This window comes from Brachyistius frenatus, unplaced genomic scaffold, assembly GCF_029030835.1.
Source record: "Brachyistius frenatus isolate BFR_SWC_R1_liver_20210118 unplaced genomic scaffold, ASM2903083v1 Contig_84, whole genome shotgun sequence".
Taxonomy (NCBI): domain Eukaryota; kingdom Metazoa; phylum Chordata; class Actinopteri; family Embiotocidae; genus Brachyistius; species Brachyistius frenatus.
In genome coordinates, this window is record NW_027210683.1 from 733,338 (window position 1) to 1,021,695 (window position 288,358).

Consider the following 288,358-nt stretch of genomic DNA (forward strand, 5'->3'; position numbering starts at 1 on the left):
AAAACTTGAATCCCATGAATAAGACCATCGTTCTACTTCATTCACAGCCTCTTGTACTTTCCCTTTAATATAGTTTATGTTCTTCCCCCTCTTCCACAATGCTCCATCATCAGCAAACAGGGATCGTCCAATATCCCGGTGACCTTGAAGGAACACATCATTTATCATGATGGAGAACAGTATCGGACTGATTACACCACCCTGAGGTGTCCCGTTCTCTACCGGGTATCTTCTCCATAGTGCTGTCCCAATTCTGACTTGAATAAATCTGTCAAGTAAAAAGTCTTTCATCCAATGATATACTCTGCCACCTATTCCCATCATATTTAATCTAATCAACAACCCTCCTTCCAAACCATATCATACGCCTTCTCCACATCAGAAAACACCGCCATCACTGCCTCCTTATTTACCTGGGCTTTTTTGACTTCTGTTTCTAAACAAATAATTGGGTCCATAGTTCCTCTACCTTTCTGAAACCCACTTTGATGAGGTGTTATCATTCCCCTGGTCTCCATATAAAATGTTAATCTGTGCTATCATCCTCTCCATAACCTGACCTACATGAGATGTTAGTGCTATGGGTCTTTAATTTGTTGGGTTTGATGAGTCTTTACCTGGTTTCCTGATTGGGATCATCACAGCTTCTTTCCATGAACTCTTCAGTCTCCCCACTTCCCAAACCTTATTATAAAACAATGACAATGTCGTCATCGCTAACCTACCTCGATGCTTCAGCATTATATTACATATTTCATCCTTCCCTGGCGATGTCAATCCAGCTCTTTCTATTGCTCTTTTCAATTCTTCTGAATTAAATGGTGCATCAAGTGGACTGTTAGTATTGTCTCTTCTTTCAAGAATACAGTTAATTTGTCAGAGTACATTTTACTGAAATTGAAAAGAAAATGTACTCTAGAAAATACAGTATAACATTTGGTCCCAGTCTAAATATCGTCAAATTTACTCTTGCCTCAGAGTTAATAATTCAGAGTATTTTTTACTCTATTCAGTGTTTATATTTAACTCTACATGATCATTTATTCCATGTAGCATAAATTGAAAACAACTCTACTGCCATTTCACTCAATTTAGAGTTATATTTTACTCCATTTAGAGTTTCACTTTGTACATTTCACTCCATATAGAATTAAATTTCACTCTATGGAATTGGATTCAACTCTATATAGAATTGAATTCCATTCAATATATACTTAAATTGTGATTAAAACCTGTGATAACTTACTCTGGAAGGTTATCTTTAAACTCAACAAGTTAAATAAATCAGATATCAGTATTTAACAAAGCACACTTTATTTTGAAAAAAAAAATATAGTAAATGTACAATACATCAAAACTGATATTTTACAGAATACATTAAGAAAATATAATTGGACCTCTGTAAAATGAAAAATAAAATGTTGGCCTTTTCACTCCTGAATACGACATCATAGGAAACAGTATGGCACAATAAACAAACTTGCGTCATCACACCTGTATGACATTTGTATGTCAAAACTCCCTCCAGAGTACAATTCAGGTGTCGACAATCCACCTGGCGTTAATATGTCCATAAAGCGTGGGCGTGGCCACACTGTTTTACTCCAATAGATTTTATTCTGAATATTTGCTCGACTGGCTCCCGGTAGTAATTACGCTCCAAAATGATGAAATATTACTCCTTTGGAGGAAAATAATAGTAACTCTGGAAAAATTACTCCCCTATTTTTCCTGTGTACCAGGATGAGCTGTTCCCTTCCTCTCTTGTTGATTTCCCAGTTCTGCTGCAGTAATTCCGCCAGCTTTCCCTTTCTGCTTTCCGAATGATTCTCTGAACTCTTGCTTGTTTGTATTGTATTAAATTCTGGAAATTGTGATATTTTTTTAATAACTTAAGAGCTTTGTTTCTTTCTTCCACCGCCCTCCCACACTCATCTGTCCACCAGGGGGCAGCCTTTCTTTTCATCCTTCCTTTACTTTTAGCAATTGTTTGATTTGCTGCTTCCAGTATTGTAAATAAATGTTGTATCAATCTCCTCAATATCTTCATTTAAGTCTATTTTTATTTTTCTATTCCTCAAAATCCAGCACAACATAATCGCTGTCTCTCCTCAGCCCATCTCGTTACCTGCAGCCTTCGGGCTCCTTTTAAAGTTCCTCCTTTAAGGTTTGCTTTAATTTCCTCCATCGTGACTCTAACCCCCCAAATCACTCCTTACTCCACCTACTTTCTCTTTGAATGCTGTTTGTGCTCACTACTTTAAACCGCCCTATTTCTTTAATCCTGTCCTTCTCTTTGCTCTTCATTTCAACATAATCAACAAATTTCCGTGCTTCAAAACTTTCGCCATGAGAATATCTCCAATCTGATTTTTTAATACCGGGCTGATGGAGGAAACCTCTCTCTCCTCCAAAGCTCAGGATCATTTTAAACTCCGACCCGTCTGGACCCTCCGGTCCTCCACCACTTTCTCCACTACTCCTGAGTGATTCACTACATTTATTAAACTGGTACTTTACAATAACAAGAAACAATAATGTTTAGTATAAAATAACAAATTATAATTTTTCTTTTCAGTTTATCGAGAAATCAATAATGAGCAGCTGATACAAGTCATGACGTGGTCAAGAAATTGCTAACTGTCACTTTAAGGCTGTTTTATATCGCCACCAACCACCGGTGAGGGAAGATGCTGCGTTGCTTAGCAACGGACTAACAACAGCTGTGCTGGCTGAGGACAGCGTGCTCCCTCTTGGAGGCTTTTTCACGTTCACGTTCATTCTCTCTTGATATTTAGTTTTCTGTCCGACTGAATCTTCGTCGTCGTTGTTCTCGCGATGGCTGAAATCGTGTCGTTGGAGCCGATGGAGCTCTTCAACCTGCTGAACCAGCGGCGCAGCGTGCCGAGGCTGGCGGAGATCAACTACCTGTGTTTGATCGGTGAGAGACGGGAGTCAGGCCGTGACCGAGAAGTCCAGAACCGAGTGGAGTCTCTCGGAGTCCAATTCAAGACGAACTGAGTCTGACTTGTGTCGTACTCTCTTTTTCTAGATGCTCGTGAAGCCCAAGATTACTACGCAAGTCACATCGTGGTAGCCAAAAATGCAAAAAAGGTACTTTTTCACATGTCTGTCTCACTGATGGCTACAAATGGACAGAAGTTTGGCTTTTTGGAGAAATTTAATGCTAAATTTAAAGTTAAATAAATGTATTTAAATCAATTCAAAAAGTAGGTTGTGTGGTTCCCCACTAAAACATGTAATATTCCACATTGTAGATCCTTTTCACACTCTGCTGTCATCCCTGATCAGATACCTGATAAGATGGAAATAAAAATAATTAATGCAAAATTCAAGCAATCTCTGCAATATTTGTGGAAAAATTCCCCCGATTGTTCCGCAAATGTTGAATCAACAGAAGCTGAAGAAAATGTTTACGGCATAAAGTCACCTCTCCAAACAAAACTGGATTTATGAACAAAAATAACTGGTCGTTTAAAATCAACGAAGCTTTTCGACCTCTCATCACTTCAAACTCCGCAAATTACATTGAATTTTTGGAGAAAAGACGCCACAAAACAAAACATTTTGATCGTAACAATTACAAAATACTCGTATTTTTATTTTTTTTAATTTCAAAACCAACCAAAATTCCTCCAGGCGTGTCGGACGTTTCGTGTCCAACCTGTCCAGGTGATTCTTTCTAGGATCCAAATGGACTGTTCATGCTGCCGGAGGCGGTGGAGGTCGACAGCATGCAGCATGTGGTGGTCTACGACGGCAGCACCAGCAGTCCACAGGAACCAGGTACCAAACACGTGTCTTCTTATCTGAAGAATTTGAAGGGGAAAAAAAGTATTTTCCACAATTTCCCTGCACTGGTGTGGCAGATGAAAACTCGGAGTTCCCTGCAGACGATGGATTATATTTCAACCACAAATGTGTCGCCGTGTTTGCAGGCAGAGCCTTGGACTGCGCCCGGACGCTCGCTGAGGTCAGCCGCTTCCCGGTCGGCATCCTGAGAGGAGGCTTTCAGCTGTTCTCAGCTCTGTACCATTTTTTAAGAACCGAGAAGATCCTTTACACCATCGCGGTAAAACAAAACAAACGCACACGCCTGACCTGACGACTCGTTTTTAATCAGCAGGCGGTGCAAAGTCTGGAGAAAGCTGATTGCAATTCAATGAAGCAACGAAATGTGTTCGCAGTCAGTGATTTCTTTTGTGGAGGTGTTTCTGAGCCCACGCAGTGATTTCCAATGCAGGATTAAGGCTGATTTTAACAACAGAGTCTGGAGAAAGTTGAATCCAATTTACCAAACAGGTCAAAAATCAACATTCATCCAGTCATTTTGATTTGAGTGAAGTTTGTTTCCATATTTGTAGTTGAAAACTCTGATTGGTGCAGACGCCCAAACTATGAGTCTACCTGCTCCAAAGTTACAGTGAGTTTGGGTTATTTAAAAATCTTGATGAATCTTTTCCAAATATTTGATATTCTTTAGATAATTAATATTTAAAGAAAGGTCATCTCATTTAATGGATTGCACATTGTGCAGATGGATAATATTGCAGCCACTTCCTGTAAATAAAGTAAAGTTACACAACTCGATTTCAACACAGAATAGCAATAAATCAGGATTTCTCTGGAAATATTATTCTAATATAATTTCCGTCCTGAGGTTTTAGGGACCACAGTTCAGGTTTTCACACATCTTCATCCTCATTTTTTCCTCCAACAGGATTTGATTGCGATTGATGCTTAAACATGTGTTTTAAAGTGTGTGATTCCCTCAGGAGCTGGAGAACCTGAACATGTATCCGGTGGAGGTCATCGCCGGCCTGCTGTACATGGGCGACCAGAACCAAGCCATGGACTCCGATATCCTGCGAGACCTGAAGATCAGAGCCATCGTCAGCCTCTCGCTGAGCGACCCTCTGGAGTACGGACGGACTGGAGGTTTAAAATATCGGAGAAAATTCTGAACGTTGTTTTTAATACATGTTGAATTTCTTTTAACTCTCGATCCATAAGAGGGAACCACAGCGTCCTGAACATCCCCGTGGCCGACTCAGTGGACTCTGATTTATATTCCAGTTTTGAAAAGATTTGTACTTTTATTGGTAAGTTGTAACAAAACTTTAATTAATAAGCGGGTTTAAATTCCTGTTTTTGGAGTTTCATTTATAGAAGTTTTGAGTTTTCAAAAAATCTGTGCATGTTTTTAATTTTGGTTCAGACTGAAGTTAAAGATTTAAACATACAGTAAAATTCACTGTGCTGCTAAAAGGTCAAAGGTCATGATATGGATTTTATCTACAATTGAAATGACTGCACTATCCATCTTCCAGGTTGTTTTTTTTTTGTTTTAAATGATCATAACAGACAAAGAATGTAATTTTTTTTTTAATTTGAGATAAACGTAGTCGATCGGTTCATTCTCCTGTTTTCAGGTTCTCGCATCGAGTTGAACTCTCGTGTCCTGATAGTTTCCAAACAAGGAAGAAGCCGCTGCAGCACCGTGACCATCGCCTTCCTGATGCACCACCTCAAGAACACACTGGAGGCAAGTGGGACTCACATGTGCACAGATTAAAGGTCCAACGTGTGCACAGATTAAAGGTCCAACGTGTGCACAGATTAAAGGTCCTCATTCTGCCAGAAGAGTCTTGAAACGCAGTTTGTTGCATTACTCTGTTGGTCTGACTCCTCCAGGAGGCCTGGAGATCCACCCTCAGATGTAAACCCTCCATGAGGCCCAACACGGGGTTCCTGGAGCAGCTGTCTGACTGGGAGCTTCACACCAAGAGAACCAAACTGACGGACATTTCACAACCTCATTTTTAACAATAAAAAAAGAAACTGTTTCTATGACGATGTGGAGAAAATCTAATGCTTGTGTATATAAGACTTTGTTGGGCTCCTAAATTTAAAACAGTTTTACTTCATAGTTTTGACTTAAAACCATGAAAACTCATCTTTCATTTGAAAAGAACCCCATTTTTTTAATTAGGTGCAAATTAAAGGTTCCACACCAGGCAATAGGATAATTGATTAATTAAAAGAAATTAAAGGATTTGAATGGATAATTAATTAATTTAATGGACTTTTTTTCATGGTTTAAAGGGCTTAAAATGAAGCGAGATACCTTAAATTCACCCTAAACAATGAAAACCACGCATGAATTTACCGGGATTAGAAAATTAAGACAATTTAAGGTGTTAATTAAAGGATCGTTTTCTTTTTTTTTTTTTAATTAAGTGTATTTTTTTCCCTTGAAAAAAATTAACTGCACAATATCCATTAAAAAGACATTACTGATTTAAAAATTCATTAATTTATGCATTAATTATCCCTAAAATGCCATTAAAATAGATTTGTTTTATTAATATTAATGGTAAAAAGATCAATAATCTGTAGGACTGAAAATAAATGAAGGTATCAGGTTTCATTCCAAATGTAAGGGCACCTAAAGAAAGGCCCTCCTGTTATTCTGAACTGTCTATAGGAGCTCTTCTGTTTTCTTAAATCAATAAATAAATCATGTATTCATGATTCAGGCCCCTGTTGGTCATCAGCTGTGTCTCAGTCCTGACATGGCTGTTGAGGAGGTGCCAACATTATTGGAGAGGCCAATAAAGAGAGTCTAACTAAAACAGATATAGCAGGACTGTTACATATAATATGTTGGAAAAATCTATGTACAATAAAATAATACAATAATTGATGCAGTAAACGGGAAAAAACATTATTTTGTGTTTGTTTTTATGGTTTTAAATGACAGATAGGGTTCAATGGAGTTTAATGACAATATTGGCAAAAACGGCAACAACACAAACTTATACATACAAAACATAAACACAACATAACATTACACAATTTATTTGTATAAGATATCATGAAGTTATACGACTTCTCTCGTATTAATTTGCATCAGGCTGCTTTGATTTAGTTGTTTTTTTTTGGTATATTGGAAACAAAACAAAAAATGAATTGATAGATTTTAAAATGTATTGTTAATAGTTTTTTATGCTCCCAAACAGTAAACGCTGATGTTTTGGGGATTTTATTGTGAAGGCGAAGACAGGAAGTCACTCTTCTTTGTTGGTGTCGCTTTGACGCTACCAGTTGAATAACTGTTGCACAGCAGATCTGGACTTTTACTCAAGTCCTGGTGGTTTTATGAACTCGGGGTAGAAACATGTTGTTCAGTCCGACGGGTTTTTCGGAGTGTTTGCGGGAATGGGAGGATTTAGAGGAGGACTACCAACGGATGCAGGTGAGGTCAACCGTTTTAGGAGAGCACCTCCTGAAGTGTGGCCCGAGAGAGGAAACGAGCCGTCTGGGTGGGAGGGCACCGCGAGGTCCGCCCTCAGCAGCCGGGGATGACCGCCTTCAACAGCCGGGGATGACCGCCTTCAACAGCCGACAGTAAAAGTCAAACTAAAAGTAAAAGTAAAAGTAGATCACAGCGTGGACAGCTGTCTTCTGTCCTCACCGGAACCTTTGTTCCACTTGTCCCAACACGACGCTGTTTTGAGGAAGCACCGGAAGGGCTTTGGAGACAGCTGAAAGTCAGTTGACGAGTTTGAGAAGTCTTCAAACCCAAAAACTATAAACTGGAATTAATGTCATGTGGAAGGAAAACATGTTTTTATCAGCTCAACTTGAAAGAAAGTGAAACTCTTCCGTTTGGAAATACTTTTTCTTTTTGAGTATTTATATTTTAAACTTTACATTCCTACATTTATCCACATTTAACTGACAACTGTAGTTACAAGATACTTTTCATGTGTTAATTTAAATTGCAAAATGTTGGCCAAGTTCATAAACTAGTGTTTTAAAGCAGTGGTGACATTTCTCATTTAAATAACTGTTTAAAAAAACGGATGTTTATCAATAAACAATCTTTCATATTATAGTTATTATTATCAATTATAAGTGTAGCTCCCTCCACCTCCAGTAGCTGCAGTAATAAAATAACATTCAATAACAGTGTTGATATGATGATGTAATACATAAGAAATATTTTTATTTTTTACTTACTTTAACGAGTGCGTTAGATTTATTTACATAACATATCAAACTCAGCAGCAGTCAACAAAGGTTCTGCGTGTAATTAACCAGGATTAAAACAGTCAGATTAATTTGTACATGAGAGGAAATAATTAGTAAAGGATGATAAATGTCTAAAATATAGAACGAAAACAGCCAAACCTCACAAATATAAACACAATATTAAAATTCAATCTGTGGAGAGCAAGAGACACATTATCATCTAAAATATGATTAAAATTACAGTTTAATCACAAAAGCCCAAAAAAATAAATCCCATATTATTATTATTATTATTATTATTATTGACTTTTATTTTACAACCTGTAAAGATAAATGTTCACCTGCTCGAGCGGAGATTCACTGGCAGCTTTTTCGTGTCCTCCCAGAGTTGCAGGTTCGATCATAATTAAAAATGAAAACCATAATGAAAGTATTTCTCCTCCACAAGGACACTCATCGTCTCTACAAGCAGAAGCTGGAGGAAGTGAGCCGGCTGCAGGAGAGCTGCTCCACGGCCATCGCACGCCAGAGGAGGAAACTGAAGGAGCTCACGGGGTCGCTGGAAGGGCGAGTTTTTATTATTATATTATTATTATTGTTATTATTATTATTATTATTATCATCAGAGCGTTTCTCTTTGTGTTGGTGGGGGTCACATGTTTCTTTATCATCGAAATTCAGAAAAATCTTGTTGGTTATTATGTCGACAAAAAGTTCTGAATATCCGTCTATTTATTTGAGCTTTTAATCTATTTTTTTTTTCTTGCATTGGTCTGAAATAGTTTTTTCTTTTTTTTACTTTGTTTTTAAATTTTCTTTTTGAATTGCTCTTAAAATTTTTGTTTTGGTCTACAACTGTCTGTCCTATTATTCTTATTGTTATTATTACTACTATCTGGCCTGTCAATCATCTGTTAATCCCTTTGAACTGCACCTGACTGTATAAAACGTGCTGTATAAATAAAGTTTGATTCATTTGTTTTGAAAGCTCAGACGTCCGGAGAACCAGATGAGATCTGTAATCGACCCTCTCGGTGTTTTGGAAAACAACATTTAATAAATACCTCTTAATGTTTTTGTTTTGTTTCTTTGATCAGATGCAAAGAAAACCATCCGACACCCAAACTGAGTCTGGAGGACGCGGACGCCATCGCTGACATGGAGGACGCCATCAAAGACAAAACGGATGCTTTCTCAGAGATGGAGGCTTTTCTCCCAAAGAAGAACGGGTAAGGAGGAGTCTGTCGCCGTGGCGATGAATCTCGAGAGAGCTTGATATTAAAAGAGAAAACACGTTGTTGTTGTTGTTGTTGTTGTTGTTTTTAATCTGAGTCTACTTCTTGTCCAGGTTGTACCTCACTCTGGTTTTAGGGAACGTCAACGTGACGCTCCTCGACAAACAGTCAAAGTGAGTCGCAAAAAAACTATTTATGTTTTTAGTTTTTTTACGTGTCGTCGTCACGTTTGAATCGTCTCTCGTTTTTTGTTTTTTCAACGAACAGATTTGCCTACAAAGACGAATACGAGAAGTTCAAACTGATCCTCACCGTCATCCTCTTCGTCTTCTCCTTCACGTGTCGCTTCTTGTTCAGCTACAGGTATAGACACAATATACACAATATACACAATATACACAATATACACAATATACACAATATACACAATATACACAATATACACAATATACACAATATACACAATACAAACAATATACACAATACACACAATAGACACAATACAAACAATATACACAATAGACACAATACAAACAATATAAACAATATACACAATATACACAATACACACAATAGACACAATACAAACAATATACACAATATACACAATATACACAATATACACAATACAAACAATATACACAATATACACAATAGACACAATACAAACAATATACACAATATACACAATATACACAATACAAACAATATACACAATATACACAATACAAACAATAGACACAATATACACAATATACACAATATAAACAATATACACAATATAAACAATATACACAATATACACAATATACACAATACAAACAATATACACAATAGACACAATACAAACAATATAAACAATATACACAATATACACAATACACACAATAGACACAATACAAACAATATACACAATATACACAATATACACAATATACACAATACAAACAATATACACAATATACACAATAGACACAATACAAACAATATACACAATATACACAATATACACAATACAAACAATATACACAATATACACAATACAAACAATAGACACAATATACACAATATACACAATATAAACAATATACACAATATAAACAATATACACAATATACACAATATACACAATACAAACAATATACACAATATACACAATATACACAATATACACAATATACACAATATAAACAATATACACAATACACACAATATACACAATATACACAATATAAACAATATACACAATACACACAATGTACACAATATACACAATACAAACAATAGACACAATATACACAATACAAACAATATACACAATATACACAATATACACAATACACACAATGTACACAATATACACAATACAAACAATAGACACAATATACACAATATAAACAATATACACAATATAAACAATGTACACAATATAAACAATATACACAATATAAACAATGTACACAATATAAACAATGTACACAATATACACAATATAAACAATATAAACAATGTACACAATATACACAATATAAACAATATACACAATATAAACAATATACACAATATAAACAATGTACACAATATACACAATATACACAATATAAACAATGTACACAATATACACAATATAAACAATATACACAATATAAACAATATACACAATCTAAACAATGTACACAATATAAACAATGTACACAATATACACAATATAAACAATGTACACAATATACACAATATAAACAATATACACAATATAAACAATATACACAATCTAAACAATGTACACAATATAAACAATGTACACAATATACACAATATAAACAATATAAACAATGTACACAATATACACAATATACACAATGTACACAATATACACAATATAAACAATATAAACAATATACACAATATAAACAATGTACACAATATACACAATATACACAATATACACAATATACACGTTTAAATATTAGTACGTGTTTACAGCAGCGTGTAAGTCAACATTTCTGTGATTTTTTGTTTCAGAGCTCTCGACGCGCTCTTCAACTTCCTGTTGGTGTGGTACTACTGCACGCTCACCATCCGGGAGAGCATCCTCATCAGCAACGGCTCCAGGTCTCCAGCTTCACTTCCTGCCTTGTTTATTTTATTGTTGCGTGATGTTAATAAATAATTTAGTTGTATTGGAGTCTTCGTTGGGTCGTTGTGATCCAGCGGGATCTTGTTGAACGCAGCGCAGCGATGCACACGGAGCAGGAGGCGGCGACGACCTTCACAAGGACGTATTCAGAGGGACAAAAACTCAAGTTAACCAACAGCTGACAAAGCTAACAACCCTCCGACGCCTCAGAAGGTCCCGGGAGAACTCGGTGTTGACAGTCTGACTGGGGGACGAATTCACGGTTGCACAACGTCAAAGAAATCTGCTGTTTCTCTGCTCCAGTTTCAGGTTTCCGTGGTGACATCACTAATGTTCACGTACCAGCGGTCACGTTAACGTTGATCAAGAGACGACTCTGAATTCTTCCTGATGAAGGTAGTTGATCCTCCGGTTGCATCGCCGCGCTGCGTTCAACAGGAACGTACGACCACGTCGCCGTCCTGTCCGTCCAGCAGGACTCCGTCCTGTCTCGTATCGTTGAATGTCCTCCGTGTCGTTTCAGGATCAGAGGTTGGTGGGTGTTCCATCACTACGTGTCCACCTTCTTGTCGGGAGTCATGCTCACCTGGTGAGGGACGTCTTTCATGGACGTTTTCATCACAGCTGCATGAAATATAATAACAATAAACTTCCTTCAACATGATTTTGCTCTTCATGACGGTTTGTATTGTGTTTGTTCTCAGGCCTGAAGGAGCTCTCTACCAGATGTTCAGGAGCCAGTTTCTGACCTACTGTCTGTATCAAAGTAAGAGATTCAACATCAACCGACATCCTCACGTCATGACAGAAACACTATGAACCGCTCAGGCGGCGACTTTTGACCTTTAACCCTTCGAACGAAGCCTCCTCACGACCTCTCGTCTCAGGACGTGTTGGTATTTTTCCAGACTGAAGACTTTGTGTGTCTGAGTTTTACAGCTTTAACTAGAATTGTGAGTTTCGTGAAGCCTGAAAAAGTCAAGTATCCAGTAAAATGAAATGAAGTGAAAATGAAGCATTAGTTTGTGTAACAGGAATATTTCTAATTTCTTATCCATTTTATCATCTTGTGCTAATTTCCAGGTTGGAAACCACCAAAAATAAAATCATTAAAAGTGTATTTATCTGTATAATCTGAAACCTCAGATGAAGTAAAAGATACTATATGAAGGAAAACACTGGTTTAGTCTGTTATTAAATATAAAAATGAACATACTTTACATATATTATTTCCTGATTGTATAAAATCCTGTCGTAAAAGACGGCAATATTTTAAATTTGGTGTCATATTTCTGGTGTAAACCTGCTTGTTTTTCAGTGTTTTCTGAGGTAAATAACATCCAACATGATCACAGTATATCTGATATCAACTTCTGTCCGGTTTTATCTTCTTTTTTTTGTGTTTGTGTTTCGTTTGCAAAGTAGGCTTCGTGCAGTTCCTGCAGTATTATTACCAGAGCGGCTGTCTGTACCGGCTCCGAGCGCTCGGAGAGAGACACAACATGGACCTCACCGTCGGTGAGTGGAGCCGAGACCGACGTCCGGATGAGTCGCTTCGAGGAGGGAATCAAACTGCACGTTCAGAGCAGGCGATAAATTGATGTTTATTTTGGTCCACGTCAGCGTGAGGACTTCCTCTTGCAGCTCAGCTGAGGTTTGAAATGAAGCGATCTGTTGTAGAAGTTCTCGACAGACTCTCACGTCCTCCTCGGGGGGAATTCGATCGCTCATCAGTTTGGTACGATCACAAGACCTGTCAGATTTATTGCGTCATCGTCTGATTGTGGTTGTTCGAGCTGAGCAGATTCATTTTGAGTCGTTTCTATGGAAACAGCTGCATGAAACAAACCTTCAATATTTATATGATAGTATTTTTAAGTACCTGTGTTCCATACGGGCCTCGTTCACCGGTCGTGTGTCTCTCTTCGTCCTCTCTCCATCCTCTTCTCGTCCCCCTCCTGTCTTCATCCTCTCTTCGTCCTCTCCTCATCCTCTCTTCGTCCTCCCTTCGTCCTCGTCCTCGTCTTCGTCCTCTCCTGCTGTTCAGAGGGTTTCCAGTCCTGGATGTGGAGAGGTCTGACCTTCCTGCTTCCTTTCTTGTTCTTCGGTCATGTGAGTAGCTTGATCTTGATCTTGACACGGACATCTAAGGGTTTTTATTAAATAAAATACATATGAAAACTTATTGTTGTCTATAATAAAGAAACAAATCTGGTTAAAAATCTCAGTTTAACAACACAGAACTAGAGAACAGGAACTTTTCCACAGTCTTCCGTACGTTGTTGACGGTGTAACTCTTCCCTCTCTTCCAGTTCTGGCAGCTCTACAACAGCATCACACTGTTCCAGATGTTCCAGCTGCCGGAGTGTAAAGAGTGGCAGGTTGGTTCATACGCTTAAGTTAAGACATTTTAAACAAATTAAGTCATTGAATTCAACATTTAAATGAATTAATAATAACTCTGCAGATATTTTGGTAAACAGATGTGGTGTATTCAAACTCTGGTGAAAGCCTCTTCTGTGTATGTTCATCTCTTATGTGGTCCAGGTGCTGATGTGCGGCTGCTCGTACCTGGTGCTCTTCATGGGGAACTTCTTCACCACGCTGGGAGTGGTTTACCAGAAATACATGAACAACCAGGACAAGTCCAAAACTGTGTGAGACCGGAACCAAAAAACTGAACAGAAACACACAAAAAAAAACAACCCAAAAAACGGTTTACGGGACAGAAAACGTGCAAAAATACTGCACCTCTGATTTCCTCTATGGAGCAGGATTGTTGCCCAACTGCTGCTTTACGATTTTTAAATCCTTTTTATTTCTTATCTGTGATCGAAGTTGTCGCCTTGATCAATCAACCAGGAGCTCCTTCAGGATGTTTCAGAGCTCTGCTGATGACGTGTTACTGATTCAAATCTTATTTATTTAGTCGGACATGAATCTGTTACTCAGGAGCTCTGCTGAATAAAACACAACATTTCCTCCAGAAATCTGCTTCACAACCAACATTTTAATTACTCCAAAATCACATATACTTATAAAATGTTTCATCCTAACTTGCAGCTGTGGTACATTTTTTTTAAGTCTCATGTTTAAATGTTACAGTTTTTCTGCATTCAAAAGTTGGTGTGAAAAGTTTTGTGCTTTACTACAATACATAGCATGACCACAAGGTGGCGGCATCGAGCTGACAGTGAACACGTGGATCCAGCTGTTTGTGTTTGAGGAGCTTTCATCCATTAAAACTTCAATTTTGGACACTTTTCTTTCATCTTTGTTTTTTCTGTCAGATTTTGGGTTTAATCGCGACTTCAGTTTCCATCTGTTGCTGCGTGATTATTGTTCAGATACCATCGAGGTCACTAACCAGCTTCAGCTTCACAATCAGCGCTGTTGTTTCTGCAAGACTATTATTCAAGCTAAAGTGGAAATGGGGGACCGGAAGAGCCTCTTTGTTTTGTCTCTCTTGTAGCAGATGACGTGAACAGAAAGGCAAATTTTTTGCATTATTTTGTGCAAAAGATGAATTTAAATCCAGAGTATGGAGGACATAATGTTCCTGGTACTGATGCACCCTGAAATATAAATTAAATGGGATGTTTCTGAGCTGATTCATTTAATGAACCTGTGAAACGTTCCTCATCTTTGAGTGTGAAAGTCGTAACTTCCTGGTTTTTGTGAGGAAAGATGAATGAAGACGTTCCAGTGAGCTTTTATGATTTAAACATTTCTCCTGCAGAGCCACAAACACAAGATCAGAGGGAATAATACCTGAAAAATTTAAGATAGAAAGCAGCTTCACTCCCAATTTATTACAGCAGAACCTCCCCCGCCCTTCCCCCTCCCCTCCACCCTCCACCCTCTCCACCGCCCCCACACACGGGTAGAAAAGTGTTGGATGAGTTAGTGCTGGAGGGCCAGAGAGAGCGAGGCTGGGCTGAACTGGGTGGTAGAAGAAGAGGAGGAGGAGGAGGAGAAGGAGGAGGAGGGGGAGGAGGAGGAGGAGGGTGTTCTCCCAGCCTGCACCTCTTTCATCTTTCTCATTAAAGCAGCAGCAGTGGGGGCCGTCAGGAAGGAGCCCTGGGACATGGGGATAGGGGACTGAGCCTGAGCCTTGTATGTGGGGGTGGGGGGGTGGGGGGGTTGGGGGGGAGGAGGAAGAGGAGGGAACAGCCAGAGACCAGCAGACGGGCCGTCATGTCAAACCTTCATGTTAAACTTAACCTGCCAGATGAAGACCTCTTATCTCCGCTCACCTTCCCGGCCGGCCTGGAGCAGCTGCAGGGGGCCGGAGGGGGGTGGAGGTGGTGGTGGTGGTGGTGGTGGTGGTGTGGGGGGGGGTGTCTCTGGTTCAGTAGCTCTGAAACACACAAGCTTTCTCAGTGTGTATGAAGGAGGAGCGCTGATGGGCCTCCATCTGGGACGGGCTGATTACGGAGGAGGTGAATCTGAGCAGCTTCAGTGAAACTGAAACAGTTCCAGTTGTTGTTGTTGATCTTGAACTGCTTTTGTAAATATTATGTCACTTTTAGCTTCTTTTTGTTTTATTTTTGCTTCCTGGCTGCTTCGCATGCTGCAAGTCGCTGTTTCTGGTCAAGAAAATATGTCTGAATTGTTGTTTAAAGTTTCTGCTGCCGCCGAGCGGTCGTAAACAATCGGTCACTGCAGCTGTGACGTAAACAAAATAGAAACCACATTTCAGAAATCTCCAGTTTCCTGCGATGAATCAACACAACTTACAGCACGACCGACAAACTTCAGCACAACTTGTCCTTCCGGGGTCAAAGGTGACCTTCCTACCTGAATACCTGAACTCCAGCAAGTCAGTTCTGCTCCATATTTCCCATCATGCATCTCATTTAAGTGAATGATTGAAGAAGTTGCTCTTGCAGCCTGTAAGACTTCCAAATCTTTCCCGTCCTCATTAGTAAATGAAGTCCCACGACAGCAGCTCCTTCAGCCCCTTGAAATATGAACTGAGACAAATTAAACGTGCATATTTAATGAGACGGGAACACGATTACATCCACGAGTTAAACGAGAGCGATGAGGAAGTGAGGAGAAGTAGGAGCTTCATGGCCTGCAGAGTCAGAGAGAAAAAAGAGAATTCATCTTTACATCAGCGAGCCTCTCTGGGATAAACCGTAGCAGGACCCCCCCCACCACCACCACCACCACCCATCCGCCCGCCCCCCTTTCCCTACTCTGTGCTCCGTTTCCATAGCAACCGCTGGAAGCAGACAGCTAAAGAGGAGGCCAGCTTCGGCGCGCCTTCAACCACCTCTTGAACCATCAAACAGCATTTCAGAGGAGGCGGCGTGCTGCGAGTGTCTCTTTATCAGATCGAAGTCGCAGAGAGAAGTTTATGATTTATTTTTTATATCTTTTTTTTTTATTTATTCTTTGTTTCAATGATTCCGTTTTGTGCACAGAAGTTCATCAGCTATAGAGAGTGGTATAAGAAGTATTCAGATCCTTTACTGGAGGAAAAGTCCTGCATTTAAAACATTACTTAAAAATCTGAAAGAATCTGAGAGGGTTTTAAAATTGTTTATTCAGCTTAAAAATAGGAACATTTTCTCAGCACATAAAGGAACTTTTTATCATTTAGTTTGTCAGAAAGATTGAAATTTAAAATCCTCAGATTTGAAGATACATAATCTGTATTTGATCGATCCGTAGCGCGACATTTGAAGTAACAAGAAAAAGGATGTGATTTGGAACGAGTACGCTTCCTTTTAGTGCTTCTTCTTCTTCTTCTTCTTCATTTTGTGGGCGGAGCATCAGTGCCACCAACTGTCTGAAAAATGGTTCTGATCCAGAAGTGTCTTCAGCTGCAATACCACCGAGTGCCACTAGAGGTCGGCTCCAAAAAGCCTCCAGCTCCATAGACTCCCATTCAACTTCTCTCATCAAATCCAAAGTGAATAAAATGTGTCCATCAGTTCTCTCGGTGTTGTTAGCTAAAGTCACTCCTTCTTCTTAGTTTTCTGGAGGTCCATCTGAAAATAATCCCTCATTCATTAGAAAAGAAGATTCAAGAAGACCTGTTTTTGGGGGCGTGTCTGTTTGATTGACAGGCCTGTGGTGCAGTCAGGTTACAGCTATCGGTGGGTGGGACGTAGTATCGTCAGGTTTCCGATCAGATCGGTCAGATCCACCGCTGGCTCCTCCCCCAGCTCGTCCAAATATGGTCACTTCCTGCTCCAAACCGCTCAGAAAAATAGCAAATATGTTTATTTTCATAAATAAACATGAACAACAACAAAAAATAGAATAAATCTCTGCATTTAACTTGTGACAGTCTGTTTTGAGTTCTGTGCACTAAACGTGTTGTAAAATTAGAACAATGTTTTTCCCATGATTGCGATCACATTTAGGTCTTTACGCACTTTTTACTTCCTCTTTGGTGACATCATCGCAGTTGTCAAAATCAGGTGACATTTCCCAAGTAATAAAAGTAGACAAATGTATTTAAGTCAAACCAATATCCTCCAGTAAATCCATCCAGATTTATGGAGTTCACATTTACGCCCACCATCAGACAGGACTGCCTCCCACCGAGTCCTTGACCCACATATCGGGAATATTTGGCCCTGTGGGGCCGAAGAGGGAACAATGAAGTGGGTCAGTGGGTCCCCTCCTACACACTCTGAGAGCTCTTGTAGGCCAGATGGCCAATTTGATTTGAGCCAGGAGAAAATGAATCAGCCACTCATTTATCGGAGCGTCTGATTGAGGAGAATCACAGAGTAAAACACCCGGCAGGACTCCTGCAGGGAACAGCAGTCAGGATGAACAATTACACACACAGCGGTCCACCGTGAACACCGTGGAGCTCTTTACCTCCAACAAGGCTCTTATAACTTCACCTCACACTCTCAGGAGGAACTGCTTGTTCGGTTGTTGTTCTTCATTCTCAGAATAGAAACAGAATTTAACAAAAGAAATCGAGTTCTTTTCATTTAAAATTAATGTTTACTTGCAGCAAAGCGGCAACCATCAGTGATGTCATTAACCATCAGTGATGTCATCAACCATCAGTGATGTCATCATCCATCAGTGATGTCATCGTTGGTTTGTGAACGTTATGAATCCTCCAGTTCAGATTCTATCCGTCACCATCTTTGCTAGTTCGGAGCGGTTTGGAGCAGGAAGTGACCATATTTGGACGAGCTGGGGGAGGAGCCAGCGGTGGATCTGACCGATCTGATCGGAAACCTGACGATACTACGTCCCGCCCACCGATAGCTGTAACCTGACTGCACCACAGGCCTGTCAATCAAACAGACACGCCCCCAAAAACAGGTCTTCTTGAATCTTCTTTTCTAATGAATGAGGGATTATTTTCAGATGGACCTCCAGAAAACTAAGAAGAAGGAGTGACTTTAGCTAACAACACCGAGATAACTGATGGACACATTTTATTCACTTTGGATTTGATGAGAGGTCACGACATGTTTCAAAGCCTGTGATGTTGATCGATGTGTTGCTTTCCAAGAAGCTTCCCAAAATAAACTGTGAGCAGGTAGTGTGGCTGAAATACACACACACACACACACACACACACACACACGCACACACACACACACACACACACACACACACACACACACACACACACACACACGCACACACACACACACACACACACACACACACACACACACACACACACACACACACACACACACACACACACACACACACACACACACACACGCACACACACACACACACACGCACACACACACACACACACACACACACACACACACACACACACACACACACACACACACACCCTCCTCCCTTTGACAGGTTTAAAATATCCCATCACTGCCTCGATGAAAAGCTTTCCCTCCCCATCGTCCCGTTTCATTGCCTTTGTCTCCATCTTTTTGTTACTTTCTCTGTTTCCATTGTGTCCGATCTCCGGCCGCTGCTGTTTCCTGGTTGCCACGGTAACCGTTTCCCTTTTAAATCCTCGCGTGGCCCCCACGCTGTGCCGGGCTGTAAACAAGCAAACGAAACAAAGCTGCAGCGAGTTTACACACATTAGTAACAAAGGCTGTGAATAAAAGATGCTTCACGTTCTCATACCTGCGTTCTCTGTAAACAGGAGACGTTCCTGCGGTGAACCATCAGCATGAAAGAAAACTACAATTAATTCAAGTTTAAGTTAAATAAACTCTCAGCAGCCTAAACGGTGGCCAAACACACATTAAACACTTCTAAATATTACATCCCAAAATTTATGAAAGCACATTTTTTAATGTAAAATGAATGCTGACAAAACAGAAAGGGTTCATCCTCTGGGGATACAAATGTGGCCCTTAAACTTGTGACCATTTGCCCATTAACACTTAAAATGTCCTGCACAACTGTGTTTCATGCCCTGAGGATGGGTCAAAGGTCACCAGAAACATCAGGTTTTATTCTTTGGGGAAATTTGTTTACAGCAGAAAATGTAACGTCAGTGAAGCCGATATTCGCTGAGTCAGCTGGACCGACAGAAACTAACTCAGCAAGGCAGCGACAGCGTTGTTGAGAATTACGGTTAAATTCAAGCAGCTGAAACTCTGTCAAAGTCAGTGAATGATGCCAGAAGTTAAACTAACTGCAGGAAAGTCTTCAGTTTCCACTTCACATAAATGGAACAAAATCAGGACGTTCCACGTTGCAGATAAATCCTCATTCACTCCCCACAACACTGAAAGGCTGCTGCAGGACGCGTCTCTATAAAACCCACCGTGGACAACATGGCTGACTGTGGTGCGTCGGCAGGGCAACAACACCGAGACGCAACTATAAACCAACAGCACACCAGTTTAACAATGAAGCAGCACTAAATGATGGGATGTAAAAACTGTCAGGAACAAAAACCGAGGGCCTCTTTCAGCTGATCCGATGATATGAACGAGGTTTTCTCTCAGATTAACGTCAAACTCTGACTTTTACTGATATAAAGTTGAATTTAATGACTTGTAATGAAAAACAGTCTCCTTTGTGCTGATCAGACAAAATCCAACCACATTATTTTTGTTTATGAGATAAGTTTGACTCTAGTGTTGTTTTTAATTAGTTTATTTTAGATTATTTTTACTTAAATTTCACTTTGTTTATTTATAATTTTTTACTTTTAAATGTATTTTTTATTTTAAAATTTTGATTGATTAATACATTTTTAGTTTAGTTAAATTTTAATTTATCTATTTCAGATGATTCTAGATTCTGTTTTTCAAATTCTGTATTTTAGTTTTTTACATTTGATTAACTTTTGATTTATTTGGCTTAGTTTATTGAAATGTTCTTTGATTTAATTTGATGTAAATACACGTGGCTGTGAAGGGCTCCGTCGCCCACAATTTAATACATTAATAGTAGTTTTACGAACTTTACATCTGGTTTTCTTTCAAGTCGTTTTTGAGCTGAAGCTCTTGAAATGTTGATTTTCCTGCATTTTTGTCTTTTGTCAAAACAACATGTTGATTATGATTATTGACGAACTGAAGGAGATAAAAAACGAAAAATACTGCATGTAATCGGTTAAAGGGAATGTGTGTTTGTTTGCACTAATAAGAAGAAAACCACAAACACACCTGATCTTAAAACGGCTGTGAATCGTTAACACCTTTGGGAAAACCACCCTTGACTTTTTTATGAGACTGGATAATTTAATGGTTGGAGGTTAATGGTGTTAGCGACTGCACTTGGGGCCGTCAGTCAAGTTGCAGGCGGGGGTTGGAGGTTGTGGGGGGGTGGGGAGGGTGGGGTTCAAGGGGCCCATGTCGAGCCTGCAGCGAGCCTTTCAGTAAACAAGAAACAGAATCTCACATTAAAGGTCTGCTAAAAACAGTTACGGTCTTCACACAGAAGATTCTGGGTTTCAACCCTTTTAATGCGGTTTGGAGGATCTCGCGGCAAAAACTGAAAATCTAACCCAGTAAAATCATCAGATATCTGGATTTATAAACGGATCATTTTTTTTCAGGTCGATTATTTCAGCATCTTTGTCGTCATTTGAGTCATTTTTTTAACCAGATATTTGGAACATGTCTGTAAAAACATCCACTTCAAGGCTGCAGACGACTTTTCTTTTTCTTTTTTAATCAGTGGGCTCAGGATGTTGTTAGCCTAGCTTAGCATAAAGACTGAAAGTAAAGGGAAACAGCTAGCCTGGTTCTGTTCAGTAGGATTTTAAACATCAGCCCGGTGCGGTTTTGTCATCACAGCGAGGTTTCCAGCAGGAAGCTGCAGGGGTTTACTGAGGTTGGATAAACAGTTAAATCACCTCTAACCCTCCCAAACCTCCGACTGTGGTCGAGGGAAGTACAGCTGCACCGGAGACAACGGCGACGTAACGGATTAGAGTCACATGCTGAGCAGGAGAGCTCACGAGCTTCTCCGCTGACTGTGATTACCGTCTTATGGTATAAGTATTGTTATCCTGCTTAGCTGCAGATGCCTCGTCTCCGTGCGTGCACCATCTCTGCATCCGTAATGTTCACATTCAGCAATCACAGACAACAGGAGAGCTCGTTCGTAAACGCCTCTGAAAGATGTCGGAGATAACACAACGGGTGGAAGTGTGACGCAACAAAACTCCACCGAAACACAACAAAATAAAAAACAGAGTTTGAGGAGATAATGGCTGAATATCAGTGAATTTATCTGTCTGAGCAGCGACTTCATTTTACTTTGGTTCCTCTCCGGAAATAATTAAACAGAAAAGTGTTTGAAAAAACGAGAGAATTCTTTTTTTTGGATCAAATTTCTTGAGATCAGATGCAGTGAAAAACATGAAGGCCAAGAAATGAGAGAATAAATCACTGATTTAATTTGAAATCCTTTCATAGAGGTGGAGCAGCAGTGACCTGAATAAAGTTGGCTCATCTTGAAACAGGACGGCCAAAAACCCAGATTTAATTTAATACCAGTTTCTCCCACCGACCTCTAGTGGCACTCGGTGGTATTGCAGCTGAAGGCACTTCAGCATCGGAACCATTTTACAGACCTGAAGATACGAACACTTCTTCCATCCATCCATCCATCATCCATCCATCCATCCATCCATCATCCATCCATCCATCATCCATCATCCATCCATCCATCCATCAATCCATCCATCCATCCATCCATCCATCCATCCATCCATCCATCCATCCATCCATCCATCCATCCATCCATCCATCCATCCATTTAGTTAGTCCACATTTGTCTCCTCATCTTCTTCTCAGAAATAAAACAAATAATCTCACTTCCCAAAATGTTGAACTTTTCCTTTGTTGTAAAACGTGATTGTTAATGCAGGGCTTGATTTCTCTGTATTTTATTTATCTCCCAGTGAGTCTGCAGTCAGACGTGGTTCCAGTGTCTCCGTTATGAGAGTAGAAGAGATGGACTTCTTATTAATGTAATCAGAGAGGTGTTTCTGTCTGCGGGTGATCAAGAGCCGCCCTGACCAATTTATGATTCCCTACATTTGGGAACAATCGGCCACCTGGGTCCCCGAGGCGGCTTCACCCCAACCAACCCTGCATTGTGTCTGCGTGGAGCCCCGCCTCCTCCCATCCCCTGCCCCGCCCCCTCCCCTTTCCCTCTGCGCCCTCAGCGAGACACCGATGTGTCTGAGCCGAGGTGTGCTGCAGTGATTCATTAGTTCATTAAGGCGTCTTGTGGCCATGGCAACAATCTTTGCGAGGGGTCAGCGGTAACATGACGGCCTCCTGCAGGGTGAACGCTGTCACAGGATCTGAGCGATGGCAGGAGGTTCAATCAACCCCCCTCTAACCCCCCTCCAACCCCCCCACCTCCCCCACCTCCCCCACCGCCCCCTGTCCCTGTCCCCCCCAAAAATAACATCCTTTAACTCATTTATACATTCTGCATTACAAAAACAACCACACACACACACACACACACACACACACACACACACACACACACACACACACACACACACACACACACACACACACACACACACACACACACACACACACACACACACACACCTCCCTCTGTAATGTAATCACACACTCTGGGCTGTATGTGGTACAGTTCCAGTAACTCCTCCTCTGACGGAGATGAAGGCTGCAGGCTTTCTTTTAAACTCGGTTTGTTCGATGTCTGCGGAGGATAAACGTCGTACAACGGTTCAGTCGAGTCCAGACGTCTTAAATTCATCACTAAGACGGGCCCAAAATAAATGATAATGTTAGGTGACATGAAATGAAATTCAAAAGTAGAACATTTTACAGAAAATTATCTTTCTGAATGTAAAATAAAATATCCGACTAATTGATGGCAGCAGAGAGAAAACACCGTCATTCTTCGTAGATAATTCGGAGTCCGATGGAGTTACAAATAAGGAAACAAGGAAAACTCATTATGAACTTTATAGCTGCACAAAATTAATGTTTCGTATCATTACAGTTTGGATTTTATAACACTTAATAAGGGAAATAAAGACAAGCTTGTCAGACAAAGAAGGTGCGGCCCAAACTTGGACCACAGGCCACAGATTGGGCCGCTCCAGTCTGGTAGGTTGTGTTAAATGAAGTGAGAAACTGAATGCCTGAATACCTTTTTACTTTTATAAGACTGCACATTTTTCTATTCAGGAAATAAAACCCTTTATATGTAGAAAAGTCAAGATCAAAAAACATGATTTTGGTGATATAAATAGTGACGTCGTCGGCGTAGAGAAGCTTCAATCTTAAAACCAAACAGGAAGACAAAGTGAAAAGGAATCAAATAAATACAAAGACTGACAGTTTTCTTTCTTCTCTAAAACGATAAACATAAACGACGATGCGATCTACCGTCTGATTAAACTCCAGCCAGGCAGCTTTCATCACTCTTCATCTCCACCGTCTCTGAACAAACACTTTATATCTTTATAGAGATAAAACAGATGTCTTTAAAATACACTTCCTGAACACCTTTTTAAAACCTCTAACATGGGAGCGTAACCTTGAAGCCTCCTTGGTATTTGTTCTGTGAATGGCATCCTTTCTGGTCCTCCCCCTTTCCCTCCTTCCCCCCTTCCCCCTCCCTCTCCTCCCGGACAGAGTCTGTTCGAACCAGCGGCCCTTGACTTCGTCTGGCACTCCCGCGGTGAAACACTCGGCCCCCAATCTGTGTGAGAGGAGCAGCCAGTGTGTGGGCTCACCGCAGGTTGCCATGACGATGAACTGCAGATTTTATTTTTACTCTCTTGGACGATTAACCGTCCGTCGGCCTCGTATGTGCCATTATTTTCGGGTTGCCCGTCCCGTTCTTGTGAACGCGATATCTCAAGAACGCCTCGAGGGAATTTCTTCAAATGTGACACAATCGTTAACTCGGCCTCAAGGATTAGAGTTTGGTGGTCAAAGGTCAAAGTTCAAGGTCAGTGTGACCTCATGTCCCTCTCATCCGTCTGCCCCATTCATAACATATTAAAGAACACTTTGAGGGAATTTGTTCAAATTTGGCAAAAACATTCACTTGCTGCCAATGATGAAATGATAAGATTTTGGTACCCAGAGGTCAAAGGTCACTGTCCCATTACATAGGTCCATGGTTGTGAATGCAATATTTCAGGAATATCTATAGGGAATTTCTTCAAATTTATCATGAATTTAGGCTTAACTCAAGGATTAAGTGCTTAGACTTGGGGGTCAAAGGTCACTAGGAGTTCATATTAATTTCCTACTATGAATACTAGGAACATGAGCTGTCAGTGTGTTCCACGTTACTGACCATGAGCTGCCAGTCAAGGCAGCGACACACTGACAAGACGACATTTAAAAAAATGTTTGCCCATAATTTCTGCAAAATAATAAAAAGCGCAGATTAAAGAATCATTCTGACATTTTATTTTAGATTAAGAATGTTAATTTTCTGTGACATATATCACATTTCAATGAAATGTAATTTAACGTAACCTAGACATTTATTTTTGCCCCTCCGCCCTCCATCCAGATTCATTTTTGGCACTTCATTTGAAGACTTTGGGCTCCTCTGCTGTACAGAGTCACAGGAAGACTGGAGCCAAAACCAGCTGACATTGACTGAAGGACATGATGCACAGAAAGACTGACGACCTTCCACACTCACATTCACACACCTTATATGTTCCATGATGCATGAAAGGAAAAGAAAAGAGTCATGAAGGTAAAACATTCATTTTGTTCTTTAATCTTTACCGAAAAAAAACTATATAAATCAAGTTTTTTTTCACACTGCCAGAAATATACAAATCCCCTTTAAAGCAGACCTCCTTAATCAAAGCATAATCAATAAACCCCTCCCACTCCAACCTCCCTCCACTTGACTTCCTATATGGGCGGAGCCTCGTAATCTCTATAGGAAGTCAGTTCACCTGTGGGAAACCCCCCACATCAAAGAAGATGGCCGACGTCATGTGGCTGCTTCTTCCTCCTGAAGTTTGGACCCAAAACAACTTGTAAGTTTACTTTGTTTTGGTATTTCAAGAATGTATTTAACTTGTTGAATCATCATATCGAGATGAGGACTAATTTATTTTCATTCATTCAAATCTGTTTAATACCAGGATGACGCTCAGTGCAGCCAAATGACAGTGATATCTATCGCTTCCTTTAACTCGGCTTCATCAAAAAAACACGATTGTTTATCTGTTGTATTTAAGCTAAAAACCAAACAAGCAGTTGTTGTCTTGCAATTGATAAATATGATGCCGTTTAAGTTAGCGAGTTCATCATAAAAAGTAGAAGTTCATCTTTTATGTTTGTAATGTAAATATAAATATACAGTTTCACACAAACATTACAATAAACAAACATGATAAATTGTTGGAAGAGTTTCAATAAACAATTAACACAATTATAATGCTGATTTCAGGGACTTTTTGGAGGAGAGATTCACTAGTTGGCCAAAATGTATGTTGGTCCTGCAGACTGTCGCTTCAGTAGTGACTGAACAACTGTAACATGTGAATGTCAAACAATCCAGTTCAGTATAAAATGTCTCTTTTGGTTTGATTTAAACAATCTGTGTTTACAACACCCGAAGCCAACTTTCTATTAGATCTGTAAAAAAAAGAAAGAACTGGCGGAGAGGAATCGTCTTCCTCTCCTCGGCTGCATCACCGGGGAAACTCTGGGCTTCAGACGAGGTTTGGGATTTCTCTCCACTTCAAAGACATTTTTTCACACCACTTTCTGACTTTTCTTATATAAAACAGGCTTCATTTCCACAGGCCGGTTATGTTTGTGTGCCCCTCCCATTCAGGAATTAAAGACGCTTATAGAGCCTCACCGTGACTCTGTAAGACGGTTTCTGACTTTACTGTGTCGGGAATATTCTCTTCCATTACCGAGTGTTGAGTCTCAGAAGGAGGTCAGACTCGGGCTTTAAAATACACTCTTTAATTTCTCTGTCAAATTATTTTGACCTGTAGAAAATCCTGTTTGGACACGAGTTTCGTGTCATTTTGGATTTTCCACTGCATGTTTGATTTCAGAAAAAAAAAAAAAAAAAAAAAAAAAGATCACTTGTGCATCATTTAATTTTCTATTAAAGATGCATTTTGCTCCAGAAAAAGAAAAGTTCAAAGAAATGATTGAAATCCCAAAATTGCAGTGACGTTCATGCCCATGATGAGTGGATGTAAACCTCCAACCACAGCTGTATCTTGGGTTTGTTTTGCTCCAGTTTATACCTGCAATTCATATAAGAATGAATACTTATGTTAATAAGGGTGCAACTATTTCTACAAGCATTTTAGCTGCATAAAATGTTAAAACGGTGTAAAAGTAGGTGGAGAAGGAGAAGGAGATGAAACTGATTGAAAAACGGATCAGATGAACTCAGTTGTTTCAAAAGGTAAACGCACTCCAGATCTGAGAGGCTTTTAAGAAGAGACTTGTTTGCTCAAACACATCTAAGATCTCGCTCGACTGAAAACATCTCGTCAAAAGTTGAGTTATGGGAGCACATGGTTTGTGGAGGAGGAGGGGTGGCGGTGGCGGTGGCGGTGGGGGGTTATGTTATCCTGTGCTGGTGAACCTCCTCTTCTCTGGCAGGTGAAGAGAAGCCGTGACTGGTCACACCATCTGTCACGGATGTAGCACATGTCTGTCCACACCCTCCTCCTCCTCCTCCTCCTCCTCTCTGACATGAAGAAAGGAAAACATGAGTGGAGTGATGAGGAACAGAAAATCCTCAATCTAAAGTCTGCAGATTTATCTCTACATGGTAATCTAATATGTTGATATAATAAAGGTGATGGGGTAGAGAAGAGGTGGGTGGGACAACAAAATGTCAAATCAGGTTCACTTGCTGTTTCCTTCTTAATGTCAATACTGTTTTTTTTTTTTTTATGAAAATACACAACTGATTCCTGAACTGTAAACAAACTGGTTCCTCTTTCCAATACAACAGAAGGATTTCCTGAATTTAATGATGTAGTTATTTATGACCAAAACCCAGAATGCCTCCTGAAACCTAACTGTTGTTTCGTGATGACAGCTGCAGCAGTTTGAGTGGGAATTCAACAACACACTATAAACTTTAAAAAGGATATATGCCCGTAAAATAATTATTTTGTTTATTTCATGCTGTTATCAGTGCATGAAGACATTGTTTATTACCACTATTTTTTGGTGCATTAAAAAGCTAAAAAATAATAAAAAAAAAAAAAAGTGGATGAAGAGTAAAGAAAAATGAGGATCCTGAGGTTGAACCAGATGAAAACCACTGAATTAAACCAGATATTTCTGAGACAATAAGTGCATGAGCTGGAAACAGCTGGAATTGTAAGAAAAATGGTTGTTAAAATGGTTTCCAAGGGGGTGCTGGATGATAAAAGTGGTTGCTATGGTCTTTTTCAGTGGCTTGCATATTTACAGTATAACTTGAATGAATCCTAAAATCCCTTTGACTGGATTTAAAGTTTGTTTATGATGCACAGAGACGAGCGAGGGGTGAATCTGGGAAGCAGGAGGACACTAAGCCCCGCCCACCTACAGCAGAAACCTCATTCAAAATAAGTGATAAAAGACTGTTAGAGTGGCACACAGAGACGAAGGTTTAAGGGAAGGACGTGAAAGAGCCGGCGCCACCGTTGAGATATAAAAGAGACACATACTCAGTCCTTTTTCTTTTTTAAAGCTGCCATGGCAATATGATAAATTATTTAAAAAAGAAAATCAAGTATATATTAAAAGGTGAAAAGTTTGATCCCTCAAAGGAGGTCTAAGCTGATCCTCCTCTGGGGTAACTGGGACAGGCGTCAGGCCGAGGTGGAAACTAAGCTTCTGGTATTAACACTAAGAGAAAATGTGTGGGTCGACAGTTGGAAAAAAAAAAAAAAAAAGTCTTTCAGGAGCCGCCTGGTTAAAATCATCTCCTGAGTGAGAGCTAGAAAGGTTTCATGAGAGAGAGGTTGGCTCAGATCCAAACCAAATGTTCCTTGATATGAAGAGCGAGATGGACTTTTACAGATGTGTGCAGCTGCTGCTGTCTCCTTCTTCAGCGTGAAGCTCGTTCTGGGTTTATTTTGAGACCACAAAGGCTGATTGAGAGATATGTGGGCGTTACCCTTTTTATACAATAAAGTGCAGAGAGTTCAGACTTCCTATCGATGAAATAAATCTGGTCTGAAAAGGAAAACCTCATTGCAGCATTAAAAACATCATATTCACCTGTGATGAAAAGCAGAGTGCTTCATTTCAAAGGTTTCACAAGACACAGGTTAGAAACACAGTCTGGATATAAAAGAGTTTGTATCTTCAGGTCTGAAAAATGGTTCCGATGCAGAAGTGTCTTCAGCTGCAATACCAGCGAGTGCCACTAGAGGTCGGCTCCAAAAAGCCTCCGGCTCCATAGACTCCCATTCAACTTCTCTCATCAAATCCAAAGTGAATAAAATGTGTCCATCAGTTATCTCGGTGTTGTTAGCTAAAGTCACTCCTTCTTATTAGTTTTCTGGAGGTCCATCTGAAAATAATCCCTCATTCATTAGAAAAGAAGATTCAAGAAGACCTGTTTTTGGGGGTGTGCCGCAGATGATTTATTTCTGGAAGAGTCACACCTTTCTTTACTTGCTGCTGTCCGTCAGTTCGTGGTGTCACAGTTTGACAACACGAGTACCGTCTGGTAAACCTATATCACGCTAGAGGAGGTGCTCTGTAACCACCAGCTTACCGTGTCCGTGTCTAATGGCCGTGTTGTGTGTCCATAGCTGTACGCTCATGTATGACGGGGGCTGGACAGGTGGACGACTGACTCCAGGAAGTGCCTCCGCTGCAGCTGTCAGACAAGGTGACCCGACAGTAAATGATAACAACAGCAGAGAACCTGCTCACATTACTAGAGGAGGTCCGGTGTGACTTAACCTCTGGTCAATCCTTGCTCTGAACACCATCTTGTGTTATTATTATCTTTGCTGCTTTTCAATAAGAACATTAATTTAGACAGTGGTTTTCAACTGGTGGGTTGCACCCTAGAAGTGGGTCGCAGGGTTATTTTCAGTGGGTTGTGGATGAATAAAAAATGGTTGACTCGCTGGTTTGTAAACGTCCATTTTTGAAGCTGTGACTTCGGAATTTCGGCTGTCGCCATCTTGTTATTTTGGAGTCAGAAGTGACCATATTTGACGAGCTGGGGGAGGAGCGAGGGGAGGACACTATGCCCCGCCCACCTATACAGGAAACCTGACTGTACCACAGACCTGTCAATCAAAAAGACACCCCCCCCCCAAAGAAATATTGCTTTTTTTTTTAACTGGCCCCTAATGGTCCTCGGTGGTATTGCACTTTAAGGCACTTCTGCTATTCGGCCTTATTTTTCAGACCTGGAAGCTACGTCCACTTTTATATACAGTCTGTGGCAAGAAGTTGAACTTTTATTTCTAATGCTGCACTTTTACTTTGAAAAAAAAAAGCTAACGCCTGCACATCAGTAAATGAGATTAGGATTAGATAAATCTGCCTTTTGTATTTCATATTTACTGCAGTTGAATCTTGATTTTCTCTATTTTAAACTTCTTTGAAAAGGATGTATGTCTGTTATTCAAGCATTTGTTGCAGTTGGTGTTTATTTCATGTTTTTTTATCAATCTGTGAAGACCTTGTTTGTTCAAGCACTATATTTTTATGTGATAAATGGCTCAAACATTTCAGAAGGAGAAAAATGGGCATCCTGAAGTTGGACCAGATGAGGACCATTGAATTATACCGTATATTTCTGGTAGAAAATGAGTGGGCGAGCTGGAAACAGCTGGAAGAGTAAGAAAAACAATTATTTAAATGGTTGCTAAGGTGTGCTGAATAATATGAAGTGGTTGCTATGGTGTTTTTACAGTGGCTTGCATATTAACAGTGTAACATAAATGATTGCAAAGAGGAGCTGGAAGATTATTTTTTTTTGGTGAATTTATAGTTTATTTATGATGCAACATTGAAAGCAATCAGGAAAAGTCAATAATTAGCTTGTTGTAGATTGTTGAAGCAGCTCGGTAACCTTCCTGTAATCAGCAAGAAACTAATCAAACAGACGTCTGATGGAATTAAGGAGGAAATGTAAAGTAGTATGTCTCTTTTCAGTAGTTGTAGTTGCTGCAGGTGTGGTAGCTTCTCTTGTTCCAGCAACTCAAAGATAAAAGAGCAGCAGATCTCTTTAACTAGTTTCTGCCTCGGCAGTCGAACAAACAAACAAACAAACAAACACTGAGCTGCTGTTTCTGCAATCACAGTTGAGTGTCGACGCTTTTATCCACAAAGGTGGCGACAACACGAGGACGGGAGCTGCCAGCTCGTCACCAATGTTTGTTTTCAGTCCGACTGTGGAACTGAAAGGTTTGAAGAGCCTGTGTGTCGGTGTTGACGTCTCCTTTCTAACCGTTCACCATTTATTTTCACTAAAAGATGCATCTTAAGTTGTTCCCTAATGGTCCAAAGGAAAACCAACAATTCGTGCTGGGAAGTGAAGTCGATGAGCTCTGCTGTGGTTTGCTGAGGTAGATCTCTGGAGTTACTTATCTTAATGAGTTCACAGCTGAGCTCGGTTAGTTCGATTCCTCTTGTGGAGGTCTAAAGAGATCCTGACCCTCTCGTTTACCATCACCGGCCTGTCAGTCGATAAACCAGTCGTTGGCGTAGACGTATGTCTTCGTTTTCCAGCCTCTTATAGGTCTTATTATTAAAAAATAGAAAACAGCATGTTATAGCTTGTTTAACTTAATTAGTCCAGAGCAGAGACTTTCTACAGTCTCCACTGGTTGGATGGTTGGATGGATGGATGGTTGGTTGGTTGGATGGATGGTTAGTTGGATGGTTGGTTGGTTAGTTGGATGGATGGATGGTTGGATGGATGGATGGTTGGTTGGTTGGATGGATGGTTGGTTGGTTGGATGGTTGGTTGGTTAGTTGGTTGGATGGTTGGATGGATGGTTGGTTGGATGGATGGTTGGATGGTTGGTTGGATGGTTGGTTGGTTAGTTGGATGGATGGTTGGTTGGTTGGATGGATGGATGGATGGATGGTTGGTTGATTGGTTGGTTGGATGGATCGATGGAGGTACATTTAATTATTTCCACGAAAGAAAAAGATCATTTTAAAGCAGGTTAAAATACAATAAGCATAAAAATGCAAAAGCAAAACTGACATATTACAAGAAAATATAAAATAATACCTTCATGGTAGCGTTTATACAAACTAAAATAGAATAGAACAGTCAGCAGGTATAGTGCAAATAAGATGGTGAAATAAGCCAATAAAAATAGGTTAGTCCGCAGCATATAACGTTTTCCAATTATACTCTATTTTATTTATGGATTAAAAACAAAAACATGCTGTAGTTTATCAGTGACCTCTAGTGGTGCTGGTCGGTGTATTCTGTTACCTTTGGACAGAGACATGCACCTAGTTTTCAGACTTTATGCTAAGCTAAGCTAACGGTTGGCATAGATGTGTTTTCTCAGTCTCTTCTGTATTTCTCAAAATATTTCCCAACCCTGTGGTTATTTCCTGAAACCCTGTTTTTGCTAATGGTTTTGTTTTCCTGCAAATCACATGGTTGAAACGATGCAGCAGGAAATTGCTACAGGCCAAAGCGTGTAATAGACACACATGTCCACTACAGCAAAATGTGAGTTACACGTTTAGTTGTATTGGGTGGGCGTGTCTTTTTCACGCTTTGCCTGGTTGTTAAATAAGAGTAGATTGACTCCGTTACTGAAGGACACAAATGGATCTAATTTTTTTTTTAAATATTTTCAAAATAAAACACACCACAGGCTACTGGTTTCATCTTTAAAGTGTTGGATTGTGTCAAATCTTCACCTGAGAAGTAAATAAAGCTGTTAAATAGATGTAATAGAATAGAATAAAGTAGAATATTTCCCTCTGAAATGTGGTGGAGTGAAAGTAAAGTAGCATCAAATGGAAATACTCCAGTAAATTGTACCTACAGTAAATACATGTGCTGAGTTAGCTTTTCTCCCGCTAAATGAACACTTCAGACAGCATGAGTCGCTGTTAGTGTCCCGGCTGATCTGAGTGGAGCCAGCAGGGCCTGGTAGTCCGGGTTCAAACGTGCCGAGCCGTGATAAGACGCCGCCTCGCGACCTTGAGGACTTTCTACAGGAAGAGAAATAGAAACGCGGTGTGAATTCTGCAGCAGAAGAAAACACCGATAAGCTGTTTCTGCCACACACGTACAATAGGAGAGGGACCCCCCCACCCTCCTCCCACCTCCGCCTCTCGCACTTTAATTGAGCGCCCTCCTCCTCCTCCTCTTCTCCTTCCTCCTCCTCCTCAGCCTCCTCCAGGCTTCGCGGAGAACTTCTCGTCGACGCGCCGCCTCGGTTCACTTTATTCCGGACTGGATAGGAGCAGCAGCAGCAGAGACATGGCTCTCCTCCACCGGACTCTGGTACCGCTTCTCCCGGTGTGTCTGCTGATCTGCGGCGGTGAGTCCGTTAAACACGTGTTGGTTGTTTTTGTTTTTTTATATTTAACTGGGAAAGTTTGGTGGAAGGTTTCTCTGTAGTTCACGGCGTGTTTTTGGTCCCGTGTGTTAAATATAATCAACATATTAGTTGTATTTCGCTTCTGCAGTGACTTTGAAAGCAGATTTATGAACTTCGTGTTGCCTTACGGGAATTTCAGTCTCTATTTCCAGCAGTTTAAAACATTTAAAGGTGCAGTTAATTACTGTGTAATTGCTGCTGCTAATTAACCGCCCAGCAGTGTGCCCTGCAAGCTGTCGTGTGATGGAGCTTTTTTAAAACATTTTTTTTTAAAGCTGGTTCTCCTGAAACTCTTCTGTCTGCATAAGTTATTAAAGGTTTAATGCGACTGCTGAGGACATCTGAAGGACCGCAGCGCTTTATGTGGACCGCAGGGCCAAATTTAGAGGAGCCCCATGTTCCCAGGGCACAAAGCGTGCTCATGGTTTTCATCAGTGGAACCAGACAATGATATCAGCGTGATGGAGGAAGGCAGTGTGTGTGTGTGTGTGTGTGTGTGTGTGTGTGTGTGTGTGTGTGTGTGTGTGTGCGTGCGCGTGTGTGTGTGTGTGCGTGCGTGCGTGCGTGTGTGTGTGTGTGTGTGTGCGTGCGTGTGTGTGTGTGTGTGTGTGTGCGTGCGTGCGTGCGTGCGTGTGTGTTTATCTCCTGGTGTCACTGTAACAACCAGTTTACCTTCAGGCTGTGGTGGATATTTTTGCAGAGGTTCATCTCCAGAGCTGTGAGGGTTAGAAGTTGTTTAAAGGTTTGAATCTCCCTGAATAATCCATTTATTGCTTAAACTAGTGAACAATGTGCATCAGAGTTCAGGGTCATGTTTGTTTTGTCAGATTTTTTAGGCCAAAAGTCTTCAATTTACAATAATTTGAAAAGGAGAAAAGCTGCCAATCTTAATATTTACGCTTATTAACCAACTGATTAATCATTTAATCGTCTGTCGTGACCAGATAATGTGAGTAACGGGAACATTAGGTTAACGCTTGAGGCTGCAGATGTGATTGTGGTTAATGAAAGTTGAAATCATCAGTCGAATAAGTGTTTTAGTCTTTTGACAGAAAGTTAATCAACCAGTTTGTCAATCGATTAATCATTGGAGAATTTTTTTAAAGAAAGATTTGTGGATATTTGCTGATTTTTGTTTTGTTTTCATGATAATTGTAAACAGATTTTCTCCCGGTTTTGTTGTGACCGTGGACTCAGGTTGGTGAAATCTTTTATTCCTTTAATTTACGCGACTTGAAAACTTAACGAAAGTTGAAACCAAAAAGCTGGTTGGCAGAAAAATGAATTGTTTGTTATTTTTCCACTTCCAGCTTCTTAAATGTGCCAGTTTGCTACTTTTTTCTTGTGTATCATGTTTAACAATGGTGCCACTTTTCCAAAAAGTCTAGTTTTAATGAATTTGTAGTGACGTGTAACTCATTTGAATTGGACGTCCAAACGAGGCCAAACTGTGCTGAACTTTCAGTAGCTCATTTCAGTGGGAACATTAGATTTATTTAGAAATCAACCCGCATCTCGTTGAGTTTTGGACGGTTGGTCGGACAAACAATGCTTTTTAAAGATATCAGCTTCAGCTGGGGAACTTGTGATGGTCATTTTGTCTGTTTTATGGCATTTTATGGAGAAATAAATGTATTAATTGGGTAAAGAGTCAGCAGATGGTTGTTTGAGAGGTGAGAAATGGACGTGGCCAATGAAGTCCTGACAAGTAGGCTAGTATTTATGCAAGTGCTACCTTTTGTTTTTGACTTATTTCTTCGTTAAACAAAAGTTGATGATATTTCAACGCTACGTGCGCTGAACGCTCTGTTGCGATGCTAAACGCCGTACCGATGACTTCCATCGTCTTTTGAAATGTTTGCTGTGTGGCTGCAGCACAATAAGTCATATGAATGAAAGCCTTCCTCCCACGAGAGGACAACACTCACTCTGCCCCTCTTTTTCCCCTTAAATCCCAGTTATTGTTTTTTACTTCGTCAGCCTGGTCTTAATTGGGTTACCTCTATTTAATCCTCATCGAACCTCCACCTCCTCTGGAGACGCAGCAAAGCTGTCTGTTTTTGGATTATCTCGTTGGCCGCTGATGGAGACCCCCGGCCCACTAAAGAGCTTCCAAACGCGGGCTCTGTCCAAACTGACCCTCCTCCCTAATGGGCCTTGAAGGGCACTTACTTGAATGCAATCTACGGCTAAAAGCATCTTCTGCTTGGATGGAAATGAAACCATCCCACGTATGAGAGAGAAACCCAAACATGCGGCTCGGCTGATGCACGAAACCTCTTATTGATCTGGAAGTCCGGCGCTCATCAGTATGATGGTCATGTTGTGTTACAAGAATGGACGTGCGGTCCGGGCAGAGTGGTGAAGCAGTAAATCTGGTGGTGCAGAGCTTTTACGGTGACATTTACAGAACAGAAAGTAGACGCGGCGGACAGGCTTTTTTTTTTTTTTTTTTTTTTTGGTCCATGCCCTAATGAAATCCTTTAACCCAAACAAAGCTTTTTATCCTTCAGTGCATTAAAAGGATGTGACGGATCCTTTTAGTCAGTTTGTGTGTAAAAAGGACACAGAAAATCACTCGTTATTAAGTCGATGTGAACTTGAATTAACTGCATCTGTTGTGGGAATTAGTGGTGAGCATCCACGGGTGCTTTCACAGCTACCTTAAACGGATGGGTCATGATTTTTCAAATAGTCGTTAAAATATAAGAAATCGATTTGTAAATGTGACTTTTGTTCTTCTTTGTTTCCCTGTTTTTACCGTTGCCTCATTGCAATGTGTTCCTCCCGTCAGAAGGTGGCGATAATGCAGCTAAAAGCTGTTTGAAAGTTGTTATTGAACAAGACCAAAATCCAGTCAGACCAACAGAGGTGGATTTGGTTTGGATAAAACAGAACCGTTGGTTTGTCCGTTCGCGATCTCAAACTTTCCCGACGGTTTGGACTTTTGGAGCGATTAGTAAGTTGTGGCGGCGATCGTGAACAATGAAAAAGACAAATATATCAATCCCAGACTTACTGTCACATGATGGGATTTCATTATGAGCGTCAATCAATAGGTTTACGAGACATCTCTTGTTTACCTTGTAAAGACATCAGGCGTTACAAATCAGCAGTTCCTCACGTTAACGTGACCGATGGTACGAGAACATTTGTGATTTCACTGCGGACCTGAAACTAGAGCAGAGAAGCATCCGATTTTTAGTCCAATTTTTTGGGAACAGAAAGTCTTTAACATTCCCGCTTTACCGCCAAGTGTTCCTGAGCCCATGCAGTGATTTCTACTACAGAATCATGACTGTTTTTCAGATTATTCGGGGTGACATTCATGTTTCAAACGGGGCAGAACGTCACCGTCCAAGACCCAAATGTCGTTTTAGTTTCACACAAGATGCTACGACTGTTTCCAACAAATGTTTTAAGGAAACAATTCAGTTTATTATTATTGTAGATTTATTGATGTTCCAAAATGAGATTGAAAAGGATAAATTATTTCTCATGACTACCAATCTTATAATTGAGATATTCAAATTCTTGACCATAAGGTCACATTGAAATACACGTTGCAGGCTATAAATGGTGCCGTGTACGATATCGCAATACTTTGAGTTGCAGTTGAAGTTGTCTGCAGAGAAATTGTGAACAACTGGTCAAAGTTTTCATCACATTTCCACATTTTTGAGTGAGATTGTTTACATCATAATATTAATGGTTATTGTCTTATCTCGATAAGAGAATGTGGGTTTTGCAGCCTGTAAAGTGGCTGTGAAGTCTCCAGAAATGAGTCATAAAGTATCCCGGTGAGTCAGTCGTCTTTAGTAAATAATGGCTGGTCTCCCTGCCCTCCTCTTCATCGCTCCCTGCCCTCCTCTTCATCGCTCTCCGTGGCTGGATGCCTGGGAATGCCGGCGCTCCGCTGCTCGTCTGCATGCAGCAGGAAGTGTGCAGCTGTTGGCTGCAGTTGTTCGTGTGGGATTAGTGCGTTCGGCTGAGTGATAGCCGAGCTCGACAGCCACATCATCTAATGTATTGGCTCATTGTTCTCATTAAAGAGAGTGTGCTGTTTGATCCCTGTAGTATTATAATAAGGGCTTCGCCGGTGCGGTAAGCATATGTAAGATAATTTGGCTAAGGTGGAGGTCAGTGTGCTGAACAATCAAACGTCATCCACCTTATTGCATCGACTCTTTTCTTTACTTTAGCTCAATATTCAAACCTGTGAGCTTCTTTTCTGCAAACAGAGGACGGCAGCGGACGTACGGACCATTCAACTTTTAAAATACTTCATGAAGTTTAAAGAAAAAGGCGGTTTATTGAAAATGTTAATGCTTCAAGTCTGAAGTTTTGACTTTGTCCACAGTTAAAAAGGCTGTTGGCTTCATCTAAGCTCAACCAAGGGATTCATTTGGCCTGAACATAATGAAAGAGTTCCTCTGACTGTAGTTAACAGCAGAAGATAATGTAGGAAAACCAATGGGGCGGTGTTCAGATCTGTGCAGCGGGAACGAAAACATAATGCATTTTTAATATATGCAGGGTTGATTACTTTTTGTTCCAGTGAGAACATTCAGTGTTCAAGACCTCCAGGATTTCACTGAGTTTTGTTTTGGAAAGACGACTTGAGCAGAGTTTCGGTTGACGATGTTTTATTGCAGGAATTTTGCTAAATTACAAACAATCGCAAACATTGTGGAGATTGCTTGAATTTGCGTTTATTGTCACGCCCATCTACTCTAACTCTACATGTCTAAAATTACAAAATATTAGCTTCACATCCACCCAAACAGGAACCTCCACGACCTCTGACCTTTCTGTTAACGTCAGCAAACACGTCACAAACTCGTGAACTCGAGGCTGATGGAACATTACGAGTTCTGACTTCATGAATCCCACAAGAGGGCGCCGTTCATATGGACTCTTCTCAAGTACACGATCAATATGACAAACATAATTTATTTGCTTCTGTTGACGATGTTTTCTTTGGAGAAAAATTGCAAATATTTTGCAAAATTGCGTGATGTTATTGTGATCTTTCCTACATTTTTGCTTTTAATACCTTTTTACTGAATGTTGAGTATTTTCTAATTATTGAGGTCTTTAGTTCGTCTCCCAGCAGCACGTGACGCTTATAAAATATGCAAAGCTTTCGCATAAATTTACTAAACATACTGACAGCGCAGGTCCAAGTTTAAGGGATGTTTTACAATCTGCAAAATGCCTCTTCAAGTATCAACATGTTTCAGTCTTGAGGTCCACTATCATGCAGATAACTGCTGCCATGATGCATCACAACGGGGCTAAAACACAACACAGCACTGCATCCTTTAGAGAAGTCTTACTGTACTGCATGAAAATAATCAATCCTGTGCGAGCAGCGCAGCCAAATCCAATATTTGTGATTCAGAGGAGCTTTAAAAAAACAAGCCTTTAAGCACTCTCTCCCTGCACGACCAGGAAAAAAAAAACTTGAACCCTGCAGCACTTTTTACCAGAATACATGTAAAAATAAAGAAGTTGGTGTGTTGCTGGAGACGCTGTTTACGTTGCTGACCCGGCGGGCGACCAGAGTTTAGCCCTCTGGCTCGACTCCACGACGGATTCTTGACCTCCTGGATGCAGGCGGATGCTCGTCGCTCTCATTAATGGTTTCCACCGGTCCTCCTCCTGATTGAGTTTCCTTAAACGGCTCCTCCGACAGGTCGTCCCGTCTCGGGGGGGAGGATCGTTTGCCGTATGGATTTTTCACCGCGCTGAATGATGTGCTCTGAATAACACGGCAGTCGGGGATGTTTCAGGGAAGCTCTGCAGCTCCGGAGAGGGAGTCGATACGGGAGAAACTCCCTCCCAGCAGGCCAGGGATCAAACTACAGAGGCAGCTGTTGGATGTAAAATCCCACTCAGACATCAAGCATCCACTACACATGAAGACAAGGCCCCTGAAAACCCTTCAATTCAGGCTTAAAGCTCTGATGTCAGCTCTGCTCCCGCCAGCCAAACAGCCACGGCTTTGATTCCCTAAAACACGTCTCCGATCTTCGGAGCATGCCGAGAAGCTTTTAAAAGCACAAACTGGAATAACAAACACCAAAAAGTGGTCAAACAAAATGCTGGTTTTTTACAGTTTGGGTCAGTTTGAAGCAGCATGCAGAAAGATTTAGCAGATTTATGGAGGTAAGACGCCACAAAATCCAACAATCCCAAAAAACTCTAATGTGTTCTGTTATTTATTGAAGCATTAGATTATTAGTACATTAGTGAGTTTACAGGTGTCCAAATGATTGTTCACAGGCTGAGTGTATTTATATTCAGGCCTGAAAATTATGTCGAATAAATACACCACAGTTAGATGCATGCATGATGGTGTACATGCATGCAGAATAAAACATCCCTGTTCTTTGTTTTAAAAGAAGACATTGGTGTGAAGTCTGGGGCAGATTTGGCCATTTGTCTCCAAACTGTGCCCATGCGAATTCGGCCATCTGTACATGACGTCCCCTCATATTTAGAAAGCCCATCTGTGGGACACATGGCACTCTCTCGGGCCTCCATCCAAGTGCTGGCAGCGGTCCCATTGGTGCCACAGGGACAGATAAAAAAACCTCCAGTATCGCCTTCGTCGAGGAGCTTTTCCTTCCTTCCTTTTTTTTTTTTTTTTTTCTTTCCCCACTTTGGTCTGCAAACAGAGATTAAACCAGCAGCTGCACACACCTGACGCCCAGTCCAGGCTCATTCTGCCGGGGGGGCTCACGTTACCGGGAAACCAGACACCACAATGGTCTTTGACTCCTTCCCGCCTTTTTCCTGAGCCGTGTCCTCCCCCCCACACCCACACCGTCTCCTCATGCACCTCTCTCATGCCCCCGACTTTGCAGGTTTTTTTTTAAAGTCTTTTGGAGAGCAGTGGACGGAGCCTGGGAATATTTACTTTGAGCTTGTTGTTTTCAACAGGAGGATTAACTTTCCTGTTGGAGCGTCTGGTGCGTCGTCCTTTCATCCGAGAGTTAGAGTACAAATAACATTTAAAAATGTAGTAACGTATAGTACAACCCCCATGGGATGCCTCAACCACAAACAGTTTCCTCGTGATGAGAATATGAACTTCCAAAGTGTCCAAACTGCAACAACTCCCAACTATTGATTTCAGACTAGTTCATTATTTGGCTCGAAGAGTGTTTTTTCTTTTCTCTACTTGGCATCAGTCAAGAGTGTAGTGTACATTCAATGAAGAGAAATATTGGAAAATAGAAGCGAATACAAATAGAAAATTTGATGAAGATTTCCATTACACTGTTATCGTCAAAATAACCCAAAGTTTGCAAATATTAACTCTTTCTGAACATGAGAAAACTTAACGTTACTAAAATGGCATCAACCGTATGTTGTAATGCTGCCGGACGGCACCGGAACGACACTGTGCTGTTGTTGTTGTTGTTGTTGTTGTCGTCTTTGTTTTGTTTGTTTTAAGTTTTCTTGATCGGGTTGAAAATCATTCCCATTTTTAAGTGCTTGAAGATCAAATTATCTCTAAATTTCTGAAAGAGACATTTAAAGTATATCAATTGATTGACAATGTCAACTCCAAGACTAGTTTTGATCCGCTTCCCTTTAGCAGTGTGTTTACCTGTACATGTAATTACAGGTACACTGTTTCTAAATGACTTGTCTTGTATTTTTACTGCAATTTCTTATTAATTATTGGCCAATATGTATATTCAGTTATTTTTATAAGATGATAGCAACCAGCCGGTTTAGCTCTAATGTTTAAAAGCACCATGGCAGGTCCAAATGGAGCTGGATTATGCAGGAATTTAACCAGTTTTTAGACTTTTTAAAAGTGTAATTATATTCAACCGAGCATCTTCATGTTACTCGTGTAGTTCTAGCTGAAGTAGCTGAATACAATAAGATCGAATAACTCTGGAAACTCAGCATCTTCAGGGTGAAGTCAGCCATTAATCAGGAAGGTTGTTGATTGTAATTTTCTACAAAAGAGCCCATAATACATCTTTATTCCTGCCGGAGGGTGGAGGCCACAGATTCCCTTCTTCCCTCCGGAGGCGGGTTTGAAACGTGACCACGCGACTACATCACCGGTTGGAGGTTTCTCTCGTATCTTCAAGTCTGTCGTCCTGTAACGGAGACGAGATCTGTTTCCTCCTGGAACAATGCAGATGCCACCGATCGTCTTCAGTATTTGCTCAGAGCTCCCCCCCCCCTCACACCCCGTCATTGTCCCGAGGAATGCCGAGTCCTCTGATTTCCTTTTGTTGTTTGGGTCCGTGTCAAACTGCCGAACCATCCGATGTGTCACCGTCACCTGGTGAACGCCTGGAGAGGCTGCAGGAATATATTTAGTGCGGCGTTCGGCTCGTCTCCAGGATCGAGTTGTAAAGAGATAACACGAGCGCATATGACGGAAGTAACAGAATCGTAAGCACCACATTTAGCACCGCGGCTACGCTAACGGGGGAAAGTGATTCATTGACAGCCAACAGAAACAGAAGACACTTTTTTTTTTTTTAGGGCTTTGAAGATGTTTTCGTAAATGGACTCTTTTGTTTATTTTTCCACAAATATGGATGCACAAATTACATTGACTTGCAATTTTACCACAAAACACTCCACAAATTACACAATTTAAATTACATATTACTTTTTATCAGGTAGTTGGTAAAAACAAAACAATTTAAATATTTGCTAATTACTAAAATGTTTCCCCAAAAACTCAAATTACTTCAGTTTTTGAGAAAAGTTGCCACAAAATCAAACATGTTTGATTGCAACTATCACACAAAAGTGAGCAAAATCCTGGAGGATTATTATCACAGGAAGTCAGCACACAGAGTTCTTACAAAATTTGCAATTTTTGTTATTTCCAGCAAATTTCCAGCAAAAAAAAAAAATCACTACATTTTTGAGAGGAGATGCCGTAAAATCAAATATTTTTGATTGCAGCAATCACAAACAAAATGCGTGAAATCCTGGTACGACTGTTTAAAGGGGCGGTACGGTATTTTTCCTGTCAAATACATTTCCTGTCACATTATTAGCTAAAATCTTGTGTCTCGCTTTGTTATGTCCCTCCGGATTGAAGCGATGAAGCCGGTGACGTCTGGCGTCGTGCCAGTCAGCTGCCTGTCACTCAAACCTGCATTCACATCTGCTGGATTATAATGAAATCGGTTTCGAATCCAGACCGACTTTGATGGTGGAAGGACGTGTCTGTGTTGGGCGTGTGCATGTGTCGTTGAATATTCATGACGACCTCGGGGCTAACCAGGCAGCCTTTCATGGTGCTTGCCTCTTGCTAATGGGCTGTGCCAGGCCGGGGATATGGCATGCATCTGGCACTGTTTTTCTTCCTCTTGTGCCATAAACCATTGAAAAGATGTTATTTTCAGGGTTTTCTTGGTGAATTTTTAGCGTGAAATCTGCACGGTAGTCTCGGGTTCCTTTAGAAACACCCTGAACTCATGTAAATTGTTGAATGAAGACGAGGAGGGATGTCTGTGTTGGTAGTCCCTGAGCAGGAGCAGCATTGTGCCGGTTGTGTCTGAATGTCCTCGCGGCCCCCGAGGCTCCGTGATCAGTGCAGCGGTGGAGGGCCACATTTCATGCTTCGAGTGGGACTCTCCCCTTCAGCTGATTCATAGCGCAGCCTAATTATTTTTGTGTGTCTTTTCGGCGGTGCAGTTAGTGGTTGCAGGGCGTTTGTTTGGCAGATTCCCCGGAGGGCCGATTTGTCTTTGTTTAAAACGTCCCTCGGGAGCAGCAAGAGAGGCGGAAAACGAGCCGGTTGAAGAAAACCAACAGCAACTGTTGATCGGACAGCGGAATTTATCCGGCTGGTTAGTTTCTCTGTATCACCACCAATAATTCAGGATTTTCAGTGCCAATTCATCTTGATGTTGTAGTCTGCCATGTGAAACGTCTAAATGGTGAAAAATATCATCTGAAACCCAAAGATATTCAGTTAATTACCAAAGAAGTCTAAGAAAAGAGGCCGGAAGCTGATAATACTGTCAGTTTCTTATTAAAAAGATTAATCTTAGGTTTTTGCTAATTAAGTTTGAACTAATTGCTCAAACATTTAAGGTGGCTTAAAAGGGTTTAAATATGTGGGACATGCTCTTATTCCAGCTGGGTATCATTAAAGGTTGATTCTACATTCCACTTTTTTCTACTTGTAGTCTTAAGTGGACTATTTTTTTTACAAGCTATGAACAAAGGTGTATTGATTGATTCACCAAAACTCAAAGTCTTGTTTTGATCCGCTCCCGTTTGCCCTGTTAAAGTTACTCCAGAACTTCAAGACGACGCTCTTTTTCTCCTCGTAAAGAAAGAAAATGTCTTTGTTCTCGTGAGCCGCCCCAATTTGTCCAAATAAAAAGTTGCGTTACACTTTTAATACAAACTGAACACTTCCTGTATCTGTTTCAGGCTTTTATTGTGAAACATTTGGAGGAAAGACTGAAATCTGACAATCCCACTTTAGATGAGTAATCCAGAACAAATGTTGAAAATAACTTTACTCACCAACAAACAACTACCTGCTGCTAGTTAGTGTTGGCGATCTTTGTTGTTGGCGTGCTACCTCGTAGCTAGCATTTTTTAACGCTTTTAACTCGACTACGAAGGACGACGAGGACGGAAAGATTCTGCACATTTTGGACTCGGTTAACACGATGCAGAACAAAACAAAGAAAATATGTAAATACTCTGAAGGGAAACACATAATCACGTCCCAGATAAAGGTGACAGCTGAAAGAGTCCCCGTCTTGAGGACGTTTCAGATGCTGCAGTGTTTGATAATTCTTCTCCATCTGCTAAAAAACGACTTAATTTAAACACTGCTGCAAGGCAATGCAAATTAAACTAATTAATGATTTCCTGAAGTAATAAGATGTAAAACAATCCTGTAGTTTAATTTATTTGAGCAAAATGCTTCACGAGGAGCTCATGAGATGTTCTCTGACAGGTGGATGTATTTCAGACAGTAAAGACTTGTGAAAACTGTCAAATCAAACTACTGAAATTATGATTTTCTGTTTAATCTGCAGCTGCCGTGGAAATAATTAAAAATAATTCTGCATTAAGGACAAAGTTTGTGCTCAAATGTATTTAAAAAAAAGGATTGTCAGTACTATTGACCAACCTAAATTAATGCCATTGACACATGTTGTGTACTGAAATTCAGTTTAGCTGTTTGTTTGTTTTTTATAGCAAAATTAGCTGTTTGATAGCATTGTTAACAGGTTTTTAACTTGAGTTTAGCTATGTTTGAGTGAAATTAGCTGTTTGTTAATGTCAATTCGTCTGAACATCCAGCCCTGGCGACTACTGTGCTTATTATCATCACCGTTCTCATTCACATGAATACAGACCTGATATTTTTTGAATCTGTGTGCGTTTCGTCACACCGCGTTCAGCTGCCAGGAGTCGGAGGGTTTAGATATGTGGGAGGAATTTCTTTACACGGATGGCTGTGAAGTGAGACGAGCTGAATGTGAATTGTAAAAGATCAAACAAACGTTGTCCCGTTCTGACTCTGAAGTCCCGTACAGGGTACAGACAGAATAACGTAATCATGGTGAAGGGTCACGGACGTGGAGCGAGATAACGGGCTTTGTTCACCAGATCAAGATCAGACACTGAAGTGAGGTGACGTCCAGACAGGGTTTTATTGAGGAGTTGACTTTTAGGGCAATTTTGGTGTCTGCCAGCGTCTTCGTGATGAAAGCTGTCATGTGATCTACCTCCGCAGCTCCAGTTCAGGGAGAGGAATCTTCCCCGGAGGGCTTCTGCTACATTTTTTCAGAATAAAAGAAAAAAATAGAGTCGTCGAGGCTCCGAGCGAACGCCGTCTGGTCCTCTGTGAAGGCTGAATTACCGACTGTGATTGATGCCGGATCATAAAGATAAAGTTGTTGGCAAGCACCTTCCTGGTTGATAACGACATGCAGACTTGTATTTCCACTATTTTCATCATAAATACGAAGCCCACGGTGACGAAGCGACCCGGACCGACAGTTTAACAACAAAATATGAAGCTGCAACGAGACGATGCTTCTGTGGAAATATTTAGTGTCTGGAAAACGCTCAACTTCATTAAAAAACTTGAATCCCGACCAAATGAAGACATCGTGTGTTACCCTGAGGGATTATCTCGTCCCGCGGCAGCCAGCGTTTCCCTCCAAACAAATTAAAATGGATGTTGATGCGAACAAAATAACCAACAGTTTTTGTGCAAAAGGTTTTTATTGCAGCTCCGGATTTAGATGTTTTTCTCTCTTTTGATCCACGAAAAGTAAAAAAAAAAACATCATTTTGGACATTTTACTTTTGTGTCACTTTTTTGGGGGGGAGGGGGGGTGTTGTGCAGTAAATGCATACGAGAACGACAGAGTGCATTTGGTCTGCAGGTCGGCTCGCGTGACCTTTGACCCTAACAGTTTCCGTGTAAGTGTTGTTTATCCGTCTGAATGCACTTCTCGGCTGCAACGGGAGACCGAACCTCTCGTCCTCCCTCGAGGTGGGAGACGAGAACACAAATCTGATCTTAGCCGCCGTCTCCCTGCAGGTCCACAGACAGCCGAGTCATTGGAGGTGGTTCGGGCATCTGCTGGCGGGCTGAGGGAGGCTGCGTGAGGTTGCCGGGGCAACAGACGGCCGGGCCTCGTTGTGAAAGTGACCCTGACCTTGATAGGTGGCTGAGAGTGGATGTAATGCCACAACGCTGGTGCAGAACATTTCTAACTGTTTTAAAACTATAATTTGAATGCATGCAGCTTAAAGTACATTTTAAAGTTTGGTTGTTCATATTTTTAAATTAGCGGTCCGCTTTAAATGTCTTTGTTCATTCTTTAAGACGGCAGGGTTTTATTTATGTCAGACTTCTCTAACATGCAGTCATATTGATGCAACATCCAGACTCCCTTTAATAAATGATGTCTCCTTCAGTGTTGCACGCTCATCTGCTGCGTGAAGATCGTTACGGACGTCAGCTGGCCTCAAACATTAAAAAAACACGTACATGTGACTAGATTTGTGGAAACGACGTCCAAAAATCCTCCTCGTCAGTTTAACGTGCAGCAAACGGGCTGGAGAAAAACCTCTGACTCTGCAAAGCCCCCTGCAGGGCCGGAGGACTCATGACGCCGTGGGCTTCCTCCACCTCCAGCTAGCTTGGCATCTGCTGCCCAGCAGAGACCGGCAACACGGATATATATCGACAGGCCTGGAAGAAAAAACCAAAGCACACGGGGGCTCGTTAAAGGGTACACAACAACCGGCCAATCACAGCAGAGGAGGAGGCTGCAGACGGTTACAAATACACAGATCATGTAGAGTTGTGGTCTTCATCTTACTGCCTTAAACTACCAGTCTGCACATGCTCAGATGGTGCAAGTGAATTTTACAGACTTTGAGGCGACATTGAACTGGTTTCCATCTCAAAGTCCAATTTGGAGCTGAAGAAGAAGGTTTTAAATTACAAGATGTGGCCTCCTTCATAAATCCTACAGATTAGTTGTAAAGCAGAAGGCCTGAACTTCTCAGGAATTGTGAACTCAAAGGTTCAAGCTGGTTTTATATTTATATTTCTTGGTAACTACTATGAAAAGACTTCCTTCGCTTCTGTGTCTCCAAACCTGTTAGTTCTGCTGAAAAGTCCGTTTCTTTTCATTTAAAGGCTCAGTAGCGTCTTAAAACTGATTTTCAGTAAATATTAATCAAACAGGAGTACTTGGATTTGCAGATTAATAAATATTTGATGCTTTAATGAGGATTTCTGCAGTGTTTGCAGGACAGACTCAAAATAAACCCGTGCATGTTGATGAACTGCACTGATTCGGTTTATTGATGTGTTTTTAATAGTTTTTTTGACAGTAGTGGAGGAAATAATATTTGTTGATACGGTCCGTTTATTGTTTTTTTTTTTTCTCTTTTAATAGGATTAACTAATAGTACGAAAAATAAATATTCCTTTTTTGTGTCTTTTTCTGTTTTAGATTTAGTTTTTAACTGCTGTAGTTCAGTTTTGTAATTGCATAAAGTTAGAGGACTTGTGAGAGAAAATCAAAGCAGCTTCAGAAGAACTTTCGATGTGACTTTTAGTTGCTTGTGTAGGTCAAAGCTCTGCATCACGAAGCCTCCCTGAAACTCCACAGCCTCAGTTCACATTGTAGAGTTTTTATAGAAATGTAAAAGTCTAAGTTTAGAGGACATCATTGAGTTTTTCAGCCACAGAAGACAGCGTCCGGAACCGTTTCCACAGGTTCACTTCTGCTCTCCACGGTGAGTCTGCAGAGCCTCATGTGTAAAATCAGCGGAGTGCTCCTTTAATAAGAGCCGGTCACGCTGCCCGTCGTGATGCATGCACCCTCACCTGTAAAAAAACAAGCTTAAATCAACTTTAACCTACTTTATAACTTTTTCAACTTCACGGAATAAAGTTAATTTTTCAACTTTATTCAGCGCTGATTCAGCATTTTCACACTTTTTACTGCCTCCATGTTCTCTTGTGTTTTCACATGTTGGCGTTTATCATGGCGCTGTGAACTCGATCTGCCACAAGCGTTCGCTGCAGGCGTTTGATCGACGCTTCGGGGCTGAATCCGTCCGAACAACCTGAAATATCGCGGTGAAAACATGCTGAGCACAAAGCAAGTCTGTCTTTGGTGTGAAAGAATATTTATAATTTGGTCAAAATGTTTTGCACATGAACTCAGAAACTGTCAGCGAACGTCACGTCAGAACAGGAAGTTTGTCAACTTGAGTTTAGCTGTTTTTTTAGTGAACTGATCTGTTTGTTATCGTTGTCAGCTGGTTGTCAGACTGTCAACACGGAGTTCCTCCTGCTCATCACGGCTGCGTTCAACAGGAACACTATCAACGTTTAAAGGCCTACAAACTGAACAAATTGGTGTCCTACCGTTGAAGCATCACGACGGGGGTCTGATGTTCTCCATCTTTGCTCTCACGGTGTTATTTTTAGTGCATTTGCCGGCTCAGCTCCCGTTCAGCAGACCATCGCTCTGTTTGGCTCTAAATGAACCGGCAGGACTTCCTTCGTTGAGCGGCAGCGTTTCCACCTCTTCATCACAGACGGGAAAAACATTCACGTTTGTCTTTTAGAAATCCCCTCAAACTGAGAGGACTCGTCCCGCTGTGGGATCCGAGTGTCACATCAGAGAGACGGTTTGGGAAAGTGTCCTCATTGAATCACTTCAATTCAATTAGAAAAGGCTCCAACACACAATGAGCATTTTGATGCAGAGAAAACAGCTCTTTGATTGGATTGAGCCGATCCGACACGAGGAGCAAACATCAAAAGCTTGTTTACCAATATATATATATATTTTTTATATTTTTTATTTTTTTTTATGTCATCAGACTTAATAACTCTCCATGTGTAGCGACTCGCCGTGAAGCGGTCGTGTGACGGCGGCCGGGAGCTGCCGGGTAATCGTCCAGGTCGTCTCGGCTCGCAGATCAAGGCCGCGGGTCTGGATCTTTTGAACTTGACATTTCAAAAGGGAGAGGATAAAGAGATGCTTAAATATCAAATCCTCCCTCAGCCCTGTTATTGGATGCTGTTAAAAGATCAACCGCCTAATCAAAGAGGAGTGTTCAGAGCGAGGGATTGTCCCGGTGTGCATCCGTCTGTGGAAGTTGATTTATTCATGTTTCAGCATAAAACTGGGTTATCTCACTTCTTCTTTTTTGTGTGTGACTTTTTTACAGCTAGTTTACTTTAAAATCTGTGGGAAGAGTCACATTTCCTCCAAAAGGGGGCGTGGCCATGTTGCAGGCTGAAGTTATGTGTGTGTGTATATAATATGGCTATAGATAGAGCAGGTTGATTGACAGTCTGTTTGCATTTTTTTGGAGGTCAGTTAAGAGTGAATGATAATTTTGTTGACCAGTTAACTGATAAACTGATAAAATACCAAAATGTCCCACTTTTGTGACAGCACTTGAACGTGGCATGAGCTGAAAGCGGGTGAGAGGAAGTTTTTTTTTTCTTTTCTTTTTTATAGCTGCACAGGTGTGTGAGAAGGAGATCAACAGGCATTTCATTGTGTGTGGTCCTGTGATAATACTCTACTAAGTTAAACCCCCCCCCATCCATCCATCCTTACACACACACACACACACACACACACACACACACACACACACACACACACACACACACACACACCCTATTTGCCCTTCTTCCCATCTTCCACACTCCTTCCCACAAATCACTTGACAAATGGGCTGCCCACAGGTGTTGTTGGTTCCCCTCCTCCTCCTCCGGCATGGGAATGGGGTGGGAAGGAGGGGGGTGGGGGAGGTGGTGGAGGGGGGTGCGACTCCTATTATCCACAGCTGCTCGTGTCGTGACGTGAACCCCACCTCCTCCTCCTCCTCCTCCGCGGCCCAGTGGGACACAGTACCACCCGACTGTGAATCCAGTCATAACCTCGTCCTCAAGGTTTTTCACCCCCGTGAATAAAACAAGTGGCTGATATTGTCTGCTGAAGTCCTGAGAAACTGGAGTCTGCCTGTCTGGAGATCAAGATAAAGTCGGCGCTCTCGTATCAAACAATGCAGCTGGTTATGAGTTCTGAACACACGTGTCATTGTGTTTGACATTGTCTCTGACCGACTGCTTTCTGAGTCCGGAGAAAGGAGAACGTGTTTTTTTATTATTGTTTTTTTCCGTGAGGTGTTTTGACGTGAAATACAGGCCGAGTTTGTTGTGAAAACAGCCGAGTTTCAGATCTGTGGAGGTGAAGATGCTCTGAAACCTTTTGACTTCCACCGACTGTTTGCATGAACACAAAAAAAATGAATCGGCAGCTCTGAGCAGGCGGGAGATAAACTTTAAATCTGTGGAGGTGTCTGAATGCCTCTGCCCTAAAGCCCTCATGCTTTGTTTACCCCCCGCCCCCCACACCCTTCACCCCCACACCTCCCCCCAACTCTGCTTGCACTCTCCGTAACCTGCAGTATAATTGTCCTTCAGCCGGCCGTAGAACATCTACAAAGCTCCCTAAACAAATGATTTACTGATTAACTTGACAAAACACAGGGACATCTAATCTGAGCCCCAAATCTCTTCTTGTCTTCTTTGTTTCTTGCGATCCTGGTTTAGCAGCTAAAGAGCTGGTAGATGTTCTCGATAAGATTCCAGTGGAGGAATATATTCAAGCCCTCATATCGCTGCTTTTTCATCTTTCCCGCATGTCTGTTCGACAACTAGAGATGAATAAAGCATTCGAGACGGATCTCTGAAGTAACGCATGGTTGAATTACCAAAATCTTTGCATTCGTACCTGTAAATTGCTTTAAAAAGTTGACACTGGAAAATGACGTCATTAACTTTAGCAGTTTTAAGCTATTAACCTGCTGCTGATGTTTATTTAAGCAACCAAACTGTTTTTTGGCTTTTCTGGTTTTTTAAATCTAAAGCTCGTCAATGAAGCAGTCGTTCCAGGAAATCACAATTATTATTGCAAATTTAGGCAATTTCTGCAAAAAAATATGTTTTCTTCAAAAAAAAAAGGTCGTCAACAGAAGCTCTGTTGAAAGTTATCAAAACAAAACTGACTTTATTACCAAAAATAAGTGTTCATCTCCAACCAGCAAGGCTCCGCCCCCTTCTCCTCTCACCATCAAAACAAACTGCTGCTGGCTTAATGTAATAACAGGAAGTAATGGGGTTTGTGGGAAATGTGGTCTTATGATGGATTGAGGAACATGTTCAATGAGTTTTCTCCACTTCCAGCTGGAAGAGACTGAACTTTGTTTTAGTGTTGAATGAATGTGATTTAAAAGCATCTGAAGCTCTTATTTTGAAGGCAGATGTTTTCTTTGTTTCTATATTCCAGTCACAGACGGTTTGTTCTGGAAAGATTCGCAGCTTTTAGACACATTTGATCACTTTGGGCCTCGTGATGGTTCTCTGAGTTCAACACAGAAAGAAAAACACATAATAAGTAGAATATTTCTGGGATGTGCAGCAGGATTATTATCACAGGAAATCAGCACAGATTACTCTTTAGCAGTCAATTGCAATTTTTTGCAATTTTACCACAAAAATTTCAGAACTCCAAAAAAGTTTTTGGTGAAAATCTGCTGCAAAATTTTAATCACAACAATTACAAATAAACTCATTGTTTTAAAGGTTTTTATTGGAAGCCCAGTTAAGCCCAGTTAACTGGGCTTCCAGTGGGTGCAATGTAATAATTGGGTGCAATGTAATAAATACTAGAACACAATGTGCCCATGATCAAAAATTTGCTTTCATTTAAGAGGACCAACAAAAGCCTGCAGCTGCCGGTGAAGGGTTAACTCTGATTTCTGGGATGGCCATGTGTGAAAACGCTTTTTGGAAAAGAAACCCAGCTTCCTGTTAAACTCATCACAGCCAGATCTTATGATAAGTTAAAGTAAAAAAACAAATGAGGTTTCAGATTTAGTGTCCTTTATCCAAAAGTGTCTGAACTCTGCTGAATCTTTCTCACTCGTCTGTATCTGATCCAGGTTTCTGTTGCTCTTCTTTCGGGGTCGGGACCTTTGTAGTCGACCCAGCATCACGGCAAAGCGTGAAATAGACACGCCGGTCCACCGCAGCAAAAAATGTGAAATCGCCACACCTTGGTCCGTTAAGGCGTGGCAGTTACACATTTTGAAAGCGTGAAACTTACATGTACGTAAAATTCATGTGACCAAGGTCCCGCAACAAATACAAAAATTTTTTGGCTTGTTGGCATTAGTCACAGACTGCCAATGATGGGGTTTGAATCCAGGACTTGGTTTTTTTTCCCCAAACCCCAACAATGTGATCAAAATGTTCCTGTAAATCACACGGCTCTATGAATGCAGTCGGTTTCATTTTCGTCCACTACAGGAAAATGTGTAACTGTCACGCCTAGACAGGCCAAAGCGTGGCTATTTCACATTTTTTGCTGTCGTGGACCGGGCGTGTCTATTTGACGTTTTGCCGGGTTGTCCGGGTTACCAGACCTCCTGTTTTCACACCTGTCTTGTTCTCTGTGGTTATTAGATGTGCCTTTTTAAGGGCGTCTGTAATTCATCTGAACTGAAACTACTGTAGCGCTGCTTTTTAATCATGTGGTGTGTGTTGGTTGGAGGACCGGCCGGGAGTAGCCTTTCCTCCTCATTAACACAGCAGTGCACCTGTGATCACTCTCATATTCTCTTTGAGAGCATTACGGTTCTCAGCGGGGGATTTGTGTGCGGTGGTGGTGGAGGGTGGAGGGGGGGTGGAGGGGTTCAGCATTTTGATCCCGGTGAATTGGGTGTGGCACGCTCGGCCCGACAGCTCGCCTCATGTCTGCTCGACGGGATAAAAGGAGAGCGAACGCACAAACGGGCCTTTGTTGTCGGACGCGCTGCGAAACACAAAAACCGACACAGATGTTAGAAAACAATGCAGAAACAAAAGTTCAAAGAAATATGAACGGTTCAGGAGCGTGGAAATGTGAGCGCGTGTCGCTCGTAATCAGCGTTACGGCTAATTGTGTCAAACTTTTTATGTAAAAACCTCGCCGACTCATCAAGTACGAAGCATCCGAAAAAAACCATCCCAGTAAGTAGATTCAGCCTGTTTGCATAAGTGATTTTGTGGTCGGGTTTCAAAGACCGAAGGAATTAAATCACTTCCCTGATGCGTCCCACTGCTGCAGTCAGAATTTAAATGCAGCTGTTTGGATTTGTTTTAAACCAACGGCCCTTTTTTTTTTTTTTTTTTTTTAAACCGAGTTGAGCAAAAGAGAGAAACTTGGGCGATTAGAGTCGTTTGAAGTGAAGCAGCTTCTTAAAGCGAAGAAGTATGAAGCTAAGAGATGAGACGGGTTCCCTCAGCAGATAGACGTCGGTTCAGTGACCCAGAACATCCCGGTCGGCAGTCGTAGGTTTCAATCTCAATGACATTTGAAATGTCGGCATCGAGCTACGAATACAGGAAGTTGCAGGAATATAAAATCTCGACTCCTTGAACATGCTTCAGTTTTCAGAAGCGGATCGTGCCGGTGAAACTGTGTCGTCCTCGGAGGGATTTCAGGACCTCGAATGTCTATAAATCAACTTTCCTTTCCCCGCGTCGCAGCTTCACCTCTTTGTTTTGGTAGTTTAAACTTTGCTGTGAGGAAACGCTGACTGACCGCGTTTTAAGGTGACACCGTTTCTGTTTTTCTGACAAATGGAAGTGGACCTTATTTCCCCAACACGTTCTGCGGTTCTGATGAAAATTGCTTCCTGATGTGGGGAGTTCCCACAGTGGAGAAAAATATTCTATCAAATGGGTTTAACCCTTTTAGCACTAGAACTGGCCAGCAGGGTTTGAAAGCACCTTTATTTACATTTTTTTTTAAATCGCCAAAATGACACGATTAATCTTCAGATCTTAAAATGTCTGAAGGTCCTTGAACTAATTGTGCACCGAAAAAAATAACAAATGAGTTTAAAACTGAAATTTCATTGACACTCTTTTTTTTGTATTATCTCCATATCATTTAAAATGTGTCCAAAAATAAAGTTTTAATGTTTAAAAAATTAAAAAAAAAAAAAGCCAAAACTTCTCAACGACACCGAAGAACTGAGACCACAAACTGGATATAAAAGTGGACACAGTCTGACAAGTAAAGCCAGGAAGTGTGATGCCATGGAGGGCCACTAGGGGCTTCCACCAACAAAAGCTCCGGCTCCATAGACTCCCATTTAAAAAATCTAAATAAAATTATGTCCTAAAATAAAAAGCCAATAAATTATTTCCACGAGTTATCTCGGTGTTGTTAGCTAAAGTAACTTTGTTTTGTTCGTTTTCTGGAGGTCCATCTGAAAATGGATGTAACATGGATGAACATGTCATAACACTGATTCTCTGCCTACTTCCTGTCTGTTCATTCGCCACCAACGAGTTTGGAGGAGCTCTCGGCTCCTGGAGGCTCGAAGTAACTCGATCCCCGTTTCTGCTGGCCGGCTGACGGAGAGCTGATTTAGTTGGCACCTAGTTTATAGCGTTCAAGGCTGCTCAGCGCTGTGATGATGACCACAGAGGGCCGGGATAAGGAGGCCTTTTGTTGGAGAGAGTCGGCGTGCTGTCGTCACAGGTCTGATTGGAGAAAGAGGGGGAGGAGGGGAAAGGGAGGAGGGGGGGAGATGAAAAGGTCTCCTATTTATAGTGTTAAAATGACAGAAGCCTCGTACCCTAATGTCTCGTCTTTCACTCGCTTTAATACGAGACGAAGAAATCGTTTCCAGCTTCTGTCTGCTTCCAAATGTCACCGAATGTTTCATCAATCAGTAAAAAAAAAAGGCCTCCGAAGTCGGTGTGATGAATGTTCGCTCCATTTCACTCGATCGAGCGTCCTCCGTTGATATTTATGTTGGAAATGGAAAGCAAACAGAGTTACAGGCGGTGTTTCTGGACCGTTGACCTGCGTTTGCTGTCCGTCCCGGCCCACTTTAACCCCCCGGTGCTCACATGGATCCGTAGATGATGATGAATCCAGCTGTTACGGTTCCAGCAGTTTCTGGAAAGAGGAACGAAGATGTAATAAATGAATGTTATATTTCCATGTTTTTGAGATGGAGTTTTTAAGAAACTGTTACCTGGGGGCTCATTTTCCTAATTTGTTTTTGTTCTGCTGATAGCTGAAGGAACCTCCCCTCCCCCCTCCATCCCCTCACCACCCCCACCCCCCGTGATGTAGATACAGTATTTAGTCTATTGACCTTTAATTATCCATCCTGTGGCTGCGGAGCGACCTGCGTGCCGGCAGCCCGGCAGCCTGGCGGGGTGGTGGTGGTGGTGGTGGTGGTGGGGGGGGGGGGGGGGTCTATCGATGGGTAGTGGATGCGGGGGAACAAGCCGCACTCGCTGCCGAACATCAGATACGAGCATAAATAAAACATCCGTGTTGCTCCTTTAATGAAGTCTCGCCCACCGGGGGGGTGAGGATGAAAAATTCATGCAGCTGCTGAAGAAAGTTGCTCACCAGCGGGAATGATTAAAGATTCTTTCAAAATGAGAGAAAGAGGCAAAACTCGACTCTCACGGAAGACGTTTGTGTGTTTTTGGAGATCTTTGTGTTTGAACAATCAGACAGGATTTCCATTTTCTTTCATTTATTACATTAATTCAGTGTCTTTCACGTGTTGCTCGACCCGGTCGGTCCTGCAGGACGTTTCTGTGACGTCATCTTCAGTCCACTCGGACGCAATTAACGTCCTTCAGTAGCACCTGTGATCAGATCATGTGATCAGATCATGTGATCACGTAAGACTTATAAATTTAACCCAGAATCATTTTCACCCGTCCGGCTCCATCCAAGTCGAAGCGTCCTGTTCCCAGAAGCAGAACGTATCTCTGTTTTCAGGATACAGGAACAGGCTCGTGCTGAATTGGTGTAAAAAACATGAAATAAATTCAACGCTGATTGAACTGCAGAGCGAGTGCACGATGCCCAGTCCTGTCAATCAAAGAGTGTCATCTTCCTGCTCGTCCATCCGTCCTGAGCTGAGAGACCACGGAGGCCCGTCGGAGGTCTCGACCCGCTCGGCTGCATGAAAAGACGGATCACGGACGCACAAAGACGAGCCTTTGAGGAGATTTGCAGCACTCCCTTATCTCTCCCGTGTGAAAGAATAAAAAAAACTTGGACCTTTCACGGTCGCCGGGGGAAACGGGCCGCTGGGAGATTTGTGCCAGGTGCTGCTTCTGAAAGCCACCCGAGGAGGAGGACGAGGAGGACGAGGAGCTCTCGTCTTGGTCTTTGATGTGGGGCAGAGCGCCGTGTCCCCAGGTGTTCAACACCACACCAGTATTGAGAAGTCCTCCTCGCTGTCATCCACACTTACACGCCGGCTTTTTACACCCTCGGCTCTCGGAGGACGCTCGCTGTCCGCCCAACTTCCATTCAGAGTGTCTCCTCTCACACGCTTCCCCCCGAAGACGCTTTAAATCGCTCTGAAAATACATACGTGGAGTTCGACTGCGCGACATAACAGATGCAGAAAATTCACTTTCTTATCTTCAAACCCAGACTGCCGTTTTTTTTTTGTATCACATCAAATTAAAAATGTTTCCCAATCTTGAACTAGAACATTTTTATTGTCCCCAGAAACCTTGGGTCTCATTTCATGGCTCAGCGGGCATGTGAGGGATTAGAGAGGGTAAACGAGGCCGGTGCGTTGTGTCAGAGGTGATTTGGACTCTTATCGCTGGCAGAACTGCAGATCGAGCGGCGGCCTAAGCTGACAGCCTTAATGGGACGGAGGCCGGCGGCGGTGACGACGTTAGTTAGCATCTGAGGGTATTGTCTGCGTGTTAAGACGCATAATGAGTGACTGTAAACGGAGGCTGGGCTGGAAGTGGCCCCCTCATTGTGTCTGTTATTGTCCGATTTGTATTTTTACAAGTCTGGAAGGACGGAAAACATAATTGTCATCTCTTTATTCTTTTTTTATTCGGTCTTTATCCTTTCTGTAAATGTTTTGGAGGCTTTTAAACCACATCATAACTGTGCAAATGATCCTGATTTCATGGCTTTTTTTATCCAGTTGGAACAATAAACGTTTGTGCACAATTTGGTGCCGATTGAACTTGGAGACGTTGAGATGTGTCACGAGATAAATAAAAACTTTTATCCTCTAAATATGCAGAAGGAAAACTCAGAAAAAGCAGGCTTCATTTTCTTGGATGTCTGCAAACCTTCGCTGGGAAACCTTCCAATGGTGGACAAAGTTAGTGGACTGACCATCAGTCGAGCCGCGGTCGCTTTCCAAAAATTTATATCAGGGCAATTTAAATGATAAATTAGCCAGCGGAGTATTTTTTTAGGCAACGTTTTGTACAATGTGTCCAGAAAACGGCCTTAAACACTGAGAGGTTTGGAATTAACTGAACAAAGGGGTAAAAAATAACTATTAATCAATGTAAAGTATCAAAAACATTTTAGTATTGGAACCAAAGTGGATTATATTGGCGCCGTTAGTGAGGGAAAATGTCAAAACCCTGTTTCTGGATCACAAGGGAGAGATGGAAAAAAAAGGGCATTCAAACACCAGATTTAAGGGAGCAACACTCGCTGTTGTCAGCTGAAGCAATAAATTGGTCCGTTCCGGCAGCATTAACAGAAAAACCAACGTTTTTTTCTAAAGTTTGCTTGCTGTTGGGTGTCTACATGGACCAGCATGCATTGCACACGAGCTTCGGACACCGAACCTGCGAAGCCTTCGGATCCCTTTGCCGAGTCCTTTCCTCTTGTTGCACCCAGAAAATAAAACCCAAGAAGGTGCAGCTTCCTAAAAAGTAACGAATGGTGGTTTTTTTTTTTACTTCATTATCTGTGAATAACTCACATCTGCTGGTGTTTTGTAAACGGACCCGCCCGCAGCAGAGCAGGACGTCTGCTATTTAAAGTGTAACTTGTTGTAACTGGTCTCCGTCTGTCCGTCCCTGTGGACAGACCATCATCTGGGCTCCGATCCTGTCAACACATCCAAATATTCCAGAGTGTGGGTGTTTTTTTTTAGTTTTTTCCCTGAATGAATTAGCTCTGTATCATCCAGACAGCAGACAGACAGTTGCAGTCACACCCGCAGGCGGCGGCAGCAGTTTTTTGGGTTGTCAGGGTCTACAGATCACGGGTCATTGTGCTGCGTAAAGTCACAACAGGAGCAGATAAGACCAGTCCCAGGTTGGCTTTAGGAGCCAAATCCCCGCCAACCCCCCCAGCGCTAATCGGATTAGCTGAAAAGTTAGCAGCGCAGCCCCCAAAGAGACACAGCATTTTTCTGTGCTGACTTCTGTGACATATTTTGCCCTCCGATAATCTGCTTCTTGTCTCAGAGACGTCTCGCGTCGTCTTCGTCACAGTAAACAAGAAGTTCAGGACGCAATGAACTGTTCTTAACCTCTGCTTCGGATGGAACGTCCTGTGGTTGTCCTCCATGTGTGTGTGTGTGTGTGTGTGTGTGTGTGTGTGTGTGTGTGTGTGTGTGGTGGAGGGGTGTGTGTGTGTGGGGGGGGTCTGTTCCACCCAGGTGGGGGAACAATGGCGTGCCCGTTGTCTTGAAGGAATGGTTGGCTGAGCAGAGGCAGAGGAGGGAGGGACGGGGAGAAAAAAAATGAGTTGTGAAAATGATTGGATGAGGAGGAGGAGGAAGAGGGGGAGGAGGAGGGGGGAGACAGGGTGGTGATGGGGGCAGGAGGGGGTAGCCGGTTGAATGGGGGCATCAGGGTGGCTACTGGACTCTTAAAGCTCTTTTCATGCTTCGTCTGCTTCAACCAACGCTGAAAACACGTCCGAGGACACCGAGGTCTCGTCCTGGATGATTGTTTTTATTTTATTTTGGAAAAACCACCAGGCTAAAACTAAAACTGGGAATTCCCTCCCCCCCCCCCCCCGCCCCCGCCCCCTGTGAATGCAATACAATCAGGGGAAACATTATATGAATAGTTCTGCATCAACACAATAAATAAAACTGAATTTAGTTTTCTGTCGTGTTCAGGGGTGGAAAATAATTATAAACCTGAAATATTGTACTTTTTACCTCCATAACTGTTACCAAAATTATTTTTAGATGACCTTTTAGTGATTGAAACGATCCTTTTTTTGGCATTAACTTGTAGCTTGTAAAGAAATCCTATAAATAATAAGAAGTATATTATTTTAGTCTTAAACAAGCGAGCTGTCGAAGGTCCTGCATCAAAGGACTTTGACCTTTTTTTGAGGAAGGACTCATTTATACGGATGGACGGCATCAATGCCGGGTATCGGACAAAAATGTTCGGTCCCGATGCCTTGACTTTGAAACTTCGATACCAATTTCAGAAAATCCATGTTAAGAAAAATTAAAACACATTTTGGGACAAATCTTTTGTTTCCATGCAGTTTAGAGGGGGAGAGTGTAACCCGGCTTGATGTCGCCTAAACGTCTCACACGGGAAGATTATCGCTCGGTGCTGCAATTTACCGATGTCCAGTAAACGCCTCATGCTATCGGTGGATGGCCGACCACACACAGAGAAGCCTCCCGTTAATGCAAACAGATATGAGGCCAAAAGATTGAAATAAGGCATTTTATTGTCAGATTTAAGTTACGTGATTTTGTCGATGGATGAAATTTACTCCGGCACAAACCGAGCAAAAGTTAAGAGTTTTAAAATATAAAAAGTGTTGGTGCTATAAAGGTATTGAGGTTCGGTACCCGGCCCAAACTGTGACAGATGACTTTTATACTGTCGTTTCAAAAGTCCTGCCAGGAAAAGAAGCTGTAAATCCAGTGGTCACCTGACAGTGTAAAATGAAGAGGGGGTGGTTTCCTTTACCGTCTCTCATAATGACTCCAAACCAGATTAAACAGAGAAAATAGACTTTTTTTTGGTGCCATCCGTGTTTTCCTTTGTCACTGTGGGAGCGGGCGCCTCTGGAACAGCAGCCAACTCCAACATGGCTGGAAAAGCTCTTGGCTCCCCGAATCAGACGCCCAGTGTCAAACTGGCGGGCCTTCCCTGGTCTGCGTTCCCCCGGTGATGCCTAGGGAACCGCTCCGCCGGCCAAGATGTGGTTTTGTGGTTACAGTCGGCCAAGACAGACGGGAGATGAAAATTATGCCATGTGGACAAGAAACCTTTTCTTCTTTGTTCTTGCTAACATGGCAGTCTGGCAGCCGGTCGGCCCCGGGGAGACGGTCGTTCGTCCAACAAACACAACGCATTTAGAAGTGGCTCGAGGTTGAAGGTCAAAATTAGAATAAGGTGTACGTAATAAGCTGTAGTGAAATGGTGAATACTCTTTTATGGCTCCTGAATAATGTGGGACCACCGCTGCACGAAGCTGGCAGCTGATTTATGTGCATGTGTTTGTGTTTTCTCAGCGTGGGCCAAGGTGCAGCTGACGATGCATGATAGTGTGGAGGTGTACCGGGGCGACTCGGCCGAGATCCCCTGCCAGTACAGCTTCACCGATGCCGACAACGAGCCCAGCTTTGTCATGATCCAGTGGTTTGTGGTGAGTAGCGCCGGGCGAACAACGAAAGCTGACACCGTCTGTCTGGAGCTGTCCGACTCAAACGGCCCTTTGGAGGCGTTTGAGTCGGACAGCTCCGGACGCCGTCAGGGAACCCCGAGCTCAGTTTGTAGTTGCAGCATCAGTTTTTTTTATGTTTTCTGTATCATCGTCTACAGAAGAAAAGAATGAAGAACTAAGTTGAGCTGCAATATTCTGGATAAAAACGAATCTGACGGTGCCTGATACAGAACCGGTTCAGCCTACATCCACCTCAGGAGATGTTCAAATTTAACACATTTATTAATGACCTCAACTGAAATAACAGGAGCTGCATTACCGTGTAAAATGCATCCAGCCCTTATCAGCCGGTAATGACTCTTCAAATCAGAGTTTGACAGCTATCAGGAATTTCCTCGTAGCGGTGCGCGCTGCTGCAAGCTGCATGCAGTTCTCAACGGGCGGGCAGCAGATATCGGCACCGCGGTGATGTTATTGGTTGACGGAGTAGGAGCGCTTGTTCTGATGAAGCTGACGTCCCGAGTGAAAGAATCATTATTTTTATGTACCTGTGAAATAGGTTGAAGTGTGTCCCGACTGTGTGTCCTCCTGCAGAAAGCCGTCGGTGACAACGCGCGGACGCGGATCTTCTACGGCGACGGCACTCAGCAGATGGTTGACAACAACACAGAATACAGCGGCCGCATCGACGTGACTTCGGACCAGCAGGGAACTCGACTCGTGATCGAGGACGTCCAGCTGTCTGACGAGAGGGAGTTCTTCTGCCAGGTCAACGGGCTGGCCGCCGGAAACGCCGACGGCAAGACGCACCTCCGAGTGTTCGGTAAGAAAACCCGCAAATCAGACATAAAGAAAGATTTAAAGGCTCATGAAAACCACGTTTCAGTTTTTTTTATGAAAGACTAAAGTTATATTTTGCTGATTCAGCTCCTCCAGAGGCTCCGGTGATCGAAGGTGTGCTCACCGGCATATCTGTGACCAACGAGGCGCCGTCTAAGGTGGGTCCAATGAGATGGACGGATACGGTAATCTCAAGGGTTACCGTGTCCAGCAGACATATCGACGCTGCAACGGTGACCTTTAAAGCCAATCACGTTTGTGTGTCTGTGACTCTCCGTGCCAGGTTGCATCTTGCGAGGCTCGAAACGGCTTCCCGAAACCCAACATCACCTGGTACAGGAACGGCACGCCGCTGCTGTCTGCAGCCGGACGTAAGTGTCTTGAAAGGTCTGCCGGGGGTCTCCCCGGTGCTTCTTCAAAACAATTTTGCCCCGTTCGATTTTCAAATTACAGCCGTTTGCTCGGCTGAAGGGACGTCGGCGCTGCATCACAATGAATTTGCTAAATATTTCAAAAACCACCCGCACGAGCCGAACTTGTTTTTTAGTGCTAGCTAGCAGACGGTAGCACGCTAACATTATGTCCCCCGTCCAGATGTGAACGTGTTGATGCTGGTCACCCGGCCGTCCAGCGGCTTCTACTCCGTCCAGAGCACGCTGGAGCACAAGGTGGCGAAGGAGGACAAGGACGCCCACTTCTCCTGCGAGGTCAGCTTCTTCGTCCCGGGAGCCATCAGGACCATCGAGTCGCACAGCGTCAACGTCACGCTTCACTGTGAGTCCACGCCGACGCTCGCGTCCTTCGTTCCTGGCGTCCCTGTTCAGGACGTTCTGTCGTCTGATCCCGCAAAAAACCTGCTCATACACACTGAAGTTTGAGAATTAAGCCTGAAATGAGCTGATTTGCAGACTTTTGTTCCTGAACTTGTCCGCTCAGCAAATCCCTCTTCTTCCTGCACAAGAAATGCAAATTAAATGTGAAAAATAATTACAAATATTTCTAAGCCGTCTGCTTTAATCCTTATGAGCAGCATTACAGTTTCTCTCTCCACCGTGGCAGATTATACTTTATCATTAAGTGTTTTATTTTTTATTTTTTTACCATAAACAACATATTAATGCATCTAATTCGCAGCATTATTGTAATATTTATTAACAAACCTGCAGCTTGTTTGTCTCAGTATTCGATTTGAGTGTTTTTTTTATTTGATCTCATTTTCCGTCTCCTTCCATCTGTTGTTTTATATGTTCTGCTGTTAATGAGATTCTATTTTTCTGTGTATGTATCATAACACAAGTGTAGGCTGTGGATTTTCTTTCAGCTGTGTTTTTCAGCCGGCTGTAACAGATGTTAGTGTTTGAACCTGCTCACAGTCAGCTGAATATTGATAAGACGCCCACGTCGGGGACAGCCACCGCCTCCGTGGCAGCGCCGGAGATATCTGGTTAACGTCGATGTAAAACACGGCGTTGGTTTGAGGGTCAGAGGTCACATTTGGAGGCCAGAACGAGCAGTGCCTGTTTCCTCATGTCTAGTCATTTAAGATGCATCTACACGGCTCTAACCTACTTAAAAACATCTGTAATTTCAACATTTATATGTAATTTAAATGTTTCGTTTTCCACTGCAGATAGTTCCCCCTCAAGGCGACCGCGTTGCCATAGCGACAATGCATTTTAAAAAAAAGTCAACTTTCACTTCTACAATAGAACGTTTCACAGACAGAATTTGTTAATAAAGTCTGTTTGGGCTTCCTGTCAGGAACTCCTCAACGCTTCCTCGTCTTCAAGTGGGCGGGGCTTGCAGGAATTACATTTCGGTGTGAGTTCGACATCAAAATCGGCTTCATTAAACACCCACTGGGTGCAAAAAACTTCAGAAAGTTTGAAGAAACATTGATCGACCTGCAGCAAACTTCTGTGGAAGCTCGAGATCCGCAGAGTTTTAGTTTCAGTTCAGCTCGCTGGGAACCGCGACGGAGGTGATACTTAAACTTTACGACCGGGAACCATCTGTGGACGTTGGAGAACCAAAACAAAGCGAGTCCTGTCAGTGGAGGAGCTTTAAAGGGCCACTCCACCAGTTTTACACATGAAGTTCAGTTCCTCTTGAAGAGGAGCACTTAGCATAAAAAAAAGGAGTATTAAACTGATTTTAAACTCTCAGATAAAAATCTCCCTGATGATGCTTTTTCAGCTTTAACTAAAATATAAATATCAACACAAATATAAATTCAGTTCCCACAGTCATCATAATTTGAGCAGCCACATCATCTGGTCTTTTCTTTGTTGTTTGGGACACTGTAGCCAAACACAGTCTGTGCTGTCAGCGTAATGGAAACGCTGTTGTAAAGTGACTTCTAACAGCTCGCTGAATAAGCCTGCTTAATTTGATTTTCTGTGTGTGTGTGTGTGTGTGTGTGTGTGTGCGTGTGTCTGCAGACCCCACCACCATGGTGGAGCTGTGGAAGGAGTCGCCTCAGGGCCTGGTCAAAGAGGGGGATGCTGTGGAGCTGCGTTGCCAGGGCGATGGCAACCCCCCGTCACCCTTCATTTTCAACAGAGAACAAGTAAGAATGGACGAACTATTCTCACCCTTGAAAGTCTCCCGACGGAGAGAAAAGGGGTGACACGCGGGAGACACGCCGGGAATGTTTTTGATATGCAGAGCTGGCCGGGCCCCCGTGCAGCCGCCGGGACGCTGTCAGTCGTGACCCCGCAGGTCCAGAGACCGGAGGCCTCCAGCACCGCTCATTCCCACGTCAGGACACACACTCATTGTGTGTGTGTGTGTGTGTGTGTGTGTGTGTGTGTGTGTGTGTGTGTGTGTGTGTGTGTGTGTGTGTGTGTGTGTGTGTGTGTGTGTGTGGGCACAATGAAAAGAAAAGTCAGCTGACTAAGCGGGAAGGCAGGGGACATTTTGTCAGTGACTCTATCGAGACATTCTCAGAGCAGTTTTTGCTGTGAAAACGAGTCGAGAGATTTAATTCATTAAATTTTAATCCAAGATGAGGTTGGATCAATAAGATGAGAGACGGAGAGCAGCTGTAACGAGCAGCTAACAAACAGATAATTACCTAAAAGGCACTCAAGTTAACGAGCAGCTATCGTACCGGACAACTGGAGACACAAAACAACCTTCAAAACAGACTCAACATGTCACACGATTCGACTCTGAGGCTCATTAAACGTCACAAAACACAGTTTTAGGATGAAGTCACTTTGAAAACACATCCGATACAAGAAATAAAGAAGTTGTCGGACTAAAACTAACAGATTTGTTTCAGGAGCCGGACGTGGAGCTGCAGAGCAGCGGAGACGTCTTGGTTCTGTCTCCGGTGTCCCGTAAAGACAGCGGCGTCTACCGATGTCTACCGCTGGACGCCGCCGAGGTCCAAGGAGAGGTGCAGCTCACCGTCCACTGTGAGGACCAGAACACATCAACACACTTTCACGTCATTGTTCCATCAAACCTTAAGAAGAAGGTTTTGTTTTTATTTGCTGTTGATGAAAACAACGCTGATAAATTCAGCTCGATGTTATTGAGCTTTTTTTCCTGTTCAGTCACCAAACATGTTTGACTTCCTGTTTCCTGTTTCCTATTTCCTGCTTCCTGTCTCTCGTCTGGTTGCTGTTCAGACTTGGATCCAGCTGTCGTGGTTCCCAAAGACTCGGAGGTGATGCTCAAAGGAGAAGATCTGACGGCGACCTGCAACGCTCTGTCGTCCCTGAAGACCTCGACCGTCTGGTTCAAGGTACGCTCGGAAAACACGGCGTCGTGCTTCTGACTGCATCGTTCAAAATCACCCAAACGATACAGCAAAGAAGATTTGTAGAGAACGAGGATGCTCGTATCGGTTTAATCACGTCAACAATCACTTCAGTCAACATGTGATTTCTTTTTTTCCCTGTTGCTGCTAATGAGGACAAACATGCAAGAAAATCAAGCGCTTCGGCTCAAAAACGACAACTAGAAAGAAAAGTCAGATGTAAAGTTTATAAAACTACTATTGATGTGTTCAAGTGTGGGCCGATTTAAATAAGAAATGTAATTAAAATAAACTAAAACTAATGAATCTGAATTTTAAAATAATTGAAATTAGAAAATAAAGCCAACAAAATCTTAAATAAGGTGCAAATCATCTAAAATATGAATTAAAATAAGCTAAAACATAAAAAAATTGAATTAGAAAATGTTTTAAAACTAAAACAAATAAATAAAAATTTGAAAATATAATTTAAATAAAAGATGTAGTCCAAATAATCTCAAATAAATCATTTGAAAATAAGTGTAAAGTAAAAATAATTTCACATGAATAAATTACACTGTTTTCGTGCACGTCCGCTTCATATCTGGGGAGTTTGTTGCGATGACCTCGCTCTTTTTCTTCCGTGCGTGTTTTTCAGGACGGGAAGCAGGTGGGTCGAGGGAACACGTTGCACCTGCAGGACGCCACCTACGATACGAGCGGCGAGTACATCTGTGAGGTGACTGTTCCCTCCCTGCCGTCCCTTCACACCAGCGGCTCCGTTCACATCATCGTCCAAGGTCAGTCATGACTTACATCACTTCAGCTGCAGGGTAAAAAAAAAAGGCTTCCAGATGATGTTGTGCTTTTATGTCGTCTAAAATGAGATTAGACTCGATGATAAAGTTAGTTTCACCTGTTTTTTTATACTTTATTTATTTATTTAAAAATAAAGGAAAAACAAGCAAAATTCAGGGGAAAGAAGTTCTTTTGCTCAGCTGAGGTGGAAAAGTTTGATTTGAAAACATGTTTTCTTTTCTAGTTGTTTTCCAGATCAGTTTTTATGCATTTGACATTTTTAAACTCTCAAACTTGTAGATATTTTAGTTGTTAATAGTTTACATGTGCTAATTGTCGGACTTGCGCTCGTGTTTTCGCAGCAGGTCTTTTATTTTCTCGATCATGAGCGGCCTCTTTTATTTCTACTTCCTCCAAATTGATGGAACTGAGAGTTCTCGTTTAATCCGGTTAGAATAAGCGTCGGTCATGTGATGGATCGTCTCCGGGGAAATAAGACAAACTTTGTGTTGGAGTTGTGAGAGTGTGGCCTCACAGGAAAACAGGAACATTGTGCCCTTTCAGGCCACCAAAGGACTTTTATTGTGAAACCTCGGGGCAGGAAGTGCAACAAAAAAGTAATACTGAGTAGAATTAATGGGAGAAAAAACGATAGAAGACTAATGAACTGTGTGTGTGTGTGTGTGTGTGTGTGTGTGTGTGTGTGTGTGTGTGTGTGTGTGTGTGTGTGTGTGTGTGTGTGTGTGTGTGTGTGTGTGTGTGTGTGTGTGTGTGTGTGTGCGCGCGCCTCCAGGTGGTCCCCAGTTGGTGGGCGTGGATCAGGAGGTGCAGCTGGAGGAGGCGTCCGGCCGCATGGTGAACCTGAGCTGTGAGGCTCAGGGTCATCCTCTGCCCAGCATCTCCTGGAACATCATCGGCAGCCAGGTACCTGATTCACTTCAAACACTTCACACTGACAGCGGAAACAGATATTTGGTTTCATTATAAATGTTATTGAAGGCTGTTTTTCTGCTGTACGAAGGAGCATCAATAAGTTCAGGCTTCAGAGTTGATCAACATCAGTTCCTCATGTTAACGTGACCGCTGGTACGTTTGTGGTTTCACCGTGAAACCTGAAACTGGAGCAGAGAAACATCCGATTTTTAGTCAAAAGTCTTCAACACACCCACTTACAGCCAAGTGTTCCTGAGCCCATGCAGTGATTTCTACTACAGAATCAGGTTGTTGTTTTTCCTGCTTCCTCCTGCTCCGTGAGCATCACTGTGCTGCGTTCAACAGGAACGATCTGTGAACTCTGATTAAACATCATATACGTGTATTTACATAATGAAACATTAAAGTGAAGGTCACTCAAGTTTTTAAAAACAAATTCTACTTTTGCGTCCTGGCAGTTTTCGACTTCGTCAAATTGACAAAATAATAATTCTGACATTTTGCTCAGTTTGATTTAATGTGAAACTGATTTGTTTTACAAAGTTTAAAAACATGAAAGGAAAGTGATTCAAGCTTCGGTCTCTTTAGTTTGCTACGTTCTGCAGGAGCTGATGGACATATTATGATTGTGTGATTTTAGCAGGTTCCTCGTGTGATTTTTGCCACCGCTGCGCTTTTATTTTGAAAAGCCGCTGGTGTGTAAAATGTCGTCGCTGAAGTGTGTTTTGTTTTGGTGTGTTTGTGCAGAACTGGCAGGAGGTGGTGAACAAGGCCAACGAGCACATGGCTCACAGCGTGGTGTCGGTCAAAGTCACGTCGGACGTCAGCGCTCTGTGCAACGCGTCCAACGACATGGGCACCGAGGTCAAAGCCTTCAGCATCAAAGCCAGTAAGACCTCCGTCGGTTTTCACTCCACCAACATTTGCTTTCTACGCTTATTTGGAGAAATTCCTTTGTTATGTTAAAGTGTCGTTCCACTTCTTCTTCTTTCATGTTGGAGCTCATTTAATCTCGTTTTTTCTTTTTTCTCCGGTGTGACGGAAAGCGCCTCGAGTCGTGGACCGTTTTTTTCCTTTTGCTTAATTAAAGGGAGCCGTAGCGCTACGAAGGCAGAAGAAGACGCTCTGTTCTCTCAGTAATGGAGCTTCCAACTTATTTTGCTTTTTGAAGCCTAAATTAATGACCATGGAGCTCCGGCTCCTCACGCTGAACACCCAAATACATTTTCATTTATTACAGAAATCTGCTGCCTTGATGTTGGTTTTAGAAAAGGAAAGTTGACTTCACGTCCAGGGCAGCTCTCTGACGGTTTCTTTGTTCTGTTTTCTTTTTCAACATGAATAATAATGATATTGACTTCAGTGATTTCAGATTTTGGGCAAAAAAATCTGAATAACAGTAATTATTTGTCATTTCCTGCGGAAAATAATGTTTATAAAAGTCAAATTTCAGCAAATAGGAATTAAACGAGATACTCGGCTGATTTTTCAGAGACTTTATAAAACATGCAGCAGATTTTTCTAATTAAGAGCGACATAGATTTTTCTTTTCAGGCCTCTCATCCCTTTATATTATTCTTGAATTATTACTGAAGGTTTCAGCTGTGAAATCAATCGTAGGTTAGAGGTGGACGGAGAGTTGCAGCGGGACGAGGCGGTATGAAAATTGATGGTTTTCATACAATGAACGTACTTATTTCTGGTATTTGAAAAAGAAAATGCAACGAACGGAGACGCCCGCCTGCACAATGAACTCTCTTCCTGGTTGCCTGTCAGACGGTGCCGTGGGCACCGAACACACAGCGAACATAATGAAACGGGTCATATCATCGTCTCTACCTCAGAAACACTGATTACAAACATCGTGGAAACACTTTGGACATCTTAAATGAACGTGGGTTTGTCCTCGAAGACGGAGATCCGGTTACAATCTGCAGATCAAAGTTTCACAAAGTCCGAACAACTTTAATGCCCAAAAAATTTAACGTGTGATTGTTTAAATGCACTATTGAAATCATTTTCCACATCCCGGCTCGGACATCGGCTGTCTGAACATTAAACCGAGATGGTTCTCGGACCGTTGAAACCTTCGCTGGGCGATAAGGTGCCAAAACAAGATGATATTTTAGAGTTTGTTTCTGACATGATGGTATTGTTGAAGTCAATGAAAAAAGTACATTTTTGTGCAACCAAAATATGAGTTTTTAAAAAAAAAATTATCTCGCTGATCTTGTGACTCCTTTTTAGTTTATCGGTAAGAAACAAAAGGTTCCTGCTGTTGGAAATGTTGGAGAAAAGTCAAAATCCGAAATTCCTGAAGGGACCGAATAAGGTCAAATAAAACCTGAGAGAGAGAGAGAGAGAGAGTGTGTGTGTGTGTGTGTGTGTGTGTGTGTGTGTGTGTGTGTGTGTGTGTGTGTGTGTGTGTGTGTGTGTGTGTGTGTGTGTGTGTGTGTGTGTGTGTGTGTGTGTGTGTGTGTCCCCGCCCTAAGTGTTGTTCTACTTGTCCACAGTTCCCCGGGTCACCACCACCACCCCCTTCTCTCCCGGTAAGACCTCCGTCCTCCCGTCCATCTCTCATTCACCGTCTTCCACCTCAAAAAGGTCTCGTGTCCTCTGTCCTCTGTCCTCCGTGTCCTGACTCCGGTTCTGTGTGGGACAGTGAAGGGTTTGGAGGAGTGCGTGCATTATTGATGCTTCTGGTGCAGGGACTCTTGTCTTTTGGTTCGCTGGCAGATCTTGTGGACGGCCTGCGGGCGTATTTAAATATTCTGTTTGATAAAAAAAATCCCAACAGCAGCAGATTTGAGCTCAACAGCAGATCTAACGACGCTCCGACCGGACGCCGCGCAGCCGGAAAAATATTTGTTTATCCCGCAATTACAGAAATAAAAATGTCCGAAAACAAACAGCGTCTCACTTTACCAGACTGTCCTCCTGTTTTATGGACGGTTTTTACACGGCAGGATAATTTGCAGGTAATTACGGAGAAGGGGAATTATTCTGAGCAGTCACTTCGTACCATTAAACCTTCACGGGCCTTCAGGGGAAACGCAGCCTCCCGTTAAAACCACCGGGAGAGGACACGGTGTGAAGTCCGTCCACCACGGAAGATGATTATTTACTGAGGTTGTTGCAGGAGTTTATCACACAGGACTGAACACACACTGAACACCGAGTGCAAGATTTCAAAATGAGTTACATCACCGAGTCTCTGCGGCAGTAAATGACGACACGTCTTTTCTGACTGGTTCTCACTCTTTTATGGATTTCAAAACACAAATCTGGAGATTTTACTGCAGGAAAAATTAATCTAATCCAACAGAACGTCTCTTGTAGGATAAAAGACGAAACTAATATGTTAAATTTATGATTTTAAATAATTAATATGATGAGTTCCATTTTATTCTCTTCTGGTCTTTTGTTGTGTTTTCTTGCTTCTTGATTTACTTGCATGTTTCCTGTCTTTGAGTTTGATAAATGTTATTTTATTTATTTTTTTCTGTCCTTTTCCGGCTGTATCATCATCAGAAACATGACAGGTGAATCTCTTCCTGTGTTTAAAGATGCAAAGACTGAACTGGCAAACTGAAAACCAGGAGGATGCACCACTGCACAAAAAAACTGCACCAGAAAAACATGAGTTATTGGTGAATGATTATTATTAATGTTAAAAGGTTAGTTGAAAGAAATATGCCATTTCCAGGACAGTCCAACAGGAATATTATAAAGGGCTTGAAATGATGGATACAGTCAGTAAATCAATCGTTTTAATAGAAGTTTGTGTTGTTTCCCGTCACATTGCAGCTTCTTTACATTCCGGATGAATAATTGAAGTCTTTTAAATGAAGTGAGTTATCGGAGCTGCAGGTCACAGATGCTGAACAAAGTAAATGACATTTTTCTAACAGTTCTGCTGCACAGTCATCATTAAACGACAGAGAAACATCACGGACATAATTTCACGCCCCGCTTCTTATTTCTTCTGCATTAAGAAGAGAAATTAGTTAAATGAACCACTTAGTGGTTTAAATACTGCAGGTCGGTGGGACACGTGTTTCCCTATCTGTATTATTAAATTTCATTTTTAACTTCAGTTTTTTCGAGTTGCACTTCCACAAGTTTAATCCAATGAAGAAGAGATTCAGATTTGAAGTCTTTAGTAGAAAAACACTGGATTCAACACTTCAGACTTAAAAAAAAAAACTCCCTATGTTTTTATTGTCAGACCTGTCGAAGCTCCTCCAGCGATCACAGATGTGTTTCACCTGTTTCAGCTGTTTTCATTGCAGCGTCTCATGATCTGCTGCTTTTTGTGCATTCAGTCAGATGTGATGTGTTTTGTGATGCGGTTGAATGATTTCAGTCGTTTCTAAGCCGCCGCTTTTCTCTCGCTGTTGCCTTCGTTCCTTTCTGGCTGTGTAAATGTGACTTTTGTTGTGGCTGCAGCTCTGAAATGTTTTTTCAGATCAACTCTTAACACGTTGTTGGTCTCTCTGTGTTTGCGTAGCCGAGGGCAGCGGCGTGATCATCGTGGTGATCATACTGTGTCTGCTGCTGCTCGCCTTCCTCGGCAGCGTCATCTACTTCCTGCACAAGAAGGGAAAGATCCCGTGTGGACGCTCGGGCAAGCAGGAGATGTGAGTTCAGCTTGTGATCAACCTGTTCGAAGGAGCTCATGAAAACATCAAACATTTTCTCTTGCCAGTAGGCGGCGCTATGGCTATGATTGAACATTGGCACGTATATGTCTTCAGGGCAGGACTTTTATCATACATGTAAAGTTTGGTGAATTTTACACAACGTACATTAAAGTTGCAACTTTTAGTTTCATGGCGAAACTTACAAAATGGCCGCCACGCCACGGACACACCGTTCACTGCAAATGAATTCTTTTAACAACTTGTCATCCCGAAGGTCTTAAGAATGGACACACCAAATTTCAGGTCAGTCCAATAAATTCTGTGGGAGAAGCTTGACGTGCAAATGGGCAAAAATTTACAAAAATGTCTGGCGCCAATCCACTTTTTTTGTACATGATTTACATGCCTACCAAATGAGTTACATGTAGGTGAAAGTTTGCTGCGATGGGCTGCAGTTTAGGGGGTGCTAGCGAGCCATTTAGCTACGCCCACTCCTGAAAACCCACATTAGATGTACATTTTCACCAGATCTCACACGTGCCGAGTTTCATGAGTTTCAAGCACCTGTAAGCCCTAAAAAAAATTATTTAGAAGAAAAAAGAATAGTTCTTTGCTTGACGATGGGGCCTTCGAACCGTTCGGTTCTGGTACCAAACAAACATTTAAACTTTAACGCCAGACGAACCGACTGCTCTCTCCGTCTGCAGCACCAAAGAGAAGACCACCAAAGATGACATCGTCGTGGAGATGAAGACCACCCCAAAGAATGAGGAAGCCGTCCTCCTAAAAGCCGTCAACGGAGAGAAAAAAGGGCCCAGTGAGCAGGTAACTGGACCCATCGACGCCCCCTACAGGCTGCAGCGTGGAGTTTGTTCTGCATGTTAGGAAACAGTTGGTTCATCGTCCTCCTCCTACATGTGATGTATTTATGGGATGAGACTCGGTCGGCGCGTCAATTATTTAACGGTTGTAAATAAACCAGCTCGTAGCAAAAACAAATTGTGACGATGTGAAGACGCGATCGGTGTTTGTGACTTCCTGTTCAACTAACCTGCAGGTTTATTTCCAACCGGCTTGTGTTTCTTCTTCTTACTGCGTTTCTTCATGTTTATCTTAATGAAAGAATTAATGGACAAAAACGACAATTTTTTTTTTTGCTTCATTTTATTCGAGCGTGGATTAAAAAGTGACGTCACTCAAACAGACACGCCCCCGAAAAACACGTTTTTTTTTTTTAACCTTATTGTCGAATTAATGACGGGATTAAAAAAAACAAAAAACTAAGAAGAGGAAGGAAGATAACGACACCGTCATGACTTTTTGTATTTCAGGAGAGAACTTGATGCTTTTTCAAAAGGAGACTAGTTGTTTTTTTAGGCAGCCCCTGGTGGCTCTCAGTGGTATTGCAGTTTGTGGCACTTTGACCTGATTCTGTTGGTGTATGTGAAGCTGACTCCATCGTCTCTCCCTCCAGTAAAGCGTCCGGCGGCTCGGCGGTGACGTCGTGCACCATCGGTCGGGGCGTCCCGCTGACCTGAGACCTGCAGGGTAACACCACCACCGCTCAGCCTGGACATTCCTCCCATCATGCTTTGTTCTCAGCAGTATTCAGTAGACACACACACACACACACACACACACACATGTATGTACAGATGTGTATTTTCTTTCGAATGAATGTCCTCCACATTCATTTTTGTTTCTTCAACTCTCGGCTGTCGTTCAGTGTGCGTACGATGTTTTTGTTTTCATTTTATGAAAATGTATATATTATATATATTTTGTTATTTAAGATATTTTGGCACTCAGATTTTCTTTTGATGGCGGCGTCGGGGTCGTGTGCATGTTGATCTCGGGTCGCGATGTCTGACACGGTTTGTCGGTGTGTTCGCTCCAGTTTCACGTCGATATCTGCAGAAACCGAAGGTGAAAATTAGCGAAAAAAGAAAATGAAAGAAAAGCGGACGGATGTGTTGTTTGTTCGTTACGATGACGATGACGACGCCCGTCGCACGCTGGCGGCCTTCATCTGCAAACTGCTGTCGAGCCCTCGTGCTGATTGTATATACATGTAGTGTACAGACCTGCTAGTGGTGGCCTTGGACTTACTGAAGGTGAAAGGTCAAAGGTTAGTGATCTGCTGTGCCTGTTGTTTGAGAATGCATCATACACTGAATTAGTTTTTTGTTATTTGGTTGGTTTGCTCTGTTTTCTTTGTTTCCACTGAGAGCTCGGTCGCCTGAAGAAGCCGCTCTGCGTTTCTGCATGTTTTTACGTGTTTTCATCAGATGTTCTCCGAAGAGTTCGTTCTTTTTTTTAAACTTCTTTACGTACGGTTTGAACTTCAAGAGTAGGAGTGATCGTTGATGTGCATTCATTTAATTATCATTCACTGTGATGGATCATCAAACTCAATCAGGGAAATTAAAACGTCCGTCTTCAGCTTCGGTCACAAAACTGAGCTTTAGTTTTTTTTTTTGGGGACAATCAGAAATGATCTTTGATGAATCCCGGAGGTGGTTTAATAAAACTTTACTCTCCTTCTTCAGATATTTAAGACTTTTCTAAAAAAAAAAAAAAACCTCCACAAACTAAACAGCTCATTACTGAGTCAAAGTGGACATTTGTAAAGAAATGTAAAGAAATTCCCTGAAGGCATTCTTGGAAAATTAATGTGAGGTGATGTTGACCTTTGACCTTTAAACACCAAAATCTTATCAGGTCATCGTTGGTACTAAGTCAATGGTTTTGCCAAATTTGATCCAATTCCCTGAAGGTGTTCTTGATATGTTGCGTTCTGAGGATCATCAGCTGAATTATCACTCGCATCTTTTTATTTTTTCTTATTTTTTACAAAACTTCTTAGAAAATGGGTTTAAGAGTCTTTTATATTGCCCAGTTGATTTGGTTTTTTTTTAAACCAGGTGGGTCAAAGAGGATTATTGGTGTTTTTATATGACTTTTGGGGTTTTCAAACTTAGTTAAAATAAATGAGGCCCAAACTTCTGAAACATGCTGAGAAACAAAATTCTGAGTGAATCAGCTGAAACGTGCAGAAACGGCAGCTCGCTGCTTCACGGTCCGACGTTGTGAATATGACTCGATGTGTATTTTATTGTGAAAAGCCGGTTCCTGAGAGCCCTACGTTGCCACGGTGACTCGTAGCTTTAACGAAGTAGCGACGCGTTTTTCTGTTTCCTCTCTTTTTTAGTTTTTTTTTTTTTTTCGAGGTGTCCGATGGTAAAACTAAAATCCAGGTCGAGTTCGTCGTCGTCGTCGTCAGAAGCCACGACAGCCTCCGAGCAGCGAACGCTCAACTCTTTGTTCCACTTTAAATCGGACTCTCTTTGTTCTGGAGTTTTTTTCACCGGTGAGAAAAAAAAACTTGTTTTTTCTAAATGTGTGTAAATGAAGTTCTGTACATGTGATTCTTTGATGCTTGCGGGTTTTTTTTAAATATTTTTTTTGCAAGAAAATAATGCCAAATAAAAGGTTTCCTTTAAAGAAGAGTGTTTTCTTTGTGTGAGGTGTGAGACTGAGGTGTGTGTGTCTTTGTGTGTGTGTGCGAGTGTGTGCGTGTGAGTGTGAGTGTGTGAGTGTGTGTGAGTGTGTGTGTGTGTGTGCGGTCCCACAGTGAGAGGACAGGAAGCAGAGCGGCCTCCAAACCGCTGTCAGCACCGAGCTGGAAGTGACTCCGACGGTAGCTTCGGGTTTCCAGCTGCAGGCGGGACAGAAAACGTGGCGCACATCTGCAAAGAATTCTGACTCCTCCTGACTCTTGACTCCTCCCGACTCCTCCCGGCTCCTCTTGGCTCCTCCTGACTCGTTCTGGCAGATCGGCCGTTCGTTCAGTGAAACCTCCTGAAGTCCAGGAGGTGACAACGTAGTAATCTTGAGATTAAATGGATCAGTGGGAAGAAATCGGACGCTCTCATTCGACCACTTGGGGGCGCCAAAGCTCAAACTTTTGTAAAGTATTTGTCTTAAATTAAAGCTTAATGAGTTTAACAAACACAAAATCTTCTGCTTTTCTCACTAAAGGTCAACCTGATGTGGACGGTAAAATTACTGCATCTTATTTTTATTTAACCAGAAAAAATCCCATTGATATTAAAAATCTATTTTCCTGTACAAAGTCAAGCAGCAGCACCAATTAATAAATATCTAAAACATGTAAAATATTAAATATCATGAATAAATCGGTGTTTGTATTCGTTGTGGACAAACGACATATCAAATGTTAAAGAAAATACAGTTTAATTAAAAATCTTAATGGCTTAGGCATGAAAAAATTGCAACACAATGAATGCTTGAGGATATTAAAAAGACAATAAATAAAATATCTACACAGGCAATAACAAAAGCGATTAAGACGACTTTTTTTTAGTACACAAGTTCCTGTCGAGAAGGCGAGTTAACATGAGAACACCGCACGCATCATTAATCAGCAGGTCCGAACCGACAGCCGAGACTCTGGCAGTGATTCGGCACGACGACGAGGACCGGGACCTCCTGCAGGTCCTCGCGGTCCAGGAGTTAGTCTCCGCCCCCTCACGTTAGAGCGTTCAAAACACCGAGATCAAGCAAACAGAAAGACACATTCTCCGTCTCTGCTCTAGGGGGCGCCGCGACGAGCAGCACGCCGCTTACTAATGCTTTTGGTTTTTGGGGCGATTTAAAGCTGCGAGACAGAAAAAGTGAGCAACAACCTCCGGCTGATCCGATTTACTGCACCGGGGAACAACGTGGAGGGAAATACATCAAATTAAAATCAGACTTAGCAGCACGTTTCATTCACTAAATAAATTATAATTTAGCATTTCATGATTAACGGATACTTTTTAAAGATAAAACTGCAGGATGAGGTCTCGATTTTTTTTTTTTTGTCTTTTGTGACTGCGATGAACTGCGGGGACAAAAACACGTCCAAAACAATTCAGCTGTTACATAGTTTTTCCACCAGAGGGGGCTGAAGGTCATTATTAATTGTAAAAAGTCCCACTTGGGATATTAGATCGCATCTCTTCAATAAAGAAATTAGTTTCATGAAAACTAATTTCTCCTGATAAACGTAATGAATGAACCCACGTTGGGAACCGACTCACTCGTCACTGAACGTAAATATCAGATAAAAAAGAGAATCAGCTGTTAGTTCCAGTTCTTCAGGCGGTAAATATAGGATTAGTTTTGGTTTGCTGACGGCTGCAGGTTGTGATTGACAGGAGGCACATTATTCACACGTTACTGCAGAAATCAGAAGCGAGCGGTTTATTCTGGAGATGTACCCTTCGACCTGCCGTCTTTAATACGAAGGTGGACGAGACGAGTTTATAATCGATATAAACGTCCCTCCAGGCGTGTTCGTGTCGGGAATTCTGGTTTCTCTGGACTCGGACCGGATCGTTTTCCTGCTTCGACGCCTCAATGATCTTTTAATCTCTGTGTGGATGTGAAGCTTTTCACCACGATGAGTAACTGAGCACGAGGAAGCTTCATTAATACGAACCCTGATCGTCACTTTACTTCAAATCAACACAACTGAAAACCCTGAAACGTGGATTTAAATGATAAATTGATGATCAAAGTAGCTGCAGATGAATTTTTCGGCTTTCAAATCCGAGACTGTAAGAAACACAGAGTCTGAAGTTAGAGGGAGTGAATGAGCTCAGAGAAACAACGCAAAACATGAATGAAATAAGATGGCTGTGTTTAAATCTGAAGCGGGAAACAAAATAAAACGAATCCATAAAGTCCGATCAACAGGAAACGGGGAGCGTTTGTTACGGAGTACCTGAGTCCACGTGACGACACGCCACCTTCAGCTCACGTTAAAAGTCCTTTACGAAGAAACTACCGAGAGAACAGAGAAGTTTCCGACTAAATAAACCTTCAGTGTCCGATTAAAGTCAGACAGAGCCGTTGTTAGTACGACACACAGCACGGCACGTTATGAGAGCACGCAAACATTAAACTTGTTACTTCTTCACGGAGCTGAGCGAAGACGACGGGAGTCGAGACCGAGCGACGACGCGAAGCCCGACGTCACTTTACTGCAACTGAACGTTCACATTCATCGGCATGAGCGCACTTTTTAAAATCACTAACGTCCCACCGAACTCGCTACATATTATTCGTACGCCACGATTTGCAAAGAAGCCCGTAAAGCACCAGACTGAACAGCGGCGGCGGGCCCGAGGCGGTCCGCGGGGCCCCGTTGCCGAGCAACAACGGTGTAGCTTCAACACTTAGCTTAATGAGGGAGGTTAGTCGGGCTGAGTTGGACCTCAGCGAAGCACGGCAGGGCCGGAGCTCGGCTACAGAGAGCTCACGGTGAAAGGCCTCCATTCTCCGTGCGTGCTGCGTTCAGGTCGTATCGGACTTACCGAGCTGCTGAGCCCGAGCCTCTCGATTTCCAAATGCTGTTTTTGGAGTAAATGAGAGATTTTGAAGCTTCAGAATCAAACTGACTTCGGACGCTCGGATACGACTTGAACGCAGCGTCGGCCTTTCGGCAAGTCTTCGTGGCCCTGCGGGAGAAAGTGCTCGGTAAATGCTTTCCATGGTAATGGCACAGAGTGGAGACAGAGACGAGGACAGAGGACACAGGGACACCGGAGTGACTATGTGGCGATGTGCGCCGCCGAGGGGACGGTCACGAACTCCCGCAGGATGTTCTTGGCCGTCTCCAGGTTGTTCTGGGCGATCATCAGGGCTTTCTGGATGTCCTGGATGGAGTAGCCCTGGGACATCAGGCATTCGATCTCCCCGTTCAGGGCCGAGCTCCCGGGGCCCGCCGCTGCTGCTGCTGGAGGAGGAGGAAGAGGATGAGGAGGAAGAGGATGAGGAGGAGGAGGAAGAGCGGGGGACGAGGCCGAGGAGGACGAGGGCCCGGGGAGGTCCGGCAACGGAGCGGGAAACTCTCGGTTGGCCGGTCGAGGCCGTCGGTCGGAGTTGGCCCGACGTGGGAGGGGCTTGGGGGGGCGTTCGGGGTCGACGCCTGCGGCAAACATACCTGGAGACACAGGTGAGGAGACACGGTTACTCCCCAAACCAGCTGAGTCAGCTCCTTTTACGTGAACAATAACACTCGCAGCTGAGCTTTATTCTTATTTATTCTTTGTTATTTCTTTATGTCTCAACTCACGAGGTCCACAGTTCACTTTTAATAAGTTTATAATAATAATTAAAGTGACTCTGATGAAGACTTGTCGTGTGTTCATGGAGATTTTGTGGCTTCTTCTAATTAATAAATGCTTTTATTTTGTAAATTCAGCAGGTGGAGACATTCAGCGACTTCCTGCAGGTATGTGATATGTTGTAAATTAGTTACTTTAATTTGATTTCCTGTCACTTTAAAGGCTCTCTGCTGAACAGTTATTTCATATTTTAAATGTACAACATGATCACAACATGTTAGTCGTTCCAGTTGTTTTTTTTCCAATGTTAAAAACAAAGTCCAACCTGAAGGTTATAGACAGTAGATGTACTTCCACCTGCCCTCCAGCAGAGGGCAGTCTATCTCAGTCTGAATGACGGAGATTAATGGATCATAAATGGACGTTAATTAATTAATTTTCCAGTTTCAGTGATTCGTTAAAACAGTTTTTAAAACTCGATGAAAGAACATTTGTAGTTGATTAAAATGTAGAAGACTTTTCACCATTCGTGAATAAATCTTTATTTTTTTCCACCCGACAGACTGAAAGTTTGTTTACAAACATTCGGAGACACAACAAGTAAACAACATCCTCGTTGTATTAAAACTCACTGGCTTCTACAGCTCCGTCCACACTCAGAGGGCCGAAAGCTGCCGAGGGGCCGCTGATGTCGGACAGCGTCCTCCTGGTGGGGGCGACCGGCCGTGGACAGTCGTACTCGTAGACGTCCTCCTCACAGACGTCCTCCTTCTGGTCCACAGGAACCACTGCTGCATGCTGAGGTTGTTCTGAAACACACAAAACTCACATCAATACACACACACACACACACACACACACACACACACACACACACACACACACACACTCACACTCACACGGCCCACCAGGTGAACACACACCTGGATGCAGGATGTTTTCTACTGACTTTGTATTTATTTGTTTTCATTCCAGTGATTTAAAAATGTTTTTACTCCGATCAGCTGATTTCTGTCTTACTAACGTTGTGATTTGTTTAAACTTTTATTTTGTCATTTTTGACAATTTTAACCTGAAAAGTGCGAAATAAATAAAATTGATCATTATTATTATTTATTTCTACCCTGTTGAAAATTCAAGTACTACACGAGGTACGAACATGTAAGAGTACGAAGTGAAGTATGTGATTTGGAACAATGACATCATTAGAACTACTTCCTCACGCTTAGCCCCGCCCACTTGTCTCTGATTGGTGCAACCTTCAGCTTGTCTGAGGGAGCTATTACTGCAACAGGGTGTCTAAACTATCATCGCGTTGAAATCTCTGCAGGTGAAACTGTGCGATCGTTACCCGGGTCGGAGGTGTGCGCGGCCTCGGAGGAACCCGCCTGGTTCTGGATGTTACACATGGACTCGTAGACCTGCGGGTCGTCCACGTCGGCCACCACCTCGCTGCTGGGACACGCGGAGACACGGAAAGTTAAATTAAAGTTATCATAAAAAGGTAAAAACTCTTGCTGTTTTTAGTTGCTGTAGTAAAACTACTTCATCTTTTTAGTCAGCAGCTTTCCAGCTCTGCTTCCTAAAATCTACCACTGATGAATTTCTCCTCATTTCTTTCTTTGATGAATACAAATTTATGAATTTCTCTTTGTGCGTTTTCCACTGCGTCATCACTTCATCAAAGAGACGAGCGGTCTTCATCTCCAGCTTCATTTCCTTTAAATCATTCAAGGTGAAAAAAACAGCAAATACTTGAAGCGGAGGGACGTCTGAGGCGGCGGCGCCCCCTGCTGGACATACAAATACAGCTGCAGCTGACCAGGACAGGGCGTGGATGTGTTCCTCCTTCACCCCCGTGTACCTGAGGTCGTTGTGGTTGTTGGTCTGGGGCGGCGGCGGCGGGACCAGGGCGCCCGTGATGACCCAGGGGGCGCCGGAGGCCGGGAGGGAGGTGGGACTCATGTACTCGTTCTCCTCGCAGTCAGACGACGGTTTGTCCCCGTTGGACCCCGTGGACACCGGCAGAGACCTGAAACATCACAGAGCAGGTTGTTTAAAAATAAATCTGGGACATACCTGTTGTTACTTCCTGTCACCCCCCTCCCCGCCCCCCCCAGCAGCAGGTCCGTACCTCCCAGACAGGCAGTACACGGCGTTGGTGGCCACCTGCGGTTTGCCTCCCTCCGCTCCGGTCCCGTTGCTCTGAGGGGGGGTGGGCGTGGTGGGCGGGACCTTGGTGGCGGGACGCGGGACCATGTAGTTGGAGGCCCAGGCCGGCTGGTCCGGGGTGGAGGGGAGGGGCCTCCTCTGGAGTCTGGAGTCCTGGCTGACCAAGGAGGGGCGCTCTGGAGGGGGAGGAGGGGGCAGCTCTCTCAGGGCGGGGGGCAGAGGTAGAGGCTTGTCTCTGTGAGTGGCTGCGATCTGCAGGGAGGACGGGAGGGCGGAGTCACGCTGTGCTCAAATGGTAGTCGTGGTTACAACGTGGGAAGTCGTGCGCACCGTGTGCTCGGCGTCATAAAAACGCTGTTGCTAGGCAACATGGAGGGCGTCTAGGAGCCACAGAGAACTTAGAAAACTTAGCTTAGCTTTCTTGCCAGAAAAAAAAAAAAAAAAAAAATCACAGCTCAGGTATTTTGTGCTTTAAGCATCAATTTTACCGTCCAGTAAAAAGTGGTGAATTTTCCCTTTAAGTCTCATTTAACTAGCAGAGACGCCTTCCTTTCTCCTTTCTCCTTTCTCCTTTCTCCTTTCTCCTTCCTCACCTTGGCGGCGGCCGACTGACTCAGCGGGCTGTGGGAGGATCTCTGCTGCAGGAGGTCCAGTCGTGGAGGAACCGGAGGCAGCTGAGACACGGGAGACGGAGGTCGCTCCACCTGAACACACACACACACACACACACACACACACACACACACACACACACACACACACACACACACACACACACACACACACGGTTCATCTGGTGCCGTCAGCTGTGAGGAAGACGATGCTCCTTGCGTCCTCGTTGGCGTGTGATCGTCTCACCTTGGCGCAGGCCAGCCTGCTCATGACCAGGTGCTGGTCCTCCAGACGGTCGTCCTCCTCCTCCTCGTTGCTGGCCGCCTCCGCTCTGCTGGACCCCTGGAAACCGGCGAAGGAAGCCCCGCTGGCCTTCGGGTGGAAGGGGTCCACCACGATGGGCTCGGTGCCTTTGATCTCGCAGCGGCAGAACGGGCAGCCCTGACCCTCCGACTCCTGGTGGAGACAAGGCGGAGGAGGTTCGGGGGTGTGCGACCTTCAGAGCGGGAACGAGGAGACGGACGGACTTCCTGTCGACTCACCTGCCAGGCCGTCAGACAGGAAGTACACATCAGGTGCCGGCACGGCTCGATCTTCACGTCCTTGTCGTTCTCGGCGCAGATCTTACAGAGCTGGAAGGTGGAGCCCATCTCACAGTACAGCTCGTACTGCTCCTGCAGGGACGAAGGAGGAGGAGGAAGAGCAGCATCATCATCATCATCAGTAAGACTCTATTTGTGCATCGACGTCTCCTGCGTCCTCTGTGCTGGAACCTGATGAGGAAGACGAGGGAGAGGAGGAAGAACGGACCTGAGTGACTTTGATGTGGTCCTGTGGAGACGGTTCACACAGCCCGGTGAGGTCCGGGTTCTGCGCTCGGCCGTCGGGGAAAAGATAGCTGGAGAAAAAAACGCACACGTAAACACACACACGGGTCGGTACTAATATTCACAACGACTTCTAACTCAGATTTTGTGTGTAGAATTAATATTCTTGAGCTGAACGTAAGAAATAACCCGTGAGTCCTCTCCATCCTCCAAACACCAGCTGACTTTTTCTTTATCAATAGCCTTTTTTTTTGTGTTTGCATGTTTAGATTATGATTTATGAAGCATGATAATCCGCTCCGGAGCCGAACTGATTGAATTTCTGCTTGTAAAGACCACAAGTTACGACAAAAGTGACTTTTTCATTCGTATCAGAGAGCAGTCGGCTCTTAATCACTGCGTATAATCGTCAAAAAGTGCGTCAGACTTCAGCTGCGACTCTGATCTTGATTATAAGATTATGTGTTTTATCACATAAAGATTGAACCCTCTGAACCCCAAAAACGACACGTATAAAAGGAAAATCAGCAAAATGACTCCATTTATCAGCCAGAAACTACAAAAACAGAAATCATCAGCAGGTTTTCAGATTTCTGACGGTCCTTGAAGTAATCATCTGCATCAAATACTTGATAGTTTATGGAAATCACTTCATTCTACACGTGTCATTTAAAACGTGGGAGGTCTTAAAGCTCCCGACACACTCAGACTCTGAAGTGTGTGAGTTCAAATATCTGACAGACATTCCTGAGGAGCTTTCCCATAATTCATAGCGAAAATGGTGAAAACGTGGTTTTCCTGCACTTAAAACACAACGTGAACAAACTCAGTGTGTCGAGAGGAAAGTTTATCTGCGAGCAACAGAATCACTGCTGTGTGTTCATTAGTATTTAAAGTCAAACGTCTTCATTAGATTTATTCATTATAAATTGAATAATTTGCCACGTTGACTGGCGATCTCTGTTTTTCAATGGCTGTGTCCCATTTTTTCCTCTATAAACCCTGAAACCCTGCAGCTGACTGGCAGCTGACTGGCAGCTGACCCGAGTTAAGTCCGGTGAGGGTTTAGTCACAGAGATTGGGACCGGGCCAACGGTCGCGTGACGGAAACCCGGCGACCTTTGGCCCGAGCTGCTGGAGCTCAGAGGAGACGGGACGGAGAGCACCGAGAGGCTTTCACACGTCTCCGCCTGCGGCCGTGATGCTGCGGTTTCCACGGAAACACGGGACACCGCCCGATCGGGCCACAGAGGGTTAAATAACCTCTGATTTTGTATTTTGTTTTTACTTGAAATAAGACACGCGGCTCCCGGCAGGCAAAACACAAAGTGACGTTGTGTTGCGGTGCGACTCACAATCCCTCCCTGTACCCGTCGATGAGCGCCTGGAAGAGCGGCTTGTTGTGGGGGATGGTCTGCAGGATGTTCCCGTCCGCCGTCACGTAGCCGATGGCCCACTGGCCCAGACGGGTGCAGCTCAGCCTGAAGATGTAGCTGACGGAGAGACGACGGGTGAACAACACAACGACGCCCTCGGGTTCATCCCCACACTTTAAAACCAGGAAACGTGTTGACGGTGATTTATCTCCTGCTGGTCGCTCTCCGTCGACTCACCTGCCCGGTTTGTGGATGAACCTGTGCAGCCGAGCTTTGACCTCGTCGTAGGTGAGGAAGGCCATGTAGCCGGGGTGGGTGACCGCCAGGCTGTTCCAGTTCCTCAGAAGAGACGACCATGGCTGCAAAACACACACACACACACACACACACGTTACAAATATAAACTACAGCTACAACTAATTTAATGAAAAACGAAAACTTGGTTAAGAAAGTAAAACGTGTTGATTTTTGAGCTTTGAAGGAACCTGGATGAGTTTTTGATAAGAAGCCCCTCCAGGAGATTTCAGATTAATTCACACAAATTCAAGCAAACAAAGGGATTTTTTTTTTTTTTTTTAATTACTCCAATTTTTCCGCTAAAATTGTCATCAGCAGAATCTGTGCTGAAACTATAAACAGCATCTGAAGCTCTTATTTTGACAGCTGATGAAGTCGTTGTTTCTATATTAGTCACAGACGGTCTGTTCTGGAAACATACATAACTTTTATCGTTTTATTTGTAGCTTTTATCACCGTAGTTTTGCAAGTTCAATAAATAAATTAAAAAAAGATCAGAACTAAAATAATAACTTTTTTAAAACTCCACAAATCACGTTGTAATTTTTGAGAAAATCTGCTGCAAAATCAAACATTTTAGATCAAAACAATCAAAAAACAACTGGAGGGACACGAAACTATTTACACACTGAACCTCGGTCGTCTCCCAGAATGCTTTGCGGCGACGAGCCTCACCTGGAAGAGCCGGGTGAAGATGTCGAACTCGAACACGGAGATGTAGTCGTTGCAGGTTAGGTCGATGGTGGACTTGAGGGCCATGGCCTCCAGACCTGAGCTGATGGGGTGGAACTCGTGGAGGGCCTGACGGAAGGTCCTCCAGGGCACGATGGTCCTGAGAGGGAGGGGGCGTGGCCAGAGAGAGGGGGCGGGGCCAGGCCGAGGCAAAACCAGTTTTAAATCATGAATCTAAACCTTGACAAACAACGAACTTCATAAACTCTTCTGAAATCGATCTGTCGGCTCGTGATGAAGCGGAAACTCACTTGTCCCCGAACGACCTCCTCCAGAACTCGGCGGCGTCGGCTTTGGTGATCCTGAAGTTGTCGCCCTGAAACAGGCCGTTGGGGAAGATGGCTTTGAGCTCGGCGAGCATGTGACTGAAGATCAGAGACAGCTTGGTGAGGTTTCTCCTGAGAGAGACAGAAGAGTCACATCAGACTCACGTTTAATTAGATTGTTCTGGAGGTTTTACAGTTTCGAAAGACGACATTCAGAGTTTGAAATCATCTTTTTTTATTCACGTCTGGAGGCTTTAAATTGTAATAAAATTGCAAACAACTTTTTTGTACGACTTATAATACGGGACTGAAAAGGATGTGATTCAAACCTGGAACTTCTTTCTAGCTTTTTAATATCTTATGGAAAATTAGTTTATATTTTATGATTTTTTTTTTACAGGAAACGTGCTGCAACATCACAAGTCTGACGGTCGTTAAGGTTATAAAAAAAACAACCTCTTTCTACACATTTTATGCATCTTCACACACAAAGTGCTTCCAGTGTTTGGTCATTCTTCTACACTTTGTTATTTACTGTTAAAGTGAAATATGGAAACGCCGTCTGAACAATTACAGACCGTCTAGATCGTAAAGTGTTTATTTAAAGCGCAAACGATCAGCTGATCTACAGGAAGTAACTGCTGAATAATCATTTCAGTCACTTTTTATTTGCTGACCCTCTTAAACACACTTCCTGGTTCTCTCGCTGTGACGTCGCTGTAAACTGAAACTTTGTGTGGTTAGAAAAAGATGCTGCTTTGCATTTTACAATGTTGTTGTGCCATTCAGTTAGAAAAAGTTTAAATGGGGTCATTTAGAAATCATTTATTTGGGTTTTCTTTTATAATAGTTATTTATATGGATTAAATTCCAAGAGCAGTTCCATTAAACTGTAAAATAACTGCTTCCCTATCCTATATTTATATTTGAGTGTAAATATATTTCTATTTTATCTTCATTCTATTGTAATTAATGCACCTTATCTTATTTTTCTGTATGTTTATCTTCCATGTAAAGTGGCTGGAACAATTTAATTTCCCTTTAAGATGAATAAAGTCTCATCTTATCTCTCTTTTCAGATATATATATCAATAACTGCCTTTTTTTTTATTATTATTTCCTGACATCGGCATTGACGTGCTCTAGTTCAACTGTCAATCAACTCCCTGACCTTTAACCCTCCCACAACGTAACAACCAATCACAGGCAGAGCATCCCTCCCGATGATCCGATCTAGCGCCAGCCGTATGAAGCTGTCGCTCCGGAACAACGCTGCGTCCCACGCTGGTTTACGAAATAATCTGGTGAACATCCCGACCTTGTTATTAAAATTATTCACAACAATAAGAGTGGCATGAAACTGAGGCGTGATATGCAGCTCATAGTGTTTATAAAAAGGTCACGAGGACAGAATGTCTTTCCAAAGACGTCTCCATCGTGTCCTCAGACTGTCAATGTTTAACTTAAGGACACCTTTCCCTCGTAAAACCGGTGTCTGATTAATCTACAAGTTGTTGATGCGGAACATCTACGAGGAAACGCTTGATAAAAGTCCTGATGCGTCGCAGGAAGGGTGAACTTTCGCTGAGTAGTCAGTTTCTGAGAAACACAGGAAGTGGACATGATTGCGACAGTTTTAATCGTCCCTTTAGATTTCAGTCAAATGAGACCGCTGTGTTTTCTTGACACTTGTTTTTAACTGTTTTGTAGAAATAAGAAAATAACTCGGTGTGAAAATCTCACTTTCACCAGGTTCAGTTACGGTTGTGTTTTTACACTTCAGCCGTTAAGTGAAAAAAAAGCTGCCACCTCATGACCTATAAAGAACTGAAAAACAGGAAACAGACACACTTCTGTCGCGCCGATATATAAACCAATTAAATAAATGTCTAAATTGTGGCTGCAGAGCGACATCATGTCAACAATAACCGCAAGTAGATCTTATTTTTTAATTTCTGCAAGTGAGCACTGATGCAACCAAACACACACCCTGACCACAACCAGCTGACCGACGTTACGGCTGCAGATTCAAGAAATATTAGATTCTGATGAGTGGAAACTTTAAACAAACTAAGTTCCCTAATTTTCCCCGTTGTGAGAAACCCTGTTGCTTCTTCTTTAAAACGAGTTTTAAATCGCGTGGGCACTTCTGTAGAAGAATGAGTGTTTAAATGAAGCCTTCAGGTTCATTCTGCAGCAGCTCTGCAGGTATATTGAGGTTAAAGTGTTATTTTACTGACAGGAAGTGGAGCCTTGCGTCTGGACCACGGGCCGGTCTCGGTCCTACCTGGGCTGCGAGTTCTCCTCGTACATCCTCTCCTTGGCCTCCTTGAACAGGCTCATGGTCTGCTTGGTCTTGTTGGTCAGGTTGTCCACGACGACGCGGAAGTACTCGTTCTCCCCGAGGATCTCCATCTTGCCCTCGTAGCGGGACAGGATGGTGCGCAGGTGCTGGTAGGTGTCCGGCAGCAGGTCCAGGATGTACGGCGGGCTGTTCTTCAGCGCCACCTTGGGGTTCTGGCACAGACGCACCACCTGAGGGATGGAGGGGGAGGGGGGGACACTCAGAGACTCTTTGGACACGCTAAAGAAGACTTATGGAGGCTGACTGACAAAAAAAATAAAAACCCTGAGATGTGGTGGATTCAAAGTTGGACTTCCAACTCGTGTTTGTCAACATGAACGTCCACAACAGATGTTTGTTTACAGCAGCGACGTTCCTGCATCTCCCACAACTTCACCGATTCATTTTGCCAGCGTGACTTATCGTGGTAATAACCCGCAATAATCCCCGCGGGCCTCGGTTCTGGTGGAGTGTTGGTGGAGTCGGTGGAGTGTTGGTGGAGTGTTGGTGGAGTCGGTGGAGCGTCGGTGGAGTCGGTGGAGCGTCGGTGGAGTGTCGGTGGAGCGTCGGTGAAGTGTCGGTGGAGTCGGTGAAGTGTCGGTGGAGTCGGTGGAGTGTCGGTGGAGTCGGTGGAGTCGGTGAAGCGTCGGTGGAGTCGGTGGAGTGTCGGTGGAGTCGGTGAAGTGTCGGTGGAGTCGGTGAAGCGTCGGTGGAGTCGGTGGAGTGTCGGTGGAGTCGGTGAAGTGTCGGTGGAGTCGGTGGAGTCGGTGAAGCGTCGGTGGAGTCGGTGGAGTGTCGGTGGAGTCGGTGAAGTGTCGGTGGAGTCGGTGAAGTGTCGGTGGAGTCGGTGAAGCGTCGGTGGAGTCGGTGGAGTGTCGGTGGAGTCGGTGAAGTGTCGGTGGAGTCGGTGGAGTCGGTGGAGTAGTTGAAGTCATACATGTGCGTCTGAATCCTGCCGGCGGGGAGACGAGTCAAAACACGCAAAGTGCTTTAAAGTTCCGCAAAAACGTGGCGTCTTCACACCTGCTTCGTTCAGGTGAGGTTATATTCACACCGGTCGGCAAAACGCAGGCGGAGCGTCGTCGTTGTGCGTCAGGCAAAAAAATAAAAACCTAAATAAAACCTTCAATAATAATGAATTGTATTACTTTGATCTCCCGTCACAGACGGATCCTCCTGTTATCGCCCGAACAGGAGGAGTGATGGACAGTTTGACAGCCTGGAGGATGAGCCAGCGCCCTGAGACACACGCGCGCGCGCGCACGCGCACACTGCAGGTGCAGGCAGGCTGCGCAGACTCTGTTTGCACGGCGCGCTGCACGTCGTGTCCAGGCTCTTATCTGATGCTGCAGACATGTCTCTTGTCTCTCCATCGCTCGCGCTGCTTTCCTGTCTTCGGTTAAAGCTGACTGCAACAGATAAACTGGAGATGGACATGTAGGGTGTCCTCACAGGGACACCGAGATCAGGGACACTGAGATCAGGGACACTGTTGCACGACAGGTTGTTTTTGTTTTAAAGGGGTTCAGACGTAATAAATATCTCCAGCCGGTCACGTGTCTGCAGGAACTCTTTTCATCACCGACTTCACGCTGAGCCCAGAAGAGGAAGTGACCTCGACGTGTTCAGCTCTCGCTTGTTTCGTTGTTCTTGTTTGTCTCTCCGTGAACACAGCGCGCTTCCTACCTTATCCATGAGTTTCCAGCACTTCTCCACCATTTTCTTGTCGACCACCGCGGGCTGCTGCGGCTGCGGAGGCTGCTGGTGCGGCTGGAAGGCGTCCTTCATCAGGCCGATGAGACCGGCGCCCCTCCTCGGATTTCCGGCCATTAACGCGGTCGGTGACCGGGGGTTAGCCCCGGGGCTGCTGGGGGGAGGGAGGGAGGGAGGGGGGTCGACAACCGGGGTTTATTTCTTCACACGTTTTCTCAACCAAACCGCTGGTTTCTCTCGTATTCGTTGTTCTTCCCGTTTTCAGCAGCTGTCGCCGGTTCGTAACGTGTCATGGAGCGACGCAGCTAACTAGCAAGCTACATGAGAGGAGGAGGAGGAGGAGGAGGAGAAGGAGAAGAAGGAGAAGCTCTCGGTGGATAAACGACACCGGAACATACTCGGAGCGTCCGTCCGTCTGCTGCCGGAGAGAGAGCGGTGTCCTCCCGCCGACGGCAGCTGTAGTCCGCCCGGTGGAGTCCACCCGGCTGGTAATGAACTCGGCTGTAAGAAGTGTCATGGAGCGACCAACGAACAGGTTGTGCAGCGAAGCTTCCAGCCAGCGGCCACAAGGACGTCCGGTCGGGACTTTCAAAATAAAAGCGGACGTGCGAAAACTGCGAGGAGGCAAAATAAGAGTCATTTAATGGAAGTGGTCGGACTGAAATATGAAAATGGTCCACAAAGCACAAAAAAAAACACTTTAACAAAGCGTCGTCGTGTTTTTCTCTATTTATTTATTTTGCCCCGAAAGTGCTTTAAAATACAACCCCATGTTCAACAAAGTAAAATGTAAATAAAAACACAACGCGATGATTTGCAGATTCATATAAACCCATATTTCCTTTAAAAATAGACCAAAGACAACATAACAAGTGTGAAAACTGAGAAGTTATGTGCATATTAAGAATTTTATGCAATTTATACATTTGATATGTTGCCTTTGGTCTATTTTCAATTAAATATGAGTTTATGTGAATTACAAATCATCGCATTGTATTTATATTTACATTTTACACAGGTGTCAACTTTTAAAAAAAAAAAATGGGGTTGCACAATTAAAGAAAACAATTAGGATTATAAGGAGTGACAAACTGAAAACCAACAAAGAACAACAAAAACGTTTAAAAAATAAATAAAAAAAATAAAAACTGTGGAGACCCCCTGCAAAAAAATGAAAATGATTTGAAAAAAAAATATTGTTAAAAGTTAAGTCTTTAGTTTTGATGTCAAAAACGCCCAGAAAAATGTTGAAGAAAAAAGAAAGTTGAAAGCAGCTTATAATGAAATAAGTCTTCAACTTTGATATTCAGAGAAAAAATTAAGTTAAAAAGCAGAATTTTACTTTAATGTAGCTTAATTGCACATAATAGATTTTATGTCAGTTTATGAAGTACTAACAAATGAACTCCTCACTACAAAAAGGTCTCTATTGTTTTATAACTTGCTGTTTTTACGTATTAATTATTCAGTAATCTCTCCAATAATCCTTATTTTTCTCCCCAGCATAAAAAATGTGAACGTAAACAGTGTTTCAGAGCGTCCTGTCCTCCCCACCAGGAACACTTCTCTGGTAAATAAACACTGAAGAGAGTTAGTTCATCCTTAATCGAATATTTTACGTTGCTCAGTGAACTGTTGACTTTCAATCTGCCCAGAGGTGTAAATACGGTTGTTTCTGAACAGAGCAGTGACATTTATGGAAAGCAACTGGCAAACATTAAAAAACAAAGAGATGTAAGATGTTTTTCTGTTTTATTAAAAGATGTAAAAGCAGAAGAAAGGCAGCTGAGGTTTCTTGTCCTCTTTGAGGAACCAGACAAATTCGTTTTCAGACCACTGAGCATTTAATAATTAAACAAAACCAGTGAAGACATTCAAGGCCAGTCGTCACGCAGCATTGTTTCAGTCGACATGTTTTGATTCACTTTTGTTGCATGTTTTATAGCAACAAATAATAAGTGTAGGGGGCGTCAAATGCATTTTAATGTTCTTACCAACAATAATGTTGATGTTTGTGAAGAACAGCAGATTTCAAACTCTGAAAAAAAAACCTGTTAATCACTAAATTTATATGATTTAATTAGATATAAATTTGTGTTTAAATTGCAATAATGACATCACCAAAGTTTTATTCTCCACAAAGCGGTAGAGGATCAAGAGTCTCGATAAAACAAACATCAAACTTTTAGTGCTCTGGATGCGAAAACTCATTCGTATGGCGCCATCTACAGGTTGTATCAGGAATGACACAGGAAACAAATGCAATTTTAGGTACTGTTTACATTTTTCCAGCAATTATCCCATCTTTTAAATTATTGTGATGATAAATATCTGGTATCTGAGAGAAATGCTGTGATCGTCAGACGCACCAGATGAAAAACTAATTGAAGATATTTGAGAGAGAGATGTTTAAGACTTTCTTTTCCATCATCATCATGATCAAAACACCAAAATATATTTTGGAAAAATGGATTTAATTCATCCAAAGAGTTGGAAAAATAAAAAAGAAAGAGTACTGATGCTGTTCTGGAAGCAATTTGAAGATTTGTTAAACAATATTTTCCCCAAATTAACTGCACTTCATTTCAGATCATATGGTCGTCTGCAGTTCCACAAATCTTTGACGAATCCGTGCATTCGAGCGTCAGGATCATTGCTGAGTATCTGGGAAGGTGCCACAGTTCCAGCCTGCAAACCTTCATCCTCTGAGGGACACATCTTCACAGGTCGAGATGTGTCGGATGGATCCAGAGTCTAGATCATATTGGAGTTCCCTGGAAGCTCCGAGCGATGTCCAGCAGCGTCGCTCCCACCGCCGCCCGCTGCCCGCCCGGCAGGAACTCCGCCGACAGCTCTCTGTAGGTGCTGCAGACTCGGCGCTCCTGAACGTCCTCCCTGCGGACGGCGTGTTTCCATCTGTGCCGAGCGTCGCCGCGCAACACGACCAGACTCCTGCGAGGAAGCCGCACGGCGACGCGGACCTCCTCTTCCTCCCCCTCCTCCTCCGCCGCCAGCCCGAGCTCCGGCAGACCTCGTTCCAGAGACATGGTGAGCGTGGTGTCGGACAGCATGTTGACGGTGACCAGCCGCTCCCCCCACAGCCACGAGTCGTCCAGGTGAGGGTCGATGGCCGAGCCTCGTTCCGGGTGGTAGTCCAGGTTGCATTGCTCCACCGGCCGGAAGTCCGACAGCTCCGGCTCTCGCTGCATCCGGACCACCAGCTTTCTGCTCGAAGGAGGAAGTCCGTTGAATTCACACACACGAACTTTCTTTTTCTTGAAGTTCACCTTCGGGCCAAAGTCCTGCAACAACAAGAGAGGACACTTTAGGTTATTTCATCAGAATATAATAACAAAACAAAAAGTGGTGGGTGAATTTGTTGGTACTCTTCCACGAAATATTCCATATTTAATTAAAATGGAACTTTGCTCTCGATTTGTGATTCAACAGAATATTTGAAATAATAAAACAGGTGAAAATGACAAAATTGACAAAATTACAAGATTGAACACACGTGCGCTAATAATCAAGGAAATAAAATGGTTGAAATATCTCTACAATCCTGTTATTTTCTCAGTATTTTCTTGGGGTACCAACAGTTCTGTTAAAATAATCTTCGTAGAAGAAGCGATGATTTATCACTTTTTCACGCTTTCTTTGCTTTACGTTGAGAAATATTCAAAGCTGCAGGTAAACACGAGGAAACTGCTTTTAAATTCGTCACTTTTCAGGAGAAATAAAGCAATTGTTCTCACTCGTCTGTTGACCTCACCGGCAAAGTATTTGACGTCTTCATACGCCACAATCTGGAAATGAAAACATCAGGTTTAATTTAATCATGTTTAACATCACCTGTTTCCGTCGGCCAGACTGCGACTGGTTCCAGGCGTCCTGATCCATCGACCTGATCAGCTCCTGCTCCTCCTCCTCTGATATGAAGTTCTCCCACAGGAAGACGCCGGGAAACGGGAAGGACGGAGCCTCAGCACCTCCACCGCAGGCGAGCCCCGTCTCAGGGTTGTAGGAGAAACGATGCACGAGCTTCATCAAACAAACAAATAAATACATATATATATTAATCAAGTTATTATAGTCTGTACATTTAAAATAAATGATATCCTATGTTTGTTTTAGTGAGTAACGCTAGCAGTCCGCGTAGTAGTAACCGTTGTTGACAAAGTGTGTGCTGTCACGGCTTCCGTAGCTCGTTGTACGTAGCGCTAACATTAGTCTTTTACCTGATTAAAAACATGTAAAACACTCCGTTTTCAGTTTTATTTGAGTACCTTTGATTCAGTCGCCTCCAGCTGGACTTTGTCCTTCAACTTTTCACATACGAGACACCGCCGGATGCCTTTACAAGCACACGGAGTCCCACCGCCGCTGTTAGCAGGAGCCATCGTCCCGCATCTTCTTCCTGGGTCGGAAAAATGAACACGTGATATCCACTAAAATACGTCACTACCGCCACCTGGCGGTGCCTGCGTGCTTATTCAGTTCTGGAGGACACGACAAGCTTTTTTTGTTTTGTTTTGTATGAACATTCAGGAAATAATTCAAGTAGAGATAACGAGAGGGTAAAAAATAAATACAAGAGAAGGTATTCAATGAGAAAAGACACGTTATATGATCAAATATGATGGCTAACATTATAAAACAAAAGGAAAAATGTGGTTTGGAGGGTTTAAAATATATACTGCTGTCTGTTTACCTAATTTCAAGGCATTTTTATACTATTTTGCTCAAAAATCTACAGTAAAACGTTTTCAAACGATGTAAATATTGCAGAAATCGTTGAATATTTATAATGTTGGTATATAATTTAGCTACATTGCAATCACATTTTTTATAATACTATATTTAAAATTCGATATTACTCTTTTTTTAAATGGCAAACCACTTTTTCTTCCACACTGGAGGAGGGGGGAGGGGGGAGGGGAGGGGGGGGGGGGGCTACCTTTTGCCTGTCAGGCGAAACTCGGGGTAAAAACTTCCTGGCTTTAACCACGCCCACCGGAAGTACGCCGTTTCCCCGGGAAAGCTCAGTTTCTACCTCCAGAGTCCACCGGCGTGTTGGTGAGTTGTTTTATCCACAAATACCAACAACTTTATAATCCTGATGTCTGGTTATAAAAGATAAACGAGCGGAAGGTTCACTAAAACGAAATAATGATTGATTTATTGTCTTTAAAGTTCAGTTAAAGTTCAAAGATACGCCAGGAGGGTTTCCAACGTGGTCTTCAAACTTTTGTTGTTTCTCAGAAAGCTTTTCACGGTGATTCATCCAAGTAATATCTTTTTACTGAACAAATATATCCTGCTGTGACCTTATAAACATGTTTATAAGGTTTCTAAAAGGCATAATGCTGTAAAAAACCAATAATTATGACTAAAACGTGAGTGTTGTTGTTTGGGTATTTTCTCTTTTCTCAGGCGACTCACTTCCTGTTTTGGAGGAAAATACATTTAAATTATTAAACAGATGTATTAAACCCTGAATTAAATGATCCCAGAAAGGGCAGAGATTCTTTAAAACACAGTTTCTGATCTTTTGAAACCTTTTTTCTGTTTGACTTTTCCATGTCCTCGTTAGTCACTAATGATAACAAATTGAGGTCCATGTTGAAAACGAGTTGTTGAAATCTTGAGTTGTTTCTCTGGTGTCTTCTTTTCTGAACTGTGGTTCATCCTGCAGATCAGCGATGGAGAAAATAACAGAGAAACTTCTCCTGGAGAAAGGCTCTCCAAAAACCAACAAGCTGGAGCAACTCAAGACACTGAAGTGAGCACGTTTTAACACTCTTTGCATGTTAGTTACACCAAAGCAGGAAGAAGTACCTGATTAAACGTGTTGTGGATAAAAAACAAACATACAATTTATGCTTTTTTGTGGTATTTTTTTGCATGTGTGGCTGAGGAACCCCAGTTTTGAAGTAAATGGTGCTGATACATAAAGACTAGAAAATAACCCCTTAAATAGCCACATACGTGATTTCCTGCCACGTGGAAACTGACTCGGCTCTCTGCTCTCCAGTTTGTCTAAGTTGGGGCTGAAGCTGCAGGACTTGCCGGCGAGGCTGCTGTCCCGTCTGCGGTCCCTGGAGCGCTGGGATCTCTCCGGGAACCTACTGCAGGAGCTTCCCAGGAACCTGGAGCTGCCGGCGCTCCGTCACCTCGACCTCAGCGACAACCAGATGGAGGACGTCACCACGCTGGAGTCTCTGGGCGGCCTGGAGGAGCTGAAGATGGACGACAACCTTTACATCACCGTGAGGACACGACTGTGTTTGCTGCCAAAATATCTTTCCGTGTTTGTCCTTTCGCACTCGATTGTTAATGTTGATTATCTTCTTCAGGTGAGTGACAACTACAAGCTGATGGTGTTGTTGCCCAATCTGAGGATTTACAACGGTAAAGACGTCAGCACCACCGCCAACCACCTGCGCTACGTCTACAGCGACAACCTGAGGACGAGGGTCGGAAACCTGATGTTTATTTTAACGTACTTCACGGCGTTAAAACTGCAGTGTCTCTATTTTTAAAGTATTAAACTTTATACTGATCGAAAATAAATGTTTGTTTCAGGTCGTTGCACTTTGGGAGAAGAGTTTCTGCCTCCCTGATCCCGTCACGGCAGAGAAAATGGTTGCCTTGGAGACCAACTTTGTCATGACCGCCCGGCAACAAGTTAAGTTTGGACCCAGTTCTGTCAGCGACTTCACCAAATGGAAGGTAAGTTCAGGATGTTGCAAACTCTCTGGGCCCTGGTTTGTGTCCTGTTTTTATTTATTTTATTATTTTTGAATCACTTTGTCTCTTCTGGTTCTCAGGTGGAGATTATAGCGAAGGAGTATCTGCGCTCGCTGACACAACCAAAGGAAGACTCGGATGACAAAGAGGCTGCTGAGGCCAAAGAGAACCATGTACGATTTTAGATGCAATACTATAAAATACTATTTTCTGAGCCACTCAAATTTATTTCACATAAAAAATTGTGCAGTATTACGCAACCCACTAATGCACAGTTAAAAAATGTATTAAAAAAAATGCAACAAAAGGTTAAAACCCAATGGAAAAAAAGGGAGGCAGACTTATCTTGAATTAAAGAAAAGTCTAACTTTTAAATAAATCAGACTGATCTTGAATTAAAGTCAGGTTTATCTAATCCTAACTAAAATGCTCGAATGATTAGTTTTGGCCATTGCTTTTATGGCTGGCATTAAACTGCTTCATGGAGAATGAATGCCTTTCAGAATAAAAGCACAACATGAGACATTCTATGTACGTAAAAATAAAAGTTAGACTTTTTTCCCCTGAATATTGTGATTCTCTTTATACAGTGTCTTAAGATGCAGTGGACATCAGCAGCTTCCTTCACACTCTCTCTGCTTTGGTTCAGGATTGATCAGCTGGTTTTGATCCATCACTCTTACTACTGGATGTTTAATATGATTTTCCATATTTTTGTCACTCAGGGTGTGACGACGCCGTCAAAAAGGAAACAGACGGACACGGTGATGGACGCCGGCACCAGACTGACGCCTCGTAAAAAGCAGCGCGTCGACCTCCCGTCTCCGGCTGAAGAAAGTCCTCGCAAATCTAGCCTCCGTCTCTCCCGACTCCAGAGTCTGACCCCGACCGACGCGGTCAGCACGAGCCCCCGCAAGACCGGCCAGCCGCCCTCGACCCCCACCAGAGGACGGACGAGACCGGAGACGCCCAGGAGAAGCTCCAAAGAGGAACTGAAGAAAGACGTCAGCAGAAGAGATCTGAAGGCATCACAGCTGCAGAGAGACGCCGACATGCTGCTCACAGCGAAGACCTGCAGCAACACACAGGTACCGGAAATACAGCTACTGATACAGGTCTAGGAAGTGAGCTGCAATACTGCCGAGTGCCACTAGAGGTCGGCTCCAAAAAGCCTCCGGCTCCATAGACTCCCATTCAACTTCTCTCATCAAATCCAAAGTGAATAAAATGTGTCCATCAGTTATCTCGGTGTTGTTAGCTAAAGTCACTCCTTCTTATTAGTTTTCTGGAGGTCCATCTGAAAATAATCCCTCATTCATTAGAAAAGAAGATTCAAGAAAGACCTGTTTTTGGGGGCGTGTCTAAATCCTACAAACTGCCCCTTTAAATTTGTCCTAATAGTTTGGTTTATCACCAAAATACCTGCAAAACTAATGAGGTCTGCAGCTGCAAATCTAGAGACATTACACCTACTACCACCTACAGAGCTGTTTCTTTTTCCTGTATCTGTATCTGTGCAGCAACATGGTGTCATTAACATCTCCACCTTCTTCCACCTTCCTCCTCATCCTCCTCATGTCTCCTCCGTCCTGCAGCCGGCGTCCCTGAAGCCGCTCCACGTCCTGCAGTGCCACAGCAAACAGGACAGCTCGGAGGACTTCTCCACCCAGCTGTGGGCCTGCGCCTTCCAGCCGCTGCCCGACTCCTTCGGTAGGAAGTACAGAAATAATATATTTATAAACCCAACTTTTATCATAATTGACCGTAACCGATTTTGTTTCCCGTGTCAGCAGCCAGCAGTGGAGGAAGCCGGTTGGTGGCGACCTGCGGAGGAGACTCCCTCTGTGTGATCGACTGTGAGACCGGGATGGTGATGAAGAAGTACAAAGTTCCCGGAGAGGTCTGATCAGTCTTGGACTTATTTAACGTCTCTTTTTCGAGCTCCAGGTGTCTGATGTTGTTTGTGTCCCGGTCCCGTCAGGAGTTCTTCTCCCTGGCCTGGTCCACGGTGCTGATGTCCCGGGCCAGGAAGGCGTCGGTGCAGCACTGCAGCATCCTGGCGGCCGGCGGGAAGAGAGGTCTGGTGAAGCTGATCCATCCCAGGAACAACATGGCCTACGGCGAGTTCAGAGCCAGCAGGAAGTCGCTGTCCGTCCTCCGGTTCAACCACCAGCAGGGAAACTTCCTCTTCAGTGAGTCATCGGTTCCATCGGCCTCCGACGATGTCGCTCGGTTCGACTTTACCTCAGTTAACCTAAAATGTTTCACCGCCTTCTGTCTTCCAGCCGGATCGTACGACAACAAGGTGTCGCTGTGGGACGTCGGCGGCGTGGACAGCCAGTACAACTTCAAAGTGGTGTGAGTAGTTCTGCCTTTTATTCACAACTACAAATCAAAGTTTACAACACATTTTTAAAGATGAAACAACATTTTGCGTTTTTAATGTCGCCTCGTTAAGTTTAAATTTTCTAATATAGGACCAATAGCTTTTTATTTTCTCGTGACATGGTACGATATCTCAAGAACGCCTCGCGGGAATTGGGTCAAAATTGGCAAAACCATTCACTTGATATCAAGGACGGACTGACTACATTTTGCGGGAGGGTCAAAGGTCACCGTGACCCCAATTCGACCAATTATCGTGAACATGATATCTCAGGAACACCGAGATGACCTGATTAGAGTTTGGTGGTCAAAGGTCAAAGTTCAAGTTTGTCTGTACGTCCTGTTCTTGTGAAATCGATTGATCAAGAACCCCTCGAGGGAATTTGTTCAAATTTGTCAAAACCATTCACTTTGGCTCAGCAATGATGTGTTTAGATTTTGGAGGTCAAAGGTCACTGTGAGTTCAATATCTATATGTCCCTCCAGTCAGCTGCTGGTGTTGGACATCAGCGCCACCCCTCTGCACCTGTGCTTGCCCCCGACGTCTCCCGGCACTCACCTGCTGACGGCCTGCGAGGACGGCCTGCACTGCTACAACACGCAGCTCGGGACCAACAGCGCCGCCAAGAGGTAAAGGACGGCGTCCACAGTATGTGTGTGTGTGTGTGTGTGTGTGTGTGTGTGTGTGTGTGTGTGTGTGTGTGTGTGTGTGTGTGTGCGTGCGTGCACCCGTAGAGAGTTTGTACAATGACAACAAAAAATAATGTGCTGTGTCTGGATTTATTGTGTCCGTATGCAGGATTATTGGCTCTTTCTTTTTTTAATATAAATTTGTCTTTTTCTCTTTTTATTTGAGGGAAGAAGAGACAACAATGTTTGATTCAGATTGTTTTTTATAGACACATTTTCTTTTGTTTTACGTTAAAAATTTGAGATTTAGTCTTTAAATTTCAGTATTTAATTTTGCATATGAGTTCCGGTAATCTTTATAATGTCTGTAAAAATGTCCTTTTTTTTGTGAAGTTTTAGGTCGTATTTTTGCAGAAATATCCGATTTTTAGCCAGCAGCAGCATAAAGTGTTATTTTCTCTCTCCGTAGGTCAAAAGAAATGGAGATAACTTTCCCCGCATATCAGAAGGAGGACAAAGACCACGACTACCACACCGTGGACGGCCTGAGCTTTCTTAACGATGACGTCGTGGGTAAGTGAGGCTCCTCCCCCTCTGAGCTGGAAACGCAGAGTCACACTGAATATAATTAGATGTCTACAGTCAGTCCATCAGTTTGGTTCAGACTCGATCTGAAGTTGGTGTGAAAGTGACTTTCGTGGGTCACAAGATGGCGCTGTTGTTAATGACTCAACGCTGCGTGAAGCACATAAATACAAAACTACAAGCTGTTACCAGCTTAAAGGTCTAATTAGTGAGATTCAGGACTGTTTTATTTAAATAAAATGCAAAATATTTTTAAGATCCTGAATTCTCTCCTTTCTTTCTGTTTCCTTCTTAACTTTGATTCCCACTTCCTCCTCTTTCCCTCCACGTCAGCCTCTAAGAACTACCTGCACGGCTCCATCTACCTGTGGAGCTGGAGCCAGACCAGAGCCCAGCGGCCCAACAAGAAGAGCCGGGCGGTGAGCGCCGTGGTTCTGGCCGAGCTGCAGTGGGCCAACACCGAGGTTCCCTACCTTGCCCTCAACACCTGTCCCGGTGAGTCCACGTCGTCGGACCGGGATCATTTATCCTGGAATATCAGGGAATTTTGTTTGCAAATTTGCCTTTTCTTGTAGCTGCTTAGCTGTTCCTAATATTCTGCACCTCCCATTTAAATGAATTGTGTTGGCAAAATATTGAGAACTCCAAAACCATAATCACGACAAAGTAAAGAAAAAGATGTTTTTGCAAAATGTATTGATTCACATGTAACTCAGTACTGTGTCTATCTGTCTGTCTGTGTGTGTGTGTGTGTGTGTGTGTGTGTGTGTGTGTGTGTGTGTGTGTGTGTGTGTGTGTGTGTGTGTGTGTGTGTGTGTCTCAGGCCAGGCCTACATAGTGTGTGGTGATGACAGCGGCAGGCTGTGGACGTACCACGTCCCCGACCTCCATGGAAACCGTCTGCAGAGCGGGAAGCTTGTCCTCCCCACCGAGGTGAACGTCATGTCTCTTTGCTGAAATCCTGCAGCACATCATTTAAAGTATCGATATATTTATACTTTTTTATGATAATATTACATCCGTCCAGCTGATTGCGGCGATCAGGGAGCAAAGATCAACACCCAAACTCTGCTCTCTGAACATCTCTGACACCAACTATTCAATCAGAGTAATCAACTCAAATGAAGTCAATCTTCACAATATCAGCTGCAGCTTGAAATCCCGTTAAACTCCTCCAACTGCTTCAAAACGGAAATAAAAAAATAACAAAAACGGTCAAATATTCCTGCGATGTGCATCCAGATTATTATCACAGGAAGTCGGCACTTACTAATCTTTAGGAGGAAGTTGTTTAAAATTTTTTTTTTTTTAAAAAAAATTAAAACTTTTTCTTCTCGACTTGAATTGTTTTGGTACTAATTCCATAAATTTCCTCATTTAAAACAGAAAATTACATCTTACTTTTTGGGAAAAGCTACAAAATGAGACATTTTTGATGCAAAACTCTAAATAAACTGCGTGAAGTTGGTGTTCAGTGTTTCTGTCCTCCACAGTCGTACCGGTTCTCCTCACGTCTCCCGCCCGTTGTTCCTTTAGGTGTTGGAGTGGCCGACCCCGCTGAGGAGCGGCGGCCCCCTGCGGGGCCCCTCCATCAACAGCGTGGCCATGGACCCGGAGCTTCACTACCTGGTGGCCCTCAGCGACAAGAACATGGTGATCGTGTGGAGGAGGGAGGAGTCCACCTGAGGGAAGTTAAATCTCCCGTTTGAGGAGGAAAGTGTATCAAATGTTGGTATTTATTTTTTAAGTAACTAAGATGTTTTGTGAAAACGGCAACATGTTGGAAAAAGAGACTTTTATGACATCGCCGGGTTATCAGCTCAAACAACAGCTCGACGGTGGAAAAAAAACAATGACAATATTCTTTTTTTTAAATTATTTTCTTTATTTACATGAAAGTTTAAATACGTGTAGTTTTATTTAAATTCTGTAGTTTGCAGAGTTTTTGTTGCTGCGTGAACTGAACCACAGAAAGGTGAAGTCAGACATTCGTTGTTGCCGTGTGACAGAATTATCTACTGATTTCCCGTTTGAAGATATTTAAACCTGCAGTGCAGAAAACATTCATCCGACCGGTCCGGGAACGTCTCACCAGACACCACAGAGAAACGCAGAGATTTATCTGGCGGTGAAAGGGTTAATGAGCTTCATGTGAACTCATTTGATTTGACCTTGGCAGTAAAGGACGTTCAATTAAATTTAAAATGTTTTAGTCTACAAAATTACAAAAATGCAGTTGCAGGCGTTTTCACGTCGGATCTTGTGTTCAGTGAGTTTCTTTGATAGTTTTAGTCGTTCTCGTCAGTTTTAAATCAGCTTCTGCTGAGCTGCAGTTAAAAAGCTGCTGATTCTTCATATATTTCCATCCAACAAAAACAAATCATTTACTTGTTGTTCAAAGAGCCAATCAGCTGCATGAGAAACATCCCAAAAACACATTTAATGCAGTTTTAATCAGAGTTAAATGAGTCACTGACCTTCAGTTGAAATATATTTCATTTATATTTGCATTACTTCTTTTGTCAGATGTTCATAATTTGGGGTACCAATGGTATTTTGGACCTTTAAAGAGTGCTGACGCAGCAGAAAAGAGATTCAGCCTGTTGCGTAACTGCAGGACAAAGTGTGTTAGTTTCTTCCTGATGACTCGCACATCTGAACAGTAAACATGTTGTTTACCTCCTACAGTAGTACAATACTGTATCAGTGTGTTTCCATGTCTTTGTGAAGCTGCAAGTGACTTTAATTAATTAAAAAGATGTTTTTAAATCATTTGTGTTGTGGGATTTAAAAAAAAAAAATAGAAAAACAATAAAGATTTTAGGAGTTTATTTTTCTAGTTTTACCACATTACAAGGACAAATTCAGCCCGGAGACAGACTGAAGTGTTTGTGTTTTAACCTCGAAGCTGCCAGGACGTCTCGTTTGTCCTGAACAAAATCACAGCTCAGAATGAATTCCTCTGAAAGCTGCTTAATTTGACCAACATTGCATCTCCTTAAATGTAAGACAGAAGGTTATGTTCCCCCAGAATAACATCATAGTGCTTTATTCTGCTTTATTTATTACTCTTTACAATCACATTCAGACAGAAGAGTTTTTTCTGTCACTTTCTGTCATAATTATCGTCCAAAATCGAATTATTGTGCTTTTTTAATCCCACGTCAGGTGCATCAAAGTAAGACGACCATCTGCTGCCGTACTCTGAGTAAAGATACCTCTGTAGGTAATTTAAATAATTCAAGGTATTTATTTTTAATGCCAAAAAGAAAAAAGGTAAATGAGCTGTCTCTGTCTGAAGATATCCACTTTTTAAGTCAGACACTTAATTAAAGGCAGTTTGTGACTCACCTGCTGTTCAAGGTGAGTTCTCCTGGTTTAGTTTTGGATTACATACTTCACAAGATAGATAAAATAATGGTTATAGTGATTATTAAAACTACACTAAAAATTTTTAGTGTGAAATTAAATTTATTTTGAATAATAATAAACTTTATTTGTCACCTTTCATACAAGAAATGCAGCTCAAAGTGTTTTAAAGCAACAAAACGACATGCAGTGTTTCACATAAAAACAAATATGAAGGAACATAAAAACTTCATAAAACATAAAAAAGCTTTAAAGTTAATGAAGCCTTCAGAAATGTTTGTATTTCTGGATAAATATGACCCCAAACTTCATCAGATTTTTCCTAAGAACAGTTAAAGAAAACCCAACTTAGAAAATACTACTAGAATATTCTACTTTTATTTTATTTATTTATTTATTGAAAAATGTATTGTTTTCTTGATTAGTCACAAAAACCCCAACATTTTAAGTGGAGGGAGGACGGAGGGGGGGCAGGGGGGTACCGCCTCTCCCCGGCCCGGGGGAGGGGGGGGGGTTGATGCTGCCTCGCTCCGCCCCTGGCCCCCCCCGCTGATTGGCTAGGCTGCCTCCTGCTCGCTCCCCCGCCTGGCCAATGGTGGCCCCCCTCTCCCGCCTGGATTCATATCTGTGCCTTTGTGCGCCACAACGACCCCGATGGCCTCGTAGCAGCCGCACAACCCGGGTGTTACTGCGGGAGCACGGCCGCCCTGTTCACACTCACAGCTCGTCTCCGAAAACAAACAAACACAAAATGCGTCCGGGACTGGCGGGTATCGCGGCGGAGATGCTGAGCGGCGCCGCCGGCAGGGCCAGGCCGGGGCCGGGGAGCCTCCTGCCGGCCGCCGCCGCCGCCAACGCAGCGCGGAGCCCCCGGTTCCGCTCCACGTCGTCGATGCAGGGGTTTTCGGAGATGGCCAGGGAGAGGTCGAAGACTGTCACGTCTTTTTACAACCAGTCCGCCATCGATGTGTCCGCGGAGAAGGTAGGAAACCGACTTTGTCCTTTTTCCGGTTCTTTGTGAACAAGTTGTGGTTCTAACGGGGACAACGAGGCTGGAGCTAGCTGGTAGCTGACAGCCGAGCTAACCGTTAGCATGGGCTGTGCCGCGTTCAGGGACGACGGAAAAGGCCGTTTATCCCCAAACCTCCTGGTCCGGTCGGTCCGTCCGCGTTTACATCAATAAATGCAGCTTTTGAACTGAACCGACAGCTTCTCCTTATTTTTTTCCAACATGAAGAAAAAATGTCGCCAGCAAACGACGTGTCCGCGTTTAAAGGTCGAAATTATATCCCAGAAAACGGAAGCTGGGGCGAAAAGCTGCTTTTATATATGTATATTTTTGGTGATTTTTATAGTTAAAGATGGCGACTACATGGAAAAGTTATAAAACTAATCTTAAATAACGTGAAATTTCCAAAACCAGTTAGGTGAGCTCCTATTTGAACATCAGCCGCTGAACACCTGAACGCAGCTGCAGAGATTTTTTTTTTCAGGCAAATTAAAACATGTGATGTTGGACGTAAAAAGAGAAGTTGTCCTCGCTGAGCTGTAATTTGAGCTCCACTATAAAACGTGTGAATATTGACCCAGAGAGAGCTGATGGTGTTCATTTACACAGATGAGTTCACCCAGTTAATGGGAAGTCGGGTGTTTTTTATTTCTATTTTTTGGGCACAACTTTTCAGCTTTTTCACACAATATAAGAAAACAACAATGAAAATATTTCTTCACAGGAAAATAACTACACGGTGAATTCAATACTTTAACATCCCACTGCTACCCAACGCTGACGGGGATTTATTGTGTCACAGATGGACCAAAATTAAACGACATATACGGGCAGGTGGTGCTTCAGAGTTGGTGAAGTCCTAAAATTAGATGAAAAGAAACCCAATCAAACAAATGAGACCAAAATTATTAATTCTTTGTTGTTTATTTATTGATGAAAATGATCCAATATTGCATATCTGTTAGTGGTAAAAGTCTGTAAAACCTCCAGGATTATCAGTTATGAAGGTGAAACTACATTTTCAAGACATATTTAACAGTTATTTTAATCAGTTAATGCAGTTATATTATACAAGTTTTTTTTTTTATGCACCTTAAACTTGAGCAGAGAAACGTCAGATTAAAAACTTTTTGGGGAACCGAAAGAAGTTCGACACAAAATTTGTTGTCAAACTCTGGAAAGAGTCCAAATGTTGTTGTAGAAACCAATACTGATTTAAATTATAATATCTGAAAATGATTCATAGGCTACCATTAGTTATTTAATGTGATATATTCATACACATCCCTCAGATTATAAAGAGTTTTGACATTGTGTGAATTAAATAGGACATTTTACAGCTAAAGAAATGACAACTCTGATTCTGAATGACTTTAAACATCTTTGATATTTTTGTCAGGCAGTTTTTTGTTATTTGTTCGCAGACATATGCAATAAACTCTTGACATGTATAAACACTGGTATGAAAAAAAGACCATGTTTGACAGCTGTTTAGTTTTTGTAATGACCAGCATGACTTGCGGTTGTGAGTGTGTTCCTGATTTCCCGTCAATGTGTCACCAGGCCTCCGTGCGGCTGACCTTAGCTACCCTGCTGTATTCTGGGAAGTCTCCCGAGGGACACCACATCCTGGTAAATATTCCAGCCGCTCCGGCGGTTCGGAGTGTGATTAACGAGAAGCCGACCGGTCGGTGTGACTCTGAGCCGTTCTCTGTTTATGACCTCAGAGCAGCGCCAAGTACCTCCACAAGGAGCTGCCGGTACGGATCGCCCACCGCATCAAAGGCTTCCGCAGTTTGCCCTTCATCATCGGCTGCAACCCGACCATCCTGCAAGTGGTAAGAACGCGACGCGCCGCTCGGACACGGTGCGGTTGACAGATTCAAGAACGGATTTGTTCTGACTGCAGGTGAATCGTATCAGATTTGCCAACTTATCTTGCGTGGGTTGCCGTGGCAACGACGTCAGCTTGATGACGCAGCTTTCCAATGTGGAGGCAAAATGCCAACAGACAAGTTTATTTGTGCCTCTGTCCCACAGACTGTTTATAAAAGAGTTCGTAGCTTCAGGTCTGTAAAATGGTTCTGATCCAGAAGTGTCTTCAGCTGCAATACCAGCGAGTGCCACTAGAGGTCGGCTCCAAAAAGCCTCCGGCTCCATAGACTCCCATTCAACTTGTCTCATCAAATCCAAAGTGAATAAAATGTGTCCATCAGTTATCTCGGTGTTGTTAGCTAAAGTCACTCCTTCTTCTTAGTTTTCTGGAGGTCCATCTGAAAATAATCCCTCATTCTTTAGAACTTCCTGCTCCAAACCGCTCCGAACTATCAAAGATGGCGACGGACAGAATCTGAACTGAGCCAGCAGAACGTCTGGACTGAGACGCATCTCTAGAAACCTTCGACCGCCCCCAGACGTGGTTTGCAAATGTTTTAATGTTGTTTACTGTCCTGACTTTCAAAAATCATCCAGATACAATCTGGATATGACAAAAAAGAACTAATCTGTCCTGCAGTCTGAACAAAGCTAACTACACCTGTGCACAGGAGAGTCTGTCTTCATCCGGACATTGGTCTCCGCTGCCTCCTCTAACATTCCCACTGGGGGAGGGATGCTTGTGTTTCAGCAGGTTGTGCTCTTGGTTGAAATGCTGCAACGATCCAAAGTGCAGACCTTGTATGGTAACTTGATGCCTTTCTATAAATGCAGTCATTCACTATTTACACAAAGAGAGGTGTGTGTGAATAGTGTGGACTAGATTACAGGAAGTTGATATGAGCAGCCTGTGCTTCGCTTATACCAGCAGTCGTCCCTGCAGACGCACTGGTGTGTCATTCAGTATAACATAAACCGTATTTAGTATTTGCGTTGGCTTGACATTGCAGTTAATTGGTAAAGAAAGCCTATAAAAAGTCATTTTAACCCTCTGAACATCCACAACCCACCAGCTGCTTCCAAAGACATGTTTTCGTCCTGAAAATCACCAAAATGACACCATTTAATTCAAATTTCCGACTGTCCTTGAACTCATCGTGTGCACTGAGCATGTAAAATTGCCAAAGTTTGAGCTATAAATAGATATATTTCATGGAAAGAAACAAGTACACAGAGAAACCTTGAAGGACTCGGCTGAGACCGACAGTCATGTGGACCCGAGAGCTTTCTACAGGCGGGAAGTGTGGGAACATTTCAACATGTGCAGTAGCTGGAAACAAACTGCTCAGGACTCAGAGGGGTGAAATGGTTTGCAGAAAGCACAATCTGGAATATATTAATGCAAAAAACCCTGATTTTATTCACAGTGAACCTCCCTGATATGAATAGATTTGCGCTAATCTGACACATGGAAGTGATTTGAATGTGTTGTGAATTTCAGTAGAAAGTGTCCCAAGTAATGTGTGTGGTTCAGCAGCCGCTGGAGGCACGTTGTTGTTGTTGTCGTCAAGTTTTCCAAATACTAGTTTGGACAAACAAAATTCCTGCATTCAGATGCGAGGGAAGATCAAGTTTCAGCTGCTCTGAAACCGAGCGTCGTCTCCATTAGATGATATCAGAGCGCGCTTGTGTCCCCTTTTTATTTTTTTTGCTCTGTTCCCTCTCGGCCTGTTTTCGCCTGCAACAGCTTCTATAAGCGCTCCGCGGCCTCGGCGTGTCTCGATGAACCTTCACCCACATTCTTTCCTTTCTGGTGTCGGCGTGTTTCTCCGCGCCGGGTTGCATAAAGCGGGACCTCCTTTTGTGTGCCACCACTTTGTAATGTAGGTCAGCTTGGATTTACTCGCACTGTCGGCTCCTGGATCAAAAACAAAGTACTGGTTGGTGTCCGGTTGGTCCACATCCAGATTATGAAACACGCGCTGATGTAGTCCAGACATTTTAAACTGAGTTTAACAGGGAAAAACAAAACTTCTCCTGCTGGAAAAGTTGCTCAACTCTGCTGGTAACGCAGATGACTCGTCCCGCTGAAGTTCCCTGAAGTGTTGCACATGTGCAGTGGTGTCGAGGGGCCCGGTGATTAGGGGCCCGGTGACCAGGGGCCCGGTGACCAGGGGCCCGGTGACCAGGGGCCCGGTGATCAGGGGCCCGGTGATCAGGGCTGGTTGGATGGTCGATCACAGAGAATCAGTCTAACTCTGACCTGCACCTCTCCTCTGTTTTCTTACAGCATGAACTGTACATCAGAGCCTACCACATAGTCAGTGACTTTCCGCAAGTGAGTGACACAAGCACACACACATAAAATGGAAGTACACACACACACACACACACACACACACACACACACACACACACACATGTCAGATGTTCTTAATTTCTCAGAAAGCTACTTCGTAAACAGGAAGTGCGATCATTTACTGTGAAGACTTTTGAAAGCAGCTCCAGGATTGGTTGATCTGACTTAACCTAAATAAACTAATAACTAGGTTTTCTTAAATTTGAATCATTTGAACTCTAATGTTTAATTTTATTGTCAGTTGATCTGAGAGGAAGCGCTCCCTCCTCTCTCACTTCACCAATAACAACACAGTGTTTACAGAAGAATCACATGGAAGAGCTACTGCGGGTGAAATCTTGCTTTTAATGTGCAGACACTCGTTATATATCACCTCGTTCCCATGTTCCACTGACAGACCTGCCGAACATGTTTTCTCTCCTGCTCCGTTTAGATGGAGCCTCTCACTTGTGCTGAAATTCATTTCTGAAATGTTTTCCGCCGGCTAAAACAAAAGAAGCATCAGATTCAGTAGAAACAACCGTCTAACTGTGTCCCTGCAGATCTTCTCTGCTCGGAGCTTTCTTACCCTTTATAAATCACAGGTATGGGTTAATGTAAGGTGACCGTGACCTTGACCTTTGACCCTTTTAAACACCAAGATCCGGTCATCGCTGGTACCAAGTAAATGTTTTTGCCAAATCTGAACAAAGTCTCTCAAGGCCTTCTGGATATATTGTGTTCACCAGAACCAGATGGATGAAGGAGAACGTGAGGTCACAGTGACCTTGAACTTTGACCTTTGACCACCAAACTCTAAACAGTTCATCCTTGAGGCCGAGTGAACAATTGTGCCGCATTTGAAGAAATTCCATCCAGACGTTCCCGAGATATCATGTGAATGTGTCGAATTGGGGGTGACGGTGACCTTGATCTTTGACCTTTGACCCACAAAATGAAATCAGTTACTCCTTGGTATCAAATGAATGTTTTTTTTTTGCCAAATTTGACCCAATTCCCTCAAAGTGTTCCTGAGATATTCAAGGGAATGAGAACAAAATCCCTCCAACCTGAAACAAACAGCCAGAGTGGAGCATTAATTAATACTTCTAACACGAATCCTTTGAGCCTCGGATAATTAAAAAATAAATCTATTAAATCACACACTAAATTATAACGTCTAAAAATGTCCACGGTGTTAATTTGTTGATACAGCACGGCCGTGTCCTTTATCAGCCTCTCAGTCACCTGTAAGTCTTTTTTGAATCCTCTAATCTGCTGAACAAATAAAGGATTTGTAACATAAATATTATTATTTCCTGTCTACGATGAGACTGAATTAAAGCAGCAACGGATCAGAAGACCGGGAGACGCCTTAGAGAGTTTGTCAGAGTTGGATGAGTTATAAGTGATGTGTGCCTCTCTGTCGGCAGATCAAAGATCAGGACGTGGAGGCTCGGTTCTGTAAGCTGGTGCAGCAGCTGCTGGACGACCACAAAGACGTGGTCACCATGTTGGCTCAGGGCTTCAGGGAGTGTCGCCGACACATCCAGGTACCGGCGGAGCGGATCGTCCACCTGTCACTACAGGACGGATCATTAAAGTCCCTTCAGTTGTTGAAGAGATTATTTTAAAGGTTTAAATTCAGACTTTAAAAGCAGTGATTGTAGTTAATATTTCAGGTTTTTTTTAGCACATCAGTCTCGTTACCCGTCGGATGTGGTTGGTTTCACCAGATGGTTTTTGTACCAATGTTGTAGTATTTTAATTGAGTTTTTGTGTGTGAATCGTCAGGCAGTTTGTTCTTGCCGTTACAGGATGAGATGATCATCCGCAGCTTCCTGGATACGACGCTGTGCTCTCGTCTGGGAATCCGTATGCTGGCCACGCACCACCTCGCCCTCAACGAAGAGAACGTACGTCTCGCTGTTTCTCTGATTACGATCGACCCTGTAAACCTGCCGTTAATATCCGGTCTGATCCCTCACGGGGAGTTTGGTTCACAACCGGTCAGCTAAAATTACAGGTGGGAACGCACCCAGAATGCATTGCGACCACATTTGGAAGTGGTTTGGGACGTATATGAATGTCCTGTGTGATTGTGGCAAGCGTAGCTGAACTGTGAAGGAAGTATAGCTCTAAAAACCGGTCTAAATCCGGTAGTTAAACCGGTCTAAATCCGGTAGTTAAACCGGTCTAAATCCGGTAGTTAAACCGGTCTACATCCGGTAGTTAAACCGGTCTACATCCGGTAGGTAAACCGGTCTACATCTAGTCTTAAATCCAGTATTTAAACTGGTCTCAATCCGGTCTGTAAACCGGTCTAAATCCGGTAGTTAAACCGGTCTACATCCGGTAGTTAAACCGGTCTACATCTAGTCTTAAATCCAGTATTTAAACTGGTCTCAATCCGGTCTGTAAACCGGTCTAAATCCAGGTTTAAAACCTGTCTGTGTAATAGCCCCGCCACCTTGCACAGTTCATGGATCCACCGCAGCGCAGAACCCGACCCTCTCCAAGCCGCTGGAATAATTCAATAATCTGAGCGTGGAGTCTGACGGTTCAGGTTGGGAATTACAAACTAAAGTGTTCAGACATTGTTCGTACCACATTTGCCTTCCAACATTAAGTCGGCGTAACCTTCCAGTCTGACCAAAACCATCTACTTTGTGACTTTCTCACCTTGTTTATGGATTCTTTTAAAAACATCTTGGAAAAACAGGACGCATATATACAATTGTAATTTGAAGAAAGGCGCAGTAATGTCCTAAAACAGCTGGTGACAGCAGTTCTTAGTAAATGTTTCCCAGCCAGCAGGAAATGGAGGGTGGGGTGAAGAGTCTTTTGGTAAATTTGAGGAAGTAATGTATTCATGAATTACACGGAAGGATTTACAGCATACAGTGAAGCCACAATTAAAATTACTGATCGAATATGATTCATTAAAAAGGTTTAATAAAAATAAAGAATTCTTTGATTTAAGTAAAAAAAAAACTAACCGAAACGTGTCTGTTGTTGTTTCAGCCTGACTTTGTTGGGATCATATGCAGACGTCTCTCTCCCAAAAAGATCATTGAGAAGTGGGTGGACTTTGCCAGGTGAGCGACTGACTGCCGCCGTTTTGTTTGCTCATCACCTTTCGATGACTTCCTGCCTCCGTATGAGCGCCGTGTTGACTGAGGCGGAGTCAGAGGTCAGCTGATAAACCTTCAGGAGCTGTGAACCAGATACGAGCTCGTTCTTGTTTGCCTTTCCTAATCTTTTAAAAGAAAGTTGCCCCTGTGAGCGGACGAGTGATGAGTCAGCAGGGAAGTCGTGTCCGGTTTTAAATCAACATGTACAACAGAATATTTAATATTTAAAGCTTCGTCCTCACATGTAAGATGTACATTTGTTTAATTTGACAAATATTTTGTGTCTGATAAGGATTTTTCACACAAAAACAATATTAATTTATCTTGTAAAAATACTTTAAATTGAATTCCAGAATTTATGAATATGCAAATATATTGAATTTGTATAATTTAGTTGTTGGACACAATCTGTTTCAAAATTCACTGTAAAGTTTGTTTTCAGTATCTTTCAGCTCTGGAGGTTTTTAAATATCGTAGGCCCGCCCCTTTAAATTAAGATTTTAAATGAGCACAAAGAAACTTTCCTTTTTTTCAGGAGATAATTGCAAAAAAAAAAAAAAAGACTTTTTAGAGCTTTAAACTGAACTGCAGGAACAAGAAAAGAAAGAATTTTGTTAAACAGCGTTGGACAAAAGAAATGTAGGTCCTTTACTTGAGTGAAAGTACTAAAAGTCTGTAAACGGCTTCAACATCATCAGATCAACATGAACATTTTCAGTCCTTTGTTAGTGAGCTGTTCTTTGTGCTCGGTGTGTGCTGACACACTAAACCAGGACGGTAATCATTAGCGCTTGTGGCTGACGCCACAACAGCATCGGTCTGTGTTTTGAGTCCGGCCGCGTTGCCGTCTGAACGAATGTTTCTAATCTCGTTAAATGTTCCTTCGCGTCCGACAGACGTCTTTGTGAACACCAGTACGGAAACTCGCCCAGAGTGAGGATCAACGGACACGTCGCGGCTCGCTTCCCCTTCATCCTGCTGCCGCTGGACTACATCCTGCCCGAGCTCCTCAAGAACGCCATGAGGTAACCATGGCAACAGCGCCTCTTTATTACCTCAAGACATGGAGATGGAAATCTCCACTTTTATTACGCCTACATATATGATCATTTCAGATCCGTTCATTTAGCTACCTGGTCCACAATTTGGCATAATTTCTTGTAATTTTTATGAATTATTTATGTGAAAAGATCTAATTTTCAGTGCTGCTTGTGAGACCTTCAAAATGTTCTAATAATTCTGCTAAAATTTGACCAAAACCTTCCATTTTTGTGAAGTCCTAAGAGTAGATGGAGCTGAATTTGATCAGTCACAGTTTGCCACCATTCTTAAAAAAAAAAAAAAAAAAAAATCCAAAATGTTCTGCTTCAAAATAAAAAACTTTTTTTTTTTTTTTTTTTTACAATATGTCACCGTTCAAATAATATATATAAATGTGTATATAATTTTTGCCCCTCCATAACCTCCATCCATTTGTACCTTCAGGGCCACCATGGAGAGCCACCTGGACACCCCGTACAACGTGCCCGACGTGGTCATCACCATCGCCAATAACGACATTGATTTTGTCATCAGGTGAGCAGCTGAAGGTTTTATTCTATTGTAGCTGATTGAAATTCACTCGGAGAACATTTAAAGTGCGAGAAGTTTGATAAAAATGTGATTCTGAGTTCAGTATCTCTTCAGCGGTCTTATTTTCTGTCGCTTATCTATCAACGTCAAAGAAGAGGAAAGTTACAGCGGTTCGGTTTGTGGCTCCAAAGATAACTTTTTATTTTCCTGATTCAGGATCTCAGACCGGGGAGGCGGCATCCCGCACAATATCATCGACAAGGTGATGGACTACCACTTCAGCACGGCCGAGGAGAGCGCGCAGGACCCCCGCATGAGCAACTTCTTCAACAACATTACCAACAGTGGAAATCAGTCCAACCCGATGCACGGGTAAGAACCGAACAACACAACCTCCTTCTCCGGCGGTCGTCGTCTTTCTTTCAGCGTGTTAAAGATATGAAGGGAACAGCGACGGGTTTGTTAAACCGTGACGTCACCAGCAGACTTGATAGCGACCCAGTAAACCCGTACGAGGTGCGGTCAAAAAGTTCAGACACTTCAACTATAACAACCAAAATCTGCAGATCATTTATCTAAAAACCTGCTGAACTAAATTAACAAACAGCTAACAATGCTCCCAACCCTCAGCCGGTTCAGGAGGTCCCAGTAGAACTCGGGGTCGCGCTGGTTTTTAATTGAATTCATTTGTGGGGATTTTCCTTCGGGGTGTTCCAGGCGGTCGAGGTCTCCGGGTCCCTTCTTACCAGACACCTGCTCTTACAGGAGCTTCCCACGGAGTCGAAGACACCGTCTGTTTTCTGGAACCTTTCCCAGAGCGGATGAGAAGGATTCAAATGAACTCGGACTAATTGCTCATGAAGGTCGTTGCTTCCTGCCGCTTCAGGAACGGTCTGAACTTTTTGATCGACCCTGAATCGGCCGGTCGCCTCCGTTCGTTCTTTCTCTGAAACCGTCCGTCTGTCTCCTCCTCGTCCTCAGGTTCGGCTTCGGCCTGCCCACGTCCAGGGCGTACGCCGAGTACCTGGGGGGCTCTCTGTCCGTACAGTCCATGCAGGGCATCGGCACCGACGTCTACCTGCGTCTGCGCCACATCGACGGCAAAGGAGAGAGCTTCAGAGTGTAGAAGCTCCCCGTCGGACCCCCGAGGGTTTCGCACCGCGACGGCTCGGTGAGGACGACGTCTTCGGTCCGCCGCCTCCACGGCGGGTTGTCAGAAAAGATCCTAAAGTCTCCAACCCCACTACTTCTTTCTTTGTTGTTTTGCCTTAGACTGATTATAAGCTATGTTAGCTCTCAAGTTGATTTCTTTTTCTGTTTTGTACCCCGTGGCATGTCATCTTGAAGTTCTAGAGGGGGTGTGTGTGTGTGTGTGTGTGTGTGTGTGTGTGTGTGTGTGTGTGTGTGTGTGTGTGTGTGTGTGTGTGTGTGTGTGTGTGTGTGTGTGTGAGTGTGTGTGTGTGTCAGCTTTTGAATGTTTGGGTTATCGGGACAAACTGTGCATGATGGCGGACGTTGATGATGATGACGGGAGAGGAAGGAGGAGCTTTGTTTTTTTTTTGTTTTTTTTTTGAAAGAAGCTCACTTTGAAGTCAACTTGTCGCGTAGCCTCAAAATAGAAAGACGTTTCAACGAGAAATGTTTCGAACGAAACTTCTGAGACACTCCAGCAGCCCTGTCCAAAAACAGAACATCTCCTGAAAGTGCATCCGGTACGGCGACGTCCCACAAAACCCTGCGAGAAGAGTTCGGCTTGTTCGACTCGACGCGGAAGAAAAACTGCCAAAACACCGAACGCTCATTAACACGTTTGAGTTTGTCGTGTTCGGACGAAAACATCTTCGCTCAGCAGTATTTCTGGGAGGCTGACCGAGATGTTCAGCTGCCTTACTGTGACACTCGTCCTTTTACTGCACGCCGACTTTTCAGTTTCTGTTGGTTTTCTTCTCTGTTGCCTTCATCACTCGACACTCGCACTGATCGTAGCAGCTTTTTTCCACATCATTTAACAACTTTAACGTAACGATATACCAGAGAAGTATTGTCTAATAATGTCTTTTTGCAGTGTTTTTTTTCTCTTCAGATTTTTTAACGTAAGTTTTGTATGAAACCACATTTCAGAAGGTCAGTGACAGCGCTGTTGACTACCTAAATATTTGTCGCGTTTTAGGTCGATTTTTCTCACGATCCCAACTCCATTATGTCAACAAATAGTTAAATCTCGTGATTTGTTTTTTTGTATTATTTTGCCCGTTACCGTCTAATTTAAAAAGGTTGAGTTCGCTAACGACTTGTCACTTTTAAAGAGCTCGGTATGCTTCAAACAAATATGTTCGTACCGCAGACGGTATATAAAAGTGGACGTAGCTTCAGGGTCTGAATAACGAGGCCGATGCAGAAGTGCCTTAAGCTGCAATACCACCGAGTGCCACTAGAGGTCGGCTCCGGCTCTATTGACTCCCATTCAACTTCTCTCATCAAATACGAAGTCAATACATTTTTTCCACGAGTCAATTTGGTGTTGTTAGCTAAAATCATGAATTAGAAATTAGGTTTGATTGACAGGCCTGTGGTGCAGTCAGGTTTCCGCTACATGTGGGCGGGACAAAGTGCTCGGATTTCCAAACGGATCAGGTCAGATCCACCGCTAGCTCCTCCCCCAGCTCGTCCACATACGGTCATTTCTGGCTCCAACATGCATCCAACATCCTTCTCGAGATACAATTCTGCTGTACATGTGAAATAGTTGGAAATGGAAATAGTTAAGTGAAGAAAAGTTCTACAAATGGGATTAGACCCCGCCCCCTTTGGTATATTAGTGGTCATGATTGTTGCTTTCAGATTTGTGGTCACAAAAATTACATTTGTTATTTTACAAAACCAGGACGTAGTCTCAAGAACATCTAGAAAACTCTGCGAGCATCAAGACAAGTAAAGAAACCTGCAGACGAGTCACGAAGTTTAGAAATGTGCACTTAAAGAAAAGGTCACCGCGATCTCTCCGTTTTGAGAAACATTCCCGAGCCGTCAGCCAACAGATCAACCTGAATGCTACATTTATCTGAGCTTATGTTACTATATCTTAGACCTTTTTATTTTTGTTTTGAATCTGAAAGGGCATTAAGCTGTTATTTAAAAAAAAAAAAAAAAAAAAAAAAATCTGAGGTGTGTAAACCATGAAAGCAGGTTTTTTTTTTTTTCCCTGCAGCCTCTGAGAAAGTTGCACAACACTTCATTGTAAAGCTTTAGAGTCGTCACGTACATAGTACAGACAACCTTATGGGAAAACACGTGAACATATGATGGTCACATGTTTGGGATCTTACGGACGAACTAACACGTTCACCTGGATTTGCAGTTGAATTGTCTCCTGAGCTTTATTTTTTACTGAGTTTACATATAAAATAAATTCAAAATGAGATTTGAGCCCGAGAGACGTGAACGTGTTATTTTAGTTGTAAGAGTTCAAAACATAATTTGATTTGTAAAAAACTTTTTTTGTCTTTTTTTTTGCACTTTCTGAACTGTTCTGAGAATGAGCTCGGGATTATTTGATGCCAGTGAAGATGGTCTGAGGATTTTGTTCCAACATGTCAAAGGTCATTTGTACATTTTGAATTCAACAGCCATCCTTCGCTCTTATTAATCCTAAAATGGTCACTGTACGCCCCCTGCTGGCCAAAACAAGTGAAGGCAGACTGAAAAATATTGCTCCTGAAAATATTAAGTGAATCACTTTCATGTTTAAGGGAGAAGAGGACATAAGATAATTTCTATTCTCTAGGTTTCAAATTATTTTTACATCTCCAAATGATAATCTGCAGAAAAAAAATCATTTTAAAAATGATGTCCAGTCCACAGCCAAATATTGGAGACATGTTGCTGATAAAAATGTGCTGCGATGGAGTGTTTTGTCTTTCAGACTGAAATTAGTTTCTCCCACGTTTTTCTGTTGTGTTCAGATCTCTGTAGATATTAAATTTTACTTGGTTGGAACTTCGAGTGAGATTCATTTGTACCGTTTATCGTTGCTAGAATGGAACTTTTTCACTTTTTGGACGACACGCTATAGTGTGACTTTTTTTATCACATTTGGATGACAATATATATATATATATATGTGTGTATATTACATATATGTGTATATATACACATATATATACACACATATATATGTGTATATGTATGTGTGTATATATATATATGTGTATATATACATATATATATATAGTCATCCGAATGTGATTAAAAAAAAAAGTAACACTATAGCGTGACTTTTCGTATTTAGGACAAAATGCTCCACTTTTTAATATTTAAAGATATTTTGGACGATGTTTGTACATATATGTATATTATATATATATATATACACACACACATATATATTTATATATACATACTAAACACCACTGTTGCACATCATTGCCTTCACAACACTTGCTTCCAATCCAGTTGTCGTGCTTTTGAATATCTGCAGAGAAACGAGAGACAACGAGAAGTGTATATTTTTTATTTTTCTGCAGACAGTGAATCTGTATCTCCCGACAACGTCTCTGCTCGACTTCCACATCGTTCACTGAAGAAACACGAGTCCACAAACACAAAACAAGGCGAGACGTCCTCTGATAAGAAGCCTGCGCTCACTCACCGTACGACTACACTACAAGTGCACTTCTGTCTCCTCTGAGTACGAAACAAACAACTGAGCAACACTTTGGTCAGTCACCTTATTTGGAATGTGACAGGAAGTTGGTGAATTTAACTCATTTTAAAACGCAGCAACATCTTCTTCCCTTCTCCAACGAACTGCCAACACGGTGCGTGTTGTGTAATTCAGTTAAGCTTCACGTCCCGAAAGGCCTCCGATATTAAGAAAGCGGAGCTCGTGCCGTTTACAACATGCTCTCACGTTAATTAGACCTCCCGTCGAGCCTCCGTCTGACCCGACGCTTAAACTTCGTCAGGCTTAAATCAAAAGATGCACGTGTCGGCAAAACGGCAGCTCACGAAAGGCAATAATTCTGTAAGGCAGAAATATATTTGGACAGAAACACATTCATGTTTGAGCAGCATCAGTGACACACACACACACACACACACACACACACACACACACACACTCGTCTCAGGGTGAGACAGCGAGAGTGAACCGTGACGCCTGAACTCACCACGTAAAGCTCGAGGGTCAAAGTTCAGAAGCATTTTATCAAATCTTCATTGAGTCTTAAATCTGCTGAACAAATCCAGATCTTGGATTCAGGACTTTTGGCTAAATCGTGGGTATTTTTGGAAACATGGCAACATAAATCCTAACAGGAATCTCTTTAAGCACCCGATGATGGAAACACGTAACAGAAACGTAACAGCCCTTTTCTTTTTTAATTTGTTTTTTTCTTCTTCTGTAAACAATTTTTTTTTTAAATAATCTTCGCCCGACACGGACGACGGATCTAAAACAGACGGAGTCACCGCACGAACCCGACAACGTAACTTCAGAGTAAAGTCGGACGCGGCCGTCCGTGCTGCCGAGTGAAAAGCTTTAAAGCTCCCGAAGTTCAAGGCTTCAACAAAAGACCAGAAGAAACGGTCGGCGAGGGGGCGGAGTCTCAACGCCGCATCACACCGCCAGCAGGCCTCTCTCGTGGCCGTCCAGCTGCACCTTTATCTTGTGCAGCTCTTTGATCTCCTCGTGGTGGCGCTCCGTCTTGTGGCGCACCAGAGAGCGATAGAAGTGAATGGTGAACACCACGAAGATCACCCCCACCGGGACCATGATGATGGTGGAGGCCAGCGCCGCCTGCCAGCCGCTGTACTGCTGAGGGCCGCCGGGGGTCGCCGTCGTGCCGCCGCAGGCGGCCGCCGCGTCGCCGTTCCCGTCCGAGCCGACGGGCAGGAACTTGATCCAGCAGATGAGCACCACCTCGGCCAGGAACAGCAGGATGCCCAGCGCGGTGGAGAAGCCCCACGCCAGCTCGATGTAGTAGTGCATGCGCTCGTGCGGCGACTCGCTGACGGAGTTGAGGTTGTGGATGTTGCTCACGGCCTCCACGTTGGGCAGGATGCAGGTGCTGATCAGCAGGGCGAAGAGGTGCACGGCCACCAGCACGGTGGTGCACACGCTGAAGGCGATGAGCAGCAGGCGAGAGTAGCAGTACTTCTCATTCAGGTCCACCTCCACCATCGCCACCTGGGACGGGGAGACAGGAAACATCAATCTCCAGGTTTATAATGAAGACGTGAACAAACTCCTCCAACGTCCCGCGGCCTCCTGACGGTGTTCAGCTCAACACACATCATGTTTAAACTGCAAAGAAACGAAATGTTATTCAGGGAATTTGTGGTTCTGCAGGTTTTCCTGCAAGCGAGTGTTCGAAGTTCAACTCAAAATCTAATCGGTTCGTCCTCGAATCCAAGTGAACGTTGGGAAGACGTGAGGTCGCTGTAACCTCGACCTTTGACCCCTTAAATCTAATCATTTCATCCTTTGGCCCGAGTAAATATTTGTGCCGAATTTGAAGATATCCCATCAAGTCGTTTTTGAGATTTGGCTTTCAAGAGAACAGGACGGAGGAACGAACAAACCAAAACCACAGCGCCCCCGTGTGGAGACGCCATGAAAACAAAAGGTCCCGATTTAAGAACATTAAAAAAATACAAAAAGCTCCGTTCGGGTTTGAAACATTAAAAAGAGGCGAGTACGACTGACCATGGCGAAGCCGGAGAGCAGCGCCGAGGTCCGGCTGGAGGCCTTCAGCTTGGCCCGGCTCAGGTAGAGCTTCCTCCAGGACAGCGCCTGCACCGAGTGGTGGTTGGAGCTGACCAGCTCCAGGTAGCTGCGGCGCACCCAGTCCCTGTAGTCCATCCCGCTGCCGTCCGGGGCCTGGTCCGACACCCTGGGGGCCGGGGAGCCCATCGGCACGTTCAGCTCGCTGCTCATCGCACCTGGGGGGGGCGTGAGGGAGGGGGGGCTAGTCATAAAACTAGAAAAGAGCTGTATGACTCAAACATAAGTACCTTACAGGATTGTGTTTTTCTTCCCTTAAACTGATGGTGAATAAACAAACATTTAAAATAAATATATTCAATTTTTATCAAATTAACGTTTTTTTTAAGAATCACTAAAAGTAGAATTTCTAGAGAATAAAGCAGATAAAAAAGTTTATTAATACACCACAAAAAAAACATGGAATAAAGTTGGTGAAGCGAGCCGGAGGGAATTATAAAAACAAAGGCAGCAGGTTTCTAATAAATGATGAAATTTCTCAGAAGTTGCGTCTTCAGAACCTAAAAAAGCATCTCGGCTCTTCATGCGAGTCTTTTCTGGAAAAACGCTTCTGGGATTCATTTTGTATTTTTACAGCACATCCGGTGTTTCACCATCTCAGAGGTCGTTACCCAAACACAACAACAGGAAACGCATTAAACCCAGCCTCTCGCCGCAAGGTAACACCATTACCAACAAATAATCTGCAGGCAAAAAAACAAGATCTAGAAAACAACAAGATCTGGAAAACAACAAGATCTGGAAAAACAACAAGATCTAAAAAACAAAAACAAATAAGATCTAGAAAACAACAAGATCTAAAAAAACAAAAACAAATAAGATCTAGAAAACAACAAGATCTGGAAAAACAACAAGATCTGGAAAACAAAAACAAATAAGATCTAGAAAACAACAAGATCTGGAAAAACAACAAGATCTGGAAAACAAAAACAAATAAGATCTAGAAAACAACAAGATCTGGAAAAACAACAAGATCTAAAAAACAAAAACAAATAAGATCTAGAAAACAACAAGATCGGGAAAAACAACAAGATCTAAAAAAACAAAAACAAACAAGATCTAGAAAAACAAGATCTAAAAAAAAAAAAAAAAAGATCTAGAAAAACAACAAGATCGGGAAAAACAACAAGATCTGGAAAACAAAAACAAATAAGATCTAGAAAACAACAAGATCTGGAAAAACAACAAGATCTAAAAAACAAAAACAAATAAGATCTAGAAAACAACAAGATCTGGAAAAACAACAAGATCTAAAAAAACAAAAACAAATAAGATCTAGAAAACAACAAGATCTGGAAAAACAACAAGATCTAAAAAACAAAAACAAATAAGATCTAGAAAACAACAAGATCTGGAAAAACAACAAGATCTGGAAAAACAACAAAAAAAAACAAACAAACAAGATCTAGAAAAACAACAAGATCTAAAAAATAAAAATAAAAAATAAATAAAAAAACAAAGATCAAGAAAACAACAAAGATGAAAAAAAACAACAAAGATCTGGAAAAACAACAAGATCTAAAAAAAAAAAAAAAAAAACCAAACAAGATCTAAAAAACCCTAAAAAAAACAAAGATTACAAAAAAAAAAAAATCTAGAAAACAAAAGATCTAGAAAACAATAATATCTAGTAAATAATAATATCTAGTAAACAATAATATCTAGTAAATAATAATATCTAGTAAATAATAATATCTAGTAAATAATAATAATATCTAGTAAATAATAATAATATCTAGTAAATAATAATATCTAGTAAATAATAATAATATCTAGTAAATAATAATAATATCTAGTAAATAATAATATCTAGTAAATAATAATATCTAGTAAATAATAATATCTAGTAAATAATAATATCTAGTAAACAACAAGCAGACCTTTATAAAGGAGGAAAGTGATGAATCAGCGGAAGTCAAACTAAATGTGAAATGTTCTGCAGCTTCATGAAGCAGGAAGTTGAGCTGACAGCTGATCTCACCAACAAGCTGCAGTTATTTTTGATCAACGTTAGAAACTTAAAATGATCGTGGAGTTAAAAATTAAAATACAAATAAAAAAACACTTAAAACTACAAGAAAAATAAAAAGAAGACTCCTCGAGCTAGCTTGCTTTGCTAACTAGTCGACAGCAAACTTTAATTTACAGATTTGTTTTCGTCTCACCTTCCTCTTCCTCCTCCTCTTCCTCTTCCTCCTCTTCCTCTTCTTCTCTTGTTGTTAAACCACAGACTGCAGGACAGACTTGTCCCACAGACTTGTCCCACGTTGCAGGACGTCTGAAACGATGTCTCCGTCCCGGTTGAACAACTTCCGGTCTCCGGTCTCCGGTTTCCTTAATATTTCACGACCGAGTCTTCTTCGCCGTCAGCGTCGCTCCACCTGCTCCACCTGCTCCACCTGGGTTTCTTGTTTCCGGTGCTGCGGTCCGACTCGAAGCTGAAGATGGTGAAAACTAAAACGTTTGAAAACAGACTTCCGGTAGGGAATGTGGTTTTTCTTTCTTCCTAAAACGGCGAAGGCTGATGACGCACCCCTCTCGGCCTCTGATTGGCTCAGCCTGAAATTCTAACCAATCCGCACCCCTTAAATCGAATACTAGCCAATCAGAGGCAGAATAGGGCGGGTCATACCGTTTCCGTCCTAGGCAAATTAAAGTCCGCTTCCGGTTGTGCGTATTTCCTTAAAAAATAAAAGCATGCTGAAATCCTGCCTCAAGCTGTTAAACACTTGAATCGCACACTACAGTATGTTTGTTTTTCCTGGCAGCATAGCTGATGTCGTTTGCAGAAAATTTTTAGAAGCTTCATTACAATTCATGGCTCATATATACGAAATAAACCCGAGTCATTTATTTGGTTGTTTTTGTTTTTAACAAAGAATAAAAATCTCTGTTCAGTGGTGCAAAGTGGAGAGAATTTAAGAATGGAGCTCTGTTTAATGTTGTGATGCACAAAACTTCCTGAGGAAATGGCGGGTCGTGCTTCAGTCCCCGTGATGAGGACAATGACAGCTCTGTTTAACTGCACACAAACATATGACAGCTGGAGACAGACATCATCACCATCATCACCATCATCATCATCATCACCCTGTACCTTCGTCCTCACACACTACATCATCGCAGACTAGTGAAAATCCCACTTTAATCTACCGCAGCGCTGACTCTGACTCACCACTATTATTGTCTTAATCTCAGAATAATTACATCTTTGATGTGCAATTAAACTTGATTAATACGAAGGACTTTATTTTCATAATGAAACAGCACAGATGAAAGGGGACTTAGGTGAATTTAAGAAGATTACGTGTGCCGTTGCAGCCAAAGCCATGAAAATACCATGAAAGTCCAGACAACACATGACTTGTAAAGCAACGTGTCACTGAAAATTAATGCAACAACCAAATGGGTTCACGAGGAGGAAAAAAAAAAAGCAGCAAATGGTTGTAGAGTTACTAGATTTACTCAGAAAACGACTGAAATCTGTTATGTTCAAGTTAAAAGATCCTCTGAAAGGAATAATAATGAATAAAAGAGGTTCTGGTCTCCCCAACCTGCCTGTTATTGCATTATTTATGTCTTATTTAAAAAAATTTTTTTTTTTTAAAAAAAGCCTTAATTTTTTCCTTAAAAGTGTCATTTTTATTGTAAATTTGCGTTTGCATTTACTGGGACTACTTTCAGCTGTAATGTATGTGTATGGGATGTTGCTCAAAACAAGCCGCTCTGTACCAGGAGCTGGCGCGGATCACTTCTGTGTTTTTAGTGTGTTTTTGAGCTCCGTTGAACGCAGGACGATTTTAGTTTTAGGCTTCTTTTTTTTTCACGCCGGATGATAAAAACCTTAAATATCAGCGTTATTTTTGAAGATATGTGAACATACTACCGGTCAGATATTTACGGATTGGTTTAGAAACTTGCACGACCTCCTGCACAAGTCGACAGTCAGCAATAAAGCAAGTATACAGACAGCATTTAAAACATTTATTTAGTATGTTTATAGGATACAAGTGAAAAAACTGTGAAATGTGACAGTCTTTCCAAGATGTTGTTTTGCATCTGGGACACAAGAAAATAAAAGGACTTCCTGTTTGCCGCTCGTCTTTTCCTGTCGAGCGACTTACATGGTTTGTGGAGAACCCTTCAGAAAAAGAGTGAATGCACGTTTTCAGTCTGAAGGTGCTGAGATCTGAGACACGAATGCATAATAGAGCTGCAGATATTTTTTCTTTCTAGCTCTAAAGTATATAAAACATATTTTCATTTTTATTTTGTTACTGTGCGGTACAAAGCTAGTGTTTTATGAGCCCTCTGTTAAAAAAGCCTCTTTGTGCTAAGAAACACGTGCAACACATCCTACCGAGTCTCTTCCTGCAGAGCTGAGCGACACGTCCGGTATCCAGAGTTCAAACACGTCCATGTATGAAGCTTTCAGAGCGACAGGCAGACTTTAAATGTGGGTTTGGGGTTGTTTGGAGTTCAGAACATAAAAGGACGTTTAAACCTTTACGGTTGTCGTGACATAAACGTGTCGACTAAAAAGTTGACTGATTTTTGGTCAATAAACATCTGCATTAGTGCTGCCAGAAGACAGTGGAGTGGAACCCTTTCGGGCTTCGCCTGTTTTAAAACCCTTTTGACTGTCAGTATTTTACTTGAAATTTCGTGCACGTGCAAACATGACTACACAACTACTTGTGATGTCGACGGTCCGTCGGCGACCGAACGATCCAGCAGCCGAGTCGCTCTGCGGGTGAAACGTTGAAGGAGGCCGCTGCGGGTTTCGCTCGGGACGTTACTTGACGATGACGACGGAGGTTTTGTGAATGGATTCCATGACGGCGGCCAGGCGGCTGCACAGGTCGTGGGCCTGGTTCACGTGGACTTTAGGAGGATCTTTGAGCACGACCGTCTCGGCAGAACCGTCCAGAACCCGCGGCAGCAGCTCGCCGAGCTTCACCTGCAGCGAGTCTGGAAACGGGAAAGAAATTTGAATTAAGTTCTGTTTTAGCATTTGTTTTTCCAAATTTCAACACAAAGATTTTTTACTTTGACAGCGAATGTTAATCAGTTTCAAATATCAGTTATCGGTGTCCTTGATAAAACATATCGGTCGACCTCCAGTAACACAAGACTCGTATTGTCTTGATCTCTTGGTCGTAACGTTAATGATAAAATATAATAAGAACCCCAACGTTTTAATAAAAAACTAAAACACAGATCGCTGAAGCTGAGCGGCAGCAGCCTCACCGTCCATGTCCTGACCCAGGCAGCAGCACCAGTGGCTGCGGATGCTCTCCATGGCGTCCCGGTCCTCCCGGGACAGGGCGGAGTCGCGGCTCATCAGGTGCAGGCAGGGGATGACGGCGTCCTCCATCGCGGCCACGCCCTCCTCCACCTTGCTCTCCTCGCCGCTGCAGAACAGCCGCGACGCGCTCTCGTTCAGCGCCTGACGGGTGGAGGATCAGAGATTAGTTGCAGCTCGGTTCTCCGGACCGGAAACATGACTGAGTGTGAAGAGTTGTTCTGCTCACAGTGAGACATTTCCTCCGGTAAACTGCAATGAGAGACTTTTCCACGCCTCGTTTCTCGCCGCTCTTCAGCAGGTTGTTGTTGGTCTCGTAGGCGTGAGCCAGGTAGTTCAGAGCCTCCCGCATCCTGCAGCACACGGACAGTGAGGAATCAAATCTATGATTAAATAAATGAAAGACGCACACAAACACACACCTTCCACCTCCAGGTGTAAGAAATAAAATCTACATTTGAAGGAGGAAACAACACAAACAAGAGGAACTGTTTTTATTTTCTTCTTCTTTTTACTATATAAAAGTTTTTTATGTTTTTATCCCAAGTCTGTTTTTTATTGCTAACTTGTCTTAACTGCATTATCCTGTTTTATATGTCTTTGTTTTTATCTTCTCCTGTGGAGCACTTTAAGCGGCATTTCATGTATGAAAAGTGCTAAATAAAGTTTATTATTATTAATGTGATTTTATCACATCGATATGTAACGAGGAAACGCCGGAGGAGCGATAAAAAGTTCAATAAAATGGAACGGACAGACCGAGAAGTAAAACCAACTGGCAGAAATACAAAATATAATATAATATAATATGACAACAAAAAAAATCATTAATGGAGAAAAATGAACAACTATATAAAAAGGATAAAATTAAATTAAAAACTAAACTAAAAAGTTAAGTTTTGAGTTTTCTTTTGAAAACATTCTGAATCGGAGCGGGAGTTGATGCAGAGACTTAAAAATCAGTGTAATGAGTGAGCTCTCTTTCTGGACTTTATTAAAACACGTGCAGCTGAGTTTTGAAGTATTGATATCTTTGATCCTGCAGGTAACGACAGTGTGCAGTAAAATCTGTCGGCTCCAGAGGGAAAATGAAAAATGAAAAAAACGCATATATATGATCATAAACATGTTGATTTTACAGCCTTAAAACCTATTAAAAAGCATTTTAACTTGTGCTTAACATCTTTAAATGTGTGTTGTTGTTTCATGTCTCCTTGTGCTGTCTGAGTCCGAGAGTACGACTTTGACTTGTTCTTTCTCTGCATGTTGAACTTTTCTTTTCTAAAACTGAAGTGGTGTCAGAGAAATCAGTTGGTTGGGATTATTATTATTATTATTATTTTACTGAGTTCAGCGACAAACAACCACGTTGATGTTTCTCTGCACACCGGACACCTACTTCCCGTGCTGGAAGTGCTCGAGGCCGGTGAGCAGGTAGACGAACACGGTCCTGAACAGCCTGTAGTCGTCGTGCCACTGCTGAGAGAGAGAGAACAGAAGATCCAGATCTGATAAATATGTCTGGAAATTGCATTAATTTCCACATCTAAGTATTGATTATTGGTGTTATTCCAATCAAAGACAGCAGAGAGTTTACAAATCAACCCCTTAAAAACACAAAGTGTCTCCCTGAAAGTAAGTTCATGAAGTCCGGTACCAGGTATTCCTCCATGTCCATATCTTCCGGCTTAATGAGGCGCAGCTTGGCTCGGGCTTCCCTCAGGATGCTGATCGCCCTGCAGGTACAAAAACAAGGCGTGAGGTTTCACAGGAGTGACGGAGGAACATCCTCACAAGGCTGCAGGTCTGTGGTCCGGACACTGGATGGCAGCACATGCACGCTGTACGGTCCACTGCAGCTCCAATTAAAGTAAAAAACCTTCTGTGCAGCCGTGTTTTAACTTTTCTTTGGTTTTGTGGGTCATTTTCTTTTAAAGTTTCATTCTGCATTATGACAAAAACTCATCCTTTATTCTGCTTTTAAAACTTTTGCAAACTTCACGTCCACGGCTCAATCATGCGTCTGATGTCTGCGTGCACCTCTCGTCGAAGCTGAGGTTGCGGTCCGTGAACTGCTCCAGCAGCGTCCTCTCGATGACGCGCTTGGGCGCCTTGTTCTGGAAGAAGTAGACGAGAGCGTGATGCAGGCGAGCGTCCTCCTGGGGCGTGGCCTCCTCCTGGGAGAGCTCGAACAGGCGCGAATATTCTTCGTGGAAGGCCTGAAAAAAACACAAATAAACGTGAGGATGTTGTTTCCCAAAAACATGAAGATAGATTTCATGAGATTCGGGCTTTCACTGACTGGCGGAGCTGAGAATGACTCAAAGACTGAACACAAGTCTGAGTATTTTCTTTGTTGTTCCTTCAAATCTGGAGATTATTGAATGCTCTTCTTAAATCTGAAATACTGTGATTTAAAAAGAAATCCTGAAGAGGCTCCTTAATAGTGTCCTGATGCTTCTGCAGCAAAACCTTCAACTGAAAATGAAGAAGTTTCCTTCAGGGATTAACTAAAAAAATGATGTTATTGTGCTTTATGTCTGGATTTGAATAAATATGTGGGAACTAAATAACTATTCAAAATTGTAACTAGAGAACGACCTCAGGAAATGGCACCGAAACTTTGGATTAAAAGTGTTATTTATTATTTTTCTATATTCTTCTGATGGACTTAACTGGAATATATTGCTCTCAATGTTCATTTTCTGATGTATGTTTCCTATTTTGGGCTCAGAGTTATATTAACTTTTGGCTTTGAGACACCAGTCATTGTTGTTATATCGTTTTAGTGGATTCTATTGTGCAGTTGTTGATTGGTTTCTTTTCCTCACAAATCTATACAGGCAGTCATTTCCTCATGATTTAATTAAGTTGATGATGGCTCATAGCTGAAACGTGCTCATTTTTTCTTTCCCCGCAATAAATTGAAAGTCATCGATCTGTGATTGCTGGTATTCTTGCCACAAACGTGCATCTGTCACTGTGTGTGCTATCATTTTTCTTTATAGATCAAAAAGAATAGAAAAGTTGTGTTTTGTGAAATTTAGTGTTGATGTGAGACGCAGAGACCTTCAGTGTCCCTCAGAGACCTTCAGTGTCCCTCAGAGACCGTACCTTGATGAGGCCGGCCTCGGGTCCTTCCTTGTCAAACGTTTGTCGGGCCTTCGCTATGGCCAGAATGACACCCTGCATGGCTGGAGTTAGCATCATCTAGGAAACAACACAGCAAGACAATAAGAGTGATTATAGCCGACAGGTAACCGACTGTAAACCATCTTAAACTAGAATTACTGCCTCAGGGTTGTTTGTCTTTGCTAAGCATTCAAGGAGAAGTTTACATTCATAGCTGTTGAAACACGTACAGATGATGCAGCAAGGAAGCTACAGATTGTAAAAGGTGGATGTTTAAACACACATGTTCAACTTGTCTGCTCAGAAGATCTAAACAATCAGCTTCAAGCTGGACATCCAAGATTAATGTTACTAATTCAGTATCTGTCATAAATGTGAAATATGTTCACAGTCTTCCCTTCTGCTCCTCAGGTGTTGAATGATTGACAGAAAAGAGTTTTTGCAGAACATAATTAGCGTATGAATTATTGAGTGATGGCCACAAACATGTCTTGTAAGGTAACAGTGACCTTTGACCCCTGAAATCAAATTAGTCCAAGTGAACATTTGTGCCAGCTTTGAAGCAATTCCCTAAAGGCCTTCCTGAGATATTGTATTCAGGATCGGGACGTCTGGCCAACCCCAAAAAACTCCTCCTTTGGCTATCGCTGATGCCGAGGCATAAAAACAGGAACTCAAACAAAGAAAAGATCTACATATAATGTGTTGTTGTGGTGGAACCAAGCAATACCAAGAAATACACCCATCCATACCATGAATGAACATTTGAAATTGCAACTCTGCGGTTTTACTGAAATCATCCCACCAGGACACTTTCTTACCTCTTCATTATATCCATCAGCGTCAGCCCTCACCATGATCCGTCCCACGTTGGGGATCTCCACCTCGGAGACTTCGTTCTCAGCTTGTCTCTGTCCAGCCGGGGCCTCCTGCCGCTGCTCTTCATCTCCCTGCTCCTCTTCATGTGCAGGAGCCTCTCCGGGAGCCTCCGGCTCACCTTCGGCTTCGGAGACGAGGCCTGCCGCCTTCGTGCCATCTTTCTCCACGTGGAGGTCCGATGGTGTCTGGTTACTGAGCTCTGCATCGGGGACGGGAGTCTGACAAAGGAAATACACATTATCCAGGTACCACTTTAGATATTATAGATATTATAATATTTGAGGAGCATATTGGGAATGACCGGATTAACGAGCAGTTCCTGAATGAATCAAATCCAGAACGGCTACGTTCATCCAACAAAAGGATGGTTTTGCAGAGTTGCACTGGTGTTTCTAAAACTGAAAATCATACAACACTTTATCTGTCCATGACTCTCCATCCGGCCTGACATTCAGCCTGAATTGCCATCGCTATGCTGCTAAGTGGTGAAATGAGAGCCTTGACCCAGATGTACAAAGCTTATTTTTAATTTTTTTAATGGCCTCAAATTTCTGACACATATTCTGCAGGGGGGGAATGGATGGTTGGATGGTTGGTTGGTTGGTTGGTTGGGTGTTTGGGTGTTTGAGTGTTTGGGTGTTTGGGCGGGTGGGGGTGTCACTAATTTTCCCACCTGACTCTGCAGCTTCCGCTCAGCTGAGGTGGAGCTCTGGCTGGGCTCCAGGGTGTCGGTGACTTCAGCGCTGCTGGTGTCCTCTGGCTGGCAGCCGGGGCTCTCTGGTGGTGGAGGTGAAGGTGACAACTCTGGTTGTTCTGGGGTCAAAAAGAAAGAGAGAGGCTGTGACGTTACACACTTTATTTGTCTTTGTAAACCATACAACGAAATTCAGGTTGGGACTCCCAGAGACCTGCAGCAGGGAAGTAAAAATAAGACAAACACCGGTTTAAAAAAGCAAGATGTGACGGGGGAACGAAGTATCACAGCAAAACGTCTAATGAGGAAAGCTCTGCAGAGATTCAGCAACAAGTGTTGACAGGCTGTTGTCACACAAAACACCCAAAATGAGAGACTGGAGATTTCTCCGAGAATGTAATAAAATATAGAATAATATTGATAAGTGACACTCTTTATTTAAGTGCTTGTACGAGGGATTAAAATGAACTCAACAGTAATCAACGTCATGTTTTGGCTTCGCCTCTACTGGGAGTCATATAACTTTCTCATAACATGGTCACCTGATAAAGGTTAAACTATATTTATTGGCTAATCATACTCTGGGGGCCTTTAAATACAAACTACCGCTGTCTTTGCCAACAAATGAAACAAAACACTCTAACGCAGTAAAATAATGTTATATTCAGATTAAAATCTAGTTGGATTATTTTTTTTTTTTTTAGCACTTTTCATGCAGCCTTAATTAAAACTTCTCCGAGTTTCCTGTTTTCCTAGTGACCACTACAGACCTTCATCCTTCTCCTGGGGATTGGACTCTGGATCCTTCTCTGTCTCCGGGTCTGGTTGCGGCTCTGAAGCAGCTCCCTGGTCCGGCTCTTCGGTGGAGGGTCCCGACTGAGGCGCCGGCTCGACGGGCTGTGTGTCGTCCCGACAGGAAGTTGGGGGCTCCGCGGAGGTCGTGGACTCTTCCTGTGGCGTTGCGGTCTGGCAGAACTGCTCCTCCCACTCACTGAGCTCCTGCTGGAACCAGCGGTTATCTGCGTGGACGTAGCGTCTGAGGTTGGCCGGCAGGGAGTCCATGCCTTGGAGCACCTGGCCCGTCTCATCATCTTGGTCTTCTGCTTGGATATGGGGGATTCTTCAGTTAGTAGATTTCCAAAGTAAAACCCCATCTTGAAAGCACGAGTTTCACACATTTTAAAATGACCTGAGCTGAAATAACAGGCGCTGCAGCTACGATCAGTTCATGCAGCCCTTATCACTCAGTCACGACATAACACTTTAAATCCAAGTTTGACAGGAATCAGATGGTTCTATCAGCTCAGTTTATCATCACTGATGAACCCGACAGAGAAGACAACATTGTTTTTAAACTTCTACTTTGTTAAATCATTCCAGTTTGGCCTGCGAGCTGCATGCAGTTCTCAGCGGGCGGGCAGCAGGACTCTGCACGACACCGGCTCATCTGCTTTGGACGGGAACGCTCCTGTTTTAAATGCAGCAGCTCCATGAATCTGATACTGAACAGGAAAACCATTAAGTTCACACTTTTATCTTCTTTTATTAAACACAACCTCTGAACGAAGAGTTTTCTGAGCTCTTTCTTTGCGATGTAATGCTGCTTTGCCATTGGTTGAGGGAGAGGAGCAGTATTTGTTTTTATGCAGCAGATTTCCTAATTTAATTTACATAAAATTGCATTCAGAAATGATATCATTTAGAGTCATGAATGGAGACAGCAATTTACATACGATTAATTGTGCAGCCGAATATAATAATAATGTATTATTGTGCATTGTTGCTTTTATATACCTTTAATGAATCAGGTGAGTTTGAGTCTAATCAAAGGAAAAACAACATATTTTGTGCTCCTTAATCCTCTTTTTTTTACCTGTAAAGACAAACATCTATTTTGCTGAATCTCACTGTTGACAGATGTCATCGTACCTGTGATAAGGTTGGGTAGCCTGTCGTCGATGTACATGAGGCAGTAGGCGCTGGCGTTGGTCATTCCTCCGAAGGAGTCTCGTTCCAGCTCCTCCCACGACGACTCTGTGATGGTAACGTCGTTGTACTTCATCCAGCGCTGGTTAGCGTGGTCGTAGATGTAAGCCCAGTAATGACCTGCGGACGCCTGGCCTTCATGGACGAGCACAGCGTGGAGTCTGTAAGGTACCTGAGGAAGAGTCGAGCGAGAGGCTGCACTGACTTGCGAAACCCGACAACACTGGGATCCAATATCCAAATAATATGAGTGCAGTGGGAAGTTCTCAATTAACTGCAGTGTAACCTCAAATTGATCTGTTCCCATTCTGGTGCTTTCTGTTTCTCCATGGAGATCAGTAAAATTGGATCTAATCTCATCTGATTCACTGTCTGCAGCTGTAGATGTAAAATATGTACATAAATTGCTGTTTGTCGGAGTGAATTAGCCTCACCTGGCAGAGCATGTTGTCTGAGTACATGGCCTCGAGTGTCTGAGTGAGCCGGTCAATGCTGGCCTTTAGCTCTGGTGCACACACAAACAAAAACACAGAAAGACAAGAAGTTTTACAATTATAACCATATATATTTTATAGAATTGACCACATAGTTGGAAAGTTTGAGAAAGCAGTGCTTCGTACATCGTCATCTGCATTTATATTTATATACCAGGCATTTTATTGCACCAAAGTGGGAGTGTGGTATGAGATGCACTTTTTGTAAGTCTGAGCCTCACTGCAACTTCATTATGCACCAACTCAAACTTTTTAACATTTTGGCAGCAGTTTTTTGTAACATGTAAAACCATGTCATCTTTTTTGTTTTATGGTCTGCCTCACTTACGAGGGTCCATCAAAAACGTCCAAGATTGTTCCCTTTGTGTGTGAACGGTAAGTAGCACTGATGTGTACGGAGCAGGAGGAAGCAATAACCTTCATGAGGAAGTATTCACAATTATGTCTCTTGATCAACATCAACAACACGTTTTTGTTTCCACTGGTACGTGAGCATTTGTGATTTCACCATAGACCTGAAACTGGAGCATGGTGAAATCACAAATGTTGATGTACCAGTGATCACAAAATCGTGTGGAACTCAGGAGCCGATGTTGATCAAGAGACGCATATTTTTATTGGCATACCATTTATGTCGTTCTCTACTTCGGTCCTCCACCGCTGTAGGCAGGTCTTAACAAAGTGCAGCTCTTCTTCGGTGATGCTGTGGGGGGCTGGGTGTGGCGGGCAGTCAATGGGGTGTCTGCACTGGGTGAAGGGCTTGTATATGGGGGTCCGCTGGCAACTGGAAACGCTGGAAACCGGATCTTCCGATGACTCTGGTTCTCCGGGTTCGCTGAAGAGAGCGAGAAAACCATAAACGGATTAAGGTACAGCACCAGGGTTTGACATGGCGATAGAAAGGATGGCCAAAACTTTGAAGAGTAAAGTCAAAAAATTTAAACACCTGTCGAAGACGGCTTCGCTGAGCGGGTGGTTTGCAGGAGTCGGTGACGATGTGGCTATTCTCGAGTCTTCAGCTGGGGAAACACTCGTAGGCTTGGTGGTAGCAAACTCCAACACGAACTGCAGCATGTCAGCCAGAGGATACTTGGTAGGTCCTGAGCCATAGTTTTTATAACTAATTAATAAAGACAAAAGGTAATTAGACCAAGATTTGTCCTCATAAAATGAAGATATTTTAAAATGACCAGGTGACTTACCACTCCAGCTTCTGTTGGAGGAGTGCAAGATGTTCCTTGAGTTTTTTCACCTCTCCTCTCCGCTCATGGGTCCGATCTATGTTTCTGTGAAGATATCTGTACACAGAAATATCAGACAATCCCCATTGAAGGTGTGTGCTGAAATATTTACATGTAGCGGCCTTGTTTTTGTCTTCACTTCAACATTTCTGAAGGAACAAGGTCGTAAGACAAACCTGGTGAAATATGGTGCGACTTGTAGGTTTCCTTTAAAGTTGTCAACATGTCAAAACTGAATGAACATTCCATGATGCTTTTTATTTGTAGAAAACTCACCTGTCCATGTAAATAATTTGAGGAAACTCCAGTTTCTTGTGTATCTTCTCAGGACGCCCAAGCTGAGTGTTGAATTCAAATCTAGAAAGTTCGAATGTCAAGACTGGTGGTAGCTTTTTGAACCATCGCTGCAACCAAGAGAAAATATTCAAAACTTTATCAGTAGATGATAATAATTTACAAAACTGGCTGAACATACTGAATATATTTTAAGAACTGTTATTTTTTATTTTTGTTCACCTCCCGGCCAGACGTGACGCCGTGATCTGAATGTAGAGACTCGATCTCTTTCTCAACCATCGCCCCTTCGAGGCATTCGTCCAGGTTGTTGAAGCCGTTGACTTGCAGCGGGTACTGGCCAAACTGCTCAATGTTACATAACGTCTTACCTATCAGAATCCCACACAGGTGAGTGACATCACAGAAAAATTCATATCAATAATGAAACCACGACAAAAACACTGAACTCCTACCCTCGTGTCTTCTTTCTGTCACGAAGGTACCGTAGAAAAGTTGGACCATGGGGTTACGTTGTTTGTCCTCTGCGTTACTAAAAGTAAAACATGATATTATCTTTTAATTATTTTAGCAAAAAGAGCAGCCATTGACAATGCGTTGATGATATTAACATATAACTTACTTTCCATTGGCAGCCAGCTGAAACGCATCCTCGAGCCAGTCGAGCAGTTTGTGGGAAAACTCACTGACATCCTGAAATGGACGCATTTGAGTTATATCTTTCTCTTTACTTCATTAATCCTCAGATTAAGAAATTAGGGACAAAAAAGTCAACACTGCCCATCAGGGAATCAACCCGAAGGCTTCCACATGAAAGGTGGTCAAAGAATTTAAGAAACTCTTGAAAATGTTATTTACTGTATCAACAAACATACTCTACTTTCTTGGCATCATGGTAACTCGTGGAAAGAAATGGATTGACTTTGTATTTCAGGAGAGAAGTTGAATGGGAGTCTATGGAGCCAGAGCCATTTTGGATCCAGCGCCTAGTGGCCCTCGGTGGTATTGCAGTTTAAGGCACTTCTGCATTGGCTTAATTTTTCAGGCCCGGAACCAAGCGCACTTTTATATCAATGTCAATGTCCTTCAAAAATACAGACAAAACTTTACTCATCTCCACAAAACAAGGTGGTAGAAGGTTAAAAGAGAGGGATATTGGAGCGTTCTAACTTTCATTTAAAAACAATCTAAGCATCTCTTTAACAGTGGCTACACATTTCAGGGAAACCAGATTGCTGAAGTGTCCTGCTGCCATCTGGGACAGGAATAGGAACCTTATCAACAAATGGGATGCCATCGAACCAAGTTGTGCTGTTAAAAAACAAACGCTGTATGTGTGTTGTGTTTCTTTTGTACCTGCTGGGCCTCATTGGTCCTGAAGGCGTCACGCAGTAACTCCACTGCAGCAGAAGGATCCACAAACCTGCGGGTGGATCCCACCATGAGGGCGAACAGACAGCGGAGCTCCTGCATGAACGCTATGTTCCTCTTGTCCTGTCAACATAAACTTTTTTTTATCGCCTTTATACCATCACACAGATTTTATGTCTAATTCCTAACATTAACCAACGTTAACGAAAATGTGGAAACAAAACACTGACTCACTGAATGGCTCTTGCACTTCTCCAGCAGTCGCTCAGTCAGATGGTAGTTGAGAACAAGTCTCCTGAAGACAGGCAGGTGGAACAGTGACTGCAACAAGACGACCCAACAAGGAGCGTAAATAAAAACGCTCGGGTGAAGGTTGAATGTGGGAGATTACCAGATGGCACGTCATAATTACAGTGGTTATTCATTATAATGCTTCAGAAAGTCTACGACGATGAAGCGACGAGTCAGGCGAGGTGTTCTGAGTGACATTCACGTTTCGAGAGGGGCATAACGTCGCTGTCTAAGACCAAATAAGGTGCGTCGGGTCACCAGCTGGGTTTTCTTTGTGCAACTGTGAATTTGTCCCCCAGAGTCAGACCGTCAACACCGAGTTCTACTGGGACCTTCTGAGGCGTCTGAGGGGAAACATTGGCTGCAAACCACCTGAGCTGTGGCGCCATGGCAACAACACGTAGTCACAAAAACATGTTCATACGCAACAGGATTAGTCTGCAGGTTTTAGACCTTCTTCATGTAACCTATGAGAGGAACTTATTTACATTTTGAATGTCTTGTGCTGATGCTCTCTGTAACTTTCTTTGTTTTTATTGTTATCAAATATCAATCAGTTTTATATCAGCAGCCAGGAATGGACACCACAACACTTTGTTATAAGATACTCATGATAAACTAAACGCATTAATAATGCCACTCAGTAAGTCTTATGTGCGGTGGAGCTTCTGAGCACTTATGAATATCTTGATGTATATATATTTCCATTTGAGCAGGAAATTCAATTATGGCTTATCTTAGCTTTACTATAATTTGTACCACAAAAGGATAATAGAGGGAATAAGAGCTGACAACTGAATCATGTGGTCACTCAGCTTCAATCTGATAGCATAATTACATTTTAGGGGGAGACTACTTTATCAAGAGTCGGGTTCTGTTGAGTCTACAATGATCGTCTCAGCTGTAACACTGAAAAAAATAAAAATAAAACAAACAAAAGGGTATCATCTGAGCACCATTTGTATTCTAACAACACAGCCTCATTTGCCTCATTTCCCAGATAATAACCGCTGTCCTGCAGGAATTTGACATCTAAATTGATGAAGAGTTCAATAGAGACAAAAACAATCACTGCCTCCACTCTGCCCATTTCAGACTGGGAAGTCCACCGCTCGCTCCATCCTCACATCAATCGCGATTTAATTATCCACACAGCCGGTGTATCTGAGCGAAAGGGCTCCGGTTTCTGCCGGGCCACCTGATAGTCCTGGCTGACTTCAAGCTGGAATGGATTTATAATAAAATTAGCAGCTCCGAGAAATCCTGTACACTGCAAAAACTGTGGGTCTAACCAAGTAAAATAATCTTAAATTTAGATTTTGGATCAGTCCTGTTTATAAAAGAATTGGATCATCTGGTGCTTTTTCAGGCAGATCATTTGATCGTTTTAGTCTTTATTTGATTTACTTTTTACTCGATACAAGAAACGTACAACTTTAAGTAGTTTGTCAGAGCAAGAACGTCTCATTTCAAGCATCACACAGCAAATTTGTTCTGTTTACCAAGATTAAAAATCTTGATTCTGCAAATATGAGGTTAATTTCTTGTTTTAAAAGTTGTGTTTTTTTTTCTTGTATTTTGGCCGAGCTTTTTTTGCAGTGTAAGTTCTAATTTAGCAGGTTTGTTTTCTTTTCTTTTGATATTTAACTTAATTGCACCAGATAACTAAAAATGGCACTAATCTTACATTGGAAGAACTCAACACAACATTGCAGAGATTGGAGAAAACCAAAGAGACATTTTGCTGAAGTCAGAAATCTTTAAAGGGAAACTCCGTCTCTATAAATGTTTGTCCAGCTAAGTGAGAGAGCTATTTAAGTCTTTAAAGCAACAGAAGCCAGACAGTGTTCGAACAGGTGGACACTCGGAAGGAGCACTTAACAGAGTACATGTAATGTACACGGACATGTGACATGGAGCTCTCGATGGTAAATGTCCTTAATAACAAAATATATTAAAATTTTGGTTGGCTTAATTTTTTGTCCTAAATTTTTTTTCTCTTAATTTTTTACACAATTTAGAATAGCTAAATGTATTTGAGCCATCCAAGTAAAAGAGTTATCAAGTGAGTCTTCTGAAAGGCACCCTCATACCATCATGGATGCTGGCTTTTAAACTGAGCGCTGATAACAAGCTGGATGGTCCCTCTCCTCTTTAGCCTTTTGGACGCGCCGTCCAAAAAGTGTTCATGAGCCCATGCAGTGATTTCCACAGGTTCTGTTTTTAATACAGTCCCACCTGCGGTCCCAAAGTTCACGGCCATCCAATATTGGTTTTCAGCCTTGTCCCTTGTTTTGTTTTTGTGTGTGTTTTACTTTGTTGCTTATTATGTGTTTTTACAAAAAAACAATAAAAAAAAACCCAGCTCCTCATTCTCACCTGGATGACGGCGCTGAACCAGCAGGTGTTTCCTACATTGCGGATGCCCACGGGCCAGTCGTCGTGCCGGATCCAGTCTGCAGGGCTGCACATATCGCTCTGGGCTTCACATCTCTTCCTCTTCATCCTGGCTGCATTCTCCTCGGCGCTGGCCTCCAGAGCCCTGCACAACATCAAATTACCTGTTTGAAAGCATCGATCTGACAACTCTATTAAAACGCAGGTTAAATTCCCTGTTCTGTGTACTCTATTCTGTAGCTTGTAAAATAAATTCCCCTGAAGGTCTCACAGGAAAACACAAAATGAGTCACAGGACAGAAGCAAATGTCTGATGTGCAAACAGGTGCCGATAATCATGTTTATTATCAGCATGTTAAACCGAGCACTAACTAGAATTACACCACTAACTGGAACTAAGGCCTAGTGGTTGAAAGACTTTGCTCAAGTTGTAGTTTACATGCATATCTGTTCAAACCCATATAGATATTGAACTCACAGTGACCTTAACCTTTGACCTCCAAAATCGAAACAGCTTTTTGAAGGTTTTTGAGTCTATTTGTCGGGCTTTCTCTGCTCAGTGAACATTGAAGATCCTTGGTGCACCATAAACATCACAATCCGTCCAATACTTCAGTCTGGACCAACATGGTGACAATGCCATCAGCTTGAATGGCCAAATAGTAAATGTACTCAATGCTTCAGGCTTCCTTCAACCTCCGATTGACTGTTAGGTCAGGCTGATTTTAAATTCAGACAATATGAAACAGCTTAAGAAGAATCTTTCAGTCCCAAAACATCGTTCATATTCAATCCAGTTATTTAATTTTGGACTGGCAACTGCTGTTCTGTGTGTTTTTGTTCAGCATGGACTGTCAGCTGTCAGCAGTGACCTCCCCTCAGAGTATTGGCTGTTTAATGCTAATAATAATAATAATAATTGTGGTATCTAGGCGGTTTGTGAGCCAGAGAAGAAGAATAATCTAAATTTTTCCAAGAAAGTCAGCAGTAATAAAAAAGGAGCACGGTTTAAAAAGCAGGCTGTCCCATACCTGTGGAATTCCCTCTCCTCTTCCTGGGCGTTGTGGGACTCCTGGAGGCTGAGCTCGATGGCGGTCTGCAGTTCATCTTTAGGAAGTCCTGAAGAAACAGACAAAAGAGATTCTAGTTGAATCCCCACGTCGCTTGCTCAGGTCTCTGGACCAGCAGCTTGTAGTGGTTCTTTGATCCAGACCAGCTGTTGCACCTCTGAAACTTTGGTACAGACTCACCCTTCAGATCAGGTTGTCAACTTCATTATCAGTGTTCAACTCTCCACTGAAAACATATCTATTGTGACTGGCAATTGCAGATTATCCCCAATTTTATGTCTTTTTTTAGTATTAGTTATTCATTCATGTAGATCCTCGTGTGTTGTTTTGGCTGAATATTGTTTGTAAATTCTTTTAATTTTGCTCTATATCTAAATTAGTTTTCAATAGCTTGATTGTGTCAAGTTTATCTGATGTATTTAAGTCAGTTTGATGTTGTGCAGCACTTTTGTTGTATTTAAATGTTCTATATAAATAAAACGGACTTGATTTGACTTATTTAACACAAAATCTGTCATTTGTACTGACGGTCTTACTTCATTCTTGCCTCAATTTGTAGTTCTGTTTTATTGTTTATTATGAGTATTTTTGAAATGTGGGAATTATTGGAAACTTTACTGCATGTAGTCTGAATATTGCACTTGCTTGTTTTTTACCTTTCTGGCCCTCCCAGGCCTCTTCAGATGTCCCTGACTCATGTGGTTCTCCAGGGTCCTGAACCTCTGCAGGCTGGGTTGTCAGCAGTCCAACAGCATGTCCGACGTCACCCTGACTGGACTGAAACAGAGAAGACGATGGGATACACCACAAACACAAAATAAACGTGTATGAAAGACTCCTACAATTAGCCTAATTAACATAAAAGTAAAGTAGGACCACGTTTTTTAGGCTGATTTAACAACTAGGAAAAGCAAGCAAGGCTAAAAAAGAAAGGAGATTCACGGTGTTTCTAAGGTTCTGAAATTACAGTAATTGTTCATTTGTTTGGCTGTAAAAGAACCAACAACAACAAAAATCCTGTGGATAATCTTAAAACTGATGATGATGTCTTGGTCTTACATTCAGGGCTCTGTAGAGGATCTGTTGGTCCTGGATGCCAGTGATCTCCCTCAGCTGGTTGATCAGCATTTCGCTCTGCTGAGAGAAAAGATTGAACAGACGGAAAAACAATAGTCAAACTTCAGATATATCGTGCACAGTTTTAGCAAATTCTCAGGGTCTTACCCAAGTGGCAAACAACGGTGACGTCACCCTTTGGTTTGCGAACGACTCTTATGATTTTATCTGTTGCCATCTTTGCTAGTTCGGAGCGGTTTGGAGCAGGAAGTGACCATATTTGGACGAGCTGGGGGAGGAGCCAGCGGTGGATCTGACCGATCTGATCGGAAACCTGACGATACTACGTCCCGCCCACCGATAGCTGTAACCTGACTGCACCACAGGCCTGTCAATCAAACAGACACGCCCCCCAAAAACAGGTCTTCTTGAATCTTCTTTTCTAATGAATGAGGGATTATTTTCAGATGGACCTCCAGAAAACTAATAAGAAGGAGTGACTTTAGCTAACAACACCGAGATAACTGATGGACACATTTTATTCACTTTGGATTTGATGAGAGAAGTTGAATGGGAGTCTATGGAGCCGGAGGCTTTTTGGAGCCGACCTCTAGTGGCACTCGCTGGTATTGCAGCTGAAGACGCTTCTGGATCAGAACCATTTTACAGACCTGAAGCTACGAACACTTTTATAAACAGTCTGTGGTTTTACCTCCCATTATAACACTGTATTTTCATGGCAGCTAAGCCAAATAAACACAAAAAAACCCTGATTGTCATAGTTATACTTTTAACACAAGACATAACATGTTATTTAGTGGACTGTGTTACCTGCTGTTTCACCCATTTCCAATCTTTGTACTACTTTAGCACATAAAAGCTAAATGTCTAGCTTGGTATTTACAAAAGAGTGTATTCCTGTCAAACTATTCCAGTAACGCATCACATTTAAGGTTTAAACAAACACTTTTTTCTGTCAACTCTTCAGCCTACGTTTCCTTTAAGCTAAACCCAATCATGCGAGGAATTTACTGAAGCGGAGGTGCAACCGATTGTTCGCCAGCTCACATCCCATTTTCCACAATTAGACAGGTAAACACAAATGTTCACATGGTCATCATATGTTTTGACCTCATGAAGTTCTTCAGAGGAATATAGTCTAACATGAGTGTGCTGAGTGAGAGGCGCTATATAAAGCCTGCTATCCCGGCAGCAGGTGGACGTATCATGGTGTGTCTCTCTCTCACACACACACACACACACACACACACACACACACACACACACACACACACACACACACACACACACACACACACACACACACACACACACACACACACACACACACACACACACACACACACACACACACACAAGAAGCCAAGAGCAGGCTGACCAGACTTATATGGAGTCCAGAGACTATCTGAGACCCCCTCGGTTAGCCTCTATTTTAGGCTACTGACATGGATAGCACAAGTTTCTGTTTATCATTCCACTCACCAGGCCACCAGGCCACTGGGGGTCTCTTTCACAAACACACACACACACACACACACACACACACACACACACACACACACACACACACACACACACACACACACACACACACACACACACACACACACACACACACACACACACAATGTCAATACCAAAACAGAAAACAGAAGCAAACATTTTGTTTTTTATGCCCGTATGTGATTTAACAGACTTTTCTACGAGGCCAATATATAAAATCCTTATCTTTAGAACATAAAATCTTTGGGCTCCTCCTTCTGTTTGAACAATTTAATGACCTACTAAACCAGATGCTCTAAAATAATGTGGTTAACTTTTTACTGCTGAGATTTAGAAATAAAATCTTCCCTATATTATATCAGTAGCCTATTTGATTAAATATAATCCACATATTTGATATCTTGTGAGACTAGCAGCTTTAAATATAATGCTTAAAATGCTCAACTTTTTATCCCAGTATCAGCTTATCATATCTACAAGAAACGTTGGGATATACGTCATTTAAAAAGCTAGTTTTTAGATATAACTTAATGCATTTAAAAAAAAAATGTATTTAAGTGTATCTTATGACTGCCGAATTGAAAGGTGTTATTTACAAAATTTAAAATGCCTTCAGATTTTTTTTTTAACCCGGGTTTACCCGAAACAAAGTGAGAGCCAACTTTAAAATGGCAGATTTTTAAATGCGCATTCGGCCTCCGGGATTCTGTCCACACAACAGAGGGGTTAGTGTTCGTGGGAGCGCCTCAGGCATCCACACGCTGTTTGGGTTAATAAAGCAGCTCCATCATCCTTCGCGCTCACCGAGTTCGACGACTTTTCTCCATTTTCAGACTTTTCTCCATTTTCAGACTTTTCACCTCTCATTGCAGATAAAAACCCGAATTTCTTCCCACAAAAAAAAGAAGCTTTCAGTGATGACTCCGACTCCAACCAGCTCCATCTGTCAAGCGCCGAGTGCGACCGGCCAGCTGCGCGCGCTCACCTGTCAGGACACGCGCGTGCACTGTGTGGTGGTGGTGGTGGTGGTGGGGGGGGGGTCGCTCACATTAAACAGCACGCGTGCACTGTGTGGTGGTGGTGGTGGTGGTGGGGGGGGGGGGGGTCGCTCACATTAAACAGCACGCGTGCACTGTGTTGTGGTGGTGGGGGGGGGGGGGGGGGAGGTCGCTCACATTAAACAGCACGCGTGCACTGTGTGGTGGTGGTGGTGGGGGGGGGGGTCGCTCACATTAAACAGCACGCGCGCACTCGCGACCTGAATAACGAGACGTTTCTTGGTGTAATTCAATACTTCTAGTGTCTGTGACCGATTTAAACTGTTTAAAACATTACTACCCCAATGACTTTACAGCATGTGGAGAGACTGTGACTTCAGCCTCAGGTACTTATACACTAAAATATATATATATATATATATATATATATATATATATATATATATTTTTAAACTCCCACTTTATTCTGTATTTTTCCAGTTTAAGAAGCTGTTTGATGTTATAATTTTAGCATCACTCCATGTTTTGCTCTTTTATTACAGATTTTCTGATGAAAACTTGGATTTTAATGTGATTCAATGAGATTTGTTGATTGCGGTGGCGGGGCGTGGTTAGCTCAGCTGCAGGGGTGGAGGGAGGGGTGGAGGGAGGGAGTAGTTCAGGGAACGGTGCCTGGAGGAGGATAATTGAACTGAATCCGGGGAATTGGTTTCTTCCCTTATATAAGTGAGCAGGACCTGGTGTGGGGGGAGGGGGTGGGGCAGGAGAGGACCGGCCTCTCCTCCACACCGGGTGGAGCAGAGTGTGTCCCGCAGTGTGGATAAACCAAACTTTGTGCCTCAGACGTGCTACATTGATATTCTAGCAATTATAATATTAATAAATAATAATAATAACAACAAACTTTACTTGTTAAATGTAGCTGAAAGTGACAGAATTATGTTAAAATGTAATTTAAAAATAAAAATGCCAATATTAAGATTAAACACAACACAACATTTAAAAAAAATTGAGTTAAAATATAGAAGGCATTAGGTTCTCAGAGTAGTTTTTTTTTTTAAGTAATAACAATCTGTGATGAACTGTAAAAGTTTTTTATAATATACAAAACATACCTTATGTAATACCTTAAAGAGTATACTTTAATAAACCTCAAAACTTTAACACTTTTTGATAGTTAAGTACAATAAATATCAGATACTTTAAGACTTTTAATAAAGTAAAATTTAGGTGACTAACTTACCAAAGTTATTTTCTGGTTTGATATCTGCACTTTTGACTGAAGCCTGACTCTCAGTTAATTTAAATTAATGTTCATAATCCTCTGAAGTGGCACTAAACAAACCTTCAGGGATTTAGTTTTTGTTCTGTCCGGCGTGTTTCATGATTATCTGTATCACCTTACACGGACAGTGGAAAATCAATATCAGTGCATCCAAAATGTCTGCAGTACCCTGTTCATTGTTCCTCTCTTCCACCCTGGACAGCTTCAACCTATGAGATGAATCTGTGGATATTTCTTATATTAACACGACAAACATTTGGACGTGACACCTGTAAACTGGAAGGTTAAGTTTTGTCTTGATGTCTCTCATTTGGCTGATACTGTTGCTCTCAGGTAAGATGCTTTTTTTTTTTTAGTCGAAAGAAATGTCCAAACAGTTGAATTTTCTTTAACAGCAATAATTTATTTGCACGTTCGATATCACCTGCAGGGTTTTATTCTAGGAATTTTTAGAATTTTAGTTTGTTTTTAAGGCGTCCCAATTTGCCCACGTTAGTGATGTAGCTTTAACTTTCAGCCCATTTGGCTGAATGTGTGCCAGAGAAGCCGAAGAGATCCGCTCTGAACCAGCTGACCAGGACCCTGCTGAGGAGATACGACTGCGGAGTCCGACCCGTTCACAACTGGACCAGTACCACCACTATTTACATAGACCTCATTCTACAGTCCGTCCTCGCAGTGGTAGGTCAGCTTTAAATGATTATTTACACTGCTGCTAAAATGAACTGTTTTTCTTCCACTAGTTAGAGAAATTTCATTTCTTGTAAAGAGACATTTTATTCAATGTCAGTGTTCGTTTCTTGGCCAAATACAAAGTTGGCAAAGAAGCTGGGATTTGTAGTTTTTCCTTAAAATGTCAATGTTCATCATATTTTTTTTTATTCATTTTAATATATTTATTTATGTAATATAAGGTTAATTAAACTCAAATTGTAACTACAGGAGCTTTAATATAAAGCAAAAGTAGGCTATTGTTAAGAGTATCTTTCATCACATTCAAGACATTTTTCTTTTCCCAGGATGGAAAGACTCAGAGCATAACCACAAGTATTTGGTACAAACAGGTACGTCGCCTCTGCATTTTCTTTATGTTTAACAACTTCTTCATGGTATATTGCAAGTCTTGTGAATGCAGAATTATTTCCTTTATCATTGGTAACACAGGCAGTTAAGTTGTACTTTTGCTTTTTAATATATCTGCTTTTTCTCTTGCGTATGAATCCTGTTATTTTACCTGAAAACCTGCCGTTTTCAGATCTGGAGGGATGAGTTCCTTGTCTGGGACCCGGAGGAGTTTGATGGCATCAACGAGATCTCGCTGTCGTCTGATGCCATCTGGATACCCGATGTTATCGTCAGTGAATTGTAAGACGTTACTGAAACAGTCACTTTGAAACATATTTGTAAAGTGCTGCAGTCAACTGTCTGTCAGTATGAAGGTCTGATGCATGCTGTAGTTATACTATGAATATTAAATCAGACCAAAAGTACAGATTGAAAAAGGTTTTTTCTGTGGCAAGGTTTGCTCATTTCAGAGTGTGTCCTTGTCCTTCACAAACTAAATGTGAATATATGACTGTACAACTTGACCTCGGGGCCTGGACCTTGAAATGCTCTCAGAAAATAACAGAAGCATTCACTGTGTTAACTGTAATTCAAGACAGTCTATATTGAAATAAAACAACATACCTGGAAACCGAGGGTCAAATATATTTTAAAATGTAGACACTACTGAAATGGACTGAAAAATATGAAGTAAAAATGTTGTGTAATAATGTACATGATGAATAGTAGACAATCCACAGGATACATGTCCTTTAACATACTGTAGATAAATATTACACAAGAAATTGTCCTTATTATTGCTATCCTTCTCTTTGATGTAGAAACATCGCCATGGTGATCAATAAATCTAAATAAAAGTAAATTCCACCGAACTAAATTGTGGTAATCAGTCACGGCACGTGAACCGCCACACTTCCACCACAGTTACATACGGAGGTCATGGTGACATAAAGGTTTTTAGTCGTCTCGCCTTTCCTTCCTCTCTCTTTCATGTGTTCCCAGTGTGGACGAGGGGAAGTCCACTCCGATCCCGTACGTTTACGTCAACTCCTCCGGCTCGGTGAAGAACTACCGGCCCGTACAGGTGGTGCTGGCCTGCAGCCTGGAGATGTACGCCTTTCCGTTTGACAAGCAGAACTGCAGCCTCACCTTCCGCAGCTGGCTTCACTCGGGTCGGTTTCTGTCCTCAGATGGAGTGTTGGGAAAAAAAGAAAAAGAGTTTGGCTATTTTACAGCATATAGTTTTCACTGTGGTGCAGAACAGCTTTAAAAAATGTGCTTGACACAATATTCCTAATTTAGGATCCATTTTCAATGACCTTCGATCAACTAAACCTATTCAGGCCAACCTTAAGTCCAAGTGAACATTTGTGCCAAATTTGAAGGAGGTCCCGCAAAGCATTTACAAGATATTACATTCAGAAGAAACATGGAAACGTGATCTTACAGTGACCATCGACCTTTACCTCCAAAATCTAAAAAGTTCATCCTTGAGTCCAAGAAAACATTTGTGCCAAATTTGAATTCACAAAATGTACTTGTACTTGCAATGAGAAAACAGAAATGTACTGCTTTGTTCTGTTGTTCTTCCCGTTCCCTGACATTTTTGCTGTGTATTATCTTTTCCGTCCACAGTGAAAGAAATAGACCTGGCTCTGTGGAGGAGTGCGGAGGCCGTAGCCAACGATAAAAGGGAGTTCATGAACGACGGTGAATGGGAACTGCTGTCCATTCCTTCACACTACCTGCAGATCCGCCAAGACGACACCGACTACGCTCAAATCCAGTTCAATGTATGTTCCTTACTGTCTCATTCATCACATTTAAAGAGAGGAAAACGGGAACAGAAAACCATAGTGAAAGTTATCTTTACCCTGAACCTATCCTGGTATCTAACGGCAACAGCTGAGCAACGAGTGACTGCGATGACGGTGATTGCTCGTCGATGGTGAGCTTTAAACTGTAAACCCTCCACGGGAAGCGTGAAGCAATCGGCTGTGACCTTCCTGGATCGAGCCGATGCGCTGAAGCCAAAACGATGAGGCCGAGGCCGTTTCCTGGCAAGCAAAGAGACAGATAGAGAGAAGAGCTGATAGACAGAGGAGGGCGAGCAACCATAATGAGACTGTCTCAGCAGCCGCCTGATCAATGGACTTCTTGTTAGAGGCGAGCAAAATGGCCCCATAGCCCCGATGCAGGTGGAGAGCACGGAGGGCTGCTGTTTATTCAGCCCAGAGAGAGAAGGCTTTCTGGTAATAGAGCGTTTCACTGGGACATGATTACATTAAGGGAGTTCTGTTGCAAAGAGTATATACGTCATACAAAACGTGTTTCAGCTGGAAAAAGATGCAGATTCATTTTTTTGTGTTGAAATAAAAACGGTCTTGCTTTTCTCTACCTAAACAATAATACAGAGTATAGCCTGCAAAGAGCAAATACCTTCTACTAATATCAGTGGAAAAATAGGTGGAGACAGAAAACTCAGACAACTACTTCAAAATCCGCACAAATAACAACAACAAAAATCTAGAAAAATATTCTATATTTTTATGCCATTTTTGCCAACTCAGTTAAGATGAGATGATATTCTTTTCTCACTGTCCTTATCTTTGGTTCAGGTGTTGATCCGCCGGCGCCCCCTGTTGTACGTGGTGGGCCTCCTCATCCCCAGCATCTTCCTTATGCTGGTGGATGTGACCAGTTTCTACCTGCCTCTGAACAGCGGCACACGCATCGTCTTCAAGATCAGCATCCTGCTGGGCTACACCGTCTTCAGGGTGAACCTGACCGACGAGCTGCCGGCTACCGCTGTCAGGACGCCGCTCATCGGTCAGATAGTTCACGGTTTCTATTCTATTACATTCTCCCTGTTGTAGCCCTCCATTTTTAAAGGAATATTTTTTGATATATCTACTGTTTTTTGTAGTATATCTTCTAGACATTGTACTTACTTACTTTTTCTGTTTTTGCAACCAGATAACCTACTGGTCTCACATAACAAATTCCAAAATGCAACAAGAACTACAATCCCGAGGAATCCAGCAGAATGACATCAGTAACCTGTGCAGAGTTTTAAATGTCTGCAACTACGAAAGGGATAGAAGAAACCGCTTTACTGAGTGTCCTGAATAACTTTTAGGGAAACAAAAGAATCTTCTTAAAATCTAAAACATCCTACAATTAAACTATGAAAACTGATTAGTTTCACCTGTCCCTCGTGGTCCTTCCCTCCCTGCTGTATTTAGTCTGTCAACTTCTTTCTGTTCCCCAAACCACAAATGTCCACGTCCCAGCGGTCACGTTAACGTCACGAGGCGCTGATGTTGATGGAGAGACGACACTCATCAAGGTCGTTGCTTCCTGCTGTCCCGCGTTCAACCGGGGAACACTTTAAACTTTTTGATTGCACCTCATGCTCTTTAAAAACTGCAAATATTATGAGAAAGTAGATAATAAGGAAAGTCAGTTTAGGTCTAAATAGTGCAGCACTAACAGAGTGGCACAACATGGAGGGAAGTTTGGAAACGTGACAACTATCACTGATGCTTTAACCTGATTACTGACTCTGATTTAGTGATTGTGTAAATATCCAGAGTCGAGATCGTCCCTGATTTCCCTCCCATCTCCGTTCAGGTGTGTTCTTTGCGGTGTCCATGGCCCTGCTGATGCTCAGTCTGACCAAGTCTATCCTGGTCGTGAAGCTGCTGCACCACAGCGAGCAGGAGGTCAGGCAGATGTCGGTGTCGGCCTGCCTGCTGGACAAGTACGGCTCGGCGACTCACGGCTTCACGGCGAGCGCCTTGACTTCCACCAAAACCCTCGACCGCATCGACTCGTCCGGAGGTAGGCTGGAGGCTCAAAAGGCCGTTCAGAGCTCGTTCTGGCTTTCTGATTACAAAAATAACTTCATGAGTCACGGCTGAGAGACGCTCGGATAAAAAAGGAAGCACGTTTTATCTGAGCCCTAAAAATAGGATGAAACACTCAACTCAAAGCGTCACAGGTATCGGGGGAATTGTCTCATCCTCACTGATGCTCACGTTCATTTGCATGAATCTATATTCATTGTTCGGATTTTAAACCTAGAATTTCTTGATCTCATTCCAGATTACGAGCTGGAAGCCTCTCTGGATGAAGACCTGCTGTCCCTGAACGAGATCCAGGACGCTCCCTCTGGACTGGACTGGCTCCTCCAGGAGCTGGTGTTCCTCCGCACGGCTTTATCCCAGGACGACAGCGAGTCTTCGGCGCAGGCCGATTGGCTGGCCCTCTGCTCCAAGCTCGACCGCTGCCTGTTCCGCCTCTACCTGCTGGTTCTGGTCGTGTACGCCGGCACTCTGCTGCTGCTCTGGGCCAGCTGGAGCTCTGCCTGAACCGACTACACATTTAGACACGTCTTTTTAATGCATTTAGACGTCATGCTTTTTGGATTACGATGTCAGACGTTCATATTAAACGGTGCCAAAATGTATGTAAAAGTAAAAACGCAGCCTTACGATTGGTCCGAACACTCGATCCGATGACGTCAGCCCTGTCGAACTGGTATCATCCTACTATATGACGAAAATGGGAGATTCAGGAAAGCTCAGGAAAGTCGGTTTGACGTCACTTTACATGCAAAAATACAGTGAAAAATGAGGTAAAATAAGCAGACTTGGTTGGCCTCACCTACTTAGTCTGCTAGCTGTGTTGAATGTTAACTTCCTACCATTTATCTTTTGCCTTTAATTGCTTTTTGCATTTAATCTTGCTGCATTTTATGCTTTATGTGAAGAACTTTGAAATACCTTGTTGTTAAAATGTGATGTACAAATACAATATATGAAAAAACCCTGAAAACAAGCATAAGTGTGTCACCTATAATGAATTTGTTTAAAATATGTCAAGAAGTGGTCGTATTTAATTTCTCTTTGACATATTTTGTTGGAACTGAATAAACAGTTGAATATTATTGTTGTATAATTCAGATTTTTTTCACAATTGGGCTTTTTTGTGTGTCATTTTATGAGTTATAATAAGTCAATAAATGTTTAAAGTAAAATTCAAATTAAGAGAGCCTTCAACGTTGGTGATTTTACACACAACTACAGCAAATACTAAAGGTCAAAGGTGAAGTTGGTATTTAAACTGTGACAAACTGAGATTTAGTGTAATAATAATAATAATAATAATAATAATAATAATAATAATATATATATATATATATATATTTTAAAAGCCAATACAAATGACTGTTAAAAGTACAAAAATAAAATTCCAGCAGTCAGAAACCTTAAGATATTCTGTGTCCGTCCTCCCGCCGCTGCATCGTAACACCGCCCGGCTGAAAGAGACATTATTGCATCGGTGGTCGGTTATTATGTTTCCCGACAGAGAATATTTACTCTGAGATAACGTATAATAAAGCAGCTTCCCCACTGCCAGTGTGATGTTATGATATTGTATTCATACTTTAATCTCCATCTCTACTGCCACAAAATAGATCAATGGAAAGCATTCAGAGCTCAGCAGCTGTGTCTCTATTCCCCGTTGGTTTCCCCTAATAGTCGTGATAAGAATATCAAAAGTGCATCACAGAGAAACTTGCCAGTGGAACAATCCATATTAATGCAATTTTGATGCGATCTGCAGCCTCCTCTTCCAGTGGATCTGGTTGAAAGATGTTATGCAACACAACTGAAGATAAATGTTTCATCACTGCTTTGTGTGTTCGAGTCAAGATTTACTTTGAGTATCTTTGTCATTTCAAGATCTTTTATTTTCAATAAAAGAGAATGAATGAGATTGTTTTGTCAGTGAATTCCTTTTCTGAAATATTACAGGCTGACTGTAAGCTTATATTTAGAAAGACAACTACGAGCCCTCAAAGGCTGCTCTGCTCATGTTCATTATTGTTGAAGCATGGACTGCAGACAGCTGAGAAAGTAGGCCACAAACACATCTGCAGGAAATGTAACATGAATGAAGCTAAAGTCTTGTTACAGCTCTGCTTGGCTTTCATTTATTGGACTGAAAGCTTCAAAACCAAAGCAGATTTCAGAGCATTGTTTGAATTGTACTCTTAAAAAAAAAAGCTCAGCCAAAATACAAGAAAATTAAACCATAAATTTTAGGATACAACGATCTAATAGCAGTAAAATCATCTGTCCATGCAGTGAGTTCATTTGACTTGACAAGAAAACTTAAAATCAGCTGGTTCCTGTTTAGAAATAATAAACTCTGAGAAATGTTTAAAGGTTTGAACTCAGTAGAAAATGCTGGTTTTTAGATCAAACTGCTTGAGATCAGACTTACAGCAAAATAATAAGAAGAAACACATCAAATATTTGTAGATAATTCTTAATACATTTTTTTTTATTATTGAAAAAAAAGGCTCTCAACACAAGCTGAATTCAGAATTCAGGCTTTCTTCAGTCTCTGAAATGTAGTTTTGAGTTCTTCAGATGTAAAATTAATGCAATATTTAGTGATCTGGAGTAATTAAGTTAAAACAAAGCAAACCTGTTAAATTAGAACATAGACTGTAAAACAAGCTCAGCCAAAATAGAAGAAAAATGAAACTGTGAATTTAAGTGGACACTTTCTACACATTATCAATATTATTATTACTATTATTATCCTGGAAAACATGTCCAGCAGCAGCACTTTCAACTTCCAGACAAATAAGCCAAACCTATAACCAAGGACAGATACAGGAGATCATTCCTGCCCACTGCCATAAGACTTTACAATAACTCACCTCTGGCAAAATCCATCACAGTACAAAAACACTGTTGACTGTGTTTCTTGGTTTCTTGCTTGTATATTATATGTATATTATATATATAGATATATACTGTACCGTATGTATATATATATATATATGTTGACTGTGTTTATTGGTTTGTTGTATATAATATATATAGATATTTAATGTACTGTATATATACTGTATGTACTGTGCATTTTATATTTTATATTTATATTTTTTATTTTATTGCTTTCTATTATATTATTCTATTCTATTATTATTTTATTCTATTGTTTCTATTATTGCTCCTGTATGTATGCTGTTGTGGCGAAAAAATTTCCCCTCGGGGATTAATAAAGTATATACCTACCTACCTACCTACCTACCCTATAAATGACTCCTTTGTATAACAGCCAGATGTTACATCCTCTCCTTTTATTTTGAAAGGCCATTTTAATGTATTTAATCAATTTGCCATTTCCATTTCATTTTAACATCGGATTTTTGTCCTAAACCAACCAGACTGGCCATTTTATATCTTTTAAGACAATAAACTGAGACTCTTTCTATCTGTAGGTGAGATGACACTCTTTCCTGTTAGTTTCTTACTTAAAAATCACTAATATTCTGCTCTGCTGTTGTTACTTGATTAAATAATTTCTCCAGCATGAAATATGATCCGGTCTCAGAGCTCCGTAACTTGTATTTATGTGGGTGAGCTGCTGCTGTATTATCGAAGGAGGAGGAGTGGCGTCATGGCCGGAGGATACACCCTCACCAGCGGAGTGACACTAACGAGGTCACGCTGTTGGATGTGAGTGAAGTGGACGGATATCGTGGATGGATATGGTGGATGGATATCGTGGATGGATATGGGGGATGGATATGGGGGATGGATATGGGGGATGGATATGGGGGATGGATATGGGGGATGGATATGGGGGATGTGGGTGTCAGGTGACCCGAGGCCTTTCATCAGAGCAACAGGCACACTTCAGAGGGACACACAGGTGAACCGGCACCATGAGACTCTCAACCGCCTGGACGGCACTGATTTACCTGCTGATTCATGGAGCATCCAGAGCCTACACAGGTAAACCAACTTCTCAATATATACATCCAAATATTTCATTATTAAACTAAGCTAACGGCATAACGGAGTGTTTTAATTCACTAAAAAAGAGGATGTTTTGGACCAACTTTAAAAAAAAAAAATCCAATTGTTGCACCTAAAGTTATTTTTTTTTCTTCTAATTCTATTTAGGATTTGGTCAAACTTAAAATTATGATTTAATATCAATCTGAAACATTTATTTTACACAAGAAGTACTTTCATATAAAGTAAAAAAAAGAAGATAAGGGACAAACAGCATTTTCTCACTTTGTTACAACTTCACTTCTTCACATTGGAAAAAAAAAATATTTACAATTATATCAAAGTAAAGTTTTTTACTTTCTAAGTAAAATCTGATTAATTCCAAATTAGTAAATGAGAATTTTTATTGACCAATTTGGAATCTCAGATTCAACAAATATCTACAGAAATACACATTTTAATGTCTTTAAAATACATTATAAAAACATATCAGGACTGATATGATGTTATTATTTTAATTTAAACTTTACTGTAGAGTTAATTATCTGTTATTTTAGGAAACTCAGATGACATAACAACTACTACGTTCTACGTTCGTGCCTCAGAGGATTAAAATTAAAAATATCACTGCTGATTAGGAATAAATTTGATTAAAATGTTACATAACAATACAGATTTTGTCATTTTCTGCGTGTTTACTATAAATTAGAAGCTGATTATTGGGCGTTTTTTGTTATTTGGTCAGTTTAGAGAATTTCTTTGTGATGGTTATTAAACTTTAACAAACTGTCGGCATTTTTATTTGTTGAAAATACAATATATAACAAATGTAAACGTTAAAAGGTGCTTTTATTTTTAGATACATATTGTGGGCTATTATTTCAAAAAGAAACTAGTAAAACAGAAAAAGTTATGAAAGTAATTTTATAACATTTGTATTAAAGTAATGAGTAAGTTAGGTGGCTTTATTAAAAAGATTTCATTTCAAAATAATTGATAATTAAATGTTTTTGATGCCTTTCACTTCCGTTTAAGTTAGAAACAGAATTAACTTGATGTAAATTGGATTATTCATCCATCACAGGCAACGTCTTCAACCAGTGTTCCCATTTTAGAGGCGTCTTAGGGCCTGATCATAAACTTATATTAAATCATGTTAAGTAGACATAAAGTTCTTTGTGTTTTGTTCCCTCAGTGAAGAAACTGGGCAGCAGCTCTGGGAGATTTGCTAACGCCACGTTAGTGCGACTGTCTGAGTTTCTGAACGCCGGCTACAAGAAGGGAGTGAGACCGGTGAGAGACTGGAGGACGTCCACCATCGTGGCCATCGACCTCATGGTTTACTCCATCCTCAACGTGGTGAGTCTTTTTAAAATCAGCATCTTTCATAATTATCTGTATTACAACATAGAAACTGTCCTCATATGCCACAATATGACCTGATCTGATCAAATAAATATGATAATATTGTCTCTGATGACTCTGATTTCTCCTTTTATTCCACCGAAGGATGAGAAGAACCAGGTTTTGACGACGTATGTTTGGTACAGACAGGTAGGAATCATTTAAACATCCAGTTATTTCAGAAACTCAAACCTAGTTTAAAATTGTTTTTATTATCTATTTATTTTATTTAGTTTTCTAAATTTCAATTTAATTTTAATTGAATATATACTTGTTGACTCAATTTTGGTATTTTATTAAGTTTTAGGTGTATTTTATTGATTTATTTGACAGTTTTTTTTTTATCCATTTTAGTCAGTTTTACTTCTTGTTATATCTTTTTAAAAGTTTATTTAAATTTTAATTGACTTTTATGTATATGACTTTTATTTATTGTGGACCGTGAGGTGTGTGCGTGTGGAGAGGGATTATTTCTATTGTTTTTATTCTCATGCACTTTGTGTTAATGACTTCTGTATGAAAAGTTCTACTGATTTATCTTCTCCGATTCCTGAATGGTTCAGTCGTGGACGGATGAATTCCTGGTGTGGAATCCGGAGGACTTCGATGAAGTCAAACAGGTTTCGATACCGACGGCCAACGTGTGGGTGCCGGACATCCTCATCAATGAGTTGTAAGAGCTCTTTATTTCTGTCACACGCTCTCAGCCGTCCCGTTGTGCTCCACATGTTGTTGTCGTTGTCATTTCTGTGTCCGACCTGCAGCGTGGACGTGGGAAAGTCTCCAGACATCCCTTACGTCTACGTGACACACGACGGACTGGTGCGCAACTACAAGCCCATCCAGGTGGTGACGGCCTGCACGCTCAACATCTATAACTTCCCCTTCGACGTCCAGAAATGCAGCCTGACCTTCCAGAGCTGGCTCCACACCAGTGAGACTGACCATTTAAATGAACTTTCTTTTGTTCTTAAATAAGTTTTCTGCACATTCTGATCTTATCAATCCTTCTTGTTATCATCAGGATTTGGTTTTCTTATGGTAAAGCTTTGCAAATTGGCATTTTGCATGAAAGAAAATGCCACAAGCAGTTTATATTTATTAAGTACCTGCATGCAAAGTGCAGCCCACAGAAAAACCAACAAGCCTGAACCTGATCAATACAGTCTTTAAAACGGCACCAGGTGCCGTCGGCGGTAAGTGGATCACCTGTCGTGTCTGGAGCATCCAGCTCCCTCCTGCTGAGACGGGAGCTCACGGAGCCGAGCGGCTCGCTGAAGGCGGCCTCGCTGCCGTGGCTGCTTCACGCTGCTCCCAATATCGTGTTCTATTTTGCAGTTGATGACATCAACATCACCCTGATGCGAAGCCCCGAGGAGCTCCGGGAGGACAAGAGCGTCTTCATGAACCAGGGCGAGTGGGAGCTGCTGCACATCCTCTCCAACTACAAGATCTTCAGCGTGGACAACGACGACTACTACGCCGAGATGAAGTTCCACGTGAGTGTTTTGGATGGACTCATCAGGTTGTAGCTGTTTAAATGTGTCTAAAGTTCACTATATTTAAGTGGTTAGACTTTATAAAAACAGCTGCTGAGAGGTTACGTTGGAAAAACAGACGACAAATCCAGTTTCCCAAAAAGTTAGGACGCCGTGTAAAATGTAAATTAAAACAGAATGTGATCATTTCCAAACAGACCACAAACAACACATCAAATGTAGAAACTGCAAAATGTTATTGTTTTATAAAAAAAATACGTGTTCATTTTGTAAGTAATCGGGAGAAGACTGATCATATGTGTCTCTAACTTGGCTTTAAAAAAACCTACACTTCCCAGGTGGTGATCCGGCGGCGGCCATTGTTCTACACCGTGAACCTGCTGCTGCCCAGCATCTTCCTGATGGTGATGGACATCGTGGGCTTCTACCTGCCGCCGGACAGCGGAGAGAGAGTCTCCTTCAAGATCACGCTGCTGCTGGGCTACTCGGTCTTCCTCATCATCGTGTCTGACACCCTGCCTGCCACGGCCATAGGAACCCCGCTCATAGGTGCACGGAGCGTCAAAACTAATCTACTCTGTCTTTAAATTGATGAGGAAAAGTTGGTCAATTATGATGTCGGAGGGGGAAAGGATGCACGGGCAGACAAAACGAGTGGGGAACCGTCTTTGATCGACCTTACCTGTCCCGTAGGCGTGTACTTCGTGGTCTGCATGGCCCTCCTGGTGATCAGCCTCACCGAGACCGTGCTGATCGTACGTCTGGTCCACAAACAGGACCTGCAGCCGCCCGTTCCCCAGTGGGTGAAGTACCTGGTGCTGGAGAGGGCGCCGGTCCTCTTCTGCATCCACAAGAAGCACCGCCTCTGCTCCGGGCTGTCGTCCCAGGCCTCCGACCTGGAGCCCTACAAGGACAACAGTTACGGGACAGGTAAGGTGTCGGGTTACGGTGGTTTTTTTTTTTGTTGCTTGTAGGCGTCAGACCGGCGCTCTAAGTTGTCCCGTCTTGCAGCTCAGTGCGCGCTCCACCACACCTGTGAGATCGGCCGGAGGCTGAGTCAGCACGAGCGCGAGGCCGGCGGGCTGCTCGGCCTGCGCCTGCCCCCGTCCCGGGACAGCACGCCGCCCGTCGTGGACAACATCCTGCAGGAGGTGACGGCCATACGCCACTTCCTGGAGAAGAGGGACCGGTGTCGGGAGGTGGCCAAGGAGTGGCTGCAGGTGGGCTACGTGCTGGACGTGCTGCTCTTCAGGGTGTACCTGGTGGCCGTGGTGGCCTACAGCATCACGCTGGGCACGCTGTGGTCCGTGTGGCAGGTCGCCTGAGTTCCATCCGCGCTGCTGCGGACACGTGCTCAGTAGGGGGGAAGCAGGAAGTTAGGAACGGCCGGGGTTAGAGGCTGTGTGCTCGGTGGAGGTCAGAGGTCACAGGGAGGCACTCACACGGGGATGAAACGGTCGTAGGTATATTTGACACATTATCCCTCCAAACATCATCGTTTTAGGTTTTAAAATGACTTTAAAGCAACCTGAGACGTGTTATCGGGGTCGACCGACGCTTTGAGGGCTGAAACTGGAAATGCACTTTTCATCCATCATTATGAGGGTTTACAAAGGATGATAGCGACACAACGATCCCTGATATTCCAGCCGAGGAAACGCTTTACTGTCACATATTCAAGTTATTTAATGACACAAAATGCAAATGAAAATAGTTTAAAAACGTTATTGTGATGAAGCTGGAGATTTACAGTGAAGAAGAAAACTTGAACTCTCAACTCGGTGACTAAGTTTTGGTATTACTGTTAAACATCTGTCTAAATATTCAACATATCTATTCGCCCGTACATAAATTAGATAAGTAATAAATAAGCAATTTATATTGTTGAAAAATTGTTTGAAAAACTGTTTATATATTATGGAAAACGCCGCATGTCCTCTTAATTTGAAAATAGATGAATCAAACTGAATATTTATTGACACACTTTGAGATGCATATTGATTGGTTATTTATTTATAACATTTCTTGTAGACCGAGTTCATGCCACTGTATATCGTAAGCCTGAGAAAAGTTGTGGAATTATTATAGAAATATCAGACATCTTCAATCTATTGGGATTTTGAATATAATTAAAATATGTTTGGATAACTCTCTTGTAGACAGCAACAGATTTCAGTTGTGAAGTTTTCTTTAATTGTGTTGTTGTGCCAACGAGATAATATGGAATTACTGATGTTGTATATGCTTATAATAATATTTCACTACATGTAACAATGTTAAATTATAACTATTAAAAATGACCACAATTATCGCTCAAATCAAACTTTTACCATCTTCGCTTTGCTTTTTTTATGGAAGTCCAAGTGTGCCAGAATTATTAATTTTTTTAAACAGTAAATAAATCAAATAAACGATAAATGTATAGATAAAATGAAAAATCACATGAAGTATATTATTAAAACTTGTGATTATTATGAAAATTGATGTCAACATTTATTCATGCTATGTTAGTGAAATACACAATATCATTATAAAACTAATAAATCTTTGACTCTTGTTTTTATTTCTTTCCAACTGGTTCATTAATATGATTCCTGCATTTACTCATTTGATTGTGTAACTGTTGAGGTTTGTAGCTGTTGTTAGTTCAGATCTGAACTTTCCCACTACAGCTGTTTGACTAATATGGTGGAAAATGTATCCACAACAAAATCAAACAGGAACACATCACCTTGTAAATAAACCCTCAGATAGACTGTGATGTTCCATAAACAAAGAGTCAAATCTCAACAATCCTCTGAATCAGAGACAATTCATTTTCATGAACCTGTTTTAAGTCATAAAATATTGACGTGAAAATAATCTGATTTGTGAATATATAATTTGTGCAGCAACGACACAGTTTTCTTATTTACCACAATCTACAGGTTAACTGGGTGATCTCATGCAGAGCCTGCAGTTCAGCCCAGCAGCCAGAAGATGGCACCATTGCACAACCACATCAGCAGCTCTGAAGGTCTCTGTGTCAGTGGCCGGACAGACGCTTCTTTATCACATCTCTTATTTTAATCATCCAAAATGATTTTACAGTGAATGCGGAGATAAAATAAGTTCCTGACATCCTCTCTTTCATCGTTAGCCGTGCGGCGCTCGGTGTATTTGGGGTTATTTCTGGACTACAAGTGTCTACAAGTGGACAGTGTCTTTGCAAAACCAGTAAATCTCTGACATTTTGCATTATTTCAAGAGTTTTTGATGTTATGATGATTTAAATCATCATCGGCCATCACACAGGACCTTTGAACAAATATCTTTATGACTTATATGTTTACTATTGTTATGTCATGTCCATGTCTGACTGAAGGGCTGAAACAAGGGGATTCTGGGTGAGTGTCAGTCAAAAATCTAAAATATGTGACGTCTTCCTCCCGACTGCCTCCCTGAGTCTGAGCCCCTTTAGGACCACAAAACCCCCGACTCGTAAGAACACACAGGGATGTCACATGTTGGTTTTTTTTAACTTTTTATGCTCCTCCACCTCCACAACGTTAAATCTGTTCTGCAGGTCACGTGGTTCAGAAGCAGTCGGAAGTGAACTTTACTTCAAACAAGACACATCAGGACTGACGGCGTCTTTAGATATGTGGGTCAAAGATCAGTCCTGGAACCACACAAAGGCCCCTCACTGTTCATTCTACCAGCCTAACAAACCGTCCTCCACCTCCTGCTACTTCCTTCCTATTACCCCCCCCTCCCACTCCCCCCACCACCACCACCTCCTCCTCCACCCCCGAAAAAATAAATAAGATCAAAGTGTTTCTCCCTCTCATTTCCTGTTTTTGTTTTCTGCCAAAGTAAAGAAGAATAAATAAATGTGCGCTGTGTTTTGGGTGTAAAAGTGGGGAGTGTTGTGCATAAGTGATCCGGGAGAAGAGCAGCTGCCTCATTAGCTTCCAACGCACGAGAAGGCCGAGATGTGTGATTCGGCTGGCGGAGACGGAAACGAGCGAATATATGAGGCATCACCGGGACGTACCGGAAACACGTGTGATGTGATATTTATTTGTTGGACACGCTCAGGCTCGTCTCGTCAGGCTTCACTGGGGGCGAAATTACAGCAGAGCTGACGATGAATATGTTGTTTTGGGGAGATGTGAAGGGATGTTGCATGTATCTACAGACATGCAACAGACGGCAGCAGGATGACGACACGCCGCATGTGGCAATAAAAAGGCGGTTAAAAGGAAATGTTTCGGGTTTTTTCGACTCTGACTCAACATTCGAAGGTTTTGCCTCATTTTTCTCCGCAAAAAAAATAAAAAAATCCTCCAAACGACTTCTGAAGTGACGGAAATGATTCATCTTCTGGGGAGGTCGAGGGGATTTTGGCCAAATGATACAATAATCCAACCCAGGATGGCATAAATCACCACAGACCAAAAGCGTGTAATAGACACGCACGTCCACCGCAGCAAAGCGTGTAACTGTCACGCCTGGACGTTGCCGAGCTATTTCAACGCTTCGCTGTAATATCGAGTTGCTCAATCGGTATGAATCATCATCTGGGAACTATCAACTGACGTGGCCGTCGGTCCTAAACGAGCAGGACGTAGAAGTCAAGACGGATGAGTTGAAGAAGGAGAAACAACCTTTTTTTTTTTTTTTTTTTTTAAGTCGTTTTAAGCTGAAGACCTGACGTGTAACCGGCGTAGTTTACTGTGGGTTTATTTCATAAATTGGAGAGATTATCTTTAAGCATTGGTAACGTTCAGATGTGGTGATGCTCCGTCTGCAGTGAACATCAGACAACTGGTCAAATGTGGGTGAATTTAAAAGCTGACGCTGCATTTCAGTGGATTGTTTTGTGTCGGCCATCTTTTCTTTGTAACCTCAGAGTCACCAAATCGACAGATAACAGCCAAGTTAGTATTTTTTTTGGAAACGAGGAACCAGCCTGTAAATTCATGCAGTTTAAGAGAATGCAGCTTTATAAGATTCATGTTTCGTTTACTTTGCTTTGTTTCATACCTCTGATCGTGATTTCCAAGTCTGCCAGCAGCAAGAAGCAGAAGCACCAGTGTTCCTGTTCCCTGGTCTGGTGGGTTGGTCAGACGGCTGTGATTGGCTGGAAGACCTGTCAATCAATCTAATGTGACCAATCAGTTTCCATGTATGGAGGACCTGAAGGGTTGTACACATGTTTCTGTCAAAGTCTCAAGTAGAAGTACAAATCTGAGGTATTTGTACTTTACTTGAGTATTTCTATTTGATGCAGCTTTGTACTATATTTGTCTGGCAACTTTAGATTCTTCTAAGATGACAGTTTTTTTATACTCTTTTGGTCATTTGATCATTTTGCTTTTTTATGGAAGTCATTGTGTGCTTTTATTATTTTTTTTAAGTGAATTAAACACATAAATGTTAAATGAACAAATAAAATCTGAAATTGCATCTCTTATTAAAACTTGACTATTATGAAAATAGATTTCCAACTTTATTGTTTTTTATTTATTAAATTCTTTTCTGCGTTTACTCAGAGCTTTGTGTTTTTTTCTCCCAGTAATCACGTGATGACCGTTCATATTTATCTGCTTTCCCTGGATACAAAAATGGATGTAAATTAGTTTACAGCAACAGTAACATGCTGCTGACACGTTGATGCTTCAGTATTAATGATCTAATAATGTTAGAGGGACCAAAACTGAACTTTTACTTTTATACTTTAACTACTTTATGCAGACAATACCAGGACTTTTCCTTATAATGGAGTATTTTTACTTTGCTGTTGTGGTACTTTTACTTTTGAATACTGCATCTATGACCTCTGCGGCATCAAAGAGGCAGAACGGATGAACACATGTTGGCAAACAGCGCTTTAACCACAAACACTCAGATAAATAAAAGTTTTAGTTTTTTTTCAGTGCGGAGGAAAAGAGGGCTAAGAGACAACGTGAAGTCCAATTTTTATTTTCTTCTAACTGCAGATTGAAAGTATACAACTGAACATCATGATTTGATTTTTATTATGAGACTCATAAATAAAAATACAAAAAAATTTCCACTACAAAAAACAATCTACTGTTAGTAGGATGTAAAAAAAGAAAAAGAAAAAAGAAATATTCTTTATATTTTCACTATCAAAGGCACAACATTGACTTTATCGACAACATGGAGAAGAGAACCTGCAGCATTAAATCTTTTATTTTTCCTTTTTATTTTTTTTTCACACTCCATCAGAGAACACTGAAATGTTACAAAGAGATGTGTCTGATTCTACATGGAAAGAAACAAAACAAAATAAAAGAACAACCTCTATATCAACAGACGGTGGCTATAGATTGGTGGCACAGCTCAACAGGAAACGTACTGCCACGGAAACAAACAAACAAAAACAAAAAATAGCACGTTGTCGCTGGAAAAGACAAAGGACCTTTGCAAAGCTCTAATGCAAATTAAAAAAAAAAAAAAAAAAAAAAAAAATTACACAACCGACAACAATAAGAGAACAAAATAAAGAAAATAACATAATAATTGGGCACCTTCTAAGATTAGGCTAAGATTAGGTGCTGAGGTAGACAAAAACTATAACAATTCAAATCATAATAAAAACACTATTTTCTTAATACAGAGCAACTCGACTGGCACTTGTGCTGTCACGACAATGGAGGAGAGAAGTAGCACAGACAAGCCAGGGAAAGACAGAGAGAGAGAGAAAAGCTTCGTTACATAAAACGCTTCGTTACGCTTGGTCCGACAGGGCGATTGGTCCTCAGTGCTAATATAAAAAAATACAATGTCTTGGTGCTTTGTTACTCAAACAATTTTAGTCTAGACCTCGATGGCACATGCGTTGCAACACTGCATGAAATGGCTACTTTGTTCTAGAAACACCACACCAAAACACAGAGTGCCAGCTCCAGGGATGCCATGATTCCTCTCGGACGAATTCAACACCCCCACCCTCCCTCCACCCTCCCTCCACCCTCCCCACGCATCCTTTTCTTTTTTTTTTATTAAATGCATTTTGTAGAAAATAACAAAAAAGTACTTTGAGAAAACAGAAGTAAAGCAGAAGGGGAAACACCCCTCGTGCCCACCTCCCCACATTGGAGGTTTTTTATTTTTTTTTAATTTTTTTTTTTTCCCCCCAAGAACAATATCTCGTCAGCAAACCTGTTGCTGACACAAAAAATAAACAAAAAAAAGGAGAAAATTTCAAAGCGACGGTCCGGAGTGGAGGAGCAGACGACTCGGGACAAAAAAAAAATAAATCTGCTTCATCTGCAAGCAAATTAAACCCAAGTTTCTCCACTGCAGCCCGACTAAGTTTCAGTAAAATTCTCCTTTTGTTTTGCTAAATAAATGCTTTTTGGGCGCCAATCACAGCCGAAGAAAAGAAGTGAATGCAGAATCCCTGTCGCTATTTAAACAGCATTATAAGGGGTTTATTGCAGCCTTTGAAAAAGAAGCCCCGCTCTATTCAGGATTTAAACAAACCCAAAAAATGAGAAGACAAAAAAAAAAAAAAAAATCAGGTCATTTTCGAGCGTCATGACATCCCTAGGGTGCTGGAGACACCATTTTTATTTTTCTTCTGAAAATACAGAAACTAAGCGGATATAGATGGATATTTTTGTTGAACAATTTCCATTTTTAGGCACAAAGATAGAAGTACAGAAACATCGGAGGAACACTGAGGGAAGAACTATATCAATGCCAATGTATACATTTTTTTTTTTTTTTTTTCCCCCAACAGAAAAAAAAAAAGTGGCATAGAATAACATTTTATTTTGTATCTGATCTGATTAGTGCATTTTTCCACTAATACACACACACACACGCACGCACATAGTTACGCACTCGTTTTTTACGCACTCTTTCACCCGCACGAAAAAGTAGAAAACATTCAGAGGACGATGATGGGAATAATGTGACAGAACAGGTCTTGCATTGTGGCGTTCAGACTGAACCGTGACTTGGTATTATTTATATTATAGTGGGTGGATATTATATGAGGGTGAAAAAAGCCCCCTCGGCTCACAGTGTTTGAGAATAAAATGGCAAGAACACCACGGGACATGCCATCCCTTCTTCTTCTTTTTTTTTTTTTTCAAGTACAAAAACAAAACAAAAAAAATATGTCGACAGTCAAGTTTGATTGAAAAATTGTGAATGACAAGTACTAATTGGTCGGTTTTGGCAGCGCCCCCCTGCCGTCCCGTATTTTATAATCATCTTTTTTATTTTATTTATTTTTTTATTCTTGTTGTCGTTTAACTTTGTCACATACACACACGCTCGTAAAATTTGCGGCGGAGAGATTTAGTCCTTCACCTACAATGCAATTGACACCCAGAAAAAGCAACACTTATCGTTACAACATGTTCACACACATGATTTTTTTGTCCAACAATATCAAAGAGGAGCAAGGCAAAAATGATTCACACCCAGAGAGGAAATAATAAAAAAAAAAAACCAGGTAATAAAAAAAAAAAAAAAAAAATACAAATATTTGTGCCCTGCTGTGACCCTCCACAAATGGAAAAAGGACTGACACTGAATACAAAAATATCACAATTTTTATATATCAAATTGCCTCTGTTGGCTCTTGTTCAGGAATACACTCATTTCTCCAGAGAGCTTGTCTGCCGGGAGAATCTCTATTTTTAACCTTCTGGTTTTTACGTTGTTTTTTTGTTGTTGTTTTGTTTTGATTACCACTTGCAGTTCCAATTGTCCAACGCACTTCTGCATCGCTGCAAATACGACCTGTCCCGGGCGCGCCGCCGCTTTTCACGACCCTTACTTTTGTGTTTGTGTTTTATTTTTTCTTCACATTACAAAACTAACAATTCTATTCACATATTTTCAAGTTTAAATTCTTGTTTTTTTTAAACCCTCTTAAAAAGCAATAGTACTTCCTCTTATCTGCCGCCATCCCTCGAACTCATCACTTAAGGCTTCAACATTGCTTCTTTTTTTTAGTTTTTTTTCTTGCTCTGCTCTTTCTGTGGTTGGAGGTGCAGGGGGAGACTAGAAGACAAGAAGAAACATCCATTCGAATGACTTTTCCTCATCCTATCCACCTTTACTTTTCTAACCTCTCACCCTTTTATATACATTTTCCTTAAAACACAAACAATCATAAATCAAGTTAAAAAAAAAAAAAGCATGAGATGAAGTAGCAACGATGAAATAATGCAAAACACAAACGAATTTTTTTTTTGCTTTTGCTAAAAAAAAAGAAGAAAACAACTTAGAGGTAGCTTTTATAACAAATGACCAAACCTTCCAGCTCTTTAACAAGCAGGTTAATAATACCGAGTTTGGTAACAAGTAATGCACAAAGAAAAAAAAAACCCAAAACAACAAATCTCTTCACCGTGGCACTTAATTTTTTTTCTGTCATGCGACGCTTCATCACGTTTCTGCGATGCGTCGTTCCCACTTACGCTCATGAAATGAAACAAAAGGGAAAAAAAATAAAAATACACAAGCAACATGAGGTCACAAAAACGAGGTAATTCAAGTACGATGTGTTGAGCTCCAACTCAAGGTCAATAAAAACAACAACGACAAACGAAACAAGAGACGAGAGAGACGAAGCGCGGGGACAAACAAAACAAACCCCACAGAGAGAGTTGATTTATTCTGTCGTCTTATACTGGTGCCCCCCTCCACCCTCCTCCACCCTCCCCCCTCCTCCACCCTCCCTCCACCCTCTCCGAGCTGCGTCTCGTTCCGATCAGTGATTTCCCCCCGTATTTTTTTTTCCGTACAGTATGCGATCAACCCAGAAAGCGGCGGTGACGCGGTCGAACCGTCCCGCCGGGGGTCGAACCGTCCCGCCGGGGGTCGAACACGCCGCGCGCAGAAAGACGGAGATTCCCGGTTTTTAAGGAAGCGTTTTCCGAGAAGAAGCGACGCTAGCGTTGCAGCGTCCTCTGGAAAAGGCTGGAGATGACAGATTCTGCTCGAAGCTCCGCTGCTAATTCAAATCAGTGCCAATATAATGGTGGATGTGCATCATCCAAACCAAACACCTGCAGGAGAAGCAGGACCGCGTTCTCAAATAAAACCGACTGAGAACAAACTGAACGTGGAGCTTTTGAATTTAAGCTCGAGCTGCTGAATGTGCAACTCTGACATCGTCTTAAACTAACGACCTCTAAAGGCGGGAATTCTCCGACTCTGAGCGTGAAGGCGTGTTTTGAACTCGACCTCGGATGAACCCGGTTTACCGGCTTTCACATTCGGGTTCTTTTTTGACGCCGTATAACAGTCTTCGCAAAAAAACCGCCGCACCGCCTCGTTAAGGTGTGCAGCTAAGGCATCCTCAGCGCTTCTCCGACATTCACTACGGGCGGTCAAAGTCACAGGACTCCCACGGACGGCGGCGCCGGCGACCCCCCCCCCCCCACCCCTACCACCACCACCCACACGATGAGTCGCTCCGTTGCCGCGGTGAACGGATGGAGATCGGCGGTGGTCTGTCTGTCAGTTTGTGTGATTAGTGTGAGATAATGGCAGCCGTCCGGTTACACGGTGTACATGGATAGAAGCGGTCCGGTTATCTATTGCGTAATACGTGAGCAGGCTGGGTTTAATGTGGAGTTATGATTCCATGAAAAAATATATATACCGACATCAAACAGAGACTGTTGTCGTAGTTTTGTTTTACCTGTGCAATCAAGCCATGATAAACGATGCAGAGCTAATAAAAATATATATGTATATATATATATATATATATATATATAAATATATATATACATATATATATATATGACGAAAAAAGTGACACGAGTCTGCCTTCTGGGTTCTCGTGGGGAGAACCGAAAGATTCAGAACCAGGAAGACTACTGAGAAAACAAACTGAGGAGATTTCCAAAATGAAAAGCAGCACTAGCATCTACCCCCCCCCCCAACAATCTCCCCCCCCCCCCCGGTCACCGAAATGGGCGCTGAGTTTGCAAGTATTTCCAACGCTCCCACTCGTCCAGTCGGACTGTTTCATCTACTGCATAAACCCGCCGGCTCCTCGCTGCTGATTCTCAGGGGCTATCTCGCTGCCACCGCCGGGATCCCGAAGGGTTTCATCTTTTAAAAAAAAATAATCGTGGGGCACGATCATCCGAAAGAAGTCCGCTGAAAGTCCGGAGCGTCTCGGTCCTCCGACGGGAACAACCGCAGGTCGTGAAACCGAATACTCGTATCGTATTCACACGTTCTTCTTTCGATCCCGACTAGAAGCGTGAACGCAGCGAATTAAACCGATTACCTACAAAATAAAAAAAGAAAGAACTGAAAGAGGATGGAGAGGCTCCGCCTCCCGGTGGCGCCGGTTCAGATAGCGCCTGAGAATCGGCTTCTCCTCCGGCAGCAGCAGCATCCAGAGTCGCTCTGCAGCTCGCTGCGTGAAATGACCTGAAACAATTACAGATGTAGTGAATGACCCGGTGAATCCGAACTATGGTGGAGAAATCATGGCTCTCCGTGTCCAAAAGTCTTCCTCCTCCTCTTCCTCTTCTTTTTTTTTTTGTGTCCCAACCGTCACCGAACCTCTTCACCCCCCCCCTCCCCCCCCTCCGTCGCTCGTCGCCGCCTTTTTGCATCAAAAAGAAAAAGTAATAGAAAACAAACCCTCTTTGCTTTCGAGGTCTCTTTCGCCGTCGACATCCCTCCACCCCCCCTCCCCCACCTCCCCCACCCGCTCCGTTACATTCCCCTTACCTCTCCACGTACCCCCCCCCTCCCTCTTCATTCACTTCCCCACCGTGCTCAGACGTAGCACAGGTACAGGTAGGTCTTCTCTATGCGCCAGTCCGGGGGGACGTCTTCTGGCTTGTGGCCTTTCATGTGCTTCTGCATGGCGGACAGGCTGGGGCAGTACTCCAGGCAGATGGTGCATTGGTAGGGCGACGCGCCGTTGTGGGTGCGCAGGTGCTTAATCATGGCCGAGTAGTCCCTGGATCGCTGGTGGCACAGCTTGCACTCGAATGGCTTCTCACCTACGGAGGACAGGACGGGGACGGGGACGGGGACAACAGCCATGTTAGCCACGTTCAGGAACAGTATTATCAGTGTGAAGTGTCTTTTTAGTGTCGTGTGGTTGGTTGTTTTTACTATTTATCCTCGAAGATTAAACCTGATTCTGTCAGAAGTCCTTTTCTGTTTCAAGGTAAAACACAACAAGTACAGATTTCTATTTCTCAAGCTGTTTAACTGATTTAAGTGTCTTTGCTGTGACGTCAGCGGTGTTTAGTCCCACATGTAAAGACATTATGAAGACAAACTCTACATGACTAAGATTACTATATATTAACCAAACAGACATGAACTTTCATGACCTCTGACCTTTCTGTAAACGTCAGCAAACACGTCACATCTTGCGAAATGTAACGGGGAAAGTACCTATCCAGGGGGAGGAGCTTAAAAAAGTACCACGAAACGGAGTTATTGGAACTTAAAAGGTTCTAAGTTCCCCTTGTGAGGACCACAGACGGTATCAAAGTGGACGGAGCTTCCCGTGTCTGTGTGTGTTGACAAAAACAGCCCCGTCGTCATGGAGATGAGGAGCGGCCAATGAGATCTAAATGAGTGAAAAATTCCTTTTTACAGAATATCTAATCAGGTGTTCGGGTACGCTCGACGAAACACAGCCAACTCCTCCAGGTGTCGGGGGGGGGGGGGGTGGTGGTGGTGGTGGGGGGGGGCTGCTATATTCAAGAGGCACATTTCAATTCAGCGACAGCAGCCCGTCTTCAAACGTGCTAATGATTTGAGTGATGGCGGCGAGTAATCCAGCGGCGCTCGAGCCCGGCAGACGCAAATTAGACATGTAAATGCTGACCTTTACCAACGGCATCTGAAATGAGCTGTCGGAAGAGATCTGGCCGCCGCGCCGCGCCGCTGTCACCTTTCAGCAGGCGAAGCCTCACGAGCGAGCTTCGGCAGAACGGGCGTCTTGTTCCTTTTTTTTTTTAAGCCCTGGTTAACCTTGACCTACGCTGCGGTGCAAAGGGGGGCGGGGCTACTGCCACGCAGCCAATAGGCATTAAAAGCAGCGCTGGACACCTACATGATGTTAATATTGATAACCGGACTGTAAACAGGGTCGCTTCAAATAACCAGCTAATAATGAATTGCAAATGGGGCTCCGGTATTGATCCGCCATTGGCATTTGGGATGTGTGGAGCGGGGAGGGGTGGGGGTGGGGGTGGGGTTGCCAATGTCGATGATTCATCAAGCAGCTCCCTTTTGTGCGAGGTGGCCTTTGACTGTGAGCTTGTCACTTGCTCTTGTTATCTGCTGTTGCTCTCCGGCTTAATGCAAAGCCCCCCCCCCCCTCCACACCTCACCCCCTCCCCCACACAAAAGGGGAAAGGGTGGACGTGTGGAGGTGGTAGTGAGGGGGGGGGAGCCAATTATTGGACAGGCTGCCTTGATAGTGTGGCTTAACAGCTGGCTTATTGAATGGGAGATGGGAGAGTGTGTGTGTGTGTGTGTGTGTGTGTGTGTGTGTGTGTGTGTGTGTGTGTGTGTGTGTGTGTGTGTGTGTGTGTGTGTGTGTGTGGAAGCATAAAGCCTTGGCTGCGTGCCATCCTGGTGAGCACGCCGCGGTATCCTCGCTCAGTCCTCCCGCGTGGACCGCCCTCGTTCTCCAGGGCAGCCGGCTTATCACTGTGTCAACATTTTTATGGGGCTCTAAATATACCCGGATCAATACCGAGTCTTCTGAGACATTCGTCTACTGTATCGCAGCAACAGAGATATTCATCTGGTCGGATTTCCTTCCTTTAACTGGCTCTGTGTCCTGAGATCGGAGGGTTTCAGCCCGTCTCACTGATGCTATTTTAAAGTGTCTATCGTACCCTGAAATAGAGCTTCACTGACGCTAGATTTTTCAAACCAATGTTGGTGTTAATATTCGACAGTTTACACAATAATCCAGCATGTAAAGAACACATAAAACACTTTAAAGGATGCAGGAAACTGGAAAGTACGCAAAGAGACGATGGATGTCAATTCCATATCAATGGGCTGAATACACGGAAAGCATTTGTTTAATCTGAACACATCAACTCACACGATGAGGAAGAGGTTGTGAGAAGATGCATAAACAGTAAACTTGATAAATAGTTCTTTATTAAAGGTCCCATATCATATAAATTTCAGATTTTGACTACTGTAAGTTTGTGATGTCACTAATGTCATATTTCCAACCTTTAATGTGGAAGAAAACACACAGTGAAGAGCTAAAAGCTACAAGGACAAAGAAAGCCTGTGATTGGCCTCAATGTTTTGTCAAACTATTATCAATATTGGATAATCCTGTCCACCCTCTCCACCACCTGCTGCAGGGACAGAGGAGGACGTTCTCCAAAAGACTCCTCCAGCTCCGCTGTCACAAGGACAGATATAGGAGATCATTCCTGATACAGGAGATCATTCCAGATACAGGAGATCATTCCTGATACAGGAGATCATTCCAGATACAGGAGATCATTCCTGATCCAGATACAGGAGATCGTTCCAGATACAGGAGATCATTCCTGATAGAGGAGATCATTCCTGATACAGGAGATCATTCCTGATCCAGATACAGGAGATCATTCCAGATACAGGAGATCATTCCTGATAGAGGAGATCATTCCAGATACAGGAGATCGTTCCAGATACAGGAGATCGTTCCAGATACAGGAGATCGTTCCTGATACAGGAGATCATTCCAGATAGAGGAGATCATTCCTGATCCAGGAGATCATTCCAGATAGAGGAGATCATTCCAGATACAGGAGATCATTCCAGATAGAGGAGATCATTCCTGATAGAGGAGATCATTCCAGATACAGGAGATCGTTCCAGATACAGGAGATTGTTCCAGATACAGGAGATCATTCCTGATCCAGGAGATCATTCCAGATAGAGGAGATCATTCCTGATAGAGGAGATCATTCCAGATACAGGAGATCATTCCAGATACAGGAGATCATTCCTGATCCAGGAGATCATTCCAGATACAGGAGATCATTCCAGATACAGGAGATCGTTCCAGATAGAGGAGATCATTCCAGATACAGGAGATCGTTCCTGATACAGGAGATCATTCCTGATACAGGAGATCATTCCAGATACAGGAGATCATTCCAGATACAGGAGATCATTCCTGAGACAGGAGATCATTCCTGATACAGGAGATCATTCCAGATACAGGAGATCATTCCTGATACAGGAGATCATTCCAGATACAGGAGATCATTCCAGATACAGGAGATCATTCCTGATCCAGGAGATCATTCCTGATCCAGGAGATCATTCCTGATACAGGAGATCATTCCTGATACAGGAGATCATTCCAGATACAGGAGATCGTTCCTGATACAGGAGATCATTCCTGATACAGGAGATCATTCCAGATACAGGAGATCATTCCAGATACAGGAGATCATTCCAGATACAGGAGATCATTACTGATACAGGAGATCATTCCTGATACAGGAGATCATTCCTGATACAGGAGATCGTTCCTGCCGACCGCAATAAGACTGTACAATAACTCACCTCTGGCCAAATCCATCACACAACAATAACACTGTTGACTGTGTTTCTTGGTTGTTTGTATATAATATATATAGATATATACTGTACTGTATATACTGTATATACTGTGCATTTTATATTTTTTTACTGCTATTTTATTGCTTTTTATTATTCTATTATTATCTTATTGCTTCCTGTATGCTGCTGTAGTGAAAAAAATTCCCCTTGGGGATTAATAAAGTAACTACCTACCTACCTACCTACCTACCTACCTACGTGTGTCACTCAGAAACGAGTCAGCCAATCAGAAAAGAGGATCTTTTCTATCAATAACGCCTTAAAGACACAGACACAGAAAAACAAGCCTGTTCCTCGTAGAGCTCCAGAGAAAAGTTTATGGTGCTTAAAACCACAGAAATATCTTCTCGTGAACATCAAGGCCGCAAATAAAACACCACATACGGGACCTTTAAAATCAAAAGACAGGTTTTGTCCTTTCAGTACCTGTGTGCACACGGTAGTGGGTTTCCAGCTGGTGCTTGAGGCTGAACTTCTTCCCACAGCCGTTACATTCATAGGGCTTCTCCCCGGTGTGGATGCGCTTGTGGCCCTTCAGCGTGCTCTCATCTCGGAAGCAGCTCCCGCAGAACTCGCACTCGAACGGGTGGTCGCCTGCTGAGAAGGTGGCGACACAGAGGGGAGACTTACTTCATCTGCAGACCGGGACGGACGCACAGACGAGCAGCAACAACACAACCGTGAAGCTCCGCCTTTCTTTACCTGCACAAATCAAACTTTAAGAAGACTTGGTTACGTTGTGGTGCCAAAAATAAATAAATTAATATATGAGTATGTATAAAAATACACGAGTCCATTGACTTTTTGTTCATCAGATATCTTTGTTCATCAGATATCTTTGTTCCAACCAGACTGAGCTAGCTGAGCAGTTCAGTGTTTCCACGTGTTGTATTTATTCAGTTTGAGCGTTGCTAAGGGTCGGCCTACTTCCTGGAGTAGTAAACATTGCCCACGTTACACAAGAGTCATTTTTTTTTTTTTTTCCAGTTCGTAGTCGTACCAGGCGTGTTGCCATGGAAACGGAGCTCGCACTAACAAAAAACAAAAGTTGAATATTTTGAGAACGAATCGCCCCACAATATGAACACGTTTCAGATTACACGTTACAGGTTGGTAACTCGTTGTATAATCACTCTCTTTTAAAGGCTTTAAATATATTATATTATGACATAATTGCAGCCTATCTTTGCTCTGCACAATCAAAACCAGTGTTTTACTGTTATACATGATGTTTTTGTTGAATTAAAATCCATTTTACTGCTGTAGTTCTTTAAAGTTGCGCTTATTTAAACTACTTTATGTCCTGTCGGTCAGTTTAATCAACAGTAATGCTTCATATTCTAGAAGATCAGCTGTGTTTCAGTTGTTTCTGTTCTGTAAGAACCACAAATCTCAAAAAAGGTCAACAAACTCAGAAAATCAAGGCATTTTTTCGTGAATCAAAGAGGCTTTTAAAATAGTTTGTGAAGCTTAAAAAGCAAAAAAATAAAACATTCTTAAAAGTAACTGAAACTGTCAGACAAATGTAGAAGTAAAAAGCACAAAAACCTCCAAAACTCCACCACTGCTGATGGGCCACACTTTCATAACGAGATTTAGATGCAGAAGCTGAATTAAAGTGGTTCACACTTTAACAGTCATATTTTGATGGTGCTTTAAAGTCAGATGGAGAGTTTTGTTAAAAATAAAAGTGAAGTTTTGGAGTTTGAGGAGCAAAAACTGTCAAAACTTAATCACTCTTCAAAGACACTCAACAATAATGTTGGTATTTTGGATATAGACTGTTTTATTTGTGGTTAAATCAACAAGAACGAAGCTATAAATGAAGATATAGATGCTTGTTTCTCTTCATCTTTAAGCCTTTCCCATCTGGCAGAATGCATTCTTATATTTTTATTTGCTGAGCGTCACATTTCCACCCTGAGACATTCGACTTGTTGCAGACAGACGCTCGGTACAGTTCCTCAGGCCTTCAGACATCAAAAACCACAACGTGGGCCGCTGCAGCTCGGCCACCGGGCCGCTGCAGCTCGGCCACCGGGCCGCTGTGATGGATATCCGATCAATGATCGGGGATATGATTTGCGGAAGCCTCTCACCGGCGGCCCGTGTTTGATGAGGGGCCGCTCTTTGCGTCATTTGCTTTGTCCCCCTTCACGCCGAGTAATGTTGTGGATATTTATTAATGTATTTCACTCCACCGCTGCAGGTTTAAGTCGCCACCAATGACCTATGCCTTTCATTATCTGCCTGTCCGAGCAGTAACGTGCCCGGGAATAAATTGCATTTCTCGTTATGTGCTGCCGCCGCTGCCCCGCTGTCAGGGAGACGATTTCAATTCAGTCCTGCATATTTTAGTTCACATTTTAATGCGTGCACGTACAGTACGCATGCATAGAGTGAGGAGAGACAAAGAGGAGATCCTTTAGATGCTGATCACATTTTCGCCGCGCTATACTTGTTCCTTGTGATGTCGGACGTATTAAAAGGAGGTGGTGTGTACGGCGGCGGGAGCTGGGTGACAAAAAAAAATAAAAAAAAAAAAAAAATCAATAAAAGTGACAGTCTTTATTTGTCTGCATGAAGTTATCAGTGGCTCCTGCTGTAAGACATTGTGCTCTTTCTAGCGTTTCAACCACAGCAGAGATCACAATCCATCACGGCGCTCGGTGGGCTCGCGCGACGCCGCAAGAATAATAATTGAGCTCGGATTCACCTGCCTTTAATTAGGGCCTCCGATCAGACCGGGCGAGTGGGATGCTAATACTCAGAGGGTTATTTACGCTTAATGTCCTGTCTGCTGCTCATAAAAAAAATAAAAAAAATCTGGGATTAGGAGGGAAGAGACGGCTGCAGTTCTCTGTTTAATAACATTTTTTTCGAGTCTTTGCAACGTGAGACGCACAAAAAACGATGCACACCCGATAGAGCTGGATATTTCATTACATTTCAACGAGGAATTTGCACAAATTTAAACACAAAGGAATACAAAATATGGATCTACTGTCTGGGGCATCTTAGATCCATTTAGAGAAACTTTATGTGAATGTTTATCCCATTTAAACTCATTTATTTCAGCTTCTGCAAAATTATCAATTTTCATTGCTGTTATTGACATTTTGTTGGATTAAGTGTTTATAATAATTCGATGAGTCAAATTAGCAAAACACGGCCCGAAAACATCAAAAAAAACAATAAAAAACCCAACAAATTGGATGCTACAGTCACTGGATTATATGCAATAAATAGACAACACATAATATCCTGTAATATCAGGATATCTGGTGTCAGCTGTCCACTTCCAGCCTCCTGTTGGTACCCAGGGTGCTCTCCGCGCTCGTTATCTCGCGCTGCCACTCGGGGGCGCCAAAGCACCCACCGGCCATGCAGAGCTTTAAATAAATCTATAATAACACAGTGAGGGATGTAAAAGGGAGCCGACAGGACTTCATTTTGGTCGGGAATATTCCGGCGGGGGGACACGTCCTCCGTCCTCCGTCCGTCCCACCGCTCCCACACTTCCTCTCTCCTCCTCCTCCTCTTTCCATCTTTTCTTCCTCTGTGGTGTGACCACATGGCAGATGAGGACCCGGCACAGTGAGGTGGAACCACAGCATGGTTAGTGAACCCAAGGGTGCCCCCGAGCAGCAGCACCTGCGTCTCCTGACCCTCCCCTCCTCCTCCTCCCTCCCTCCCTCCCTCCTCGTCACCTCCAACAACACCCCAAAGGAGGTGCTGCTGAGGGTGCATGTGCCCGCGGGCACCCGGGGCGTGTTCATTATCTACGGTAAGAGGCTGTAAATCACCGGGCCTCCATCACTGCCAGCACCAGAACCGGCTCATTCGCTCCCTCCTCTCTGGCTGTAGCACTATCAAATACAGCTGCGAACACAAAACACCCCCCTCCCCCCTTATTCACTCCCCCTCCCCCCACAGCAGACAGCAAATTGGCTCAGAGTTAAAAAAAACCAAAAAAACACACACAGACACTTACACACAGACAGTGCACAACAACAGAATATTAATGAAGGCCGGGTCTGTAAAGAGACAGTGTGTGTGTGTGTGTGTGTGTGTGTGTGTGTGTGTGTGTGTGTGTGTGTGTGTGTGTGTGTGTGTGTGTGTGTGTGTGGTGCAGCTGCTGTGACTGCCACTTTTACAAGCCAACATTGAGCTTGAACCTGCACCGTATATCCTGTAAAGATACACGCGTAAAACATAAAGAGGCGGCGATGGGCGTGTGGCGGTATGTTAAGAGGCGGTGATGAAACTGCAGGTGGACGCAGGAGGACGAGGGACCGGCGGAGGAAAAGATGGAGAGATTAAGATGCTGAAATAAACACCATTAAACGCCGTTCTTCGTCCTAAATGGTGATCCGGTGTCAGAGCGCGCGACCGACCGACCGGCGGCTGCTTTCACCAGATAAGGCTGCAGTCAGGTAAAATGAAGCACGCGTAATGAATGTCCATAAAAGTGCTTCTGCACGCTGCTGTCAGTTGATATAACAGAGCGGCGGGTCGACCAATCACAGAGCAGCGTGTGGAACGGGGCTCTCTGTGGAAGATGAGCTGCCGCACGTCTGTCCGCTGAAATTAGGGATGAATAACGGGAAAACGCCTCGCCGCGTTTTCGGAGGAATTCTCGTCACAACGGACTCCGGTTTCTTCAGGAAAACACCTGCAGGAACGACCGCACGGAGACACCTCGTTCCTGAAGTCTGACTCTCCAAATGACCACGGGAATATGAAATGGATCGTTCCAGTTCCTTTTCACGCTGCAACGTCGGTCTGAAACCAAACGCGCAACACAGAACCGGTGAGCGACGCAGAACGAAACAAACAACGAGCCAACATGGCGGCGTGTGAGGAACTCTTCCGCTCTGCCACTGCGTGCAGTCATAATTATAATCAGCTGAATCAGCTTCTTCAGTTCTTTCCATTTTCAATTGTATCTACAGTTACACAGATTAGAAATAAATCGTTCTAATATAAGATTTAACAAATAAAATGCAGTGTTTCCTCTTCGATTGGGACGTTGAAACATTTACGTTCCAGTTGTTATTATGGTTTACGTTGGCTTTACGTCCTTTGTGCAACTATCTTTCATAATCTAGATTAAAAAAGATCTTCATTTTTAAGACGTGTAGACAGACGTGTTTTACATTCAGCGGTGATTCGAACAGTTTGTGGATTTTGTTGAAGCTGTTTGAAGGGAAAGATTAGAGGTCATTACTGAAGGTCAGAAAGAGAAGGACTGCCACCACCTGTTTATTTCACCTATAATATATTATAGATATATAATATTTAAACATCCATAAATGCGTTGTTTTGATAAGAATCACTGACTTTATTGTGTCTGAAACTAATCTGCCGCCTGTTTTAATGGGATTTTTATTGTATTTTTTAATGCAAACTGGAAACTGAAGGTGCACGTATCTCAAAATAAAAACCTGTCAGGGACAAATGTCCTCATTTTAAAGTGTCTCTGCGTCAACAAACATGCAGGTAAACATACTGAGGTGGATAAACTCTGTTTTTGAGCACTATTTTGACTATAATGAGATTATTAACATCAAAGTGTGAACGTAGAGGAGCACCGTGCCTCTACTTTTTATTTAGTTTGATTTTTTTAGGGAGTTTAAATTAGGACCTATTCCTGTCTGTACAATAACTAACAATATAATAACCCCCCCACCCCCTTTACAAAAGGCTTTTTGCATCATTTCTATAGGGCTGGCTCGTTGTGATTGAAATCACGCCCGCAGTGGGACGAGGTTCAAAGTGCCGCCGAGTCTCATCTGCGCCTCGAGCCGAGGTGACATTTTGCGTCGCCCGGGTGGGCAGGTGGATCAGAGACGCTGCATGTGTCCCCTCCGATGTCTGCTGCACCGAACAGATGTGCGCTACTGTACGGACACCACCACCCTCCTCCTCCTCCTCCACCCCCTCCACCTTCTCCTTCACCCTTCCTCCAGCTCCCACCACCATCACACACTAATGGTGTATTCGCCTGACTTGTAAATAGGACCGACTGCTCTCATCTCACTGCCTTTCGTTTCAAATATTTATCCGTGAGCCGGTGAGCTAAATCGGCTCTGACAGTGAGACTGTTATTTAAGGTCGCAGACAGGCGGCTGGGTGAGAGATGGAGAGAGAGAGAGAGAGAAAGGGGGAGAAAAAAGCCTCCATCCCTCCATCGGTGAAATGGGATTCATTTCCATGTGTTCATATTCTGTCATGGCTACGTTTTTTTTCTCTTCCTCTCACTCTGAATAGCCACATCTGTCAGGCTACCTCTAAAAAAACCATAAATGTATTAGTATCCCGGCCTCATCTCCGAGGAGAGCCGGGGCTGCATGGGAGACTGGACCCAAGAAGAAGGAGGAAAACCAACAACAACAACAACAACAACAGAAAATAGTCAGTGTAAATAATCTGCGTCTGCCTGCTGCAGAATTCAGTCTGTGTCGACCAGAATTAATGCTGTTTATTCAGCTGAGCTACAGTAACGACTGAGGAGGGACGACAAATTCACTAAAAATAAAACATGGCTTTTTTTTTTTACTTTGTACGAGACTGTAAGCTATTTGTCAGAGGAATTTCTTTTCCTTTTCCTACTGCTGGCTGTACACTGCTCATTTTTTCATAGTCAGCAGTTATATCACCCGAATACACGAGTGGGAGGCGGTAATATATTTTATGGTAATCAGAATCAAAATAAACTCAGATTCACCGATTTTTTTTTTTTTACTTTTTGGATTTATCTGCTTCGAGGAACCAAAAATTCTTCTTCTTCTTCCTGGTCCCAATGAAACACAAATGAATTCAAGAATACTGAACGCACCATTTAAACACAATATCACCTGAATAAAAACGGTCTTTAAAACTAGATTTCGTAAAACATAATTAGTCTTTGTGGTGGCAGTATGGCAAATAAGAATGGAAATTTTGTTTTGTTATAAGATGAGTCTAAAATTTGGTCTGCTGTTTGTTTTATTTAAGCGATATTATACCCTCAGAAGTGACCATATTTGGACAAGCTGGGGAGGAGCGAGGACACTAAGCCCCGCCCAGACGTCACATCCCGGTGAAGATGGACAGCGAGCGCCTCCACTAACCTGTGTGAGAGCGTAGGTGGCGTTTGAGTGCAGTATGGCTGGGGAAGGTCCGGTTGCACTCGCTGCAGATGTAGCTGCGGACGCCGGCGTGGACCTCCATGTGCTGCTGCAGCGCCGTCTGGGTCTGGAAACGCTTCCCGCAGAGCAGGCAGAAGATGGCCATGTCCGAGCCTGCAGAGGAAAAAGATGCCACGAATTAAGTGAGACGCTGGGACACATCAACCCGGTAGACACGCTGGTCCACTTCAGCAAAAAACTTGAAATAGCTGTCGAGGCGTGAAAGTTACACATTTTAAAAGTGTGAAACCTACATGCACGAAAATGTCAAGGTCCCGCAACAAAGGCAACAATGGACATTTTTCGGCAGCATGTCGGACTGTCATGAGGGACGACGAGTTGTTTTTGTGCAGGTAGTAGGTTTTAATTTTTGCCCACTACAGGAAAACGTGTAACTGTCATGCCCAGACAGCTCAAAGCGTGACTATCTCACGTTTTGCTGTAGTCGACCGGCGTGTCCATGCAGCGTTTTGCCGTGTTTTACACATTTCATGTATAAAACGGATTTATAACAACTCGGGTCTTATTGTCACAGTTTTGCTGCTTCTTCTTGCTGATGCAATTAACACAGTGATTAAATATTACAGTTAGTGATGATGAGCACAAAAAACAGAGAGAGATTGTAATTATTGTCCCGATGGAAGGTTTCACGTGTGTTACTGTCTCCAACAGCTGGTCACACTGAAGGTTAATGATTAAGATATACGATGCACAACAAGTCAGGTGTGATGTCGCCGGCTCAGACACATTATATTTTCCTAAGTGTTCCTCCACAGGCTGACATGAAGCGTACTGTATTTATAGGATTAAAGTAGCGCTCAGTGCTCGTGTTTCAGGGTGGCTGTGCAGAAAGATAAAGATCTCCTATGCAATACTTCAATCGAATCTTGACTCCAGCGAGCAGTGTGCATTTTTCTCCAGCAGAGATAAAGAGCACACAGTTACAGGCACACAAACACATAAAAATCACAAACACAGGAACACACACACACACACACACACACACACACACACACACACACACACACACACACACACACACACACACACACACACACACACACACACACACACACACACACAGCTGCACGCTCCCTTGAACACACTCCCTTCACACTTTTTCAATTACCAGGCTGGGGAAAACTCTGGGGAAGGACTGAGTGTTTGGAGCTCAGTTTCTATTTCATCAGTCAATAACACATCTTTGGGGCAAAGCTGACACTAATTTAAAAATCTATGAAGAGCAGCCCGCCTCATGTTCATAACCACTGGAGGAGGAGGAGGGCCCACGACAGCCTCCGAGCACCAGATCAATCACCGTCTCGGCTCCGCACGCCGAACAGAACGGTGGATGAAGGGGGCGGCCCGTCGCTGGAGGATGATGACGATAGGAGGAAGGATAGCAAATGGTTAAGATAGGAGTTTGTAGTCGAAGGAAAAGTGAGGAGAAAAAGTCTAATTTAGCTGCATGCAGGGGAGAGAAATAAATAGACAAAGCTTCCCCCTCCCGACTTTAAGTCCGTCTCTATGTGTCATGTTCTGTTATAGGAGACAGGAAGCAGGTGTGTACTGGAGGGTCGGGTTCTCATTAGCAAGCGCGCGTGACTGAGAGCCTGTGGTGCTAATCTGTTAGCCCGACAGGTACGGGGAGTCGTATTCATGGTCCTCAGAGGATGATTCCTAGAGAACAACTGATTCATACTCATAACTTCAGATTTTCAACTTTTGCACCACAAATATTTCATTCTTCTGTGTAGATCTCCACCAGGAAGTTTCCTCGAGCTCCACCCTCTGGACAGACTTCAGATTTTTAGCCCCGCTTGTGGTAAATGTTGTTATAATCCTGTCCACCCTCTCCACCACCTGCTGCAGGGACAGCAGAGCACGTTCTCCAAAAGACTCCTCCAGCTCCGCTGTCACAAGGACAGATACAGGAGATCATTCCAGATACAGGAGATCATTCCAGATACAGGAGATCATTCTAGATACAGGAGATCATTCCAGATACAGGAGATCATTCCTGATACAGGAGATCATTCCTGATACAGGAGATCATTCCAGATACAGGAGATCATTCTAGATACAGGAGATCATTCCAGATACAGGAGATCATTCCTGATACAGGAGATCATTCCTGATGCAGGAGATCATTCCTCATACAGGAGATCATTCCTGATACAGGAGATCATTCCTGATACAGGAGATCATTCCAGATACAGGAGATCATTCCTGATACAGGAGATCATTCCAGATACAGGAGATCATTCCTGATACAGGAGATCATTCCAGATACAGGAGATCATTCCAGATACAGGAGATCATTCCAGATACAGGAGATCATTCCTGATACAGGAGATCATTCCTGATACAGGAGATCATTCCTGATACAGGAGATCATTCCTGATACAGGAGATCATTCCAGATACAGGAGATCATTCTAGATACAGGAGATCATTCCTCATACAGGAGATCATTCCTGATACAGGAGATCATTCCTGATACAGGAGATCATTCCTCATACAGGAGATCATTCCTGATACAGGAGATCATTCCAGATACAGGAGATCATTCCTGATACAGGAGATCATTCCAGATACAGGAGATCATTCCTGATACAGGAGATCATTCCAGATACAGGAGATCATTCCTGATACAGGAGATCATTCCAGATACATGAGATCATTCCTGATACAGGAGATCATTCCAGATACAGGAGATCATTCCTGATACAGGAGATCATTCCAGATACAGGAGATCATTCCAGATACAGGAGATCATTCCTGATACAGGAGATCATTCCAGATACATGAGATCATTCCTGATACAGGAGATCATTCCAGATACAGGAGATCATTCCAGATACAGGAGATCATTCCTGATACAGGAGATCATTCCAGATACAGGAGATCATTCCAGATACAGGAGATCATTCCTGATACAGGAGATCATTCCTGATGCAGGAGATCATTCCTGATACAGGAGATCATTCCAGATACAGGAGATCATTCCAGATACAGGAGATCATTCCAGATGCAGGAGATCATTCCTGATGCAGGAGATCATTCCAGATACAGGAGATCATTCCTCATACAGGAGATCATTCCAGATACAGGAGATCATTCCTGATACAGGAGATCATTCCTGATACAGGAGATCATTCCTGCCGACCGCAATAAGACTGTACAATAACTCACCTCTGGCAAAATCCATCACACAACAATAACTCTGTTGCCTGTGTTTCTTGGTTGTTTGTATATAAAAAACATATATATATATATATACTGTACTGTATATACTGTGCATTTTATATTTAATATTTGTTTTTTCTATTTTATTGCTTTTTATTATTTTATTATTATTTTATTGCTTTCCTGTATGCTGCGGTAGCGGAAAAATTTCCCCTTGGGGATTAATAAAGTAACTACCTAACCTAACCTAAAGATCGGCGATTTCTGCAGCCTCTGAATGCAAAGCAATTTCTTCCTGAAGATCGATGAGCAATAAAGTAAATGCAAACTAGAGCATGCATGTAACTGGTGATAAACTAGTTTCCACCTTTATATGTGTCGTCTTCTCCTGTTGATCGATTGCTTCTCGACTCTCTTTAGGATTCGAGGCACTTAAATGGCTTTGATTGACAACCCTGCATCCTATTCCCTCCTATTCCCTTCCTCCCCGACCCTTCCTTAGTTTATTATTTAACTGGACTAGCACCCAATCATTCATGGTCACATTAAAGATGTAAAAGCGATATGCCGTGATTGTTTTTCTTTTGGAGAATCTGACTGATTCAGGGGCAGAATAGGTGATAAAGAGAGTGGGAGAGGAGTGGATGTGGGTGGGGGTGGGGTGGGGCTGGGAGAGACTTTGGTCAAAGATAGAGAATTAGAGAGGGTGGGGGTTCAGGAATGTAAAAGGTCAGCCGACCTCTGACCTCAGGTTTGGGCAGAGGCTTGGTGGAAATATGAAACCGAGATACCGACATACGCTCCACCCAACCACAGAAAACAAACAAAGCCGGGGAACAAAAAGTGGAAGGAGCACGTGATAAAAGATGACTTTGAAGTTAACAGCGAATGGTGTTCAAAATGTGTCCGAGAGTACGGATGGACTTTAAAAGAGGTCTCGCTGTCACTGCTTGTGTGAAAGCAATATGATCTCGCTGAAGGAGCAGCACAGAGAGCAAAGAGTCGCTGTCGGGAATAAAGAAACTGGAACAAAGGCGGTATAACTGATGGACACTGGACATGCATCGCAGAACTAAAATCTCCAAAAGGACGACTGCAGCGTTGACTTTCTGAGCTTTAAAAAGTTGCAGAGTTACAAACAGCAGCCGTAATTTGAAGCCCTCTAGTGGCCGTCGTAGTTATGACTCCGGGGAGGAGGTTGGGGTGGATGGATGGGTTCACGAAGCACTGTATTTAACCACCACAGACATCAGTGCGTTTCCTGTTGTTGTTTCTTCCAACCATGACGCTCAAAGTCCTCAAACCTTAATGACGTACTTATTTGAACCCAAACTAAGATGTTTCCCAAAACCAAGCCGGTTTTGACGGCTAAAGGAAACCTTAACCATCATTAAATATTTAGTTTACTAATATTTTTCAACATTAATTCTTCACACTGTTATCTCCTACTGCTGATACCATACGATATTCTGTTTCGTTAATTGCAGAAAAAAGTATAACTACCTCCATGACATACTCCACTAAAAGAGCTTAACTAATAAAAAAAAAAGATATGAGGCATGGAAATACATTGTTTGGATAACAAACAAGTATAGAAGTACCAGGAGGAAATCGCTACCAAAATAAAGCAGAATATACTCGAGTCATATTCTTGAATTTAGTTTTTCTGGCACCACCAACCAGAAGACGTACAAATACAAATCTGAGCTGTTAAACAATATTTTTCCTCGACGTCCAGATGTTTGGTCAGTGCTCTTCAACAGTCCGTGTTGGAAACCTGCTCCTTACTTGCTGCCCTTGTAGTCTGCAGAGTGCAGCTCTGATCACTGTTAGACAAAATTAAGTGGAACAAACTATACAGTCGGTTCAGGGAATAATTGTGTGTTGCAGGAAAGTCGGTGGAGGTGTTGTCAGCCGCTGATAGATGAAGAGAGCAGTGGGGAGATAAAACAGGAGGGAGAGGGAGAAAAGTAGTTGACCCAGGAGGTCCATTACAGTGTAAAATTGAGTCAGCCCAAAGTGACACCTGAAAGGGGGGAGAAGGGTGGAGGGAGGAGGGGGGAGGGGGAGTCTGAGTCCTGTTGGGCTGTTTGGGAATAATTTACCTCCTCTAACCAGCTCCTCTCTCTACTTCTCGTGCCATCTATTTATAAAGGCCCGGGCACTTCCAGGCTGTTTGTGCGAGGCGGCTGCAGTGCCGGCAGTGTCTTAATGGGCCTGGAGTGGCAGCGCTGCTGTTATTTAAGCGGGGGATGGACAGAGGCCGGTAATGGAGAGCAATACTCCCCGATGGGAGGTGACAGTGGCCGGATAGTCGAGGAGCAGAGAAATGGCTTGAGGATAGAGGCCGGCCATCGAGGCAGGCGCTTTAGCTGACTTCAGTGTGCAGCAGGGAAACCACCGTGCTGCACACCTTCATCCCTTAAAACATCTTCAGTATCGCCATCGAGAACAGTCAAAGGAACTCTTTTTGTTATCAGCTGCAAAGAGACGACACCAAACCAACCAGGACTAAAATATCAAGTTTAAAAGTTTGTGTTGAATCAAAGATTGTGGCCAAAATATGAATCTGATGTGGAACTGATAATTAATGACCACTAGGTGCCTTTTTTCAAGGATTTTTTTTCAAGGATCTCAGTCCTTCATATTCATCCTGAAGTATCTTGAGTAACAGCCTTAAAAAACATACAAGATATACAATTTTTATTTCCAAAAGAACTCTTTCTTTTTTCAGTAGCTGCAAAAACAGGCGACACCAAACCAACCAAGACTAAAATATTAAAGTTCAAAACTTTAATATACAAGTGTTGAATGAAACATATGAATCTAATGTGAAAAATGACGAGATGCGGTACCATTACTGACCTGGATTTCTTTTTTAAATAATTTTAGTATTGAGTGATGACGAAGTGTCCTGACAATAATCTTGAGACTTTATGTAATAAGGCTTAAAAAGAAGTAAACAAAGATTGAACATTTCGGTGAGCAGTAAAATGAAACTGTAGGCTTCAAATCAGCCCTCAGAGACGTGGAGAAGATGCCACTCAGACTCCACACGCCTGCAGTCTGCCTCCAACATCTCACGCTTCAAGCTGAGCCTGACCGTCCTTACAATGCAGCCCGAGCGCACGTGTTTCCCGGACTGTAGTCGAGGCGGTTAAATGTGGCCTGACTGCGGTCTGCAATGCAGCGTGCTGAACGGAGGACCTGCCAGAGTTAATGAGGCAGAGAGCAGCGGGACCTCAGCACAAGGTGTTCAATCACAGGCCATTACCACAGCCCTCAACCTCGCTTACTTCTCCCTCCTGTCAATAGCAATCTATAGCAAGCTATGGTTTATCCATACAGAGGGCAGAGCGGCGACTGACTGTGGGCGTCTGTATCCCGACATTAATTGCGGGTGTCTCGGTTTGAGGCGTAATAACAGAAACATGATCCCAGCATGCTGCGTGTAAACGGTGACCTCTTGAGTTTTAACTCCTTTAAATGTGCTTTGTTTAAATATCTGAAAGAACTACGAAGCGGTACTTCATCTACGAGTCTTTTGTCAAATAAAAATGATTTCTCTTATCGTCAAGTGACCTTTCTCATTACATTTTTTCCTCTCTAATTTCATTTCAAGCATCAGAAGTTGCTGCTCAGAGGGAATAACACCGTTCTCAGAAGCAATCGCTGCGTTGGTCGGGTTTTTCTTTTTTACACATCAAGAGAGGCACGGAAGAAATGACCAAAAGCAAAGTGTGACCAAACAGCTGATGAAGAGGATGAAATAAATACACTTAAATACAAAGTTTGAGCAGGAAATATGAAGAACATGAGTGCTTCCACACAGAGAACACGAGTTGTACTTAACTCAACCTGCCTGAGACACATTCAGCCAATTGGTTGAAGTGTTAGGCCCCCAAAATACCCAGGATGCACTTTGGTTTACAGAAATAGACCGTTTCAGCTGATTAGCTCAGAGGAAGTTAGTGACAGAGAAATCACTCTTCGTATGTGTCCTGTTTAAGGTTCGAACAATATGCATTTTTTTTTTTTTTTTTTTTTAAATCTGTCTGAAAGAACGACGCTATCAACGCAGACAATCTCCACCCGAGGTTAGGCTCCGCCCACAGTGAGACACAGAGATCAGAGGACAGAAACACAGCAGAGACTCTCACACTGAGCTGGAAACAAACAGCTGCTCAGAAATGCATATAGAAAAAATAATACACATTCTGAATTTAAGATATTATGAACATCGATAAAAGAAGCTTATTCAGCAGGTTTGGTTGGAGCTCAGCTATGTGAATAAATGTCACTAAACATGAAAACTTGGAGACCTGTGGTTCGGATCACGAGGTTGTTCATGTACAAATATATGAGCCGTTATCCTCTAAAGTCAGACCCTTTCCTTTCCTTCCTTGCCTTGAATTATTCCACCCAGCACGGACAGCGTGAGCTTCAGCAGTCAGTCACAACCACGTCGGACCTGAGGGCTGAACCCGCCGCTCCGCTGCCCGCCACCATCTCACCGCCAGTCACCACCAACAACAGTCACAACAAACGCCGGCTGAGAAAAAGGAACAAAGAGGTGAAGTCCCCGCTGCTCTTTAGCTTCATCGAGTGTTTGTTGTTACTCTCATGTGCAATCAGGCTTCATCACACATCAGGTCACAGCCGCTCTGAAAAGGTCGCTGAGCACCTTCTTCTTTTTTCACCTCCTCCTCTGCGGGGCGTCATCGCAGATGTGCATCTTGTCATGAACAAACAAATAAATGCCTTCTGTGATTTATTCTCACGCGGGCTGGAAAAGGTCTCTAATGAAATGTTTGTGTTGGTCCCGAACACTCAGGGCTTCACGCTGCAGTCAGCGTAGCGTTGGCCGGTAAGACCTCCTGTGGGCAACTGCAGCCTGTCTGGGAAACCAGCGGACCAGCAGCCATGTAATTTCACCTAATGGTTCCCCTTTTATAAACACATTAAAGGGACGTTTAATGAAGTGACCGTCACACAGCTTACGAGGGTTTTTCTTCTAATTTTAAAACAAGACTAGCTATTCATTTTTAGGGTCATATCCCTCGTCTATAATTGACAAAACCTAAAATGTTTTTGATAATTATTATCCAGCACTGTTTAGCACTTCACTAGTTATATTTAAAGCAGTGAAAAGCCTCGTAGTGACTGAAGCATATGTTTCCCAGCAGGATAACGGCTCCTTCAGCAGATGATCCTGAAAACAAACGGGTTTTTTAACAGTTAAAAGACAAAATGGCTGTTTTTTGTTTTTTCTTGCAAACGTTCGGAGAAAGTTAAATTCACGTGTAAAACCAGTTTCAAGCCTCCTTTTCCTCTGCAGGACTGTACACTTGATCTGACTGTGCAGAGGAGCGACCACATGGTGCTAACAGAAGCTGCCAGCACAGATGCAGAAATGAGGAAATAAGCATTCGGATGAAGCGGTTTAGATGCGTTGCATCTGAATTACATCACTCTGCACAACCTCAGCAACGACTCCTGCTCATCACATTCAAACTGTTAATGGCTACGATTAGCCAGAAAACAGCCTCGGTTTAAGTTGGGGATCAAGTTAGGATCACTTTAATGGCTCTTCGAGGCCCTGACATCTGTTTACCACTCAAAGAGCTGCTAATTTATCGGGTTTTTGTGAAGATTTTAATGCTGAAAATATTTATTGTTCGTCTTTCAGTTTAGGGACACCACGTCTCTTCTTCGTGATCGATACGTGACGTTTCAGGAGTGAGTCTACATCTGGGGAAAACCTCTGGATGGAGGCAAGAAAGAATAAAGTGTTTAATCTTTCACAGGAAATACAATTAAAAAAACGAAATTTTTAAATGAAAATAGAGGCTGCAGACACAGTTACATCAAAATCTATTAATTTAAGTCATTATAAACTTATATTAATGTTTTCCAATCAGAAACTAAAGTAAAGTCTGTCAGCACAGATCTTACTGGAGGTCAAACCGCTGACCTTCAGTATGACATGACGAAGAAAATATGAAAAGAAAGACGTAAAAAAAATTCAGATAAAATGATACGAGAGAGAAACTGAATGCCAGATGGCCACAGGTAACCAAAAGAAATGTAATTAAACGATACAGAAAATCAATTTCTTTTGTTTTAACTCTACTCAGGAATACAAAAAACAACAATATCAACATTTATAACGGCATGGATTTTGAGTATAAGTCAAATGTAAGATGTTTGTGTAACTATAATCAAACAACAAAACGAGACGCTGAAAAAAACATCAGAAGGAAATTCTATTAGCACATCGGTGTGATCAGTTTAATTGAGGAGTGAGCTTAAAGAACTCTTCAAATTATTCGTGCAGGAAAAATAAACAAAAGAAGAAGTGGAAACGGAAAGGCGACGCGTGTTAGACGAGAGAAAGCTGCAGCTCTGCCCGGCTGCCTGCTTTGTTGTGTTTGGTGCCGGCTTCCCGCCTCCATCGAGCAGTGATAATTCACGTTGGGCCTGCAGCAGCGCTGACATTGTAAGATGAACTGCTCCCAGCTAGATTAATGCCACCAGATGCCAGGCGAGATGCCATATTAATTACCCAGAGATAATGTCAGCACAACCATATGGCAGCTCAACTGGCCATTTAGTTGACAGGGAAAGGTCTTTATAGCGCTGCAAATTCTCCTCGTCTGCCATATTCTCCCCCTACTGTAGCAACTGGAGCGCTTCATTACTATTTGCACGTAATTATTCCGATTGTCGTGTTAACTGAGGATCTGCAGGGATGTTTTGATGGCCAACAACGCGTTGTTAGGGAGGCTTAATGATTCAGTGTTTCCCAGCGTTCACGACGACTTCATTTGGAAATTAATCTTTGATCGAGGCTCGCTGAAGGGATGAGGACGGTAAGACCAGAACCAACAACGAACTGAGCCCACTTACAGGCAACCAAAGCCCGGTGGATTAACGCTCTTCATCAGAGATCCACTGTTGTCCACGACATTATGTAACTATCCTGTAAGTGCAGTTGGTTTTTGCACACCGCCCCTGCTGATGATGCCGTTTACTTTACAGTAAAATATATCGGCGATATTTTAAAGATTTACATCTAAATTAGGAACAAATAATATCAAGTTTCATGGTGAACATCAGCAAGGTGAACCGAACCGAACCGAACCGAACCAACCACCTCACAAACAGCCAACAGAGAGACTTCAGCTGAAGCTCATCGGCCGTGAACCAGAACCAAGAGGACAGAACATCAGTCCGGTTCTAGCTGCTCTGTAACAGGACCGACTTTAAGCTCCTCCTCCTCACATACGAAGCTCTTAGCGGGCTCGGACCAAGTTGCATCGCTATCTCTCCGGTACGAGCTTTATAAAAACAATTAGATCATCTGCTGCTGGTTTGTTGGAGGTTCTCTGCAAGAGCTGGACGGAAAATGGAGGACACACCACCTGTAGATATCAGGAACATTTGCTCAGTAAAGAAAGCTTTAAACATCTCTTCACTTTAGCCGTTAGCTTGAAGCTTTAAATGTTTGAACTCTATTTTATTATTAATGTGTTTAATTTGACTTGTTCTTACGTAGTTTATTTATTTTTCTTACTTTTAAATGACATTTTAATGTTCCTTTTTTTTCTATCTGTTTTCATGTGATTCTTGTATGAAAGGTGCAACAGAAATAAAATGTGTTGACATTATAATTATTAAAATATGCCAGACAGCCACACAGTTGTTATTTTTGTCTCCTGGATTTGTTGACAAAAAGAAAAATACAGAGTGATGCTCCTTAAAATTCACCCACTATGATGGAATACTTTCAACGAAATCACAGGATTTAAAAGAAGGCAGTAAAATCTGCTTTTCTACATTATGTTATGCCCTTTAAATGGTTTTCAGATTTTTTTTTTTTAATGTGCATCTTCAGCCACATCACAGCAGATCTCAGACCTTCCCTCTGCGTGACTGCGGCAGTTATAAATTCTGAAATGTCAGTGGAATTTATTTGCCAGCATGTGTTTGTTTTTTTTCCCGCTCCACCATGCTGACTGTAAAGATCATTAACGGAGCGAGCTGGGAATTAATGTCAACGTGAAAAACAGTGGCACGGCCCTTTATCATGATTTACAGTCGCATCGCCGGGTCCCCTTCTCTCAATGTGGACCCGTGGATCGTTTACAAAGACGGACCATGCTTTCCCCCCCTCCCCCCCGTCCCCCTCCCCCAACCACCGCCGGAGCACCCACCCCTTCCAATCCCCACAAATCCGATTTAATCAGACAACTTGTGCAGTGTGGCTCGGAGTAAGAAAAAGGATAATTAGTAAACAGAGGAGCTACTCGCCAGGCTTCATTGGCATTCGCACCGGGTTACTGTGTCGCATTTAAAATGCAGTCTGATGAAGTCTACAGAATCAAACCATTTGTTACTCCTATTGAGGAGGCTTCAGGCTACTGGCAATTAAATTGGAATTAGCGCTGGGGAATGAGATACGGCAGATTCATACCAAGGAGAGGAGGGAGGTGGGGAGGAAGGAAACAGAGAGAGAGGGCTCTGTCTGGACCCGCTCGCCACCACAGCGGGTCAAACCTGGAAGTGATTCGGTTTCCTTTATGTGTGTTTATTTCCTGCACGGCTCGTTATCATTCTTACAACCAAAAAAAATAAAATAAAAAAAATCCCCTGATTTATTTATATTTCTGTAAAATGAAGAGACTCGGAGAAAGACAATGGAGTAAAAAAAAAAAAAGATTATATGGCAAATAAAAAGAGACATTTGAGTAGACTTTTTGAGGAAGAGAGACAAGAAACAAAGAGATGCCATTTGCCCTTCCACGGTTGAATGGGCACAGTGGAGCTCAGCATGGAGAGAGTGTTGGTCCACTGGCAGAGGAAGAGAGAGGAAGAAGAGAGAGGAAGAGGAGATGGATGGATGGAGGAGGAAGAGTGGGAGCAGATAAATGAAGTGGAAATGAGAGGGAGCAGCTCCTGTGCTACAGCTGGCCTCTGCAAACTCCCAGCCAGCCTGACCATGACAACTGGCTCGCTCTTCCACTGCTGGGCAGGGACGGAGGGGGGAGGAGGGGGAGAGAGGGGAGGAGGGGGGCTGCAGCCGGGGATGTACTACTGATAAAAGGGCCAGCAGGAGAAGGATCTGACTTCATGTTTGGATTTACTAGAATAAGCCGTGATAATAAAAGAGACATGCAGGGCAACTCGTTCGTACCAAAAAAAAAAGAAAAAAGAGAACAAATCAGAATCTGATCAGAAGGCTTTTGGAGCCTCGTATTAATTAACAATTAATCACGATCTGGATTTTTTATTTTTTTATGAAGATGCAGATTATGTTGGGATCTTTGTTCTTGCATAAAAACAATAGTTAGTAAATGAGGAGTCAAACAATCTTGCAATCTTATTTGATTATAGTTATAATCTCAAAGGTCTCCGTTTCGTTATCTTTAGCAACCCCTGTGGTGATAGGCGGTAATTGAAGCTGTGTTTTTTTTTATTTTATTTTTTTTTTACTTTATTTTACTTTCCTGGGGTCCAAACAGTATCTTCTGTGTGCAACACGATATCGTGTAATACACCCACCAGTCCACTACGGGGTGTCAGTGTCAGGTTTTTTCCTCGTGGTGGCCTGAAAATTTACATGGATCGATTTACGCAAAAACAAAACCCGGCATTGCTTTAAAGAAATCGACATCACGTTTTTACCCGGACTCGAACCCGGACCCACTAGTGGTGAAAGTCTGTGACTACGACTTACAAGGACTGCCTTTGCACTTTATCAAATGTGCATTTATTGTTCAAGCCAAGGCGACGCCGAGCATCACAGACACGCTGCCCTCTAGTGGACACTTTGCAGTCCTACTTGCCGGAGGACAGGATTCTCAGGATGTCACAGTGATGTCATCTGGCCTGGACTTGGAGACTTAAGACAAGAAAGCTGCAAACCGGAGAGTCTGATAACTGTGGGCGGGAAAAGTCTGAATAGTAAAATGGATTATGGGAAATTTAGGATTCTGTGTTTCGCCAATTCCTGGGACTAACAGTCAGGATATTTTGGCATGCATCATACATGCTATTGTGCATTAAAACATTGCTGCATGATGGGAAATCAGCTTTTTTTAATGTCTGTACTAAGGTTTTAAATGACAATAAAATATGTAGAGTTCAGCATCACCGTCCGGTCCATTTATCATGGTTAGCCAACAGAGCATCACTGATTTGCAGCTAAATTAAAATGTTGGATTAATTTTCACCGCAACTCCTGAAATGACAAAATGCTCATCAAAATGTACGATTAGAGAAAAAAACAAAAAAACCCAGTAAGTCAGACGATCATTATCGCGGCGACTACATAAATGCACATATGCACTCAAACGCTTCATTCTCAAGGTTAAATACAAAGATGTTGTTCAAGCGAAGTCCATTACTGCAGGAAACCAATGAAAATAAATGACAGCATTCAGTGGGAGGTTCGAGTATCCCACAGAGAAATTTGCACGGCTCGGTCATTTGTGCAGTCGCTTTTTCTCCACGTAGAATGCTCAATTGTGTGTTTACAGATGAAGCGCCGGGTCTGAGTGCAGTCCTATTTTTCTCTAACAGGAAACGGAGACATTTTCACTCTAAATATATCAGTGGATCTGTCGGCTGATGTAAAATCCCTGTCACCAAGATTAATGATCTCCAACAAGAAAAAAAAACAACAACACATCTTACCTACCGCCTCCCTTTTAAAAACAACAACAACAACAAGAAGAAACAAACCTACAAGGAGCTTTGTGTGTGTGTAAACAAAAGGATGTCAGGTTTGAAACTGAGAAATGAAAAGACAACAAGTCACATTTAATACCTGACGACTAACACAGTTTTTTTGTTGTTGTTGTTTTAAGTTGAATTCATGCAAAGTGCAATAAACAGAATAAAAAGTCTCTTTCTGTGCTGCAGGACTTCTTGTTTCTCCGGCTGCATGTTTGCAGTCTCATTGTGATGCACTGTGGGATGAATTTGGGTCAGATCAGAACGATCCTCTGATGGATAAAAACATAAACAGCCAAACTTCCTCAAAACTTTTGCACAGAACTGTAAACGAGGAAAAACAAAAACAACTTATGAACTAGAAGCCAACGTTCACTGACACAATATTCCACTTTCAGTCGGGCCAATGATGACGTTAAAGCATTTGTAATATTGTGATTATACAACAAGTTACCAACTAAATAAAACATGTTGTTAAAATGTGTTCATATTGTGCAGCGAGTCGCTCTCAAAATATAAAACTATTTTGTTAGCGCGATCTCCGTTTCTCCGTCTCTATGGCAACACATGGAGTATGGCTAACAACAGGAAAACAATCAGTCACGCCATGTAACGTATTCAATGTTTACTACTCCAGGAAGTGGGCCGCCCTTAGCAACCACCTAGCAACAGAGAGGCTTTCTAGTCTCCAACTGAATAAATACAGAACATAGAAACACTGAACTGCTCAGCTAGCTCAGTCTGGTTGGAACAAAGATATCTGATGAACAAAGATATCGATGGACTGGTGTATTTCTAAGATTTTAGCACCGTGTCGTGTGTTCAATCTAGCCGGCGCTAGGATTGTAAGTGCGCGACTATCCGTGGTGTTACGGTACGGGTGCTCGGAGCGACCAAAAAAAGACCTGATTTTACCAAATGGGTCATTTAATAGACCTACAACAAGTAGAAACTACATTATAATGTATATTAGATCAAATTCAATTCCAATGATATGTTGCCATGGAGATGGCGGAGTGATAGTCCGTTGACCAATCAGATCTCTCATCGAGCACCTTGAATATTAGCTGCCTTTATCTCCTCAGTTGGTGTTAAAGCAAAAAAACAAAAACAAAAAAGGAGTGAATCTTTTTACATGTATAATTAATTCAAACAGAAAGACGGAGCATGAAGCTGGGTTTCATCAAACATTATTTTTTAGCCAGATATTAAATTAAAGATAATATCATTCAAATGTCAAATAAAAAGTACAGAAATATCTGCACAGAAAACATGTTTTTAAAAGGAAATAACGGAGAAGTGTAAACGTGTGTAAACCTCGTATCAGGACTTCAAGATGAAATATTTAAATATGAAAATATGAATAAGATGTGAAGTTCACTCACAGATAGAGAATTATGTTATTTGGTCGAACTGGTTTGATGTCAAATAGAAATTGTTGAAACTGAAAGATAAAATAATTTCTCTTTACATTTAGTCACCTGCTGTTTCATGTTTGCCACAAAAATATTCACACTGCAAATAAAAACTTAAGTTCCACACGTTTAGTTTGATGGGAAGTTTAAAGGAAAAGACTTTTATATTTTTCTTTTGCAACAATTTAGTAAATCAAATTAATTCCAACTTTATTTACTTTACAGAACTCTTCATTTTCAAGCGTTTTATGTTTTACTTTCATATATTTGTACTCCTCTGTCAGCGGCCCGTACAGTATGTTAAATAATCATTATTTTGCGCTCCATATTTACAACATTTTTACGAGGCTCTTCTGAGATGTAGCAGCTGCAGATGACAGGAGCCACAACATGGAAAAGGTCAAGTTTATTAAAGTATGCCAGGTCATTTTTTTTAATAAGTATTTCCTGATGTCATGTCTTTGGGAGGCCATTAAAGTATTTTTCATACCTTTGAAATCATGATTTTTTTTTTTTTGGGTGGGGGGGTATTTATTGTTTTCTGTAAACCTGCAGCTTCATCTACATCACAGCTCCACCTGATCTTCAGTAAACCTCTGGAGAGTCCCCTACAATTCAGACGCCGAACCCCCCCCGCCATCCACACCCTCCATCCCTCCGCCTCCTCCCCCCACCTGCGAAGGAATCCCAAAAACCTGTCCTCACCTTCCCAGCATTCATTCTTCTCTCCGGCCATCTGGACAGTCGGGCAGACAATGTAAAAGGAGGAAAAAGGGGGCTGCAAACCCACATTAGTCACAGGCTCTTAGGTCCTTCGACCCGTACACACACACACACACACACACACACACACTGAGAGGCTGAAGCCAAATGACCCCAGCTCCCCCCTCACTCTTCTCCCCCCCCCCACCCACTGTGGCTGCTGACATCGTCTTTCCTGCTGGACAAAAGGCTTTTAGCACCTCAGTCTACTGTCCTAACCTCTGCACACACACACACACACACACACACACACACACACACACACACACACACACACACACACACACACACACACACACACACACACACACACACACGTCGGACAGGATGGGGTGTTTGTTTTGTTTTCTCAGACGGAAGGGAGGGGTGGGACAGAAAGGAGCAGAGATGAAGGCTATCTGATGTCTGTAACTTTAAAAAAAAAAAAAAGAGAAGAAAAGTAGCGCTGCAGGAGAAGCATAGCCAAATCGCTGCTGAATCATAAAGGTGTTCGGTACAATGGAGACGGCTTCGGCCCCGGCCGGCTTAATGTAGTTAACACGGGCCTTTTGTCGGGCGCGGCGGAGGATGAGTCCGGGGGTGGGGGATCTGAGGGAGAAGTCAGCGACAGCTACAAGCCTCCATTGTCGCGTTTAACGTACATACAGGAGGTTTTTCTTTACCTCCGGAAGAGGAGAATAACGAGGAGAACAGGCGAAGGCCTCGCCCGCTGTCCCGTACCGCCGAACGGTCATCGACGCCGCGGGAGGACACGTTACCGGGGAACAAAAAAAAACCCGGAGATGGAGACGCCACAGAAAGAAGCAGAAAAAGAGCAAACAATTAGCAGTAAATAAGCAAAAGATAGAAACTGCAGCAGTGAGATATAAAGCTGCGTTCGAGACGAGCAACGTGGGCAGAGACCGACTGACTGAGGCTCTGCAGGCAGGAAACAGGAATTAAAACAGGAATTTTATATATTTAAAATGTAATTTATGAGTAAAACATGCAGCACATTTAGATTTATCTGAAAACTATAAAATAAATATGATTTTTATTGTTTAGTTTATCCCAAAAAAAGCCATATTTGGGTGACAGCTAGCTCACAAGTAGAAATTTGCAGTAACTTGGTGATCCAAAATAGATGAAAGCCATTTATTCGATTTATTAAACGGGTTTGGGCTGGTTAATCACAAATTATGTCATTTTCTGTGTCCTTTATGTTGAGTTTAATGTGCATTTAAAAAAAAAGAAAAGAAAAAAAAAAGCACACCGTGAATCTGTTTATAACCTCTGAGGTGTCGTTCCTGAGCAGCGTTTGGCTGAAAACATTCACTTAAACCCTGTTGCCTGGATATCTAAATGATGGGAATTAAAAAGGCATTCGGGCGAGTTTAAAAAAACGTGAGCGTTCATTTGACGTTTTCCATCAGACAGCAGATTTACGTGAGCGTGAAGTGGATTTGGAGCCATTTCCACAAACGGGAGGCGATGAAGAGGAGTTCAGGCAGCTGTGACCTTGGAGCCAAACGGTGAGCGGCCGACGTGACTTTGCGGGTTGGAAGAAAAGAAAAAAAGCCTTTTATTTATAGATCAGCTGTGTGTCGATCAAACTCCATCGAGGGAGGGGGGAGGGGGGACGGCAGCAGGGGGAAGTGTGTGTGTGTAGCTGGGAGGGTTGCTTTTAGAAGAACTAATACAGTGGTGTGCCTCAATCTCACTTAATTCCATTTAAAGGAAATTGATTTTGAGGTTGGGGGGTGATGGAGGGCGAGGTGGGGCTAGGGGTGGGGGGTGGGGGGAGTGTTCTCTCTCTCCAGTACGAGTGTGATGATGTCTGGGCCTGGTGCTCCATGGACTGTGTGTGATATACAGCAATAAGGTTAAAAAAAAAATAGAGGATGAAACTTTAATGAGGCTTGGTGGTGGTGGTGGTGGTGGAGGTGGTGGAGGGGGAGGTGGGGTAGAGGGGGTGCAACAAGTAGCTGGGAAAGAAAAAAAAAAGGGCCATAAATATTAAAACGGAATATAAAATAAGGATTACAGCCGACTGGGGTTCTGCAGCATAAATACATGCAGCGACTAATATGCCGGTGGGATGCGGATGGGAACAACAGCTCAATGCAACACGATGGACGACCTTCTTTTCTTTCCTCGCAATCTCTTTTCTAATATTTGATTTCACTCCTAGTTTTAGAAGAAAAACAGATTCTGGACGACCTTGAAATTATTTCTTTTCAAGGTTATTTATAGTCATTTGTTAGAAATAAATATAATAGATATAATAAAGGATAGCAATTGTGATCTTGGTATTTTTTAAAAATCTAATTTTTGTGTAATATTTTGTGCATTATTCTTCAAGTTTATATATATATATATATATATATATTCTTTATTTTAGTAATGTCACTATATTATAAATTATAAATGTTTGTACTTGTAGGGATGCAAAGCTCTGATTTATTTACATTTCAGTGAATTGCTTGACAAAAACAAAATACAATAAATATTGATTAATTCACTTTTAATGGATATTATATCCTTCTGATGACCTATATTTTATTCACGACGTGGCTACCTGTTAGTATATCGTGCAAACTGCAGGTTATACTACTAAAATATATTTAAAACAAAATGTAGAAAGTAGCTGCCTGATCTATTATATAATTCATGCATCTTGCAAAAACTGGACATGCAAACACTAAAACTCGCTCACACAAACACAATATTTCCTTTTTTGTGCTACAGAGAAAGAGGTAAAAAAATAAATAAAATGACAGTCCTGAAACACATCTAAAGTGTGTCTTTGATTTAATTCCCTGCTTCATCTTTTACACCAGGGAGCTCCACTTATCACGATATCACTGGTAGACGGAGTCATTTCACCGCTTGCTCGCTGAAGCAGATGAGAGCAGAGGAGGCTCGTGTTCTCCACGTTTGTATGGAATAAATCAAAGGCAGCTGAAAAACTCAGCGAGGCTCAAAAAGCTTCTCAGACAGGAAGAAGAAGAGAGGAGAGAGAAAACAAGTGTGTTTAGTGCCAGGCCTGTTAACAACCACCTGTACGTGCCCACCTGTGGTTCGCGCTAAGAGCCGGGACAAACGGGAGTAATCAAAACTAATCCCAAAATTATCTCAGAAAGATGAAGACTTAAATATTCAGTCACAGACATGAGTGAGAGTACAGATTCATCACTCTCATACTAACAAATCTCATGCTAACAATTCATTCATCAAACCCCCAAAAAAAGCTGCAGAAATCTGTCGAGCTGAGCCGAACGCTCTCATTCGCCGATGATCAAATCGGGATTCACTGAAGGCAGAAATGAAATCATTACTAAAAGACCATCATCTTAAGCCTCCATCTCTGGAGAGAAGCGAGAAGCCTGCTGCCCCAGATTGCCTAAAAATGCAGATAAGAAACGATCGTGCTCCAGAAATTGGTCCTGCAGGACTATTACATGGGAGAGATTAGTGGAAGATAATCATATAATGGCGATGATAGCACCGATCGCAACAAAACGAGCCCATAAAGTCACCTCTGAATAAAGAACAGGCGATTCAGACGAGTGGGAATGAAGCAGTAAAAGTGGCCCGAGCTGCGGGGAGCATGTGGGAGACATCTGTGGATGTCTCAGCGCCGCCTCTGGCCAGCAGGGGGAGCTCCTCGGTCTCCACACTGCTGGCTCCAACCGGAGAGGCAGAGCAACAGGAGTATGGGAGAAGTCCTCACATGACCTCCCAGTTCACAGGAGTTTGCCTTCAGAGGAGGAAAAAAAAGAAGCCTCTTATATGGTATATCGTGAGAGTTAACGGCCTCGCTGTCCGCCGCCGACACGGTTAAAAGCCCAGGATGGAGATTAGAAAGTAGTTCAGAGGGTCAGGTGTGAGGGAGCTCCGGGGTCACCAAGGGTACGCAGTTATTCCACTTAACATGCTGCATATGGATGTGGGGATGTAAACCGGAGATACATTACAACAGCCATCATAACAGGAGTTGATATAAATCCACTTAATCGCAGTCTTTTGTAAAGAGTTAACGTACGAAAACGAGGCAATAAAACATCTTCAAAGTCTCTTAAAGCTCATTTCTTTCAGGGGACAAAACTTCTGATTCAAATTTAAATTGTCTGTAATGGAATATCTGTTGTTTTCCTTCTTAAAGCAGCCTGCATTTATATATATATATATAACTGGACAGTAGCAGCAGCAACGAGGAAAAGACAAATTAAAGCAAATGAGGTCCATAGAAACACACTTAACGGACAGTTAAGAAGAAAAAAGAATGAAAATGCATAAAAAATGGTATAAAAAATAAAGTAGTTTGGCTTGTAGTCACATACATGCAAAATGAATTGCAAAGTCATGTAATATTAAGACAGACCATCATTATACTGCAGCAGTTAGCCTTTAAAAAAATGTCTTTTTATGCTTTAGATTTTTGCGTTTGTGATGTATTTTCACCAGATTTTAAGAAAATACTTTCTGAAACTACAAACAACATTTTATGACTCACTGAATGACCTTTAAAACTCTGTTCATTGAGGAAATCCTGCGACAGGAAAATCATAAAATGTAAAATAAAAAAGGTACCTAAACAGAAAAAAAAAAAAAAAAAAGGAAAGTGCAGGAGGAAACCAGAGAAACCTGGAAACACCTGGACGAAGGCTGATCTCCTCGGATCGGTTCACATCGTGACATCTTCCCACCGCGTCGCCCTCGTCTGCTTGTGTTGCATCTCTGCAGCGATCGTCTCTATCTTTAGCTCTCTGTGTCTGCGGGCCATATCTCTGCTGTCAGAGCCCAGCGAGGCATCGAGGGGAGTGGGAAGGAGACACCGCTCGCTCTGTGACCCAGACTTGTTGCTATAAATCCACACTTTCTTCTTTCTCTCTTTGGTAGAGAGAGGAGGGGGGGGGGTGTAGGGGGGGGGGGGGCTCTCCCACCTTGACCCAATCGTTTCCTCTGTACATCTGGACACACACACACACACACACACACACACACACACACACACACACACACACACACACACACACACACACACACAACCTCTGCTCACAACCCTTGGGTGGGCAGGAGGCAGAAGAGAGAAGCCGAGACGGCGTTTTTCTAACTTTATACACGAGAGGGAGGAAACCCGAGGCAGCGAGGAAGAAGAAGGAACACAAACCGCTCATATTCCACCGTCTACCTGACAGGACGCCACTTTAACGAACAAATACTGACTGCTTTTTACCGTTTTAGATATTTCCTCCTTCATGTAATGCTCCTGTGATAAAAAAATATATAAAAAAAATATATATATATATATATTGTAGCAGAAAATACTCAAACAGAGAAAAAAGTCCCAAGAAAGAATTTAGAAAATGAAGAGAAATCATCTAATAACAGGAAAAACTGTGATTTTGTTTTTTGTTTTTAATGGTGATTGACGAAGAATCTCAAATAAATTCAACTCTTAGTTCATGACAACAGGTTGAAATCTGATGGCGACCTGCATGTTATTAGAAACTTCTGCACAACAGGATGTGTTCATTCTACGTGTTTTACTTTGAGGCCGATCAGAATATTGATTTTGTGGAAGTAGAACCCTTTTTCACAAATAAAATTATGTTTTACTTCATCAAAATCAACGTCGGTTCAAAGTTTGTATTTCGGTCCATTTCTCAGCCTCGTGTTGGTTTGTTTCATCACGGCCGGACGTCGATCGATACTCCTCCTCTCAGAGACCGAGGGAGCTCTTCAAAGTCCAAACATTAACAGGAATAAACATGTAAATATGTATTTAAATCTCCCTGCATGTAGTAATTGGACAAAGACAAAGAAGAAATCCAGGAGAGTCAAAGCGTTGCATTCTGGGATGTTTTAAAAGACTTTCTCTTTTTTTTTTTCCAGTCTTTACTCCCCTGTTTAAAGATTCCTGGCCTTTCACCTGACCCCAGGCCTTGTGTGAGGAGGGGGGTTGGAGGGGGGGGGGGGGGGCCCTGCTCGCTGGCGGTGGTGGGGGTTAAAGTGTAATCCTGGTCCTGTGACCACAAAGGCTTGGCCCCCCGAGGGCCAAGGACCGGCCACATTTTCTGAATTGCAACGTTATCCCTCAGCAAACCCTTCGGACGGACTACATATCAAAGGATTACATCGCAGGGCTCTTCTTAACCCCCCCCCCCCCCATCCATCAGGGGCGCCAAATAAATTAATTACGCTTTAGTTTCTGAGTATTTTGGGGGACAAACTCCTTCAATACGACTTAAACTTTGCAGAGTCCAGGAGTAACGGCCGCATGACGTCATTACAACGACACATATCTCAGATGTTGATATTCTGGCTGCTAGCCGTATGGCTAATTGCTTGTTTAAGTAATCCATTGAAGAGTGTTTCTACGACAGCTTTCTTGCTCCATTATCATTAGTTTTATTCTCAGGAAAAACTTAACAAGTTATTAATTTTATTTTTGCAGCGCCGCCTCTCTGTGCACCTCGACCCAAAGAATCGTTCCTTTTTTATTTTAATTTAAAGAGCAACTTCAGAAGATAGAGAGAAGTGAAGCGAGAGGGAGAGAGAAGAAGCATCCCCCATTTTCCCAGGGTGAAGATGAGAGGGAGGAGGGCTGGGGGGGAGGGGGGTGACACCGCTCGCCCGGTGTTGCGACTGTACAAAAGGAAGCAGATTTGCAGAAGAGATGACCTTTGACCCCTAAAGCTGCAGAAAGGGTCCTCGGTGGCCCCAGCGCCACCCAATCAATCACTTCGGAGAGCCGCGGTCAGCCGGACTGTAAGAGGACCCCCCCCCCCCCCCCCAACCCCCAAACATTCCTCGGCTACACAACTTTTTTGTTGGGCTGTGTGTGTGTGTGGGGGGGGAAGGGGGAGCACAAATAAAAGCTAGACTTTTCCTGGTAAAAAATAAACTCCTTCACTTCATCCTTTTAACCCTGAATTAAATCTCAGCGCTGGTGATGAGTAATTATTCACCAAATATGGTTGAACCCTGATGGCCGACAAATAAATCTTTCATCTCCTTGAAGCATCTAATTATCAAAGCACTCAAACTATTTCAGACTCGTTCTCACTGTTTATTTTTTAAAATCATTTTAGAGACCTAATAGTTGTTTCATTTTCTTGCTGCCGTTTACAGTTCAAACTTTTGATCTTTATTCTCGTGAAAAGTGAAAGAAAATGTCACATAATTAAAAAATAAGAAATAACTACAGGCAGCAAGTGATGGAAATACAAATTTTATTATCATATTTTAGTCTCAATTGCACTTATTTTACTCCTCAGAATAAATATGGATAAAATCGAGTATTTTTACAGTGCGGCTGAATTTTTTTTTATAATAGTGAAAATAAAGCAGCAGCTGAACTTCAACTTTCTTCACAATATGGGTCATAATAACAGCATAATTATTAGCCTCCTTACCCAGTCTATGTTTTATTGTTAATCATGTGGTGCCGGACCTTACGCTGCATAGGTTCTTTCATTTTGAAAAGTAAATATATATCCTATCTTTGTTGTAATTCATTTTACATTTCATTCAGGTTTCAATATAAAACTGTGTATGCATGTATTACATCTTTTAAGAAAAATGTGAAGCACATTATTTAAATCCTTTATTTCACCCATGTGACATTATTTGTGGCGTGTGAAGGGCAGCGCTTGCTTCCATTTGCAAAAAATGTTTCTTAAATAAATATGAAAAAGTCGTAGAGTCCAGGTTTTTTTTTTGGCATTCAGCGAGCTCCTTCTTTGTGTTTTATTATTTCCAATGCGTGGACTTGACCACCACTTCACTAGATTACAGTGCTGTGCCAAAGATACTTGATTTTTTTCCCCCTCTTTAATAAGACTGTTGCTCTGTAGCTGGAAAAGTTAGTCAAGGTCAGTGACTAGTGAACAGCTGGTCGCCGACTTGTCAAAGTTTTGGCATATTTGCTTGTGAATAAATACATAATTAAATGCTAAATTAATTTCCAACAGGAAATTTACATATTAGAGCCAAGAGAGCAGGAATGAAGGCGAGGAAATGTCGTATTATCGTGCACAAGTAATCTGCGATTTTCACGCAAAATACACAACTTTGCATCTTATTCTAACCTTTAACGGGCATCACTGATGAAAAGCTTCTTTAGGCGTGAAAGTTACACGTTTTCCTGAACAGAAATGAAACCTACTGCATGCTTTGAGGGGCAATATGGTTTACCACAATAAACATCACAGTGACTAATGCTGTCCAAAAATGTCCTTTGTGCTTGGTCTCAAAGTGGAAGTTTCACGCTAACAATTTGTTTTTTATTTTCACGCCTAGACAGGCCAAAGCGTGGCTATGCCAGTGCACTATACTTCGCTGTGGTCTGCTGGGGGAGCAGCATTGGAGCCAGCGACACCAACAGACTTAACAAACTGGTGAAGAAGGCCGGCTCCATCATCGGCTACAAACTGGACAGCCTGGAAAAGGTGGTGGAGAGGAGGACGCTGAACAAACTAGTGTCCATATTGGATAATCCTGTCCACCCTCTCCACCACCTGCTGCAGGGACAGAGGAGGACGTTCATAATGACTCCTCCAGCTCCGCTGTCACAAGGACAGATACAGGAGATCATTCCAGATACAGGAGATCATTCCAGATACAGGAGATCATTCCTGATACAGGAGATCATTCCAGATACAGGAGATCATTCCTGATACAGGAGATCATTCCAGATACAGGAGATCATTCCAGATACAGGAGATCATTCCAGATACAGGAGATCATTCCTGATACAGGAGATCATTCCTGATACAGGAGATCATTCCTGATACAGGAGATCATTCCAGATACAGGAGATCATTCCAGATACAGGAGATCATTCCAGATACAGGAGATCATTCCTGATACAGGAGATCATTCCAGATACAGGAGATCATTCCTGATACAGGAGATCATTCCAGATACAGGAGATCATTCCAGATACAGGAGATCATTCCAGATACAGGAGATCATTCCTGATACAGGAGATCATTCCTGATACAGGAGATCATTCCAGATACAGGAGATCATTCCTGATACAGGAGATCATTCCAGATACAGGAGATCATTCCAGATACAGGAGATCATTCCTGATACAGGAGATCATTCCAGATACAGGAAATCATTCCAGATACAGGAGATCATTCCTGATACAGGAGATCATTCCAGATACAGGAGATCATTCCTGATACAGGATATCATTCCTGATACAGGATATCATTGATACAGGAGATTATTCCTGATACAGGATATCATTGATACAGGAGATCATTCCTGATACAGGAGATCATTCCAGATACAGGAGATCATTCCTGATACAGGAGATCATTCCTGCCGACCGCAATAAGACTGTACAATAACTCACATCTGGCAAAATCCATCACACAACAATAACACTGTTGACTGTGTTTCTTGGTTGTTTGTATATAATATATATAGATATATACTGTGCTGTATATACTGTGCATTTTATATTTAATATTTTTTTACTGCTATTTTATTGCTTTTTATTATTCTATTATTATCTTATTGCTTCCTGTATGCTGCTGTAGTGAAAAAATCTCCCCTCGGGGATTAATAAAGTAAGTAACTACCTACCTACCTACCCTATCTCACATTTTGCTGTAGCAGACCGGCGTGTCTATTTCACGCTTTGCCATAATACTGGGTCGCTCAGAGGAATAAAAGGTCGGAGACCCCTGCTGGACGCTCTGTACGGATTTCACATCAATACTGACATCAAGATCATTCCAGCGGTCCGAAAAATCAAAAAGAACAGAAGTTTCCACGACTTTAAATCACGTCCGAGTCGAAGCTTCGAGCGGCTCGAAAAGTCATGAATCTTGTTTAACCAGTTTGAAACGGATCAAATGGACAATATTTTGTATGTTTTTTAGTTTGATTTGAGACATTTCAACAGCCTGTTCAGCATCCACGTCACAAGAAGGATGTTCAGCAGGTGTTTGTTTTAACAGATGTCTAAATTAGAGACATTTCTAACTATAATTATCACTTGTTGTTCGGCTTCTCAGACATGAACTCATCCTCCTCTCTGTTTATGGCAGCTGTAAAGAGGAAGAGTTGTAAACAGCGGCAGAGATTGTGCGGGTCATATATTGTCATTGTGGCCTTCGTTACTTAATACAAGACTGGAAAATTATTATAGCAGCTGAGATCAAAGCATTCCAGGTAAAGTGTGTGATATGCAGCAGGAATGCAGCTCACCTGAGCAAACACCGGACTCACTGCCGCTACCAGCAAATAATAATAGAAGTGAAACAAGAAAGTTCAGCGACACAACTCTGCTTTTTGTCTGCCTCTGTGTCCAAATGAACCCTCGTATAGGATGCTCTTTTTGTCTGTCTCACAGCTTATCTGCCGTACTCTGGTGGGTTTGTTTTTTTTTGCAGCGGGTTGCGAAGGACCGACCAGGTGTCATCTATCAAAACAATCTGCTCTCAGAGGGAAACCTGCTATTAACTGATAAGAGTCTGGCCTCGCTGGGGTGTAATGGGTCCCACTTGAGTTCCTTTTTTTTTTTTTTCGGAGTATTGTCCTACAGCGAGGCCACCTCCAAGACAAACCCCGCTCGGTGACCGCTCTCCGTTTCACTGCTGCCCGTTCTGAAGAAACGACGGTCGCTTCACACCAACACCAGCCCTTCAAACTCAGTGGAGCCGGCTGAGGTGATATTTCATTCCTCTGCAGCCGCCACAGCCAAGTCAGGGTTATTTTATATGAATAACTTATGAGAAATTCTGTTTAAACATATTATTATCTCACTAAATTATCACTGTTATTACATTTTAAAGGAAATAACAACCTGTGGCTGCAGGTTTCCATAATTTATTTTAGTGTAAGATCTCTTAAGAGATATAAAATTAATAAGTTCAGTCTTAAACAGGAAAAGTGTGTTTTAATAAAACTAAACGATTGTTCTGGTGGCTTTTTATGTTTTAGCTCTGGTTTTAAAATGTCTTATTAAATGGAGAAAAAACACACAAAGGGTCAACTGATGTAAAATTACTACCCGTCTTCCCCTACCAAACATAAATTGTATACATACGACATGCAACAGTACATACTTTGTAAGGGCAGCTGCAGTACGTACTAAAGGTAAAAACACGATATAAACTGTATTTATCATTTGCATAGACTTTATATAAAAGTGTTCATAGCTTCTGGGTCTGAAAAAGGAAACCAATGCAGAAGTGTCTTCAGCTGCAATACCAGCGAGTGCCACTAGAGGTCGGCTCCAAAAAGCCTCCGGCTCCATAGACTCCCATTCAACTTCAATGAATCCGTCCAGCCGCCACCAGACCTCAGTTACTACGGCAACTACAGATCACAATAAAGTAAATATGGCTCATATTAGGCTACATCATCACCACATCAGGATACAGCTGCCATGATAATAGACAGTAATGAATGATAAAAGATTAAAAGATGCAAGAGTTTATCGAGACTGGGACATTGGGAATTAAAACAAATCTGGAATAAACCACTGGAACATCTGGAAATAATTCACATTTTACTTCAAATTAAACGCAGCCATTACATCTTCCCGACTTATGTAAGCACTTGTAAATAAACTGGACAACGAATAACCAAAAATTCAGTAATAAAATCATATTAAAAGGAGAATGAAGAAAGCTTGTTGCGGCTTGAGAGAGTTGAAGTTTGCTCATCAACCGCGAGCTGACATTACAATCCAGCGGAGTGATAATTAATTAGGTCTAAATGTCATCATCATAATTGAGATTGTTTGTGATCTGTGCTTGTTTTTGTCTTCATCGCTCAACGCAGACGGACTCGAAGGACATATTCTGTCTCCGATGAGGATATATTCACGGTTATCTCGCGCTGGACTGCAGATGAGGAGGAGCTCCCTTTTCCTTCCTCTTCCGGCAGCTCTTCCTCGTTGAAGCCATCTGCGGGAATGCTGCCAGAATGACCCACCAGAGATTGACGGAGGTTAAGCTCCCATAATCAATATGACACTGCTAAGTGCCCTTTGATTGAGCTGCACGCCGCGTAAAAGGACATTTCTGTGTGCCCGGCTGCTCCCGCCTCCAAGAAATGCAGCATTTGTCCAAAGCTAAACGGTCTTCTGAATGTCATTGTCACGGGTACATTAACTTTTATATGAGTCTGGGAGACGGACTCGGAGTGAGGATGAACGGCCATTTTCATTAGCGCGGCTGCTCGGTGCCATTAAGGGCGCCGTCAGTCGGCCGGGGACGGAGACGGTTTTTGCGTGAGCGGCGGCTGGAGATTTCACTCGAGGAGCCGGCGGCGGCTACATTTGCCGGTGTGAAACCCCCCGTGTCACTAGGCAACTGGATCTGATGGCTCCTTTGTTTGGGGTGAAAGGTTGGAAGCACTCGTACTAATCTCCTTGCTTCACAATTAAGGAACACAGGAGAGCTGCTCGAACCTCTTCCCCGCTCTCAAACAACAACAACAAAAAGAGAAAAGGCTTGAAAGACTCCTGCATTGTCCTGCCTGCTCGGTCCAGGCTGCCCCCCCCACCCTCATCCCTCGCCTCCCTCGCCACGCTAATCGAAAGGTATTTGCACTGTAAATTAAAAGGGCCCTCGCGCGTTGCTGTTTTAACACCGACGCGTTCTCCTAAGATGTCCACAAACAGTTCCAATCTAATTACAGAGGGAGATTTACTTCAAATAACAGCGTGGACAAAAGAGCTCCGGCTATTGTTGACACCGGGCCAACGCAACACATCTCTTTCTCTCTGTCGCTCTCCTGGGCGAATCCTTTTATATTCAAAGTCCTCGTATCGCCAAGGTTAAAATGCGATGGGATATCTGAAAGTGGGGAAACCTCCCGACAAAAGCGGCCTTCTTTTTGTTGTTTTGAACTCCCTGGATGGTGAAGGCCTTCTCTTCAGTTCCACTGCTCTGTCTCTGTCCTTATCTAGTTTTTTTGTTTTTTTTCCTAAATAATCACCAACAAAGCCGCAGCGGCCGACATGCAAATGCGACTCGGCGAATGGCGGCGTCCGGGGGAGTTGAGATTGTCCGACGACGGGATGTGCTCGCCGGGGTTGCATTGTGACGCGCGGCGGCGACACATCCTCGGGGTCGGGGGAGCAGGAGGAAGGAGGGGTTGGTTGGATATTGGCTGGCCAAATTTGCAGCGTGTCCTGCTGACTTCCATTTTATGGCCCGTGAATCGCGGAGCCCTCTGGGAGTCTATAATCCTCCACCCCCCCCCCACCACATCATTTTATTGGTCTCTCATGGATGTGTGGCTGCTGTCCCCCCTCCCCCCCGCTTTTACAAGGATCTGTCCATGCTGGGATCCTCACACTGTTGCACCACTATGGACATCCCAATTTGCTACTGGATCTCACCCAACTACCCCTCCGCCCCCCTCTCCCCCCCCCCCCACTTTCTAAGAATACTACCTCCCTCTCTGACATGCTGTTGTCCCATGGTTTCCCGCGGCGGCGCCTCAATGCGGCTGTGCCCACCATGACACTAAGCCTCGGCACTGATGCAGGGGCCCGGTTGGGTATTTCTCAATGAATGAAGCTGGAGGTGCATGGGGGGGAGGGAGGGGGGAGGGGGAGGTGTAAGCGGTGCCAACTCCCATTCACACATTTTTATCTCATTTACACACGAGCTGCACACTCACGTAGGCCCGCCGTGCCCATAGCGCTCGTATACGCTCTTCGCACGGCGGATGATTACGAACCGGAGCGCCGGTCGTGCCGCGGCCTCGCTCGGTATCCATCAGCCGAACGGAGGGTCTTCCTCCGCCTGGAAAAACTCATTTAGATCTTATCTGGGGAAAAATTTGTTTGCCGAGGGAGAGGGAGGAGGAGGTTAGTGGCAGAAGGGGACTGCAGTCGAGCTAGTGCCGCTTGATTTAATTTAGCCGGCGATAGTGGCTCCGACCACTTCTTATTTTGGGAGGCGAGAGAGAGCGAGCGGCGAGGAGGAGGAGGGAAGCGGCGAGGAAGAGGGATTTGTTTACAGAGAATGTGAACCGTGGGGTCCTAAATAATCATCCTACACACATTTTGACTGTAAATAAACCTGTGTGTGAATATAAAGAGAGTATAGAGGGAAGTCGACAACATCATCAGTCATTGATCGTATCAGCCTGGAGATCCACATCCTTCACTACCTTCATTTAAAGCTCATATCTCGGTCATTATAGCAGCTAACCATTCATGCCGTAGCTTGTTTTTTTCAGGACAGTTGAGGCTATTTAAATCTTTCACCATTTAAATTGAATATACTTGGAGATTTTTTTTATATTAGCCTTTATATCAAGGGAAAATGAAATTGCTGTTTTTTCATGCATCTCCCCAAAATCTGATGATTACGTTTGATGCACATTTAAAGTTTTCTCTGCAACGCTTCATCACAGACATTTTTAGAAAGCTCCAGTTGTGCAGTCTAACATGTGCTGCGTTTCTCTGTGATGAATCCTCGCTGTGCAACTGAACCGAGAAGAAGTGGTTTGAAGGGTTAAATGTCTCCTTTCCATTCATTTTAAATTGACTCCTTTTTAACAAAAACAACCAATTTAAAGACGTTTGACAAATGTCTTTGAACATTTCATAGACTAAATGTAAAACCATTTGTTTTCTGATGGAGGATTTTACATCAAACATGACACCATTAATCCAGACTTTCTCCTCTTTGTTTTCCCGTGTCCGAGTCTTTAGCGTCGGACTGTGAATAAACAGCAGCACCTGATGCCCACCGTGACCCAGAAAGACCTGGTGTGATCTCCGTCGGCCAGCCGGAGAACCGAACAGACAGATAATCTGCCTCCGACCGCCGACAGCTTGCTCAATTATGAGCGGGATGCAAAAAACCCCCGATAAGCGCGGTGCTAATCAACATTTCGACTCACCAGATGACACCGACAGCAACATGCTAACACTCTGCAATCAGGAGTCATAATGCTAATGCACATCTGCCCCTTTATCGCATGCAGGATGCTCCCGCCAACACATCCGTGTGTGTGTGTGTGTGTGTGTGTGTGTGTGTGTGTGTGTGTGTGTGTGTGTGTGTGTGTGTGTGTGTGTGTGTGTGTGTGTGTGTGTGTGTGTGTGTGTGTGTGTGCGTGTGCGTGTGCGTGGGCAGCACATGTGTGGCCCTGCCCAGCCTGCTCTGGAGGAATATTTGCTTTGCTTATCGCCGCCCTAATGCTCACTGACAACTTAATAACATCACAATTAACTAAATGCTAAACAGATGCCAGAGCTGGACTAATGTGATTGAGACAATCGGCACTTTTGACGTGACCCCTGTGTAGCGCTGCCATTGGCCTAATTTACTTGAGTGACATGGCTGGATTGTGTGTGTGTGTGTGTGTGTGTGTGTGTGTGTGTGTGTGTGTGTGTGTGTGTGTGTGTGTGTGTGTGTGTGTGTGTGTGTGTGTGTGTGTGTGGTAATTGATTGCGAGGCCACCGGTGTGAACAATTTACAAGGAAGAAGAAGAGGAAGAAAAAAAAAACTTCATTCTGACTATCATAACCTTGTTGTGCTCCCCCCCCCCTCTTCCTCCCTCTTTCCCTCCCTCCCTCCATCCCTCTCTCTCCAGCTCTCTCTCTCTGCAGCCAAACTATTTCTGGCTTGAGAAAAGAAAGTGTTTACTCTGCGGCCGAGGCCTGCTGGAATCACGCTGTGTTCCCACTGGCTAAACCCTCTATTGCTACTCCATGGTTTGCATATTTTCCCTGTTTTACAAGACGTTAAAAAAAAGGACAGAGAGAGATAAAGACAGAAAGAAAGAGAGAAGAAGAAAAGAGTATGAGCTTCCCCCTCCTATTATATGTGGATTTTCTCTGGCACTACTCGGTGTGTGTGTGTGTGTGTGTGTGTGTGTGTGTGTGTGTGTGTGTGTGTGTGTGTGTGTGTGTGTGTGTGTGTGTGTGTGTGTGTGTGTGTGTGTGTGTGTGTGTGTGTGTGTGTGTGTGTGTGTGTGTGTGTGTGTACATGGAGATGATTCATGTATAAACAGGAACACCAACAGTCACACAACAAATTCTTGCGAGGCCAGTGGACTCCGAACTCGTTTCTGCAGCGAGTCACATGGGCGTCTCGGTCGCTGTGTGTTCGCAGCGCTGCTCGTGCTGAATAACAACCGACCGCTCCGCACCGAACGCAGTTTGGCAGGTTTCAATGTGCAGATTTCGGTGCAAATTACAAAGCGTGCGCTCGTGGATCCGCGGCTCCGATCGAGCCTGCAGAGCTTGTAAAATGCACCAAATCTGCATCGTTTAAATCTGCAGACAGACAAAAAAAAAAAGAAACGACTTTAACCTCAATTTATTGCTTACTTTTAGTTTGAGCTACTTTTCTCTTCGTGCACATATTCTGACCTTTTCTGCTTTTCTGCACCGAGCTGCACTTTAATCAAGAGGAATGCTGCTGTGTTGGAGCTTTACTAATAAAATACAAGAGCTATAAATTATGGCGGGGACCAAAACAATCTAATGAAAAAAAGAAAAAGAAAAGTGGGGGAGAAAGGGGGGGGGGGGTAGCTGAAGATATCTGGCAGAAGAGTGAAGAGATGAAGAAGGAGGAAAACAAGCTCGGAGCAGTCTGCAGGCCGACCCGAGGCGGAGAGGACTTTACTGGAAATGTAAACTGATAATGAAACGTTGGAAGCGTTTAAATGAGCACGACGGTTTCACAATGTGATATTATGGTGAGGGACGAAATCCACAGAGGAACAGACTGGGAGAGAGTTTGCAGAGTACGGCTTCGATTAAACAAATGTTTCAAGGTTTTTTAAAATAAAAGGCATCAATGGCTTTCTGTATTAAACAATAACTACACATAATGTGGGTTCTGAGGCTTGAAAATAATCTTAAATAATCTTTTAATGTCCCATAAATGAAAGACAACAAAGCACTGCTGCAGGACTTTTGCACAATAAATAAGTTACAGGAAGAAATGGGAGAATGCAAACTCGAGCAAATGCATTAAAAACTGGAATAAATATAATAAATGCAAGAAAAATGTGACTTCTGATGACCGTAACATGCAGTATAACAGGTCTGAATGAGCAGTACAAGTTATTTGATTGATTGGTGCTCTCACTGAGATATTAGTTCTATTTCTTCTCTATTATGATCTGCAGTTAAAGACTAGACAGCATCTCAAGTATGCACATTACATTCACTAACTGCCTCCTGTCAATCATCATGTAATGAAATCCTCCTCTGTAAAACCAACATGATGCTTGTATGTTTGGTGCTAAGATTGGTCTCCTAGTGAGTCGGAGGCAGAAGTGAATGGACTCCTTCTCTAAACGGTAGCCGTGGTTTTATTTTTTTTTCTTGAAAGGATGAGAGCTCTCTGAAAGCCTGACCGACCTGTTTCGTTGCTTTTAAAAGCCCCCGAGGCGAGTCCAGGTTTAAAGAGAGCTGAGAGAGGCAGAGAGGGAGAGACTGATGCCATGCCATCCAATTTAGAAAAATATGTGACCAAAAAATTAGCCATCAGGAGATGTAATGCAACTCACAAGTGACTCCTGAACACAAGAATTCCTGGTTTATCTGTTATATGTGTGTGTGTGTGTGTGTGTGTGTGTGTGTGTGTGTGTGTGTGTGTGTGTGTGTGTGTGTGTGTGTGTGTGTGTGTGTGTGCACACGAGTTCAGTGGGTAAAAACAGCCACATGATGTTTTGCTGCAAGTTCCCCTGGCATCATGACCAGTCCCCCCCCACCCCACCCCACCACCGCCCAGCTAGTCCATTATGAATGACTGACTAGGAGTTCAGGAATCTCTATCTCTCCTAGGTTTCAGATGAACACTTGGTGTGTGCAGCACATACAGTAAAGAGAGAGAGACAGGAGGGAGAGACAGAGAGAGAGAGAGAGAGAGAGAGACAGAGAGAGAGAGAGAGAAAGAGCGAGAGAGAGAGAGAGAGAGAGAGAGAGAGAGAGAGAGAGAGAGAGAGAGAGAGAGAGAGAGAGAGAGAGAGAGAGAGAGAGAGAGAGAGAGAGAGAGAGAGAGAGAGAGAGAGAGAGAGAGAGAGAGAGAGAGAGAGAGAGAGAGAGAGAGAGAGAGAGAGAGACAGAGAGAGAGAGAGAGAGACAGAGAGAGAGAGAGAGAGACAGAGGTTGAGTCAGACTGCAGCTGATCTGGCCAAAGGAGGAGACACCACAATAGCTCCCATTCAGAGCAAGAAACAACCACCGTTTTCAGAGGCCAAATATTGTCATCAGAGAACATTAGCCAACTAGCTGAAGGGCTGAAGGGCTGAAGGGCTGAAGGGCTGCCAGGAGGCACAGATCAGATCTGAGCTTTGATGGCCCCCAGTAACCTCCTCTGCCTCCCACTGCTCCCCTCTCTGCTGCTGCGTCTCACATTTCTGTTGAAATAAATCCATATTTGTTTTGGAGATGATTTAACACAGTGCAGCTCAGTTTAGTTGCTCTGGTACTTTATTTAGCCTCTTTTGTTTTGTGCTGAGATGCATTTATTTACATTTTCTAGACTTTTAAAAGGAGGTTATAACTCAAAAAAAGACATAATGTGCACAAGGTCACTGCAACCAAAAAGATTCATCTTCATCATACAGGAGCCAGCAGTGGATCTGATGGGAAACCTGACGATACTACGTCCCGCCCACAGATAGCTGTAACCTGACTGCACCACAGGCCTGTCAATCAAACAGACACGCCCCCCAAAAACAGGTCTTCTTGAATCTTCTTTTCTAATGAATGAGGGATTATTTTCAGATGGACCTCCAGAAAACTAATAAGAAGGAGTGACTTTAGCTAACAACACCGAGAGAACTGATGGACACATTTTATTCACTTTGGATTTGATGAGAGAAGTTGAATGGGAGTCTATGGAGCCGGAGGCTTTTTGGAGCCGACCTCTAGTGGCACTCGCTGGTATTGCAGCTGAAGACACTTCTGGATCAGAACCATTTTACAGACCTGAAGCTACGAACTCTTTTATATCCTGTCAATTAATTAAACAAATGTTCAATGTTGTGTTCTGCACTTAACATGGAAAGGTTACAACCTCACGGCGTTGTGGAGAGAAAGTGGAGGTGCGAGACCCAGAAGGAGTCTGGGTGGTTTGTTTACCTTCCTCGCTCTCAGCTCATCAGTCTCTCCGTGCTGGAATTAGATGACTGAAGTAAAATGCTGTCAACCTTCAGCTCGCTGTTTAAATAATACTTAACCTTTGAATGTCACCACAGGTAATATCACACACACAAACACAGATAGAAATGACACCAGGACCTCCCGGGGGTGGTGGTGGTGGTGGTGGTGGTGTTTAACCTTTTTAGGACCAAAGAACTCAAATCTGAATACAAACTGAAGTATATTTGAATCCAGTGAAGTCAAATAAAGATAAGAAAGAATAAAACTGCTGCCTCATATTTTTCCCACTGGGCTCCACATGTGGATGATTACTATACTATAACTGCTGCTGCTCTGGTTGTCTGGCAGGAGGACTTGTCTGCCCCCCCCCTCCCCTCCTGCACCCCCTTCCCTTCATCCCAGACTGGAATGCCTATATTTAGAGCGCTCCTTTCCACTGTTATGGCTGTTGAATCATTAGCCTGGTTTAACCCTTCTTTACCTCTGACGAGTTGATTGGCCGAGGGCATGCCCCTCAGGAGTCCCAAGTCCCGACCCCCCCCCCCCCCTTCTTGCCCTATCAATGCTGATGTGTGAGCTGCTACTGGGAGCCTGAGGGGGTCACGGCTCCAGATGAAGGACAAAAACAGGAGATGATGATAATGATAATGTGAGGCTATTTTGGAGGACTGTTTCTGGCAGCAGCCCTCGTGTGTCTCTCATCCTCATTTTGCTTGACATGCTGGAGCAAAGCTGAAGGATGGTGATGGCGGTCGGCGAGCTGGGGATCCCCTGACCTTTCTGACCGAGAAATATATAAAAACCTGCAGAGCAGATTGCTCTAAAAAAAAAACCACCAAAAGAACAGCGACTGAGCTCATTCAGGGACTCCAGAGGATGAATCTTTTCTGATTTGGACTGTTGGACTGTTTCCTTTCCCAAAATAAAGGCTGGATTTCCATAAAACTGTCCTATTGAAACTCCACATTTACACTCATCCACATGGTGTTGCGTAATGTGTTGGCTCCCTGCCAAAGAGTTAACTGAGGACATTTGTGTTTCCCAGAGGATGTTTAACTGCTGTGTCTCTATGACCTCTTTATGTTGTGTTTTTACTCTCAATACTGTTAGGGTGAGAAAGCTAGCCTGAGTACTGCATAATGTTATGGTTTGGGTGGAGCTCAGCTATGTGAATAAATGTTACTAAACACGAGGAGCTCTCAGAGGAAAAAAAAACAGTTTGGAGACTGGTGATCTCTATAGAAACTATGATGTGACTAAAAGAAACCAAAAGGACACACACACACACACACACACACACACACACACACACACACACACACACACACACACACACACACACACACACACACACACACACACACACACACACACACACACACACACACACACACACACACACACACACACACACACACACACACACACACACACACACACACACACACACACACACACTGTAAAACAGGTCCAAAGCACAACGTCTCCATAACAGTGGAGGAAATCTGAGACAATCCACTCCCCCGAATTAAAGAGTTCATCAGCAGCAGTAAAAGTGTTCTGGGCCATCACACATCTGCTGAAGGAGGATTTACTTCTTCCTATTTACATCTTGGCACCTTCATCATCCTCGTCTTCCCATCTTCATAGCTGAGCACTGATAAACAACGTTGGCCTGCCAAGATTCCTCCGGTTTGTTGATTACTGTTGGGTCTGTCTTGATTTAGGGCAAGTGGGACTAATCCAAGATGATGTGATCTATCTATCTATCTGTCAATCCGTGGCTCCAGTTAGCTAGAGAGGGGCCGAAGGATCCTCCGCACACCACCACAACAACAAAACAACAACACAACAACACACAACACCATGACAAGCAGGCAGATTTGTGGAAATAGCCCATAAACAGATCGGTAGTGTGAATCAGGAGGGACCGGAAATGTGTTGCTCAGTTTTTAATTTGATCTGATTACAGCACCAAGTTTTCACAGGACATCTGTTTTCTTCTGCACTTTTTTCTTGTTATTTGGAAAGAATTCGATGTTGTTATTGTTTTAAATAGTTATCTACACTTTTCTATTCAAAATCAAGCAACATAAATATGTTGATGTCGCAGAGTACGCAGGTATTTTTACATCTTTATTATGCAAGCAAAAAAAAAATTTAATCGCAAAAGAAAAGAAAATTTATTCCAAAAACAAAAGAGCAAATTTGTTTGCGATGCAAAATATTTTATTCTCATTTCATATATTTTTACTTACAAACTTGATTTTTGATTGCATTTTTTGTTTTTGCATAATAAAGACACAAAAACACCTCGATGCTTACGATGATGTGTGTGTGTGTGTGTGTGTGTGTGTGTGTGTGTGTGTGTGTGTGTGTGTGTGTGTGTGTGTGTGTGTGTGTGTTCCTACCAGTGTGGATCTGCCGGTGAGCCTCCAGGGATTCTTCCGTCTGGAACTGGGCGCCACACTGATCACAAACGATGGCCTTCTCACCAGCTGGACAAGAAGAAGAAGAGGAGAAAACGGCTGCTGAATACACACTCAAACACACGGAGCACATCTGGAACGGCTGTATGAGGACAGAGATATCATTTACAGTTAAGGCTTTATACTTGGAGACAATTGATAAAGATTAACTGAAATTAGGATCATGTTAATTACAAGTAAATAAAAGCTTTCACTGGAAAAGGGCTAAAGATGGAGGATCTCAGGTGGAGGAGTGTTTTGTTAAAAACAAAGTGAATCAATAACACCAACAATCAAGAAACCAATAATATATTGAGCTCAACGTAAATATGAAAAAATGGGTCATTATGTGAGCTGATAAGGAACGCAGTAAGAAGTCTGCAGTCAAAATTCATGAAATAAATCCCGATTATAATGTTTGTTTATGCCAGAAAAATGAATATGAGCTGATATACTTAAATAAAAAATCATTGATATTGGCTTGAAAATCACAGTATTCAAACTTGTATAAGTAAGTAAGCTATAAGAGTTGAATAAATATAAAGTTAAAATTGTTTCAATAATGCTTCATTTTTACATGGATATAATAAAACTTCATCTGCAACCTGTGGGATAATAAACAAAATAATCCGTCTGATGCAGTCTGATAGCTTTACATGAAGATTAGGCTTTTATTATTTCATCCTCTTTCATTTTTTATTTTGATATTTTTCTGATTGATTAATGGGTGAACTGTAATGAATACTTTAGCCTACGGTACATTTAGCTCTATAATTTGATGAGTCGATCTCTGCGCCTGCAGACTGGTCAGATTCAACCCTGAAATTTTATGAATATGCAAATATTGGCAGGTGATCAATGGAGGCTAATTTTGCCCCCCCCCCCAAAAAAAAATTACTAAATTCAAACAGTAATAAGAGTCCAGACGCCATTCTTCTGCTTCCTCTTCTCTTTCTGCAAGTTTATCTTCTAGATGAACAGATATATGTTGTCAATAATACACCGTAGATCCAAGTTAGCACCTGCACAGATTGTTTAAGCTCAACATACGACGCTGACTCTTAACTCGGAGCAGCCTCTTGACTCGCAGCCATAAAGTTGTTGTGGAGAAGTCGTCCACTTTTGTTTCATCATAATCGACTTCTGATTGTGCGAGCAGATCAAGTATGCAGCCCTTCAAGCTGCGATCTGCATCGCTGTGTTCACCTACACTTTATGAATGTGTACAGCCTTGTAGGACAATAAAAAAGAAAAGAGAGGCGGGGAAGCAGGCGCACACACACACACACACACACACACACACACACACACACACACACACACACACACACACACACACACACACACACACACACACACACACACACACACACACACACACACACACCGGGTGCTGTTGAAGGGCACATCAGATCAGGCTCAGGCAAAATACTTTTTATGGCTTGGCAACGAGCACTGTACATGCCATACACATAACACATCAAACAAGACGCACGGCGCACGCGCGCGCGCACACACACACACACACACACACACACACACACACACACACACACACACACACACACACACACACACACACACACACACACACACACACACAGCTGAACATCTGGATATTGTGTGTGTGTTTGTTTCCAGTGCTAGCACAGAGCGATCTCTCCCGACTAGACCTTGGTTTGTTCTTGGCACGGCCTCCTGGGTTACGACACCTCCAGAGAGAGAACACAATGAAAACAGGAAGCCGATTCTTAGATGACAGACACAAAAAAAAAAAAAAGAAAAGGAAAAAAAAAAAAAAAAACTCGGGGAGAGATGGCTTGTGTGGTTTTGCAACCGCAGTGACATTAGGGAACGGCCTGTACTGTAATAAGCCCGACCGAAAGCAGAAATGACCCGGACCGTACATGACAGAGTGTGCCTGCCAGCAGAGTGCTTATGCAACAAGTTATGCAAAAGATGGTACGCCACACAAGTGAGCGTGACTGGATCAGAGGCCGCTGTAACGCGACCTATAAAAGCCAGCAAATCCTGGCTTCATCTGCGATGTCACAAGATATATTTCTAGCTTAACAACTTCAGACTAAAGAGCTGCTGAGCGATGGCCCTTTTTTTTTTCTTTTTTCTAATTGGCTGCATATTCAAGAGGCATAATTTGCAGCGCGAGCGTATGGCGCGCCGGTGTCAGAATGCACAGACGAGCATATGGCCGCATTAGCTGGCGAAAGCATCCACTTAACCTTTGGAGGAGAAGACATGTAGTGGAGATGTAGACAGCCCCCCCTGCCTCCCCTCTGCACCCCCACTCATGTCCCTGATTTGCATTAATCACACAGTGCTTCTGTTGCTTCTCCAACTTCTGATTGGACTCTGTGCTTATTATTTTTGTATTTTGCGTGGCGCGCCGGCTCCGCTCACCTTCACCGGACTCCTTCTGCGTCTGATCGATCGGAGCTCATCGATCGCCCTTGCAGCGACAACCTGGGAAACGCTTTTATAACCGCTCCAGTACAACTGCAGCTCCGTCATAGACTCCGTTCACATCGATGTTTTTACTGTCTACCACATGCACATGCATTTTTCTGGCTGTTCAGGAATCTGAAATAATTTCCATCCACCGGATGGAGCTTGAAGATGAGCGATCAGTTACAGAGGACCACGTCAGACGGAAGTTCGAACATCCAGCGGTTTTTTCGGACCGCAGGAACTACTTTTTAAGTTCCTATAACTCTGTTTTGTGGGACTGTTTTTTAGCTCCTCCCTCTGCCTGGGTACCTGGTTGCCATAGGAACTGTGGTGACACTCACAGGAGCGAAGACAACCGGCGGGTTTAAAACACGGTAAACTACACAGCTACCAACGAAGCCGTTTAAAACAGCAGGCGGAGGAAATACAGCCCGACTTCCAATCAACCCAGAAATGTTTCACAATAAAAGCCTTTTTTTAATGGGGCGCTTCTTTCTGATGAAAGTTGAAGTGTTGAGTTTGTGTTGATGCACTAACTGACGACGCCAACAACAGCGGATCCTAATACGTCTGAAATGCTCCTCGGTGTCCGTCAGATCAAACTGTGACGCTGCTCGATGTGAAACTGTGAATGAATACAAAAAACAAAAGCGTCATGAACGGACACCGGCGGCCGCCTGCAGGGGAAGAACACATTCACGTCTGTGTTTGTATGGTTTCAATGACATAAATAACAACAACAACAGAAAAGGCAGCGATCTTAACACTCGCACGGTAACGACTGCGCCTCCCAGACAGCGCTGCAGCTCTACGAGCGGTCTGGTGGGGGGCCGAGGGGCGCGAGCTGAGCTGAGCGGGCCGGGGTGGGGTTTTAGTGCGGGGCATGCCCCCGCTTGTGGCACGAGGACATAAATTGTCAGGAAGTGCCTGCATGGTGCCTTGCTTCAAGGAGAAGCGAGTTGTGAGGTCACCGCGGGGCAGCTGGGGGGAGGAGGGGGAGTCCAGGTTGCACGCCGCCAGGCAGCCACCCAGCCAGATGCCCGTCACTCCGGTTAGCAGGCTAAGTGCTAACGGGGGGGCCCTCGGCCTGGTAACGGCCTCCATCGGCCGGTTTAGCAGCCAAATTAAAGTGATAAATCTCGAGGCCCCTTTGATCACGAGAGGGGGAACTTGTTAGTCGGGGAGGACGGGGACGCTGGGACAGAGGAGACGCACTGTTACTCTTATAAATAATAGTCCTCTGTCAATACACTCAAATTCCTCAAGTTAGATTATTTACGGTTCCTCCAGGAGGTGTTCGGTGATTGTTGTGATCAGAAAGGTTTGATTTTCCAGCAGATTTTCTTGAAAAATTTAGTTTTCTGTCTTAAAATTGTGGGAATTAGAAAAAGTTCTTTTTTTTTTTTTTTTTTAAAGCACTACCTGATAAAGGAATAAATATGTCATCATTTCCTGTGATTTAACTTATTTATTGAACTTAAGAGAAACAAGGAGCTAAAAGTTTGTGACTAATGTGGAATAAAAGCTTTAGATGCTGTATAATTCATGTTAATTCAACAGTCTCTTCACGTGTATAAAAGTATTTAAGCATACAGTAATATGTAATCACTTCGTTTGATAATAAGCATTTAATTAGAAAGTTTTAATGTGAAAAACACGTTTCCCACAAACCCCGGCACTTCCTGTTTTCCCTTTTGTTCCGGTACCGAGTTTTGATAACTCGAAACGTTGAGTTATTTTTGTTAATAAAGTGAGTTTTGTTTGAAAAGACTTTTTTATGCCGTTAATACTTTCAGCAAAGTTTCTGTTGACGACATTTTTCGCAGAAAAATCGGGAAATTAAAAACTAAAAGTTTGCTTGAATTTGCGTTAATTATTGCGACCCTGAAATCCCGATTTCCTGAAGGGAGTGACTTTAACATCTGAGAGATGTCTGGAATATCTGAATGAAGACTCAAAAGAGAGATAAAAAGGCGTTTCCAGATGTTAGCCTGGCCCCGTTGCCACACATCCAGCTCTCCGCTGACATAATAAAAAGTTGCACAACCACCGTGTTGAGTTGGTGCGTGTGTGTGCGTGTGTGTGTGCGTGTGTGTGTGTGTGTGTGTGTGTGTGTGTGTGTGTGTGTGTGTGTGTGTGTGTGTGTGTGTGTGTGTGTGTGTGTGTGTGTGTGTGTGTGTGTGTGTGTGTGGGTGTGTGTGTGTGTGTGTGTGTGTGTGTGTGTGTGTGTGTGTGTGTGTGTGTGTGTGTGTGTGTGTGTGTGTGTGTGTGTGTGTGTGTGTGTGTGTGTGTGTGTGTGTGTGTGTGTGTGTGTGCGTGTGTGTGTGTGCGTGGGGAGGTGGGGAAGGGGTGGTGGTCAGGTGCCACATGCCACCGAAGCCACTTCCCTTTTCGCTTCCCCTCTCTTGATAAGTTGCTCAAATGCTGTTGCAGCGCCGCCCGGCTCCGTTATTTCATAAAGGGGAAGAAGCCGGAGAGGATCTGATCAAAAACAACAACAACAACCCGCTCGTATCCAAACGCGTGTTCAACTTCTACGTCACTTTTTCTCCTTTGCGCATTTAAACTTGTGCTCACCGCTGAGCGTAACCGCCTCCTTTGTTTGGCTTTATTCAAGAGTGTTTCACTCAGAGTTAACTGCTGCGGGCCTCCCCGGCCGCGGCGGCGCTTCGCCGTGCAGACGTGACGAGGATGGTGGATTAGCCCGCTGTGCAGAGAAGTGATGGTGCATTCCCTCGCCTGTAATTTCCCCTGACATACTAAGTGCTCATTCTGCAATTTCCCTAAATAATGTGGCGATGGTGCAACGTCCTATTTGCTATTACCCTCATTCGATGTGAGTGTTGGAAGCAGAGCTGCAAATGCAAACCGTTGTTGTGTTATGATGCAGAGAGCGACCTCCACGGGCGTTTCTTTTTCTTTTTTTCTTTTTTTTTGTGGGTGCGCTGGGTGTATCGCATCATCCAGTTCAGTGATGTGATCTCATAATGCCGCCATTCAGAGTCTCGTCTCATTCAGGAGAAACACGTCCGAGGAGACAGAAAGGCCTCGTTTGTTTGGAAAACTGAAGATTTCTCTGCTCTTCGCTGTCGACGCGACACTTGTTGTCCCCCAACCTACTTCCTCTGACAGGTAGAGCATATATGCTAAGTCTGCAACAGATGCCCCCCCTCCTCCATCCCTCCCCCTTGGGGATCAAAGTCTAAACAGAATCTTTCATCAAAGACAATAACAGAATTAAACATAAGAGTCACAGAGGCTGTCGTTGCTCGAAGCGAAACACTAAAAGTAGGCCACCATGTTGGGAGTTCAAAGTCTCACCCTGAACGGGAGATAAAGGGGAAAAAAAAACACGCGTCTTTTTCTTTAAGAGGTTTCGGTCATTTCGTGATCAGATGCAACACGAGCGTTAATTCACCAGAGAAATTTGTTCCCCTGCCACAAAAAAAAAAAAAAACACCCCGCGACTTTCCAGGGAATCAGCAGAGTCGTGCAGAAGAGCTTCTGTTTTCCAGTCGGGACAATGAGTCGTCAAAAAAACGGTCTCGTGTGCACCCGCCCGCCCGCGTGAGATGGCGTGACACCGTTTAGCATCCATTACACGGAAAAAACACGTCTGAGAGCTTCCACGCTGCCGAGCGCTGCCACGATGAGGAGAGCCCGCTGCACACACTCACCTCTGTAACATCCATTACATGTCAAAAACAACAACAACAACGTGGCAAACAAACAGCTCGGGAGTGAATAAAATACCAGCCGTCTTTTGGACTTCAATAAATATGTGGAATTTACTGCTATGTAGTCTTCTGAATGGAAGCATTATTATTATTATTATTATTATTATTATTATCTTCTAAGATCAACCTGCAGCTTTTTATGAGTTCTCTGACATTTGACCTGATTTCTGTAATTTATTTATCGTCAATAAAACCACAATAAAAAGGTGATTCATTGTGTTACAGCTCAACAACAACAGAGCAGCTGTTATCAGCTGTTGTCGGGCTTTTTGTGTTAATTTAAAACATTTAACTTGAAAAGAACAAAACAGGAACAGAAAACATGATTAAAAAAAAAAAGGAAGAGTGGGAAATATGGTTTCATGTAAATGATTGTCTTGTTTCAGTGGATCAGCTGTTGTTTAGGTCGGACATTTTGTGATGTCATAGCCTCATGTCAGATGTCTACCTTCTTCACGACAAACTGTTCATCTTTTTACGCAGAAGAAAACACCAAGACGTCATTTCTGGAGCAAGTTACAAGACTGAGGAAATGTAAAAGTACATAGAGATGGTTGTAAAACCACAAAAGTATATTTTATGGATGTTAAAACTGCAAAGAAAACCCCAGAAAAGGGTAAAAACATGAGACCTTGTGGGCAAAGTCTCGACTCAATGATAATAAAAATCACAGAGAGCAAATTAGCTGCTGAATTTGAACTGACCCGCGTTAAATCTGGGATTATTTTCTTTTGTGCTCTCAGGGATTTCCATCCGGCTTAAACAAAAAAGAAAAAAAAAACCTGTCCTGAATCAAATTTCCCATTTCCTCTAAACTGACCCAGTCACAGCGACCTGAAAAACGCACAACAACAGGCAGACATCACAGGACCACGGAAAGGACGCAGTCAGGAATGAATCTGGGATCGTTAACTTGAGTTTCAGACCTGATTTTGTTCTCACATTTCTTAATCCCTGTGCAACTTCGTATTTCTACGTACTGGTGCGGGAATGATCCGTTCTGCAGGAGTCAGGGAGGCTAAACGGGAAATTAAAAAGGCTAATTACAGCGGATCTGTCGATGGCCGAGCAATATCACACTCAGTGGTTTTTAACAGTGTAAACAGGGCAGCAGAGAGAGAGAGAGGCAGACAGGCAGATTAGGGAGACAGAGTGTGTGTGTGTGTGTGTGTGTGTGTGTGTGTGTGTGTGTGTGTGTGTGTGTGTGTGTGTGTGTGTGCGCGCGCGACAGAGGGAGGGAGACAAGCGCATGCAGTCACCAACAAAAACATAGCCTGGCTGTGCACTGAGCCTACATAAATGGCTTACGTAAGAAAGTACTCTCAGTACCAAAAAACAGCAAAAATCCATAAACACACACACACACACACACACACACACACACACACACACACACACACACACACACACACACACACACACACACACACCCTCCTCCTACTCCCCTGCACACACACACACACACACGTCGGTCTCACTACACTTGTGAGGAATCGCGTTCATTCCCACAACCAGACAAAAAAAACAAAACGATGATTTCCAAACGTCTCGACTTGATTTAGAAGCTGAATTTATTTTTTGAAGCCAAAACGACAACAAGTATCAGAAAACAATAAAGTTAAAGTCCGTCTGGTTCACATAAGAAGTAGCAAAAAAAAACAACAACATGGGAACGCACACGGACGACGCAGTGTGCTGTCAGAACAATGAGTACAGACACCACCCCAGCCCCCCTCCCCCCCTTCCTCCACCCCCAGCCGCCCTCCTCATCGCTCCACCTTCAGCATTCATAACGAGCTCTGCTGTACAGTTTTATTTACAGCAGCCTCTTATCAGTGCTACAGCAGCACAGAGGCTGCCAATTGGAGAGGACAGGCCGCGGTACTGTCTGTACTCTGCAGTGGAGTAGGGGAACGCCGCCGCGCTCCCAGCACGGCTCGGAGAGAAAGTCTGGGCCGGCGCCAGGCTGCCGCAAAAAAATTAGAAAAACACGCTCACCCACAGGATGATTTTGCAATATGGCAACACAACAACTACACAAGCGCATATTTTTACACCGGTCCTGCAGCCCGAGCATGTAACGGTGGGAAAAGTCATTTTAACAACCGTTTAATAGGCTGACATCAAGTTTAGCAAATATATATTTAGCGAGCATAAATCTCACCAGGAAGCGCGTGATGAATACAAACGGCAACAAACAGTGACGGACGGTCGTTATGAATCCTCCAGTTCAGATTCTGTCCTTCACCATCTTTACTAGTTCGGAGCGGTTTGGAGCAGGAAGTGACCATATTTGGACGAGCTGGGGGAGGAGCCAGCGGTGGATCTGACCGATCTGATCGGAAACCTGACGATACTACGTCCCGCCCACCGATAGCTGTAACCTGACTGCACCACAGGCCTGTCAATCAAACAGACACGCCCCCAAAAACAGGTCTTCTTGAATCTTCTTTTCTAATGAATGAGGGATTATTTTCAGATGGACCTCCAGAAAACTAATAAGAAGGAGTGACTTTAGCTAACAACACCGAGATAACTGATGGACACATTTTATTCACTTTGGATTTGATGAGAGAAGTTGAATGGGAGTCTATGGAGCCGGAGGCTTTTTGGAGCCGACCTCTAGTGGCACTCGCTGGTATTGCAGCTGAAGACACTTCTGGATCAGAACCGTTTTACAGACCTGAAGCTACGAACACTTTTACATACATACATCTCTTATAATAATATTTTCCATGTGCTGTTGGTCCCTTCTATTGTTGTATCTTCATCACTTCATTCTCTCGTCTTCTTCATACGATGCCAGGTTGGATGCAGGTTTTTCCACATTCCATTTTCTATTGCTTGGATTATATTTGTATTCAATTTAGTGCCACTTTTTGCACTTTGTTGACCTTGAAGCTCTTAATGTGTCAGTTATTGATAAATAAGATGTTATAGGATTTTATTTCGAGCCTCCCTTCGTCCTAGTGGGCGTGTCCTTCAAAGGTGACGTGTGGCTAAAATGCGTCAGTTTTGATTTTGCCCACAATAAAATGTTGCATATTGTTTTGTGAGTTTTTACAACACACAGCAATAAATTATACACACAGAAAACAAAATTATCCTCCAAGAGATAACCCAGTTGCAATCAGACGGGCACATCGTGGTGAAGTTAGGACAGAAATGCCGCCTGCAAACTCACGAGTGCAATAACTATTTGCTTAATGGGACGAATAACAAGACGTGTGTAACTGTAAAAAGTCATGTGACGTCCGTGTAGGAAGCAAAAAGTAGCTGCACATGGAAAATACTTCATGTACTGTACAGTCACTATAAAACACGCTGGTTCTACAAAATATCCGACATCGACTCACAGCGGGCAGAAATGACTTTATGGTTTGTTCAAATGCAGCAATATAGATAAGAGGAGATAATCTAGCTTTTCTATGGGAGGTGGAGGGAGGTGGGGGGAGTGGGGGGTAGACAAGCCATCATAAGCACAAGAACACGTTTGCTCCCGATGATATTGTTATCGACGGAAAGAGGAAGAAAAAAGAAATCAAAGGGAAGCGAGGAGGAGGAGGAGGAGGAAGAAGGAGGAAGCAGATGAAGACAGAGAATATTCAGGTCACATTTGACAGCTTTACGGTCTGTTGCGCCGAATGGGATGTCGAGGGACGCGGCAAAGCAGACAAATATTGACTCGCAGAGTGTTCGCATGCGCGCGCGCACACACACACACACACACACACACACACACACACACACACACACACACACACACACACACACACACACACACACACACACACACACACACACACACACACACACACAGTGACACACACACACAGAGAGAGAGTCAGACTGGGAAAAACACACAACACACTTCCACATGAAGCCTCTAAATTCAGCCCCCCTTCAAAATGGATGAGCTCACATTGCAACATCAGTCACCCTTGTTTTGTTTTTTTTTGCCCGGCTCAACCTCTTAATCCATTTTGCCTGCAAACCGATGTGTTTGTCCAGTAAGGTCACAGACAGTCTCCACAGTTCGCCTCTTTATTTCTCTTTCTCGTTCCCCTTCGCAGTACTTTTTTTTTTTTTCCATGAAAACGACGAAGCCATTTCCAGAGCGTCTGCCCCCTGGGAGATCGAGGGCATCTCAGTCCAACACAGCCGGATAGCCGCCCCCCCCCCCCTCCTTCTCCTCCTCCTCCTCCTCCTCCTCCTCCTCCTCCCATCTACCTCTTTCCCTCCAACTCCTATTACTTTCTAACTGTCTATGACATCCCAGAAACCTGGTTTGAAATGTGCACCGACACAAATGAACATTTAAAAAAACTTCTTTGGCTTTTTTAAACATCATAACTTCAGTGAGATTATTATTGATGAGCCATAAATTAGATAACGTTGAAATTAATCTTCCACTCACATTTGAAATCGTATTTATTAGAGAACATATCCTCATTTTATTTGACTTTTGGTTCAAATTTGGTTAAAAACTTCCAATAAAATGACACAAAAAATGACATGCATGCATGAATTCCTGCATTAATACGTCATGAAATCATCAGGAAGTAACATGAGGTCAAAGTCTTTCATTCATGATCTCATGAATGAACAACACATGAAATAAAGCAGTAACTAACGTGAGTACATCAATGATTATGATTTATCAAACATGATCAGGACGAATTCTTTGCAGAAGTCCTGCAGGAATTCATGATGATTCATTCACCCTTCAGTGACGTGTTACCACGTTTGTTCTTTTGCTTTGAGCTCCCTTTTATGTTATTATCTTTTGGATGTTTTCAACCTCATTTCATTTTAATGTCATACTAAAGATTTTTCTTTTCCTATTTGCTCTCATTTGTGCAGCTCTAAGGGCAGTTTGGTTTGGTAGGACATGACTCCACCAGTCTGGATAATCTCCACAAATATCAAATAATAAATCACCGTGGACATTAATTTGAGGATCCCTTGACTTGCAGTGCCACACTGGACATTTGATATTCTCGTTTTTTTTGAGGGAAATGTCCCACCGGTCAGTTTTAAGGTGAAAGTTTATTGTCGTCAGATGGGTTTGTATTTGCGATGCCCCGTGGACGGACATAAAACCGTCCGCCAGCATCTGTAAACCGCTCCGACTGATAGGAGGGAAAAAACACAAAAACTCAATCAAGATCCAGGTTGTAAAAAAGTTTCTCAGGTGAAAACACACACACACACACACACACACACACACACACACACACACACACACACACACACACACACACACACACACACACACACACACACACACACACACACACACACACACACACACACACACACACACACACACACACACACACCAAACCTTATATGCTGAAGCTTTCTGTCTAGTAATTACTTTGCTGTTGCCAGACATGTGAGACAATGCACCCCCTCCCCCCCTCTTCCCCGGCTGCCCCTAAAAGGTGAAAGGTGCCATGTGTTTCCAGCTTCTCCCACAACCCCCCTCTGTTTTCCCTGTGTTGCTGCAGGCCACAAGACACAAAGATATCTCCAGGGTTCAGAGTGGAGGATGTGTTTGGTACTACGACCAGCGGGAAAAAGTGCAAAGTGGGAAGCTTCTCGTGGTGTGAAGAGGCAGGAAGTGAGTCGCCAAAGTGAGTCTGAAGAGCCTCCAGGAGCTGGTATTAATAGCTGCTGATTGGACGGAGGTGGGTGGGCTTCTGCAGCGGTGCAAAAGTTTTTAGGCACTTCAGATGTTTGGATTTGAATCAAATTGAAACAAAGAGTCCTGCAAGGAATGTGTTGCTCAAACAGCTCAGAGATCCAGTCTCAGATTACATGAAGAGACAGAAGCTCATGTTTGGAAAAAAACTACCAGCTTAAAAACTGTGTACAAAAAAACAACAACTTGTGGTCATTACATGTCTATTTCATAAAGTATTTATCACCAACAAGAGAGTTAAGATGGAGTGAATATGAAAGGCCGGTAAAACTGGGATGAAGTCTTGGTTCACAAAAAAGATCCAGATTGGATGAAACTGACAAAAACGTGACTCTGCTGCATCGATGGAGATCTTCTCACGAGGAAATGTTGTTGACTCGGCGTGACTTGCAATAAAAGTTCATTAGAATAAATATGATTTACCGACAGTAAACTGGGCTGGAGTCGGTTGTATTTTTACATATAAAACATAAATTGCAACTAGTGATCCCACATTAGTAACTGTAGCTGATATCACTAAAGTAATGAACTGCCAGTCAGCAACCAGTGTGAACAATAAATTCATGAATAATCTGCACAAAACCAGTCACACGAGAGCAACCAGAAGAGTAACCAACAAAAATATGAAAGGCTAAAAAAATAAACCCCTGTGCTCATTGATAATGCTCTCATCAGATAATACTGTTATGGAAATGTGAGGTCACCGTTTTCAGAACGATCATCTTGCAGTCAAAATCTCAAGATCTTTTTTTTTTTTTTTTTGCTCTTTTAATTCTTCAGGAGCTTAAACTCAACTAAAGTTTGATTTATTTCCTCTCCAGCTCAGGAATGTTCCTGTTTGCTTTCTACGTCACATATTTTACTCATCGCTCTTTTTTTTCCCAAAGCGGTCTGACGTGAAACAGAAGCTGGCAACTCCCTCTCAAACAAGCATCCAGAAGTCTGGATGTTTTTCTGTTCACTGTGTGCAGTGCATTATGGGTAAGCACATATTTAGGACATGCTATTGCTTCTCATTAAAATAACTTACCCAGCATCAAAAAACCTTTCAAACTACACGAAACTACGATCATTACGGTCCTTTTTTCTTTTTTTTTACCAGATGACAACAAGATGTCGTTGTTTGTCAGCGGATTACAAAACCACCCATTATATATATAAAAATATGATCTGTAATGAGGAAAGCCTCAATTCATTCTCTTTGAAACGTGAATATTCACACCAAATTTCATCGTTATCGGACCTGCAGTCGCTGAGATACGTGGAACAAACCGTTGGACCGACTCGGACTGACGTCAGCCGGCCCGGGCGACGCCACGAGCAGCACTCAAACTCATTTACATACAATATTAGCTTTATTCTGCATGCGCTGAAGGGAGGGAGGGGGGGGGCAGACCTGAGAGTCTGACCAGCCGTTGAACCCTTACCCCCCCATGACCACCAGCTCAGCTAGCTGCTGGGAATCCAGCAATTGACATCCTCTTTACAGTGCTGTAAATGCATTTATAGTTCAAGAGAAGAAGGGATGAGATGGCTGCAGGATTCGGGCAGGAAAACTCATTTTGGCTCTGGTTTGCTGCCCCCCCCGCAGGTGGGGGGTGGGTGTTGGAGGTGGGCTGAGGTTGAAGGCAATTGCACAAAAATGTAGACACAGAAGCGACACTTGTTGCATTGCTTCTTTTTTTTTTTCTCTCTTCTGCAGCAAAAAAAAAAAAAAAAAAAAGACCCAGAGAAGGAAAACTAGAACAACGTTTACCGGCGTCACAAGAGACACCAACGTCCTGCTCATCAAACACCAGCGTGGCGCGTCCACGCGGCTTCATGCTCACAGAAGTGTTCGGGGGGAAAACTGAGGAAACTTGCAGACTGCATTAAAAAAAACTTCTGTTTTACAACAAACCAAAATGCCCATGAGCTGAGAAATCATAGCAGAAGTTGGCTGATGTGCACACTCTCCCTCCCCCCCTCCCTCCCTCCCTCTCTCTCTCTCCCTCTCTCTCTCCCTCCCAGGTCAATAACCTGTAAAGATTTAATGTTTAGGGCCCATTATTTCCTGCTTTCAAGTCACACATTGTCAAAGGCAATGCAGAGTTTATTAAGGCCGGAGTCACGAGGCCTGAGAGGAAAGCAGGGAGATCCAGTGGCAGTAAAACGGCAACAAAGAAGGGAAGAGTGTAAACCGGCAAACAAAGTACCGAACTGAAGGAAGCAGGACTTCCAAAATGATCACGTCTTCTTCTAATATCAGAGTCAAAAGTTGCTGTTTTTTGTGTTGTTGTTTTTTTAAGTCAGGTGCTTACTACGTCTGCAGCTCCTCACGTCATGGTGGGAAGATTAGTTAATCGCTAAGCACTTGTTATTGCTGAACTGGTGTTGGTGTGAGTCAGTTCAGCTCAGGAAAAAAGAGGCAGAGCCGAGCCAAGCTAACAACTGGAGGCATGACTGAAATACAGATGATAGGACATTCAAACGGCTGAACAACAGGAAATGCTTGAATCATGCAGTTGTTGTTGTTGTTTTTTTTTTTTACTGCACTCAGGTGCATTGATTTACATACTTGTTTATTTTGTTTGATTCCAAAATACTCTCTTTCACCTTATTAAATCTTCCACATAAAACTTAATAAGTGCTGACTTCAAACGGGAAAATCGGATCAATTAGGGAAATCTCACAACAAGAGCTATTAAGGGGAAGAAACTCGACTCGAAATACCACAGAACCTCGTAGTCATCGAGGCCGCGTTATCTGCCAAATGACACCATACAGAGGTTACTTGCTCTTTTCCATTAGGTCATCTGTTTCCCCCCCTGAACGGGGGTGTTAGCACGAGGGATATTATTTCGGTGGGTAAAGTCAAGAAAAAAGATAAAGAAAATCCCCATGTTCAGATCCTGTCCAGACCCTCAACACAGATGACATTGAGATCCAATTAGTTATCATTTATGAGAGGCTGAGCTTAGCTCTCTGGCTCGCCTCATTTTGGGCAACAATAAAGTTAATAGACAATTCTTACAACATGCACGCTGCAAATACAGAGTCCTAAATCAAATAAAGGCTTCATTCTGCTACCTTCGCTGTCTGCACATTTGGAAGGAAACCAGAGTGACAACAGACCTCCAGGAACCCTTAACTCTGTCAGAGGTGATTTTCAGGACTATCAAGCTCGTATCTTCTTAATTATAGGGGCTAACCATTCATGCTATAGCTTGTTTTTTTCGGGACAGTTGAGGCTATTTAAATGTATCATCATTTAATTTGATAATACTTACAGATTTTGTATATTAGCCTTTATATTAAGGAGTAAAGTTATTTTGTCTTATGAAATTGCTATATATTTACATGCATCTCACTATAAAATATTGGCAGTCGAGATATCTTTATATAATTGTGTAAAGGAGATTGTCTAGAATCTGGCAATATCTGAACCATGTTTGTGGGACGCTGTATGACTCACAAAAAAAGTGCTTGGTGCAGATGGAAAATAAATGTCACGAATGTCAGCAATATGTTGGAGAAAATGCAGAAGTCAGCTGTGATTTCAAAACCCGATGATCTGAAAACGCTTTATCGTCACGAGAAACGTCCCGTGTCATTAGAAAGGGTAAGTTCTGCTGTTTATTTTGATAAACACTTAGTTGGGAAGCGATCGGGACTTCGGGAATTATTCAATCAAGAGTAGCGGGTGTTAATTCGGACTGAAGCTGCGTCCATTTGAAAGCGAAACAGGGTGGCAACAAACCCTTAAATTAATATCTAGCAACAGCATTTTAATGGTAAATTCAGTTCACGAAACAACGTGTCCTGATAATTTCCCCCCTTTTTGACTAAATCAAAGTTTTACATCGTGGATTTGCCGGCCCTTTCTCCTCCTTTGCGTCCACACAGCTCTGGATATAGATACAGCAGAAGTGATACTGTAGAGGCAATGACAGCTCTTGGCAGGCAGCCAAAAAGTAGGGGAAGCGTGAGTATATGTGAGGGTGGAGGTGGTGGTGGTGGTGTGTTCGTGTGTGTGTGTGTGGGTGGGATGGGGGGGGCGGGGGGATACAATCAGCTGAGGCAGAAATAGGCCAAATGGTGACTGTACGGTTCAAAGGGTTCGTCTGTCCCCTCGAGTTGCTCTGAGTCGGGCTTTTTTCCCCTCTTTTCCTGCTGTTGGCTCATCGAGCTATGAGTCTATTCATCTCTACATTTTGTACGGATTTACTGTGCACGTTAATCAGACTGTGCATTGTGTCATATTGATGCAGATGACTCTATAGAAGCTGAACTGTGCTATGTATGAATTAATTAATAAATACGGCAGAATATTACGAGTTTATCATCATGAATTACGACCCCGTTTCCAAAAATTTTGGGATGCCGTGTAAAATTTAAATAAAAATAGAACGTGATCCCATATTTAACTACAAATAGATCAAAGACAACATATCAAATGTTCAAACTGAGAAGGTTTTATGAAAAATATGTGCTTATTTTGAATTTAATGGCAGCAACACGGCTTAAAAAAGTTGGGACAGAAAGAAACAAAAGACTGGAAAAGTTGTATAATGCTAAAAAAACAAAACAACAGCTGGTGGAACATCTACTTACAATCTAATTAGGTTACCATGGCAACAGATCAGTAAAATGATTGGGTATAAAAAGATGATTTCAGAGAGGCAGAGTCTCTCAGCAGTGAAGATGGGGAGAGGTTCATCACTGTGAAAGACTGTGTTGGAAAATAGTTCAACAATCTCAGAATAATGTTCCTCAACGTAAAACTACAAAGAATTAGTGGATTTCATCATTTACGGTTTATAATATCATGAAAAGATTCAGAGAATCTGGAGAAATATCTGTACGCATGGGACGAGCATTAAAAAAAGACTGCAGTGGAAATCACTGCATGGGCTCAGGAACACTTCTGAAAAGCATCGTCTGTGAACACTGTGTTGCTGCATGGCAAATATTTTTCATAAAACAATACAATTTCAACATTTGATATGTATTAAATGCGAGTTTATATGATTTAAAAAATCATCACATCCTGCTTTTTTTTTTTTTTACATTTTGAACAGCGTCTCAACTTTCTTTGGAAACGGTTGCAATCGTCAGTCGTAAACTTTGAGTAGTTTTTATCTGCATAACTTTGCTTCACCTTAATTACTGAAAAGCCAAAAACACTTTCAGGTAAACGTTCATTACTTTGCCCTTAAAAATCTATTTGATATTGTGTGTAGTTACTTCACATCCAGTGAAGACTTGGTTGTGAACTGGTGAAGCCCTCTAACTCTGGAGCAGATTAAAGTTGAATGATCCGTGCAGCAGAAGTGACAGAACATCGCAGGCTTTCAGCTGGATGTTCTTTTTGATGTTCCACCATCTTGATTTATTCACTTCAGCTGAAATGATGGGAACATCTCCAGTTTACAGAGAATTTAGTGCAACATTTCAAAGGTTCGTGTTAGAGTCGGTGACAGTCTGACGGAAACATCTGTATCGGTGATGTGTGCCGGCGTCCTGCTGGGCGCGCTCATTACGTCTTTCTAATTAAAGCCACAGATATGACGTTGCATATTTAACGTGCATCGAGGTTTCTTTCTGAAGAGGTCTCGCTGGGAACGTTTACATGTGATTCCTTTAAAAAACAAAAAAACAGGAAGTCAAGCAAACTAGTTACGGGTCAGTGGACACGGACATAAGTTGGAGTAACGTAATACCACACGGACCGCCTGCAGCAGGAGGGAACTAACGCTGCTGTCAGTGCAGTGATATCACCGTTTGGTTGGATTTTAACATCTTAAAACTTGTATTTTTTGTGTTTACTGTCGTTATCGGAGAGACGTGCTGCCAACTAGTTTATTTAAAGGCTTAAATGAAACCTAAACTTAAATAAGACTTCAAATGTTAAGCTGTCAGTCCTGTGCTTGGTGGTTAGTTGTGGTACGTCATGTGTTTTAATGACATGTTTTAACCACCGAGATGCAACAGAAGAAGAACAACTGTATTTGTTTGCAGCCAAATAAAACATTTGGAGACGGTTTATGGTGCAGTGATCGACTATGTTGTCGGAGCTCATGTTATCTTCGTATTTAGGAGGTTAAAAACCTTAAAGATTAAAGATATGGATGCAAATTGTGCAAGAAATTGTACTCAAGCTGGAGAATTATAACTCGACCAAAGTGTGGACGATAATCAGACGTCTTCGTGTGTGTAAACGCAGCCGATAGTTAATAATGAAATAGAACAGACGAGCTACACAGTACAGATGTGGGTGCATCTTAAAAGTCTGTGCAAAGTCTTTCAGAAAACCGTCAAGTAATAGCTGCAAATCAATCCGCCCTGCACCCCCCCCCCCCGACTGTCCTCTGAGGGTCCGTCCAAAAAGCCTGTTTACTCCTGGATTGAAGTGCTTTTCCTTCTGACCGGCCGTATTAGTATTCTGTGGCCACTTGCTTGTTTTCAACAGTTATAACACAATATCCATGCTTTGCTTTTATGTCGCACCTCCCAGTGGAATTAGCAGCATAAAAGCAATCCTTGTGTGTCCTGGCTACTTCCAGATGGCTTTGGGAGTGCTTTTATCTTTTCTCCCTCTGCCTCGCTCGCTCCGTCTCCTTTCACTTTCCCTCTTGCTTCTCTCTCTCTCTCCCCCCCCCTCCCTCCCCCACACACACACGAAAGAGCCGTCGGCAGATCTTTGCTTAGCCGGGTTCATTCTCTCTTCATCCGAAAATATAAAAGTTTCAAAGAGCATTTCATGAGGGAGCTCTTCCATAAATGGGATTCATAGCTTTCTAATCTGCGCTGCGAAATTGATCTAAAAAGTTTCCCAGAGCTATTGGCCAACTTACATAATGCAATAAAAGGTCATGCCTGAGAGAATATTTACTTTTATTACGATTTGTGTCACAAACAATCCCCCCACATTTCCTTTTTTCCCCCCAGTCGGGGATGCAAGAGAATTTTGATCCTTTATAACACTGCATTCAGATTTACAAACATATTTCAGCAAAATGAAGCAAATTGGGAGCCGACTGTCAAACATATAAACGTGGCTGCTAAATAATATAAGAGAAGGCGACATTAAAAAGGGAGAGTGAGTAGATAAGCCGTGTGAAACAATGACAGATGTGCTCAATAACTATGAATTCATGTGACGGTCACATGCTTGCGGTGGAGATATAGTTAACGCGAGCAGGCCGGTAATCTCCCAGAGGAACCGGCGGACATGTGAACACAGTATGACTGTCCACACTCGTGTACGACCTGCCTCATTACACACACGCTGTCGTCGCGACACAATGAAGGAGCTGTCGGCTTTGACTGGCCGTCTTCCATTCCTGCCGATGTCAGTGCATACCAGGGGCTCATTACGGAGAGGGGCGATGGTGAAAATCTAATAGCCAGCCTGGATGTATGACACACTGTTGGAGACAACGTTCGACTGTCGGACGTAATGTTGGAGAAATCTGAGGCATTTAAAAAAAAAAAAAAAAAAAAACCTCCCTTCACCTCCAGGTGTGACTCGCTGTCCGGTTTAGGGAGTGGATGATGGGAACAATGCACTGAGAGGGAGGTTAGAGGCAGCTCTGATTGGACACCATGGCACATTTCATTCTGATATTAGCACACATGGCGAAAGCTCTGACAGGGCAACTCTTCAGGGACGCAGTGTGAAGCTGGTTTAACTACACATGATGTCATCTGGTAGAAAATAATATCAGGAATCAGCACTGAGTTCAGTTTGTTTCAGCTTCCTCCATCCACTATTTGAAACATAGTGGTTTTTAAAGGCTCTTATTTTCCTTTTAATTTGTTTTTTTAATCGTGTTCTCAAATTTGTTTTAATATATTTATATATTTTTCTGGTCTACATCTGTCTTTATTATTGCCTGTCAATCACCTGTGAAGTGCACCAAAATGTACAAAAAGTGCGACATAAATCAAGTTTGATTGAGGGATTGATAAATCCAGATAATGCAGCCTGCCGCAGTTGAGATTTGAGTCTTTTTACTGATTTTCTTTTGCCCAATACTTCCAGAGACTGGTTACCACATTTTTTATAAACACATTTATGTTGTTAATAACTGACAACTTTGACCGGTGTTAAAAGGGGATTAAGCTTTTAAAAGCGAGGCTATTTTCAGGTTAATTTCACTACCTTCATTTTAATCTCATATCTTGGTCATTATAGGAGCTAACCATTCATGCTACATCTTGTTTTTTTCAGGACAGTCTAGACTATCTAAATCTTTCATCATTTAATTTGATAACACTTCGAGATTTTTTATTTTGGCCTTTATACCAAGGAAAAAATAATTCTGTCTTATGAAATTGTTGTGTTTTTACATGTATCTCTCCATAAACTACAGTCAGTAGAGATATCTTTTTATAGTTGTGTAGAGGAGATTGTCCAGAATCTGGAAATATCTGAACCATGATTGTGGGGTTACTGTATGACTCAGCAGTTTGAAGATTTCGAGATGTACGCAGCGCTTCTTGAAGAGACGATTCAATTTTATGCAACTTTAAAGTTGATTTTCTCGGCAACGTTTTCTCACACAGACGAGACGCTGACATTTCTGGAAAGCTCAAATTGTGCAGTTTCATACGAGATGTGCTGCTCTCTGTGATTAATACTCGCTCTGCAATTCAACTGAGAAGAGGGAGTGGGAATTTGGATGCAATTTGCAGGTATTGAGGATTAAAACAAAGAACGGCGACATCATGTCAGCTGACGACTCTGAAGACGTGAAGTGAGCCGTGTCTGCAACCGTTCACGATAAATACTCACTATAAAGGGACTCCTGTGCAGACAGTAAGGTGGTTTACAAAAAAACAAAAAACACTTTCAGATGGTTGTTATTCCTTTGAGCCATCTAATTAACATTTTAAATTGCACCCCAGAGAAAACTATGTCTGTGCAATGCATGATGGTCGTTGATTCTCAGTTGTTGACCATACTTTTTGTACTATAATATAAAACAAAAGTCAACCACATAAAGGTTCATTGTTATTATATATTACAGTGTGTCAATCAAACACGTCGATACTTCCAGCGGGCGACATAAAAGCTCCGTCTGGAATTCACTTTCATTTTCTTTCTCATTTTCTCCTCTGCAGCTCTATTTTCATCCTCAGCACTTGATATTATTTGAATACCGAGCGCGGACAATTAGTAACCGTGGAGTCGGTGTCTGACGAACGCCGCCACGTTAAGAAATGCGTTGATTGTGTCGTTACTGAGACACGAAGCAACGCCGCGTCAGAAAAAAAGAAGGGAGCTCGGCGTTCTTCTGAGAGAAGTCCTGCATGAATGTCGCACCGGTTCCTCTCTGCACGCCGTTCATGTGTGTGTGTGTGTGTGGGTGTTTTACAGTCGAGCTCAATACACACACACACACACACACACACACACACACACACACACACACACACACACACACACACACACACACACACACACACACACACACACACACACACACACACACACAAAGCAACACAAATCCATACTAGCCACAGGCTCCTCTCCAATCTATTTTCTGCTCAGCTGGTTTTAAATGAAGTTATTATGACTCATTAAAATGCCCACAAGCTTGTGGAAGTCGGCCAATTACGATTTAAATTTAGCCTCCTGCTCTCACAACCTTATCTCCCCCCTGTACAACCAACCTTTCATCGCTGCCGCTCTGCTTTTTTCTTTCCTTCTCCTTTTTTATTTTATATTCGGGAATCCTTTAACGACCCCCCTCCCCCCACCTCCTCCCATCCTCTCTTTTACAGACACACACTGCTCATATGACCATGCAACGAGGAGATAAGGTCACGGGAAACTCAACGATCCACGTGGATTTCTTTGCAAAGACTAAATACGTATCAAAGGGAGCAAGTCAGACCGGGCTGATATGAACATGTGCAGTCCAGATACTCACAGCAGAACCTCCTCCAAATACCACTAATTGCTACACAGAACTTGCACAACTGGACCTCGCCAGCACCACACACACACACACACACACACACACACACACACACACACACACACACACACACACACACACACACACACACACACACACACACACACACACACACACACACACACACACACACACTCTCTTGAATCCTTACGCAAGAGAAGTTTGCTTTGGTAAACGATGGTTTCACTCAACCAGACCAGATTAAATTTGCATTCCGTTGGAGGTTTTTCTTCCTGTTAAAAGGGAGTTTTTCTTTTCCTGTCAGATAAACTGTTGAATTGTTGAATTGGCGAACTGTTGAATTGTTCCGTTTGTTTAATGTTGTAAAGTTGTGTGTTGATTTGGTGTTATATAAATAAATAAAAATTATGATCGATGCGCTGCACAGAGGATGCGAATATATCTATATTGCTGTATGCTGATGATGATGATGATGATGATGATGATGATGACAGTGGCCTGATGAGCAGCTTCAAAACCAGAACTTATTGTGTCCAGATAAGTGGCGTAGAGGACTCCCAATCAGCTCTGCCCTTCTGTCCTCCCGACGCCCCGAGACGGTCTGAAGGACCCTCGGCCTAAAAAAAGACACTCCCAGAATACCTGGAGACGAGACAATTCCACCTGATCCCGCTTTAGCCCCCTCGAGCTATGTTCACTATTCAGCCGGTAAGAGGCCCCAAAACACACACACACACACACACACACACACACACACACACACACACACACACACACACACACACACACACACACACACACACACACACACACACACACACACACACACACGACCTAATTTAACATCACAGTCCGAAGCAAACAAACGTCTGCAGCCTTTGCATCTTCTCCCTTGTTTTCACTTAATGGTGAGCATGGTGTGTGTGTGTGTGTGTGTGTGTGTGTGTGTGTGTGTATTTTGCATGTGTGTGTGTGTGTGTTGGATTTGTGTGCACATGTGTTTATGAGTGTGTGCTTTCTACAGTATCATTCGAATTTCCAGGAGAGCAAATTAATTGGCAGCCTTTTGTAATAATTGACTTTTACCACACACACACACACACACACACACACACACACACACACACACACACACACACACACACACACACACACACACACACACACACACACACACACACACACACACACACACACACAGCAGCAAGCACTCACATCTCTCTCTCTTTCTCTCACACACACACATGCTGCTCGCTGACAACAAAGCTGCTGGGAGGAGGGAGGGATGATGAAGCGAATCCAAAATTCAATCGACTGTGTTCTTGTTTTGAGCAGAAGGCACACAGTGTACTGTACTGTGAGAGGCCATAAAACTCGCACTCTCCACCAAAAGAAGAAGGAGGAAAAAAAAAAAAAACAGCCTTTTGGTAGACACAGACATTTCAGCGATCACCCTCCATCAAAACACTTTGTCTCGCATACAAAAATAAGACTTGGCATCAGAGCGGAATACCAAATCAGGCCCATTAAGGGAGCACAGGGGCACTCGCTACTTAGCAACCGAAAGGATTTAAAGCTGCAATATCCCTGTAATAAAAGGAATAAGATCAAGTCCTCCTGCTTTTTTTCCCTACTTGTCTGAAAATAGCGAGGGCTGCAAACTTTGAGCTTTCTGCCCGACTTTTGTTTTGATTGACAGGCTTTAGGAGGAACCAAAACAAAAAAGGGGAATGTGGCAATTTGATGACAAACTAATAGGTAAAAGGTGATCACTTTTTTTTTCACATCTTAAAAATAGGAATCGAGCTTGGATGGATGATTATAAACAGTTTTGTTCAGTAAATTGTTGAAAATACAAAGTTTAAAATTTTACTTGAAAGATTCTTATATTTTTGCCTGTTTTGAACATGTATTTATTTAGTTACTTTCCCCTTGTAAACGAGTATATAATTGCATATTTAACATTGTATTTTTGAAACTTTCAATAAAAGATCTTTTGCAGAAGAAGACTGCTTGTCAAAAAGCTTTTTTTTTTTTTTTTTTACAGTTTTACGTAACAGAAAGGGGGCGCTGTTCTTCCTTTGAGAACTTTTATCTGCCAGTTTCATTAAGACATTCATTTATTAAATACTTTCGTGGCCTCATATATTTTTGGGAATATGATGTGACTGAAATGAGACGGAGGCGAGCAAACGGATCAGTCGGGGTTTCGCTGGTTCACAGGAGTAGACTGAGGACACTGGATTTAATATTTGATGAGACTAAATGCATGAAGCCGAACTCGTAGCTGCAACAGGCGATACCTGTAAAAGCTTTGGATGGAAGAGAAAGAAAATATTTTGCCTGCTCAAGCAAAAGCTAAAATAAAAGAAGCTTCCTCTGGAGCGTGAACAGCTGCAGGAGATTTTACATCAGCTGGTTTGCTTGTTATTTTTCCAGCCAAAGTCTACAAGCAGCAGCTGTAAATATGTTTATATACCCGAGTATGAACGCTGCAGAACATATGATTAAAACACCGAGACGTGTTTCTCTGCAGTTAAATTCCCACACTGCCCGGAGAAGTCGTTTTCCCAGGACGGAGGTCTGACAAGTCTCCGCTAGGAAAATCAAAGTGTGGAGGACGCTCCGGTGAAGTCGAGCCCCGTGTCCTGCCACCGCTCGCTCGTCTGCAACCCGGCTGAGGTTTCTTCCAGACGATCCCGGCCGTAAATCATCAGGTTTCGGAGGGGAACTTTTAGGTTGCGGAGGAGGAGTGACGTCACGGCCGACATAAAGAACGAGCTGCTGCTGTTCGTCATCCTGAAAAAGCAGCAGTCATACGTGTGTGTGCATCAGCTGTGATTTAAAAAACGCCTCACTCTTCAGGCCACACTTTTATTTATTTTTTTCTACTTTTCCTGCTACTTGGCTTTTAATAGCACCCCACCCCCTCCTCCCCCCTTTCTCTGCCATCTCCATCCCCTCCCTCCCTCCCTCCCCTGAGTCTTCTGTCTCTCTTCTCACTCATGCACACACACACACACACACACACACACACACACACACACACACACACACACACACACACACACACACACACACACACACACACACACACACACACACACACACACACACACACACACGCGCACATTTAGGAATTTGTGGCCTGGAAGGCAGTCAAGTTTCATTAATTTCTGGGTTTGGGTACAGTACAGTGTGTTCCTGGACTCACATCTGCGAGCGATCATAAATGCTGGAATGCTGGCAGAACATCCAGACCTGCCGGCACAAATATGTCGTCATCACTGTGAGGGGAGAGAACGGCGCCGCGCCAAAACAGCCGACCGGTCGACTGCCAAACAACCAAACAAACGCCACGCAGATAGAAACACGGACAAAAGAGCGTCGGGGTAAAAAAAAAAAAAAAAAAAAAAAAAAGAAAGAAAGAAAGAAAGAAAAAGCCCTCCTCGACTCGCCCGAATTCATTTCCCAAAAATTCTTTGCATTTCATTCTCATCTAAACGCTCTGGATGTTTTTTCGTGGGCATTTTTTTTTTTGTTCACCCTCATTTAAGATTGGAACAAAGCGTTTCATTTTAGGGAGCCAAGTGAAACAGCTGGTCGAGGACAGCAGGAAAACCGGCCGGCCCTTCGGTTACCTCTGGCACATTCACAGTAAAGAAAAAATAACAAGGAGGTACATTTACAGTAGACTCACTGCAGACAGCACATTCTTAAAATCAACATGTTTATTTCATCTTCCTTTATCCACTCTGTGCTTCACTAAAAGACCAGTTGTTGCATCTTTTCACCACCGGGGCGGCGCCATTGTGGGAAATTCTTCCAGTCGCGGCTTCATATAAATATATATCGTGTGAAAAGCGCCGACGACGGAGTGTTGGTCACCAACACTTTCCTGATCCACAGCGTCCCGCTACACCGGCTGACTAACGCACAAACCAAACGCCAGCATACCGAAGCCATGACGCCTGCGTCACACGCACGACACGGCAGATTAACATGCTTCCATCAATAATGTACGTACGTACGTGTTTGTGGGTAAACTGTAATCGAGAGAGCAGAAATAGTTTACTCTCGCAGAAGTTTATTATTTCATGTGAGAACTAACCAGACAAACACGCCTCCAGTGAACGAGTTAATCTCTCGGGAGGGTTATTAAACATACAATTACATAATTCAAGAATAATTTGATATCTGGTGAATGTTTCTTGGAAAAAGACATTTTTTTTTTTTTTTATCTCAATGAGTCTTCCTGATTAAATAACGTTTATATAAAAGGATCTAAGGGTTTTGAATTTGAACTAAATTATCATTAAATATCATTAAAATCATGTTTGGTCACTGTTCGTAAGCACAGTTTACTTAACAAGGACACGTCTGTGTTAATAGATTACAGACACCAAAAACCATGTTCTTTTCATGCTTTAGCATTGCACTGCATGTGTTTTCTTTTACATCTCAGGGATAAAGAAAGTCTAAAGGCTGTAACCAAACATCTGCTGAACACTTTTTGATATTAAATAAATGGAGAAATTCCTCTTTTTTTGGGGGCTCAAACAGGATTCAGATTCAAGTCTGAAAGAACTTTCTCGACTAAATTTAATTGGAAAAACGAGTTTAATTCAAAAATCAATGACAAATTTGACCTGAAAGAGCTTCATTTTCTTTTTGTAATAACCTTACATGTATTTATCAGTGATGTAAAGCAGACGGAGAGACAGAGAAGAAGAAGACGGTGCGATCCACCATGTTGTATATTCACACTCTAATCTTTAGCATGTATACATACTGTAACCGGAGGATTAGGACGGCATGAAGGCAGTGAGATGAGAAGTTGTTCAGCGAGAGTCTCATTGGTAATCTTATTATGCTGCATCGGCTCGCCTGGAAAACAGACTGTGAATCATATCAGGCTGGTCTGGTCTTGTTTGATGAGCCTCGACACACACACACACACACACACACACACACACACACACACACACACACACACACACACACACACACACACACACACACACACACACACACACACACACACACACACACACAAGTACAGTTTAACTGATGTTTAACTGCACCATTTGTCTGTTCAGAGGCCTCAATTCATTCTAATATTGAGTTTAGTGGAAAATATTTGGACTACTGTTCCTAGTTTAGCTATCAAACTATCACTATTTATAAACCTCAGTTTGAGAAGTGCAAACATTTTGTGTGAACTTTAATTCTTTACTTTGAAAATATTAATTTGGCAGAAACAAAATCGGAGTTAAAAACTGAAGAAGTTAATTGTTTATTATATAAATTAGTCTTTTCTGTAAGGTATTTCTACTAAATGCAATAAAAGAAACCAAACTTTTAAAAATGTTTAAACATAAATATATGTAGAAAAACGTTCACTGAATAATATGCAGTCGAAAATTGGTAAAATTATGATTTAAATCAGGAAGTATCGGCTCAAACAATGAAGTTCATGAATTTGATTTTGATACTTTAAGGTACATTTCAGTCAGAAGAAAAAGTTGTGATTCAATACAAACTGGAATCACATCCAGCTCAAATAAAATATTAAATATTTGGATCTTTGTGCATTAAATTCAATAAATCAAAATACAGGTTTTACTGTCCATCCTTGGTGCCATAACTGACAGAAAACAACAACTAGGAGCTCAAAATGCCCCCCAAAAAAGGGGCTGAGTCACAGCACCCCCTCCCCCCCCAACACAGGCTGTCAAACACTAAACGTCAGGCAGAGATGAAAAAAGAAAAAAGAAAACACAACGTGAAGAGGACAGAACAAGACGAGGAGGGGAAAAAAAATTAAAAAAAATAGCTGGCACAAGGTAGACTGTACATACTGTACCCTCAGCGGTGGCAGGCAGCCCAGACTGGAGAGCTGCCAAAGAGCTCGGTACAACAAGCACAGAGAGACAGACAGATGGACGGACAGACAGGCAGAGAGTGAGAGACGAGCGGAGGGGAGGAAGGAGGGAGGGAGGGAGGGAGGGGGAGGGAGGGAGGAGGGAGCGTCTGAAACGCTCCACATCCACGACACGCCGCGCATACCAAAGAGCCTCTCCACTCTCTCGCTTCATCTCCCCGATATTCTGCTTCTGAAGCGAGCTGGAGGATGATGGCGGCGGGCGGAGGAGGAGGAGGAGGAGGAGGAGGAGGAGGAGGAGGAGGAGGAGGGGGAGGGAGGTGGGGGGTGAGGTTGAGGGTTTTGGGGACTCAGTGAAGTGTCATCATTACAGAGAGGCATGATAGAAAAAAAAAAATGGAGATGCGGTGTCAGACCGAGAGAAAGCCTTGAAAGTCAAACGGTGGAGGAGGCGGAGGGGGGGAGGGAGGAGAGGGGGAGGAGGAGGAGAGAGGGGGAGGAGGAGAAAGGGGGGCAGGAGGAGAGAGGGGGGGGGGAGTGTAAAAAATATTTAAAAGAAAGACAACAAAAAGTATCAAAGCATCTTCGCCTCGGCGCCGTCTCTTCCCTAACCGTCGCCTGTCTCCACAGAAGCGCTCGTCTTGCCTTTTTTTTTTTTACAGCAGACCAAAGCGGCGATGAATCAACGCTGATGTGTGTAACAGTGCAGGTTGATGTCGAGACGCACAGAAAGAAGAGGAGGGAGAAAAGAAAAGAGGAAAAAAAAAGTTTGTGCACTTGCTGCCACTGTTGCTAAAAATACACTGCCCACATCTTCCGCTCGGCTGCCTCTCTCTCTCTCTCTCTCTGTGTGTGTGTGTGTGTGTGTGTGTGTGTGTGTGTGTGTGTGTGTGTGTGTGTGTGTGTGTGTGTGTGTGTGTGTGTGTGGTTCTTCCTGGAGTTTTCGCTGTTTCTGTTTTCCATTTGATCTCCTGTCTGCAGAGATCTCACCTGATGACAGCGGGTACAAACCAGGAGTTATTATTAACCTGTTGATGCGACACAAGTTTTCTAAGCGACGCGCCTCCAACTGGAAATCTGCTCGACTGACGCTCAGACTGTATTTATGGGTTTTTCTTGCACTTTTTTTTCTCACACTTTATTCACAAAGTAACCCTGACAACCTCCTCCTGTATTACTTCAGGTTACACACAGAGATTTAGAGCCGTTAACTTTGTGCGAAACTGTGCAATCGATTGCACGACCTACGAGAGAAATAAAGGGTTGGAAAATAGTGTCATGAAACTTTTATCAGAAACATAAAACCATCTTTTGTCATTTTGAATTATTGAACAATGTTTGAATGAGTACAAACTTATTTTTATTTCTAAAAATACAGTTTTTTTTTATAGGTTGCAGCAGTTCTGGTGTTGAACCTTACTGCCTTCATCTCCTGTTTAACGTCTCTGAACTCCTTCAAACACTGTACAAACTCCAGAGCTGTAAAAACTAGAGCTGTAATGAACTGGACTTGTTTCTTTTCTTTGGTCTTCTCCTGTTTCATGTTATTTTCTAGGTCTCTCCGCTGTTATTGAAATGATTAACAACTGTTAAGCGTTGTTCAAAATGTTCTACTTTTAGCAGCGCATGCAAAACTAGAATAAAGTCTAAATCCTTCCATCATATTTACAGATAAATACAGATAGTTTCAACATTTTAACGCTTCAATTTTTTTTATCCCGATAATGACCCGCTTTCATTATCTTTAACGTTTTGGGAATTTAAATTCTACTTCCTGAAGTTGATTAACTTCAACACTGATAAAAGTGAGTAGAAACACACGTATACGCGGACTAATAAAACATGTTTAAGTGTGAACATATTTCTTAGCTCCATGTTAGCAGCCTCAAAGAGACTCTTTAAATCTCCAGACATACGCACTTGTGAACAGTGAAGTGTGTGATCACCTTGACTCACCCTCAGCTTCCACTTCATCATTACTCGTGATTTAAAGAGAACGAGCTCGAACTGTACGACACGATGTCACGCAGACACGCTTTAAATCTGAGGAGACGCACGCTGGAAACAAAACAAAATCTCTGCTCTAATTTGTTTGTGTGACACAGACGGCAGGAAACCGGGTGTAATTTTCAGGAATAATCAGAGAATATTTCCTCTGAGCAACTTTTGCTTTTGACGCGGGGAGCTGTGAGCCGAGCCGATTCGCCGGCGCAGCGTGAGTTTGTCATTCATCTTCGTCACAACAGAGACGAAGTGTCAAGCATCCGCCGCACTCATTGTTTAACGTCTTTTGGAGAGAGACGAAACAAACACATGATCCTGCCAATTATGGGTTTATGACAGATTAGGGGTGGAGGGTGGGGGGGCTGTTAAAGAGAGGGGAGGGGGTTGTATCCCCTCTCCACCAACCAACAAAGATGGTGTCAAGAAGACGACTCGGTGGGAACATCAACACGCCCTGCGTTCAGTATCCACACGTGTGTGTGTGTGTGTGTGTGTGTGTGTGTGTGTGTGTGTGTGTGTGTGTGTGTGTGTGTGTGTGTGTGTGTGTGTGTGTGTGTGTGTGTGTGTAGACCTCGTGGCTTTTACAGAGTCTCAATAACCCATGTGCACCCCGGTCTGAGTCGTGAGCAGCTCGGAGGTCTCGGCACCGGGACGTCTGGGGTCAAACGAATGAACTAAACGCGAGACGAGTCGTCTCTTCGTCCGACTGCAGCAACTTTCCTGTAAAAATCCGTTTCCGAGTGTTTTTGCGCTCCACGATGCGTTTAATGCAGCGAGTAAATCAGTTCATCTTTGCATCTGTGAATCGACGTTACACAAATTTAGCTTCAAACTACAAATCTCCAAGAAACAAGAGGTTCACCTGCCTATCAAACAAGAAGAAGCATGTTTAACTTTGAATTCTATATTTTACTACGACATTCAGGTCATAAATGACATAAAACTCATTTAACTTCAAGGCAGCAGCGACAGCTGAGGACAGCGAGGTCACATCCTTATAAAGGAGGTATGATGTTGGGAGTTCAAACTGACAGAAAATGTATTATGAATAAATGACTAATAAATAATAAAACTCACTGAAATAACCGAGCTGCTTTGGTTCAGTGGTGGAAAGTAACAATGTGCATTTAGTCAACTGCACATTGGTGCAATTTTGAGGTGCTTCACTTCAGTATTTATATTCTATGCAGGAAATATTTGTGCATTGATAAAGATTCAACAAGTGGTTCCTGAACATTTTCTTTTACTTATGAAAAGAGAATTATTTGTTCCACCGCCGCTGTAGCGGGGTTGTTAGAAAAGTTGGGGTTGCTTTGGAGGATTTTGACTTCTCACCTCAGTACTTATAAAACAAAGAAGGCTGCATCAAGTCTGCTTTTATTTCTGACAAACTTATTATTTTGAAGGGCAGCACAGTTTTAAATGTAGTCGGATTTCTCAAAACTTTATGCATTTATTACGTTTGTATCTCGACAAAACTGATTGAAAACTAATCAAACACACAATTTTCAGTCATTAAGAAAATGTGAAATATTCTGCACATTAATTGTAGAAACATGCGAAACTCCCTGGTGAAGCCCCGACGGTGTTTCAGGAGATTTTAAATCACAGCGTTTCTCTAAATGTGGTTTCCTATTTGTCCTTTTTGACTCCAGTAAGACGCTGATTGAAATCCAGCTCGTTGAACAGCGATCCCCGTGTGCGGTGGTGAGTGTGTGTTTTCGGGTGGCGGTTGGATTTCCGTACCTGAATGAGACAGCAAATGCATCCGTAGACGGAGGCTGTCCAGGAAGCTCTTCCCGCACAGCTCGCAGATGTAGGTCTTCATCCCACTGTGCATCTTTCTGTGGACGAAGAGCAGAACAAACATCTTGAGCGTCTTGACTCGGACCAGGCTTCTCTACATCCATCACAACATCAGCACGCGCAAATAAGCGTCAGCGCGACAACCCGTCCGACTGCAGCGCACGCATTCTTCTGCACGGAGCGCTGGACCGCGACCTGCAGCCGTAAATCAAGCGGCCGCGTTATCAGCTCGCTCCATCTCGAGGCCTGCAGATGGATCAGCTGCTGCGAAGTCAAATAAAATGCTTTACACACACAGGACAGCTACTTAGTGTTATAAAGCCATTTGTGGGACAGCTTCTATTTCCTTTCTTTTTTTTGGACTGTGGAGCTCGAAGCAAAGAAAGAATGAATGGCCTATTTCCAAATGGACAGTCATTAAGGCCGTAACGTAGTTTGAGCGCACAAGGTCAGACGAGACTAAGGGTCAATATTTGATTATGTGGTAAAAAGGGCCTTGAAGGTTAGGTAACCAAATAACGTCTGACAACAGCCAGCGTTGCCTCACGACTCCGTTACCAAATCCTCAGAAAGCCCAGGGCTCTGCACAAAGCGTATTATTCTGGAGAGATATCTGAAAGTGCTCGAAAGCAATTAAGGTGACACGAATTGCCAAACAACTGCCGCGGTGCCTTAAGCCTCCCGAGAAACTTCAAATACCTTGCCTTGAAAGCGACACACACACACACACACACACATCCAAAACACACACACACACACACACACACACACACACACACACACACACACACACACACACACACACACACACACACACACACACACACACACACACACACACACACACACATGATTGTAATGATTGCCAAGTTTCAGATTCGGCATATTTTAACAAACTGTTGCCCGTTCAGCGTCTTTTTTTTTTTGATGATGATGCTAGATTTGGGAAATCAAACCGACGACAGGTGGTGAGAAACACTTCCTTTAAGCTCGGAGAATATACCCGAAAATAAAGAAAGAAAAGATGGTGGGAGGCCGGGATTTTATACTCGGGTGCTCCTGGCAGACACAACGAGACGGCGTCAAACAGATTTCAGAGTCTCCACCGACGAGTCAGGTGGCACCGAGCGATCAGCCGAGCGAATTCTTGGGGAAACAATGCCCTTGATGAGAGATCTGCTCGACTCGGGCGAGATGACAGCCATCCATCTTGGCGTCTCTCAACAAAAGCCGCAGAGGAGGAGGTGGTGCCACTCTCCCCTAAAAAACATGACTGATTGATGTCAGATGTCGAATGCAAATTGATTTACAGCTCTCTTTTGTGCCTGGAGAAGGGGGGGAGGGAGGGGGACGACGACACCGAGGCAGACGGAGAGCGATTACGGCGTGTCCTGTGGCAAATGACTGCGGGAGTTATTAAGCAATCACGTTCTAGTATGACTTCACTCACTATTAATTGCTGCAAAACATCCTTGAAACCTGACGAGGGCGGGAGGGGTAAAAAAAAAAGAAAAAGAAAGAGATCGGAGATGGAGGCGGTTGCAGCGACGGGTGAGGAAGTCACAATAACCGTTTAGTGGTTGGAAGTTGTGGAAGAGAGACTCTGGAACAACCAAAGGCAGAGTGACGGAGAACACTCTTTGGAGAACAGTGACTAATTAAAAAGGTCCTGTAAATGCCAACTGGCCCCAAAAGGGAAAAAGGACACTTAAAAAGACCAAACGAAAAAGGGAGAGAAAGTGACACAGAGACAGAAAACACGACTTTATCACTGCTGGATTTCAATCTGTAATGTTTCATTCAAGGCAGGATGTTGTGATGAAAATAATTCCACTTCCTGTTTTCACTAGACTGCCCGACAACCTGCAGAGAAACCTGCAAAAGTGGACGTAATAATACGGCAATACCACAGACTGTAAATAAAAGTAGACGTAGCTACCAGGTCTGAAAGACGAGGCTTTAAGCTGCAATACCAGCGAGTGCCACTAGAGGTCGGCTCCAAAAAGCCTCCGGCTCCATAGACTCCCATTCAACTTCTCTCATCAAATCCAAAGTGAATAAAATGTGTCCATCAGTTATCTCGGTGTTGTTAGCTAAAGTCACTCCTTCTTCTTAGTTTTCTGGAGGTCCATCTGAAAATAATCCCTCATTCATTAGAAAAGAAGATTCAAGAAGACCTGTTTTTGGGGGCGTGTCTGTTTGATTGACAGGCCTGTGGTGCAGTCAGGTTACAGCTATCGGTAGAATCGTCAGGTTTCCAATCGGATCGAGTCAGACCGTCCAAATATGGTCACTTCCTGCTACAAACCGCTCCGAACTAGCAAAGATGACGACGGAAAAAAAATCTGAACTGTAGGCTTCATAACGACCGTTCACGAAACAACAGATGACGTCGCTGATGGGCGCCGCTTGGCCAATACACACATAGTTGGACAAACTGCCCAAGACTGCAGTATTTCTTACAGCTGCATTGCATTCTGGTCTATCGAGGCAACCGCACGGCTCCGTACTGGAATTCCTTCCCCTGTGACTGGAGCTCCAATAATACCCTCTTTTCCACTGCGAGGGACCAAACACTGGTGTTTACTCCAGAAACCCATCTGAATGACACAAACAACCAAACGGACAAAAGAAATGGAAGAGGATTTTGTTTTTTTTTCTTTCCTTTAAAAGGGTCATACGTGATGTATTCACACACTTTCACTCCCGATAAGGGGGAAACACACGTAAGTGGTAAACCACAACACACAGAAGCACAAAAGCCTTTCAAAGGCCTTTTGTGTCCCTCCTCAATCTGACCATTGTGCCCCCCAGACAGAGCACTGATAAGGTGTGGATGGACTTATTAAGGCCACTCAAAGTGGAACCACTGCCATGTATTTTCACCCTAAATGTAGCGGTGATGAGCAAAGTGTGCTGAAAAGGCAGCACTGCCCGCTGAAACAGCACATTATTGGATGTCGGACAGAAAGGTAACAACACCAGTTAAAGTGATTCAGTCTGTTGAAGGGAAGGACTTTAAGGAAGCGGTTCCACTGGAGGTATTTAACAATATTTAATCAGGAAGATATGAAGTTTATTTATTAAAGAGAAGTGCACATTTTTAGGAGCCTTTTTTTTTTTTTAATAAAAAAGCTGTGAAAAATTATATAAAAAATTGACAAACATTATGAGAACATACAGAAGCTAACATACAGCGGTGTAGTCAACTATGCATGTTTCTATCACTTTCATTTAATAAAGCCAACAGAAAAACTCAGTTATTTTTAAATTAAAATGTTTCACAATAAAAGCTTTTTTTTAAGAAATGAGGGGTTTCTATCTAATTAAATGCTAGGGGGCTTTTAATTTTGAAACAGTACAGGAAGTGTTGTTGCCTTAACCTGCAATACCAGCAATTACCAAATAGCCTCCGGCTCCATAGACTCCCATTCAACTTCTCTCATCAAATCCAAAGTGAATAAAATGTGTCCATCAGTTATCTCGGTGTTGTTAGCTAAAGTCACTCCTTCTTCTTAGTTTTCTGGAGGTCCATCTGAAAATAATCCCTCATTCATTAGAAAAGAAGATTCAAGAAGACCTGTTTTTGGGGGCGTGTCTGTTTGATTGACAGGCCTGTGGTGCAGTCAGGTTACAGCTATCGGTGGGCGGGATGTAGTATCGTCAGGTTTCCAATCAGATCGGTCAGATCCACCGCTGGCTCCTCCCCCAGCTCGTCCAAATATGGTCACTTCCTGCTCCAAACCGCTCACAAACTAACGGGTGACGTCACTGTTGGAACTTTTGCAACATGGTGACAACCACATATGTCGATACTCTCACTTGACAGGACAGAAAGGTCACCTTATAAACATGTATGTTTTAGGATGACAGACAACAATCGACCCTTAACCGCACATTATTTGTGGACAACGTAAACCTCAAATTACAGTCGAATTATTTGCAACATCCGACAGGAGTCAGTATTTTATGTTCGCTTTATACGCCTTGAAATGCTCTGAGTCTAAGCAGAGCTGATAATAGCTTCAGAGCTTTAACGAGGTTTAATGATATGTAAAAGGATACTAAAATATTGTCTCAGCTTAGTGATGTAGTTTAGACACACACACACACACACACACACACACACACACACACACACACACACACACACACACACACACACACACACACACACACACACACACACACACACACACACACACTTCCTCAAATCCCATCGTAACTGTCTGCTTTCATGTTGTGCTTCTGAAATAGATGATGGGAGCTGTGTATGTGTGTGTGTGTGTGTTTGTGTTTGTGTGTGTGTGTGTGTGTGTGTGTGTGTGTGTGTGTGTGTGTGTGTGTGTGTGTGTGTGTGTGTGTGTGTGTGTGTGTGTGTGTGTGTGTGTGTGTGTGTGTGTGTGTGTGGGAGCTCAGGGGAGGGTGATTTGAAACAGACTGACTGTAGCCATTAAGGAAGTTCTCATAAAACTCTCTCAGGCCATTTACTCAGTTAATAATCGACTTTGTCCAACAGTCACTTTTGACAACGGCAATAAATCTTAAATTTATGTCAACAAAACATATGCTGATCACCTCGTGCCGTGTGCCTCCTCGTAAAAAAAAGAAAACCTTCAGGTGTGTGTGTGTGTGTGTGTGTGTGTGTGTGTGTGTGTGTGTGTTTGAAACTCGATTACAGGCCGGTGTTATTGAGCCGTAACAGCTCAGTCTAAACTACCACGTTTGCCGCCGGACTCGGCCGCTCGTATATCATAACTAGCACTGCTTCCCACCTGCGCTCGACTTGTAATATAACACAGGTAAATAGTCAAAATAAGGAGATTTACTCAGACTATAAGTGTAATAAGTGCGAGTCCTCTGTGGTGCTTCTGACGGCTCTCAATCATCCAGGTTTCATGTGATTGGTCTTTGACAAGAGGCAGTGGAGCTGCTGCCAGAGCCCATTAAATTAAACGACTCGGCTTCAAACTCATGCTGATGCCCTCTCCGGCTCCCCGTCACCATTTTATATCACCGCATCCAAACTATTAGAAAAAAAAAAGAAGAGATTTCTCATCGCTTGTCTAAAAATCTATTTCTCCCTCTGCAGCCTCTGGTGTTGTTCTCTGTCCTCGTCTATCCTTTCATCTTTTATTTCTCCCTCCATCCTCCACTCCTGGAGGGAGCTGTAAAACACCCTGAAATGATGTTTGTGAATAAAAGCTTTGCAGAGCGACAGAAAGAGAGGGAGAAGATGGAAAGAAGCAAACAGTGAAGGATAAAGGGAGGCGCTTGATAAGCGGCGGTAAACCGAGGGAAGAGTGTGTGCGGCTATTTGTTCATTAGTTCTGCGGGTCAGAAAAAGAGCTGATAATTGAGAGGGATGGTGATGTATCTGAGCATCTGAGACATGCAGGGAAGATTAAAAAAATCAAACGGTTTATTGCTCACATTAACTCAGCAGAAAACACAAATCTGAATCTTTTCTTTTGTTGTTTTCCAAAATCTATTCTTTGTATTCTCAAAGCTGCGCTAATCAATATTTTCATAAAAAAATAAAAATAAAGGATTATAATCAGCTCGGTGAATCTTTTAACTACCTTGTATTTTGACAGGTAAATAATCAAAACTACACACGATGTCTTTGAGATGGAATAAAGGACCTAAAGGCCTACCAGATGCACGAGCATCTCCATGTGTCGATGCAGCTACAGAAAAGGAACCATTTTAATAGAAGCACTACTTGATGTGCGTTCTAAAAACACGTGTCTTACACAAAACGACAAACAAAGTTGGGGAGAAAAGCAGCCGTGGTGAACGTCCATCAGGCCAGACGGCATTTTTCTGAGGAGCAGCGGACATGAAACGGAGATAAAAGGAGGGTTAGGTGGAAAATTTGGGTTTGTTGAAGAAATATTCAATATTTCCTGCTATAATTTGTTCAAAAGGATACAAAAAAAAACAACTCCCATATTTGTCAGTTTTGATGTTTTAAATGACACTTTTTGCGTAGATTTAGATTTTCTCTGAGCATCTCATTCAGATTTCCTGTTGGATCTCTCGCTGTGAAACGTAGCGTAGATGTTCGTTCCTATTTCGGATATGTCGTGTGTTAGCTGTGGGCTATTAAGCTGCGCTGACGTGCAATTAATACGCGTTATTTATTTATCTGAACTCTGATTGTAATTTTGGTTCCGCGTGACTCGGCTCGTTGATGCAGCTGTTCAAACACACCTCGACTCACGCTGCAGATACGACAACGACGCATGTTTACTAATTCCGTTAAATATTCCAGATGGAGACGCATGCACGAGGGCAAGCAACGTGACAGGTCAATAAAAAGACTTTAAAAATGATCCGTGGTGTAAATGGGATAATGCACTCCAGCGGTGGAAAGAGCCCGGCCGCCCAGGCGCTGCATCCATTTGGTGGATAAAAGCGCGGGGGGGTCGGACGCGGACCGCCGCCGCTCACACACACAACTCGCTGTCACGGTGAACAAAGCCAAAATGATGCACGAGGCAATTCAGCGACACTTCGGTGGCTGATCCTAATGCAGCCATAAGTGGCGCAGTGTGCCGTCGCCACCTCTTATTTGGGCTTTTTTTTTTTTTTCCTGATAGGAGGGGGGGGGGAGCACACAAACAAACAAACAAACAAATATGGTGGTGGTGGTGTTTAATAAAAACAAAAAGGTTATCAGGAAGGAAATAAAAGATATCCAGATCCATCAGGATCCAGCACCTCATCTGTTTGTTTGCTGTCCTCCATTGAACACACATCCCGTCTCCGGAGGCACCGTGTGCGCTTCTTAACATTTACATGCGTCCATTTTGTGGCAGGCTGGAGGAGCAGGTGAAAATAAATAAATAAATAAAATCTGTCATTTTATCCCTGCTCTTAAAGCCTCCCCAATTCCATCGCCCTCCCATCCCCATCCCACCCCTCTGTCTTTTTGCTCAATCAGAATGTATCAGGCGCGCCGGCGTAACACCGGTCGGCGTGGGCTGTTTATCCCGAGTCCTCCCGCACATATCAATGACTTGGCCCCCGTTGTCCCCCCGCTGTGGAGACGTTCATATAAATTCAAGCCACACACGCGAACGCCGAGGCACTCGTGTTGAGCATAGATGAGTAGCAGGGCAAGAGGAGGGGGGGGAAAAAAAAAAAAAGAAAGAAAAAAGAGGAGAGACAACGATGAGATGGGGAGGGAACAGTGCCACTGCCTTTCATCCCCTGTTGTGTTAATATCGCAGACACTACCACCCCCAAAATTTACCCCGAGGGTGTCTCAAGTGAGGAAATAAAACGTAAAATAAAACTGACGGGGGTAAAAAAACAAAGATAAAAAAATGCCAGTAGCAGTAAACACGGTCCTCGTCTCTGCAGATATGCAACCTGTAAACATGCTGTCAGCCTTTGGTGGTGCTCAACTGGCGCTACGACTTAAAAAGGTGATTCATGCATCGTTTTGACCACATTTCCCACAAACCCTGTTGCTTCCACCTGCTGCCTGCGACATATTTTAGAAAACAAGAAAATGAGGAAAATCTACGCTCGATGTGTTTGAATAGAGAGAAATATGCAAAGTGACCTGCGCAAGCTCCTGTCAAGGTGAAACAGCGTAGTATATCCTGAATAATACTATTTCATACAGCTGCGTAGTCATAAGATTCCCTTCCAAGTGAGTTATTAACACAATTTAAAGTGCGAGCATGTTTTCAAGGCCTCCAAAGCTCTTTCAGACATGAAGACACTGGCTTCCCTTTATGCACGGCGGCTCTTTGTCATGCAGATATACATTAAGGGCTCTTTACGTAAATGTTGGTTAAATTTGAACATGACGTGGCTGAAAATGGCACAATGTGGGAAGGAGAAGAGGAAGAAGAAGCAGCAGCAGCGGTGGGCAGAGACGAGATATGAAGGCAGAAAAGTGTTGTCAGGTTGTATCAGTGACTTAAAAAAAAACTAATTTAGCCACCGAGGCTGTAATTAATGGCCGCCGTGAGAGTGAGGGACGATCACCCCGCCTCCCACGGCGAATCAATTAATAAACGTTTTCAGGATTTAATACAAGAGAAATCTTGCTGCCTGTTTTAATAAAAGCTGGACGGTGCTCAGGTGTGGAGGTGAAAACAGTGATGTCATCGTTGGTTTGTGAACATTATGAATCCTCCAGTTCAGGTTCTGTCCGTCACCATCTTTGTTAGTTCGGAGCGGTTTGGAGCAGGAAGTGACCATATTTGGACGAGCCGGGGGAGGAGCCAGCGGTGGAGCTGACGATACTACGTCCTGCCCACCGATAGCTGTAACCTGACTGCACCACAGGCCTGATAAGATGATAATTAAGTAATTACAGCCTTTAAGTTTATTTAGATATTTATTCTTCAAAAGTAAATTGCCGTCAGATCTGTTTCCGGTTAAATCGGACTCAACATTATGTCTGCTACAGCCTGCAAGAAGCTGTTACGTGCCGCACAAGCCGTGGAAAAGCATCAATTTGAAACATGCACTAATTATTACCACCCAAGCATGACAGTTAGAAGAGCCTCCCTTTTTAAAAGGTAAGAGCAGGAACATGGGACTTCTAATTGTGCTTCCTGGGCAGTAAGACACTATTTCAACCTAATCCCGGTTATATACCTGGATTCCCCCCAAAGCTTAGAAACTAGGATTCTCTCTCTAATACCCTCAGTGTTACTCAGAAAGCCATTTCAACCTCCCTCTACTGCAGCTCCACTCAGTGTAAAGTGCTTCCCAAAGTCCTTTTATTCAATAAGAGGCCGACAAGAGAATATGACCGAGAGGTTGAGATTTTAAATCCGCAGGCTGGAGAGAAATTATCCAAGGCTGTTAAAGGTGCACGTGGCAAGACACGGAAACTGCAATTAGTGAGGGTGTGGTATTCTGCGGAGCCCGGGCGTGGCCATAGAGAGAATACTAATACGAGATACTACAAGATACTCATTCGTGCGCACTCGGTGTACTTATATTAAATGGTAAATATGATGCCACACATATACCTGGAGCTTTATCTGATGTAATGTGTCATCATGTTCACCAATAGATCCAACCTGCCAAAAATAATACAAGTAGCTATTAGCCTTTTTTTATGACTCTAAATACGTATCTATTAGTCAGACTGGCTGTGGTGGCGAGGCTAACAACAACTTGGCTACTTAAGGACAGCTGTAATGCAAGGGTATCCTCATGAGCATCTCATTTTATTTCATTCATTTTTATTTCTCTATTGGTATATCAATTAGTATCACGTGGCCACGATTGAGTATTTTGTGTGCATGTTTACATTTTTTCCCTCTCTACGTCCGCTCCGTAGTATTCAAACATGTCAGCGGCAAAGAACAAATCCTTCAAGAGAGACCTATTTGTAAGAAATCTAACTGAATCATAAGACTGAAAATACTGGAAAAAGACACAATAAATGTAAATATGCTCTCTGTTATAGAGAACTGAGGCGAATAACACACAACCTTTAAAATCCCTGACCCAAAAAGCACTGGTAAATAATGGAGTTAGCTGAGAGATGCTGTGGCCCGTCACCGTGTGGTGTTGCAGGGCATGCACACAGGTGTGAGTGTGTATCTGTGCAGCTTCCTGCAGTTTCTCCCCCCAGGTCATTACTATAAATGACAGTGTGCTCTTAGTCAACCAGCCTGGTTAAATAAGGATTAGAGGGGATGAGGAGAAAATAACTTCACACTTTTGAGGGCAGCAAAATGGTGTTTGCAAAGTGTGCAACCTGAAGTCGGAGCTCGGCTCTGCCTGCAAATAATTTCACATCCCGGTTGAACCTTTTCTGTCTTTTCTCATTTTAACTCCACCTAAAGACACCTTCAGTCAAGTGTTGGAACAGTGGGAACAAAGGCGAGGGAGAGCATGTAAGATCACATGTATAAAGTATTTCTGTTAAAGCCCATCTGTGAGACAAACAGCAGCCCCTCTGCCACCCACCCCCCTTCAGCCCCCCCCTTTCAGTTCGTGGATCAAAAGGCGCTGCCGTCTGAAAATAGCACGTCAACATTTCTGTTTCGTCTTGTTGTTTCTTTCTTTTTCTTTTTTATTCTCGACAATGTTGCCAGTTTGCTAGATTCCTGTTTTTTCCTCTGCTCCTGCTTTCTTGATCTGTGAGAGGTTACAGCGCATCGAGAGACGGTTGGCTCAGGCGTGTGTGTGTGTGTGTGTCTTTCTGTATGTGTGTGTGTGTGTGTGTGTGTGTGCGCAGCAGCAGAGCTTTGGTGGTCTATAAAAAGCAGCCAGACAAAGTCTTCCCTCTCTCCTCATGCATTATGCATCGGTATCACCTTCCATCAAGTGGCAGAAAAACCTCAAAGATGTCTAACTTTAGCTTCCACTCTGAAAGCCAAACAGAGGAGGAGATGTGTTATTTCGACTGCACACCGTCGAGCTAAGCACCTGTTACATCAATAAAAGCCGCGTTTCGCAACGAGTACGACGACGACGGCAACCTGTGTGATGGCGCGACGCTCGCAAAGAGAAGCGCTTAAATGCAGAGCGAGAGAGAGCGGAGAGGAAGAGTTCACGTTAGATTAGAAGACGCCGGATCAAACTTTGACCTTGTGGAGAAGTTTTGGTCTTTGCTGTGGCGGTTAATAGCAAAGAGAGGATCCAAAAGGTTCAAAGTAGAACGGCCTCGAGAGTTAAAGAAACGTTTGACTTAAAGGAAGGAGACGATGGGACTTTACAATACAAAAAAAGGAAATCAATTTGACGTCGATTGACAGTCTGAAGTCTGTAAACACAAAATTAAAAGAGGAAACGAGTTGATGGCGATTTATTGAAACAGAAAGTTATGAAATTTTATCTAAAGTCTAAAGATTCCCATGTTTGAAAGCTTTTTTTGATACTCTGTAAATTAGTGTGACAGTGTTATCAAAATAAGAAGTCAATATATATATATATATATATATATATGTATATGCAGCAGCATGTGCCCATGCCATGTTTTGGCATAGCAGCCATAACTATGACTGCTACTGTTGACCAGATGTTTCTTATCTGGCGCTCCGTCATCATTTCATCCCGACTTCGTAACGCCACTCGGAGTAAACACTGTAGTTTGTCTGGAAACGGGAGACGGACCTTGTGATTTTATTTTTTATTTTTGTTTTGCGTGTGTAGCCAGAGTGAGCCGGCGAGGACCAGACCCGTCGACGAGGTGATTATTTTGGTATTTTGGACGAGGCTCTACAAACTATTATGCAACAACTGTGGGATTGATTTACTGTGCGGGACGGATCGTATTCTGGGAAAAAGATAGTGGCCCGGCCAGGGAGAGACACTGACTCTGTGTGTGTGTGTGTGTGTGTGTGTGTGTGTGTGTGTGTGTGTGTGTGTGTGTGTGTGTGTGTGTGTGTGTGTGTGTGTGTGTGTGTGTGTGTGTGTGTCCACACGGACGTAAATAAGTATTTAAAAGAGGGGAGAGAAAGGTAAGCTTGCAGAGGCTTATTTTGACACTGGAGATGGTCGCAAGCAGCTTGTTTTGATGTGTCTGACCTCACAAACTTTTGTGTGTGTGTGTGTGTGTGTGTGTGTGTGTGTGTGTGTGTGTGTGTGTGTGTGTGTGTGTGTGTGTGTGTCGGCTCGGCTCGGTTCAGGTGGCAGCGGTGGCGCTGGGCCATCTGCACCGTCATTCACCGCACGTCTGCCTTCCAAGAGCTGCACAGCACCCACGGGCGTCCCAAACAGCCCCAGCCGGAGCTCCGCGGGGCTGCAGTAAACAAGCCGCCCTCGTGTGTGTGTGTGTGTGTGTGTGTGTGTGTGTGTGTGTGTGTGTGTGTGTGTGTGTGTGTGTTGTACAGCCTGTAATAGCACTGATGTACTTCCACCTAGATGTTATGTACATAATGTTTTCTGCAGAAAGATCTGTAATTACACACTCTACCCTCAACATGAGAAAAACTGCATGCAAAAGCATCATTTTCATTGTTAATATTAATATTAGCTTTTGATGTAATATCAAAATATAAAATCTTTCCACTGGATTTTGTATTGCATGCAGATTATTGCTCATGTCTAGATGTAATTTGAAGTTTGAAATCTTTTCTCTATTTTTTTGTTTACCAATTATTTGATTAGCTAATTGACAGAATATTAACTGATGATCACTTAATGTCATTTTAAGAGGAAATGACCAACTAAAGCCTAGAAGCAAAGTGTTATAGGTTAAGACTTATTACTGACATTTTATAAATTGAATTATGATTATTTCTGGTCCTACACAGTTTATTGTGCCTACGTCAGTAATTCTGTGATCCCCACTTTCCCCCCGAAACTTTCTTCTCCTGAAATAAAATGAAAATAAACCCTTCTAGAAGAGAAGAATTGCATTAAATATGACTTACTAGAGACTAAGCTCGCTCAAAGCAGGCAAAAAGATAATGAAGCATGACAATTGCTCCTATTTCTGGCAGCCCTGCCGATGTTCCCCGGAGGTTCCTAAACCTGACTTTGGGAATCGTTGAGAGTGTGTGTGTGTGTGTGTGTGTGTGTGTGTGTGTGTGTGTGTGTGTGTGTGTGTGTGTGTGTGTGTGTGTGTGTGTGTGTGTGTGTGTGTGTGTGTGTGTGTGTTACGTAACTCACTCCGTTTCTTATTTATACCTGTTTTATTTCTTTTTGCTGCCGTCTCATCATACGTGACCTAAAACTATGGATAAACACACTGGCTGTGATTGCCACGGCTCACGTTAAGAGCTTTCGTCTCGGTGCTGCGGCCCTATTTAAGGGGGAGAAAACTTCAGCGAGTGAGTATGACAGCTGAACAGCAGCCAGTGAATGGAGTGGGCGGTCTGTGCCAAGAATTTCTGTCGGCTTGAATCAGTGCCTCTGCCTGCGCGGCGGAGGGTCATGTGAGAGTTTGTGTGTGTGTGTGTGTGTGTGTGAGAAATAAAGCTAATAACAGCACAATCGCTGGCTTTTTGTTTTTTTGTGTGCCAGTCGCACAGCTAAGTAGAAATGAAAACCGAGTGTTACTTCTGATTCAGGTAAACTGTAAGAGTCCAAAAAGGCACACGTAAGGAGCTTTAGCAAAAAAAACTAAGACCAGTCTAAAAGCTGTGGAAAACAATCGGAGTCTATTAAGTGAGCAAAAAAAAAAAAAAAAAGAAAAGAAAAAGAAATTCTCTGAAACACAAATGATTTTAAGAGCCATCAACACTTTGTTTTGGGTCCACACACGGAGAGAGACAAGAGCTCCAACAAGAAAAGGAAGCAGAGAGGGAGGAAATATACTGCGCGAGGGGAAAGGATAAAATATGTGCTGACAGCTTTTTGGCCGCAGGGCCCGAACACTGAAATAGTAGCGTCTGGGTGTCAGGCCGGGGTCGCTCTCTTCACTCGAGGAGCAGACTTTCCCCGACCCCTGCTCGGAAAAACATCACACACCACTACGGCGGGCCGATAATGGCGGTATCTGACAGATAATGTAGCGGCCTGTCCAAATGTGACACTAATGCACCTTTGGAAGGAGACTGTGCTGCAGAGAAAACCAGTTTATTTCATTACAGTGAGCCTGTTTGTGGAGGATGAGGGAAAACAGTAGGAGGAGGACGAATAAAAAGGAATGAATTAGTGCTTTGTGGCTTAATGGAATTATCACATAATGAGGTGTTTTAGTCTAATTATGAAGTGATAATTTTGGAACCGTTCTGGCGGTTTGTTGTTGCTGCTGTGCCGCGGCGGTTCTGGACCGGCACTGAGGTTCGCTGGGTGTACCTTTTTCTTTACAACAGGTTAGGGAGAGCGTAAAGGAAGAAATCGATATGACTGCTAATGCTGTGACTCACCACACGCTTGTGTGGAAACAACAAACAGGACCTTTAGATGTCCTCCACGGTGAGACGAGTGAGTATGTTGGACTACGCAATCCAGCACGGTTATAAATTAATCTGATGATTTTCACGATGACCTCAACTGCACTCATGTTCAATAAAATCTCTCGTTCTTCGTAGAAGTGAAACTGAGAACACAAATCTGTGTGTTCTCGGAGAGGACGGGACGTCACATGCAAGTAGTGAGCCTGAAATAACAGCAAATTAAAAGTCAGCATCATTTTGTTCTTGAAGCACAAATGAAGGATTCATCTGAGCGGATAAAGTCTTTAACAGCCAGAAGTTGGTGTCCTGCGATCCAGTCAAATCTTAAATTCCCTGATTTTCACTGAAGCTAAAAACTCCATGAACAGAAAAACAGGCATTTCTCTGCAAACTCTGTTTTCACTACAAAACTTGTCACTCCTTAAACCTGCTGCACGACTAGGTTAGGTTAGGTTAGGTTAGGTTAGGTAGTTACTTTATTAATCCCTGAGGGGACATTTTTTTCGCTACAGCAGCATACAGAAGCAATAACATAATAATAGAATAATAGAAAAGCAAAAAAATAGCAGTAAAAAATATTAAATATAAATATAAAATGCACAGTATATACAGTACAGTATATATCTATATATATTATATACAATCTGACTATGACGATTACACACAACTAAACCTGAAGCATACTTCTCTGCCATATTTAATCGATCTATAGTAGTTTTACAAACTTTACATTTGGGTTTTCGGTCGTTTTGTAGCCACAGCTCTTAAAATCTACATTTTCCTGCATGTTTGCCTTCCTAACACACCTTTACTGAAGTGTTTGACTCTTGTTAATGAACAGAAAGGGAGATAAAACCACTCAGGAACTACAGGAAACACGTGAAATAATAAAACAAATATTATATTTTGATAAATAAGATGTTATGAGATTATATTTTAAATCTCCCTTCGTCTAAAGGGGCGTGTCCTTCTCAGGTGGATTTAGTTATCATGTGTCCTCGTTGCTGATTGGACATATTGCCCCCCTTTGTCTCACATTGCTCTGCGAGTGCCGGTACTCTCGTCCTCACCGTGCACCTGATTTTTTTATTTGTTGTTGTTTTTTTAACACGATAAATGGACGACTAAAAATGAAACATGCAAACAACATTTCCATGAAATTCCCTCCCAGCGAAGCTGAAGTTGCAGGAAGGTGAACTTTCTGTAACAGGGGACACTTCAGAGGAGGTTTTTGTTACCTATAAATCAAAACTTTTGTCCACGAACACTCTTGCCACATTTTCTTGTTTTCAGAAGAAAACTTCTCTCCGTTTCTCTTCCAGAGCAGCAAATCAAACAGCTGCTCAGGAAAACTGTCTCAGCCTCCTTGAACAGAGCGGGCATCTTAGCCAGGCTCATGGTTGGTTAAATATTTGCCAGCTGGGGTGCTTTTCTCTGCTGTACGACTCTGTCTGTGTGTGTGTGTGTGTGTGTGTGTGTGTGTGTGTGTGTGTGTGTGTGTGTGTGTGTGTGTGTGCTTGTCATGAAAAGCACAGTTCAGGTGCTGAATCAATCATACATGTAGATAGAATCCAATAAGCGCGGTGCAGGACTGCAGCTGGGGTCCTCGGAGAGACGGAGAGCAGCCGTGCCCGCGTTGGCAGCGCTCGCTCGATCGCCCCGTCTCAGCAGATGCCATGTTACAGAGAGGGTAATTAATAGCCCAGTGGGGCCGGGGTGTGATCGCCAAGACACCCTCACACACACACACACACACACACACACACACACACACACACACACACACACACACACACACACACACACACACACACACACAAAATAATAATGTCTCCATTTGCCCCCTGGAGCAGCTTTGTGCCAACTAGCCTTCACCTCATTATGCCAATCAAATCGACCGGGGGTGTGTGGAGAAGGGGGCGGGGGGGGGGAGGGAGGGAACGAGCTGTCCTTCCTCATTCGGCCCTCACTCCCTCTCACCGTCCATGTGTTCATTATAAAACAAAGATCTGATCTTAATGAGAGAAACATCGTCACAGCGATTGGCCTTTTTTTTTTTTTTGTTTCTCAGATTGTACGTCGGTTTGGTAATAAGCCGCTCCACTTCTTCTCTGCTTCCTCCAAGAAGTTAAAAATGTTGGATTTACCAGCTGCCACAGGGCTGCAGCTGGGTTTCCACGTTGCCATTTTAACTCCAAACTGCACACAGTAAACTATTTACAGTCACACTGCTTTCAAATAATAACAGATTTAAGAGGGAACGATTTTCAGGACTGAAACTTCCTGTCGGTTCAGAATAAATACAAATTTTCTGCAAAACTCTCTGTTGTTATGTGGCTTTTTTAACTTCCAGAAAATTACAGTGACGACGGTTAAATTCAAAAGTGATTGGAGTATTTTCACATGTTCAAATGTTTAATCTTGAAAGAAATCGATTTGCCACATTTCGCTGGTGTTCAAAGGCACCACATTTGACAGGAAACGCTTAACTGGGAAAGATTTAACAGCTGCAGAGTCACAAACCTAAAAAAAGAAGATGACAAACTGTTTTCACTCATAAACTTTGAATAAATGAAAATGCGCTTTCTGTTGATCTGATTGGAAACCTGACGATACTACGTCCCACCCACCAACAGCTGTAACCTGACTGCACCACAGACCTGTCAATCAAACAGACACCCCCCCAAAAACAGGTCTTCTTGAATCTTCTTTTCTAATGAATGAGGGATTATTTTCAGATGGACCTCCAGAAAACTAAGAAGAAGGAGTGACTTTAGCTAACAACACCGAGATAACTGATGGACACATTTTATTCACTTTGGATTTGATGAGAGAAGTTGAATGGGAGTCTATGGAGCCGGAGGCTTTTTGGAGCCGACCTCTAGTGGCACTCGCTGGTATTGCAGCTGAAGACACTTCTGGATCAGAACCATTTTACAGACCTGGAAGCTACGAACACTTTTATATCCAGTCTGTGGGAGCACCTAAAGTTATTTACCTCATCTTGGTGGAGACGAAATTGGAGCTAAAAGCAGCATGAATATCAGAAACTTCACTCCATCACATGAACAGTCACAGTTATAATCTCTGATATCATTTTACGTCAAATCTTCTCCTCACACAGCCCAGTAAAAACAACAATTAATCACCGGTATTGCATGAACGCTCTCTTCTCTGGCTCTCAGCAATAGTCCACAACGTGGCTGCAGAGATGAACGAAACACCGCCTCAGCACCACAGTGAGCTAACCGCGCTGACCCGCCGTCGTCAGGGGCGACAGCGGCCCTATACAAGCAGACGTACTTAGCGGCGGCCGGCCCCCGGGCGGTGTCAGGCCGCCGTTTAGACCGCTTCGGTAAAACGCATCGCTGCGTTTGGTCTCCCTGTAGCCTTATTGAAATCAGCTTCTTAACAAACACATCTCCATCCTCTTATTCTGTCTCTGACCCGCTCCTCCGCCCATCCCCCCCCCCCCCGACTGCCACCACCAAACTCCCCCCTGTGTGTTACCTGAGACAAGCAATTTACCTTTTTTGTTGTTTGCCTGACCTAGAGAAAACAATTTCAGAGGGGTCTTCCTGCGCTCTTAACAGCCCTCCGTTTGAACAGGTAAAGGCGACTGGCGTGCCACAATGGCTTTTTTTTTTTTTTCCCTCGGAGAAGATGAATTGGCGAGCTGTCAGCTTCAGACAGGCCGAGTAGCAGTGTTTCTGTAATGGGACACTGGAAGTGTCTTTGATTAATGGAAGAGCCATACTGAGCTGTTAGGGAACCCGCCGCGGCCCAGCGAGAGCGATTGAGCGGCGGATACATGCCGACAGATGTGCGAGGGAGCGCAAGGCCTCCGTACCGGCGGAGGAGGAAGAGAAGCGGGAGGAAGTGGAGGATGGAAAATGGCTCCGAGCCATTTTCAACCTGAAGCCCATTTTCACAGCGTTCTTCCTTCACACAGATTGATTCAGACCTGAATCTTGTCAATTGTTTCGGTGCAGAGATACTCACATCTTTGTTTGGCTTTGATGCACTGCAGTTATTTGATGCATCAAAAAGAAGGAATACCAACAAAAAAAAAAACTGACCGATTCAATATCAAAATACTGTCCAATTTTCAGTTTTAAGGATCTCTGTTATAAAATTGCCTTTTCTAAGAATTCATCAAAGAAATTTGCATCAAAACAGTTGAGTTATTCAACAACTGCCAAAAAAGGATGAAAGAAAGTCGGATTTACAGCCTTGCGAGCAAAGAGCTGCTGATATCGATGCTGGAAAGACACACAGCTTCAGTCGTCATCCGACTTTCTGAGCAACCCTTAAAATCAATGAAAAAATAAAAGAATGCTTTAACAGCAGCAGGGGCACGAGCATCACCTGTCAATCATCCTGTCTATCGTGGTGGGACAAAATCGTTCCTTTCATTCTCATCTCAATACATTTTGTTCAGTCCCGCCAGGAAGTCTTGCCATCAAATTCAAGCTAACAGAATCTGTGCTGGAAGTATGAACGACATCAAGTAAGTCTTCAAAAAAAAAAAAAAAAAAAACTCACTTAATTAACAAAAATAACTTCTCGTTTACGATCAGAAAGGTTCTGCTCTTGTTTTCATCACCAACTAAAACCGGAAGTGGCAGAGTTTGAGGGAAATGTGTCCGTCACAATAAAAGTTTTGAATTAAATGCTTTTTATGAAAGGAAGTGATTCCATATTACTGGATGTTAAATGAGTTTTCTCCACACGTCCAGTTGTCAGAGACGTCTCGGTTTGTTTCATCCAGCAGGTCTGTGTGTTGAATGAACATGAATTAAACAGCAGCTAAAGCTCTTATTTTCAAAGGCTGATGAAATCGCTGTATTGTATATTAGTCACAAACCTTTAGCCTCGTTGTTTTCTACGTTCAACAAATAAATAAAAAGGATTAGAACTGAAATATATCTGTGATGTGCAGCATGATTATTATCACAGGAGGTGATTACATATTTATTCCTTTATCAGGTAATGCTTTAAAAAAATAATATTTTTCTTTCTGGACTTGCAATTTTTTTCTAATTCCTGCAATTTTACCACAAAAAAACACTTAAAACTACAGTTTTGAAAAAAAATGTTTTCATAAAAATCTAAAATAAATCTTGGAGGAACATGATCTTAATAAACAAATCTCAAACAGCTGAAAACACAAATATTTTTGTACTCCTGTTATTAACCTGAAATGCGTTAGTGCTTGTTGAAGAGGTGTTCCAAGACTTTCTAATTCCTCCTTGTGGAAATATGTCAGAACAAACACTTATCTTTGAGAACAGCTGACTTATGAGGAATTTGTTTACATCCCCTCTCTTGCAAAAAGATAGCAAAAAATATAAATAAGCGCGTGTTTTAAATGCACTCTGATAAAAATGGAACAAAAATCATCAGTCCATGACGACCGCTGTTTACGAGACAGCTGGAACAGTCGGTTCCTTCTCTGTTTGGAATAATGCTTGTTTATTGGAATTGTGGCATTGCTGTGTTTTAAATGGAAGGAACAGCATTTTACAAGGTAATTAGTCAGGCTGTAATCCCACACACACACACACACACACACACACACACACACACACACACACACACACACACACACACACACACACACACACACACACACACACACACACACACACACACACACACACACACACACACACACACACACACACACACACACACACACACACACACACAGACACAATGCTGCATCCTAACACGATCATGTGACAAACCTTCTCTGACACCCTAATTTCTGCTCGAAATGTGTCACGCACAAACCTCGAGGGGGAGATGGAAATACGACTGATTTAAAAAAAGGAATATATATATATATTCCTTTTTTTAAATCAGTCGTATATATATATATATATATATATATATATATATATATATATATATATGTGTGTGATAGTACCTGCAGTTTAAGGCGGTTTGACTCTTTAACATCCAGCCTTCTTCCCGCTGCGACCTCATTATCAGCTCCAACTGGGACTGGTGGCCTTTTTTAGGTGCGGGTCCGCGGTGGGGGTGGGGATGGGTGTTTATGTTGGCCCTTGTTTCCAGGGTCGAGGAAGCGTCCCGAGGGAGTGCATTCCTCACCCAGAGCACGACTAAAGGTATGTGAACCATCTGGACAAAGACACGGGGCCACAATGGCCCTACTCAGGCCGGTCCATTCTGTCCGACGGGTCGGCCAGCCGGCCGGCCGGCGCTCTCACACTGTCGGCTTTCTCATTCAACCCCGGCGCTGGAGGCACAGAGATATCCATCGGCTCCACTGCTACGAGCCTACCATCACTTCCACTGTGTGTGTGTGTGTGTGTGTGTGTGTGTGTGTGTGTGTGTGTGTGTGGTTCCTTCCTCCTGAACAGGGTTGTGTTATGAGGCCCACTGCGATGCCCCCGTGTGACTGGGTGGATGTAAAGAATGCTGCCTAAGGTCAACATATCATCAGCATGAGGGTCAATGACACGATTGTTTCCTCATTCGCTTATTTTATCGCCGTTTCCAATCATCATATGACTGAAAAACACCGTACATACCAGCCATGAATGCACAAGAGACAAACGAAGTGCCTGCTCACCACGCCCTCCCGTCAAAATGCTGATTTGAGACTATTTCTTAACAGAAAATCCCCCCGAAGAAGCCAACGTAAAGGCTCAATTCACCTAAAGTACAAAAACAGCGAGTTATGACAGCGAGTTATCTCGTCATGCCGATAGTTCTGTCTTAATTTGGACAGATTAAGAGACATATCTCGCAGGTAATCTGACCGATTTCATGCGATAACACAACAGAGATTCAGTGTTTCTAGATGAATTTTTACAGAAGACGGTTTGGAAAAGTGTCAGGCAGAGTGGTTTCACCTGTAATTATCTACCTTATTCTTTAGTGATGTAAAATCCAAACTGTAATAAATCCAAACTGGATCTGACTGATCTGATTGGACACTCGGCGATACTACGTCCCGCCCACCGATAGCTGTAACCTGACTGCACCACGGGCCTGTCAATCAAACAGACACGCCCCAAAAACAGGTCTTCTTGAATCTTCTTTTCTAATGAATGAGGGATTATTTTCAGATGGACCTCCAGAAAACTAAGAAGAAGGAGTGACTTTAGCTAACAACACCGAGATAACTGATGGACACATTTTATTCACTTTGGATTTGATGAGAGAAGTTGAATGGGAGTCTATGGAGCCGGAGGCTTTTTGGAGCCGACCTCTAGTGGCACTCGCTGGTATTGCAGCTGAAGACACTTCTGCATCAGACTTGGAAGCTACATCCACTTTTACATACAGTCTGTGGTCTGAACGCAGCAGCACTGACTCAATGAGCATGATTTGTAGTTAAATGACTAAAATACACTGACATCATCCTTCCACTAGCGTGTGTTGGTCTCAGACTACCAACACACAAACACACAAACACACAAACACACAAACACACAAACACACTCTCCCCAGACCGTAACTTTCCATCCACAGTCTGCAGGAAGAATCTCTTCAGACGGGAGGACGAGTGGCGTTCTGCAGCCGCTCAGACGGAGAGCAGAGATGCAGCTGCGTCTAATAAAGAAACTGAATTTGATAATCAGCTGAGACAGTCAATTTGCTAATAAGGGATTCTAATTAATGAATCAATGTGAATTTGGTGGGAGCAGGCGCTATTGTCAAGAGCGGTCAAGTGTAGTTTGCTGTGCCTCTCTCTCTTTCTCTCCCGCAGCATGCTCATCGCTTAACACTTAAGTTGATTTCAATTTCAGTTGGCACTCAGCAAATTCTCTCCCTGCGATGGAGACGGGAGGACAATTAGTGTGAGCGAGCGCAGACAAATCTGAATGTGCACATAAGGATGATCTTCACTGAAAATAATACAGCAGATTTCTGCAGAACTTTGCTCTAAAAACAATACATTTTGATTATTAAAATGATGCTGATGAGGAAACTTGAACTAACAATTGATGTAATGGTTTTATTCTCTCTTTTTTTTTAACCCCCTCACGTGCAGTTTTCCTCTTTTACTTTTCCCTTAAGTAGCTTTAAGCTTGTTAAAACTGTATTATCCTTCACTGTCTGTCAGTTGCAGCTCTTCATTCACTCGATATGTTGATTGCAGTGAGAGAAATCCTCAAACACCAGCATTTTAATGTCACCGTTTTCCTCTTTTTGATTTATATTTGACATAGATTTCACAAAAACTCGTATTTTTTGGGGATCTTGTGGGTTTGAACGACGTTTGGCTGCACGGCAGAAGTTTGTAATGACGGGTTGTGACGAGGTTAAACACGAGGATAAGTTTCTTCTTCAAAAGAACTCCTCTAAACCGAACACAGACGAATCACAGCAGCAGAAACGAATACAACAAACATCACCGGAAGAAAAAGTAGAAGAACCAACACAACTTGAAGCATGCGACACGCAGGATTAACGGTGATATTTTATAACTTGTGAACTGACCGACACACTTCTGCACTGATAAAAGCTTCGGGCATTAAATGCATCACTTGTGAACACTACGGGCCAAAGTCTTGTTTTAACTGCAGCCTTTAAACAGTCACAGTCCTGATAGAAACGAGCTCGGCTGGAGGTTTCAGTCCTGCAATGCATCTTGAAGCAATAATTGACAACACACTCAGCAGCTCCAGCCGTCAGCATGTGTTCCAGTTCCTTTCAGTGACATAGTGGAACAAAACTCAGTGAACCATCATCCACTATTTCCTTTTTTGCAACTTTATGCTTTCATATCACTACATTTAAATGTTGTTAAGACTTTTTACATCACTGTGTGCACGTGTAGAGGAAATACTACAGTTAATTAACACTGTGAATTACCTTTTACTCGAGTTAAATTTAATGTTTTACTTGCATGGACGATCTTAAAACATCTTTATATACATGAGCACTGTTTTCTTTTGGGCTCGAGGAGTAAATGAATTACATGGCATGAGTTAAATCATTCTAGACTCTGGTGATTTATGTGAATAGTTCCACTTTCAGAGGGAAACTTTCTGCTTGAGTTTAAATAGCTCACAGCTGAGCTGTTACTTTTTATATTCACATTTCACATTAAAAACATCATAATATCAATGCAGTTATTTAAGCTAATATTTTCAGAATGAGTAATTCCTTCGTTTTAATAAATACTTTACTTAAAAGCGTATTTTCCTGCTGTAACATACTCGTTCCCTCCAAAAAAAATGTTTTTCCATCTTTATTTGAGATCGACTTTCTGTTTTCTCGACTACAAGAACTTTTGGTGCTTTACGTTGTCGTTTTAATGCAACAAAATATATTTTAATTTGCCTTCTAGTGTGAACAAGAGTTACTTGTTCTTCTAAACTCTGACAGAGTTGATTTTAACCCTTTCTGACACTGTTCCTGTATAGCTGTGTGTGTGTGTGTGTGTGTGTGTGTGTGTGTGTGTGTGTGTGTGTGTGTGTGTGTGTGTGTGTGTGTGTGTGTGTGTGTGTGTGTGAGTTGTGTGGAAGTTCTTTATGTTGAAGGCAGTAGTGCCCTCTAGGTGAAAACCAAAACCTCCTCCCACCTCTCTGCACACAGCAAATGGTTTTAACGTGGCCGGTTGAGGGAGAGAAAAGTAAAGACCCGCATGACCTGAAAAGACCTGCAGCCTCGGAACATATGTTTCAGACACACACGGAGGGGGAAAGAGGAATTTATGTAAGAAGAGGACAGCTGATGGCTAAAAAAAGAAAAAAGAAATTGTACATCAAGAAAAAGGTTGCAGAAAAACTGTTCAATACTTCAAATTTAAACAAAATAAACGGTGCTGACTACGCACAGATTAAATTTTTGGGCGTTTAGTAAGAAGGAATGTACCAAAGTCGGGATGTTTCAAAAAGTCTTATTTGGACAAACACCAGACGGACAACAAAGTGCAGCAGAGCTGCAAAGGGGAAGGAATTTATAGAGGGTTGGGGGTTGTCCTGCTGGTTGTACCGGTGGTGGAGGGAGGGAGGGAGCCGAGTGGTGCGAGGGGTCAGAGGTCAGCTTCTTGCACTCAACAGCTGTCCTAAAAGCAGCAGAGATAAGGACTGAAAGCATCCTGTGTGTGTGTGTGTGTGTGTGTGTGTGTGTGTGTGTGTGTGTGTGTGTGTGTGTGTGTGTGTGTGTGTGTGTGTGTGTGTGTGTGTGTGTGTGTGTGTGTGTGTGTGTGTGTGTGTGTGTGTGTGTGTTTGTGTGTGTGACTAATACCAGCCACTGGGCAAATAGATACAGTAAAGCCCGACCAACAGGAATCTGACAAGTTTTCAAAGTTGGACTAAAGTCCTGAGAAAAAAAAAAAGGAGTAGATTACCCTGCCGAGGGAGGTGGGGTGAGGGGACGAGGGAGGTCAAGGCTTGACCAGTAGGCCGTGTCATTCATCAACCGCTAATGGCCGGAGCTTTATGCTGTCATGATGAATGACCTTTGTTCGAGAGGGAAACGACGCAAAGCTTAACCGCGAGACAATGGCATCGGCAGAGGCATCCATTCTGCACTTGTCAATGGAGGTCTGAGGGAAGTTGGCGTCGTGTGTGTGTGTGTGTGTGTGTGTGTGTGTGTGTGTGTGTGTGTGTGTGTGTGTGTGTGTGTGTGTGTGTGTGTGTGTGTGTGTGTGTGTGTGTGTGTGTGTGTGTGTGCGTGCGTGTGTGTGTGTTTCGTAAAAAGTTGGCCTGTCAGCTCAGGGCGATCGCTTATTTCCAGCTCTAACATGACAAGCCGAGGCAAAGCTGTCCGCCTCCACTGAAGGGACAGGTGGTGACAAGGTCTTGTTTAGGCCTGTTTTGGGCTGGTTGGGTTAGGGGGGTGGGGGTTTGGGGGTGGAGGGGTGGGGGGTTGGAGGCCATTCAGGTCCGGACTCTGTCAAATCAATCTGACTTTAGACGACCGGTTGGGTTATATTTTTAGTAATGTTTGTGTGGGGGAGCTCATCCCGAACACAGCAGAGTCAATCAAAAGTTAATAGAGACGACAGTTGAGCAGTTAAAGGACATTTAAACACAACATACACTCACGAAGTGGAGCCCATGAACTTCTAATGACACGTTTTAAGTTTCCACATAATACTTGTGATGTCACACATCTTGCTCGTAAAGGCCCACCCCTTTAAAAATCAGATTTTATTTTTTTTCAAACAGTTTAAAAACATCCTTCTAGTTTTAAATTCTGCACACTGAAGTTTAATAAAACATTTTTTTGTGGAATGGGACTTTAAATGAAAGCTATCTGGACAAATTTGCTTCATTTATACTGTCAAGTCTTATTTCATCACAGATAAGCTGAGCCACTATTTAAAAACTCAACATTTATCCGTCTTGTTTGCTTTAGTAAATCCAATCATTTATGTTTTAATAACTACCAGAGGCAAATAAATTAATTAAATTATATGTTTGCTCAAGTTTAATATTTAATTTTGGTGCATTTCATTCTTCACAAAAATATCTGCTTCATCAATGCAAAATGCAGGTTTGAACTGTCGAGCTGTATTTTGGTCAAAGCTTGGCTGAACTCTGCAGCTGTCGTGTTGTGCACAACGATGATATGCTCCATAAATAAGTTTGAGTCTCTGATAAACAGGATATTTAGACACTGTTAGCGAACTGAAGTTCAATAATACAAATAAATATAACAGCAACATCCACAGTTCAATTACCGGCCACCTGGTTCTTTGTTACGCATCCAATCGGCCTCCTTCTCCACACACTTCCTGCCTCCGCTGCCACTATCAATAAAGACACGAACGCCACTAAACAATACTTAATAAAAAGGTTTAAGGCACTTTAGGTGTTTACATTCGTGCGCTCAATCCAACTCAATCCAAAGTTGATTCTGCAGTGGATGACAATGACCCCAAACACGCAGCCCCAGTCAGGACTTCAGCAGCTCGGAGAGAAAGGTGCAGCAGATGGTCCGGCCCCCACAGGGCCCTGACCTCAACACCATGTAAACCCAGACTGGCTCTGTGAAGAGGCAAAAGACAATGGGACTGAATAAACCCACTAAAGTGCTGTTTCAAGAGGCAAAGGGTAGGTCTGCAGTTTAGATAGATAAATTAAAAAAAGATGGTTGAGGTTATGAAACAAAACAAAAAAACTAATGAAAAATGCCCCCCAAAAAAACCAAAAACATGTCCTTTGTACTTGGTGTCAAAACCTGTTGTGGGACCTTTTTCAAATGATCCCGCACCACATGACATTTACATGGATTTAAGTTTTCTTTCAAAACGTGTAACCGTCACACATAGGCAGCCCAAACAAAGCGTGTCTATTTCACGCTCTGCCGTGATACCGGGTTACACACCAAAAATGTTGTCACAAGTTCTGCTAACACCAGGTTGTATTAAATTAGATTCATCACAGCATTAAAACAGACTTATTTCTTTCTTTCCTGTCATGAATTTGTGTTTTGAGACAAAAATGTATGTTTAATATAAAAACAAATTAAGGAGTCAAACTCCCTCAGTTCTTATAAAAAAAACCTTCCCTGTGCACTCCAGTAAACTTACAGATGTACAAAGTGCCTGCGCTAAGAATAAAACAGGACTCGTGAGTGATCCCGAACAGCCAATCCAACAGAGCTGGAAGCAGCTCCTCTTCCTCCATGTCACTATCACTTCCTCATTCTGAGGTCTGTTTCTTTCACCAGATGCTGAATAAGTTCGAACGCCGCACGCCTGCGTTGCTGTTGAAGGAAGTAGCGGCCTGCAGACACACGTGCGCACACACATTTCTTTGTCAAATGTTTCGTCTGTTGGGTTTTTTTTTCTTTTCGTTTTTTTTTCTCAGGCCAGTCAGCTTTAAAAAGTGATTCAAAAAGGAATTGATTACAAAAGAGGATTAACTCAGAGCGGTCCCCAGAAAGACTGTAAAAACAAACAGCCCAGCGTGGCCATGTGGATCCAGCCACCTTATCATTTTATTAAAATGACACCGGATGCATTTTTCTCCGTGTGATCACAGAGCGGGTGTTGCATTTGGCTGAGCGGAGCTTTTGGCGGGGAGTCCACCTCTCTGATGTGTTTTAATAAACACGACCTTGATTGTTCCCTGGTGTTATTTTGAAGCGTGGAAATGAGCCTTCTTTTCAATAGTCTCTGCTGGAGCCATTCCTGTTGGCAACATCCCGGTCCTCCAAACAAAGTCAGCACTGTGACTGGCACTGGCCGTGTCAGACAAAACACGCCATTTTTAATTAGCTTTGTTACAAAATAGGGGACGGTGGGGGAAGTGGAATAACACAACACATCTTACCAACTTAATTGGTTCATTCAGTTACGGTGCAGCTATGTCAACGTGCTGAACTCCTCCAACATATCTCTGCTTTGGAAAACATTCAAACTGAGGAAACAAATGCAACATTATTTATGATTACATTTTTGTAATGCAGGCTTCTCAGAAGACACAAGCTTCTAATATGATAATAAAATGATTGCAAAATGAGCTTCATCAGCTTTTCACTGATGTTTTTGATGTTATTTTTATCATTTTGTTTCTTACTAAGGATGTTCATTTCAAGAAAGTCAAACTGACTTCATCTGGCCGTTGATTATTGACCGGCTGGTGCGTCGTCTGCCCGCTGCATCGCTGTAATTACTGTGCGCAGCTGTGTCAGACTGATGATCTGCTGGAACTCATCTTATATTTTGAAGATGTTCCACTCAAAACTGTTTCTGCTGTTCGCAGCGTGACTTCCGATGTCACAGCGACATGCAGTTTGTTCCTGCAAATCTCCGGAGTCTGTTCGCAACGTGTTCTTCTTCTCTGTATGTTGTTTAAGCTAGCAGCTAGCAGCCAGCCAGCAGACAGCTGTTAGGTGCATTACCGCCACCTTCTGACGGGAGGAATGCATTACAAACAGGTGCTGTTAAAAATAAGGAAGTACAACAGCCGCATAAACTCATTGACTTTTTATATTTGAACAACTATTCGATCCGTTTTACAGATTTTGCAGTAAGAAATCATGCGTATCTGTTTCTAAATTTGAGCTAAATTGCTGGTAGCGTCTCATGAAATATTAGCAAACATTTGTTTCCCCAACTGGCTAGTTTATAAAAAACAAGTCACATTTATATATATATATATATATATATATATTATATAAATAAATCAGATAAGTGTGTTATTGCTTGGTATTATCGTACGATGCCCAATGCAACAGTATGTGGACCACTAGTACCACACTGGAGTTATATTTTGGAAACTAATTTTGAATTCAAATCACTGTTGCAATTCCTCATATTATCCGTCACAACTTTGGAGAAGTAAAGCACATTAAAGAAAGCTGCTGGAATATGAATCCAGACAGTCTCTGTGTTCCCGTACTGTGCTGCTGCAGCCTGAAGCCACTCGCTGGTATCACTTGTAGGCGGACAGAGGATGCTGTTCTTACACCGCCGAGATGAATATCAAGACAGGTGCTGGAGACTGCACAGCGTATTTCCCCTCGCTAATGCTTCCCTCCCTCGCTCATCATTCCTCTGTCACCTCACTGAAAGGTTGGTGTCTTTCTCTCGGAGGCTGTTTGTTCAGATGTGGGCAGCCAGGACAGTGTGGCATGCCTGGGGCTTACCAATGAGATTAGACGGTGACAGTGACAGGGTGGCGTGGCCAAATGATCTCCAAAAACCGCAGGCGGAGGCTGGAAAAGGGATGTTCTCAGCCGTGGACATGAGTCACCGAGGCCCCTGTTCGCTCTCCTGAGCTGCTCTCGTGTTCGTTTTTAGGTGAAATCACTGGCTGGTTTTTTTGCTGTTGTTTATTTAATTGAGACAGCAGACATTTAAAAGAGCTGATCTCATTAAGTCCATATTTTGGGAAAAACACTCATCAAGAAATTAGGAGTAGGGAGTGGTGAGAAAGTAAACCGCCGCGTACCACTTCTCCTCCTCAGCGACGGGGAGATAAAATGGAGGAGAAGCTGCTTATAGCTTATAAATGATCTGGTTATCGGCGTCTGAGATGACCCCAGTCAACAAAACCCCGGACTTTTGGCAAAGAGGAGTCTGACTCACAAAGTACAAACAGTGAAAGCAGACAGTGACGGTCCAGTTGCATCCAGTCTGACTGGCTGGAGTACATTTCTAGAATGCTTTGATTTATAAGGGATTATTATCATATATATATATATATATATATATATATATTACTAAGGGACTGCGTCTCTACTTAGAACACTTTCTTTTCATGCATCTATTTATGTATTGATTGAATGATTTTTCTTTGGTGATTCGTTTTGTTTTTGGACTTTTTATTGGTTGTTTATTTATTTGTTCTGCCTTTTAGTTCTGATTTCTGTGTGCGAGCCGCTGGACATTTAAATGTACCTGTTGGGATGATTAAAGTATTTATCTATCGATCTAATAAACTGCTTCATGCTGGTGTATGATATCATGTCAAAGTACATTTCTTTAACACCGAGTTTAAAAAAAGTAAAGTTGAGTCTTAAAAAATCAAATGTTGGTTCTGTATAAGGGTTGGTATTAATGGTTGGCGAGCTATTATGGCTTGTTGACTTATTCCTTGATCAAATATTTATTGTTATTCTTCAAGAGACATTTTTAACCTCAGGCTGTATTTTACTTAGAAAGTAAAGCAGCAGCTAATATAAGATGTGATATTTGTTGTGGTTACAGAGACAAAAGAGAGTATCACAGCAACAGGTACTGAATCATAAAAGCTTTGTATAAAAGCTAAAGTTAACACAAATCACTGCGAGGGTCAATAAATGTGGGATTTCTGCTGATGATGTAAATGAGCGTAGCTGCAGATGAATTCATCAGATGAGTAAATAAACTGCAGGCATGGATGCCCTCAATTCTAGTCACAAGTCAAATGTCACATCTACAACATGTTACCGGCTTGGAAAAAAACAACCACGAACTGAAGCAGAGAGCAGCCGAGATACAGCAGCAGCAAAGCCAAGTTGTCAAATCCCACTTTTGGCTCTCGGAGACATTAAAACCACAGCTGTTTTACATCGGCAATAATGATAAATCACCCTCAACAACAACAACATTTCTGTTCCTGCTCTAATTCTACTTTCATAGCATACATGCCAAAACCAGTTTCTCAGATCTGCAGTTCCTCAAACAGCCAAAGCGAGGCGTTATGCATAATTAAGGGCGGGGCTATACTTTGAGTAACAGGTGGGTAACCATCTCAGCTTTCAAGACTGTCAGCCTGAATCATACAGGTGGTGCCGGTTTCAGCAACGAGGCTTCATTCAGCCCACCTCAGCTACGCCCATTCGGTGATTTTTGGATTAGCTGGGAGGTGGGCGGAGTCACGCGTTTCCAAGACTACAACAGTTGGAGCCACCGACACCGTCACAAACTATGGGTGACGTCACTGAGTCTCTGCCCATTTTATCTGTACAGTGACCCCTCGCTATAACGCGGTTCACCTTTCACGGTCTCGCTGCTTCACGGATTTGCATCGTGCATTGTGTTCTGCATTCTGATTGGCTAAACAGTCTCTCCGCTTCTTCTCTACCTGTTTGTCAATAACGTTGCGGTTTAATATGTACACGTACGTAAAACAGCTTGCCAAATTAAAAATAATCGATGGTGGCATGTCGGTTTATAAGAATCTTTTTGCCCAGAAGAAAAAAGAGCGACAACAACTACCGATAACTATGTTCTTCTCTCGAAAAACCACACCTGCACCGCCGGCTTTAGAAGAAAGAACCGCTGCAGAGCGGAGTCAGGATGCAGCGGCTCAGTCAGAAGAGCAGTGAAATACACGAGTCATTATTTGTCCGACTGTACTTTGTATTTGTTTTCATAATCATTTTTCATTTCCTCCCGTTCTAATCCAATGACTCGGGTCGCAGTGGGGCGGTGCCGATCTCAGCAATTTGAAGCCTTCAGTTCGTATTGATGATTAAAATTATTATTTTACAGTACAGTAGTTATTTGTAAAAAAAACATTTATACAGTACTTTTATTTGTTAAACAAATGCTTGGGCCTGTAAAAAGGTTTTGTTCTTTGGTTTCAATGTATTATGGAGTATTTCATTGTATAATAATTGTAAAAAAAAATAAAGGTTACTACTTCACGGATTTCGCCTATCACGGTCTCTATTTGGAACGTAACCCCCGCGATAAACGAGGGTTCACTGTATATAAAATCTGTCAGAAACACAGCTGCAGTTACTACTTATCGCCACAGCTGGAGCCACAGAGCAGAAAACAAAACTCACATTATGAGTGAGCAAAATCTAATGATGTGTTTTTATTTAAGTAAAGGGACTGTAAACTCTTGGCATGGGGCTAAAAAATTAGCTCAAGAAGGATTCGTGGTGTCGTCTGAAGGCCGGGAATGTGCTCAGTAAATATTATTAATAACAAATACAGAAATTTCCAGTGGACAGGTAGAAACTCTAGTCTAATGTTGGCATTAGACTAAAAGCTTTGGGTCACCAAAACCAGTAAAAAAAAAAAACAACTTTTGGGGACAATATACAGGAAATATAAACAGGAAATGACATCAATGATATCTAGTTATTGGGTTCTGAGATACCTTGGTGCAGATTAAAGAGTTATTGATGGAGAAACTCCTTGTTTAGAGTCAAATCTGGCTAATAGTAGCTCAGACACGTTGCTTTGAACGGACAGAAAGACAGACTGTCCAACAAATACATAAATGTCTTGCCCTGTAAGAAATGATGACGAACCCAACCTTCGGCACTTGAGCTTGAAAAGCGAGGTTTACCATTATAGCATGAAAGAGCTGGTGAAGGAGTTCATTTAGTTTTGAAAAAAGAAAAAGAAAATGATTCAACAAGAAAGACTTCACTGTGTTTTATAGTGATTGTGTACTCTCCCCCCTTCAGCAAGAATGACTTTCTACAAGGTCATAAGCTTGTCTCACACTCGAGAGCCCTATTCACAACATTCAAAACAGCTTCTAACAATTTTATTGGTATAATATCGAATGGAGGATGTTTTTCTTTTTGATGATGCCACAAGTGCAGATCTGCATGTTACCCTCCGCTTGGTTTTCCATACAACCAGCTTCCTTAATAGACATGAAATGATTTTTTTTCTATCATCAACACGAGTTCAGACTCAAACAATTTCACACCATTCTCTCTTTTCTTTTAGTAGTTACAATACGCTCCTTACAAACAGACAAACCTGTAGAGTATTTACAACCTAATGTAAATATAACGGTACATGGGAGGAGGAGGAGGAGGAGAACAGCACGTGATGAAATCACTATTAACAAATTATTCCAGCTGCTAATGACATGATTCGCATAGAATTAGACAATTAACACACAATGTATGAATGGTGTTATACAGCTGTAGATCACCACGTGGGCACCACAGACTGGATATAAAAGTGTTCGTAGCTTCCAGGTCTAAAAAAAAATAAGGCCAATACAGAAGTGTCTTCAGCTGCAATACCAGCGAGTGCCACTAGAGGTCGGCTCCAAAAAGCCTCCGGCTCCATAGACTCCCATTCAACTTCTCTCATCAAATCCAAAGTGAATAAAATGTGTCCATCAGTTATCTCGGTGTTGTTAGCTAAAGTCACTCCTTCTTATTAGTTTTCTGGAGGTCCATCTGAAAATAATCCCTCATTCATTAGAAAAGAAGATTCAAGAAGACCTGTTTTTGGGGGCGTGTCTGTTTGATTGACAGGCCTGTGGTGCAGTCAGGTTACATCTATCAGTGGGCGGGACGTAGTATCGTCCGGGTGCCAATCAGATCAGTCAGATCCACCGCTGGCTCCTCCCCCCCAGCTCGTCCAAATATGGTCACTTCCTGCTCCAAGCCGCTCCGAACTAGCAAAGATGGTGACGGATAGAATCTGAACTTCATAACGGCCGTTCACAAACTAACAGGTTGGTGGGCACACTCAAAAAAATACTGAATCCTATATTTCCCATAATGCAACATGTCCAAACCTAAAATGTTGGTCAATTCATGCAGAAATTTCCCAATAAGTTTCAAAGAGCCACCTCACATCGTCAAAGACGCATCAACAGGTCGACCGGAGCTGAACGACAACGCGGTTTCCCCGATGTCAGCGCGAAGAACAGTTCACACAGCATATATCACACACACACACACACACACACACACACACACACACACACACACACACACACACACACACACACACACACACACACACACACACACACACACACACACACACACACACACACAAGAACAAAAGATGTCCACATCAGCAGCGAAAGCAGATTTGAAGTGCACGGTCATGGGATTAGAGGCGGCACATGGCGTCCAGGATATTTACCATATAATAACAGTGCGGGGCTCCGTCACTGTACTGTTGCTACAAGAGGATAAACTTCATTCTTTCTTATCACAGCTGTAATTCTTGATAGCCATGCACACATCTGTCAGCGGCTACATTTCCATGGAGGATTATCGGAGCGGTCGACAGACACACTGCTGCTGCTGCAGGAGTTTATTTAAAGGAGGAGGAAGAAGATATTTGTCCTGTGATGGATTATTTGGCAGCATGCAAACGTGCAGACTGAAGTATGACATGTCGTATTTCACAAAAAAAAAGAAAAAAAGAAATTAGGTAGAGCTGAGGGGGAGTCTCTGTGGGCAGCGGCTGTCCTAGAAAAAGCAGAAGCAGCTTCTTTTTTTTTTTTTTGAGTATTTCAGGGAGAAAAATGCATCTGGCTGGAGTTGATACGACACTCTGCTCTCTGCCCTCATCATGACCGTCTGCAGCTCCAGCTCTGCATCATAAGGATGTGTATATAAATACATATGATATATCTGGAGGTTACTGTGTGATTACAACCTGCAGAAATGTCTGAAATACTTTGAATAAACGGCACATTAAAAGGGAAATTGAGCTATTTATTTTTCAATCAAAAGGAGCCTCGGGGATATTTTTATATATCTGATGTACAGGAAGAGTTACCTTGGCTCGGTGAAAGCCGGCACTGAGAAACACCAGCCGGGGCACAACTTGAGTGCTTGTTAAAGGAATTCAACCAGTTTTGGTTTCATTTTTGCAGCACGGCCGGTGCCTCAGATCTCACCTGATATGGCATCATGTCCATGAAGTACAAACATTACTGGGGTTTTTTCCGGCGGTGCAGTAATCTGCAGCCGTTGATCCTTTTATGATTCATATCATTGTACTGTCGACGCGACGTGCATCCTTCAGCAGATTTCACGTTGTTAATACATTAAACAAAGATAGCTCGAGGTAACGATACAAAGACACAGGGACAAATTCCAGCTTCCATTTTCTTTTCTTTTTTATATAGTGCCAAATCATTCATCTCTCGTAAGGATGCATAAAAGATATTGGGATTAATGGATAGATGCACCGTACAATATGTAGGTTTTTGAATTGATTATCTGCAGAGTTTAAGATATTTTAAGTGGTTAAAAACCATTAAAGACTGACCAGTTAACATAAAAACATCCTTAATGTTTACCTTAAAAAAGGGTCTCAACGCTTAAAACCAATAAACTGGTCCACTAATTATGATCAAATTTAAGGGTCAATAATAATTTAAAAAAAAACAGAATTGCGATTTTTCTGCTTCACCTGTACTTCACCATGTCACATATCCTCTTCTTGTTTCATCAGAAGAAGGACAGATTGAATAGACTCATAAAACAAACACACTAGTCCAAGTAAATAAAGATAAATAAGGATGTGATCGTATTGTAAATGTGCTCCATAAAGAGTTGACTGGATTCATTAAAAGACACTTTGTGTATTAAGCCCCTCCCCCAATGAAATCATTACCACTCTTTTCCACTGACGAGTTTTATGAAGACTGTTTGTGTGTAATGAGTTTTTTTTATTAGTAAAATTCACACGACACTACAAAGAACACAGAAAGTTACTCTTTTGTTTGAATATTTTCTGAAGCTCATCTGTTATTGTTTATGTTTGTTTTATGTAACGCATATCTGCTGCTGGAACATCCAACCAGGATCTAAGAAGTTCAACTTGAGTCAAACGATACATCATTTATGTGTTTATCAATCGCAGCCGGATGAATTCTCTGACTCAAAGTGTTTGTCCAGTAAAAAAAGGATTCTAGCTGGAAATCGAGTTATTTTCCATAAATCTGAACTTTTTGAGTTGGAAGTGTCCATAATGGTTTCCTTTCATCTACTACCATCGTCCGGGGTTCCCTGTAGATACACGCATATTAAGACTAAATTAATATTGCTGTATTTTGCAAAAATAATAAACTTTTCCTGTCAATGTGCTCGCTTGAATCTCAATTTTACAAACAAACTTCCTTCATATTGATTGTTGCCCAACCTGTCGGGATGGAGGTTGGTTTTTTTTGTGTTCCTTCGGCATTTCAATAAATTTGTAGACCCTTTTTTTTTTTTGGTGTCATCACAACCAGTGCAGCAAAACTTCTGGGTTTCTATTTGCTATAAAGGTAAATAATTGTACCGTTTTCTCTCTGATTGTACAAAAGCTTGTTGCATCTATAAATGTCTGTGCAGACTGACGCGGAGTTTCTTCTGCGTGAAGTTATTCGGGCGTCTGCAGCTTTCTCTACTGGAATTATAGACACGAGACATAAAGACACGCTCATATTTCCACGCTAACGGAGGAGCACTAAATGCTGGCGCGACTACATTATATACACAAGCATCCACAAACAAGCCGGCCGCCGCAGTCTGCAGCGACACTACGCGCAGACAGCGGTCCAACACCTTCCCAACAATGCTTCCTCCGGCCCAATAAAATCATAAAACGCCTCTCAGACTGCTTCCCTCTCGTTCAGCGCCTCTTTGAACTCGGGTGACGCTGACTGCAGCGAGAGGAGACGGCAGACGTGACAGTGTGAACAGCAACAGTCTGGTGCTAGACACCACTTTACACCAGCGCTGCAATTCACAGTTCAAAGCGCACGCCTGAAAGAAAATATTCCAGAATGATGGGAAGGATTACCGATACGTGTGCCGAATACAAAAGGGCGATTTGGCGCTTCATCGTGCCTGACGGGGTTAGCAACAAAATGGCGGAGGATGGCATGTGTGGGAAGGTCTCGCCGAGGCGCGAGGTACATAGTGAGTACTTGTCAGTCCCTCGCCGAGGAATAAAAAGCGAAACCAAAGCTGTCGCTGAATGGCGAAGCAAAAATCGAAAGCGCGGCGCAAGAAGGGAGGGCGATGTTTTGAAAACAAGTTTGAATGGATGCACATTTACAGTAACACAAAGACACAAACGAAGCCCTTTGAAGAGCGGAGCCGTGTTTTACCAAAGGCCCCCGCCCAGAGGAACCAGCAATTTTGCGATTTTTCTTTTGAAGGTTTTCTTCTGTTTGGGGTGGAGCGTCGGGGGGTTTGTGGCGCGCTGGCAGCTGAGGCAATCTGGGTCTCAAGCACATCTAAGGTTGGGCAATTAGTTCCAGTGCCACTATTAATGTGCTGAGGGGCGCGCTCTGCGGGGGGTTGAGGGCTCGTCTCAAAGGGCTTCGGTCCTTGCTGGGAGGAGGAGGGGGTGGGGGGCGGTGAGTATGACCAACAGAGGTGGGGGTCAGGACCTCAGGGCCATGTGAAAGCTGTACCATGTCCACTGACCTCTGACAGCTCGTACAGGCCGCCGTACCGCAGGACCTTACAGTTCCTTCTGCAAACATCTCCAAGGAAACGCCCGTCAAATATTATGTCAAATACGAGCACAGGTTTGCAAAACATACGTTCTTATGCTCGAAAGACGACCGGTGCATCCTCCACAATGAAATATGTCGGCATCAGTCTTAAAGAGCTGCAAATGGATTCATTGATTTTATTTGTGCAAAGTGCATAAGTGCTGGAAAAGTCGGGAGAAAACGGTATTCTTTCAATTTTATGCGGACAAATTAGAATAAATAACAAAATGACAACAAATTTCTTCTTTTTTTTTGAAGTGCATTGCTGCCCAACGAGGACCAGCCTTTGCATATCTACTGTAAAGACGTCAACTGTCATGTGCACAAAAATGCAAATCACACCTTCCTGTACAGACGAAAACAAATTCAGACCTTCACGTCAAAAATCCAACGAGAGTCGCGAGTCGTCACATTTCGAGAAGCGAGAACGGATTCTCTTCATAAACAATCCGAACGGGCGGCAGATGATCAAAGTTAATCTACTTCCTGTGAACTTCTCCCGTCTCCTTTTTTCTATGCGATTTTGTTTTTTTCGTCAGAGAGAATATTTAAATTGAACTCGGCGAGGCATACATCGCCAACAATGACCAAAACCGTCGGTCGAAGACGGAGACAAATCGAATGCCACACTGTGTATTCTCCTCCGAAGGCCTCGCTCCAGCCCACATTGTACCTTCACACCGACATGCAAACCCACATCTCTCCTTTTGCTTTTGATCTCCTCCGTAATATGTCAAGGGTATTTAAAGGACAGAAAGCAAGACATAGGCAGAGAAATTGTAAGGCCAGGAAGCCCTTTTCACGCTGCACTTCTGCTCTCTGATCCAATATATATTTTTTAACTTTTCTTTTTTCTCTCTTTTGAGGTGAAAAATGTCAGCAGGACTTTGGTATTTTTAATGCGAGCAGTCACTGTTACAGACGGACGAATGAGGACGGGAGGTGTTGACGTACAGCAGAGCTCTGGCTTTAAAATGGAGCTTTTTTGGGGTAATCGGGACGTTAACAGTGTCTTTTATAGAAATGATTAATTAAATCCACAAAATAAAGACGATAAAGATTAAACGGAACGAATTCAGAGTGCAGATGGATGAGCTTCTTTTTCAGGACGAATATTTTGACAATATTATTTCTCTTCTTTTTTTTTTACCCTTAAGGTAGATATTTACTTTTTTTTTAAAGCTCAAATCTGTGTGCTTTTCATCTTCTTTAAACAAACAGAAGATTTCTGTAAAATGTATTTTTACCCATTGATTAATTAGGCACTATTGGCCACTGTTGGTGTTTTGCTATTTGATTACGTGATTACATCACTGATGCATTCATGGGTTTCATATCTTATAATATTTCTATGTGTATAGAAGAACAACATTTCCAAGAAGTACTTGATATTGTACAGAACAGATGCTCAGAAAGAGAAATGGGTCCACTTTGTAAAACTACGTTAGAGGAGATAAAGCGTCTTTTTGTCTCTGCCTCCTGATTGGTCCTTGCTGCTGATTCGTCCACATTTAAAAACCCCTCTGCTGATGCTGCTTGTGGCGCTCAGCGGGTTTTGGCCGAAGCGCTGACCACTAGAGTTTGACAGAAGCCTTTGTGTCCTCTCGGGACAATAGGGGTGAGAGGTGGGGGGTCAAATAAAAAAAAAAAAACTCCTACGCAGCCTCGCCGTACCCCGCTTCATCTGTAAAGTCCTCGCCTGCTGACCTTTAACCTCCTCCCCGTCTTTGTCCGAGCAAAAAAATAACTAAATCCGTGCCCGGCAAACGAACGCCTGAGACGCTGCCGTCCGTATTGTACGTTTTCCCTCCGTCCTCGACTCATCAGGTCGACACCGAGATTACAGTCAGATTACGCTGGACTCTCCTGACAGATGATGCTGCCGCTTCTGCTTCGCGTGCCACGCCGGCCCGTGGCATCTTCCCATTTCTTAATGAAAGACAGCAAACACGACTTATAATGAATCACATCGGATTAAAGGTTAATAAATGGACTTGACGGCAACAATCTCAGAGCAGAGGTGACTTGTTTCGACCATTCGGGGGATTATTACCGAGTATTGAATGTCACGTGAGAATGAAGACGACCTAACTGACTAAATCTGAAGTGTCGGGTTACAGCGGGTTTTTTTCTTTCTTCCCTGTAGTGTTAGCTGTGTTTCTTTAGCTTCTATAGCAGGTCAAGCTTTGTGCTGCGCTTATGTAGGTCAGCGAGTCACTGCAGGACAATCGAAGCAGGCGTGCAGTCGTTGGTGATGGTGTTGAATTTTCACTTTTCTCAGCAAAACCCCAGTAAAAAAAAAAAAAGACAAAAAAACACCACCTATTGTGTTGCTGCACTGTTTCTTTGTGCTGCAGGAGGTTCACATCCTGAACTAGTGATGTAAATAAACTCAGAGGCAAAGTCGACACAAAGCCATGAAGAAGGAAAATCAAAGCTGCGGAGGGTTTTCTTCTGTACATGAAATGGAAAAAGAACCAAAAATGACAGAAAACTTTTCCACATTATCTGATTCGTTTTGTGACAAATCAATAAATTCCAAAAATTATCCTGTTAAAATATGCAGTGAAATCACAAATGAAAATTGCAAACCAGTGGAAGAATTAATGCAACCAACCCACGACCCAACCGACCAGCAGCACTTAGCATTTTTAAATCAACACATTTTGAAACTTAAATTTGCAGCTCCTACCATTTTGACTTTTAAAACTACTAAAACTATTTTGTGCACCAATTATGCCAGAAACTGCCCTCAGTGGGGTTGAAATCTTAGCAGACAAGCATGAGGCAGCATCGTGTCTACTATCATCCGCTTAATGAAGCGAAGGCTGAGATGTTTTTCTAACAAACGCCATTTTCAAATTTCTTCTGATTCTTTTGTGTAAAAACAAGAAAACTTCTTCATTTGGTTTTATACGATTATTTTGGATTCATAGCAAATGTAATATAAAGAAAAGAAGTTGAATTTGGGATATTTTTCTCAACTCCAGTGTGTTATCCTGCAGTTATGTCACATCCCAGGAGAGAGAAAGAGAGTATGTGTGGATGTTATCCCTGCCTCCTTTTCTTTCTGAGGACATGCCATCGACCCTAAAAAAGCTTTTCTTCTCCCGTACGAAGCAGAAACTCCCCCGACGCGCAGACAAAAGTCAGGTCTGTAACCCCTGCGGCCCCACCCTCCGTGCTCTTTGACCTGCGGTGGAGGCCTGGCTGAGCACAAACAGTGGTCGTCCCCCCCGCCTCCACCTCCAACCAGCCGTTCCTGTTTCAGTCGGGGCCAATGAAAGGGCCTACTGTAAATAACGGGGGGCCTTGCTGACCTCAAAGTTTATCTGGGCTGGAGACCCCGGCATCCATCCTACTGTAGCAGAGCCCACCGCTCACAATAGACTCTCTCATGGGTGTTAGGCTGTGGGCTCTCTCCCCTCTGTGCCCACTCCGAATGGGGATTAGAAAAAAAAAAAAAAAAAAAAAAAGAAGGGCCCCTGTCAGGTCCTTGGAGGGGGTCAACCCCCTTCAAACCACCATCACAACCCCATCCCACAGACACTTTAGCCTTTGTCCCCCGTGTGAGACTCGGGAGCAGGGACGGATGGAGGGAATGTGGAGGCGGGGCTAAAGCCTGAGACCAATCACTCTGACAAAATGCTGGATCAAACTCTCGGTAGCTAACAGCATCAAAGCCACTCAGACGTTTCCACTGTAATTCATTCGTTTTCTTCTTTTTACAAGCATCAGTCAGTCGGAGGATAGCAGAGCTACACGGTGAACGTGTACAGTTTACTGCTGAACTCATTTATCAATTTACTGGACAGCCAATCGAAAATTTAGATTTTCACTGAAGGGAAATTTAAGCTGTTTACAAACATCACAGGACATTTCTGGAGTTGGAATATCCTGCAGTTAAAGAGTGAAAGAGTCGATTTCCTAAGTTTAACTACACCTTGTGTTCAGGGATACTCTTTATAATAATAATAATAATAATAAGTGTTTATTCGCTTGGTGTTGAGGAGCATGATTCAACTCTACTTCTGATGTTTACTGGGCAGCTTTTTTGCCGTATTAGCATTTCCCAGCATGCCTTTGTTATTTCTTCATTACTTTTGAGAGTAAAACAACCAAATTAAATCCAAGTAATGGGAAGAAATTATCTTTACGACATAATAATACATAAAATGGGGCTATGACTTAAGACTTTAAGTGTGCAAGGTAGGAATGTGATATATATACCTATCAGAGTCACACTTAGTCATTGGTTAGCTTTATGCATCAAGTATTCATGCAGCATTTGTTGTTGCACACAATGCATATATTAGTTAAATATAGATTGGTGAAAAATATGTTATTTTGTAGTTATTTCTATCTGAAACCTTTAATATAAACTCCATAAATGTCAAATTATACGTACTTTTAAGTGTTGACTGATAGATTTCACATTAAAACAGCAATAAAAGGTCAAAGTTGAATTTGACTCTTCGTGGGATTAATGTTTGAACCCCCGCTGGAGTTCAGGTTTAACTCCTGAAAAAGGTTAAAAGATCAGATCCAAGAAAAGAGTTACTCTCACCAGAATTCGCCGTGCACGGTGGGTGTTTGGTGCTTTGTGTTTTTCCCATTTGACTGCTTTAATGAATCAATCGGGAATGTAAACCAATGTATGTACAGCAAAATGAGCTGTCAGGTGTCCTCGGTTTAAGTTCCCCTTCAGCATATT

General features: G+C 42.7%; 12 protein-coding genes across 20 annotated transcripts in view; 7 read left to right on the plus strand and 5 right to left on the minus strand.

Annotated features, from left to right (window-relative positions):
- The first annotated feature begins 2,710 nt into the window (after positions 1-2,710).
- On the plus strand, positions 2,711-5,870 carry styxl1 (serine/threonine/tyrosine interacting-like 1). Its single transcript, XM_069709623.1, has 8 exons — positions 2,711-2,941; positions 3,053-3,114; positions 3,708-3,807; positions 3,960-4,093; positions 4,797-4,942; positions 5,035-5,123; positions 5,454-5,566; positions 5,716-5,870. The coding sequence occupies exons 1-8, from the start codon at positions 2,839-2,841 to the stop codon at positions 5,845-5,847; spliced, it is 879 nt and encodes a 292-aa protein (XP_069565724.1). The 5' UTR covers positions 2,711-2,838; the 3' UTR covers positions 5,848-5,870.
- Positions 5,871-7,117: 1,247 nt separating this feature from the next.
- On the plus strand, positions 7,118-14,688 carry tmem120aa (transmembrane protein 120Aa). 2 transcript variants are annotated; one of them, XM_069709701.1, is made up of 12 exons: positions 7,118-7,279; positions 8,507-8,625; positions 9,156-9,287; positions 9,407-9,466; positions 9,561-9,656; positions 11,316-11,405; positions 11,954-12,019; positions 12,135-12,196; positions 12,853-12,948; positions 13,478-13,542; positions 13,743-13,811; positions 13,978-14,688. In XM_069709701.1, the coding sequence occupies exons 1-12, from the start codon at positions 7,202-7,204 to the stop codon at positions 14,089-14,091; spliced, it is 1,047 nt and encodes a 348-aa protein (XP_069565802.1). In that variant the 5' UTR covers positions 7,118-7,201; the 3' UTR covers positions 14,092-14,688. The 2 variants fall into 2 exon arrangements, with proteins under 2 accessions (XP_069565802.1, XP_069565803.1); XM_069709702.1 differs by having other exon boundaries at positions 12,856-12,948.
- Positions 14,689-33,202: 18,514 nt separating this feature from the next.
- On the plus strand, positions 33,203-74,946 carry mcama (melanoma cell adhesion molecule a). The gene is made up of 16 exons (XM_069709753.1): positions 33,203-33,373; positions 60,332-60,465; positions 61,078-61,306; positions 61,411-61,481; positions 61,607-61,694; positions 61,918-62,097; positions 63,765-63,892; positions 64,610-64,745; positions 64,962-65,077; positions 65,730-65,871; positions 66,663-66,793; positions 67,550-67,691; positions 69,316-69,351; positions 71,313-71,442; positions 72,153-72,270; positions 72,920-74,946. The coding sequence occupies exons 1-16, from the start codon at positions 33,313-33,315 to the stop codon at positions 72,920-72,922; spliced, it is 1,845 nt and encodes a 614-aa protein (XP_069565854.1). The 5' UTR covers positions 33,203-33,312; the 3' UTR covers positions 72,923-74,946.
- A 1,404-nt stretch (positions 74,947-76,350) lies between these two features.
- On the minus strand, positions 76,351-89,482 carry LOC138627427 (E3 ubiquitin-protein ligase CBL-like). The gene is made up of 15 exons (XM_069709747.1): positions 88,894-89,482; positions 87,151-87,398; positions 84,849-84,995; positions 84,541-84,697; positions 83,806-83,927; positions 83,548-83,685; positions 82,176-82,263; positions 81,908-82,039; positions 81,612-81,821; positions 81,347-81,457; positions 80,716-81,005; positions 80,446-80,613; positions 79,933-80,036; positions 79,214-79,390; positions 76,351-78,457 (listed from the first exon to the last, which is right to left on the minus strand). Exons 1-15 carry the CDS (start codon positions 89,035-89,037, stop codon positions 78,066-78,068), a joined length of 2,628 nt encoding a protein of 875 aa, XP_069565848.1. The 5' UTR covers positions 89,038-89,482; the 3' UTR covers positions 76,351-78,065.
- A 1,224-nt stretch (positions 89,483-90,706) lies between these two features.
- On the minus strand, positions 90,707-93,328 carry alkbh4 (alkB homolog 4, lysine demthylase). The gene is made up of 3 exons (XM_069709719.1): positions 93,207-93,328; positions 92,773-92,961; positions 90,707-92,222 (listed from the first exon to the last, which is right to left on the minus strand). The coding sequence occupies exons 1-3, from the start codon at positions 93,318-93,320 to the stop codon at positions 91,680-91,682; spliced, it is 846 nt and encodes a 281-aa protein (XP_069565820.1). The 5' UTR covers positions 93,321-93,328; the 3' UTR covers positions 90,707-91,679.
- A 634-nt stretch (positions 93,329-93,962) lies between these two features.
- Positions 93,963-102,044, plus strand: lrwd1 (leucine-rich repeats and WD repeat domain containing 1). Its single transcript, XM_069709638.1, has 16 exons — positions 93,963-93,996; positions 94,616-94,702; positions 94,955-95,189; positions 95,277-95,396; positions 95,506-95,652; positions 95,751-95,843; positions 96,396-96,758; positions 97,266-97,380; positions 97,464-97,570; positions 97,652-97,862; positions 97,956-98,028; positions 98,542-98,685; positions 99,155-99,258; positions 99,604-99,765; positions 100,094-100,203; positions 100,807-102,044. The coding sequence occupies exons 2-16, from the start codon at positions 94,623-94,625 to the stop codon at positions 100,954-100,956; spliced, it is 2,214 nt and encodes a 737-aa protein (XP_069565739.1). The 5' UTR covers positions 93,963-93,996; positions 94,616-94,622; the 3' UTR covers positions 100,957-102,044.
- Positions 102,045-103,153: 1,109 nt separating this feature from the next.
- bckdk (branched chain ketoacid dehydrogenase kinase) lies at positions 103,154-113,712 on the plus strand. Its single transcript, XM_069709611.1, has 11 exons — positions 103,154-103,621; positions 105,212-105,280; positions 105,376-105,486; positions 107,814-107,861; positions 109,295-109,414; positions 109,679-109,777; positions 110,886-110,959; positions 111,892-112,020; positions 112,481-112,570; positions 112,784-112,939; positions 113,549-113,712. The coding sequence occupies exons 1-11, from the start codon at positions 103,232-103,234 to the stop codon at positions 113,691-113,693; spliced, it is 1,431 nt and encodes a 476-aa protein (XP_069565712.1). The 5' UTR covers positions 103,154-103,231; the 3' UTR covers positions 113,694-113,712.
- Positions 113,713-117,756: 4,044 nt separating this feature from the next.
- orai2 (ORAI calcium release-activated calcium modulator 2) lies at positions 117,757-119,506 on the minus strand. The gene is made up of 2 exons (XM_069709620.1): positions 119,274-119,506; positions 117,757-118,754 (listed from the first exon to the last, which is right to left on the minus strand). Exons 1-2 carry the CDS (start codon positions 119,502-119,504, stop codon positions 118,185-118,187), a joined length of 801 nt encoding a protein of 266 aa, XP_069565721.1. The 5' UTR covers positions 119,505-119,506; the 3' UTR covers positions 117,757-118,184.
- Positions 119,507-123,321: 3,815 nt separating this feature from the next.
- usp28 (ubiquitin specific peptidase 28) lies at positions 123,322-142,056 on the minus strand. Of its 4 annotated transcripts, none has more exons than XM_069709730.1 (26): positions 141,890-142,056; positions 139,565-139,639; positions 139,162-139,282; positions 138,467-138,554; positions 137,418-137,580; positions 134,982-135,068; positions 134,733-134,870; positions 133,999-134,069; positions 133,832-133,908; positions 133,599-133,747; positions 133,359-133,486; positions 133,044-133,139; positions 132,788-132,961; positions 132,468-132,676; positions 131,782-131,852; positions 131,291-131,519; positions 130,132-130,461; positions 129,341-129,480; positions 128,610-128,885; positions 127,771-127,866; positions 126,697-126,875; positions 126,314-126,392; positions 126,056-126,135; positions 124,886-125,009; positions 124,602-124,800; positions 123,322-124,322 (listed from the first exon to the last, which is right to left on the minus strand). In XM_069709730.1, the coding sequence occupies exons 1-26, from the start codon at positions 141,950-141,952 to the stop codon at positions 124,147-124,149; spliced, it is 3,618 nt and encodes a 1,205-aa protein (XP_069565831.1). In that variant the 5' UTR covers positions 141,953-142,056; the 3' UTR covers positions 123,322-124,146. The 4 variants fall into 4 exon arrangements, with proteins under 4 accessions (XP_069565831.1, XP_069565830.1, XP_069565829.1 ...); XM_069709729.1 differs by having other exon boundaries at positions 130,132-130,464; XM_069709728.1 differs by having other exon boundaries at positions 139,565-139,642.
- Positions 142,057-143,667: 1,611 nt separating this feature from the next.
- Positions 143,668-148,806, plus strand: LOC138627333 (5-hydroxytryptamine receptor 3B-like). Its single transcript, XM_069709589.1, has 9 exons — positions 143,668-143,701; positions 143,910-144,049; positions 144,388-144,432; positions 144,624-144,733; positions 145,436-145,605; positions 146,069-146,226; positions 147,052-147,262; positions 148,067-148,276; positions 148,541-148,806. The coding sequence occupies exons 1-9, from the start codon at positions 143,668-143,670 to the stop codon at positions 148,804-148,806; spliced, it is 1,344 nt and encodes a 447-aa protein (XP_069565690.1).
- Positions 148,807-152,186: 3,380 nt separating this feature from the next.
- Positions 152,187-156,487, plus strand: LOC138627352 (5-hydroxytryptamine receptor 3A-like). Its single transcript, XM_069709624.1, has 9 exons — positions 152,187-152,256; positions 153,455-153,618; positions 153,769-153,813; positions 154,227-154,336; positions 154,428-154,597; positions 155,002-155,162; positions 155,501-155,711; positions 155,856-156,092; positions 156,174-156,487. The coding sequence occupies exons 1-9, from the start codon at positions 152,187-152,189 to the stop codon at positions 156,485-156,487; spliced, it is 1,482 nt and encodes a 493-aa protein (XP_069565725.1).
- A 10,434-nt stretch (positions 156,488-166,921) lies between these two features.
- The window catches only part of zbtb16a (zinc finger and BTB domain containing 16a), a 136,424-nt gene continuing 14,987 nt past the window's right edge, over positions 166,922-288,358 (minus strand). For all 5 annotated transcript variants that reach the window (XM_069709752.1, XM_069709750.1, XM_069709748.1 and 2 more), the window contains 5 exons: positions 247,098-247,195; positions 215,568-215,654; positions 177,899-178,069; positions 171,210-171,380; positions 166,922-167,173 (listed from right to left, as the gene is read on the minus strand). In XM_069709752.1, coding sequence (XP_069565853.1) covers positions 166,944-167,173; positions 171,210-171,380; positions 177,899-178,069; positions 215,568-215,654; positions 247,098-247,195 — 757 coding nt within the window. In that variant the 3' untranslated portion in view covers positions 166,922-166,943. The remainder of the gene's footprint in view (positions 167,174-171,209; positions 171,381-177,898; positions 178,070-215,567; positions 215,655-247,097; positions 247,196-288,358) is intronic.

What these genes read in the sequence shown, in the direction of transcription:
- LOC138627333 (XM_069709589.1), top strand. Translation starts at nt 143,668, where the DNA reads ATGTCTCTCATTTGGCTGATACTGTTGCTCTCAG. An exon ending in TACAGTCCGTCCTCGCAGTG is followed by an intron (nt 144,050 to 144,387) that starts GTAGGTCAGCTT and finishes TTCTTTTCCCAG; the next exon opens with GATGGAAAGACTCAGAGCAT. An exon ending in CAAGTATTTGGTACAAACAG is followed by an intron (nt 144,433 to 144,623) that starts GTACGTCGCCTC and finishes TGCCGTTTTCAG; the next exon opens with ATCTGGAGGGATGAGTTCCT.
- bckdk (XM_069709611.1), top strand. Translation starts at nt 103,232, where the DNA reads ATGGTGGCCCCCCTCTCCCGCCTGGATTCATATCTGTGCCTTTGTGCG. An exon ending in AGTGTCGCCGACACATCCAG is followed by an intron (nt 109,415 to 109,678) that starts GTACCGGCGGAG and finishes TTGCCGTTACAG; the next exon opens with GATGAGATGATCATCCGCAG. An exon ending in CAGTCCAACCCGATGCACGG is followed by an intron (nt 112,940 to 113,548) that starts GTAAGAACCGAA and finishes CCTCGTCCTCAG; the next exon opens with GTTCGGCTTCGGCCTGCCCA.
- lrwd1 (XM_069709638.1), top strand. Translation starts at nt 94,623, where the DNA reads ATGGAGAAAATAACAGAGAAACTTCTCCTGGAGAAAGGCTCTCCAAAA. An exon ending in CTGAGGCCAAAGAGAACCAT is followed by an intron (nt 95,844 to 96,395) that starts GTACGATTTTAG and finishes TTTGTCACTCAG; the next exon opens with GGTGTGACGACGCCGTCAAA. An exon ending in ACCAACAGCGCCGCCAAGAG is followed by an intron (nt 98,686 to 99,154) that starts GTAAAGGACGGC and finishes CTCTCTCCGTAG; the next exon opens with GTCAAAAGAAATGGAGATAA.
- mcama (XM_069709753.1), top strand. Translation starts at nt 33,313, where the DNA reads ATGGCTCTCCTCCACCGGACTCTGGTACCGCTTCTCCCGGTGTGTCTG. An exon ending in GCTGCTGTCTGCAGCCGGAC is followed by an intron (nt 61,695 to 61,917) that starts GTAAGTGTCTTG and finishes TCCCCCGTCCAG; the next exon opens with ATGTGAACGTGTTGATGCTG. An exon ending in AGCCTTCAGCATCAAAGCCA is followed by an intron (nt 67,692 to 69,315) that starts GTAAGACCTCCG and finishes ACTTGTCCACAG; the next exon opens with TTCCCCGGGTCACCACCACC.
- usp28 (XM_069709727.1), bottom strand. Translation starts at nt 141,952, where the DNA reads ATGAGAGGTGAAAAGTCTGAAAATGGAGAAAAGTCTGAAAATGGAGAA. An exon ending in GGTTCAGCGCCGTCATCCAG is followed by an intron (nt 135,069 to 137,417) that starts GTGAGAATGAGG and finishes GTCTTGTTGCAG; the next exon opens with TCACTGTTCCACCTGCCTGT. An exon ending in CTCCAACAGAAGCTGGAGTG is followed by an intron (nt 132,962 to 133,043) that starts GTAAGTCACCTG and finishes TTTATTAATTAG; the next exon opens with TTATAAAAACTATGGCTCAG.
- LOC138627427 (XM_069709747.1), bottom strand. Translation starts at nt 89,037, where the DNA reads ATGGCCGGAAATCCGAGGAGGGGCGCCGGTCTCATCGGCCTGATGAAG. An exon ending in ACCACATCAAAGTCACTCAG is followed by an intron (nt 82,040 to 82,175) that starts GTCCGTTCTTCC and finishes TCGTCCCTGCAG; the next exon opens with GAGCAGTACGAGCTGTACTG. An exon ending in GCAGGCTGGCCTGCGCCAAG is followed by an intron (nt 81,458 to 81,611) that starts GTGAGACGATCA and finishes GTGTGTGTTCAG; the next exon opens with GTGGAGCGACCTCCGTCTCC.
- tmem120aa (XM_069709701.1), top strand. Translation starts at nt 7,202, where the DNA reads ATGTTGTTCAGTCCGACGGGTTTTTCGGAGTGTTTGCGGGAATGGGAG. An exon ending in CTCACGGGGTCGCTGGAAGG is followed by an intron (nt 8,626 to 9,155) that starts GCGAGTTTTTAT and finishes TTCTTTGATCAG; the next exon opens with ATGCAAAGAAAACCATCCGA. An exon ending in TTTCTCCCAAAGAAGAACGG is followed by an intron (nt 9,288 to 9,406) that starts GTAAGGAGGAGT and finishes CTTCTTGTCCAG; the next exon opens with GTTGTACCTCACTCTGGTTT.
- LOC138627352 (XM_069709624.1), top strand. Translation starts at nt 152,187, where the DNA reads ATGAGACTCTCAACCGCCTGGACGGCACTGATTTACCTGCTGATTCAT. An exon ending in CGTATGTTTGGTACAGACAG is followed by an intron (nt 153,814 to 154,226) that starts GTAGGAATCATT and finishes TGAATGGTTCAG; the next exon opens with TCGTGGACGGATGAATTCCT. An exon ending in ACGCCGAGATGAAGTTCCAC is followed by an intron (nt 155,163 to 155,500) that starts GTGAGTGTTTTG and finishes TACACTTCCCAG; the next exon opens with GTGGTGATCCGGCGGCGGCC.
- orai2 (XM_069709620.1), bottom strand. Translation starts at nt 119,504, where the DNA reads ATGAGCAGCGAGCTGAACGTGCCGATGGGCTCCCCGGCCCCCAGGGTG. An exon ending in TGCTCTCCGGCTTCGCCATG is followed by an intron (nt 118,755 to 119,273) that starts GTCAGTCGTACT and finishes TCCCCGTCCCAG; the next exon opens with GTGGCGATGGTGGAGGTGGA.
- alkbh4 (XM_069709719.1), bottom strand. Translation starts at nt 93,320, where the DNA reads ATGGCTCCTGCTAACAGCGGCGGTGGGACTCCGTGTGCTTGTAAAGGC. An exon ending in TGGAGGCGACTGAATCAAAG is followed by an intron (nt 92,962 to 93,206) that starts GTACTCAAATAA and finishes TGTTTGATGAAG; the next exon opens with CTCGTGCATCGTTTCTCCTA. An exon ending in AGTCTGGCCGACGGAAACAG is followed by an intron (nt 92,223 to 92,772) that starts GTGATGTTAAAC and finishes TTGTTGTTGCAG; the next exon opens with GACTTTGGCCCGAAGGTGAA.
- styxl1 (XM_069709623.1), top strand. Translation starts at nt 2,839, where the DNA reads ATGGCTGAAATCGTGTCGTTGGAGCCGATGGAGCTCTTCAACCTGCTG. An exon ending in TAGCCAAAAATGCAAAAAAG is followed by an intron (nt 3,115 to 3,707) that starts GTACTTTTTCAC and finishes GATTCTTTCTAG; the next exon opens with GATCCAAATGGACTGTTCAT. An exon ending in CAGCAGTCCACAGGAACCAG is followed by an intron (nt 3,808 to 3,959) that starts GTACCAAACACG and finishes CCGTGTTTGCAG; the next exon opens with GCAGAGCCTTGGACTGCGCC.